At 44.2% G+C, this 255,605-nt stretch overlaps 8 protein-coding genes and 2 pseudogenes across 22 annotated transcripts; 5 read left to right on the forward strand and 5 right to left on the reverse strand.

Annotated features, from left to right (window-relative positions):
• Positions 1 to 19,390: 19,390 nt before the first annotated feature.
• On the reverse strand, positions 19,391 to 32,369 carry OIP5 (Opa interacting protein 5; the record flags this gene model as incomplete). The annotated part of the gene is made up of 5 exons (XM_081153286.1): positions 19,391 to 19,578; positions 23,017 to 23,098; positions 26,858 to 26,980; positions 31,665 to 31,731; positions 31,979 to 32,369. 5 exons carry the CDS (start codon positions 32,367 to 32,369, stop codon positions 19,483 to 19,485), a joined length of 759 nt encoding a protein of 252 aa, XP_081009412.1. The 3' UTR covers positions 19,391 to 19,482.
• Positions 32,370 to 32,499: 130 nt separating this feature from the next.
• NUSAP1 (nucleolar and spindle associated protein 1) lies at positions 32,500 to 59,501 on the forward strand (the record flags this gene model as incomplete). 2 transcript variants are annotated; one of them, XM_081153207.1, is made up of 11 exons in its annotated part: positions 32,500 to 32,757; positions 39,638 to 39,700; positions 44,232 to 44,375; positions 45,393 to 45,549; positions 46,406 to 46,507; positions 47,786 to 47,895; positions 51,206 to 51,393; positions 54,124 to 54,281; positions 55,112 to 55,228; positions 57,788 to 57,896; positions 58,566 to 59,501. In XM_081153207.1, 11 exons carry the CDS (start codon positions 32,500 to 32,502, stop codon positions 58,657 to 58,659), a joined length of 1,500 nt encoding a protein of 499 aa, XP_081009333.1. In that variant the 3' UTR covers positions 58,660 to 59,501. The 2 variants fall into 2 exon arrangements, with proteins under 2 accessions (XP_081009333.1, XP_081009332.1); XM_081153206.1 differs by having other exon boundaries at positions 51,209 to 51,393; positions 58,566 to 59,497.
• Positions 59,502 to 60,300: 799 nt separating this feature from the next.
• NDUFAF1 (NADH:ubiquinone oxidoreductase complex assembly factor 1) lies at positions 60,301 to 77,129 on the reverse strand. Of its 6 annotated transcripts, none has more exons than XM_081153233.1 (6): positions 76,984 to 77,098; positions 75,020 to 75,180; positions 73,524 to 74,172; positions 69,214 to 69,399; positions 62,127 to 62,201; positions 60,301 to 61,619 (listed from the first exon to the last, which is right to left on the reverse strand). In XM_081153233.1, exons 3-6 carry the CDS (start codon positions 74,094 to 74,096, stop codon positions 61,470 to 61,472), a joined length of 984 nt encoding a protein of 327 aa, XP_081009359.1. In that variant the 5' UTR covers positions 74,097 to 74,172; positions 75,020 to 75,180; positions 76,984 to 77,098; the 3' UTR covers positions 60,301 to 61,469. The 6 variants fall into 6 exon arrangements, with proteins under 6 accessions (XP_081009359.1, XP_081009358.1, XP_081009357.1 ...); XM_081153232.1 differs by having other exon boundaries at positions 74,963 to 75,180; XM_081153231.1 differs by having other exon boundaries at positions 76,746 to 77,063.
• A 4,138-nt stretch (positions 77,130 to 81,267) lies between these two features.
• Positions 81,268 to 81,816, reverse strand: LOC308565104 (large ribosomal subunit protein uL22 pseudogene; annotated as a pseudogene). The gene has a single exon. The product of its transcript is annotated as a large ribosomal subunit protein uL22 pseudogene (transcript).
• An 8,832-nt stretch (positions 81,817 to 90,648) lies between these two features.
• On the forward strand, positions 90,649 to 152,567 carry RTF1 (RTF1 homolog, Paf1/RNA polymerase II complex component). Of its 2 annotated transcripts, XM_081153752.1 has the most exons (18): positions 90,649 to 90,872; positions 102,789 to 102,899; positions 117,986 to 118,133; positions 119,776 to 119,980; positions 124,887 to 125,001; positions 126,909 to 127,020; positions 138,979 to 139,114; positions 139,597 to 139,774; positions 144,385 to 144,467; positions 145,565 to 145,652; positions 145,752 to 145,859; positions 146,443 to 146,520; positions 147,042 to 147,163; positions 147,630 to 147,687; positions 148,093 to 148,170; positions 148,613 to 148,708; positions 149,472 to 149,583; positions 149,816 to 152,567. In XM_081153752.1, exons 1-18 carry the CDS (start codon positions 90,669 to 90,671, stop codon positions 149,920 to 149,922), a joined length of 2,139 nt encoding a protein of 712 aa, XP_081009878.1. In that variant the 5' UTR covers positions 90,649 to 90,668; the 3' UTR covers positions 149,923 to 152,567. The 2 variants fall into 2 exon arrangements, with proteins under 2 accessions (XP_081009878.1, XP_081009879.1); XM_081153753.1 differs by lacking the exons at positions 90,649 to 90,872; positions 102,789 to 102,899 and adding an exon at positions 109,025 to 109,131.
• Positions 152,568 to 152,698: 131 nt separating this feature from the next.
• LOC308550199 (deoxyribonuclease-2-alpha pseudogene) lies at positions 152,699 to 155,320 on the forward strand (annotated as a pseudogene). The gene is made up of 2 exons: positions 152,699 to 152,753; positions 154,138 to 155,320. The product of its transcript is annotated as a deoxyribonuclease-2-alpha pseudogene (transcript).
• Positions 155,321 to 161,341: 6,021 nt separating this feature from the next.
• Positions 161,342 to 170,623, forward strand: ITPKA (inositol-trisphosphate 3-kinase A). Of its 2 annotated transcripts, none has more exons than XM_081153856.1 (7): positions 161,342 to 161,874; positions 168,355 to 168,451; positions 168,522 to 168,738; positions 168,837 to 169,041; positions 169,269 to 169,322; positions 169,842 to 169,913; positions 170,027 to 170,623. In XM_081153856.1, the coding sequence occupies exons 1-7, from the start codon at positions 161,386 to 161,388 to the stop codon at positions 170,228 to 170,230; spliced, it is 1,338 nt and encodes a 445-aa protein (XP_081009982.1). In that variant the 5' UTR covers positions 161,342 to 161,385; the 3' UTR covers positions 170,231 to 170,623. The 2 variants fall into 2 exon arrangements, with proteins under 2 accessions (XP_081009982.1, XP_081009981.1); XM_081153855.1 differs by having other exon boundaries at positions 161,345 to 161,874; positions 169,269 to 169,370.
• Positions 170,624 to 171,252: 629 nt separating this feature from the next.
• Positions 171,253 to 177,697, reverse strand: LTK (leukocyte receptor tyrosine kinase; the record flags this gene model as incomplete). Its single annotated transcript, XM_081123870.1, is given in 17 exon segments — positions 171,253 to 171,401; positions 171,404 to 171,526; positions 171,529 to 171,571; positions 171,672 to 171,761; positions 171,839 to 171,959; positions 172,209 to 172,313; positions 172,430 to 172,474; positions 172,476 to 172,519; positions 172,615 to 172,744; positions 172,936 to 172,954; positions 172,957 to 172,996; positions 173,136 to 173,226; positions 173,747 to 173,927; positions 174,733 to 174,885; positions 175,297 to 175,402; positions 176,611 to 177,197; positions 177,613 to 177,697. Coding segments are annotated over 17 exon segments (2,112 nt in total).
• A 3,961-nt stretch (positions 177,698 to 181,658) lies between these two features.
• On the reverse strand, positions 181,659 to 198,808 carry RPAP1 (RNA polymerase II associated protein 1). 4 transcript variants are annotated; one of them, XM_081153646.1, is made up of 25 exons: positions 198,761 to 198,808; positions 197,748 to 197,992; positions 197,297 to 197,445; positions 196,928 to 197,017; positions 196,338 to 196,458; positions 195,453 to 195,674; positions 194,243 to 194,422; positions 193,128 to 193,243; positions 192,782 to 192,880; positions 191,555 to 191,656; positions 191,204 to 191,371; positions 190,538 to 190,720; positions 190,279 to 190,413; positions 190,015 to 190,185; positions 189,367 to 189,524; positions 188,768 to 188,926; positions 188,410 to 188,611; positions 187,872 to 187,981; positions 187,435 to 187,630; positions 187,075 to 187,227; positions 186,703 to 186,845; positions 185,225 to 185,981; positions 182,982 to 183,158; positions 182,775 to 182,834; positions 181,659 to 182,667 (listed from the first exon to the last, which is right to left on the reverse strand). In XM_081153646.1, the coding sequence occupies exons 2-25, from the start codon at positions 197,926 to 197,928 to the stop codon at positions 182,518 to 182,520; spliced, it is 4,182 nt and encodes a 1,393-aa protein (XP_081009772.1). In that variant the 5' UTR covers positions 197,929 to 197,992; positions 198,761 to 198,808; the 3' UTR covers positions 181,659 to 182,517. The 4 variants fall into 4 exon arrangements, with proteins under 4 accessions (XP_081009772.1, XP_081009774.1, XP_081009773.1 ...); XM_081153648.1 differs by lacking the exon at positions 198,761 to 198,808 and adding an exon at positions 198,483 to 198,754; XM_081153647.1 differs by lacking the exon at positions 198,761 to 198,808 and adding an exon at positions 198,441 to 198,754.
• An 8,159-nt stretch (positions 198,809 to 206,967) lies between these two features.
• On the forward strand, positions 206,968 to 223,767 carry TYRO3 (TYRO3 protein tyrosine kinase). Of its 2 annotated transcripts, XM_081153663.1 has the most exons (19): positions 206,968 to 207,354; positions 209,165 to 209,348; positions 209,554 to 209,654; positions 210,404 to 210,574; positions 212,244 to 212,330; positions 213,087 to 213,202; positions 214,720 to 214,897; positions 215,558 to 215,703; positions 216,236 to 216,380; positions 216,683 to 216,812; positions 216,895 to 216,995; positions 217,282 to 217,377; positions 217,721 to 217,801; positions 218,253 to 218,345; positions 218,735 to 218,856; positions 219,240 to 219,349; positions 219,528 to 219,687; positions 219,917 to 220,053; positions 222,306 to 223,767. In XM_081153663.1, exons 1-19 carry the CDS (start codon positions 207,231 to 207,233, stop codon positions 222,694 to 222,696), a joined length of 2,673 nt encoding a protein of 890 aa, XP_081009789.1. In that variant the 5' UTR covers positions 206,968 to 207,230; the 3' UTR covers positions 222,697 to 223,767. The 2 variants fall into 2 exon arrangements, with proteins under 2 accessions (XP_081009789.1, XP_081009790.1); XM_081153664.1 differs by lacking the exons at positions 215,558 to 215,703; positions 216,236 to 216,380 and having other exon boundaries at positions 207,178 to 207,354.
• The last annotated feature ends 31,838 nt before the right edge of the window (positions 223,768 to 255,605 follow it).

Raw genomic sequence — 255,605 nt, forward strand, 5'->3', positions numbered from 1 at the left:
TGCCCCAGTGTTATGTGTCCTGGAATGTTTTTCACTTCACATTTCCAAATAGAAAGATTAGTGTTACAGAAGTGCCTACTTATCCCAGTGCAAGAGATTTAAAGATTATCCTCAGTGTCTTGAAGTTTTGCACAAAATTCTCTATGAATTTTACACTTGGCAAATGTTAATGCTGGAAGCCATAGTCAGCTCCTAATACAGGTCTAAAGCTTTGAATGTATTGTATCATAAGCAGCCTGCTTACATTTATTTCCCAGCTCCTCTCTCAGACCACTGCTAATCCCTTAGAAACAAGGGATCTGGCACTGGTGGTACAACCTAAGGTGCCATTACAGGCCTTTGCACGAGCCAGAGCAACTTTTCTGCCTAAGTCAGCTTAGTATAGACCTTATTGAATCAAGCTATTGTCATCCTAACATCTGTCTTAACATCCATGTCTGCTCATCCTTATAACTGCCCTTGGCTGATTTTGCTTGACTCATTGCATGCTTGCTTGTTTCCTTGCTTTGGAAGGCTATCCAAGATGTATACATAACACTTTAGGAAGGGAATTGCTAAAAAAACAACAACACTGCAAAGGGATTGGGAAGAGTGGGGAACAGGAGTGTCCAGGCTGGATGACTCAAGGATAAATGACTGAGAAATTCTTGAAGTATCAGTCTGACTTTGTGATCAAGGGATGTAGTTTATAGGAATCGTATAACAGGGAAGAATTGTCTGACACTGATCTGTTAGAGAGGTACTTCAAAGGCTCCTTGACTTGCATATTTAAAGTTCCTAAGATTATGGCTTTTTCCTCCTTTTGGCTGTATAGCTAACTGTTTAATCCACAGTTGTGCCTTATTGTTCCATTAAAACTGTATTCTCCGATCCATCAGTAATAAATTCTTGTAGTTAAAAACAATATAACTTGGTTGATTTTGTCCATGTGTTTTACAGGAATTTTATGTAACTTAGTCACCTTCTTCAAGTTTGAAATCACAGTGTCTCCGTTAGGTTTGTCTGTGCTATCAAATGCAGGTCTACTCAGCTGCTGCATTCATCTAGGGGCTGGCACTATATGCCTCTGGGCACACCTTTGTCAGCCTTTTGCCACTCCAGGTTAGATTCAGGTTCTGTTCTTGACTCCCTGCCTCCTTAACTGTAAAAAAGGCCTAAAAATGGAATATCTATCATTGTTTATTATTAAGTTGTCTACCCCCTCGTGCATGTGCAACCTCAGTGACATATTTTACCCAACTATTACATGACTTTTCACATCTCCAAGCTTAAGTGACTGCTTAGTCTATGTAAGGTATGAGTATCTCATTTTAAGGTTTAGTGGCACGCCACAGGACTCAGCAGTAACAGCTGGAATCGATCATATAGACTCTAACATGATATCCTCTTCTTTTGTCATCCCTCTGCCTCAAAATCCATTCAAAATGACGTTCACGATGTTTCAGCTTTGCTTCGTTTTGAGTCTACTTTTAGGATTGGGAAAAAATGAAAAATAGATGGAGTGACCATATAGGCAATTTTGGAGGAACCCAATGTTACTGACCATGTCCATAGTTATACCAGTCTGCAACTAAAATAAGACTGCAAAAAAATTATAAGATCATTACATTAAATACAGTTTGAGGAGAATCTCTTGAACCAATTTTATTTCCCTTGCTCCCTTCTGTTCTATCCATGCATTATATATTTGAACATAAATGTAACATAACACAAGATTATATTGACTTTTAAAAATTAACATTGTAACCTGGCCAGGGGTGGCTCAGCAGCTGAGCATCGACCCAGGATCCAGGAGATCACGGTTGGATTCTCCGTGTTGCAGGCTCCATCCCTAGACGGGGGCGTGCAGGAGGCAGCGGATCAATGACTCATCATTGACGTTTCTATCTCGCTCTCCCCCTCTCCCTTCCTGTCTCTGAAATCAATAAAGATATATTAAAAAAAATAAAAAAAGTCATGCGGCCTAGCCAAACTACTTTATCACAAAGTGACGCTGCTACTACGTGGAAATAATTTTACATCCCTACCTAACATGAATTACAAAAGCGTTTTTCTTTATTGCCTCAACGCTGGGAACCAATCAGACAAAAAAAGGGATGGAAAGAACGCAGCTAGATCTATTGATTGACGTACATTACAGCCAACCTACAACCGAAGGAGAGCGCGCCTGCGCAAGTTGTTATCCAATCAGTACCCAGCAGGCCAAGGCTTGTGGAAACGGCCACCGCAGGGTTGGCTGACTTCTGAAGGAGCAAAGATGGCGGGCTGAGGGCGTTCCGCGGCGAGCCGGCCTTTGGGCCGGGGTGGGCCGGCTCTCGGCCGGTCTAGTGCTTCTGCTGGCTCATGCGAGGTAAGCCAAGGCCGGCGATGGGGGCACAAGCAAGAAATGGCGCGGCTTAACTCCGCGAGGGTACGTGAGCGCACGGAGCCTGCGGGCATCGGCCGGGCGTGGGTTTCCTCCCCAGTTGCCCAAGGCGGCTGCACCCGCCTTCCGGGTGTGTCGCATCACCCCTGGGTCCTCTACCGGCCACTGTGCCCCTCAGTACCATGCCTTTGGCTGCCAGGCATGGTTGCGCCCACGCGGGTATATGTCTGGCAGCCGTCGGCCCTCGATTTATCTCTCGAAGAATATGTCTTTTTTTACTTATACTCCCCGCGTCACGTTTCGTGGTCACTGGTTTGCCTGAGGCTCCGGCATGCCTCCAGACCTATTGCGGCTCTGAGTATTTTGTGTCCGTGGTCCGCTGACCTTGAGATTTTATACAGGCTGCCCCTAGGATTTTAACTTGAGTGTGTGTATGGTGCACGTCCCTTTGCCACCTTCACATCCATTCGTTCTCACTCCCACCTCTCAAACTTTAAAGGCCTGAGTAAGCAGCTTTGTCCTTGTATGACCTGATAATTGCCTAATGGCGCATTAATCTCGGCTGACTCTACATCTCGGTAGAATTCTCCGGTGTTGTTTTACAGAAGTAAAGTCAGTATTCAACTTTTACTTGTTTTTTTGTAGAGAGAATTAGAGTTTTGGGAATTATTAGAACGTAATTCGTGTAATGTGGCGGGGTTGCAAAGTATAACACTGTCAGGCGTTTGTATTCGATTCTTGTTTAACATTATGGGGTATCTTTTTTTTGTAATTTGGATTTTTATAACCCTTCAGTTGGTCTTTCAGTTAAATTCAGGGAAAGGTTCCTGTTATTAGGTTTCTGAATTGCTGAAGCCTGTTTAAAACTGGCATGTTAGTTGGGTCCAGTTCAGATGACATGTCATAATGCAAATAAATGTTTCTGGTATGCTTTTTGCTGGCCCTGGCTTTAGCAGAGCTGAAAATGACAGGTAAAGGACTTTTAAATAAAAGATCTTTCTGTTGCTTTTGTCAAGAGTAGTTTTTTTTTCCATTTCATCTAGGAGAAGAAAGAAGATAACTGGGCAGAGGACAAGAAGAACATTCTTTCTCCCTGCCTTACAGAGGGGAGTAGTAGTCATCTGTACTAAAGCAAAGGTCTTTTGTGGGGAGAAGAGGGTCCATAGCATCATCATCAAAGGGGACAGTGTTCCGTAAAAGTTTGAGAACCACCGCTCCAAGAATTTTGACATCTTTATCAAATTAATGCCAGTGCAGGTAGACAGTAACTTTTTTCTGATTGTTCCATCTGAATAGTTTTTGTTAGTGATGTTTTTGTTTTAGAAAAGCTTGATTCATTTGAGTAATTTTGCACAAGAATGCATATAGCACAAGTGAGGGCTGTATCCTTAATATAATGTTCTTTTTATTTTTCCTTATCACAGGAAGAACATTTTCTTTGACTTTTAGGTGCTTTTATACTCATCTCGGAAAGAAAAAATTCTGAACTCAGGATTTAGCAAGTGAGTAATAGTGGCTAATGCTTCCAAATACTGTTTAAGTAGTTTGAAAATAACTAGATAGCCCTGCCAGAGTGGCTCAGTAGTTGAGCATCAACCTGTGATCCAGGAGATCGCAGTTCTATTCCCTGTCAGGGCACATGCCCAGGTTGCAGGCTTGATCCCCAGTTGGGGGCATGCAGGAGACAGTGGATTAACGACCACACTCTCATCATTGATGTTTCTGTCTCTCTCTCCCTCTCCCTTCCTCTCTCTGAAATCAATAAAAATATATTTTTTAAAAAAAAGTGTGAATACCTGGAGGCAGCAATAACGGGGGACCATTTTGGAAGCTAACTACCACACAGTCATTTGACTCAAATCTGGCTAGGCCAAGAACTGCATTGAAAATTCCTGTTTTCCCTTGCCATCCTCCCAGTAAGTCGAATTTTCTAATACAAAGTTACTTTGTATTATCAACAGCACTAAACAAGTGACTTCAGAGACCCAGAAATGCCTAGTAAGTTACCAGCTTTACAGGAATGTATTTGTGTTCTGTAGGTCAGAGTGTATAGTTGTTTCCTCACCTAACTCTAGAACCTATGTCTGTTTATTTAATCTTATTTATTGATTTGAGAGAGAGAGGAAGGGAGAGAGAGAAACCGATTTTTTTGTTCCACTTATTTATGCATTCGTTGGCTGATTCTTATATGTGTCTTCACCGTGGATTGAACCTGCAGCCTTGGCATATAGGGACAACATTCTAACCAACTGAATTACTCAGCCAGGGCAACCTATGTCTATTTAAATATTAACTCATATTAGCTCAGTGTATTTAAGAGCCCTGCTGTTCTCATTCATTCAACAAATTTTTATTAAGTGCTTACCATGGGTCACACCCTATGTTGGGATTCTCCAGTGAACAAAACAGGTTCCTTCCTGGTGAAGCTTACATTTTAGACATGACAGTAAATGAGAAACACAGTACTTTTTATAGTAGAGTAGATAGTGTTCTGTGCTATGGATAAAAGGAAAAGTAGAGCCAGGGTAAAGGAAAATGGTGGGAGTGTGTCTGTGGGTAGGATGGGGGAACAATGTAATCTTAAGTAGGAGCTCAAAATAGGCCTTCTTGAGAAAATAGCATTGGAGTAAAGGTGAGGGGATTAACTATACAGATACCTGGGGAAGAGTCTTCTCACCAAGGCAACAGCCAGTACAAAGGCTGTAAAGTAGAAATTTTTTTAAGAATCTAGACAGGTTTCTTATTAAGAAAAGGTATTCTTTTTAAAGGCTTGTTTTGTGCTTATTTGGTTTATGTATCCTAGAAAGAACTAGCTTGTAACTTTTTTTCCACTCAACATTACTGCCAGTTGTCTTGCCATTAGAATTAAACTCCCTAACTCTAGTGACCAGTGCAAGCTTTGAATCAGCCTGAGTAAGCTTATATAATGAAATAGCCCTGTTGCCTGTAGGGTTCTAAAGGCTTATCTGTGGATCAGCTATATTTTTTCCTCTTAACTTCTGCTGCTTTGGCAACTAATGCAAATTCGGTAGTTCTCTTCCTGCTGATTTGATTCTCAATTAATTTACATTTATCTTTCATAGGTTTTGAATCAGAACTGTCTCATCTTCAACCAAAAGAGGCTGTTCAGATTCACTTTATTGTTTGCTTGTTTGTTTATGTATTTTATAAAAATGGTGCACTTGACTGGGAATCGAGCCCAAGACCCTTTGATCCAAGGGCTAGTGCTCTATAACCGCTGATCCAAACCGGCCAGCGCTCAGATTCACTTTAGAGTTGAGGTATTATATATACAGGGTGTCCAAAAATATATATATATACAATGTCTGTAGATTTTATTACATTTTGAAAATTAAATGTATTTTAATAAACACTGCCTTTATAATTATTCAAAGTGTGTATACATTTTTGGGGGGACACCCTGTATATGATATACTAAAAATAGAGGGCCAGCCCAGTTGGGGTAGCTCATTTAGTTGGAGCATCATCCCAATGCACCAAGGTTTCAGGTTCGACCCCTGGTTGGGACACTTGCAGTAGTCAGCCAATGAATGCATAAATAGGTGGAACATAAATTGATGTTTCTCTCTCTCTCTCTCCCCACCTCCCCCTCCCTCCTTCTCCCTCCCCCTTCCTCTCTCTCTAAAATCAATCAATAAAAATTAAATAAATTTTTAAATGGAGGGCTAGGAAGACTAGTTAGCTAACTGCTATTGGCCATTTTTATAATCCAAAGTAATTTAAGCTATTGATATGCATCTGATTTACTTATTTATTTATTTGTTTGTTTATTTATTTTAATCCTTACTCGAGTATATACTTACTGACTTGGAGGAAGGGGAAGTGGGGGGAGAGAAACAAACATTGATGTGAAAGAGAACATCGATTGGTTTCCTTCTGTACATGCCCCAACCAGGGATCAAACCCGCAGCCTAGGTATTGTGCCCTGACTCGGAATTGAACCCCCAGCTTTTCAGTATATGAATGACACTCCAGTCATCCAACCAAGCTACACAGACCAGGGCTGACTTTTTAATTTATTTTTTATAAAATATAACATGAAATTTATCCTTTTAATTATTTTAAACTGTACAATTCAGTGGCATTTAAATACATTCACATTATTGTGCAGCTATTACCATCATTCTATTTCTAGAACTTATTCATTATCCCAAACATCAGTACCATTAATCAGTAACTCCCCATTCCCCTTCCCCCAGCCCCTAGTAACCTCTATTTCACTTTCTGTCTCTGTGTATTTGCTTATTCTAGGCACCTCATGTAAATGGAATTATACAATATTTGTCCCTTTTTGTCTGATTGAATTTTGCAGATATTTGCAACTTAAAGAGTGTTATGTTTAGCAGGAATGAACTGCTAATGTTTTTACATGCTTGCATTTGGCGATCATGGTACAGTACATATTATTTTACTTATATTTTACAAATTTTTTATTGTTCAATGTTGGTCTTATGTAATTGAAGATAATTCAAAGTAAGATGATTCATATGGTTTTGAATATTTAGACATCAAATTTGGAGTACAGTACTGCTTTTAAACACAAATGTTTTATATAAAATCATTTTATGGCTGTAAAAACTTGGAGTATATTCTATTTGCATAAGAGGAAATTAATTTGTATATCTCATTATATATGTTTTTTTATAAATCTAGCTTTTTGTATCATACTTACATATTTTTTTCTGACTACTGCTTCTGCTTTTCTGATGATGATACTGAATTTGGTTTATAGTTGGACATTTTCTTTTAGATGGTGTGTAATCCAAAATACTGTTTTCTCTCTATGTGTTAAATAGTATTTTTAAAAGTTAGCTGATGCAGAAGTACCTGTTTTATTCTTCCTGTTTTTAATTTATTTTGTATTTCTAGGTATTTCTGTGTTGTCTCCTGGATTGGGGAGTCCTGCTTCTTCTATCCAACCACTTTCCCTAACCTTGAAATGTGGATATCCCTCCTCTACACTTTACCTCCATGATTTGGATTGGAAAAGGCTGCTTTTCCTTTTTTTCCCACCTTTCAAATTCAACACAGAGAAGCTCCTAGGATAATCATCCTGCCAACTTCTCCAGGAAGAAAGAAGCAACTGACATGTTTCTTACCAATTGCTTACCTGTAAAGAGATTATTTTGCAAGCTGAAGGGTGATGTTTAATTTAAAACTGGTGCTTAGATGATGGTATTTGTGAATTCTTTACCTTTTGTTCCCAATAAGAAGACTATAAAAATAGCAAGTATGGGTGTGACATCAGGGTTTTTTTTTAATGTCTTCCAGTTTTAACCACTATCATAAGTACAGTCAAGACTACAGCAGTAAATTCCAGATATGTGTTGTACTTTGAAATGAAAGAGATGCTAATATATATATAATCCTGTGACATAGATTAACTGGACAAGAACAAAGATCCAGTTTTGCAGTGAAACCTTTGATGTGATAAAGAAGCATAAAAACAATATTGCAAGGTTAATTTCATATATGAATAAGACATCACAGTCTCTGTATAAATACATATTTTAATGTGTAAATCCACATTTTGGGAAGAGATTTTTCTCCAGATAAGGAAGCTTTTCTTTCTCAGAAGTCTTTTTGGACATTCGATATTTTAAAATGTGGGGTTTTCTTCTTCTAAAGAAGGACCATATTGTGCTAACCCAATGAATGCATGCTTGGGTTTAGTGAGAGGTTGGTAAAAGGAAACAAAAGTTTTGAGTCCAGCGATGGAGCCCTATTTACCTCCCTAGGATGAGAGGCTGCTAAATTCATTCTTTTTTGTGGAGTCTTATATAGCACTTGGGACTTTTTCCATGCTCCTAAAGCTGGAAGAAAAGTGGCATAAGTGGTTTCTCTATTCAGAAGATTTGATGGACCCTACAGTACGATCTGTCTTCAGCTTTGGACATGGAGGAACGGGGAGGGAAATGAGAAAACTTTCCATGTAACTCTTCTAAGAAAATGAAGCAAAAAATGCCTTATACTTCCACCTGACTTTATGGCATTTTACATTCTATAGCTCTTTTGTAAAAGTATAAATAACTTTTTCTTTTGACCCAAGATCAGTACTTGGATGTTTGATTGCTTTTTCTAGATGATAGCTGTAGTGTTAGGCTGAAAAGGCTGGGACTCAGGTAACTTTCCCCATTCTCATGAGAGAATGGGCCTCAGAAGCAATGTTACTAAACATGGTTGGATCAGTGAAGTTTAGAAGAAATTCAGGTCTGAAACCTCAAACAAGAAAAATAGTTCCATTAAGAAATATGGATCTTCCTTTCCCTTAAAACTTACACTATATGATAAATAGACTATAGTGTAAAGCTGTTCTTGCTTCAAAATCAACAGAGGACTAGTGTATGAATTGTCAGGTCTTTACATGAGAAGGATGAAACCATTATGGGTCTTTGTGATTAGAAAAGAATTTAAAACCTCTTAGATGAAATTAAGAACAAATCATCCTAGGTCATTTGTGATTTAGGGAATGTGTGCCCATGGCCATATATGTTATAATGCTGAAAACTTAGGGTAGATATACCAAAATTTTTTAAAAAAAAACACCACATCTATCTTTATTGATTTCAGAGAGAGGAAGGGAGAGGGAGAGAGGTAGAAGCATCAATGATGAGAGTCATTGATCGGCTGCCTCCTGCATGTCCCCTCGTGGGGATCGAGCCCACAACCTGGACATGTGCCCTGACGGGATTGAACTGCCATCTCCTGGATCATAGGTCGATGCTCAACCGCTGAGCCACGCAGGCAGGGCAGATTAACCAAAATTTGAGAGTGGTAGGACGCCCAGAATGGAAATGTTGTACACTCTTAATGATTATTTTAATTGGTCAGCTAATCTGAATTGGCATAAGAAAGCTTTTTAGTAAAAATTATATAGATAAAATGTAATTTTCCTTAGTTGAGGGCAATTACTAGGTGGTAAAGCATAGAAGTAACTTTGGGTAAAGGTAACTTAAATTTTTCTCTAACTTCCCAGCCACTTCCTGATATTTAGTATTTTGTAATTATTAAAGACAGAATGGAATTTACATATATGGGTGCCATTGGTATATTGAGAATATCAAATGGAGAATTTTTGTATCTCCAGTTGTCTTATCCATCTTACTGGTGTCCTTTTGGCAACTTTTTGGGTAGGATCATTTGGCAGGAAATAGGGACCCTATACTATCAGCACCAGTGAAACCATCTCTGGCCCACTCGTTTGAATATGTATCAGACTGAGCTCCCCAGTTGCTTTATGTATTTTTTCATTTCACAGCTAAGAGAACCACCTTTAAAGTTGTTTTTGAATCTTGTCAGCAGATGGCGTTTAACAAAATGTGTATATTCCAGTTGTATTTGCTCAGTGTTTACTTAATACATCTACACTGTTTTTTTCCCTGGTCATCTTTTGGTCCCTTTCTTGATGGCAAAAGTTGTAATTTTTGGCAGGACTATGCTTCAATCTATAGCTGTGCCTGCTTCCTTTCCTTTGTTTCATCCATGTTAGCTGGCAGATTTTGGTTTTTGTTTAAGTTAAAAACGGGATACGTGCAATAGAAATATATATATGTATATTTTAATACTTGTGGACAAATGTTACAAGTTGTTTCAGAACAACAAAATCACCAATGTCTTCCATTTTGAGATGTGTATAGTTTTGTAAGCATTAGTGCTTGGTAGCATATTTGTAGTGCCATGTTAGGAGTTAGTGCATGAGCCTAGTAATAATTTCAATTTCAGGATGAATTATAATAACCAATAGTGTAAAAAGTGGAAAACTTAGAACTTTCATAAATTTCTGTATCTATGATATTCTCCCTGGGGAGAGGAGATTAGGCCAAAAAAGACTCATTTATGAATAGTAATGTGGGGTCACAATGTGAAATACTGTGTTTGAGGATATTTAAGCTTCTTGTGAGGTAGCTGGAAACCAGCTGCCTTTGTCTTACGAAACCTCAAATCAAAATGTGGCCCCATTTCAAGATTCTGCTTTGCTCAGTTTTAGGTGAGATTGTTCTTATGCTGTTTTCACATTTTATGTCTTTTAGGTTTATTATTTTCCTGCTCCTTTTGCATCAGGAAATTATTTTGCATGTCTTACTGAGATGCTATGTTAATTGCTTAAGTGAGTGCTTTTCTAATTTGCAAACCATTTACACTTCCTGTCTGCAGCATGCCATGTGTCAGTACTTCAGAGTGTCCCGGATTAATTTGTTATGGGCTTTTCCTATTTCCAAATTTGCTGAATTTTGTATTGTGATTCAAGACCTTTTCATGGAATTGGAAATGTAGCCAATAGAGCCTACATAGGTTGCCATGTAATAACTAACTTTTGCTTGGTTATAGTAAGCTGCCTCAGACAGCTTTGACTTTTCTACCTTCCTTGTAGACATAAAAGTTACTTTGTTCTGAAAGCATAAGATAGCTTCCTGTAGGAAAGAAATTCCTACCTCTAAAAACTGCCTTGAGAACTTGGAAATGGCAGTGTTCTGAGGTAATTTTTAAATCATAGTGTTGGGAGGGTCCAGGATTTATTGACAGGTTCTACAATTAGCATGATAGGAAATGCAAAACTATTTTAATGTGGTTTCTCATGTGTAGAAGCAAGCTTAGACAAATAGACTCTTTTGCAGCAGCTCTCCAGGGACCCAGGTTTAGATTCTCATAGTGTACTTTAAGTAGTTGTACTCTTGGCTCAAGTAGTTTAGTGCCTGTAAGAATCCATTTCTGAAAAGCATTTAAACTTTTTTTTTTTTTTAATACCTCTGAAAAGGTAATGAATGCAAAATAGCACAGTATATAGGAAAGGATATTTCCTATTGCAAAAAAAAAAGCCATAAAATGAACTAATAATTTTCAAGAGGTAGAATTTTAGTAGCAATAACAGTTCTGGCATGTATATAGTAAGTTGCATTAGCAAGGTTGTACAGTCGACTAAGTATTACTAGAGTTTGAAAGGCTCTGTGGTCAAGCAGAGTTGTACAAAAGGAAAAAGATGTTCTAGATAAAGAGCATATAAAAGGTACTTTTTAAAACTATGAATGTATATGACTATCAGAAATAGCTACTTTTGTATAAGTTAAAGGTTAAAGACTTATTTGTTTCCTAGAGCAGAGGGTTAGAACCATTGAATGAAATACTTCTAGTGCTTAACCTGGAAACAAATGTACTCTTACTGATGAAGTCCCACTGAAGCCATCACGTGGGGATTTTGCTTACGATGTTTTTTTAGCATCAGGCTAATAGCATACCTTTTGCCTTGTCACCTTATCTTTCTCCATTAGTTTCCTGGGTGCGTTTTTAAAAAGGAAAAGTTTGTTGTGTATATGTATTTAGAGTTAAAAAGAACAAGAACTTGGATCGCTGGCTTTTCCTCAGGCCTATGGTTAGTTTAGGAGAGTTAAGATTTAAAGGTGTAAAACAAAAGGATTGAAGGGAATAGCCAAAGACAGTATGTTGGTTTTTTAAACCTTGTCTAATATAGATGTGCTAGGCCTGTAGCCTGTGACTACTTATTTTAACAAGAACCCAGCAAACTAGTTTCTTGATCTGAGGAATCATACAGCTCACATCAGGATATGAGTTGAATGAAAGTGACTTCTTACTCCCTTTACCTCATGTCATCTTGGCCATTTAGCACCTGAAGATCCCTGAAAAGACGTCTTCTATGTTCCCTTGTTTTCCCAGGGGGAAAATACCTAAAAGTGGAGATGATCTACAAAAATAGTGCCTCTTGAATATTTAATTCTTACATGGCAACTCCAAAGGATAGGGAGGCTATATTAAATTGATTATAGCTCCTCTTTAAATGTCCCAGACTCTCAATTGGTGTTAGGGACATTGGAATAACCAAGCAATATTCAGACATCGGCATGATCATGTACTGCTGTGATGGGAACAGTTTAGTTACTTAGAACAATTAAAGATTACCCTTAATAGCCACATTAATTGTTCCAAATGCTAAAATGTGCTACAAGTTTTTGTGGTTTCAAAGAATGTGGCTAATTACTTTTCAGTGTTGTGATCTCATGTTTACTCTTTGTGTACTTGTGATATGCAAAATATGAAGAGACCCTTGGCCTCCAGGAGTTTACATTATCATGGTGCTGCTGGTGCAAGCAAATTACTTTGTTTATTCAGAACATTGCTTGGCTATTAATCATACCATATTTGGAAGGATCCCTTGACCAACAGTTTTCAAAAGCAGAGGGCTATGCTAAATTTCAGGGCATTGATTTTGAGTTTACTTTGTATTAGCTCTGCTGTTCATAAACTTTTCTCCTGGGAGCTGTGCAGATCATGCTCTTAATGTGAATCAGAAAAGAAACCATTCTAAGAGCATCTTCACCATCCCTACACCACTATGTTCCTCTATGCTGTAGCAGTCAGTAATTGGTCAAGCAAACTTACTGCTCCAGAAGACTGTGCATATCTCAATTCTCTTTCTTTTCCCAGAGGCTTTACATCATTCTCTACCCAGAAGGACCAGGATTTGCAGTTAAGCCTTTTATAACTGAATAGTGGTCCTAATTTTAACTTTTGTGTGTCACTTGTACATGTATTCTCAAGCAGCATTGTGATAGGTGTGGAGCACCTGCCTGCATTTCTAAGCAATCACTTATTAACCCAATTTTTGGTTGAAACTTTGCATGTATCCGTGCAATTTCTTATAATTCCTCTGAGTCAAGGGGTTTTCTCTGCATGTTTATTAAAACTGGGTCTAGATGAAAGTGTAAGCAATAGTGGCAGGCCCATAACTGATTTTAGAGTACTGATATTCTAATGCATGATTGAAAATGTCCAGTACTAAGTGGTTACTAGTAATTATATATATGCATTTATTAATGAAGCAATAGAGACTTAAACCAATAGCTTGAATTTATTGTTTGGATTATTAGTTTTATTTCATTTTCTAATTAAAGATGGTCTTCCATTGAAAATGGGAGCTAGAAGATAAATGGGCAACCATATCAAACTGTCAGGAATAGAGCATAACAGTGCTCATCACCCTCTAACCTCTTGCCTGGTTCCATTAGTCCCTAAGCATGTTTAAAAACAATACAAAAGGCACAAACTAAGCATGTGGAATAAATAAATAAGCAAGCTGCTATGGCTATAATCAGAAAAGGTGCAGAGTTTCTAAAAGGGTAGGAAAGTAGGGAATACTAGTGTGAAATTGTAAAATAATTAGATACGGGGTTTGTCTGATAAAGTTTATGTGGCTTAAGTTTGCATCTCATAACTAGTATCTTGGCAGTGAACAGAGGCAATTGCACATATTTCATGTTTCAGGATTTTCAGATAACTAGGGAACTCTTCTAGGTCATATTGGTATTGACCAGCCATAAAGGATCAAAGGATCCCGGTAGCAAAAGAGATTTTCATTTTGTGGAAATAGTCCTGAAAATATTAACATATCTATGATTTGGTTTCTCTTTTGTTACTGTATTACATTGACATTTGTGTTATTATTTTTTAATAGCCAGAGTTTTATTCTTGGTGTTTTGGTCAGACTGCATAATTTGTTGCCTAAAGCTTTTTTTTTTAAATAAGAGTTTATTTAAACCAAACTGGCGACATGCTGGGAAGCAAGATCTCAAAATGCTCTTGTTGCTTGCCTAAAGCTTTTGATACCAGGTAAACAGGAGCAGGTTTTCACATTTATGTTTATTATAGTAGCTTAAAAATTTTTAGATGATTCCTAACTTTGGAATAATCCTTATAAGTCCAAGTGATTATGATGAATAATATAAATGGAAGTAATTATACCAGAAAGAGGCCTAAACAGGATTAGACTAGATGCTTTGCTGTGAGATTTCACTCCAGATAATGTTTGAAAATGTTTAAGTGTAATGGTAACTTTTCAGTAGTTTAGAGTGGAATTAGAAGGTATAGTCATCGCAATGTTTGGTTTCCACCCAAATACAGGAAGTGAGATGTCATATCCCATATGTAAATTTTCTCTTTACCACTTATTAATAACATACTTGTCAACCAGTGAACCCGATGAAGATTTAAGGACAGTTTCTGTAAACTCTGTTCCCATTCCACTGAGGCATATTAAAAGTTATTAGAAAAACAAACGTCACAGATTTCTCCAGGAACCCATCCATACTCACTCCTAAGCCTCCTTTTAAGTCAAAATAGATATTTTAGGGTTACTGATAATTTTCAAAACATTTTGTCTCCTGTGGTGATGGTCTGCCATGCCATCGATTAAAATATATTTTTCTCCCAGGGATAAAGGTATTCAGGCAATACATTATCATCAGTCCTTAAACAACAGTAATCATCTTGGCGCTTACCTTAAAATCACCCATCGCTTGTAATTTAGAAGATTCATATTAGAGTACCGTTCACACCGAGTTTTATGTACTGTCTGTTCCTTTTAAGTACAGTTGTTGCTCACTGTTGTTACTTGCTATTCTGTATCTTCTCCTTTGCACCATTGGTATAGAGTCTGTAGACAATGTTAAAAGAATTTCATTGAATGTTTAAAGTATTACAAAAGGCAGCTTGCTTTTTTAATCTATGCACCTTTGGGATTTTAGAAAAGATTTTATTCTTTGATGTAAAAAGGAACTGCTTTAAGAGTTGGAAACTCTGCACCTGTGTATATATATTTTTTGGCAATAAAGCAGCATGGGCTGAGAATGCACTGAAATTTCACTGTGTTGTTCCTTGAAATGGGTAATTTCTAATAATGCAGTAAATTAGGAAGATGGGAAAAGGAACCTATCCACAGGCCTGTGCTGAAGTAGGCTCCAGATACCCGAGTCATGGTTTCTGGTGTCCAAGGGAACAAGCTGCAATTAGAAGAAAGAGGCTTCTTACTGGTTTATCTATTTTCAAATTGTAAGAGAAAGTTTATTTAGACAGAGGTAGCAGAAGTGAGCAAGCTGGGCTGCGTAGGCTCAGGAAACATGCCACTGAAGCAGAAGGGCCCTTGGGGATTAGGAGAAAGACAAAGGTAACTACTGGGGGGAAGAAGAAGGCAAAGGGACAGGCTTGCTCCTGAGAGGGAGAGCTTGCCAAGAGACATCCCATTTAAATTTATGCCATTCCCCTTTTTGGGGGTCAACTTTATTCTAGGTCTGTGAGCAAATATTTCTGGTAAGGAAATAGTAAACTAAGTACAATGATGATACTATTGCAGGAAACCCTATCTGAAATATATAAAGCATTTAAGAGCCTTTTATATTTGATATTTAAATGTTGGCTAAGTTTTAACTAAAGAGATTTTAATATTATAAGAAGATATCCTTCTCCTTGATTAAGGTGAAAGGAAAGGAGTTTTCTCAGGTAAAATACTAGACCTTACAAACTTCCTTGGGATTGAATATTGTAAATGCAGAGGAACAAAAGCTGTGTGGTTTTTGTGGTGTGACTTACTAATGCAGTAGTTCCTTTGATTTATGAGACTATTCATTTAACATATACTTACTGATATACTTCACTCCCAGGTACTGGGCTATATCTTGGGCTTAAAATAATGAAGATGGTTTCTACTGTTAATTAAGGAACTCAAAAGTTTACAACTCAGGGGGAACTTCAATATGCAATTTTATTTTCATAAAATAAAACTCTGAAACTAATTTTATTCAACATATAGACAATGCTAAATGGTATCAAACTTTAGTATAGGAGCCTTAGAATCTGTTAATATCAGCCACTCTATCAACTCTTATACCACCTAAAGCATGTTTAAAAAGTCAACTACTTATATCAATTAGTGCAGTAAATTAGGGAACAAGTGTAATTTGATATTTACAGATGGTGTAATATCAAAATTGTAACTGCACATTGCCCTTTGACTCTGTCTCAGTTTAGGAGTCACTCCTACAGAAATGTCAGTACCAATATGCAAAGATATATACAAGGATCCAATATAAGAATGGTTAAATTCTGATATATTCATATAATTGAATCATAGGCAAATGTTAAAACCCAATGAAATAATTTGTGTATGGGCTGGTATAGAAAGCTGTCCATAACATTGTGTGAAAAGCAGGTTGCAGAATGTTAAAAATACACTTGCCTTGCCCTAGCCAGTTTGGTTCAGTGGTTAGAACATCAGCCTGAGGACTGAAGGGTCCTGGGTTCTATTCCGGCCAAGAGCATGTACCTCAGTTGCAGGCTCAATCCCCAGCCCCTGGTTGGGGCGCGTGCAGGAGGCAACCAATTGGATGTGTCTCTCTCACACTGATGTTTCTCTCTTTCCCACTCTCTGAAAAGCAATGGAAAAAATACCCTCGGGCGAGGATTTAAAAAAAAAAAAATATATATATATATATATAATGTACGTATGTATATATAGTTGCCTTTGGCTTATGTCATGTATATACATACACACACATGAAGGTTATAATAGCTAGTATTTATTGAGCACTTTACTATGTACTAAACACTGTTGTAATTACCTTAGGTGTATTCATTAACTTGTTTTAATGACTATACCCCTAGTTTTTAATCCCTTTTTTACAAGAGTTTAAGTAAATTCAAGTTCATGGCTAATAAGTACCCAAGGCACAATTTGAATCCAAATAGTTTGGGGCTCCAGAACTTGCCCACTTCCCAGCATGCTATATTAATGCCTCTCAAAAATGGAAAGGGAAGTACACACCCTTTATTTTGTTACACTTCTGTATCTGCATGCTTTTCTAGAGTGAGCCTATAATTTGGAAAAAGAAGTCTTTTAAAAACCAGGCATCTTGATTTGATGCCAAATTCAAGCATTTAACTTTTTATTGAAAGTCTACCAAAATGCAAATCCAGATGTTAAAATAGCTACATAGGAACAGCCTTTTGATTTAGATAAAGGAAATATATTGAGGCAGATATATCCACATACAATAAAAAACCCACGGATGATTCAATATAGCATTAATTTTCTGGTACTGTTTGTTGACAGAGGCTTCACCCTTGCTTATAGAACAAAATTTTGCAACTCAAAAGCATAAATCAGAATTTTCAAGTTTAAAATATTTTTAAAGGGAACTATCCTTTGTACAGTATAAAATGGAAAGAATCTACTATAAGAAATATATCTAGGCCCTGGTCAGTGTGGCTCAGACGGAGCATTGCCTTGTATACCGGTACGTTGCTGGCTTGATTCCTGGTCAGGGTACATACCTAGGTTGTGGTTCCAATCCCTAGTGAGGGCACTTACAGAAGGCAACCAATCAGTGTTCTCTCTCACATCATTTCTCTCCCCCCTCTAAAATCAATAAGCATATCCTCGAGTGATTAAAAAAAAATCTAGCTACATCTGAACCAAGTTAACTTCTCTATGCACCACTGCTTGGCTATATCATCTGATTGTGCTAGTGTTAGCTCCTCTTTAGTGGTAGGTTGCCTTCCCTCCCACCCATAATGAGGTTCTGAAAAAGAACATTTGATCCTGTCATAAGCCTCCTCTAAAATTCTTCAAGGGTTTCCCATTGTTCTTGGGATAAACAGACATCCTTCTGGAATCTAGTATGGCCTTGTACCTTCTGGTCTCTGGCCACCAGAACTCCTGTAGGCCTTTTTCTAAGGGCTTCATAGGACCTTTGCACAGGCTGTTCCCCCTACCACCTTATTCACTCCTACTTACCGTTCAGACCACTGCTGAAACTTCATTCCTCAGGCCTTCCTTGACCCTCAGACCAGTTTAGTTACCTGCTACATGGGCTTATAACTCTCTGTCTCATCTCTTTTCATGTGTGTGTGTGTGTGTGTGTGTGTGTGTATAAAATTATTGATTTCAGAGAGAGGGAGATAGAAACATCAATAACAGTCATTGATCTGCTGCTGCTTGCACACCACTTACTGGGGATCAAGCCCGAAACCTGGGCATGTGTCCTGAGTGGGAATTGAACCATGACCTCCTGGTTCATAGGTCAACGTTCAACCAGAGTGACCCAGAGGTCTCTTCTCTTTAAACCCTTACTACAGGTGCTATAAGCCAAAGTGCTATGTAAAGCAAAATATGAAAAATCATTTCAGTGAATGATATTTTATTATTCCTTTCTTTTATTACCTTATTAAGCTCAGTTTCCAACTGAAAAGAGAGAAAAATTGTATAGTCTTATTGAATAGCACCTATGTAAGTACCTGTATTTTACATAAAAAAAAAAAAAAAAAAGATTCTCAGTATGAAACCAATAAAATGACCTGGCTCCCAGATCCCAGCTTCGAAAATCAAACATGAGACAGGTGGTAATGAGAATGAAAGTGGTTTATTCAAGTTGCTGGCAACTCAAGATGGGGGGACTTCTGTCCTCAAAAACCCACCTTAACATCTCAGTGCAGGCAGAGGTTTTTATAAGAAAGCATAACTAAGAGATCAGGGGGAGGGGCTGTGGATGTTCTGTCTCTCCCTGTAGAAAAGGGAGGGAGAACTGAAGGGGAGTGGGAACATGCCACTTCTCCTGAGAAAGGGAAGAGGGAGCAAGGGAAAGGGAGGCAAGGGCTCAAGGGGAGTCACACAGCTCTTTCTCAAGTTTCCTCCCCTTGTTCAGATGCTCTCTCTCTTCAAACAGTAATTTGTGGACTTACAGCTCATGGCTGGCACCAGCAGCCCCCTCACATGAAAAAGGCTGCTCTAAGCTGTAATGAAAGCTCAATAAGCGAAAACACAGGAATTTATTTACACATTTTAAGAAAAAACAACTGACAATAGCCTTAAGGAAATGCAGAATATACAAACTTTATCACCTAATTGAAATGTTACATCATAGTTACAGCTATTCATGTAACTGCTCCATGTAGGAATCACAGTAGTGAACATTAAGTACAACTTTATTTTCATATACATCTTTGGATAGAGCGTTCATGGCACATTGCCTCTTAATCCCTAAATATGCAGTTAAAGATGTTTTCAGAAATTACTACAAAGCCAATAAGAAAACTAAAATAATTTCTGAAGTCAAATAGCTATGAAACCTGGACAGAAAGCTCCTTTCTATAAACAGCTTTACAAATCATTTGGAAAAACAGCCTAGCTGTAAATATAATAAACTATATTTCCTGTCCATTCCTGAAGTTGATCTTTCTCAAGAAATGATCAAACAGCACCTGTCTTTCAAGATGGCAGTAAGGCCTGACCCTGATACTCAAGTTCCCATTCTGGGTCAGTTTTCTGGGTTGGAATGGTCAGGAGTCACTTCCTTCAGCATCTTCATCAGTGAACTTAAGTGAGTATGCATTGATATTATCTTCTCTTTCAGCTGGGAAGAGAAATACATACGTATTAGGACATCTTAATGCTCAATTTGCTAGTTCTAGAAGTCACTTCAAGCTAGTGATTGGGAGGTGGAAATGTCTCAAATTTCATTAATACATTTGTTCTATTTCTGAAAGAAGTTTATGCAACAAAGAATACACTAAGATCCTCAGATATAAAATTTCACATGAGCTCAGCCGGTGTGGCTCAGCCGTTGAACACAGACCTATGGTCCAGGAGACTGAGGTTAAATTCCTGGTCAGGGCACATGCCCAGGTTTCAGGCTCAATCCCCAGCAGGGGGTGTGCAGGAGACAGCCATTCAATGACACTCATCATTGATGTGTCTATCTCTCCCTCTCACTTCCTCTCTCTGAAACCAACAAAAATATATTGGAAAAAAAACAAAACACAGCTTACAAAAAAAGATTTTCACGTAAAAAAAGACCAGCCATTATTAAGCATCACTGCTTCTGTTTCCCTCCTTCCTACCTCTATCACCAAGTTTAAACTCCAAAAATTGTGCCTGGCCAGCGTGGCTCAGCAGCAGAGCATCGACTGTGATCCAGGAGATGGCAGTTTGATTCCTGGTCAGGGCACATGCCTGGGTTTTGGGCTTGATCCCCAGCAGAGGGCATGCAGGAGGCAGCCGATCAATGACTCTCTCATCACTGATGTTTCTCTCTCTCTCTCTCCCTCTCCTTTCCTCTCTCTGAAATCAATAAAGGTATATTTAAAAAAGAAAAAAACTCCAAAAACTGGGAAGACAAGAATAAAATGAGTAAGAGAGCATGTGGAGACAGATGCATCAGCTAGTTTTCCTCTCCTTTTTCTAACTCTTTGTTCATAGTTCAAAATGCCTTTAATATTCTAATGGTCTCCAGAAGTAGCTCTAGTTGTCACGTTTAGAAGAGATGTTTGTTGCAATTCGATAATTTCCAATAGTTCTTTCACCATAGAATAGTTGTATCTAGAGACAAACTGGTGATACTCAGCATACAACATGTACTTAGACTCATAAATAAACTTATAAAGTTATCATGGAATACAGAATAATGAATAACAGTTATCTGTTGAAGTCAGGGTTAATTAAAAAAAAATCGTATTTCTGAGATTTGCACAGTATACTAAATCCACTTTTTTATGACTCAAGATAGAAGAATATACAAAATTCATCAGAAAATTTGCTTAAACAGGTAACTCTAGGGCCTGTTAATCTTACTGGGGTGGTCTTGGACGTGATGAATCACTTTGTTTTAAAGATACTTTTCTCTTTGTCCATATTTCAACATTTTTACTATGATGTACTGGGGTATAGATCTCTCTGCATTTATCCTTCCTGAGCTTGTTGAGGTTTCAAATATGTAATGTTTTTCATCAAACATCAAAAGTTTTCAACCACATTTCCTTGATATTTTTTCTACTTCTTTCTTTCTCTCCTCTCTTTTTTATACCCCATTGCCAAAGCAGGTCTCAGGCTCAGTTCATTTTTCTTCATTCTTTTTTCTCTCCTCCTCAGATTGTAGAAGGTCATCAGTCTATATCTCCAAGTTTGGTGATTCTTTTTTGGCCAGTTCAAATCTGTTGAGACCCTCTCATTTCAGTTATTGTACTTTTCAAATCACAGGATTTTTATTTGGTGCTTTTTTATAATTTCTCTCTCTTTAGGGATATCCTGTATTTGATGAGACACTGTCATCACACATTTCCTTTGCTTCTTTAAGCATGGTTTTCTTTAGTTTTTTGGACCTATTTATAATAGCTGCTTTTTTTTTTTTTGCTTTTTTATATCTTTATTGATTTCAGAGGAAAGGAGAGGGAGAGAGAGAGAAATATCAATGATGAGAAAGTCATTGATCGAGCCCGCAACCCGGGCATGTGCCCTGACCGGGAATCAAACCCCAATCGCCTGGATCCTAGGTCGACGCTCAACCGCTGAGCCACGCCCAGCCGGGCTATAATAGCTGCTTTGAAGGCTTTGTCTTGTAAGTCTAATATTTGGGCCCTTTAAAAGGTACTTTCTAATGTCTGTTTTTTATCCTGTGTATGTGTCATGATTTTCTCTGTGTCTCCTAGTTTTTTATTGAAACTTGTCAATTTAGATATTATATTGTAGCAACTCTGGATACTAATCACAACACACATACCTTCTCGTGATGGTGGTTTGCTTATCTGTTTTAGTGAGTTTGCTAGACTATTTTATTGATGCCTCTTTCCCTCACTGGGCAGCCTAATGTCATTCCTCGGAGAATAGAGCCTTGGGCATATGCAGTTGCCTTGGGATGACTGGTTTTAGCAGGGCTGTCTCTTTCCTTGGTCTCTATAGGCTGTCTGCCTCCATTAGCATCACACCCAGCTGTTAGCCTCCATCAACTGCTGGCTGATTGCTCTATTGTTTTTGATGATGCCCTGGGACACAAATTGCTCAACAGTCTAATCCAATTAAATTCAGACACTTTCTAGGGATGGTCTTTATTAAAGCCAGCCCTTTTTTGTTCTAACTCCAGCAGGGCTGCTCCTAGCTATTTCCCTGATTCTGTCATAAACTAGTCTAAGGTATAGCTTCTTGCTCTCATGGAATACCAGCCTCCTTTTAATTGCTAACCACCAAAATCTCCATTGTTTTGGGCAGTACCCTTAGACTTGAACTTCCCCACACAATTTCAAATAAAGTCAGCTCTTCCCAGACAAGAAAAAGCTAAAGGAATTCATCACCACCAAACCTGTATTACAAGAAATGTCAAAGGGTCCTTTGGGGGGGAATCAATAATAAAATGGCAATAACTATATACATGTATCAATAATTACTTTAAATGTAAATGGTTAAATGCTCCAATGAAAAGACAGGGTGGCTGAATGGATAAGAAAACAAGACCTGCCCTGGCGGAATAGCTCAGTTGGTTGGAGTATCATCCCATACACCAAAAGGTGGCAGATTCAATTCTTGGTCAGGGCACATACATACCCGGGTTGCAGATTTGATCCCAGGTTGGGGGACATATAGGAGGCAGCCTATTGATGTTTCTCTCTCTCTAAAATCAATAAAAACATATCCTTGGGTGAAGATTTTTTTTTTAATTCTTTTTAAAAGGAAATAATGAACTGTTGATCACCCTGACCCAGTGGATCAGTTGGTTGTAGCGTTGTCCTGTGTACCAGAAGGTCGCAGGTTCAATTCCTGGTTGTGGCGTGTAGTACCTGGGTTGCAGGTTTGATCCTGGGTCAGGGCGCATGTGGGAGGCAGCCAATTAATGTGTCTCTTGCACATTGAAATCTCTCTCTGTCTCTATCTCTGTCTCTCTCCCCCTTCCTCCCTCTATAGGAAAAAAAAAAATCAATTAAAAAAAATTATTGGAGTATCACATCATTTCATCTCTCCCAAGTTCACTGGCACAAATTATCAGGAATTGTCTAGATTAAAGGAAACAATTATGAAATTTTACCTCTGCAACCTTTTCTGGTAGAGGCATGTTGTGAATATCCATCTCAGATGCATTTACGATGGCTTTTGTTTTTAAGAGATAGCTAGATAGAAAATAGAGAGAGAAAATATTAGTACCATACTACAATTAAGATTATCAAAGAAGCAAACTTGCCCTCTAAAGCAATATCTGTCAAGCAAAGACTGCCTTCTTACTGGTTTCCATTTCAATATTCATAATGTATTTTGTAAGAAAAACAAATTCTCAATTAACAAATCATTAGAGAGACACTTCCTTATCCCATCCCTTGCCAGCCAGGCATACATGAGTCAAAACTAACCCAGGAGAAATTAGACAAAAACCAGGGTCACATGAATCATCATGATGAGTATAAACTTCACACTCCACCAGTAGGTCCTGTAGCACAGTTAGAAGAAACATAATCATATTATGACAAATAACTGTTGGTTGCCTACCCAGAAGCCATTCCCCAGTTCTTTGGTGTGAACAGAACCAAAATTTTTAGGGCAGTAGGGTGCCATCCTAGGAGATGACCCATAACTTTCTAAGCCTACTGTGGCAATCTTATTCCCTATTGTCACATACTTGCTTTCCTTGCTTAGGTGATCATGTGACACAGTGCTGATAAAAGACCATTCCCTGTATTCCCATACTTCACATATCCTTTTCCATCCAGGTGGGTATGCTACTGTCTGTGGATGTAATGCTTATAATTGTAGCAGCCACCTTGCACCCAAGAGGAAAAGGCCAGGAGAACCAGAGATGATGACCCAGAGCCCTGTCATGACTGAGCCACTAGAAAACTGGAGTGGCCAACTGTCCGCATCCTTTGTTAAAGCCACTGTGGTCGGGTTTTCTCTGACTGGCAACAAAATTCATCCTGAGGCAAAGAGATATAGATTTATTATCTTCCCAGACTCATGCTACCTATACTTCCCTAATTTCTACTTAATCAAAAAGAATATACTGACCTTTGAGTCCAACTCATTTTATTTATTTATTTATTTATTTATTTATTTATTTAATCCTCATCCGAGGATACGTTCTCCACTGCTTTTCAGAGTGGAAGAGAGAGAGAGAGACAGACGGACAGACATTGATTGGCTGCCTTCTGCACGTGCCCTGACCCAGGCCAGGGATCGAGCCTGCAACTGAGGTACATGCCCTTGGCCAGAGTCGAACCTGGGACCCTTCAGTCCACAGGCCAATGCTCTAACCACTGAGCAAAACTGGCTACCGTGAGTCCAACTCATTTTAAAGATTAAGAAATTACTTAGAATCCCATAATCCCATAATGCTTTTCAAACTTATATTAAAATTTTGTTACTATACGTTTACTTCTCCTAGGCAAAACGCAATTACAACTCTGCTGAAAAAATTACTTATAACTATTTCTAAAAAATATTTGAGGTTACTAATAGCATACAGTTAGTTATCCCCCTCTTTAAACTTAATTCTAAATAGAAATTATGTAAGAAGAAACTAGAAATTGAAGTATATCTCAAGTATGTATTTCCTTTCGAAAACCTGCATTGACGAACAAATGGTATACGTAATGCACACTGAACAGCCTCATGGTAAAGGATGGGCTTTATTTATAAGTTTTATTGCTTAGTCATCCATAACTCAGCTAGAGATACCTATGTAAGCATATTAAATGAGAAAAGGGAAACTTCATGCTTTATGAAAGGAAAATAAGCTTTGGAGTTAAGACATGGATTCAAATCTCAGCTCTTCCTCCTACCTCTCTGAGCTTTAGTTTTATTTTCTGAACTCAGTGAGGTAAGCATAATGCCTGGCACAAACTAGGTCATCAATGGCAGTTTTTGTTTTTAATGATCAAGAAAAGATTTTTTTTTTAACCTATTGATTGTGAGAGAGAGAGAGGCATCAATTTGTTGTTCCACCTATTTATGCATTCATTGGTTGATTCTTGTATGTGCCCTGACTGAGGGTCGAACCTTTAACTTCGGCATATCGGGAGGACACTCTGACCAAGCTACCCAGCCAGGGCAAGAAAGACTTTGACGGATGTTTCAGTTTGTTGTAATAAAAAAAGTTTAACTAATAAGTGAATTTATTAGAAAGATAAATAAATATCCCGAGTAATTTCTGAGTAGGGTACTTATTCAGACTCTGAGGCCACATGGTCATTATTTGTTACTTTTCTTTGTGTATCTGCTTCTTGTCTTTTCCTGCAGACAAAATTTCTCTGTATCTACATTTATAATGTAAAAAATAGCTATCCTAAACTAGAGCTTTCACTTCTCAACTTCAGCATCAGTACCACCTGCAAATGACCAATGTCTCTGGGTCCTTATTTCAATACCTAGGGTAGAAAGCCTGACTGACTTGGCTTGGGTCAAGTATCCATTCTTGATCCCATGACCTGGGAGTGGATCACACATGATACAAATATCCCACAATACAAGGTCCCACCCTATGGGAGGGAGACAGGGACCAGGCAAAAACCCATAAAGTGTTTACAACATTATTTTACAAAAGCTTACTTCCAGCGCCTGGCCGGCGTGGCTCAGCTGTTGAGGATGTTTGATTCCTGCTCAGGGCACATGCCTGGGCTGCGGGCTCAATCTCTAGTAGGGGGCGTGTAGGAGGCAGCCGATCAATGACACTCTCTCATCATTGTTTCTGTCTCTCTCCCTTTCCCTACCTCTCTCTGAAATCAATAAAGACATATTAAAACAAAAAAACAAAACTTACTTCCAGATGTTCCTATAAGGAAAGAATATCCTCTCAATTATTACATTATATGATTACTAAGACCTGGTATGATTATAAGACACCTAAAATGACTATATTATATATATATTTTTTTTAATAATTTTATTTATTAGTTATTTTGTTGTTAATCCTCACCCGAAGGATATTTTTTCCCTTGATTTTTAGAGAGAGTGAAAGGGAGGGAGGGAGAGATAAACATCAAGGTGAGAGAAAAACATTGATCAGTTGCCTCCCCCCACATGCCCCGACTGGAGATTGAACCCAAAACCTGGGTATGTACCCTGACCAGGAATAGAACCCTCCACCTTTTGGTATACAGGACGATGCTCCAGCTGACTGAGCCACATAGGCCAGGGCTTTTATTTTTAATTGATTGTACAGTGAGGAAAAGAGGGAAAGAGAACTAAAATGACTATATTTTGATCCCACTACCATCTTTTTTTAAGAGACAGTGCCTGGCTTTAGCATCTTCTTTGGTATGAACATTCTGCCTTTTCTAGACAGCAGAGATGGAACTGGAGTGTATTATGTTAAGTGAAACAAGTTAGGCAGAGAAAGACAAATATCACATGATCTCACTTATATGTGGAATCTAAAGAACAAAATAAACTGATGAACAAAACAGACCCAGTGACATAGAAGCACTGAACAGACTGACAAATCTCAGAGGGAAGGTGGGAAGAGATTAACAAAAGAATTTATGTGCATAAATGCATAACCCATGGACACAGACAACAGTGTGTGGTGAAGGCCTGGGGGCGGGGGGGAAGGCGTCAATGGGGCAGAAAAGGTGACATCTGTAATTCTTTCAACAATAAAGATAAATTTTAAAAAATAAAGAAAATTTGATAAAGAAAATCTAAGTCGCCCTAGCCAGTGTGGCTCAGTTGGTTGGGCATCATTCTGTGCACCAAAGGGTTGCCGGTTCAATTCCAGGTCAGGGCACATACCCAGGTTGTGAGCTTGATCCCCAGTAGGGAGCCTGCAGGAGGCAGCCGATTGATGCTTCCCTCTCACATCAATGTTTCCCTCTCTCTGCCCCTCTCCCTTCCTCTCTAATCAATAAAAATATTTTTAAAAAAAGACTAAGTCTACTCACCACTCCATTTTATCACTGGAAAGGCAGAAGTGACCTTTCAAGGCAGCCAAGGCAGCATGGGTAGAATAGAGATGGAAACCAATGGGAATCCCACAGGAACTACAGAATAAAAGGTTGTAAGTGCTAGAGGGGAAAAACAGAATATGGGTAAGAAAGAAAATCTGAAAACAAATACAAAATAACCAGCACCTGGAAACATTCCTAAAAACTATGCTATAGTAATGTTACATTCAAGAAAGGTTAACAAAGATTTTAATATAATTACACCCTAGATTACAGATAACCTTGTGCATTCTGGTCACAAAAGAAATCATGGATGCAGAACTGTCACTTCAACAGAGAAAAGTAATTTACATATGAAAAGCAGAAAGAAAGCTAATCACCTTTAAACAAATAAAACTACACATGACTATGTTTTTTTTAAAATATGTATTTTTAAAAAGTGATTTTAGAGACAGGGGAAGGGAGATAGATACAAAAACATCGATGAGAGTGAAACATTGATCAGCTGCCTCCTGCACACCCCCTACTGGAAATCAAGTCTCAATTCCAGGCATGTGCCCTGACCAGGAATCGAACCAGTGACTTCTTGGTTCATGGGTCAATGCTCAACCACTGAGGCACCCTGGCCAGGCTACACATGACCCTTTAAATTAGCTACCATTAATCAATTTGACCAGGGCTTACTAAAAAATTTATTAATAGAATTCAAATCAGGACTTTTATTTTGCAGATGAAACAAAAAACTTTAAGGAATCCTATTATCCTAGCAAGCCATCAATTTTCTTTTCCTTCACCCTCTGAAACATCACTGGATGAAGAACAGGGAAATGTTGATTTTACTCCTAGTTATACCACTTGGGTAAGTCGCTTACCATATTTGCTGGTATATAAGAACATCCAAATATTACAAAGAAATGTCTTAGGAAAAAATGAACTATGTTTCAGGATGCCTGTACTGAAAACAATTTTAAGGGGGGAAAAATTGTATAAACATAATATACTACACAGTAAAATTCTGTAGAGTATAAAAATCAGATGGCTAAAAATGAATCATTCTAGAAAACAGATACTAAAAAAGACCAAGCAACAAAATATACTAAATTTACTGGTAAATGAAGTCCCACACCACATATGTAGTATTGCATTTTTTGTGACTATGGTAACCAAAATGTAAGTCATGAAATAAAGTTGCATTAATTTGAATTAATTCCTATGTAGGAATTACATCAGACAAAGCACAGTACCTACAGATAAATGTCTCATGGAAACAGATATATAGCACAAAGCAAAATGTAAAGAAATCCCAAAATTCTTATGCATGCAATATAAAACAAGTTATTTCATTGAATATTAGCCTGCTAATGACCCAGGTCCTTCACAAATGAAGGTCTATATCACCACACCGGCTAAAGAACTTGCTGAAGGCAGAGGGAATACACAATGAATGGGTAGTGAAGAAGGTAGTTATAAATACTAGCTATGACCATGTGACCAGTTACAGAACTGAGACTGTAACTTTCATGCGTATTTCCTCTTTATTTTGCTATGAATGTTTGTGTGTATATGTTTGTTTTCTTCCCTTTCTCTCTCTTTTTAAGGTTTTTAAAACTGATTTTTAGAGAGAGAGAGGAAGGGAGAGGGGGAGAGAGAAACATCAATTTGAGAGCCGAACATTGATCGGCTGCCTCCTGCATGCCCCGAGCTGGGGACTGAGCCCCAAACCAGGCATGTGTCCTGACTGGGAATCGAAATATCCACCTTTCAGTGCAAGGGATGATGCCCAACCAACTGAGCCACACCAGCCAGGGCTCTTCCCTTTCTTCAATTGTTAAATTTACACAATAGTATTGTTATGAGAAATCAAGGAAAAAAGTAAACATCAATTACGGACTTCACCTGGAGAGGGGTTAGTGCATTTTCAGTTATATTGTAAAATAGTTGTACCATGTTACACAGAATTATGACCTTGTTATTGTCTTTGTTTGGAGATTAGTAGTTCTAGGATATTCATGTGGGTGCCAAGTTAATAAGTGATGGTTAAATTTTGTGTCAACTTATCTGAGCCACAGGGTGCCCAGTTATTTTGTCAAACATTGTTATGAATGTGTTTGTGAGGGTGCTTTTGAATAAGATTAACACTTCAATCAGTAGACTCAGTAAAGCAGATTGCCCTAGTGTGGGTGGCCCTCCTCTCATCAGTGCCTGTACCTCTCATGAGTAAGAGAGAACACTTGCCTGACTACCTTGAACTGTGGCATTGGTTTTTCATCCTGCCTTTGGACTTAAACTGAAATGTAGGCTCTTCTTGGGTCTAAGAGCCTGCTGGGCTTTTGGACTGGAATTTACACCTTTGGATCTCCTGAGACAGGCTAGTAAGCCAGGACAAGAGGAATAGGGAAACTGAGACAGTTAAACAAGCAGTTGGCAGCCATCTAGTAAATCACAAAATCCTATCTTCTATAACCAAGGACACTTAAGAGTACTGTAAATAGTTTACACTTCTCCCTCTCCCCAACCAGAGGGTAAAAAACTTAAATCACCCTACTCAGGGAGATTGATAGCAGAAATCCAATTAGTGCCATTTGCCAACCACACCCAAGAACAGAAGAAGTTAAGGAAATAAATTTCATCTGGGCACATCAGCATAAAACTGATGAATATTCTATTGCGATCCTCCCTAAGATCTCCCCTAAACTCCTAGCCTTTAAAAACCTTCAAAATGAAGGTCCCAGCGTGCTCTCCCTCCCAGGAGCATGCCAGCACCTCTCCCTTTCCCCTCTTCTTCCCCCACAGGCATGCATCTCCTAAACTCTAAGGGACCCCACAAGGCTTGCAACCAGACAGCAAGAGGCAGCAGCAGCAGCTCGTACAGAGCTAACCCCCTGATCCTGTCAAGGCCCCCTTTTCTCTGACTTCTTAATGAGCCAAGGCAGCCCAGCTTAGGCTCACTTCCCCACCTAGTCCCTCCCCTGTAGCTTCTTCTACCTTAGGCTCTTCCCCAGCTTTAATAAACGTCCTCTAAAAATCACCTGGACTTGTACTGTGAAATCTTTGCTGCACCATCAAGAATCCACACACTAGCAGCTGGCGCTAGGCAGACCCACTCAGGGCCAAGTCCCCTTTCCGGTAACACTCAGGCCTGTGAACTTGGACTAGAATTAACCCAATAGCTCTGCTTGCCAACAACAGCTCTTGGGACTTCTCATCTTCCATAATTGCAGAAGCCATTCCTGATAACGAATCTCTTCCTGAAAAGTCCCATGGCTCCCCTTATTCCAAAAATACCCAAAACGTGGTTCTTTCCCTCCAGTGTTTTATAAACCATCTAGATCAGTACTGTTCAATAGAAATATGTGAGCCACATAAGTAATTTAAAATTCTCTCAATCTTGTTAAAAAAAATTTTAAACAGGTGAAATTAGTTTTAATATATTTTATGCTATCCAATATATCAAAAATATAATTTGAAATTTAATACTTCTAAATTATTGATTTTCTGTACCAAGTGTTCAAATCCAGTATGTATTTTGCACTCACAGCATATCTCAAGTCAGAATGAACACAGTGCTCAACAGCTAGATGTGGCTAGTGGTCACAGCATTGGAGAGTATGGGTCTAGACACATTATCCTCCTTTCTAAGACAGTATCAGAGAGCTTCTGCCTCTGGCCCCACATGATTCACTTCCAAGCAGGCTACCACTCCTTCCCTCTGTTCCTTCTGGGTGGGAAGAGGACACTCCAGTAAGGGTAAGGAGTGTCTTTCAGTTGGGAAAGAGAAGCAACAGAACTCTTCCTGGTTACTACCTAAAGCGACTAAGTATTCCTATACTTTAACCCTAAAACTGAACCAAATTGGTCAGAATGAACTGTCTTGCTGTTAAAGCCAACATTCAAAACTGAGGAGCCTTGTAATATAAGGCCCCCAGTGGATGTCTGAAACCATGGAGAGTACTGAACTCTTAGTATGTTTTTCCTATATATTCATACAGTTTATGACTTCTTTTTGGCATATCTGAATAAGCAACATCACTACTCTTGCATTTTGGAGCCATTATTAAGTAAAATCGGGGTTACTTGAACACAAGCACTGACACAGTAACAGCTGATCTGATAATCAAGCCAGTTAGTACATAACTAACCATGAGTTAGTATATACAGCATAGATACGCTGGACAAAGGGCAGAACACTGTGAAATTTCACTACGCTATTCAGAATGATGCACAATTTAAAACTTATAAATTGTTTATTTCTGGAATTTTTCATTTAATGTTTTCAGACTGTAGTTGACCTAGGGTAACTGAAACCATGGAAAGCGAAACCACAGATAAGGGGGGCCGACTACTTATTCAAGTACTTGACTTTCAACTGCGTTTTCCCCCTAGTTTCCTGGGTTACAGCAGAATAAGTTCTGCCATTGCTTATTACAAACTCCAGGTTAAATGCAAACTTAAAAGTCCCAGTTATCTCAAAGGACTGTGGTTTCTAGTAAGTTATTCCCACTATACACCAAAATATAATTTTCTCCTTTTCCCTCTTCTAGACACACCTTCTTAGCCTCACTTCACTTGCACAAGTCACTAGGGATATGTGGCCCTCAGAAAGATCTTAAAATCTACACACAAAGACAACTTGTCCATTCACTGATGCATCAAGTTCGTGGAAGACTGAAACAGGTAAAGGGAGCATACTTCCAATACAATGGATGGATGGAATATACTTTTCTTCCAGTGCCAAGATATCATTCCAGCTCCTCAGTATCATTAAGTCGGGGACTGGACACCGATCAGGAATCTCAGTACGTACCTGCCTTTGAGTAAACCTTCAATGCCAACTAAGAAGGGAGCTTCCAAAACCACGTTATTTGTAACTCCTATGAAGGAAAAAAAAAAAAAAGCGGGTCAGAATGAGTACCGGTGAGGCCTTGAAAGGGAAAACCTTCCCCTCCAGACAGGCTCATCATGGCCACAAAAATAAAGTTGCCCCCATCCCTGGCAAAGGGTTAATTTCCAGATCTTAACCCGCTTTTCTTCCCCAGCCGGCTCTCTGCCGCCCCGAGAGAAAGCGGGAACACCCTCTTGGGCCCCCCTCCGCCTTCCCCAGACACCGCCCCCACTCACTGGAGAAGGCGACGGCCCCGAGGGACCGCGACAGGTTCCAGGCGAGGTGCACCGAGTCGGCCAGCACTGCGTGGCACCGCGCGCACTGGAACACGACGCACCTCTCGGGCTGCAGCCACGACGGCAGCCGCGGGCTGGGTGGCGGCTCGTCCGTCCCCAGCCCTGCGGGACCAAGCGGCGAGGACCCCTGCACCACCTGCGTGTCCCACTCCATGGAAGTCGTCAAAGAAGGTTCGTCAATTGTCTTAGTGCCATCACAAAAGTCACCCTCCCACAGCTTTGCGTACCTAGAGCGGTGCCGCCGCGGACGAGCAGCCATCTTTCTGCGGCCGCCGCCAGGATTTTGAACACGCACCAGGCCCCGCCCCAAGCACGGGTCCTGCATCTTCATTGGACACCATAAGCCCGGGCCTGTAGCGCAGTCTGTGCCTGGACACGCCCTTCGGCTCCTAAGGATTGGTGAGGCGTGAGGTAGAATGTACGTTTGAGGCTGGGAATCAGCCTTTCTATTGGTCAACGCTATGAAACCCCGCCTTCGATGCATTTTTAACCAATGGAAGTGCAGCATTCTTAATTTAAACTGTATAAAACTTGGCGTAGTCAACGCTTCTAGCGGCGACAGAGGTTTGAACTGCGGAGCGGAGGTTGGAGGGTACTTTGTGTGGTTACCTCGATTGCAGATCGCGATGACCGTCCCGTCCCTCGAGGAGCTGGACTCCTTCAAGTACAGTGACCTACAGAACTTGGCCAAGAGTCTGGGCCTCCGGGCTAACCTGAGGGTACGGAACGGTAGCGGGTGGGGTCGGCTGAGCCGCCTCGGGGAGAGGCGGTGGGAAGGGACCGACCGGCCTGTGGGGGTGGGAGTAGGTATGGTTCACGAGTATCCCTTAAACTCTGCAAAAGTTGGGCGGAAAGGGAGCCATAATCTTCACCTGTTTTTGAGACTGACTTTTCTGGGTGCTCCCGTAGGCCTCGGCTTCAAAAGGGTTTGTTTGGTTTGGTTTTATTGGAAGTACTCTGTAATACTTCCCAGGACATCAATTACGAAATGCAGGCCCAGAAAAAAGCTCAAGTAACGCTGGCATTAATGCCGATTAATTGTTAGGCAGTCTCGGAAATACTGCCATGGCTTTTGGAAAATTCAAAACAGTAACACTTATATAAATTGTCATAGCACCCAAAATCTCTTGCTACTTTATTGGGATACCCGAAAGAAAGGTTTTTAGGGGACCAGCCCTGTAGGCACATTTTTATAACTCAGCCTTGATCTGGAATGATCGTTGTTTATTTTGATCGCTGTTGTGGTAGTGTTTCCAAACCTGTAAGGTCTTTGACTCCGAGGCTGCAAAATGTTGGGGGGGAAATGTAGAGATTCAGTTTGGGATTGGGGTTCTATATTAGATTGTAGTGGCGTTTTCCTATATAATGCTAATGTATACTCTGGAGATTTGTTCTTATGGCTTTTAAATGGTTTAAACAAAATAATAAGTGCCCAGGTATCTGTTGTGGCTGAATGATAAAGGAGTGTCTTTGGAGATATTTTTTAACTATGATGTATGGTTCCCCAATACTTCATAAACAAAGCCTAATACCTTAGCTTAAATTCCTTAGGCTTTTTGCAATCTGGCTAGAATCTTTTCTCCAAAACTGCATCCAATCTGGACTGATTTCTGAACACTCCTTTGTCCATCTTTGTGCCTTTGCTAATTTTGACCCTTCGCCTCAGATCCCCTTCTCCCTCTATCGTCTTTATCTGCATGAATAATTTACAATTATTCTTTTTTTTATTTAATTTATTGGGGTGGCATTGGTTAATAAAATTATATAGACCTCAGGTGTACAATTCTATAATACATCATCTGTATGTGGTGTGTTCACCACCCCAAGTCAAGTCTCCTATCACCATTTACTGCCCCCATACCCTCTTCTATCTATCCCCCACCCCTCTTTCCCTCTGGTAATCACCATACTGTTGTCTGTGTCTATGAATTTTGTTTTTTGCTTAATCCCTTCACCTTTTTCACCCAGCCCTGCAATTCCCCTCCTCTCTGTCACTGTCTGACTGAGCTTTCATCACTGACTTGGTGCCTGGCCCCCTCCTCTTCATTTCCTTAGCCACAGGTCCACCACTGCAGTAATCCCAGGAGCCCTGTGTGCTTTTAAACAGTTTAATTTCAAGTACTGTCTTTGAGCACTTGCAGGCTTCCACTTTGTACAATGGTTATTTGTGTATGTATGTTATCTTCTCTACTAAAAGTTAAAGTTCCTTGAACTGGGATCTTCTCATCCTTCCACCTTTGAAGTCTTTACAGTACTATGAGTACATTTTATACAGGAGATGTTGAATAATTATTCAGACTATTATTTACCCCTATTTTTTGGCAGTGCACCACAGGGTAGCAAGAGAAGCTTCTACCTGAATTCCTAGCTCCTAACAGTAAGGCCCCACAACCATTTGAATCTCTGAAGAGCTATTGCAAGTTTAGATCTTTTTCTGAAAGTCCCACCAATCATTGTCTCTTGAGGCACCTGATCTTGGGTAGTCAGTTAATCATCTGTTTTCATAGAGGGGGAGTGGTTTAGTATTTGTCACTGTAGACCTCATTGCCTGCCTAGCACACAATATCTGGCACATAGTAAGTGTCAAATACTTGAGAGGTACTATTTCTCATAATAATTTGATTATACAAGGCTTTATTATAGCCAATTATAAAAAGACACCTTTGAGATGGAGAAAATTAAGCTTGGACTAGGTGTTAAATTCTATTAAGGTATTGTTAATTTTGCTGGGTATGATAATGGTATTGTTATGTTTCCCCCATGTTTTTTTAAAGTCCTTATCTCTAGGTAATGCATACCAAGTATTTACAGGTGAAATGTTATGATGCCTTGGGTTTGCTATAAAATACTCCAGGAAATAGATGAACATGGAGTTAAAACATGGAGTTTCATTACACTAGTCTGTACTTTTGTATGTGTTTGAAATTTCTATAATTAAAATGTTTTAAATTACTTCCAGTTGGTACAGCCCAGGAGCTCATTAAATCTATCACCTTTTTAAATTCCAAGTACATAGCAAAAAATGAATAAGTTGCTCTAAGAAATTATCAAGATTTAATTATTTTTTAAAATGTTACAGTAAGATTTAAATAAATTCCACCAGTATGATAACATTCTAAATTTAGAAGAGAAAATGTTAGCTCTTTTGATTGAGGTACTGCTATTAAAGGTAAAGCAAAATGAAGGCGTCCACTGCTAATATTTATTGCGTGGCCACTGGTCCTTCTCTCACTCATGCCCTCATTTTCCTCCTTGCAGCTTAGATTAGGAAGACTGGCACTGTTTCCACATTCTTGCAGCTCTACTCCCTCACCTGGCAAAACTAAGCCTGATTGAACTCAGCTATGTGCTTAATCGTTGCCTATACCTACCCAGCTGATTCTGGCTGGAAAAGATCACCTACATTTGTTGGCTGAACTTAATTTAAATTTATGACCATAAATCGTAAAAGGGGCATTTGATTCTACCACACTTCCTTGGTAGTCTTAATTTCCCCATTTTGGGGGACCATTATTTCATATCTTCTCACCTCAGATTGGCTCTTTTCCCTCACTTGATGGCCATGGAAAAATAGATGCAATCAGCTGAGAATTACCTCATCTTTCCACCCCCACACACTCCAGACAGCCTGCACCTGTCCCCACCTATTCCGCCTCCCTCCTGTGCCTAAGGGCAGCCTCATCATTCACGCTGGGGATCCTGTTCCTCTATGGCTACACTCCTGCAATTATCTCTCTCCTGCATCAGTTTCTCCCACTCTGCTGGCTCTTGTCCCGTTATGCATGCAATCAAGTCTTAACATCATCCTTTTTTTAAAATTGTTTAATTTTTCCAGTTACAGTTGGCAGTCAATATTAGTTTAGTTTCAGGTGACAGCATAGTGGTTAGACATTTATACGAAGTAATATCACCCATCTTTAAAAAAAAAAAAAAAAAAGAAATAAAAACTCTCCTGGCCCCCACATCCTTCATCTACTGCCCACTTTCTCAGTTCTTTTCCACCGAGATCGCACTTACAGAGGCAACCATGCTTACAAAGCTTGTGGTCCATCTTACTGATACTTCATTTTCTCCTGCCTTACTAGCACTTCTTTCTAGTCTCCTTTGCTGGTTCTGCCTCTACCAAATCTCTCAGTGTGGAGTGCCCCAGGTTTCTCTCCTTGGCCTTCGTTTCTCTAATTGTGCTGTCTCCATTGGTAACCTTATCCATGCTAATGATTCCCAGCTCCACGTCTCCAGTGGGACCTCTCCCCTGAGCTGCTGATTCATGTATTTAAGTGCATGTTAAACAGCATGGCCAGTTCAAAACAATTAAGATCTCTTCCCAATTTCAGTAAAGGGTTCAGATCCACGTTAAATCACTTTCATTCCTCTCTTCCCTGCTCACAACTGTCCATCCTGTCAGCTCTTCCTCCAAAATAACTTGAAATCTGACCTCTGCGCCATCTCCAGTGCTACAAACCTGAGCCACACCCTCGTCCCTTGACCACTGCTTCAGCCCATCCTGTGCTCCTTGCCGCTGCTCTTGCCTCACAATAGTATTCTCTTGGTAGTCGAGTGCCATTTGAAACTTAAAACGAGTCATTTTTTCCTGCTCAGTGCCCTCCAGTGACTTTTCTTACACTTAAAATCTAAACTCCTCCAAAAGTAATGAGAAGCTTGACTTGATCCCGATTGGGAGGGAAATTTTAAAAAAAGAAAACAGCTGCCCAGTCTGAGTGGCTCAGTTGGTTAAGCATTGTCCTGTGCACCAAAGGGTTGCTGGTTCAATTCCCGGTCAGGACACATGCCTGGGTTGTGGGTTGATCCCTGGTCAGAGAACATATGGAAAGCAACTAATTGATGTCTCTCTCTCACAATGATGTTTCTCTCTTTCTCTCTTTCCTTCTCCCTCTGCCCCCCTCCCTTCCACTCTCTCTAAAAATCAGTGGAAAAAATATCCTTGGGTGAGGATTAACAAAAAAAAGAAGGAAGAAAACAGCTAACCTTGGACAGAGTGAAGGAAATTTGATTATGATCTACATATCAGAGGATATTAGGAAATTATTACCTTTCCTAGATATGGTAATGCATTCAAGGTTATGTAGGAAAATATCTCCTTAGTTTTAGGAGATGTGGCTGATGTATTTAGTGGTAAAGTACCATGTCTGGAACTTATTTTCAAATAGCATGGCAAGAGATATATAGTAATAGAGAAAGCAAATATAAGACAATGATTGATGAATCTATGTGGTGAGTATAAGAGTGTTTACTAAACTGTTTAGACTTTTCTATAGACTTATCTTTTTTTATAATAGCAAGTTAGGAAGAAGAAACCCACACTGCTTGCTGTGGCCTGTAGCCCTCTACTGACCCAGGCTCTGGTCACGTCTCTGATCTCTCTGCCCTCCACTTGCCCTGGTCTCCACCATGTGGCTTCTTTCTGTCCTTCACATTCACCAATCCATCTCAGGGCCTCTGGGTTTGGTGTCCCTCTGCTTGGAATGCTGCTTCCCCACATCTTCACCTGCTGCCTCTTCTCATTCACATCTCAGCTCAAAAGTCACACCTCTTAGAGGCCTTTCTTGATCACCACAACTTGGGTAACACCCCCAGTCCAGTTATCAGTTTTGGTTTTTGTTTCATGCCAGTTGATATCATAGCATTTATTTTAGCTTACTTGGTTAATAGGTGGTTTCCCCACTAGTCCACCACTTGAGGCTCCTGGAGGGCAGTGACAGGGTCTCTTTTGTTCACCACTCTTTCTCCAGTGCCTGGAACAGTGTTGAGCACCGTAAATGCTGGTTGAGGGAATGCATGAATATGTGCCGGTACTAACATCTATACCTCCAGCTCAACTCTCTTGAGCATCACCCCATATCATACAACCTGCTAGAAGCCCTCACTTGGCTCTGCCACAAGCACCCCGTTTCATCATTGTGTGTTTGAGATTTTCGTGATAATCCAATGTGTCCTGGAAATCTGAACAACCTAGAATTTATGATTAACAATACTGTATTGTATACTTAAAATATGCTAAAAGGATAGATCTTAGTTAAGCACTCTTACGGCCAAAACACCAAAGGGGGCAGTCGGAAACTATTGGAGGTGATGGGTAAATTTATGGCAGTGATGATGGTTTTATAGGTGTGTACTTATCTCCAAATCTCCAAACACGTGAAGTTGTATACATTAAATATCCACAGCTTTGGTGTGTCAACTATACTTCAATAAAGTGGTGGTGGGGAAGGGATGTTAGTATCAGAGGAACCAAGAATGCCTAAATTCTGCCCCCCCGATCATCCCCTGCACAGAGAAGACCCCAAAGAGGTGCAAGGAACAAAGGCAAGTAGAAAGTAAGGCACCACTTTATTAATAGCTGGAATGGTGTTGAGCATTCTCGTCAGCTGGGCTGCAGCATGTGCTTCCCACCCCAAACACAGCCTCTCCTGTGCCGAAGCCCAGACCAAATCAGGATCTCTGCCATTCTTTCCTGGACACATGCCAGTGATACATGTGGCCAGCGAAGAGCCACGTCTAGTGGCTGGGGCCCCTTGAGAAAGGAATCTGACTGTCAAACGCATGACTGGGTGAAGTGGAGGAAAAGAGTACACAATTAATATGCTTGACCTTTTAAGCATAGAAAAACATTACCAATCGGATTAAAAGGTCTTCTGGGGTGGGAAGAGAAACTAGGCGTTCTCTTTCACCAGGGACCTGTAACCATCCTCCTCTGTAAGACCTCCCCATCTTTGGCATTCCCCATTTAGGAACCCCCACCACACCCCACCAGCTGCCCATGCCAGAAATCTGTGTATAACAAAGTTTCCCTATTCCTCAACCCCCATATTCATGTTGATATTTTACTTCCTAGGAAGGTTTTGAATCCATCCATACTGCCTCAGCACAGTCGTCTCTGATTTCCTACAACAGAAAGTCCCTGTCTTCCACCTTACCCCCCATCAAATGCGTCCTGCTGCTGTTCAGCCGGAGTGATCATTGTGAATAATGCAGAATCGGTCACTCATTGCCCTGCTGCACACTCTTCAGAGATTGCCCTTTACCCTGAGGGTAAAGATTATACTCTTAAAAGACTTATAAGACCTGGTGGGATCACCCCCCCCCCTTTCCCAGTCTTCTCTCTCACCATCTCTAACAGCTCCACGCTCCCGCCACACTGAAACTGTAGTTTCTCAAACTTCACTCTCATTCTTGCCTTCCCGTGCTATTTCTTTACCCTTTTCCCTGTGTCCCACTGTCTTCTAGCCATCCTTCAGACCTCAGCAGTTTAGACCTCACATCTTTGTCTTAGAACTGGCGTATTCTGTTACCTGCTGAAGTCTCTACCCTAGTGGGCAAGCCCAGCCGTGTGCTTGCAAAACATCCTGAGAGTCCTCATGTTGGCACTGACCCTGCTTCGATGTCATTGCCTCTTTCCTTGTCTCACTTCACTCTGCTGTGAAATCTGTGAGGCAGGGACCAATTCTGTTTTGGTCTTCATTCTATTCCCAGAGTCTGCCCAAAGGATGTTTGATGACTACAGGAACAGGAGGAAGTGTTCAATGTGTCTGTCTTGCTTATTTGATTTTGGCTCTGTTAAGATCTTTAACTTTCCTGCAGGCAGACAAGTTGCTAAAAGCCTTGAAAGCCCACCTGAGAGGGGAAGCAAGAAAAGAAAATCAGGTAAGTGAGGTTTTTTATCACCTGTTTAGCAAAACAATCATGTTCAGTTAATGAATGATAAACACAATTTAAGACATACTGTTTATTACCAGAAAGATCATTATTGGTTATGTGAGTCCTTTCATAATAACTTGGTTATAAATGGTGAAAGTACCTTGCAGCAAGTTGGATAAGTTGTTCTTGTTTGAACTCTGTTGAATAAGTTGTTCTTGTTCCAAGTCAGAAAAACCCAGGTTAAGTAGCAGTTTTGTCTTTTTTTGTGTATTACCTGGGAAAAGTCAAACTCCTTGATTCTTAGTTTCCTGCTCTGCTGTATTGAGTCTTGTGAGAATCAAACAGAGTGAGGACAGTGCAAGAGACTTTGTAAACTTTAAACTACTGCTGACGGCAGAGGTTGTCATGGCTGCTTTAAATCCACACCAAAGATTGCTGAGAAGGCATGACACCTAAAAGGATCAGAGGGTGCTTCATTAGGGCCAGGTTTCTTAACTTGAAATGGGGAAAATGTTGAAAGGCCTTAAGGAACTGGGCCTTAGAGAGCGTCTGTTATATATGTGGAAATGAAGGTAAATATAAACACGAACTAAAAAATTAACTTCCTCTTGTCTGTCTGTATAGTCTCTGTAACTGTATTCCAAGTTATAAATATTTTAAAACTTTCAATATTCAAAATTCTTTTGATTCCAGGTTTGAATTAACTAAATAGACAACAAAAATGAATTTTCAATTAATTAAAAGTTTTTACATCAACTAAATAATTTTATTTGTGTGTGCGTGTTTAAATGATTAAGGATATATGATTATAGTGCTATCTGAAATCAAGATTTTACTTTGGATAGTAATTGATAGACTAAATTAAAAGTGATTTACCATATTTTAACTACAGCATCTCAGGGGCCATTCCATTTTGAAAAAGTTTCACAAGAGCAGGGTGATAGTCAACATTCAGTCAGACAGAGAATTCCTAAGTAGTGAATCTGTCAATAGTGAGCTTAGATTGATGGAAAGACCTGACATACCAAAAGTTTATCTAAGCCTGCAGGAGTCAGCACAGTCCAAATACATAGCAAAGAGATTGCTTATGTCCCTAGGATAGACAAATGAGTAAGCTTCCAGACCCCCAAATCATCACCTGGGAGGTGCCCAGGTGTGGATCACATCTGAGTGAGAGTGACCTCAGACCTCTGGAAGCCTTATTTTCTCCTACTGGAGGTCAGCCTTAGCTGTGAGTTGGAGCACCTCTAGATGTAGGTTAGTCTGGCTGTGCTGGGGACTCCCTCTTCCAAACCAGGTGTGCCTGTTCAGTCTTGGATTTAGACAAGCTGTTACAATCACAGCATGGTGCATTCAGGAATGAACACATCTTCCCTGTCACTGTTGGCCTCCCAGACTAATATACCATAGTTTAGGTGTGTGGGGTTAAAAAAGACGTCTTTGGGAGTTTTGCTAACAGGCTTCTAAACCAACTATAGCACCTGTCCTGCACTGTGCTACTATAGGGGGCGGGATGAATGATTACTTTAAAAACATCTCTATATTCCAGTAACCTGTGGTGTAACCCAAAGGTACTGCTTCTATAGTGGAAAGTTTCTTTTTCTTTTCACTTTCTTCCCCATGACTATCCCAGGAGTTGGGGAGTCAGATCCAGAGAGCATCTTTCTAATCGCATGTAAATATCCCTGCTCCTTTGAAGTTATGCTCACCTATTCTCATCTCTCGTCTCTTGACCTCCCCTTTGCTTTCTGATGTTCACTGTCTTGTCTTCCTCATCACTTCATGTCCTGACCTTATTTGGGATGAATTCAAAGGTTCATTTGGATGTCTCTTACTACCCTTGCCGCCTGTTTCCTTAACTCGTGTGACTTTTGTTTCTGCTCTTCATCAGCCGTCCACTTCTTTGAGCATATCCTGGACCTTACGTCCCTTGGAACTATACTACTTGGTAATACTTCACCTCTGCCTAAAACCTTCCACTCCAAGCCTCCTTATTCTTTCATTCCCAACACATTTACTCTATATTGTGGTTCTCAACCCCGGTTATATAGGAGAATCAGTTGGGGAGAATCATTTTTGAAAAGTCAGGATACAAAGCAGTCTACCCCCTACTTCCATGTGTAGAGTACCAGGTGTTTACTGCCAGCTAAAATATTAGAAAGTTTCTGTGTAAGGAAATTAAATGGTTATCAAGCAAAGGCCTGGTGTTCAAGGATCTCCAGCACAGTAGCCTCCTCCTAAGGAACCTAGTAAGTCAGATTCCACCAGATAACAAGCACTCACATTCAAACTCCTCATGAGGTTTTTGCTCTGAATATGAATAAAAGACCAACAATCATAAACATTTGAGGAAAGCCTGTAGTCAGAGAGTTTAAGATAAAGATTACCCTAGGCCCTGCCCAGGTAGTTCAGTTGGTTAAGAACATCATCCTAATACACCAAGGTTGTAGGTTTGACCACCAATCAAGGCATATACAAGAATCAACCAATGAATGCATAAATAAATGGAACAACAAATCGATGTTTCTCTTTCTCTCAAATCAATTTTAAAAAAAAGATTACCGGCCAGGCGTGGCTTAGCGGTTGAGCATCGTCCTAGGATCCAGGCAATAGGGGTTCAATTCCCGGTCAGGGCACATGCCCGGGTTGTGGGCTTGATCCCCAGTCGGGGGCGTGCAGGAAGCAGCCGATCAATAACTCTCATCATTGATGTTTCTCTCTCTCTCTCTCCCTCTCCTTTCCTCTCTCTGAAATCAATGAAGATATATTTTTTAAAAAGCCTTACAATAACTTATTGATTTATCAACTTTTAGAATCAAGCTACAAAGAAAGGACATAGATGATTCAGTTAAGGTTACATAACAGGCTATAAATGGTATCAGCTTGGATGCTTAAAGAGAATAAATGACAGAAGTTGAGGGGTGAAGGGAAATGTAAGGATGCTAATATCTGCAGTTTACAAGCTAGGTGTATATAGTTGTGGAACAATATTTAAAGCTCCAAAGGTAACTAATACAGTGACTAAAGTGGTATGATTCTGTTAGGACGAAGATGTGGAGATGAATGGTACAAATGAGCTAAATTTTATCACCTGATAGGCACAAAAATAACTATTGAAAATATAAGTATGGAGGGGGGCGGGAAGCCCAGCCAATGTGACTGACTGACTGATTGAGCATTGACCCATGAACCTGGAGGTCACGGTTTGATTCCCGGTGAGGGCACATTCCCTGGGTTGCAGGCTCAATCTCCAGTAGGAGACGGGCAGGAGGCAGCCGATCAATGGGTCTCTCATCATTGATGTTTCTATCTCTCTCTCCCTCTCCCTTCCTCTCTCTGAAACCAAAAACATTTTAAAACAACAGAAAATATAGATGAATATTTCATCTACAAATCACTGGTGATATATGTGACCACCCGAAATTAAGCTTGAGAAATAGGAAGGGTAGGCAGAGAACCAACTGCTTTATATGTTTATTAGTTCACTTATTATTCTATTAGTTTATTTCAAAAAATTAGAACTTATGAATTAAAAAATTAGAAAAGCACCAAAACAAATCAGTTCTTTCCTTTATAGTCTATAGGTAAGAAAGCCTCCCTCATGTGAGGTTATGATAATATTTTCACCTATTTTTTTTCCTAGTGCTTTTATTGTTTCAGCTTCTACTTTTTAATCTTTAATACATTCAGATTTCATTGTGGTATGAGAGAAGGATTGAGTTTCATGGCCCCCCTCCCAAAATATTAAAAACAATTTTCTCACCATCATATGTTGAATAATAAGTCTAGCCTCCTCCATGATATGAAGTGTGACCATTATCACATAATGATTTTGTATATAAGCAGGTCTGTTCGAGATGTTTTGGTACCTGTACTGTACTGTTTTGATAAAGTAGCTCTTTACTTTTTAGTTTATGGTACTGCAATTGCCTTTTTTTTTAAATATATTTTTATTGATTTCAGAGAGAGGAAGGGAGAGGGAGAGATAGAAACATCAGTGATGAGAGAGTCGTTGATCGGCTGCCTCCTGCGCACCCCCTACTAGGGATCGAGCCTGCAACCAGGGCATGTGCCCTGAGCGGAAATCGAACCAGTGACCTCTTGGTTCACGGTTTGACACTCGACCATTGAGCCACACCCAGCCACGAGTGCTCAAGAATTTTAAAAATATCTTTTGCATATGTAATATGCTTTTTTATTGTTTTTTTTTTTTAATCTTCACTGGAGGATATTTTTCCCATTGCTTTTCAGAGAGAGTGGAAGGGGGAGAGAGAGAAACATCAGTGTGAGAGAGGCACATCAACTGGTTGCCTCCTGCACACTTCCAACCAGGGCCAGGATGGAGCCTGCAACCGAGGTACATGCCCTTGGTGGGACTCGAACCTGGGACCCTTTAGTCTGTAGGCCAACATGCTAACCACTGAGAAAAACTGTACAGGGCTGTAATATATGTTTTTTATTCAGTTTAAATGCTGATTCTTCTGAGCATTATACCGCTATACATAGGGCATGGCAGATTAATCTCTCTCTTTTTCAGGATGAAAGTCAGACTTCTGCATCCTCTTGTGATGAAACCGAGCTACAGATTAACAGCCAGGAACAAGCTGAAAGGGAGCTGGCGAGCCATGTCACCAAAACAAGGAGAAGGCGCAGGACTGCCCACAGGAATCCTGACTCCCAGGTAGATGGAAGTGTGCAAACTGAAAACAAGCCATCACCTGTGCCAAAATTGGTATATTCTTAGGGAACTTTTTTGTTAATTTCCTTATGCTATCAGGTAGTGGTCCATGAGTGCACAGCCCCAAGTCTAGGATGCTCATCATCAAACCCCAGGCGCTAGCGTTCAGGAAGCACTTATTAAGTCTAAGCACAAATTATATACTTATTGAAGAAGTATGAACCTTCATTAAGTTTTTACTTACGTGAGGTGTAGTAAATAAGAAGGAAAGAAGCCAACATTAAATATGACTTTTTTTCCCCTTCTTTCCTCTCCTGTCCCAGGCCTGGTTATCACGCTCTTTTTAGTCTTCTAGCAGCGAGGCCATGTGATTGCAGGGGCTTCCCTCACTTGCTTTGAGAGGACTCTAATTGTATTGTCCTTTCATTCAAATATAATTTTTATAATACATGGTCCTAGCATTTCTAGCTTTGTTCAGTCCCTTAGTCATTCGCCTGTCTGGGTCTCTTAGTGTTGGTTTCGAATCCCTAAGAGGGTTTCTCCTGCCATTATGCCTTCCAGTGGTCCCTAGTATCTCCTCCTTCCAAGTTCACACTCTTGTGACACTTGAGACAGAGAACCAAACCTGCCACTCAGTAATCTTATTGTCCTACTTTTCTTTAACTCCTTTCCTCCCTCAGCTTGGTACTCATCTTTGAAGGTACTGATTATTTCTCTGTTCTTTTTAAATATATGACCATAAGCAATGTTTTTAAAATTGTTAATGTTATATTTTTAACTTGAGATATAATTGACATAAGATTACTTAACTTCAGTTGTACAACCTAATGATTCAATTGATGTTTTTATATATTGCGGAATGAGCACCGTAAGTCTAGTTAATATCCATCACCGTGCATAGTTACAAAAATATTTTTCTTGTAATCAGCGCTTTTAAGATTTATTTTTTAGCAACTTTCAAATGTGATGACTTCTTATTTATCATTTAAGTCATTTATTTCCTTTTAAAATTTGTACCAGGATCCTTTACAGGTAAAAACAAGTGATCCCACTGAGTTCCAGACTCAAGAAAAGGAGGAAAATCAGGCTTTCAGAACTGTTGTAGAAATTTCTTCTCCACCAGATGATAGACAAGGAGATAAGAATGCGGTGTCCTCGGGAAAGAGTGAAATAAATGGTATGCCAAGTAACTAAAAAATCCAAAATTGCTAGGGCAGCCACGTGCCTTATATCCCTATCATTGCTGTAATGAAGTGCTACAAATTAGGCAGATTAAAAGAACACATTTAGCCCTGGCTGGTGGGGCTCAGTGGTTAGAGCATCGGCCCTTGCACCAAAGGGTCTCGGGTTCGATTCCTAGTCAAGGGCACATGCCCGGGTTGCGGGCTACAGCCAATCAGTGCAGTGACTCTCTCATCATTGATGTTTCTTTCTCTCTCTCTCCCCCTCTCCTTCTCCTTCTCCCTCTCCCTCTCCCTCTCCCTCTCCCCCTCCCTCCCCCTGAAATCAATAAAGGTAGATTTAAAAAAAAAAAAGAAACAAGTATAGGCATACCTTACTTTATTGTGCTCCTCAGATGTTGCATTTTTTTTTACAAATTCAGGGCAAGACCCTCCACCAGCAAAAAATTTACTGCTTGCTTTGTTGGGTGGTCTGGAACAGAATCCTCAGTATCTCTGAGGTCTGCCTGAGGATACATGCCAGAAAGCTAATGGTGTTTCTAAGGCTGGTGGGATTGTGTGATTTTTTTCATTCTAGTTAGAATAATATGTTTATAGCAAAAGTTCTGAAAAAGTGTTTTAAAATTTTTAGTATAACTACTATACAGAAAACAAAATTTCTGCCTACTTGAAGCATATGAGCTAAAATTTTAGTGATGCTATAAACGAATTCTTTGTGCTCCTCATGTGCCATTTCTCCCACCGCCCTGGCAGAGCCTATCACATCAAAATGCTCATGTTAACTGTCAGACATTTCTTTATTGTCAAGAATCTGTTGAAATCTTTTCATTAGTTCTGTATCTTTGTATTCAGGTACTGAAGATTCAAAGGTACCCTCAGAAAGAAAGAAGACTGTCTACACAGATGGGTTTTCCAAATCTGGAAAAAATAAAAGAATTGCAAGCACTACTCCAAGTAAGTTTTGCAGGCTGATGTTGGCGAGTCCGTGTGCTGTCACAGCTGGAAGTGGGATGCCAGAACCGGGCTGGCATCTACGTGCTCTTGTTTTCTAGCTGTGATATCTTGGGCAACTTACTTATCCTCAGTAATCTTCAGTTGAAAGTGGGAATGGTTGTACTACCTATTCATCAGGTTGATATTTAGATTAATTGAGACTATTTTTCCACTTCTGATTACCTAGCACAGTAACTAGTATATAGCACGTATTCAGTAAATATCTGAGAATGAATGTCTGTAAAGTACTTGGCATAGTGTCTACCTTGTAATAAATTTTTTATTTTATTTTTTAAAATAATAAGTCTAAGGGACTCCATTTTGGGACATGTAATTGTTTGTCCCTATTGCTTGGCACATAGAATGTTGATTGTTATATGTTTATAGTACTTAGAATGCTGCTTAGCATATATTAGAAATTCAGGTACTTAACTAAAATATTCTTAATTGGAATGTGTGTGTGTGTGTGTGTGTGTGTATTTTTTTTTTAGAATAGCACAGAACAGGGGTCAGCAGACTACTTCCTGCCTTCGCCTGTCTTATAGCCCTTGAGCTAAGAATGGTTTTTATAGTTTTTAAAGGGTTGTATAAAAAAAGAATCTGAGACCATACCATTTGTGACCACAAAACCTAAAATATTTATTATCTGCCCTTTACAGAAAACGTGTGCCAATGCTTGGCATAGAGCTTTCTAGGCATTTTAAAACATCAAATTTATGATTAAATAAGGCCATTTGATTAATTGGTGAGGGGAGAGGACAAATCAGTTACAGTGGCACCTCAGTTTTCAAACGTCTCTGTTGACAAACGTTTGGGTTTACAAACACCGTAAACCCAGAGGTAAGTGCTTCTGTTTTCGAACTCACCTCAGAAGTCGGACATGGCACGTGGCTTCCGCTGAGGGCAGGATCCTGAGGCCCAGCTGTCGGCTATGGATCCCTCGGCTTTCGAACATTTCAAAGCTCGAAAGGTCTTCCGGAACGGATTACACTCGAAAACCGAGGGACCACTGTATTCTTTTCTTATCCTCTGGACTAAACCAAGATGTCAGCAGTATATGTTTTGCCCCTGAGTTTCCAAAAACTAAATGTTTTGAAATTAAAGTTTTGGCAAAGATGATGTTGAAATTGAATGTTAGGGGTGCAGAGAAGTGAATAAGTGTTAACAGAAAAACAAAGGGAAGGTAAATAAATGGATTTTGTCTTGTTATTAATTTTCATATTTTGTGGAACATTCTAGACTTTAAGAAGCTTCATGAGGCCCGTTTTAAGGAAATGGAGTCCATTGATCAATATATTAAGAGAAAAAAGAAACATTTTGAACAACACAATTCCTTTAATGAACTGAAGGTAATTATGTTCTTAATGGGACTAAAATATTTTATTTTAATGTCAATACCACATATACACCATGGTTAATACAGCCAGCTTTCTATTACTCCATTAGTGGAATGGATTTGAGTTTATTGAATCTTTATTATCTTAAATTGCTTTCCCCCACCATGAGAATTTTCAAAACCCTCCAGATGAAATAGTGAGTCCTCACTATACAGAATGAATTCCAAAGTGGCAATAAGTTGTTGTTTTCCGCATTCAGACATTGTGCCTATCACCTTCATTTATAGCTGAATCCATCTGCTTTCCCTTTCACCTAAAGGAAAACGGGTGACTAGCAGTGTCTAACTTAAAGGCTCAGTGATGACTGAGCTCCCTGGCGGGCCTTCAATCCAGGTCTTCCTGGACTCGGCCCCTTCAAGTAAGAAAAGGTGACAAAGTCAAGCCCCAAGGTTGAGTTAGCAGAGTAGTGAGCTGATAACATCCTAGATAGTTGATGCTATTGTCTTACATGGTATCTGGTGTCCACGCGGGGAGCCTTAGAAACATTTATTTTAGAATTTTTAGTAATACATAACCAACCACCTGCCTATTTCTAAAAAGAATTTAAGGCAGTTTGTGCTATTACAGTATAAAGTCGATTTGAAAGGGGCAGAAAATGAGCGCTGTTAGCAGGTACATTGTCTATTATATCAGTTACTCAGTTGAGTTTTGAGTTTTCTGATACTAATGCCAACAGGGAAATGCACTGGGTGGTAAGTTAATTCTAAATAATTTAAAATAACATAAGCTTCTTAGTGAGAAGCTTAATCTTGGCTAATAAACATTGGAACAGTATTCATAAAACCACTGTTACACAGTTGAAGGCACTGTTTATCAGTCTTCAAGCAAACAGTGACAAAGCCAAGTCATGGCATTAAATATCTCCGTTCCTTCATACTGATCAAACAACATGGGTGGAGAATCCAGACAGGAGATATTTAATATGGTTAGAATACTTTCATAAATATTAGAAAGGGATAGGTATCACTACATTCACAGTCGAATACTGGGACAGGAGGCCCATACTGACACTTTACAGAAAGTAGGCATTTAGCTTTTTCTGCATAGGCACTAGGTAGTTGGAAATATGCCTTGGAAGCAGGGCCACTCATTTTCCTTACCAGGAAGTTAGGTCTACTTATGTACTTGATTGAAAGTCAAGCTTTCTATATGACATAAGATGGATGAGTTAATTTTCCAGCTAAAAGTTAAGGGTAGAACAACTGCCTCAACCATAAACTTGAATGTGGCCTTAAAGATGTGTTGAATAAATGAGTAGCTTATCTTTTTCTTTTTTTTAAATATATCTTTATTGATTTCAGAGCGAGGAAGGGAGAGGGAGAGAGAGAAACATCAGTGATGAGAGAGAGTCATTGATCGGCTGCCTCCTGCACGCCCCCCACTGAGGATCGGGCCCGCAACCCGGGCATGTGCCCTGACTGGGAATCAAACCCTGATCGCCTGGATCCTGGGTCAGCGCTCAACCGCTGAGCCACGCACAGCCGGGCAAGATGTACTTTTTTAAAAAACGAAAAAAAAAGTGGTAATGATCAAATTTTTAAAATTTTGATAATATGAAATAAATCTCAATTGAATTGATATTTCGTTGATCATTCTGTTATGTTATTTATATATTATATATCTTTCTATGTTATAATTGGCTTTTTTTTCTTTGAATGCTTAATTTAAATTTTTGTACACTTATGAGCCATTAATCTATATTAATGATATATATTGTATGTTGCAAATATTTTCCCACAGTTTATCTTTATATTAATGGTGTCTTTTACCTTGTGGAAGGTGTTTTTGTTTTATTTTTAGTTAAATCTATCCAACTTTTCCTTTTAAGGCTCTGAATTCTTTTGATGCACTGCCTGTCCCAAGATCATGAAAATGTATTTTTATATTTATATTTACTGCTTTTGTTATTTTTCCCTGTTTAATTTTTTTTTTTAATCTTCACATGAGGATATGTTTAGAGAGAGGAAGGGAGAGAAACATTGATTGGTTGCCTCCCATACGCACCCCAACCAGGGATCGAACCCGTAACCTAGGTATGTGCCCTGACTGGAAATCGAACCCACAACCTTTTTGGTGTATGGGACAACACTCCAACCAACTGAGCCATCGTCCAGGGCCCTATGTTTTACTTTCATATGTGATATAATTGAGTTATTTGCTTTGTTAGAACAGGATTTTTATTGCTAAAAGAAAGGGAGGAATTGATTGGATACATTGCTAAGAAAATGAATTAATACTATTAGAATCAGCAATATAATGTTGTACCTGAAAAAAAGGCAAAGAGATTGGTTCTCAGTGCAATTAGAATCATTTATACATTATATGGTGCTCAAACAAAGATGTAGAGTGGATGGTCCTGGCACCAAGTGTGGACTGCAAGGAGACAGTGTGGAAAGGGGAAATTTAGAGGACACATAGAAGGCATAAAAGGTGTGATTAAATACTACGGTATACTTACTACATCTAATCTGGGTTCTCAGCTTATGGGAAAGATGTGTATTTATTAAAGATTGTAGTTTTACATTGGTCTCACAACATTAGAATCTCTTCTGCTTGTATGTCAAGATGACAAGTTAACATAATTCTCTAGTTTGTCTTTCACAGGATATAATCAGAATTTTTTCATTTTGCTTTTCATTGTGAATTTCATTAGTCCTGCCTCTGTTGTCAGATAATGAAGTTACATTTCTTCTGCTTGCAACAGAGCCTAGACTAATGATAATAAAACATTCAATTACTTTTGTCCTGACAAAAGATAATGTAAGTGGAACCCTTCCCAGCCATTTCAAAGAGAGCATTTCCTTCCCTCCCTTCTTTTCTTTAGGTTTTTTAGAAAGAATTTTTTAAAACTATGAGGGGAGTGGAGGTGAGATTATTTTTAGATTTCACATACTAACTATGTAGTAGGTTCTTCTTTGAGTTTGTATTTAATAAACTGCATATCATGCTGTCAGAATTACCATATGTCCAAGATAACCTATTATTTATTCTCCTTTTCTGGCCACTGGGCCTGTTTAAGCCACATTCTTTCTCTAGTTAGAAAATACCTGGGTATTTGGGACCTGGGGAAGGCTTTCTGGAACACATTACTCAGCACAAGCAGAAGTTACTGTTAAATCAGAGTCACTGTAGCAACACAGGTGGAGGAACTGCCCAGCCTGCCAGGCAGGTAGGATAGGTGAAGTATTGGAGAAGGGATGACAGGTGGGGTTAAAAGTGGGGATGACGGAAAGCTTTAAGGATGATTTTCCTTTCTTCTTAGAAGCAGTCCGTCACTAAGGACGTGGTGGCAACTCCAGTTGGACTCCAAGGAAGACACTCTATGGCTTGTACACCCTCAAGCCAGCTGCGCCCGCAAGGCCGGGCCCAGGGCCCTGCAGATCAGAGCACCTTGTGTGTGAAGGGGTCGGTCAGGCACCCCACTCTCTCAGCAACTAAAATGAATGTCAGGTAAAGCACTCCAAAATGTGATCTAGGACAAGGCCTCAGAGCTTTACGGCTTCTAATGCATTTCAGGTGGACTACATCAAGTGTTTTCATGTTGATTAAAAAAAGAATGAGCCCTGGCCAGGTGAAGCATTGTCCCCTACAGTAAAAAGGGTGCGGGTTTGATTCCTGGTCGGGGTACATATGGGAGGAAGAATGAGAAAGTATTGGAACAGAGAGAAAGATCAGCAAATTGGTTTTATAAATTCTAATTTTTTTCTTTAAAATTGTATTTGGTTTTCTTGTTTCGTTTTGTTTTTTCTTTATGAATTTCAGAGAGAGGAAAGGGGAGAGAGAGAGAGAAACATCAGTGATGAGAGAGTTGTCATTGCTCGGCTGCCTCCTGCACGCCCCCTACTGGGGACTGAGCCCGGACCCCAGGCTTGTGCCCTGACCCGGAAACCATGATTTCCTGGATCCTAGGTCGATACTCAGCCGCTGAGCCAGCCTGGTTGCGCCAGTTTTCTTGTTTTATCCAACTTACCTAAGCTCACATCTGATTCATAGATAAAGATAGAAAATAAGATATATGAATATTTTTCATTTTAATGTATACCTGCAAAGATGTGTAAAGAGACATTTTTCCATTGACTTGAACACACAGTTGAAGCTAAATTCCTATAGAAAATCTCCCAATGCAGTGATTAAAAAACGGACTCATCCTAAAATATAAATACTGTAACCCACTGGGCACTGCAGTATCATAGCTATCTCATGCCCATCGATCCCTCTGTTTTGTTTGCTTGTACCTTTCCTGACATCAGGGTACCGCTCAACTATGATTGTCCCCCAGATGAAGATCTTCATGCTCCTTTTAATACCAAAATTTTATTCTCTCCGTTTTAAAGAGCATCTACAGCTCTAATAGAGCTGATGCACGGTAACACTTCCCCAACATGTGCAATTACGTGACATAGATTTTATCCTCACCCGAGAATGTGTTTATTGATTTTTTCCAAGAGAGGAGTAGGGAGAGAGAGAACACTGATGTGAGAGAGAAACATCTATTGGTTGCCACCTGTACTCGCCCTGACTGAGGATCGAACTCGGAACCTAGGTATGTGCCCTGACTGGGAATCGAACCTACTCCCTTTTGGTGTATGGGACAACTGAGCCACCCGGCCAGGGCTGACGTAATTTTGTTTTGTTTTTTTAAGTGTATAACATTTCTTGTTTATTTACAGTCAAGTTCTTTTGGGCAACACAGCTGAAAAATTAAAAATGTGCCCTGACCTGTGATTTTTCAACTCTGCTCAACTCGAGCTTTCTGAAGGACAAACAGAAAAGGGGAGATGAGGGCGGGGCAAGGGGAGGGGGAGCCCCGCCCAGTGGGAGGAAAGGTGCCCCTTACCCTTCACCTCCCACCAGGCTCCAGCACTCACACCCACAGCTGTCAAGAGAGCAAGCATGGGAGGAAACAAAGTGCAAATTGGAAAGTGATAAAAATATTGGTGTTTTAGACACTTAAGGAACCAAAATTTTTATACACAGGTAAAATGGGAAGGATAAATGCTTAGGAAAAAAATGCCCCAGGCCAGTTTTCCCTGGCTTGATCACAGCTCCTGAAATGGAAGGTGACATTCCCTCCCTCCCAGAATGAGCCTCCTGCCTCCTGCACCAAAGGGCACTGCACGGGGGCTTGGCACAGGGGGCATTGACCTGTAGCTGCTGGCTCCAGAGACACACCCTAGCCCCCGAGGCCCCGGCAGCTGTACTCTAAGACTGTGGCTTGCTGAAATAGTTTTTTAATCTTAAAAATGCCCTTAGGTTGGGAATTCTATTTACTGAGTTAGCTTGGAATATGAGGTGCCTATACTTTTGGCAGTTCTGATTGTATTTAATACTATTTAAGAACACTATGGTCAAAGACTAGCCTTTGTTTCATTGCAATGTACAAAACAGCCTGGAATTCACAACATCTGCCCTAGCACATCCAATTTTCCTAACTATTGTAGAGTGTTCGGTGATAATTTGGGGTGTTGATTCAAGATCACCATCAAATTACTAGTTTTAAGTCCAGAAGTCCCCTGTTAACCCACCACCAACAACCCTATGTATATTTTTATCTGTCATTAGTAGATATTCTTTAAATGTAAGACACCATCATCTAAGGACTCACCATTATTTTATAAACTGTAAGAAAAGTAACTGCCAACTATGACATGTTAGTATTGTAAAAAACATCCCAATTTCAGAGATGTTAAAATGTAGGAAAACTATGCATCAGAGAATCAGTGAAGAACATACGTGGCAGTTTGTTATGAATAGAGAATGGGCTTATGTACCACTCAAATGAACATCTTCTAAGATGTAAGATCTGTTCCCCTCACTTATTTGACATAACAATCTCCTGTTCCCTCTGACTTGCCATCACCAGGAAGAGGAGAAATAAGGGGAGCTTCTTCCAGTACTTCCTAATCTGTAACTTGAGGCCTGCAGGCATCTCCTTCAAGCTCTGGCTTATACTGTCGTTGGCCAATTCATGGAGAGAAGAGAGTTCAAGCCATATTTTATAAATAACAAAAGTTGGTAAATGATCAGTGTTTTAAGAGCATGTCTGTTCTGCAAAAGAGGTTCATTTTTGTAACAGTATTTATTGGGGCCCTTTCACTGCTTGGTGATGGCTTTGTTTATAATCTTGACACAAGTTGCTCTTGACACTAGCCATGTCTTGCACTCCACTGTTCTGTTTAGGTTTTCAGCTGCTACTAAAGATAATGAATACAAGCGTTCACTGACCAAGACTCCAGCCAGAAAGTCTCCACATGTGTCCATATCTGAGAATACCCCAAAAGGCCAGGCTGTGCTTGGGACAAACAAGTTACAGACCACAAAGGGGGATTCTGCTACAGGTAAAAAAAAATTTTGGTTGATCTTTAAGTCATGTAACTTCCTGAAATTAAGTATATCTATTTCTTTAAGCCTATCCATACCTGTAAAATCAAAAGCAAACATTTCACCATAGCTTTTTTCATTTTATACTGGTGAGAGAAATGCCAGAGACACAAACAAAAAACTAGTATCTGCCTGAGGACTTGGTCCTGTTCAGGAGGGGTCCTAAGATGGTGACCCTCCCTGAAGAGCATTCAGCCCCTTCTCAGACCCAGGGGTTAGGAGGAGAACCATGGTATTCATTACAGCCTCCAAGTGGTCCCGTAGGACCCTAAACTAACAGGTCCCAGAGTTCATGGAATGAATGCCACACTACTGACTAGTGGACTAGGTAAGGCAGAATAAGCCATACAGATGCTCTTGTTATTAGTAACAAACAGAGCCTTTTCATCTATATGTGATTAGGTTTCTTGCAGTCTCTATATATGTGTTAATGAAAATGTTACTGTTAGTAATATGTAATTTTTAAGAAGGGTAAATATCAGGGAAACAGCCTGAAAAATTACCCACTTAATTCTTTAAACAGGATTCTAACCTCCCAGTTGATCCTAGGAAATGTCAAAATGTTTACACTATTTGAGGAGCAGCTAACACAGGAAACAAATCTCGGTGGTTAACTTTCTTCAGTTATTCTTTTCTTGTCCTTTTTAACCCTACATTTGTTTCAGACTTTTCATATAGATTATATTTTTAAGATTGAGAAGTGATACTTTAATTAAAAAAAAAACTATAACAGGTCTTTTTTTCCTCTAATCAAGCCCTTGGCTTTTGTGTGTGGGCTTTTTTTTAGTTATTACCCCGTTCAAGTTGACAGCTGAAGCAGCACAGACTCCTGTCTCCAACAAGAGACCAGTGTTTGATCTCAAAGCAAGTTTGTCTCGTCCCCTCAACTATGAGCCACACAAAGGTATGTGGGGATGTTTTAAGGTACAAGACATGCAAAGACTTAAGATTAACCAATTTCATAACTGAGGATATGACCCAGATGGAAACCCTACTTGACCACCTAGAATTCCTGGCCCTACTCCTCATGATTAAAAAGAATGTCGAGCCCTAGCAGGTTTGAATCAGTGATTAGACCTTCGGCCTGTGGACTGAAGGTTCCGGGGTTCGATAACAGCCAAGGCCACGTACCTAGGTTGCAGGCTCTATCCCCGGCCCTGGTCTGGGCACATGTGGGAAGCAACTAATCTATGTGTCTCTCACATGGATGTTCTCTGTCTCTCTTCTACTCTCTCTGAAAAGCAATGGAAAAAATATCCTTGGGTGAGGATTAAAAAAAAAAAGGCCCAGCCGGGCATGGCTCAGCAGTTGAGCATCGACCTATGATTCAGATCTTGGTTTGATTCCCAGTCAGGGCACAGGCCCAGGTTGTGGGCTTGATCCTCAGCAGGAGGCAGCTGATCGATGACTCATCATTGATGTTTCTCTCTCTCTCTCTCTCTCTCTCTCTCTCTCTCTCCCTCCCCCTCTCCCTCTCTCCCTCTCTCTGAAATCAATAAAGACATATTAAGAAAATAAAAAATAATAAAAGTTTAAAAACAGCTACTCACACACCCCATTTTTTCTCCCCATTTTCCTATCTGGGGCAATGGTACCTCTGCTGACTTGTCTACTGAGTTGTCAGGGCAGAAACCCAGGAGTCCTCTTGCTCCTCATATCCAGTCTTTTCACTTCTACCTTTAAAAAAGATCTTTAATCTGATCGCTTTTCACCCCTCCACTGTGACTCCCTTTGGTCCAGGTCGTCATCCTCTCTTTTTTTTTTTTTTTTTTATATATATCTTTATTGATTTCAGAGAGAGAAAGGGAGAGAGAGAGAGAAACATCAACGATGAGAGAGTCGTTACTGATCAGCTTCCTCCTACATGCTCCCAACTGGGGATGGAGCCCGCAACCTGGGCATGTGCCCTGACCTCCTGGCTCCTAGGTCAATGCTTAACCGCTGAGCCACACCGTCCGGGCTCATCATCTTCTCTTACCTGGGCTTCTAGAATAGCCTCTTTGCCCCATTACAACCTTATAAACAAACAGAACACATCACTGCCTTGCTCAGAACCTCCTGAGGTCTCCCATCTCTCTCCCAACTCAGTCACCGCCTCCTCCCTTTCCTGACTTTGGGACAACCACACTAGTGTTTCAGCTCTTTAAACAAACGGAGCTCATTCCCACCTCCAGTTCTTTGAACTTATCTATCCCTCTGCCTTAGCTAGAAGTTTCCACAGACCTTTGCACAGCTTGCTCCCTCATTTTAATGGGACATCCACTCAGCTGTCATTAAGTCAGGCCTTTTCTCCACTCCCTGCCTCCCAGTCTTGACTCCTTAGCCTGGTCAATATTTCTTCATAGCACGTGGCACCACCTGATGTTATGTTACTTGACTATCATCTACTTCTACCACCCGAATGTAAGCCCAAGAAAGCAAGGATTTTTCCTGCTTGGTTCACTGATTGTGTCCCCAGCACCTCCAACAGTCCCTGGCACATACCAGGTGCTCAATAAGTATTTGCTGTGGGAATGACCACCACTAACTTTGACCGAAGGGAGAAAACCTAGATTAGAGCGTCATTTGTGCTTATTATTTTTATATCTTAGACAAGTCACTTAGTTCCTTTATGGAAGGGAAAATGAGTAAGTACTATTTTAGTGTTTATTGATTAAATGATAACCATGGGTGTGAAAGTCATTTTTATAAAATGGGAAACACTGCAAATAATAATCATTGGTACTCAGGCATAGGCCATAAACTATACAAATAAAGCAATACAGCCTGGCCGGGCATGACTTAGTGGTTGCGGATCAACCTAGGATCCAGGAGATCGCGGTTCGATTCCCACTCGGCATATGCCTGGGTTGCGGGCTCGATCCCCAGTGGGAAGTGTGCAGGAGGCAGCCAATCAATGATTCTCTCTCATCATTGATGCTTCAACTTTCCCTCTCCCTTCCTCTTTCTGAAATCAATAAAAATATATTTAAATAAATAAATAAAGCAATACATAAACGTGGAAATTTGGTCCCGGTTCTAAAGCCAACAAAATATTCCCACTTGTTCCATTCCAAATACAGTTTACTAGGTAACGGTAATAACAAACTGCATAAGTGAAATACCTTTTTTTTTTAAATACCACTTTAATATTAATCATGATACCTATGCAACCTTGGAATAAACTACTTAGTTGTGATTGCTTCTTTTAATGTGCTATGTAATGGGAGTTGTTTTTTGTTTGTTTTTAATATTAAGGTTTTCTTTGTGACTTTCCAAGGATTAAAAAGTAGAACACATTATTTAGAGAAAAAAATGCAATTTATATCTGTGGAATATGAAATTGAAATTAATGAAAGACATATTGGCAAATGTCTATTTAAAAAAAAGTATAGATGTTGATAGCAAGCAAGTAGCCACAGATGAATAAAGTTGGGGCTATAAATACAAGAATCTTCATTAATCTGTCTTTGTCCTAATCTAGGAAAACTGAAACCATGGGGACAATCTAAAGAAAATAAGTCTCTGAATGAGCGTGTAAACAGGGTTAGCTTCCACAAGAAAACTTACAAACAACCTCGTCTCCAGACCAGGTGAGTACATAATTATCCAGTCCTATAATTCTTTTAATTTTGAAAGAATGTATATAAAAGCAGAGCCTCTGAGGGACAGTTAGTGATGAGAGTCTCAGTAAGTGGTGTTTAAGAAGATGCTAGAATCACATATAGAACTTTATAAAAGTACACATGCCTAGGCCCCACCACAGTGGGTTCTAATTCAGTAGGTTTGAGGTGGGGCCCAAGCATCTGCATGGTTTCCAACTACATTTACTATTAAGATCATTAACATGATCCTGGGGCCTCCCCACCACCACCACCACCAATCCTTTCATTAAAACATAGTGGCTTAAGTCAGATCCTGGTTCCTAGTTCCAGCATTTTCACTAGACTGTGTAATTTTGAGCTTGACCTTTGACTTTCAGAGGTAGAGATTTATTAATTAAAACAAAAACTACAGGGGTTGTGTTCAAGCACTAAGGTGCCTTCTGGTTTCAGTTCTGTGCTTGACTTTAGAGTGCTGCATTAAGATAAAAAGGAAAATACCAATTTATAGCCCTTTAACACAGCAATGATTTTCATCACGACCACCAGATAGACTGCAGCATCCCTATAAGTGTGTTTTACACAAGTGTGCTAGATGTCATTTTAAGTCTGGACATTGTGGAGCTTCACTAGAGCCTAATGTGCACCTGTCCCTCTTAGGGAGGAGCAACGGAAGAAACATGAGCAAGAACGAAAGGAGAAGAAAGCAAAGGTCTTGGGAACCCGAAGGGGCCTCACTATGGCTGCAGATTAATAGTTTAACATTCTGTAAATATTCCTTTACTCTGAACCTTTTTTTGTAAATATTTTTATACTGTCCTTTCCACTTTAGTCAAAAGATCTTTTTCTGCTCTTAACTTTGTTCATAATATGTAGTGTCGGGTTCTTCACATGCTACAATCTCTGAAAAGATGCTACTACCTTAAAGCTCACACACTTTTCAAAATGGTTTTAACCTAAGCCCCTGTACAAGTCAGTTTTCCAATGAGACCCATCCTATAGGTTCTTTTTTTTCCATTCTATAGATTCTTGACCTAGATTTTTAATGTCAACTTCCCCCTGCTGGTTCTAATATGAGCAGAATTGCAGTCCTCTTCTAGGCGAGAGCGTTTACCTAACGATAGCTTGTTATACCACAAGCTTTAGTAGAAATTGAACAGTAATCACTTATGAATAGGGTAAGTTGGGAAAAGTTACCTCTTCATTCTTTAGAGAATTTAGTCATTTTAATGAAACTGTGGGCCATATAGGTCAGTTATGGCATCAATATTTTACCCATGGGAAGTGGTTTGTTCCCAAGCTTACACACCTTTGTTCCTATCACTCCATGTAATTGTTATCTCACTCATTATAGTCTTAAAAACAAAAACTCTGTAGCTCATTCTAGCTTTGCTTATTTAACAATATACAGGGCCATGTTGAAATTTGAGGATTGCTGCTTTAAGGATTACTATGCTGTCAGAATTAAATTTTATTCAATTTATGGAAAAACGAGAGTTGCTTAGCATCATATCCATGTTTGTTGCACCTAAGTGGAGCTTCTGAGTTTCGTACTGCTTCAGATTTTCATAAATAAAATTTTTTTCTCATGGTGGTAGATTCATTCTTTGTAAACATAATTGGCTTCCAAGATTTAGTTGAACAGCTAAGATTAACAAGTTTGTGCTCTTCATGCATCGTTTCCTGACCACTCACTCCTACCCCAAGAAGAAAAGCCTATGGCCTCCTCTTCTATTTTCACATATACAAATCCACAGAACATGACATACTCCTGGGAGCTTAATAAACTTAGATTTTGCTATCAAGAGGCAGAGATCAGATCGATCAAGAAAGTTTAGGGTAGCTGTCAAATACACTGATGCTGAAAAAGTAAAATTATACAACTACCTTGAAAAACAGTTTAGTAGTTTCTTTAAAAAGTTAAATGCACATCTACCATGTGACCCAGCAATTCTACATCTAGTATATATACCCAAGAGAAATGAAAACACATGCCCACACAAAAACTTATACGAAAATGTTTATAGCAGTATTATCTGAAGTAACCAAAGAGTGGAGAAAAGCCCGGCCTGAGTGGCTCAGTGGTTGAGCATCGACCCATGAACCAAGAGGTCACGGTTCTATTCCTGGTCAGGGCAGATGCCTGGGTTGGGGGCTTGATCCTCAGTGGGGCGTGCAGGTGGCAGCTGATCAATGACTCTCTCATTATTGATGTTTTTATCTCTCTCTCTCTCAAATCAATAAAACATTTTTTTAAAAATGGAGAAAATAACTCTCCATCAATTGATTAAAAAAATTATGCGCTTAAAAAGGAACCAAGTACTGATAACATGCTACAACATGGATGAACCTCAAAGACATTATGCCAAGCGAAAAGAAGCCAGACACAAAAGATCACACATTATGTGATTCTATTTATATGAAATATCCAAAGAAGATAAGCATCGAGAAAGTAGATTAGTAGTTACCAGGGGCTGGGGGTGGGGATGGACAGTGACTACAAAGGGACATTGGGGTTTCTTTTTAGGCCAATGGAAATTTTCTAAAATTACCTTGTGGTAAAGATTGCACAATTCTGTAAATATACTAAAAACCATTGACTTGTACATTTAAAACAGGCAAACTCTGTGGCCGTGGCTGGGTAGCTCAGTTGGTTAGAGTGTTGTCCTCATATACCAAGGTTGCAGGTTCAATCCCTGGTCAGGGCACAAGCAAGAATCAACCAATGAGCCCAGCTGGGCGTGGTTCAGCAGTTGAGCATCAACCTAGGATCCTGGAGATTGCAGTTTGATTCCTGGTCAGGGCACATACCCAGGTTGCAGTAGGGGGCGTGCAGGAGACAGCTGATCAATGACTCTATCATCATTGATGTTTCTCTCTCTCTCTCTCCCTCCCTCTCCTTTCCTCTCTCTGAAATCAATAAAGATATTAAAACAAAAAACACAGGTATGTTACCCACACACTCAAATATTCACAGGTCTACCAGAAGGGGGCACTCACCATCTGGTGCATTCAAGAGATATGCAGGTACCTTGATCTTGGACTTCTCAGCCCCAAAACTTGTGAGAAGTAAATGTATATTGTTTAAGCCACTTGGTCTATGGTAATTTGTTATAGCAGCCCTAGCAGACTAAGACAGTAGGTATGTCTTTGTGACTTCAATAGTATCAATATTTTTTAGCAGTCTCCCTTCCTCAAAGATGGGTTGGAAAACAGAAGAAACCTATAAGGAATAGAGTGGTAGAAGTCCATCAACAGTCATCTCAGAGACTTCTTGCTTTGGAAACCATGCAGGAATTGTTTCTAATAGGAATCATTCTAACCAAAAAGTTATTTACATAGTATCTCTGCATCAGTATAGTACTTGTATTCTCTAAGTTAAGGTACAGTTTAGAACCTGGTTTCCCTCTATAAGGTCCCTCTTAGGAGCAGCATTTAGCTTTGTCTTAGGGAATATATACCAGCCACTGATCAGATGCCATTAATGAAATACTTTATTTTGTCTTTGAATCATCATGGATACTATTACCCTTAGTTTAGTAATACAAAACTACCACATGACCTCTATTTTAAAAGTCTTGGGTTAAGCTCTGGAGAATTTTCATAAGCAAATTCTTCTGTGTGGGCTGGATCAGTTAACACTCCAATAAAATCTATTTCCAGGTAGAATGGACCATCCACTTTATCAGCCAGGGTGAATCCAATAGAAGAGATCTAAATTTAAAATAGAGAAATTGATCAAAATTGCATAGTGATGTTGCTAGAGTTTTAAAATTCCATGGATTACTATAGCTGGGTCCTTATACTCTCAGCCCTGAGCAAATATACCATAGTTCTCACATGCTGTAGCAAATTATAAGAGGGAATACTGGGCTGCTTTTCTTTCCACATTCTACGTCCTTTCCTTCTCCTTTAATGTAGTGCCACTTAAGAGTAGTGAGGACAACAAGGGTGTCTAGTGCAGGTTTCTGAAGCTCTCCTGAACTCTTAATACTGTTCTCTTTAAAGCTAAAATAAAATGACCATAATGAAATTCTCCAGGATGGGGGTTTGGCTCAAAGGATAGGTCTGTGTCAACATCTGTTCGGGTATTACAGGGGTAGCCTTGAGTAGGAATTTCCATCTTTCATTTGCCAGCCTTCAAAAATGGACTGAACTCATCCTCAGGAGTTCTGTTTCCCTAAAGAGAACATAGTTCTGAATAAAAGAGGAAAATGTTACCTTGTCAAGCAAAAGCTGGAACTGGGCATCCCGGATTCTTCCTTGATTAGAGAAGAAAAATTTGGAGAAAGGAATCTGAAAAAAGAAACCATTTACTTCATAGCTGAAATGTAAGTAACTGAGGCATTTATATGTTATTGCAATGATAAAAGAATAATAGTTTAATTCTAAAATTATATATGCAGTTATGACAAGTGGCTAGTCATTTGGATCACAGATATGTAACTAAAAAAAAGATTAAACAACTCAATAGAAAAATGGGGGTGGAGAGAAACAGGACACTTGTACACTGTAGTAGGAGTGCAAATTATTACAACTCTTTCAGATGGCAGCTGGCAGTTGTGGTAGGCAGATTCTAAAATGGCCCCCAAGACATCCAACTTCTAGTGTACACACACCTTCTTTGAGGTATCTGAACACTAATCTCAGCGTTGCTATGAAGGAACTTTGATATAAGGAAGATTATTCTGTATAAGGCCTGACTTAATCACTTGATCCCATCAAAGGGACTGACTGGTGACAGATTAGAAGCTTGAAGGGATTCAATGGGGTGGGAGGGATATTCCACTGCTTTGAAGATGGAGGCAACTAAATGGCAAGGAATTCGGGCACCTTCTAGGAGCTAAGAGTGGCTCCTAGCTAACAGCCAGTAAAGAAAGAAGGACAGCAGCCCTGCAATCACAGGAACTAAATTTAGCTAATAACCAGAATGAGCTTGGAACGGAATACAGAGCCTTTGGAAAGGAATACAGACAGCCCAGCTAACATGTTGAGTACAGCCTTATAGGACCCTGAGCATTGAACGCAGATCTACTGTGTCCCAACTTACGACCTACAGAATTATGAGCTAATAAATGTGTTTTTGAAACTGCTAAGTTTATAGTAAGTTTGTGTGTGTGTGTGTTTAAATATATCCTTATTACTTTCAGAGAGAGGAAGGGAGAGGGGGAGAGAGAGAAACACCAATGATGAGAGTCATTGATAAGATGCCTCCTCCACACCCCCTACTGGGGATCGAGCCCGCAACCTGGGCATGTGCCCTGACCAGGAATCAAACCACAATCACCGGGATCCTAGGTTGATGCTCAACCACTGAGCCACACCCGGCTGGTCTATGGTAAGTTTTTTATGTAGCAACAGAAAGCTGACAGCACTGTCTAACAAAATCTGAAATGCCATAACTTTGACCTACCAATTTCACATTTAGTAATTTATATTTCAGATAAACTCTGATAAATACATAAAGACATAGCTTTTTCTAATAGCAAAAGAGAAGAATACCTTCACAATATATTATTAGTCAAAAAGTAAGATACAAATATACAGATTTTTCAAAAAAAATTAGCCTGGAAAAAAATAAAGCTAAGAAGGAACATTAAATCTAAAGCTTGCATAAAAAAGAAAAGGATAGAGAGAGACCACAAGGTCATGGCGTAAGTAACCACAGTACCCACACCACCTCTCACCACTACATCAAAATTACAACTAAAATACAGAACAACCATCATTCAGAACCTCCTGAAATCTAGCTGAACAGAAGTCCTACAACTAGGGAACTAAAGAAGCACATTGAGACTGGTAGAGGGGCAGAGACATGGGTTAGAATCTGAGCTGAATCACGAAGAGACGCGGGTGCGGCCCACATCCTGGGGTTGAAAAGTGGGAGGAATATCTCAGCGGTGGAGGTTTCCCGGAGAAATGAGCAGTCCCAGCCCAGGGTCCCAGTGCTGGGAACAGAAGTCCCCCACAACTTGTGGCTGTAAAAACCAGCGGGGATTGGGGCTGGGGGACACAGAGGCTGTTGGAATCCCAGGCAGCTCCTCTTAAACGGCCTGCACACAGATTTACTCAGACACGATCCCTCAGAGCTCCAGTGCTGGGCAGCAGCTTCAAAGGAACCTGGGACATTTGGGGAGGAACTAACTTGCCTGGAATCAGAAAGAGAGCTGGAGGGGGCAGCTTTCTCCCAGACAGAAGAGCTTGCAGAGGCCATTGTTTCTTTGACAAGCCCTTACCCCACAGAGCCGGCAGGCAGGCACCATATCTGAATCTCCATCAACCTGACTCATACCTTTCACCCTGCCCTGGTAATTCCAGGAGACCCCACCCCTCCCTACTCATCCAGGCCATTTCCAGTGGCTTTTCTATGCAAGTGTCCTCTCAAGCCTCATGCTTAGGACTTCCCTAAAATCTCTCAATCAAGTAGCAGCTGGCCCCAGGCCTGGCATTCATGGCAGCCTGCATTGATTCATAGGTTTCCCTCTCCTGGACACCTCCAAGCCCAGCACAAGCAGCAGCCATATACAAATTGCTGTGTAGCTCATGCTGGGTGGCCCGGGGCAGGGCATAGGCAGAGGCTGCACCTCCTAGGACCCCCAGAGACAGTGCACCTGGTGGTCAGCTTAGACCACGCTGGATTACAACCCTACCACATCCATGAGTGACACACTCAAGGGGCACACCTGGTGAGCACCAAAGCCCCACTGAAGCAAATCCTGCTCCATAGGGGTGTCTCCAGCACAGCAGCTTTTCGTCTGTAGTTGCAGCTGGTCCTCACAGCCGATTGGCCTGGGGGTCAATTCCTCCCAGTGACACCAATAGCAACCAAGGCTTAACTACAACAGGACAGTGCACACAGCCCACACAGGGGAGCACCTAGAAGGCCCAGCTCAGGTGACTGGGGAGATTGAGCCACTGGGCCCTACAGGATTCCTACCACACAAAGCCACTCTACCAATTCCAGGAGACACAGCAGCTCTTCCTAATACATAGAAACAAACATCTAGAAGCAGCCAAAATGTGGAGGCAAAGAAACATGTCACAAAGGAAAGAACAGAAGAAATCTCCAGAAAAAGAAGTAAATGAAATGGAAGCAAGCAAACTACCAGGTACAGAGTTCAAAACAATGGTTATAAGGATACTCAAGGGTCTTAGTAAGACTATTAAAGAAACTAGTGAAATCATCAATAACACAATAAAGAACCAGTGAGAAAGGAAGGCTACACAAACTGAAATGAAGAATAATTTACAGGGAATCAACAGGAGAGTAGAGGACGCTGAGAATCAAATCAGCAATTTGGAATATGAGGAAGCAAAAAACACCCAACCAGAAGAGCAAAAAGATAAAAGAATCCAGAAATATGAAAACAGTGTAAGGGGTTTCTGGGACAACTTCAAGATGCCCAATATTCATATTATGGGGATGCCAGAAAGAGGAGAAAGAGAGCAAGAAATTGAAAACCTATTTGAAGAAATATAACAGAAAACTTCCTCTACCTGGTGAAAGAAATAGACTTACAACTCCACGATGCACAGTCACAAACATGAGGAAACCAAAGAGGCCCACACCAAGACATATCATAATTAAAATGCCAAAGGTTAAAGAGAGGATCTTAAAAGCAGCAAGAGAAAAGCAGTTACCTACAAGGGAGCACCCATATGACGGCTGATTTCTCAACAGAAACTTTGCAGATCAGAAGGGAGTGGCAAGAAATATTCAGAGTAATTAAAAGCAAGAACCTACAACAAACATTACCCAGCAAAACTATCATTTAGAACTGAAGGTCGGATAAAGAGGTTCACAGATTAGAAAAGGCTAAAGGAATTCATCATCACCAAACCAGTACTACATAAATGTTGAAGGGTCTTCTCTAAGAAACTAATGAACAAAAGAAACTAACAAACACAATAGACCCAGAGACACTGAAGCAAGCAACAGACTGTTGTATCTCAAAGGGAAGAGGGAATGGGGGGTGGGGAGGTGGGAAGAGATTAACCGAAGAAGTTATATGCATATATGCATAACCCATGGACACAGACAATAATGGGGGGAAGGCCTGGGGAGGAGGTGGGAGAGGTGGAAGGGGTCAATGCGGGGGGGAAAATGGGACACCTGTAATACTTTCAAAAATAAAGATAAATTTAAAAAAAAAAAGGAAAACAAAGTCACAGAGATTTACCTATAATTCAGGCAGAGTAAAAATGAGATTCACTGGGTGTCACAAGCATTTTCAAGAACTGATTAAAGGGATAACAGGGTAACAAAATTCTATCACTCAATACAAAATTTTCCTACCAGAATAAAAATAAAATAAGTAAAAAAGAAAAGGATAAATAGTTGTTTTTTTCTCTACAAGTGACAGTTAACTAATATACATAATATTCCTCTATCTTTTCTCTCTGTCACCAGAGTAAATATTTGCATATCTCACTTCTGTTTACTAAAGAATTATTGAGGAAGTGAACAGCAATTAGTAACATTTAATTTTTTTAAATCCCTAACACTTCCCCTAATAATTTTTTTTTTTTAATGTATCTTTATTGATTTCAGAGAAAGGAAAGGAGAGGGAGAGAGAGATAGAAACATCAATGATGAGAGAGTCATTGATCGAGCCTGCAACCCGGGCATGTGCCCTGACCGGGAATCGAACCTGGATCGCCTGGATGCCAGGTCGACGCTCAACCGCTGAGCCACACCTGGCCGGGCTCCCCTAATAATTTAAAGAGAACTGTTGGAAACAATTATTATTTCTAGCCAAAGATTAGGGCCACATGTGTTTTTGGGAAAGAATAATCATTAACAATTACATAGCAGTGATAATGGAGAATAATTTGGCAATGTACATCAAAGAACTTTAAAATGTACATATTATTTATTCTAGGAATTTTATTTCCAGGAATATAAGACAATAATTAAGGATGTCTACTTCAGAGTTTGATATAATAGTGAAAAACTCAAAAACAATCTAAATTATAACAACAGGAGATTAAATTGTGTTCTATTATGTAATAAAAGATGCATTTATTTAAAATTATGTAGAAATATATTTCAACAGAAAGTTGTATACAAAATTCAGTTCAGTGTACAATATATGTTATAAAACAGCATTGGCACAGTACCATTTTTTTAAATGTTTATATTAAAACCAGGGTTGCAGGCTTGATCCCCAGTAGAGGCTGTGCAGGAGGCAGCCAATTAATGTTTCTCCCTCTCCCTCCCTCTCTCTAAAATCAATAAAAACATATTAAAAAAATTTTAATAAAATAAAAATAGTATTTTATTTCTCGGTAGTGGTAACAAGATATTTTTTCCTTTTCTGAATTTTCCAAGTTTTCTATAATGAAATACTTGTTTTGTTTATTAATTATGTATTACTTATATACAGGTGTTACATATATAATAATTTTTTGGTTATATATCTGTATTAGTGCACAAATATGTTTCAAGCACCTACTATATGCTAGGCACAGTTTTGGGTGCAGGGAAAACAGCTATGAACCATACAGACAAGGTCCCTGCTCTGAGAATTTACAGAATTTATGTTCCAGGGTAGCAGGGTAGAGAGTGACAATAAACAAAGAAACAAGTAAATGAACAAAATTGTTTTACTTCACAGTAAGTTCTACTGATGAAAAAATTAAACAGGGTGATATTATTGAGAGTGACTTGGTTAGAGGGTGCAACTCTAGCTAGAGGGACCAGGAAAGGTCTCTGTGAGGCAACTCTCGAGCTGAGAGGTGAATGATACAAAAGAGGAAACCGGTGTAGATATGAGGGGAAAAGCATACCAGGAGATACAACACAAAGGGCAAAAGGTCTGAGATAGCCCAGTCGGTGTGGCTCAGCACTTGAGCATCGACCTATGATCCTGAAGATTGAGATTCAATTCCCGGGCAGGGCACATGCCCAGGTTGCAGGCTCAGTCCCCAATAGGGGATGTGCAGGAGGCAGCCAATCAATGACTCTCATCATTGATGTTTTTGTCTCTCTCTCCCTCTCCCTTCCTCTCTCTGAAATCAATAAAGACATATTTAAGAAAAAAAAGGTCTGAAATAGAATTGAGATTGTTGAGTTGGAATTGAGATTGTTGAGTTAGACACAGAAAAGGGGCCAGTGTGGAGGAAGGAGGTAGGAGGGGAGACTGGAGATGAAGACAGGTCTGATATTGGAGGCCCGGTAGGCCATGTTAAGGAATTTAGACTTCATTCTAACTGTAAGTGGAAATCACTGGAGGATTTTAAGCATGTGAGAGATATAATCTGAGCTACACTTTAAAAAGTTCACTCTGGTTGCTGTGTGGAGAGTGGATTTTAAGGGGGCAAGAGGACAAAGGGAAATCGATAAAGCTGCTGCTGCAGTAATCCAAAAGCCTGGACTAGGATGAGAGTGGAAGAGATGGCTAGAAATGTCAGATTCTGGATGTATTCTAGAAGTAGACATGACAGAATTTACTAATAGGCTGGATGTGGGGTGAGGGAGAAAGGAATCCAGGATAAGCATTAGGTTTAAGTATAAGTAAAATACTTTCTTTTGAGTTTAAGGATTAAAAACCTCCACTAGTCAGGAGACAGGAATAGGCACTTGATTTAATCCTCTCTGAATTTCCACTTATTTTCCTCCTGGTTAACGTCGTTTACCTTCTCAAAGCTCTTCTCACTTACAAAATAAGGCTGCCTTATACTACCAAGAAATAAAAATTTTGATGTCTATAAAGTATGAAGTATTTATTCCTCTTAAGGAAGCCTCTCTACTAAGCTAGGGACACTAGCTTAGTAGGGACACCAGCTTAGTAGAGTTGCCTTAAAGAAAGGACACAGCAGAAACGTAAAAAGAAACATCTACTTAGGCACAAAGCAGAGATGTACCCATGACTTAACATGCACCTGCCCATATCCTTATCAAAAATATTTTCTGGTTAATAAGATAATATTTATATTAATCAAAGAAAAAATCAATTATGTAAATCTTGCCCCCAGGTCCTCTTCCTTCTTTCCTTTCCCACACCTTCCAAGGGGAACTAATAAGAAAACAAAACCCGCCCAGCCGGGCATGGCTCAGCGGTTGAGCGTCGGCCTAGGATCCAGGCGATCAAGGTTTGATTCCCGGTCAGGGCACATGCCCGGGTTGCGGGCTCAATCAATGACTCTCTCATCATTGATGTTTCTATCTCTCTCTCCCTCTCCTTTCCTCTCTCTGAAATCAATGTAGCTATATTTAAAAAAAAAGAAAACAAAACCAAAAAAACTACAGTGTCATCATGATCTCAAAAGACCTAATTTCATATACAGTAAAGACTTGTGCTGTTACCTTGACCTCCTGCCAGTAGGGCCCACCACGGGTGAACATGAAGTAACTGTACATCTGATTCTTCCTCTGAACCAAATCTGTGTCCTCTCTGATATTCACCATCCAAGGCCGACCATCTCCACGGACACGGAGATACAGAGTGTTGAACTGAGACCAATCATAAGACTTCTTTCTCTCAAAAGCACCCTAGGGTACAGAAAGGAAAGTTAATTTCACCTCATTTTCCACTATTAGCAAAATGTGAGTCATCGCCTTTAGTAGCAACAAAAAGGATCCACAAGCCATTTTTCTTTTTCAGCTCTATCACAGGAGGTAGATAAATCAAGTGATTCTTATTTTAGTACAAAATACTGACATAGTTATATGTTTCTAAGGTAATGTTCAAGACATGATTGGCATAGGACAGTATTTACATGGGGTAGGCACTTACTTGTATCACTGAATGGAAAAGAATTACTGTTATGTAGTTTCTTTCCCTGGTCATGAGGAGCAATGGCTTCTGAGCGGGTCATTTAATGACAACTGCCTTCCCATAAATTAGAAAACTATGAAAGAGCTCAAGTTTTAAAATTGATATTTTATAACAACAGCTACCACCTTTTGAAAACTTAAACACTTTGCATGCATAACTTAATCCTCATAACAGCCTATGAAATAGGTACTATTGTACTCCATTTTATAGGTGAAGAAACTGAGCGCTCAACTAATAAGTGATAAGTTCAATACTGTTTAACTCCGAAATCTGTGTTCTTAACAACTACCTATACTGTCTCTCTCTTTCAAAGTGGAATTTGGTATTAATTTCCAAAGGTGTTTATTTATAGCAATCTCAGAGGTAATCTGATTTCAAGAATACAGTGATGAACTATTATTTACTAGGTGTATAACTCTGGACAAGTTACTAAATCTCCCCAAGCCTCAGTTTCCTCATCTGTAAAATTGGGATGATCATACCTTACAATATCGTTGTAAGAGACAAAAGGGATAATGCAAAAAACTAATCAGCACAAGGAATGGCAAGGTACACTTAATAAATGTTATCAACATTTTCTATTACTCCACAGTGCATATCTAGCCATAGAACTATTTCCTACTATGGACTGATCAAATCCATTTTGTGTATTTTCAGTGCCTGGGGGAAAAAAATCTTGCATAATTTGTATGCATAATTTGTTGCCTCTGAAAGAATACCTACCTTTCTTTTTCATTATTATCTGAACAGAGGGAGCCAAATACTATTCCTAACATTTGTTTTTCTCCTTAAAGCAAAATATCCAAGCAAACAACCAGGGCCTGTGGCCAAGGCCAGGCATGGGAACCTGTCCAGGGCAGCCCTGAAACAATACCTGATCGGCAAATTTGCAAAAAGACATATGACCAGTGGCAAGATAAAGGAACTGACCTAAATAATTTTGCAAAATAATTTTCTTACTGGAAACTGTAAGGCTAAAGACAAAAGAAACCATACATAAACACTGTATTCTAGTTGGTAAAGTTGTCTCACAGGGTTACACATTAAAAATCCTGAAGCTGTATATTGGGGTTAATCTAATAAGTAAACGAATGGTAAATGGGGGGGATATGTTTCCCACTGTTACAGAGGGAAGTTACAGAAGCAAGAGGGGGAAGGCAGACTAAATCTCATGGTACTGAATTAGAGTGAGAACATTAGTATGAATTCATATTTAGCATAATATGAATATAGAAATAATTACAGACATGTGTTTCCACATGTATAGGTTGGTATGTATACATATACTTCCTAGCTATGTCCACTGAGATGTCCTAGACAGAGTGTCAACCCAGTAGCAACAAGCATCCTCACTGCCCAAATATTGGTCTCTAATGACATTCTCCATAAAAAAGGAACAGGGCTCTTTCGAGAAATGGATTATTCTAGGATTGGGACAGGGGAACTAGGACATCTTGTAGAGCCAAAAAGTGCTCAAAAAACCAAAGGATGGAGCCCTGGCTGGTGTAGCTCAGTTGGTTGGGCATCATCCCAGGCACAGAAGAGTTGCCAGTTCAATTCCTGGTCAGGGCACATGCCTGGATTATAGGCTGGATACCTGATGGGGGGCAAGTAGGAGGCAGCTGATCAATGTTTTGCTCTCACACTGATGTTTCTCTCCCCGCCCCCTTCCTCTATGAAACTCTATAAAAATATTAAAAAACGAAACAAAACAAAAAAAGGATGGGGGCAGATCAAAGGGACAGGAGCCAACCTGAAAGAGTTCCCAATGGCCAAAGCTAGAACAATTTCAGCAACAAAGTAATAGCACACTATTGGATTATAACCCAAAGTGTGAGTCATACTAAATGAGTAAGTAAATATGATAGAAAAAACAAATCTTTCTTTCTGAAGAATCCCAAGTAATTTATGTATATACTACACCTTTCAGGAGACACAACTTAATCCCACACCCTTCCCGTCTTGAAAGTAGGGTGAACTTAGTGACTTGCTTCCAAAGAGCATGGTATAGAAAAAAGAAAAAAAGCCCTGGCCAGTGTGGCTCGATTGGGCATCGTCCATTCATCGGAGGGTTGCCAATTCGGTTCCCAGTCAGGGCATATGCCTGGGTTGCATGCAGGAGGGAGCCAACCAATGCTGCACTCTCACATGATGTTTTTCTCCCTTCTTCTCTCTCTAAAAATCAATAAACTGCTTTAAATAGAAAGAAAAAAAGGAACTGAACAATGGAGTAACCCAGCAAACACTACCTTGACCAAGTGATCAAGGCTAACACATCAGTCATAAGTCAGGTTGCTAGCACATACCTTTCTTTCTTTTTTTAAAAAAATATCTTTTTAAATTTACTTTAGAGAGAAAGGGGGAGAAAAAGAGAGAAACATCTATTTTTGTTGCTCCGCTTATCTATGCATTGATTGGTTGACTCCTGTTGTGTGTCCTGACCTGGGATTGAACCCTCAACCCTGGCGTATCAGGACAATGCTCTAACCAACTGAGCTCCCCAGCCAGGCATTGCATGTACCTTTCATATGATGCAATGAGAAGGATACTTTAACTTTGTGGCATTCTTCCTAAAAGCCCAGAACCCCAGTCTAACCAGGAGAAAAAAACATCAGAAAATCCCAAACTGAGGGTCATTCTACAAAATACCTGACCAGTATTTCTCAAATCCTCATGAAAAATAAGGAAAGACTAAGAAACTGTCACAGACAAGAGGAGAATAAGGAGACATGACAACTAGATGTAGTGTGGGATCCTGGAACAGAAAAATACTGGTGGAAAAACTAGTGAAATCCAAATAGAGTCTGGAATTAGTTAATAGGTATGTAGGTATGTACTAATGCTGTTTTCTTAGTTGTGACAAATGTACTACAGCAATGTAAGATTACAACAATTGGAGAAGGTAGGTGAGGGCCATACAGGAACTCTCTGTATTACTTTGCAATTTTTCTGTAAAACTAAAACTACTCTAAAATTAATTTTACTTTAATAAAAATAAATAAAAAGCCACAGGCTGATCCTACCTCCACTCTACGGAACCCCTAGCCATCACAGGGTCTGTGGTCTACATTAGAGATGTCAATCTCCCCAGATCATCATCAATCGTCTAAACTCTCAAGGCACCTCAAACATAAGAATGAGCGGCTCTGGCCCTAGCCGATTTGGCTCAGTGGTTAGAACATCAGCCTGAGGACTGAAGGGTCCCAGGTTCAATTCCAGCCAAGGGCACATACCTTGGTTGCAGGCACAATCCCTAGCCCTGGTTGGGGCACACGCTGGAGGCAACCAATCAATGTGTCTTTCTCACATCGATGTTTCTCTCCGTCTCTCTCCCCCTCTTTCATTCTCTCTGAAAAAGCAATGGAAAAAATATCCTCGAGCCCGGCCGGGCGTGGCTCGGTGGTTAAGCGTCGACCTAGGATCCAGGCGATCAGGGTTCAATTCCCGGTCGGGGCACATGCCCGGGTTGCGGGCTGCAGCCGATCAATGACTCTCTCATCGTTGATGTTTCTCTCTCTCTCTCTCCCTCTCCCTTCCTCTCTCTGAAATCAATAAAGATATATTAAAAAAAAAAAAAAAATCCTCGAGTGAAGACAAAAAGTAATAATAATAAAAATAAAAATAAAAAAAAGAATGCGTCACTTGGGGCCAAAGTGATGCCCAGAAACAAGTAATCCGTCTTCAGGAACCACTTCCCCCTTGTGCTTCAGCTTTACACTTGTGCCTAGTGGTTATTTAACCCCATACAGGTGTTTTCATTTACAGAAACAAAAGCTCTTGGTGTCAATGAAGTTCACCCCAATTCACTAGAAAACTCAGGCTCCTGGGCCTAACCTACCCTTGGAATCTTGGATATCATTGCACAGTACCCGCCGCGACCGCTCTCCCCATCCTGAGGTGCTGCAGAGCTCAGAGTTCCATACAGCAGTGCACTTTGGTTATTCTTGCCCATTTTCAGGAACACTTCACTTCTGCCTCCAATTGTCTTATCCGAAGTCACTATCCACTTATCCAAATCTTCTTTTCCACGGAACTGCCAGACAACTTTGGCTTGTTCCAGCAAGACCTCTTGCAGAGGGCGGCCTTCAGGCCCTATCCAATGATTCACAATCTCATCCTTCAAACGCCTAAAATGGTCCTTTATTTCATCTTTAATTGCTTTATCAAAACTAACTTCAGTCTTCTCCTCAGGAGAAGTTATATCCAAAGCAACTTCTCTCTGGTGATCTTGCAAACCCCCTTCAGTGTTCCTCTGAGAGGAAGCTTTGCCAGAAGTAGCCACTGGTTTCTGAAGACTACTGGAACAATAGTCTGCAAAGTGAGTGCTCAGAAATGGACACGAGGTAACACTTGGCTTCAGGCATTTTCTGAGAATACAAGTGCCATTCAGCAATTTGTGAACCAAAGCCATGGTAAGAAAAAGTCAAAATGTAAATTTCTCCCTAGGCTACCAGAGAAAGAAGCTTCAGCAAATAGCCCAATTCTACCTATAACAGAAGAGACATTGAACAGTTACCAGTGTAGCAAAAAAATACATCACAATTTCAAACTCAACATAGATTACGTATTATGAACTTATTTTCTAATTCTATAAACATTTACCCAAGACTTACTATGAAACTACTGTTTGCACTGTATGTAATGCATCCCACTGTCTTGTGAAAAAAATACCAAAATAAATATAAACACAGGGCCCCTTCATGGAGTTTATGATTAATCAACCCAAAAATAATTCAAGTATGTGTGTCAAAAGATTGTGTCCATTTTATTATTATTATTATTTTTAAATACCTTTATTGATTTCAGAGGGAGGAAAGGAGAGGGAGAGAGATAGAAACATCAATGATGAGAGAGTCATTGATTGGCTGCCTCCTGCACACCCTCGACTGGGGATCAAGCCAGCAACCCGGGCATGTGCCCTGACCAGGAATAGAACCCTGATCGCCTGGATCCTAGGTCGACGCTCAACCGCTGAGCCACGCCCGGCCGGGCAAGATTGTGTCCATTTTAAAACAGTTTTATTCTGAATTTTGTTTGCTTGCTTTGTTTTTAGTTTTTGTTTTTTGGCAACTCTGCCGGAACTGGATTTTTAAAGAAATAATTGGTTTCTAAAATAAAGTATTCAACTAATTCACTCCAGGACCTAAGCTAACTGACATGTTAGCAGTCCGTAAAAAGAGGGACTTAAAGGTCCCAGCCAAGTTGGTTGGAGCATCTTTCTCCAAACACCTGCAACACCAAAAGGTTGCAGGTTCAATTCCTGGTCACAGCACATACCTAAGGTTGTGGGTTCAATCCCCAGTTGTGGGTTCAATCCCCAGTTGGGGCACATACGGGGGGCAACCTATTGATGCTTCTCTCCCAGCTGGTGTGGCTCAGCGGCTAAGCAGTTGAGCATCAACCTATGATCCAGGAGATGGCTGTTCAATCCGGATCAGGGCACGTCTGGATTGCAGGCTCGATCCCCAGCAGGGGGTGTGCAGGAGGCAGCCAATCTATGAAATCAATAAAGATAGATGATAGATAGATAGATGATAGATAGACAGATAGATATCCATCCATCCATCCTCGGATGAGGATTAAAAAAGAAAAAGGGAAAAAAAAGGGACTTAGAGTGTGCACTGAATATGGAATCAGAAAACTTCGACTTAACACCTGGCTCTGCCCTCTTATTAGGTTCTGAGCATTGTGAATACTGGCAATTTGATATGCTAAACCTAAAAAAGCTGCTTACCCTCAGGTAAAGCAGTTGATCTTTTGAGGTCTCCATTTCCTTGGGGGTAAGGCTGCATTAACAGTTCCCTTACTGCCTTAAGAGATTTTTCTGAAGATCAGATGGAATGATGGCTATATGAGGGGTCTCTAATCCAGTAAGTCTAACAGATCTCCACAATTCTTCATATCTAACAAGCTCTTAGTCCAAGGTTCACACTTTGAGTAACAAGGCTTTGACTATTAGTCATTATTTGAGCTCCTCAAAAGATAGAAACTAAACAACAGTAGCACTAATACCATCATGTTTAAATACTGCTCTTAATATTTTCAAATCACTTTGACATATTATCTCATTTAATGCGTATATGACTCCTGTAAGACAAGGCAGGTAGATATTTCCTTTCTCTAGGAAACAAGACACCAACAGATGAAGTGACTTGCCTAAACTCACATTGCTAACCAGTATGGAAGCTAGAACACTGGCCTGAAGTCCTTCCACTCGATGCTGCTGCCTCTCTATATGTAAAGCATTAGCAATATAACTTCTATAGCTCTAGTAAATAACAACTTTGCTCCTAGCAACATTTCATAAGTGCTGCCAGAACCAGGAAGACTAGATAGTCCCCTCTCCTACCTGTTCCAGTTTCCCCTAAAAAGAAATAAACTATGCAATGCCAAACCATGTATGTTAACAGAAATATAAAAATGTACAGAGGCACTCTCCATCCCAGGAGCACACTAGTGCCTTTCCTTTCCCCCTCTTCTTCCCCCACAGGCATGCATCTCCTAAACTGTAAGCACCCCCCCCCAAGAGACTTGCAACCAGGGAGCAATTGGCAGCAGCAGTTTGTCCCAGGTTAATCCCCTGAACCTGCCTCCAAGTACCCCTTTTCTCTGACTCTCCAGTGAGCTGGGAGTAGCCTGGACTTGGCTCACTTCTTCCCCATAACCTTTCTAAAGAGCAGAAGCAGCCCCGCCTAGTCTCTCTACGTCGCTTCTTCTATGCTAAGCCCTTCTTTGTCTCACTGTCCCCAGCTTTAATAAATGTACCGTCAAAATAAAATTTTAAAAGTACAGAAAATATTTGGGGGGGGATAAAAGTCTTAGTCTCCTGTAGGATGATGGGATTCTGTGTAACATTCACCCTATTTTCCAAACACTCAGTAGTGTTGTTACTTCTCTAATAATACAACTTTAATTATAAATGTTTTGTTTCATATTTTAACCAATAAAGTCAAATCCGCTAACGGATGATCCCAGCCCGAAGTTGATGACTTTTGACAGCGACATAACCCACGCAACTAAATGGAGCAGGCTTTACAAAGATGATATATCCAGGGCTTACCATGTGCCAAAAGCTGTTCTAAGTGTATTTCCATTGACTCGTCACAACAACTCTGAGAAAGGTACTATTATTATTCCAATTACAGAGGTGAGAACATGGAGGTTCCAAGATAAAATTGCCCGAGGTCATACAGCTAGAAAGTGGCAAAACTAACTCTAGAGCCCTGGCGATAAACTCCCAGTCCGAGCGCGGGAGCGGTCCGGGCCATGCTGCGGCGAGGTGGTCCCTCAACCCTCACCTGCTAGGGCTCTATCGCCCACGCACGTCCTGGACAGACAAACCGCCAGCGAAGGCCCCCACGCCCTCCCCGCCAAGCTCAAGAGTGGCTTCCGACGGGTCCCCAGCTTTTCCCCACCGGGTACTCCGCCTTCCCGGTGTAAGTCCAGCTGCTTTCACATCCCGGCGCCAAACCACGAGTTTTGACACTAGAGTTCCGGCCCGGTGCGGAGGCCCCGGAATACTAACGGGGTTCCCAAGCCAGGCGACCCGAGGCTTTGGTTGACTAGCTTTCCGAAAAGCGCGGCTTCCACCACTCCTGCTCTTCTCTGCCCCATGTGAGAAAAAGGGGATAATTTAGACAAGCTTTTCGTCTTTTCCTGCATCCCGTCTTCATGCTGCAGACTCCATCCCGCATCTTTCAAATAGGACCCTGCTGTTGGTAACGTTCCTCGCCTCGCGCCCCATTGCCCCCGCCCCCACCCCCAGCCGCCCATGAGCTTTGACCTCACAGAACCGGTTCTGCTGGACTTGCCCTCACGGAATCTTTGGAGACCCAGCACGCACCTGGACAGCAAACCGTCCTCCCCGCCGCGTCCCCGCCCGGCCCCTGGGGTCGCCCACTCCGCGGGGCTTCTAAATCTTGTGCACGCTGCTGTTTAAGCATTTTGAATATTGTATCTTAATTGTTCCTTTACTTCTCACTTCCTCCAACATACTGTGAGCTTCTTGGGTCCAGACTGTGCTGGACCCCAGCACCTAGTATAGTGTTAGCAGGAATTAAGGGCTAAGCTTGAATCGAAAAGTATTGTAACCCCTGGCAGTCAACACCATTACTCTCCAGGGTTCGGAAAAGACCTCGCCAAATATAATTGCCTTTTCCAAGTTGCCTCCATTACTCGTTTCCACACCACCGCCTCTTCCTTCTTGAAATTCTGCTTTGACATCTCTAGTCTCTACACTTGCCTAGCTCTCCTACCTCCTCCAATCTTCCCTAGCTGCCTCCTTCACTGACTTCTTTCTCTTCCCACAGCCTTCAAAGAGGTGGTCTCCAAAGCCCAGCCTGCGCCTTCCTCTTCTCTAGTTTCAGATATGAGTTATGAGTTATGTATCAATGAGATATGAGTTAAAGACAATGTGATAATCTCATTCCCTGCACCCCAGTAAACATTTTCAATCTCTCCATAGCAGTTTCAGCAGTGAGATATACACTAGCATCTCAAATGCCCTATGTCTAAAATTGAATTACCCATATTAACTCCTCCCGTCTTCCCTATGTCTGTAAATGCCCACATTCTTCTAAGCTGGAAACATTTGGTTATCCTTGGCTTCTCTCCTCAAGACCTCCTCTCATCCACTCTAAATCCTATTGAGCTCTCTTTGCTGTTTTTGACGTGTTGTTCCTTCTTTCCAAACCCAGTGAAACCCAGATAGTTACTGCTCTTATACAACTTACATTCAGTCTACTGACTGCCCTACTCTGAACATAACAGTTTGTCTATTTCCATTTTTAAATGTAGCACCCAGAGCTAAACACCATATTCCTTTGGCCTCCAGGTGTGCCACTGCATAAATTCTAAACTCTTCATAATATCCTACTCTATCTAGAATATTCATACTTATCCTCAATTTCTCATCCAAGCTGGTATCTACCTAAACCACGCTCATTCCTCCTCATAATGGAGTTAATATTTTCTCTGCTCAGCATTCCTCCCTCTTCTGCATCCCATAAATTTGGTCTCAGATGTTTACGTGACTCCCCTCACTCTAGCTGATTGGTACAGTGGTAAGCACCTGGTCTGCATTGGGCCAATCAGGTTATTCCCAGGAATTTTCTGAACAAAAACTGGAAAAGAGTCCTTTTATTCCTGGTGGCTCTTGTGGAGCTCCTGAGCTACCTACTAATATTGTGAAGAAAATTGGTTTGCATCATAATAAAATAAAGGTCCTGAGAGAAATGGGAATAAGAGGGTAAAAGAAGGCTCAGTCAGCATTTATTTTCCTAATTCTAGTTGTTCCTGAGGCCCAGCTGCATCAGTTGTCTTGCCATGGCTTGGCCATTGAGTCTTTCCTTGACTTCCAAACACCAATAAATTCCTTTTACCTAAATTAATGAGTTTAGTTTCTATCACTTGCAACCAATAGGTCCTCATTGATACATTGACTGCACCTATTCAGAATACACCTTAAATCCCTTGTTCTCCTTAAAAACTTTCCCTAATGTGTTTATCTCATAATGATGGCTCTCCTTCTGACATCCTATAATACTGATTCTTTATGCTATACATACTGACAATTACATTCAAATGAAAACTAGATTATAAACTTGACAAAACTGTTCATTGTTTTATGTACAAGCCTTTTCTCTTCAACAAGAGGGTAAAAATCTTGAAGGTAGTGATTTTGTCATATACTTTAAATTATGTCTTCTACAGTAACCTACACAAATTTGGACACAGAGTGGGTACTGCCTCAAGAGGCCAAAGGACAAATTTCATGAAAACCTTTAGGAAGGGCTGAAGTGACACAGGCCAGCAAAATAATATTGCAGTAGTTCAGGCAGGATGCAAATAACTCAGCAACTTCATATCTTGATAGAGTTCCTTCAGAGTTTAAAGATGATCAGGGCATGATCCAGGCAAGGGAAATAAATGATTTTAGAAAAGGAAATTACCTCATGGGAATTTTGGGTCATGGTGGTGTCACTACAGATCCAGGATTAGTTCTCTGCTCTGATGATCCAGGAACTTGATTTTATCTGTTTACTCAGAGGATTAGTTCTTGCCAAGCAACTTCACAGGAGGAGAAATGGCAAACCAGAATGACCATTTATTCATCTACAACAGAAAAATGGGCCTGATTTGAGATTCAAGACATCTATCTGGGACAGTCCCTCCTGATGGGGAAGTCCACCTTGCAGTCCAGACAGACAGGTGAGGAGAGTCAACTAATTAGAAAGAGCTGGCAGTGTTCAAGGGAACTTTCCATTAAACAAAATGAATTGTCTATCCTTCCTTTGGTGATATTTCTATGTGCAGCTCTGAGACCAAGCATTTTGTGATGTCACTTTAATAAATGTCTGGGGACACACACACACAGCAAGCTCTGGCCAGTGTGGCTCAGTTGATTGACTGTCCTGCGTTGTGTACATGGAAAGGTTGCCGGCTGATTCCTGGTCAGTACAAATGCCCAGGTTGCAGGTTCCATCCCCAGTAGGGGGCATGCAGGCAGATGCCAATTGTTACACTCTCACACTGATGTTTCTCTCTCCCTCTCTCTCTTCCTCTCTCTAAAAATCAATTAAAAAACCTAAAAGTAAAAATAAAAGGACATGTTCTTTTTCTGTGGCTCAGGTCTTAGTCTGCTCCAGGCAGGTCTTTGGCTAAACCTCACTGGCCAGGGTGCAAGGATTGGACAGACTTAATAGCTTCAGTTCCTGATTGGCATCTCCTAACCTAGTTCTCATATTCAGCAGTCGAGCCCTGCAGGGAAAACTACTCATTGTTTCCTGATAATCCTTTTTCATTCATTTCATTGTAATAGAATATTTAGCAGATCACGTGAATAAGTTTACATTTTCAGCTTCCTTTGCAGCTACCAATGGGACTGGAAATGTCATGTGATTCCTTAAAAGACAGCTGGCATGGGTCTTCCCCCTCTTCCCCTTTGCTTTCATATTACTGCCTAGAATTTGGAAATAACAGTTAAAACTCCATCTCGAACCATGAGGTTGAGGGCAACTTTCTGCAGAAATAGAAGAAAACAAGGAGCCTGGGACCTTGAGGATTTTGTGAATTGGAGAAGCTAAAATAGCCCTGGATTGCCTACATCTGGACTTTACCATGAAAAATAAACTTTTTTCCTATTTAAGCTATTGCTCATGGGGGTTTATCACCCACAATGTCCCTAATCCTAAAGAATATATCCCAGTTTTTGCCACTATCTCTGAGTATACAGCTTGACCACCTTTTTTCTTTTTAATCCTCACCTGAGGATATTTTTTCCATTGCTTTTTCAGAGAGATTGGAAGGGAGAGTGGAAGGGGCGGGGGGGGGGGGGGAGAGAGGGAGAGGGAGACGGAGACGGAGAGGGAGAGGGAGAGAGAGACACATCAATTGGTTGCCTCCCACAATTACCCTGCTGGGCCAGGGATTGGGCCTGCAACTGAGGTACGTGCCCTTGGCCGGAATTGAATCTGGGACCCTTCACTCTGAGGGCCGATGCTCTAACCACTGAGCCAAACTGGCTAGGGCACTTGACCAACTTTTTTTTTTTTTTTTTACTTAGTATTTATTTTATGTTGAATTTACTCCCGGGCCATAAGGTTTTGTTTCTTCAGTTCCTCTGGGATATCTTTTTCTCCTGTGCAGCCTCCTCTTCTGGCTTAGAAACAATCTGCTCTTTTGCAGTAAGAATCATCTCAGTGTGGCAGGGACAGCTCATGTATGGGTTAATCCGCCTATGAGCTCTGTAAGTTCTGCACCACATCTTGGGAGCTTTGCTCACCTGGATGTGCTCAGTGACCAGAGAATCTACATCTAAACCCTTAAGTTCAGCATTGCTCTCTGCATTTTTAAGCATGTACAGCAATAATTTAGCACTCTTGGGCCACCAACCCCGTGTCCAGCCCTATGTTTCCCCTGGGCACCACTACCAACTCACCATTGTAATGACAGAATGGCACATATTTCTTCTGTAATGTGACATTCTTCAGATACTTGGTGGCTTTTTGAATATGCCTACCCTTGATGGTCTGGGCAGGTTCACAAGTGTTCTTAAAGTGAACATGGAGATTTGAGCCTCTTGATTTGCATGATTTTATGGGGTTTTCTGGGTCAAGTGAATAGTGAGCCATTTTCAGAGGGCACCTCTGGGTGCTTTTCACTTGACCAACTTTAAAAAAAATCTTATTGCCTGGCCAGGCGTGGCTCAGCGGTTGAGCGTCGACCTGGGATCCAGGCGATCAGGGTTCGATTCCCAGTCAGGGCATGTGCCCAGTTGTGGGCTCGATCAATGACTCTCTCTCATCATTGATGTTTCTGTCTCTCTCTCCGTCTCCTTTCCTCTCTCTGAAATCAATAAAGATATATATTTAAAATAAAAATAAAAATAATTTTATTTTATTGGTTTTTGAGAGAGAAGAGAAACATCGATTTGTTGTTCCACTTATCTGTGCATTCATTGGTTGCTTCTTGTATGTGCCCTGACCAGAGTTCGAACCCGCAACCTTGGCATATGGGGACAACACTCTAACCAACTGAGCTACCTGACTAGGGCCTAGAATGACCAATTTGAGGTCACGTTTCTATTTTAATAGTAATAGACCCAATGGGAAATACAGATAAATATGCAGAGAGCTTCTAAACACATAAAACTTTGTGATGATGGAAATGTTCTATATCAATTCCATACGTCAGTATTCTGTATGGTAGCCACTAGCCACATGTGACTATTGAGCACTTGAAATATGGCTAGTGTCACTGAGGAATTGAATTTTAAATTTTATTTAATTTAGCTAATTTAAGTTTAGCCACATGTGGCTAGGGGTTACCATATTGGACAGTGTAGTCCTATATAATAGAGAGAGAACTCCGAATTACTCCTGAAGTTGTCAGCGTGTGAAAGCCAGAAACTAATAAACATGATAGGGAAAGTAGGATTAAGTCAACTATAAATTTTTGCCACAGATTAGGCCTTCAGAAGACCCAGGTAATATTGGCTCTGATGGTATTAACCAGTAGGGCATTATTCAGCATTTTGTCTCCCTCATCCCCTAAATGTGAGGTTTCTCAAGATTCAGTCCTTAAGCCTTTGTCCCCCTTTGAGATTTCACCCCCTTCTACTACTTCACTGTAACATTTAGTATTCGATCTGCTTTCTATTCCCACGCAAGATTGGTACTTTCATTTTGAAATGAAGCCACCTGTTTTAGCTCCAACTGCCTCCCAATTGTATGTAAAACGTGACTTTCTAGGTGTAAATGTCCATGTAGAAGTACCTGGAGGGAAACATTCCTGAGCAACTCTAGTATACTGAGGATCACATGGTATGACAGGGACAACCAGTCTGCAGGATCTGAAGTCAAAATAAGTGGAAGATGAGAGAATATGGCCATGACCAGGGCTTATACTTTCAGATGCATGGCTCTTATAGTGGACATTTCCTCTCCTTTTAGTACCATGTCCCCAAATATTGTTTAGAAAACTGCGCCTCCTCCATTCTCAGCCACATGATTTGGATGGCATTAAACTCCAAATCCAGGTCCGAGGGTTGATCTAACTGGCTTAATCCAATTGGCACAGCCCATCCCTTCGGCCCCAGGGATTGGTTCAGAAATTGACAACTAATCCAGTCAGTACCAAAGAGTTACTGGGGCCTTCTAGGAAGAAGTAGCTTCCTCCTGCTTCCTTGGAGGCTTCTGAGGTCCTCTATCTTTCCTTTGGTAATGTGGTAGGAGACTATAAGCCATTTTGCAACCATAAAGAGAGAACCTACAATTGCTTGGGTGTGAGTGGGGTGGAACACCAAGGATTAAGGCAGAGTCAAGAACTGAAAGTAGGTCCCTTCTGACATCATTTGAGCTGCCAAATCAAGCCTTGCCTAAAGCCAGACCTGCTTCTGGACTTTTTAGTCACGTGAGCCAGCAGATGCTTTTATTTAAGCCAATGTATGTTGAGTTTTCTGCTACTTGCAGCCAAAAGCATCCTAACTGAAAGTGTTACGGAGAAGAGAATAGAACATGATTATAGTAAGAGGAGACACATTTTTATTTTTCAGACAAAAGAGGTGTTAAACGGAAGGAGCCATCAGAAAAAGAGATTGAGGACATGGAAAAGGAGAGCAATAATCAACAGAGTAGTGCTTCTGAGAAGTGGAAGTAACAGACTATAGGACATAGGAGGAGCTTTAAAGAGAAGTACATGCCCTGCAGTATCTGGGACAAAGTAGGCACTCAATAAATATTTGGTAAGTGAATAGATTAATGATTTGGAATCTTTTGAAAACTACATATTGACAAGTTGTTTATAGAAAGCTGCATTCTTCTGCATTTTGAATCTACTCAAGTCATTCTCTCTTTTTTTCTTTTTTTAAACATTTTTTATTGATTTCAGAGAGAGGAAGGGAGAGAGAGAGAGAGAGAGAAACATCAGTGATGAGAGAGTTGTCATTGATCGGCTGCCTCCTGCACCCCCCACACCGGGGATCGAACCTGAAACCCAGGCATGTGCCCTGACCAGGAATCGAACTGCGATCTCCTGGATGGTTAAGTCAATGCTCAACTGCTGAGCCACACCAGCTGGGCTACCCAAGTCATTCTCAGTGGGTCACCCTAACTTCAGCTTTTGGAATACCTTATGATGTGCATGTACTTCTTATTTCAGGAAACATCAAGCATAGAAAAAAAGCCCCTGATCCTGAACCCCTTACATGATTTTGAGCTTCTTTCTCTGTGTACAGACCAGTGTTTTCCCAAATGAGTCCATCCCAAACACTTGAGGAATTATTATGAGTATTTGTTCAAAATGCAAATTCCTCACCTACTGAATCAGACTCTTCATTTTAACGAGCTCCTAGGTGCTTCTCAGTAAAGCTCAAGGACCACTGTATTAGGCTGTAAACAGGGATGGTGTCTTGTTCACCTTTGTTTTCTCAGCACCTGGTTCAGTGCCTGGCATAGAGCAGGTGCTCAATTTAATGTCTGACACATGAATGTGTAAATCAGGAAATGCTGTGCTGTTAAATAAGCCCCAAGTTTGGCTTTTGATAAAGAATTTAAATTATGGGATTCACTTGTGTTAATGGCTTAAAGTACATTACAATCAGTTGTGATATATGTCTCAAGTAATGAGTAATTAATCATGCTCAAAAATCAAAGTTGGCAAGTAACTTATAAAAATAAATTTTAAGATATAAGGTTATCTCTATGGCAACATCCCTTTCACTCCCTGGCATTCTGACGTGCTTTCTTGAGTACTTTTTGACTACAGAGAACATTTCAGGGTATGTGCACATAGACAATATTTGTTACGTGTGCTGAGGTAGGAACATAGAACAGATGTGTGCTGAGGTTATGAACCATAGAGATATGCTGAGGAAGGCCAGAGAGAGAGCTGACCTTACAACATTTTCAAATCAGTTCCCACTTACAAGGAAGGAACAATTAAATGCAAGGAAGCCCATGTTTCCCATTTAATAAGCATTCAACATGTACAACTTAGTCATAAAACTCAGGCCTCTGGTGGTAGACACTACCTCGTAGTTACACACAGCACTTTCTCAGACTCCCTTGGGCAGCATTGGCCTGAGTTAAGCCAGTTTAACACTGCTGGGAGAGGCTAATTTCCAGGCTAATACATGTTGCATGATCCTGTTTTTAGCTGTGTTTGCATGTGTTCCCCAAAAGGTCTGGAACAACACACACCAAACTGCTCATATGAGTTATTCCTGGGGAGTAAAATTGAGAGAAAAGGGGAGTGAGGGCTTCCTTTTTATGTATTTGTATTTTTTATTTACAATGGACACATATTAATTTTGTACTTTTAAAAACAAATTTAAAAGAGCTGGGAGTGCCCTGGCTGGGTAGCTCAGTTGTTTAGAGCATCATGCTGATACCCCAAGGTTATGATATTGATCCCAGGTCAGGGCACAAACAAGAAGCAACCAATGAATGCATAAATAAGGGGAACAACAAATGATGTTTCTCTCTCAATCAATCAATAAATTTTTTAAAAGTTGGGAGTGATTGTAACATGCCCCACATTACCCCAACTCTCCAAATTACACCTTACTCGAAGAAACAGAACCTAGAAACGTGTGTCATTTACTGGTGTTCAAAAAATGTTTTTTGGATGAAAAAAGGAAGAGCCTAGAGAAGACATCAAAAGAAACTCTGGCTTTAAGCTCTGCCTTCAGCACAGCAGGAATCTGCCATCTTCCTCTCCTTTTAATTTCCTTTTTCCTCCTCTTCTTTTTATTCCTCTTTAAAAAATAACAACGCAGTGCAGCAAAAGAGTTTGACCATGCCACCTTCTAGTAGTAGGAATCGCAGAAGCACATGAGAATAGTGGGGAGAAAAATATTGCTCCACTCATAAATGGGCATTAGGGGGTGCTTTTAGGCCGGAGAAGAGAGCCATCCAGTCCAAGGCAGAGAAGTAAAAAAGAGATGGGGAGAGGGAGAAAGGGTCATCCAAGAAAAGCATGGTACTGTGCTGAGGGGGATGTGAGCTCAGGGTTCCCAGCCTGTTACTCCTCTCTCAAAGTCTGGCTGTTCACTTCATTATTGAAAAATGATCAGCTTATGGCAAAGGGGTTCCTATTAACCAAAGACAAAGGGAGTGATTTATAGGATTGACCAACAATTTACCATTAGAAGGATGTTTGCCAAGAATATTTGTGTCAGAGAAGCAATATAGTCTCTTTCCAGGAGGAAAAGTGTTCTTGGATTAGGGGACTGCTTGGAGAACAGGGGCTTCAGAGCAGATGGATTTGGAGGCTGTGAAGTGATATTTTTCCAAATTGTGGAAGTGGCATATTACCCACTCCCAGGCTTCCAGGAGATGCAGTCAGGGTGATGGACAGGGCATGCCAACTGCTCAAGGCACCTCTCCTGCAGTACTGGAGATCCACTAGAAAACTTTCCCTTCCCGAGTCCCCCTTCTGATTACTCTGTTTCTACCTCCCTGTCCTGTCTAGATCACCTTTACAATCTTGTCCCTCTACCTGTTTTACACTAAAGTTATTTCTGGTGGGCTGGCCCCTGACTGCTTTGGATATGTAGGCTATAGTTGGTACCAGACTAGGCAGAGGTACCAAATTGCCGATGGTAATTAAGAACACCACTCTGGAATCAGACTGGCTCCATTACTTACCAACTGTGTGACCTTGGGAACCTCTCTGTGCTTCAGTTTCTGGATGGAGATGTGTCATACAGGAAGAAAGGACTTGCTGGCCCAGCTGATGGCCTTTAACTCTCAGGTACTTCAGCCTCTGGTTAAACTGCAGGGACACCCCTTTCCCAGGATCACAGCCTTCCCAGATGCCCTATAGCTAATGAGTGAATGAGGCAGGGCTATAAAGGTCTAGCCATTTCAGCCCAATGTGGGACAACTCTGACCATTTATTTCAGCTTCAGAGAGTCCATGTGATCAGTTGATAGTGTAGTCAGATACGTACTACAGTTGAACTTCTCCTACTTTCCCTCCTTTCCACAGTTGTCAATTCCAGGGATAAGCATCCTGCACACTAAACTGCATCTCAGAGTCTGCTTCTTGGAGAACCCAACTTGCAACAGTTGGTGCTAGAAGTGGTCCAAAAAAGCAGGCAATAAAATAATGTTTAGAAGTTCGGTTACTCACCACACAGCTGACAATGAAGATCTGGTGGTCCAATTGTTAAATATTTCATTATTGGTGAATAGGGATAGTATGCTGGTAGAAGGGAATGTACTAACTGGTGGGATGTATCAGGCATTTTAAAAATATGGAGGGAGCATAGTAACTATAATATAGAATTGGGTCACTGTTACTGAAAGTAAAGTGTGAAAGCCAGAGGGCCTCCTTAATAGCATATGAAGAGGGGTTCAACACCTGCACTGGGAGGGCAGGGAAAGCTGAGGCCCATGATAATCATTAGAGTAGTCTAAACTCTAGTAAGATTATACTCTCAAGCCAGGTAGGTCAGCTAAGCCAAGGCCAGGGCCCTAGTATTGCGACCATGACATTTTGGATGGCTATCTGATTGATGCCACTGAAGATCTTGAAGTCTCACACTCTCCTGAATCCTCTAAACCTGAAGAAATGGCTCACCATCCAGCAATCCTCTCTTGCTATCAGACGGTGAAGAGGCCTATACCCTGTAAGACTGCATGTGCCCTCCTCAACATGTACCCTTACCTCCCTCCTGGACACTAGGCCAATAACTAGGGTTAAAACACTACATAACCCAGTGGGGAACATACTGACCCTGAGAAGGGAAGAAAGGGACTATACCACAAAGGAGCTGCAAGAACTAGCTAAGCATGTAATGGCAAAAGTTGGGAGAGTGGCAAGACACTGGATTCTGAGGGTACTTGATCAAGGGGACCAGAATGTGAAGTTGGATTAGGGAGCGTTTATTGATTTGGAAGCACCCTCCTGAGATACAGGATTTATCACTCTGCCAAAGACCCCAGGAAATGGTGTAAGTTTACTACTAGAATGGCTCTGAGCCCTAGCCAGTTTGGCTCAGTGGTTAGAGTGTTGGCCCTGAGACTGAAGGGTCTCAGGTTTGATTTTGGCCAAGGGCATGCACTTCAGTTGCTGGCTCAATCCCTGGTCCTAGTTTCGGTCTCTGTGGGAGGCAACCAATCAATGTGTCTTCTCACATAAATGTTTCTCTCTCTCTCTCTCCTTTCCAGTCTCTCTGAAAAGCAATGGAAAAATAATCCTCAGGTAAGGATTAAAAAAAAAAAAAAAAGGCTCTGAGAAGCATGGAAAACTCTAGAGCCCACATGAGTTTTTTAAAAAAAGTGCCAGAATTGCAAAACTACACGGTGTAGAAAGGGATTAAAAAGCTGAGAAGTGAGCACAACAAAGGGGATGTACTATATAAGGTCATAAATCCCACCAAATGATTATGTTCCATGTGAAGACCAAGAGGATATTTCATTTACTAAGCCATAAGGAATGTGATAATGAAAGGTGCATCAGCATCACTAGAAGTTCAGTGAGTGGCTTCACCTATGTAGGAGTAGGTGAGGCTGTTATAAAACTCAGCTAACAGCAATGGGGTGATAAGGATCTTGAAACAAGAGGCCTGGTGGCAGCACTTAACTGCTGGAAGCCAGGTAGATGCAATTATGAGTAGAAAGGTCGGAGTTATAGCCAAGGAGGCCTGACCCTCAGAGAATTATGCAAATGGCTAACAGAACACAACATCCCCATTGGCAAAATAGGCAGCCAACATGGGTACTCCTCAACTTTTCAATCAGAAGAAATCAAGGTTGGGTGATCAGAGGACTGAGAGTAGTTTCCCCAATAAAAAGTGACCATCCTTTGCCCACTTTCAGATCTGAGCAAGTTTTTAGACCCCGAGCCCATTAATTAAGAGATGGTCGGGACACTAAAAGGAGGACCCCACCTTACAGAAGGGCACCAGGCTTCAGGCTGGCTAGAAATGGGGGAGCTGGCCTGGTCATTTTGAGTCATCTTGGCCATGGTCTCAGTTCCAAGGATATATTGGGGGAAAGAAGTCTAGGGGTTATATCTTAGAAAAACTTTGGAATATGGCAGTAGCTGGGCCTTATTTATATTGTTTCCCCTACCTGGATCCCAAACACCTTGTCAAGCCAACTGGCAGCAAATTGGACATGTAGGTATGTGTTTAGTTCCAGGGATGTCTCTATGTTTAATATTTTTCTTTTATTACTATTTTAAGGTATGCACATTTGTGATATGTACTTTAAACCTGCTGGAGAAAATAAAACTTAGACAGAAAAAGGGAGCCAGAGACCAAGAACTCATCAACCTGTTTCTGCCCAGTAATGCCTAGGGAAGTCTGGGGTCTAATTCCCAAGTTCACTACCAGAATAATGAATTAAGGGTCTCCAAAAAGTTTTTAGAAACAGTTTCAAGTTGTTATCGCTTATGCTCCTTACCCTATATACCAAAACCTAGAAAGCATTTCTGGATCTGCCCTTTTTATCAGCTGACCTCAAACTCAACAGGCATAAAACTGAACTTATTCCCCACATACACCAGTTTCCCAAACCTCCTCCCGTCTGTATTCCTTATCTCGACGAAGGGCGCACTTACCACCAGCTTCCTATGCCAGAACCTGAGCATCACTTACGTCTGGGACCTCATCCTTATCCCACTCCCAACTAATCTCCAAGACCTGATAATTCTAACTTCCAAATTATCCGTCCTTTCCACTTCTCCCGTCGTTCAGGACACCACCATCTCTTGCTAAAATGATACCAACAGCCTAAATGGCCTCCCTCCCTTCTAATGCATTCACCACACTGGGGAGGCAGAGTAATCTTTTTAAAACACAAATCTAATAATGTAATTCTTCATTCGAAATCTTTCAATACTTCCTAATATAGCTCATTAGACTCTGAATGATGTGGCCGCTGGGTCTGCCCGTGGCCTTATCCCCACACCCCATGCCATCTGTCCGGCCATAATGAACTTTCAGTTTCCTGAGCCCAACTTTTTCTATTATCGCGGCTTTCGCCCACGCGGTTCTCTGCTCGGAACACCCTTCCCTCTACTTTTCTTTTGGGTAACTCAGACGCATCCTCCACGTCCCAGCTCCGTTGTCACTTGCACAATCTAAGTAGGAAAAGCTTCATTCCCCCAACGGGTGCCCTCGGGGTGGTCCAGGAGACTTGCGTCTCCCAGGAGGGCAGCCCCCCTGACTTCGCCCTCGACACTTCTTCAGTGTCGGACAGTTGAAAGACCCCTCCGAGAGAACCCATATGCTTGCGGCTCCAGTTCACGACAGGTAGGCAGCCCATTGTGCTTGGGCCCTGCAGCGGAAACACACTCAAGACTTCCAGGGGCCCACGCGGGGTGAAGGAAAGGGGTCCACTGCCGGGAACTGCGCCGGGTGCCGGACCCCGCCTCCCACGCTACGTCGGGGGCGTGGTAGGGGCGGGGCGCCGAGTGCTGGCGAACGGCGTGCGCCGAGTGGGGGGCGGGGCCAGGGGCGGAGTGGAGCGCGCATGCGCGGTCGCCTTTGTGTGGGTCGAGCGGCGGCGGCGGCGGTGGCAGTAGCAGTGGCTGTCCCACTGGCAGGCGGGCTAGAGGGGAGTCCGGGCGGCGTCCGGCGTGGGAGCCGGGGGACCACCATGGTAAAGAAGCGGAAAGGCCGCGTGGTGATCGACTCGGACACGGAGGACAGCGGCAGCGACGAGAACCTGGATCAGGTGAGGGAAGGCCGCGAAGGCGCGGGCCGGCGGAGCGGGAGGGCTGAGTCCGGGCCACTGGAGCTGGGAACCGGCCGGGCCCTGGGCCACCCGTCCCTAGCGCCCGGTCCGCCCCGCGCCCTGACCGCTGTTGCCGCCTCCTTCCTGTTCTCCCCGCAGCTCCCGGGGCCCTCGGAGTCCGGCCGGGGCCTGGAGAAGGAGCCCTGAGTACTTGGCGCCTTGGGCGGGGAGGCGGGGCAGGGACCCGGCTGGTGGGCCTCGGGCTTGGGGGACCGGAGGGGTCCCTGATCTGCTGGGGCCAGATCGGAGCGGCGGGCTGCAGGCCGGGCGACCTGGGCCAGGAGAGATAGGAAGTGTCGCCTGCCAACCCGGGAGACTGGAGGTTTTGGAGGAGGCGAAAGGGGTGAGCGTGGGGCTTTGGGGGTGGGGGTGGCCAGGAAGGTGCGAGCTCTGGGAGATGAAGTTTTTCAGACAAGAGATGTGGACGGAGAGAAGGGACATTATCCTAAATGTTCCAGAGAACCTGTGCCGTGCTTGGCGTGGAAGACTTAGCTTTGCGCACGAATCTCGTATTTGGCAACAAGGGTCGTTAGTGGTTGAGAAGGGTCCCCGATGAGATGTCAGATTGAAGAAAACTCTTAGGAGGAGGAAAGAGGGCAGAAGTGGAGAAATACTGGGCGGCATGGAGGGACTGTGGCCGCGGTCTCTTGGCCGTTTTCATGCAGCATCCCAGAATTCTTTCTCACTTGAAGATTCTGCAGGAACTATTGAAAATAACTTTTGGTCTTAGTGTCTTGGGATTGCTTGAACTGTTTATATACTCTAGAAAATAGTGTAGGGAGGAAGCTGTCCTTTGTAGCAGTGCTGTAGTGATACAGGGAGATACAAAGAGGGCTTCTCCCCCACCCCGTGTTTTGTGAATAAGTGATATGAAGAAAGACCGTGCAAGAGGTAGTATTAGCTTTTTAAGTTGAGTAGGGAAAAGTGCTGAACTTGGAATCTGAAAATTTGAATTCTAGGCTGGGCTATGCTGTTTTCTAGCTATGTATCTTTGGTCCTAACTGTAAAATCTAGATATAACTTCAGCCTTATATATCTATAATTGGGCCGTTGTAAGAATCGAGTATTTGTAAGAATGTTGGTACAAGGACTTGCAAATAAAGCTTTTGTATAAATGGTTTGGTGCCGGTCCTTTGTATTAGGCCAGAGGTCTCAGGACTAAAATATGAGGGCATAAAACAGGACTTTAAGAGGAGAGCTGGAGATATTTGAAGAAAAGAAAGCTGTTTTGAAAATGGTGGAAGGGGAGTGGAGAAGTAACAGGGTCTGTGGAGAACTATCAGAATTTTTCTGGGATAGAATTGAAAAGGTAAGTTGAAAATGTTCTCACTGAAAGGCTCCTGAAATTTATAAAAATATAGTCTTGACTGTAAAAGTTTTGTTGGTAATTTTAGACTAACACTTAGGAGAACTAGAACCCTTTTTAATTTTTTTACTATTTTCCAACCTAGAAATATAGATATTTCCGATAATAATATCAACTACCATTTATAGTGCCCAGGGTGAACTGGTCACCTTAATTAGGTGTTTTATTTACATTGTCAAGTTTTCAAGTTATAGTAAAGCTGGTATCATTTTCTTCACTTTACATATGAGGAAAATGGAGATTGAAGAAGTAATTTACCAAGGTTTACACAATTTGTTAGTAGTAGAGTTGGAATTTGGACCCAAATCTGCATGACAACAAGGCATGTACTCTTTCTACTATACCAACTTAATCTGTTAGTCTTTTAAGTTTTCATATTGCAAAACAAGAATGTTTAATGGTGATTTTCCATGTTGCTACAATTCTTGTTTGTAAAATACATTGACTAGTTTAGAGAAAATTGGTACATCAATTACAAAGATTATTTGGGGGCTTCCTTGGGAAAGCAGTCTTAAGACATTTGTTCTGATGATGAATAAAGTAAGCAAATTATTCTGCCCTTAGTGATTTTCCATAGAATCTGACAAATGAGTTGAGAACTTCCTTTTGTGGTAGACAGATCCACACAGAGCTTTTCTGAAGTAGGAATTGGAGTTGGAGAAGATTGTAATTTTAAATCCAACTATCTATTTGTAAAAAGAAATTAGCATGAAATGTGTAAGTAACACCTAATACATTATTTTTATTTGTTTTTTTATCTTCACCCGAGGACATGCTTAGAGGAACGGAGAGGGGAAGGGGGAGAGAGAACAGAAACATGGATGTGAGAGAGAAACAGTGATCAGTTGTCTTTCATATGTGCCCCAACTGGGGATCGAACCCTCAACTCAGTCATGTGCCGGGACCGGGAATCTAACTGGTAACCTTTCTGTGCACAAGACGACAGACACTCAACTGAGTCACTCCAGCCGGCCAGCCGGGCAATACCTAATACATTTTAATAGCAATTTCAACTTCCTCCTCTTCAATCACTCATTGACATTCTTTTATCAGGTGGGAACCAGCTTAGAATTCCTTTTGCCTGCACATCCTAACAGAGGTACCAATGCCTTCAGTCTATCTGTATGTTCAGCATTGTGCGAGGCTGCCAGAGGAGTCAGAGAAAGATCTCTGCCCTCTAGAAGTTTTCACCAGAGACTCTTAGAAGTTCAAAGTCAGCCTGGTTTGGGGTTCTTTAAGAATCCTCAGAACACCATGCTCTGGTAACTCAGTTGTTTAGAGCATTGTCCCCATACGCCAAGGTTTCGGGTTCAATCCCCAGGCACATTCAGTCATCAACCAATGAATGCATGGATAAGTGGAGCAACAAATAACTGTTTTTCTCTCTCTCAATCTCTCTCTCTCCTCCCTCCCCCATCTTTCTTCTCTCTCTAAAATCAATTACAAAAAAAGAATCCTCAGAACAAAACTAATGCATTCTGTGCTCTCCTAACCAAGATGCCTTGGGCTGCTCCATCTAGTTTTGGATCTTCATAGGGGGTATCACATCGTATTTGCTGTCTTGTGTATTGTCCTTGTGGAAAAGAATAAGCCATGACAAATCTCTGAGTGTCTAGTGTGATAGTGGAACACAGTTAGTAAGGAGGTCCTTTGTCCCTGGGTTTTCCAGATGGGAATCTTAGCTGTTATGTCAGAAATATTATCTCCAACTTAGTCCTTACTGAAGGTGAGGCAGGTGAGCCTTCTGTGCTGTTTTTTTCTGGTGGTAGAAGAAGGACCACCTATGTCAGAAGCTGCCTGGGATGCTTATTTAAAATAGACTTTGCAGGAGCTCTCATCCCAGACCTACTGAATCAGACCTTCAGGGGATAGAGTCCTGGACTCTACATTTTTACCAGGTACAGTCCAGGTGCTTATTTATGTTAATAACTGAGACCACTGTCTGTATGCAAGTTAATCTTTTTAGTAAGACACTCTAAGTAGTTTGGGAGAGAAATAACTTCCTTTCTTAGTCAGAGTATGTTAAGGTATATAACTGAAGAAACTTAACAGAGGTGTTTAAGGTGGCAGAGCTGCTGGTTCTTGTAAATATATGAAGCTATTTGAATTGTTGGGATGCTTTTTATTGAGGCCTTTTTTGTTTGTTTGTTTGTTTGTTTTTGGCTTTTCTTCTTGAGAGCAAGAGGTATGTAGTAACTGAATCAGAGTTGCTTAAATTTGTTTTAACTTTCATTGCTTTTTAAAACTCAAAATTTAGAGAATTTGAAGGATTTCTTTTTTAACATGTGGCCTGATAGTGACCTTACTTTTTATGTTGGCCACACTCTTTCTTCAACATTTAAAAAATTGCAAATCAACCCCAGCCCCTTTGGCTCAGTGGTTAGAGCGTCAGCCCTTGGACTGAAGAGTCCCGGGTTCGATTCTGGCCAAGGGCCCATACCTCAGTTGCAGGCGATCCCCAGCCTTGGTTGGGGTGCGTGTGAGAGGCAGCCAGTTGATGTGTCTCTCTCACATCGATGTTTCTCTCTCTCTTTCCCTTCTACTCTCTGAAAAGCAATGGAAAAAATATCCCTGGGTGAGGATTAAAAAGAAATTGCAAATCATGAAGATACTTGCTTTGGTGCCTCTTGGAAAAAACAAAACAAAACAAAACAGAATTAAGGCAAACTAGGCTTTTTACCCCATCATGTACCTCCATGGAAATAATAATGTGTGTCACTTTTCACAGAATAATATTTATGCAGTGGGTCCTAGAAAATGAAAAGTGTCCAAAGTAATAAAAGAATCAGAGTTCTCTATTCAGATCAATACAGCATTTATAAAAACTTTACTCTGCCTTTCTCAAGAAAAAAAAATTGAGCCACATGCATATTGACATGCTTTATTTCATAATTTCCTTTCTTACTTAAAATAGTGATCAAGTTGTCACGTCCTGTTTGTCTCTGTTCATCCTACTTTTAAAATAGCAAAAATTAAATTTGTCTTTGAGAGAATAGGCCCGTAAGTATTGTCTAGGAATTATTTTTAGACATTATATGTAAAAATGTTGATGTTGTAAAGTATTCTTCCATAAACTTTCTCCATTAAAGTTGGGAAACTAAAAAGCTGTGCTTCTCATTAATATAGTCTTGCGTGTTTTTTCCATTGGAGCATAGTTTCAAGTCTAGGATGAACTTGTGAGAAGTGTCAGTGTTGACTTGTGAAGTTTTTAATTTGTGTCATAATGTTGCATCTAATGTTGCATGAAACTCATTTCGTAATTTCACTTGACTTTTCTTTAGAAATAATGTTTGGCCCTAGCCAGTTTGGCTCAGTGGTTAGAGCACCGGCCTGCGGACTAAAGGGCCCTGAGTTAGATTCCAGCCAAGGGCATGTACCTGGGTTGCAGGCTCGAACCCCAGCACTGGTCAGGGTGTGTGCAGGAGGCAACCAATTGATGTGTCTCTCTTTCATCAATGTTTCTCTCTTTCTCTCCCTTCACTCTCTCTAAAAAAGTATTGGGGCAGTTGAGTCCCATGGGAGCTTTAACAGAAAGGCTCTTAGGAAGAATTCAAAACACATCTTTGACACCAGTTCTGTTGGTGTACTTATTGCTCCCTTCCTAGACTATAAGTTCCCCAAGGGCAGAGATTTTTTATTTTTCAACAAATGTGTTGGACAGTGCTAGGCACTAGGGCTACAGGGTGAACAAAATGGAAGCAATTTCTATCTTCAAGGAGCTTAGACAAAGAAAAATAAAATGAGGGGAGTGAGAGGGGGGGGGCAGGGGCAGGTATTGCTCAGAATCATTTCACTATAGACTGTATATGAAGGAAGAGCGAGGATACTGTGAGAGTATGACCAGGGATCCTATACTAGCCTGGTGGGAGTGACATTTAAACCAAGACATGGACTGTGTGGTAGGGGAAAGGAGCTTAGGAGACTGACAAATACAAAGAAGTGTTGAGTGTTCATGGTTGAGGGACCACCATGTACAAAAGCATTAAGTCAGGAAGGACCTAGCACCCTCATGAAACTGAAAGAAGCACAGTTACTGAAATTGTAGAGAGAGTGATACAGATGAAGCTACAGAAGTAGTTTGCTGTATGGACCCTCTGAGGATGAAAAACCCAGTTTAGTGGATCACAACCAGCATTAAAAATAGAAATGAAGTTGAATCTAATAGAAAACATCAAGTGTGTCAAACCTAGTTATAATAATAATAAGTATTGTTTTGTGAAACTTATATATAGATGTACATGTATACTGGGTTATGAGGTATAATTTATGTACTATGTGCTGGGGTTAAAAAGTTTAAAGCTACAGGCAGTGTTGCCAATGTTATGGACTTTGAACTCTATTCTGAGGGTAATGAGAAGCCATTGAAAGATTTTAAGATGGAAGAGGTGTTAAGAGTTTCCTTTTATAAAGTTTTCCCAGGCTGCTATGCAGATAGTAATCTGGAGAGGGGGTGAGAGAAGCTTCACTAGAATGGAAGCCTCAGGAGGTCAAGGCTCTTTGTTTGGTTGTGTTGGTTTTTTAAAAATTTTTTGGTTGTTTTTTTTTAATTGTTTGATTTTAGAGAGAGAAGGGAGGGAGAGAGAGAGAAAAACACACATCAGTTTGTTGTTCTGCTTTTTATGCATTCATTGGTTGATTCTTATATGTACCCTGACCAGGGATCAAACCTGCAACCTTGGCATATCAGGACAACGCTCTAACCAGCTGAGTTACCCAGCCCGGGTGGCTATTTGTTCATTTTAGTATTTCTGCACCTAGGACAGTATCTGCCATGAAGCAGACACTCTGTCGGTGTTTATTGAATGAATGCCTGCCTTGGATTGGTATGGTAGTTATAGAGACAACACAAAGTAGATTTGATTGGACATAATATTCAGAATCTAAAACTGAGAAGACTTGACTGATTGGATGTTGGGGTGAGAACAAGGAGGCTCTGTCTGGTATGAGGCAGAGAACCCTGGAGGAAGATCAGGTTTAAAGGTGAAGATCATGAGTTCACTCTTGCATTTGTAGAGTTTAAAGTTGTCTATGAGGTATCCATAATGCCTGCCTGACACAGAGTAGGCACTTACTAAATCTTTGTTGAATAAGCACATGCTGTTTGGCAAATGCTACTTACCAAGTTTTCTAATCTGGTTACAGTGGGATCACTTATAAGGGACATTGTCAGTTTGGGGGTTCTTGCTCTAGCCCCCCTGCTTTAATGATATCCCTTGTTTAAGGGGTAGAAATGTGCATTAGTTAGAAAGTGTATTAGGAGAGAGAGCTAAGTAAAAACAACAGTAGGAGAATTTTTAAAACTTTTATGTACCTTTTATTTTGAATGGGTTGAAAACAGATTTGATTTTATCAGTTCTGTGCATTTTAATATAACTCAGTATTTTATCTACAATTATACTTTGCTGGAAACTTGAAGAGAAAGTTCCCACTTTTTGTGCCAGCATGTGAAATGTAGAGGATTGTTACACTGCCACTTTGGAATAACTACTTTAGAAGGGCTTTTAATTATATATTCATTATATATAATGATTTGATTTTTGATTTGATTTTTATATTTGATTTTTTCTTTTGTTGTTTTATTATAAAAATAGCACATTCTTGTTGAAACAGAACAGAAATATCTCTGTGTCCCTAAACATACTTATAGAATGGTTCCATTCCTTACTCCTGGAAAGTAACCAATGTCCTCCTCTGATGATATCATGTTCCTCTACCAACCGTTTTGATATGAAAGAATAGGCATTAACATCGCAAATGGAAACCTCTGTGAATTACTACTCTTTCCTCAGCATCTCTAAGTCTTCCCACTTCTCTGTCCCTGTGGTTACTTACTGTGTCTACATCACCATCCACTCTGATGATACTGCTGTGGATTCCTCCTGACTCCTCTCTGTATTTCCACCCTGACCCCTCTAGTCTGCTCCTCTATCAGTCAGAGTGCTCTCCACAAACCCTCTGAGATGGTTACTGCCCTGCTTGAAACTATTTGACAGCTCCCCACTGCCTTCAAATAAAAGCCAGGTTCCTGGTCCTGTTTTATAAACATCAGAATGATCTGGTTTCTTCTTACCTCTAACCTGCCTCCTTCCTTTTCCCGCTTGCCTGGTAAGCTCCATTCACATTGGTTCTCTTTCAGTTATTTGACTAAACCAACCTATTGTCAGCTTCAGGGCCTTAGCAATTCCATCTGGAGACCTCTGTCCAAAAAATTGCACCTGTCTTTCATCTCCCAAAGTTTCTAGTCTCAGCCTAAATGGTACTGCCTCAGAGAAACCTCCCCAATCATCCTATCACAGATAGGTTTCCCATTTACTTGATTCACTTCCTTCTTAGCACTATCACTACGTACAATTAATTGTTTCTTTACTTGTTTATTGTATGTCCCCACTACTTGATTTTAAGTTCCATGAGATCATGGGCTGTATTTTTCTTCATGACTGTCTATCCAGCACTTGGTAGATAGTAGGTACTGGTTTTTCTGGAACTGAGGAGTTTCCCAGAATGCATGACTTTTAGTGTTAAAACCAGGGCAGTCCTGAGCACACAAGAATGTTTGGTCACCCTAGCTGGTAGTAATTACTTACATTAGTTATATTTGTGGAATAAATAAGTAAAAAAGAGCTCAGCATGCTAATTGGCTATAAAAACCTCAACTTTGCCCATATGGATTTCTGTTCTCTTTTTCTGTAGTACAGAATATGTATCCCGTTTACATGAGGTCATGGGAAATTTGATTAAAGAGATGAGATTTAATTTTCTTTAAGTATGTAAGAGGGAGCTAAGTTGCTCTATTATAGGTTGATCCTGATATGACATCACGGAAAATACACTATTTGTGAATGATTGGGGCGGGGGGATTAAATCTTAAGGTTTAAGTCTTCACATATTGATGGATTAGAATTTTAATCTTAACCAGAATAATACTGTTTCAATAAACATTACCTTAGTTCAATTAGGGTTGCTTAATTATAGGTCTCAGTTTTGGCAGTCTAGTTTAATGTTAAATGTGGCTTTTAAGCAATGTTAATGAAACTACTGTAGAAGCCAGATATGACATCCTACACAGCCCTACCGATAGTATGTTGGGCATTGGCATTACTTTAAGCAGATTTTTAATTCAGCTTAAGTTTGATATATACCATGCTGGCACTCTATACTCCCATTCCCCTAGAGCAGGGCTGGGGAACGTCCAGCCTGCAGGTCATATATTGGTCTGGCCCTGCCAAGGCAACCGCAGGCAGAACTCAAAATTCAATAAATCTAGGAGCTTTTTTCATAACTAATTTTTTAAGTTGATAATTTTGTATGGCCTACGAATGATGTTATAATATCCACATGGGCCTTGGCAGAAAAAAGGTTCCCCACCTCTGCCCTAGAGAAATGCCGAGATAAATGACAGTTTTTACTGGGTGAGATGAAATACAGGGATGATGGTGAAAGAACCACCAGACACACAGAAACATCATCTCAATCAGTGTGGCACAGCGAAGCAGGCACGCAGGAGAGAGCTGTAGATGGACCTACCCCCTGTGCAAGAATCAGTTTTAGATTGGCTTTTTTGAGCACAGATGTTGGACAAATCAACCCCTACAGGTAGCAGATCTTATGGTCCCTTTATGTATGCGAGGTTGGAAAGACCTTTCCATTGCATGCTGGTCTGTTCAACTGTACTGTGAGCCGTTAGTAGAATATAAAGGACTTAACTATAGAGAGTAGCCTTGCCATGAGTTCTCCCAGTAACTTCCTATACAGTTCTCAACTTGTGGAAAGGGTATCTTTCACATTGTTAAAAAGGACTGTGCTGTCTCCATGTTATTGTTAATATGATGTTTAATGTTGTATAAGAGGAGGGACTGTACCTATCAGATGCAGTTGTTTGTTGTTGAAGGAGAGCCATTTGTTAGGTTTTTAGTACAGAGTGGAAGGTCTTTAACAGAAAGGCAGTACTAACATCTTAACACTTTAGTTACAGTAACTTTTAATGCATGTCTACTTCATGTAATAGTTAATGTTTGAGAGAAGAATTTGATAGCGTATCCAAATCTGGTATATTTGTGAACCTCAAAGGTCAGGAAAGAGATTACTTACCAGAATTCTTTGTAAAGTTTATAACTTTGCATTAAGGTAATTAATATGGGAAAAAAGATAATAGTTAAGACCAAACACAAATTACTGTATAACCCAACAATCCCATTTATAGGTATTTACCCAAGTGAAATAAAAACTTAATGTTTACACAAAAACCTGTACATGAACATATAATTGCTCTAAAATGGAAACAACCCAAATGTTTTTCAACTGGTAAATGGATAAACAAAGTGTGCTACATCCATTTAATAGAATACTACTTAACAATGAAAAGGAGTAAACTACTGATACATGCTGCAACATGAATGAATCTCAAATGCATTATGCTAAGAAGCCAGATTCAAAGGCTACATGTTGTATGATTTCATTTATATGATATTCTATGATAGGCAGACCCATAGGGACAGACAACAGGTCTCTGGTTGCCAGGGCTTGGGGGAAGGATATGAAGAGCACCAACATTTTGGCAAGGCTGAAAATAATAAGGATATACACTTTTTCATACCAAAACAGTAACTCCTATTAGCCAAATGCAGATTACAGCAATATTTGGGGCACCAATGGTATGTCATGTCTTAATTGTGGGAGTGGTCAAACTATATGTCAAACTCATAAAACTGTGCTTAAGAAAGGATAAAATGTACTGTATGTCAATTACACCTCAAGTTTTTAAAATACCTTCGCCCGGCCTGGCGTGGCTCAGCGGTTGAGCATCAACCTAGGATCCAGGCGATCAGGGTTCGATTCCCGGTCAGGGCACATGCCCGGTTGCGGGCTTGATCAATGACTCTCTCATCATTGATGTTTCTGTCTCTCTCTCTCCCTCTCCTTTCTTCTCTCTGAAATCAATAAAGATATATTTAAAAATAATAATAATAAAATAAAATACCATAAGCACAGCTGTTGCTATAACTTGCATTTGGTCAATAGGAGTTAATCATTTTGGTATGAAAAAGTAGAGTGTTCTTATGATCTTCAGCATTTTCAGGAAGTTGGTGTGCTAGCTCCCTCTAATGAAATGAGAAGATAACATTTCATGACTGCTTATGAAAGAAAGCATGTCAGCTGTTAATCTGAGAAGGTCATTTTCTCATTCTGGCCAAGGAGGGTATACTCCTAAAATAGAAACTGGAATAAGAAAACAGATACTTTCTAGCAGTCTATTATTTAAAAATCTATCTTGGCACTTGACCTATAATTGTATAGCACCATCATCATCAAGGAATGATACTACTTGTACTTATTAGTTGTATTTTTCTCTTTTTAGCAGAAGGGAAAAAGGTTTTAGACTAGTAAACCATGTCTGAATTAGGAGTTCTAGGATTCTATCTACCCTGGTTTGAATCCCAATTCTATCATGTACTAGCTATGTTACCTTGGATAAGTTACTTAACCTCTCCTGCCCTTTAGTTTCTTTATCTTTAAATGTGGATGATTGCATTATAAATAAATAAACAAATAGATAAATAAATTGTTGGCAAGACAAAAATGGGGATGATAATAATAGGTACCTTAAGGTTGTTGTGAAGAGTAAATGTTAGATGCTTAGAAAAGTACCTGGCATCTAGTAAGTACAGTATAATTGTGGGCTGGTATTGATATTAACAGAGAGCAAGAACCAGAGCAAGTATCCTTCTGTTGCATTTTTAAGTGACTGGGCTGAACTGGGGAGAGGTAGCAGGAGAGGGTAACACTGAGAGAACAGATCCTGGTTGTAGCCACGACTTACTCAGTGGCATACCCTTCCCCCACTATCGCTCCTAAATCACCAGGACAAGGCAGAAGTGATGAGTGGGAATATTGGGGTTGTGAAATTAGGATTCTGATGTAGTGGCCAGCACATTGGCGGCTAATTATCAGACCTTGGATTAACCACTGGAAAAATACTTTTCTTTTTTTTTCTGGCTTATGCATTAAAAAAAAATTTACCTTAGAAACTTGCAGTTTGTCAGCTTATTCAAATCAGCCCACAAATGCCAATTTTATTATGAATTACAGTGAAAAGATGCTCAGAATATTGGTTAGCTACTCCAGTAAGAACAGTCAGCAAATTGCCTTTGTAAACATGGGTATTACCATGTAAATACCTGAGAATCAGTACTTCTCTAGCTTATAGAGAAAATTGTGACAATTTGGAAGTATTCTACAGGTCAGTTTTATATCCACTTTTGGATTTCAGACATATATTTTGCCATTAAGAGGTAGGGAACAATTTTGAAAATATCTCTTTTAGCACTTAGGAATACTGGCGGTTGTATTCATGTGATAAAAGTTCCCGTGATGATGTCTTTCAATTAAAAGCACAAAGAGGTAGCAGAGATCTAGGGAGGGTGCATCTTATTATTCTTGGATATTTATTTTCTTTTTAACAGAACTCGTTTTGATTACTTCTGCCCTATTAGGAGCTCTTGTCCCTGGCAAAGCGGAAGCGCAGTGACTCTGAGGAGAAGGAGCCACCTGTGAGTCAGCCTGCAGCCTCTTCAGACTCTGAGACATCTGACAGTGATGATGAGGTGGGTGTGGACAGGCTAGGCCACTGGAACTGACAGGTATTTGAGGGTCCCTGTGTTGGTGACTCTGGTGGCCTCTTGTTCTTAAACTGAGCCCTACAACTTAAGATCTATAAGAACTTCTTAGGAAAGAAAACTGTAAGGAAAACTCTCGAATTGTCATGTTCCCTATACTGCTAGTCTCTGTAGGGCATTTGTGGACATTTTTCCGTCTTTTGCACTCAGCCCTACTGCAGAAGAAAGGGCACAACTTGTTAGTCATCATCTCTTTTATTTGTTTTTTTTCCCCCCTCACCTTTTTAATCCCACTTTCGTGTTCGAAAAGAAATTTCTATAGAGAATGCCGTATTTTAGCAAGACAAGAAGCTTTCTTATAAGAAATGGAAGGATATGTGGTTCAGGAGGAATTTTTTTGACAGGAGCAATATCTATGGGGCTCGGCAATAATGTTCTCTCACAGCACCTCAATTTTGAGTGCACAGATCTCAGTCAGTCAGCTTCTGACCTCTTTTAGCACAGAGGAGCCTTTCCCCCCCAGCACTACATATTCAGAGCTCTCCCAGATCCAGCTTAATGGTCTTCAGAGTACATGGCTGTAAATTCTTTGTTGAGGACCTAAGATCCTGTATAAGGATACAGGTCCACAGCAACTATCTTAACAAGTATTAGTTGCCACTGCCACTTTGATAAAAGTTTTCTGTGATAGTGTAGAACTAGCCTGTCTCTGTACTTTGGAAATATTTTCAGGTCGTAATGCTGTAAAGCATAGAAATGTTTTATTTATTTCATCAGTTCATTGCCAGAGAGAGCTGTTTGTACCAGATAGGGTCAATGGAACCAAAACAAATTTCCAAAGTCAAATATTGAGTCCTCAGTTCTATACCCTCTCCATGTTAAAGACCACCCCCCCTCTTTTTTTTAAATCCTTACCCAAGGATATTTTTCCCATTGATTTTTTTTTTTTTTTTTTTAAGAGAGTAGAGGAGAGGGTGGGGGGGAGAGAAAGAGAGAAACATCACTGTGAGAGAGACACATTAATTAGTTGCCTCACTCACACGGGGCCAGGGATTGAGCCTGGAACTGAGGCATGTGCCCTTGACTGGAATCGAGCCCACGACCCTTTGGTCCTCGGCTGATGCTCTAACCACTGAGAAAACTGGCCAGGGCAATACCCTCTTTTTAATTTAATTTTAATTAATTAATTTATTTATTTTTAAAAATATATCTTTATTGATTTCAGAGAGAGGAAGGGAGAGGGAGAGAGAGAGAAAAACATCAATGATGTGAGAGTCATTGATTGGCTGCCTCCTGCACGCCCCCTACTGGGGATTGAGCCTGCAACCCGGGCATGTGCCTTGACTGGGAATTGAACCAGGATCTCCTGGATCCTAGGTTGATGCTCAACTGCTGAGCCACACCTGGCCGGGCAATACCCTCTTATTAAAATGGGTGCCACAAAGTTACTTCACATGACCGCTGCTCCAATATGCAATAGCCAAAACCACACTGCTATGACAATCCCCTATGTTCCTTTATGTCCCCATCTTGATTTCTTTTTACTATTGATCCTCGGGCCGCCTTTTACTCCTTCTTGACAGTCACTATTATGGTGATCTATGACTTACCCACCAGTTTCTCCTCAGTATTACCAATCAATCCAACGCACCTCCCTGTTAATGGAGCAGCATTGACAGTGTCATTGTTCTATTTCTGACCTTGTCAGAAGGAACCAGGGGTAGGGCTTGTAGGACAGTGTTTATAGAGTTTACAGTAGTGTACAGTGATGTCCTAAGCTTTCACATTCACTTACTACACAGTCACTGACTCACCCAGAGCAACTTTGAAACCTATAAGCTCCATTCATGGTAAGTGCCCTTTACAGATGTACATTTCTGTTTTTAATATCTCTTTATTGATTTCAGAGAGGAAGGGAGAGGGGAGAGAGATAGAAACATCAATGATAAAAGAGTCATTGATTGGCTGCCTCCTGCATGCCCCACACTGGGGATGGAGCTCGCAGCCTGGGCATGTGTCCTGACCAAGAATCAAACCTCAGTATCCTGGATCATAGGTTGATGCTCAACCACTGAGCCACCCCGGCTGGGCCAGGTGTACATTTTTTTTAAATATTTTTTTTTAATTTATTTTTTAGAGAGAAATGGAGAGGGAGGGAGAGAGAGAAACATCGATAGAGAAAACCATTCATTGGCTGCCTCCAGCATACCCACTACTGGGGATCAAGCCTGAAACCCGGGCATCTGCCCTGACTTGGAATCAAACCGGCAACTTCTCAGTGCATGGGACGGCGCTCAACCAACTGAGCCACAGCAGACAGGGCCAGGTGTACATTTTTAAATCTTTCATGCCATATTTTTACTGTACCTTTTCTATGTTTAAATATGCTTAGATGCACAAATACTTACCATTGTGTTACAGTTGCCTACAATATTCCCTACAGTAACATGCTGTACAGGTTTGTAGCCTAGAAGCAATAGGCTAAACTATATAGGATAGGTATATAGGAGGTTATACCACCTAGGTTTGTGTAAGAACACTCCATGATGTTCCCACAATGGTGAAATCACCTAACGACACCATTTCTCAGAACATATCCCCACCGTTACATGGCTGTAATTTCCTGGAGAGGGGCCATATATCATCTTTCTGTTTAATCTCCCACTTTGCAGTCTAGGAAAAAATTTTTTCTTTTTTGTTAATCCTTACCTGAGGATATTTTTTCCATTGCTTTTCAGAGAGAGTGGATGGGAGGGAGGAAGGGGAAGAGAGAGAAACACATCAACTGGTTGCCTCCTGCACTCTGCCGACCAGGGGTGGGGAGCGAACCCACAACCCAATTACATGTCCTTGACTAGGAATCGAACCCAAGACCCTCCGGTGCATGGGCCAATGCTCTAACCACTGAGCACACTGCTTAGGGCTAGTTGAATATTTTTAACAGTGTACTTATTTTGTTTTACAGTTCTACTAAAGTAAAAAATGTTTTTTATTGTATAATGAAATTTAGTTAACAGCTAGAATAGTATTTACTAGTGTCTTGTGTGTCCAAATTATGGATACTTGCATTCTAATTTACTGTAGTGATGTTCTCTTAATTTTAAATAATTTAACGTACCTAAAATTGCTTTTCACAGCAAGAGGTAGTGAATAGTGTTTTGTTTTGTTTTGTTTGTTTTTAGTAGAGGAGCCTTAAGCCCTCTCAAATTGATAATAACCCATTGTTAGAAAAGCAGTGGGCTCTGTGAAGTAACTTGGTTATTTGTTTTGTTTTCCCATTTTTTTAAATGTATAGACAACAGAGGAAAATCTTGAGTAATTTCCTTTTCCCATTATTCCTACTTTAACTACTACTGTTTTCCATGTTTCAGAAGCCAGCTGTTGTGGGTTTCCTCCCCCCTACCTACCAATGTTCTATTAAGTTTGAATCTGTGGTGTGTCTAGAATATCCTATTACATGTTTATGGTCTTTGCAATTCCTTAAGATACAAGCAATAAGTATTCTGTGAAGTACATCATTCTTCATATTTCTATCATTAAATCAGAGTCCTAAGTATGCAGTTACTGTAGGAATTCCCTTCATCCTTTTTAGCTGCTTCTATCAGGAGGGCAGAGTGTGCCACCTCTACAGCTTAGAGGAACCCAAAACTTGTGCTAGAGTACATCCAGAGTCCGTAAAAACCATTACAGCTTAGGGTTCCTTGCAGCTACTTAACCAGGTCTAAAAGCCCTCACCTTAGAATGCTACCCAACTGCTTGTGCACTTATTGGAGAAAAAGCTGACAGGCAAGTTGCACTCTGCCCAGTGGGCAATGAGACTTTGAGTAACTTTCATCCTACAAGGTTCTTAGCTCCTGCTACTGCCTTCAGGTCCCATTCCCCTGGGCCCATAAGCTTCTTGCAGCTCTACTCCAGTCTCCTTTCCCCCAACCCCACTGGGAATAGCAGCTTCACTATCATGGCCATTCTGAAAGGCACCTGTTCTTCACTCTGCATTATCATTCTTTTGCCCAGACTACTAGCTGAGCACCTCAAAGGTAGGGTGAGTATTTTATTACTTTGCACAATTAAGCGAACCTTTCAAAAAGATTAAGAAAAAATTTTTTTAATCCTGCCAGCCATCAGAGAACTCAATAGTAATACTGTGAACTCCTATTTATGACTCCTGTAGCAATATCTTGGATTGAGGAAGGAACTTCTAAGCAGTCCTTTAGAATATAAAGTTTGAGACAGGCTCTTGCCTTTTTTTCTCTCATAATGATATTCATGTCTTTTTGTAGATAAAAACTGTAATGAGGTAATTTGCTGTGTCTTCTCATTTCTCCTATAGCTTTTATATCCTTATTACTTACAAACTAGCCTTTTAGAAATTTGGTTGTTAAAGCGTCTCAGTCAGATGGAGCCTACTTGTTCCAGACTGTACTCTAATTTTTTCAAATACACCTCCCATCCCTTCTCCCCTCCTGCCTTTTTTATTGTTTATTGTTAATAGTGAACAGTGAATACAGGTGGAAAAAGTATGTTGGCCCCTTCAGGTTTGCTAGGACAGAAAACTGGTCAAGAACAACTGAGAAGGTGGTTTGTTATAAGGAGAGACATGCACTGATTTTAGAGAAGGAAGATATCTAGCTAAAAGTTATAAAAGTTTCCTGTCCAGAAAAATTGGGTGCATTGGACATTAAGTATAAGGTTCAATTAGGAAAGGAATAGTAGATGTCTTACTATATTATCTTCGCCCTGGAGGGAAAAAACCTAAGTTTAATATATTTACTTATATTATTTTTGGTGAATGCATTATTCTCAATGATAATTTGGGGTACATGGAACTCTTTCTTTAATGTTTACATTGACCAAACCTGGGAACTTGGAAAGCACACCTTAGTGGTAGGCCATTATGCTGTGCTATGGCACTTTGGTGCTGTCACTTCTAGTTCCTGAAAGCATTAGATAGGAGAAGCACCACCAAGGGTGCAAAGAGGAGTAGCAGAGAAGAAAAATAACAAGGTTAGGAGGAACAGAGCTAGCAGCCACTCACAAGATGGGATTTAAAAAAAAAAAAAAAAAAAAGGCCAAAACAAAAAATTCCTTTTGTTAGGAGGAATGGAGTCCTAAATTAAGTTGTTCAGAGTCCTTTTTAGAAATGGTAGATCATATATAAACAGACAGCTGCAGCTAGATAAGAAGCAAGCCTAGATTTTCACTAGTTACCAATAAAAATCATGTTGGATACCAATAAAACCATTTTTTTGTTGTCTAAAATTGAGTGTAACTACATTAGACATGGTGAGAAAACAGCTGAATTATGTCCTAATACCCTCTACCTAAACAAGAATTATTATTTTTTTAAAGCTTCATATATAGTCTTGTTTTCAAAATTTTTGAGCAATAAAAGCATTTGACTAGCCCTGTAATCCAGCACATGTCATACCTCTTTTTCCTTCCCCAAGACTTTTGTCAGCCTTCCTGGTTGTGTTTATGCCCCCACTTGCCTCTCCAAAGACTCTGGTCTCTTCTTTCTTTTCCTCCATTCCATTTTTTTCTATTTCTTTCTGAAGCTTCTTTTCACCTATCTCATCTAATCTTTTATGTTCTCCCACTTTAATCTAATTACACTCCCAATTCCCATTCTGTTATCGCTAGCTGGCTCTAATATATTTATTAATATAACATTTTGAAAAAGATAACTTACTTATAAATTCATTTAGTAACAACTTTTCTTGGAAGTTGGCCTAGATATGCAATAGTATTTTGTTACTGCTTTACCATAGAGATAATACATAATTAGCACGTGCTTCTGATAAAGGCCTTCACTGCTAAGCTAATATTTTCTCGTGTGTGTATTAATTTAGTAAAGTTTTTGTACACACAGTCTTCCAGAAAAAGATGTTTCATGCACATTAATTATCCCAATACTTTAAACTCTTGAAAGTTTAAAATATAAAGCCCACTACATTTGAAGTGTTTTTGATAGATATTATTATATATATTTGTTTTTCTTGTTGATTAAGTCATGATCATGAATGGCAGTTCTTATACCATGAAATAATGACTTCCAAAATGTTGAGCTGTGTGGTACTGCTTTTTATACCTTTTCTTTCTCTCCGTTACTGTAGGTAAGAAGTGGCCATTGTTCTCATCTTTTGGTAATCTGCTCTACTTCCAACTTCCTGCATCTGATCTGCTCTGGGGTCAGGAACCCAGGGGACCCCATAGAGTTTAGGTTGGAATACTCTTCTTTAGTACTTGAACTTAACAACAACTATTTGGATTGCTTACAAACCTTATTTTTACATACTTCTTAGTTCTTGGCTATGTAGATTATCATACAGTAGCACCTGATTTATCTAGATACCATTAAAATCTCATCACAAAAATTTGGAAAAATAAAGTGATTTTCATAGACTATTTGCTCAAACTTGTTTACAACAAATTCTGACACTTCCTATCAAACAGTAGAATGGAGTGCTGATTACATTTTACTTTTTGTTGTTGTTCTTAATCCTCACCCAAGGATATTTTTTCCATTGATTTTTAGAGAGAGTGGAAGGAAGGTGGGGTGGGGGGAGACATTGATGTGAGAGAGACACATCAATTGGTTGCCTCCCACACACGCCCCCACTGGGACCAGGGATCCAACCTGCAACCCAGGTATGTGCCCTTGACTGGGGATTGAACCCAAGACTTTGATTCTCAGGTCAGTGCTCTAACCACCGAGACACACTGGCTAGGGCTACGTAGTTTTGTATTATATCTGTTTCACTTTTGTTTTTGTCTCCATTCCAGACTTTTAAGTTTTTGTGATTGAGTGTAGGGATTCTCTATGTTTTCCAGTTAAATATATGTTATTGCCTGGTTATAAAATATAGTACTGTCTTTTGTACTTGTCTCATTAATTACATAGAAAAGAAAGCTAAGCCATTCTTCATGTTCTTTTGGCTGACATTGAATTGTATTTACTCTTCAACTCTACTGACCCTTTTCTACTTTCTGGTGGGCAAAAACACCTAAATCAGGAACCATACCCTTCTTGCACACTTTGCTGGCCACTGTCAATATCTAGAATAATGACTGTGGAATCCTTTTGAAGATTGCTTTGACTTAGTATAACGCTCAGTTAATATAGAATCTTACAACTAAAACTCCAAGGAATCATAGAGATCATCTGGACTCCTGTATTTCAGATCATAAAATAGTACCCTGCATTTATATAGAACTTAATGGTTTCTGATGGACTTTAAACTTATTTTATTCTGCTTTCTTTGAGTCTTACACTACCCTGATAGGTAGTCAAGGCAGTATTGTTGTTCCTACTTTACAGATAAGGAAACAGGCTCTGGTTAAGGGCTTGGGTGTATTCCAGTTCTTTTAACCCCTAATCCCAGTATAGTTTATCACTAGCCCAGCTGTTCTTCTTGAATCCTACCTACTTTCCTCAAAGTATTTTTGTTTCACTTGTAAATTCATTTCAGAATAACTGGGTTGCAGTGGTTTCTATTCTGACTCCTGAGACCTAGAATGTGATCTTCCCTGCCCATTAGAGATATCCTCTCTGAAGACTTGAAGTTTCTTTGTGTTTTTTTTTGCCTTCAGGATGCTCAAAGTACTCAGGTCTCAATGTTACCTAAATTCAGAGCAACAACTTCCAATCCCATGTTCCTTTCTGTCATTTGGCTGAGTGCCAGGAAGGTCAGCTGCTCCCCAGATTAGAGACCTGCTTATAACACACACACACACACACACACACACCCCCCGCCACACACAAACACACTCAGGCTATCAGGGTTGTGTAGTACTAAACTTCCTTGTATCATTAGATTATCACTGCCCATTAGAGTACCTATAACACCAGTGAGGGTCAAATTACAAATCTTTATTTATTAAGAAAACATCTTGCCCTGGCTGGTGTTTCTCAGTGGTTAGAGCGTCAGCCGGCACACAGAAGGTGTCAGGTTCGAATTACGGTCAAGGGCACGTACCTGGGTTGCAGGTTCAACCCCTGGTCCCAGTCAGGCCGTGTGTAGGAGGCAACCACTCAATGTGTCTCTCTCTCTCCGCCACTCTCCCCCTCTCCCCTTCCACTCTTTCTAAAAATCAATGAAAAAAACATCCTTCGGTGAGGATTAACAAAAAAGAAAAGAAAAAGAAAACATCTTCCAGTTTCTGTTTTAGGTTTTCTTTACTACATGCAGGGTGGGGGAAAAGTAGGTTTACAGTTGAGAGTACATGAAACAGTTTATTCTTGTAATATTATTTATTAATTGTATTATTTTCCATATGAATAACTGTAAACCTCCTTTGCCCCACCCTGTATATACATGCTTCCTTTGTTACGTGTAGTTCTGAATAGATGTAGACTGCTTGGGGAAAGCAGGACGTCAATGTGTATGAGAGTTCTGACTGACAATGGACCCTTTTGCATTTCCAGATTGTTATTGAGCAGCTCTCACTGGGGTGGCTCTGGCCTCTGTACCCAGATGCAGATCAGCAGGCACTCATTTTCTCATTCTTGCCTTCTGTGTGGTGTACTTTAGTGCACTTTTAAGGCCACAACAGCTTGCCTTTTAGTAGAACCATAGCTCCCAAAACAAATTAAGAAATGCCAGGTCATTTTCTCTCCTCTGTTCTGGATGAGGAAGGCCTAAGAGCATTCGTTGAATCCTGTCCTTTACTTTTGAGACTCCATTTACTACCACACTCTGGCAATGAAAGAAGAATTCATTTTTCCTCATTCTCAGAGTCAAAAGAATAAGGGTTTTGCAGGGATGGGTGAGCATCGCTGGGCTAGTGGCTGGATTAAGATATTTCTATGTCAATTTTGCCTGCCACAAACCTTTCTCTTCTCCTTTCTGGTTTATTAAATTCTGTGATCAGGAGAAGAGGTACTGGACAAATATTTAAAATATGTACTTAGAACAGAAAACATTTGGGAACCTCTGGTTTATAGGAGTAAATGTAAAATATAACAAATGTGATCTGTTCTCCAGGAAAAAAAATCTTTGGGAAATTATCAGGACCCATTTGAGTCTCTTTCTCTGTATTAAATAGGAATAAACAGGAATGAGACTGGCCTCCCAAATCTTAAGTGATTACTTATCTTTGGGTGATGGAAATTTGGGTGATTTTCTTTTAGTTTTAAAAATACTTTTTTCCCTGGCCTGGTAGCTCCCTGGGCTCAGCTGATTAGAGCGTCATCCCTATACAACAGGGTTTTGGATTCAGTCCCCAATCAGGGCACATACAATAATCAACCAGTGGTCCAGCCAGCGTGGCTCAGTAGTTGAGCATAGATCCATGAACCTGGAGGTCACGGTTCAATTCCCTGTCAGGACACTTACCTGGGTTTTGGGCTCCATCCCAAGTAGGGGGCATTCAGGAGGCAGCTTATCTATGACTCTCATCATTGATTGATGTTTCTATCTCTCCCTCTCCCTTCCTCTCTCTGAAATCAATAAAAACATAAATAAAAAAAGAATCAACCAGTGAATGCATAAATAAGTGGAACAACAAATTGATTTTTTTTTCTCTCCCTCTCTCTCTCTTAAATCAATCAATAAATTAAAATTACTTTTCTATTTTTTAAAGCATATAATAAACATATTTTTCTTAAAATTAGATTTTAAAGGTTTGTAAAAAGTGAGATATGTTTTTAGAAAGTATATATGCAAGTAGCCTAATCCAGCTTCTGAGTACTAAAAGGTGTATTTGTAAGACATTTTCTTTTTAAAAGTAGAGTTACTTACATTATTATAATTCCTCTAAAATAATGTCAAATATAGTGAGCTTGGTTGTTTGCCGTTGGCATGACAGACCCTATTGACTTAGTCTCATGGGAGGTAAGGCATCTTTGTCATCTCATCTCTTTTGAAATTTGTTGGAAGGAAAAGTGAGGTTTTCTTCCCACACTAGGTTTAGCCAGGAAAGCCCTTTTTAAATGGAAACATTTTATTTTCTATTTTTACTTTATCTTTTCTCCCTCTTCCCCAAGGGATAAACATGACACACAACAAATGAGTGACAGCTGCTAAGCTCAGGCAGTGGCAAATTGCAGCAGATTGAAGGTGGAAGGTTAAGGAAGCCAGCTAGCCTCCTAGTATGTCCTGAATTGGATTTACCTTTGTGACTTCACATTTAGATCTTTATTGCTCTCATAAACACCCCCCCCCCACCCCAGGGAGTCCAGAATTTGGCTCTATTATACATGAAAAACCCAAATCTGTAGGCAGAAATAGACCTAGTGACTCTAACAAACATGTAACCCTGGTAGCTCAGCCTTTACCCTCTTGGCCTCAGATTCCCACTGGGTAGAAATACAAAGGGCCAGGACACCTTGTTTGAAAGAAGAGGGTGATGCCCCTTTTCAAAACCACCTAGTAAATACGGACTAATATATGTATAGTTTTGCTATTTGTTGTAACCAAGGCCAATACAAAAGATGTTTTATATACGTTATTGCCTCTAGTACTGTATCTGAGTTCTCAGCATAGGAAGTTGATATATTTTAGCTCTGCTAACTGAGAAACACTTTAGCCTCTTTTGGATTCTTTCTAAGTCACTTAAAATTATCTTCCTTGAGTGATTAAAATTTGAAATAGTTAACTGCCATATTCAAATATCCATCAACCTGGCTAACGCAGTTCACCTTTCTCTGGTGATTCCCTGATACCCTGTCCCACCCAATTTGTGTACCCATCCAAGCTGTTTCCAGTGGCTTATCCATACAAATAGCCTCTCTTGTCTCATGCTGGAGAATTTCCTAAAATATCTCAAAGTTCCACAAATGCCAAACAAGCAACATCTGGCCTTGGTGTGCCCTCTTGCTAAGAGGCCTCAGCCCAGCACTAGCAGCAGTTAGCTTCAGTTCCCAGCTTGGCTTCTCCTAAACCCAGCACAAGTAGCAGCCCTTTTCAGATTGCTCTGTAGCTCATTTTGGGTGTCTATGGGCAGGCACAGGTGGCGGCTAATCTCGACAAGTACCTCCTAGGAGGCCCCAGAACCAGTACAACCAGTGGAGAGCTTCAGACCACGCCACAGCACCACCCAACCACCTCCAAGAACAATATACTCAAGGGGTGAACTTGTTGGACACCAGAGCCCCACTGACACGAGTCCTGCTCTGTCCTGTCCATGGGGTTGCCCCTGCATAGAAGCTCCTCTCCTGTAGTCACAGCCAGTTCTCACAGCTGATTGGCCTAGGGGTACATCACTCCCATTTGATGTGCCAACAGCATTCAAGGCTCAACTATAACAGGAGGGTGCACCTGGAGTGCCCAGCATGGGTGACTGGGTAGACAGTGTCACTGGGCCCTACAGGACATCTACTACATAAGGCCACTCTTCCAAGACTGGGAGATGTAGCAGCTGTACGCAGTACATAGAAACAAACACAGGGAGGCAGTGAAAATGAGACAAAGAAACATGTACCAAATAAAGAACAGTCCATCAAAAGAACTAATATAAATTGGAGACAATCTAACAGATGCAGAGTTCAAAACACTGGTTATAAGGATGCTCAATGAACTTAGGGGAAGAGTAGATGAACTTAGTGAGAACTTCGACAAAGAGTTAAAGTTTAGATAGAAAACATAAGATAGGACAGTCAGAAATTAAGCATACAATAACTGAAATGAAGAATACATTACAGGGAATCAACAGTAGATAAAAGCAAAGGATCAAATCAGTGATTTGGAAGATAAGGAAGCAGAAAACACCCAATCAGAACAGCAAAAAGAAAAAAGAATCCAAAAAAATGAGGATAATTTAAGGAGTCTGTGGAACAACTTTAGGCATACCAATATTTGCATCATGGGGTTACTGGAGGGAGAAGAGGGAAAGCAAGGAATTGAAAACCTTTTTGAAAAAATAATGATGGAAGACTTCCCTAACCTGGTCAAGGAAATTGTCACACAAACCCAGGAAGTGCAGTGTCCTAAACAAGATGAACCCAAAGAGGCCCACACCAAGACATAATTAAAATGCAAAAGGTTAAAGACAAAGACAGAATCTTAAAAGCAGCAAAAGCAAAGCAGTTAGTTACCTACAAGGGAGCTCCCATTAGACTGTCAGCTGGTATTTCAACAGATACTTTGCAGGCCAGAATGGATTGTCATGAAATATTCAAAGTGATGAAAACCAAGATTTCTCTACCCAGCAAAGCTATCATTTAGAATCGAAGGAGAGATAAAGAGCTCCCCAGGGAAGGAAAAAGCTGAAGGAATTCATCACCACCAGACCAGTACTCCAAAAAATGTTAAAGGGTCTTCTTGCCCTGGCCGGGTGGCTCATTTGGTTGGAGCATCGTCCAGGTCAACGTGGGTTCAGTTCCTAGTCAGGCACATACCTAGGTTTTGGATTCAGTCCCCAGTTAGGGCACGTGCAGGAGGCAACCCATTGATGTTTCTCTCACATCAATGTTTCTCCCTTTATCTCTCTAAAAAAAAGAAAAAAATCAATAAAAGACATATTCCAGGCTCTGACCATGGTAGTTTGGTTAGTTAGAGCATCATTGCAATACGTCAGGATTGCAGGTTAGATTCCTAGTCAGGGTACATACAAGAATCAGCCAAAGAATGCATAAATAAGTGGAATAACAAATCGATATTTCTTCCTCTCCTTTTTCCTGTCCCTTCCTCTCTCTCTCTCTCTAAAGTGAATAAATAAAAATCAAGAGAAAAAGCCCAGCTGGCGTGACTCTGGTTGAACATCCAGGAGATCGCAGTTCGATTCCTGGTCAGGGCACATGCCCAGGTTGCAGGCTCAATCGCCAGCAGGGAGTGTGCAGGAGACTCTCTCATCATTGATGTTTCTCTCCTTCCCCCTTCCTCTCTCTAAAATCAATAATAATAAAAAAACTCACATATTAAAATAAAAGGAGTAATTGCAAAAAAGAAAAAAAATCATATCCCTGGATGAGGATTAAAAGGGGGGGAAGGGTTCTTGAAAAAAAAGATAAAAGATGTAAATGATAAAATGGCAATGAATACATATCTATCAATAATTACTTTAGCTGCAAAAGGATTAAATGCTCCAATTAAAAGACTTAGGGTTGTTGAGTGAATAACAAAACAATACCCTTACATATGTCTACAAGACACTTACTTCAGATGGAAAGACACACAGACTGAAAGGAAAGGGATGGAAAACAATATTTCATGGAAACAGAAAAAAGCTGGAGTAGCAATGCTTTTACTTGTCAAAATAGACTTTAAAACAAAGCCTGTAACAAGATAACCAAGGACCCTGCATTTCCACTTTTTGGTATTTACCTGAAGAAACCCAAGACACCAAATTGAAAAGGCATATGCACTTATATATTCATTGCAGCATTATTTAGAGTAGCCAAGATATGGAAGCAACCTAACTATCCATCAGTAGATGAGTGGATAAAAAGTGGTGCATATATACAGTGAAATATGACTTGGCCATAAAGAGGAAAAAAAAGAATGAAATCTTGCCATCTGCAACAACATGGGTGGACCTAGAGGGTATTGGTGCTGAGTGATATAAGTCAGAGAAACACAAATGCCATATGATTTCACTTATATGTGGAACCTAAAAAACAAAGTAAGTGTACAAACAGACCAGAAACAGACTCAGTGATACAGAGAACATTTTGATGGTTGCTGGGTGGTTGGGGGATGGGTGAAAAAGGTGAAAGGATTAAGAAGTACAAATTGGTAGTTACAGAATAGTCGTGGGGATGAAAAGTACAGCATAGGGAATATAATTAATAATATTGTACCTTGGCTGGTTTGACTCAGTGATTAGAGCATCGGCCCTTGGACTGAAGGGTCCCGGCTTCGATTCTGGTCAAGGGCACGTACCTCGGTTGCAGGCTCAATCCCCCGCTCTGGTCAGGGTGTGTGTGGGAGGCAACCAATTGATGTGCCTCTCTCACATTGATGTTTCTCTCCCTCTCTCTCCCTTCTATTCTCTCTCAGAAAAGCAATGGAAAAAATATCCTTGGACAAGGATTATAAAAACAAAAACATTTTATTTTCAAAACTGAGCTGCTAAAGTGTGTATACATTTTTTTAGGACACCCTGAATATGCATATTTTTAAAATATATATGTATATATGTCTATTGATTTCAGAGAGAGGGAGAGAGTGTTAGAAATATCAATGATGAGAGAGAGTCATTGATTGGCTGCCTCCTGCAGGCCCCCTGCTGGGGATCGAGCCCGAAACCCGGGCATGTGCCCTGACCGGGAATTGAACCAAGATCTCCTGGATCCTAGGTTGATGTTCAGCTGCTGAGCCACACCTGCCAGGCTATGCAGATTTTTGAAATCCTCACCCAAGGATATGTTTATTGATTTGAGAGAGAGAGAAAGCCAATGTGAGAGAGAAACATACATCAGTTGCCTCCCATACACTCCCCGACTGGGGATTGAACCCAAAACCTACATGCCTTCACCAGAAATCAAACGTGCAACCTTTTGGTGCATGGGACCATCCATGCTCCAACCAGCTGAGCCACCTGTCCAGGACTATACAGATTTTTTAAAAGGTGCATACACACACACATAAAATGATCGACTTTGCTTTCTGCCTCCTTGGAGATGGTACCAGTGCTACCATCCATGCCAGAGCATGGTCCTCATCCCTTCTCCCTGTGCTTTCTGCAGTTTTCTTCTGCTGACAAGTCTTATTCCCTGTCTTCCTGGAATCCACTCCAGAACGAAACCATTCTCTATATACTAAAACCCAGACATACCAAACCCTAGCAGTTACTACCCTGTCTGCTACAGGAAACATTAGAATCTAATTTCTGTAACAACTGAGGTTTATTTAGTTGATTTGCCATAAAATTGATATCTTTGTTCTGTTGTGATAAAAAGTACATTAATTAAATTTTGTTACATCAGTTATTTACTATCTCTAAGAAATTACAAATCATAAGTTATTAAATTTTAACCAAGATTTCAAAAATCCTTATCTTCATATTTATTTTGCGTTCAAAGCAACAGACTCTTGTTATCATTTTGATGAATGTCAGAGACTCTTAACTCTTGAATCTTCCAGCTTTTCCCAGTAAGTCTCTTTTTCAGTTTTCTTTTTTTTTTCTCCTTGTAGTGGACGTTCGGGAGCAATAAAAATAAGAAGAAAGGAAAGGCCAGAAAGATAGAGAAGAAAGGAACCATGAAGAAACAGGCCAACAAAACTGCTTCATCAGGCAGTTCAGACAAGGACAGTTCAGCTGAGAGCTCAGCCCCTGAGGAAGGTGAGCCACGAAGCCCAGACCCTAGGAGTGAACTCCCACTCTTGTCAGGCTAAAGATGCAGAGTCAGCAATGGGGGAAAACATGCATGCATTACAGCAGTTCACAACATTTTCAGTGGTCATGGATCTTTTGAGAATCTAAATAAAGCAAGAAAAATACATGAAGTTCTGAAGGTTAATGAAGTCCATAAAACCCATCCAGGAAACCTATGAGGAATCTGCATTAGAGTCTCCACTCAGTTTACCCTGATTGCCTACCCTTCCCTTTTATGCTTGGTCTAACTGAGGAGGAAAATCCTTGAACTGGTACAAAACTCAGTTAAAAAACAAATGTTATTAGGAATCCACTAATCAATTTAACGACTCACTAAACATTGATTTTTTTTTTTTTAAGCATTGATTTTTATTAAATGTCAGTAAGTATAGAAGAAAAATTATCATTTTTCAACCTGCACTAATAATTGACTTACTCAGGAGTTATCAATGACTGTTAAAACCATTGGGTAAGAGTTTGTTGGGGAGCAAGATGTTTACAGTCTCAAAGCATCTCGCCATTATACTTACCAACTACAAAGGAGGAAAAAAGTGCCTTTACAAAGGAGAAATTTGGGGACACTACCATAACTAAAAATCCAAATTAATATTACTAGTTATAGAACAAACAGATGTCAGATGCTTCCTGATGTGATACTTTGAAAAGGACACAATCACTTAGGGAGTATTGTTGCCAAAATTTCATAACCCAGACAGTGCTTCATGAAACCAACCAACCCAAATTGGGGACATTTGATAACTGTGGCTATTTAAATTTGAATTAATTAAAACTTAAAATTAAAAATCAAGTATCTCAGTTGCATTAGCCACATTTCAATTGCTCAGTAACCACATGTGGTGGCTATTACTCAGATAAAGAATATTTTTATCACCTCATAAAATTTTGTTAGATAACATTTGGGCCTGTATTCCTCAAAAATTCAGTGGCATGAAAGACAAAAAAAGAAAGAAGGCTGTTGAAGATTAATGATGAGTACAGAGACATGGCAACCAAATACAATGTGTGATCCTAGATTGGGTCCTTCTTTGACTGAAAATTGAGATTTTTTTTGTATAGCTCTTTTGTTTGGCTATAAAGGACTATGTAGAACAACTGGTGAAATATTAATATGGAGTATGTTGGATAAGGGTAATACATCAATGTTAAATTTCCTGAATTTGATAATTGTATAATTGGTTATGTAAAAAGACTGTCTTTTTAAGAAGTGTTTAGGTGTGAAGGGTTACAATCTCTGCAACTTACTTTCAGTTCAGCAAAATGAATAATAAAAATGTATACATTATTTTATATGGGTAGACAGAAAGTAAATTGGCAATGTTTATAATTGGTGAACCTAAGTTAAAAAATGTATGGGAATCACCTTTTCTTGCACTTCTTCTCTTTAGGTCTGCAATTTTTTCAAAATAAAAAAGTTAAAAGTATGCTGGTTTATATTCCAGCCTAAATTTCCCTAACCTGTCTTTGCAAAGATGGCAATATGCCACTTTACCTAGGAGAGCCAAGGAGTAATGACTATTAACTTTGTGGAGTCACTTGTGGCCTGTCTTCTCTAGTAGAGCCTAATCTTGTGTTTCGGCCTTTGTTGCAGGTGAAGTGTCAGATTCTGACAGCAACAGCTCCTCCTCTAGTTCAGACTCAGACTCTTCCTCAGAAGATGAAGAGTTCCATGATGGCTATGGAGAAGATCTCATGGGAGATGAGGAAGACAGGGCTCGCCTAGAGCAGATGACAGAGAAGGAAAGAGAGCAAGAACTGTTCAATCGCATAGAGAAAAGGGAGGTGTTGAAAAGAAGGTAAGGTTGTAGTTCCTTAATGATTAAATAAAATAATAAAATAATTTTCCAGAATGCACATTTGTAGCCCTGTCTCCACAGGATTTAATTAAGACTTGGGATTTATCATTATTATTTATGAATTAGCTATCTCACTATCCTTCCAGCATGGTTTTTGTATTTTTTTAAAACTCAAATGTTAAATTGCTGTTTGATATTCAGAAGCCATGTTTATATGGTAAAAGTTCTTCCTTATCTCCTGAGAGAATTTCAAGGTAAAAATAAACTTAGCTTTTGTCTCAGGAAATAAAATAGTCCTCAGAACCAGGATTCTTCCTTACCTACTTAATATCATTAAAAAAAAAAAAAAATAGAAGCATTTTCTTTGGCAGCAGTTAGTTCCATTTCACCTGGGCCCGTTTGTCCATTCTAGAGACCATATTAAGTATGGTGAGTTATCCTAGACAAGAATGTTTGGCTTTTAGTCAGCAACAACTAATAGACATTTGGTTTGAGTGTGAATGCTTCCTAGGTTACCTGTATTGGAACAAACAGGACTTAAGAAACTGTGCCTGAGTTGCCAGATGGTTTGGGATGACTTTTAAAAATAGTATATCTGAATTGTGGAAAGCATAACAAGAGGTTCTTGTATAAGGCCAGTAGGGCCTCATGAGAATATCACAATGTAGCTCAAGAGTAATGGGTGGCTTATCTCAAGGTTTTTATTATATTTTGGTTATTTTTTCACCTATGTGAATGAGGCAGTAGACTGATTCAGTGACTTTTATTAGTAGCTGGAAGAATGTTTACAGTGATGATAATTAAGACAGAAGTTCCAAGCCATTCACAGAAAATTGAGATTTTTTTTTTTATAGCTCTTTTGTTTATCAGCAAGGCAATGCAATAGTGTAAGTCAGAAATTTCCTCCCTATTTTAAGATAAAGGTCATTGTGTAGATCTCATTTAATCATAATAATCTATTGTTTTATGTAAATACCATTAGCATCTCATTTTATATCCAGCAGCACCAGTAGTGAGATGTTATTTTCAGTTGTTAGATTCTTCACCTCTTCTAAGGCTGCTTCTTTTTTAATTTTTAAAAAGATTTTAAAGGCGAGTGCAGGCAGCCATCAAAGGTAGCTTGGTAATAGAAAGAGCCCTGACATTTTCAGTCAGAGGTCTAGGCTTAATTCTGACCAAGTGTCCAGGTGATCTGAATTAGTTGCGTTCCCACTTTTCTGCCTCACCTTCTTCCGTGGGGATTGTTGTAAAGTTTGAGTGAAATGATACATGTAAGAACATTATGTAAAAGCTATTATTATTATTTTTATTATTATTATTATTATTTTTAATCCTCACCCAAGGATAGTTTTTCCATTGTTTTTCCAGAGAGAGTGGAAGGGAGAGAGAAAGAAACATCGATGTAAGAGAGACATTGATTGGTTGCCTCCTGCACGTGCCCTGACCAGGGCCAGGGATTGAGCCTGCAACCAAAGTACTTGCCCTTGGCTGAAATCGAACCCAGGACCCTTCAGTCCTCGGGCCAATGCTCTAACCACGGAGCCAAACCGCTAGGGCATGTAAAAGCTAATATTTTAAAAATAATTTTATTGATACATATTTTACACACCATAGAATCCACCCATTTAAATGGTTTTATATATTCACAAAATTGTGTAACAATCACCACAATAAATTTCAGAACGCTTTCATTACCCCAGAAAGAAACCCTCTACTCATTGTTAGTCATTTTTTATTTCCTCCAAGCCTCCTAGCCCTAGACAACTACTAATCTGTCTCTATAGATTTGCTTATTTCTGGACATTTTACATAAATGGAATCATACATATAGTCTTTTGTGACAGGCTTGTTTTACTTAGCTTTTTTTTTAAGTTTATCCACATAACACATATCAGCACTTCATTCCTTTTTATGGATGAATAATATCCCATTTTCCATTGTATGTATACATCATATTTTGTTTATCCATTTATCTGTTGATTGACATTTGTGCTGTTTTCACCCTTTTGCTATTGTGAATAATGCTAATATGAACATTCATGTACAAATAATTGTTTGAGTGCCTATTTTCAGTTCTTTTGGGTGTATACCTAGGAGTGGAATTGGTGGGTCATATGGTAATTTTATGTTTCCTTTTGAGAAACCACCAAACTGTTTTCTGCAGCCTCTACACCATTTTATATTCACACCAGCAATGTGGATTCCAGGTTGTCTGCATTCTTGCCAACGCTTGTTATTTTCTCTTTTTTCCATAATAGCTATCCTGGTGGATGTGAAGTATTATCTCACTGTGATTTTGATTTGTATTTTTCTGTTGACTAATGATGTTGAACATCTTTTCATGTCCTTGATGGCTAGTTATATATCTTTGGAGAAATGTCTGTTGAAGTCCTTTGCCCATTTTTTAACTGGGTTACTTTTTGTTGTTGAGTTGTAAAAGTTCTTTGTATAGTCTTGTTACTAGACCCTTATTAAATACATGATTTGCAAATATTTTCTCCCATTCTGAAGGTTGTAATTTTCACTCTCTTGATAGTGTTGTTTGACGCACAAAATTTTTAATTCTGATGAAGTACAATTTATTTTTTCTTATCTTGCCCAAACTTTTGGTATCATCTCCAAGAATCTATTACCAATCCAAGATTATGAAGATATGTTTTCTTGTAAAAGTTTTATAGTTCTAGTTCTTATATTTAGATCATTGATAGATTTTGAGATCATTTTTATAAGTGGTGTGAAGTAAGGATCCATCTTCATTCTTTTGCATGTCGATATTCAGTTGTCCCAGTTGCATTTGTTGAAGGGACAGTTCTTTTCCCAATCTTGGCACTGTTGTCAAAAATCAGTTGTCTGGCCCAGCAGGGCATGGCTCAGCAGTTGAGCATCAACCTAGGATCCAGGAGATCGAGGTTTGATTCCCGGTTGGGGCACATGCCCCAGTTGCGGGCTCAATCCCCAGTTGGGGGCGTGCAGGAGGCAGCCGATCAATGACAATTCTCTCATCATTGACGTTTGTATCTCTCTCTCTCTCCCTCTCCCTTCCCCTCTCTGAAATCAATAAAAGATATATTTAAAGGAAAAAAAGAAACTAAAACAAAAAAAGCAATTGTCTATAGCCCTGGCCAGTGTGGCTCAGTTGATTAAGCATTGTCCCATGCACTGATAGGTCATGGTTCGATTCCCGGTCAGGGCCCAGGCTGGGGTTGCGGGCTTGATCCCCAGGAGAGGGCATACAGAAGGCAGCTGGTTGGTGTTTCTCTTATCAGTGTTTCTCTCCCTCTCCCTCCCTCTCTCTGTCTAAAAAGAAAATCAATAAAAATTTTTTTTTTTTTTTTAAAGTATCAGCTTTTTGTAGGAATTGTATCTGTAGATCAAATTTGGGAGTATTGTCATCTGAACACTGTTAAGTCTTTCTACTTCCTTAGGGTATTCTTTAATTTCTTTCAACAATGTTTGACAATTTTGGTGTAAAAGTCTAGCACTTGTTAAATTTATTCCTAAATATTTTATTCTTTTGGATGCTATTGTAAATGGAATTGTTTTCTTTGTTAGTTTCAAATTGTTCATTGAAAGTATATAAATAAAATAAATATTTTATATACCAGTCCTGTACCTAGCAACCTTTCTGGGTTCACTTACTAGTTTTAGTTGTTTTTCGTGGCTTCCTTAAGATTGTCTATATAAGATCATGTGATCTGCAAAAAGAGATAAATTTTACTTCGCCCTTTCCAATATGGACTCCTTTATTTCTTTTTCTTGTCCTCCAGTACCATGTTGAATAGAAATGGTGAGAGCATACATCCTTGTCTTGTTCCTAATCTTAGGGGAAAGCATTCAGTCTTTTACCATTACATGTTAAGTTAGCTGTGGGTTTTTCATAGATGCTTTCTATCAGTTTGAGGAAGTTCCTTTTTGTTCCTAGTTTGTTGAGAGTTTTTATCAAGACAGGGTATTGGATTTTGTTAAATGCTTGTTCTATGCCTGCTGGGACACACTGTTATGTGCCCTGACTGGGAATTGAACCGGCAGCTTTGCGGTACACAGGACAATGCCCAGCGAACTGGGCCACACCAGCCAGACCTATTTGTGATTTCTTCTTTGACATATTGGTTATTTAGGAGTGTGTTGTTTAATTATTAACTGTTTTAAAAGGAGTAAATTTGTAACGGTGCACCCCAGTCTCACATTATAAAAGTACATTTACAACCTTAATAATGACTGAAAAGGACAAAAAATTTTGATGACTGTGTTAGGAACTAAGTGAAAATTTGACTGTTGGGGTTACTTTGGAGTGTTATGATAAGAGTTTAATGTTTATTACATTCCTTTATCCCATTCATAAAATTCCTTAAATTCACACACAAAAAAATAGTTTTATTTAATAAAAGCCTGATTTTTGTTATAGGGAGGGAGTCTAGATTGCATTTGTTCAAGAGGGTAGCATATTATTCATGTTTGCTTTGGGGGGAGCATTTTTTTCCTAATGAAAGAGAGAAAGTAATCTTATTCAAATACAGCCTTTGTCTTGATCACTTAAAAAATGTGACAGTGGCGCTCTGTGACTTCATTCTATTTCTAATGGAACACCATTGGAGTTTATTGTAAAAATCAGTTATTTTCTTCTATTATGTGAAGGTCAAGGAAGAGCTGTGTTTTACCAACAGGATATAATAGTATCCTGAATATTTTCTCTCCTCTTAAGTCTATTCCAACTTAATGTTTCTGAGTACTTTCGGTGTACTTATATTCAATATCTTCTATGGGACTTGTGCACTGGAGTTTCTTATAGGAAGCAAAAACATTTATTAACTCCTCCACCCTACTTACTTCCTTTCTCCTAATAGAAATCAGTCATTACAAATATTTCATTGCCACTTAAAAAAACAAACAAATATCTTTTAACCAGATTTGAAATCAAGAAAAAACTAAAAACAGCCAAAAAGAAAGAAAAGAAAGAAAAAAAGAAAAAGCAAGAAGAGGAGCAAGAAAAGAAAAAGCTGACACAGATTCAAGAATCTCAGGTAAGAGATTCAGTGGACCTCGTTATCCAAAGAGTAAAATTTGTTTTGAGTGTGTGTGTTTATTTTTGTTGTTGTTATTATTTGTTTTGTTTTGTTTTTTGTTTTTTATCTTTATTGTTGAAAGTGTTATAGATGTCCCCCTTCCCCCCCCCATTGATCCCCTCCACTCCACATCCGCCCCACCCCCAGGCCTTCCCCTTACTGTTGTCTGTGTCCACAGGTTATGCACATATGCATATAAGTTCTTTGACTGATCTCTTCCCATTCACTCCCCCCCTGTTTTCCCTCTGAGGGTCCTGTCTGTTCCATGCTTCCATGTCTCTGGATCTGTTGAGTGTGCATGTTTGTATAAAAGATGGGTTTATGCCCAGCCTGGTGTGTCTTAGTGGTTGAGCATCAATCTGTGATGCAGGAGATCAAGGTTCAATTCCTGGTCAGGGAACATGCCCATGTTGTGGGCTCGATCCCCAGTAGGGGTCATGCAGGAGGCAGCCATTCAATGACTCTCTCATCATTATTGTTTCTCTCTCTCTCTCCCTCTCCCTTTCTCTCTCTGAAATCAATCAAGACATATTTAAATATATATATATATAGGTTTATATTAATCAGCGTAGGTCAGTTAGTGCATGTCTGTTACATGCTGCCTTCATTAATCTGTAGATACATCATTTCACCATTAGCTTCACTGTTTAATTCCTTAGGAATTCTTCACTCAAGTGTGCATTTTAAAAGCAGCTCACTGCCCCGCCAGGCGTGGCTCAGCAGTTGAGCATCGACCTAGGATCCAGGAGATTGAGGTTCGATTCCCGGTCAGGGCACGTGCCTAGGTTGTGGGCTCAATCCCCACTCAGGGGCATGCCGGAGGCAGCCGATCAATGACTCTCTCTCTTTCCCCCTTCCTTTCTCTGAAATCAATAAAGATATATTTAAAAAATAAGCAGCTCACTGATGTGTGAGCAGCCCTAAGGAAAAGTTGGTAAACATCCTGTCCCAGGTAGCCTGATTGGTTAGTTATGTTTACTCAGTCAGGTGTTTGTCATCCTGTACTTGGTTGTAAAAGAAGATGGGAAAATTAGTCATCTCCTCATTCATCACAAAAAGCTTTGTTGACAATATCAGCAAATATTAGCTATGAGCTAGGGTGTCCTTCTTGAAAGTGCTTATTCCTAATCTAATGAACAAAATAAACTGATGAACAAAACAGGTCCAGAGGCATGGATGCATGGAACAGACTGACAGATCTCAGGGGTGAGGCAGGTGGCAGGGATCTGAAGAGATTAACCAAAGAACTTATATACATGTATCATAGCCCATGGACACAGACTGTGGTGAAGGCCTGGGGTAGGACAGGGGCTGGGTGGAATGGGGTAAAGGGGGGGAATGGGGGACATCTGTAATACTGCCAACAAATAAAAATATGTGTGTATATAAGTATATATATATTTTGAAGTGTTTATTCCTATAATTCTTAGGCTTTCTGTTTATTAGGCAGGTAAGATGAGGGCTGACTTTACTGTTCTATCCTCTTTGTCCACAAGAGGATGCTCTTCCCCTTTAGGCAAGTTCAGTTTCTGCAGCCAATATAGATTCACAGTGAAAAACTGAATGATCAGCCTGGTCGGTGTGGCTCAGCAGTTGAGCATCTACCTATGATCCAGGAGATTATGGTTCAATTCCCACTCAGGGTACATGCCCAGATTGCAGGCTCGATCCCCAGTAGGGGACGTGCAGGAGGCAGCCGATCAATGACTCTCATTATTGATGTTTCTGTCTCTCCCTGTCCTTTCCTCTCTCTAAAATCAGTAAAGATATATATATTTTTTAAATTGAGTGATTAAATATTGGGTATAGAAAATCTTATAAGCAGTTGGTAAAAAGAGCCATCCTACATATCTTTCCCTTTCCAGGTAACATCCCACAACAAGGAACGGCGTTCCAAACGGGATGAGAAACTAGATAAGAAATCTCAAGCCATGGAGGAGTTAAAAGCAGAGAGAGAAAAACGGAAGAACAGAACAGGTAAGTAGGGAAAATATAATACTACTTTGTGTCTTTGATCATATGCTTTGACTTCCTGGTACTCATTTTTGTTTTTCCCCCTTTTTAGCTTTTTATTATGGGAAATTCCAAAAACATACAGAATATAGTATAATGAACCTCCATGAACCCATCATTCAGCCTCAACAATCAACTCATAGCCAGTTGTTTTGTTTGTTTTGTTTTGTTTTGTTTGGAGGAGTTACAATAAAAATCTTTATTTAAGTTTGGTCAGTACAGGTAAGGTATACTGGAGTCACAGAGCAATATGCATTAACAGGGTACAACAGAGTAACTGTTGCACACAAATGTCTTAAACATTCATTCAGTCCCCTAAAGAGAAAATGCACAGATGTATGGTGGAAAAAACTGTATCTAACACTAAAACTACTATAGGACTCCATCAACAAGCCCAACTTTTGCCCAGCAGGCATAGCGCAGTGGTTGAGTATGGACCTATGAACCAGGAGGTCATGATTCGACTCCTGATCAGAGTACTCTCCCGGGTTGCAGGCTCGATTGTGGTAATAGTTAAGTAGGGGTATGCAGGAGGCAGCCGATCAGTGACTCTCTCATCATTGATGTTTCTGTCTCTCCCTCTTCCTTCCTCTCTGAAATCAATAAAAAGCATATTTTTTTTAAAAAAAAATTTTAAAAACCCCGACTTTTAGTGATACTGTATGAGGCAAACGTGGCAGTCATAAACTCACATCTACTTTAACAAGTCTGAATGGTGCATAAGAACAGTAACAGTGCCCGGCTGGGCATGGCTCAGCTGTTAAGCATCGACCTAGGATCCAGGAGATCGTGATTTGATTCCTGGTCAGTCGGGGCACATGCCCAGTTTGTGGGCCCAATCCCCAGTGAGGGGCATGCAGGAGGCAGCCAATTAGTGACTCTCATCATGGGTGTTTCTATCTCTCCCTCTCCCTTCCTCTCTCTGAAATCAATAAAGATATATGTAAAAAAAAAAAAAAGTAGCAGCAACTCGTGGTCAATCTTATTAAAGCTATATTCCCTCTTCCATCAGGTTATTTCATTTTTTTATTTTTAAAAAATATATCTTTATTGATTTCAGAGAGAGGAAGGGAGAGGGAGAGAGAGAGAGGGAAAAATCAATGATGAGAGAGTCTTTGGTCTGCTGCCTCCTGCACGCCCTCTACCAGAGATCGAGCCTGCGACCCCAGCACATTTCCTGGCCAGAAATCAAACTGCCATCTCCTGTGTCATAGATGAATACTCAACTCCTGACCCATGCTGGCCGGGCATCCATCAGGTTATCTTAAGTAAATCCCAGCATCTTTATATTTCAGCCATAATTATTTCAGTATATTGAAATATATTGAAAAGATAATGTGGTAAGGACTTTTTCTTTTTTTAACATATCTTTATTGATTTCAGAGAGAGGAAAGGAGGGGGGGAGAGAGAGAAATATCAATGATGAGAGAGTCATTGATTGGCTGCCTAGCCCGCAATCTGGGCATGTGCCCTGACCGGAATCAAACCCCAATCTCCTGGATCCTAGGTCGATGCTCAACTGCTAAGCCACGCCTGGCCGGGCTTTTTTTTTTTAATATATATTTTCAAATTGACTTTAGAGAGAGGAAGGGAGAGGGATAGAGAGGTAGAAACATTGATGAGAGAAACATCGTTCAGCTGCCTCCTACACGCCCCCTACTGGGGATTGAGCCCCAAACCCGGCCATGTGCCCTGACCTGGAATTGAACTGATGACCTCTTGGTTCATGGATCAGCGCTCAACCGCTGAGCCACACTGGTGGGGGAAGGACTCTTGTTTTAAATATAGCTATAATACCAATACATTACCTAAAAAATTGTAACAACGAATCCCTTAATATTTTATTCCTTTATCCAAATACCTAGTCAGTCCTCAAATTTCTCTAGTTCTATAATTAAAATATACTAATTTGTTCATTTGAATCAGGATCATAAATAAATCCACACATTGTGATTTGTTAATATATCCCTGAGTTCACTTGATGTGTAGGTTTTCCTGTCCATCTTTTTTAGCCCCTTCCAGCTTATTTGTTGAAGAGACTGGGTCATTAATCCTATAGTTTCTCACAGATGCTGACTACGTCACATTAGTGGTGTTGAATATGTTCTTCTAGTTCCTTGTCATTTGTAGTTAGAGAATTGGACAAATTTGGATTTGTTATGTTTCTATTTTGTTTTTTGGTTTTTTTTGGAAGACTGTTTTAGGTGGTAGTATATTATATCAGGAGATCCAGGATATTTGTTTGTCTCTCATTTTGTGATACTACCAGCTCTTACTTAACTATTACCACAATAATGTGATGTAACAAACTGCCCCAAACTCACACATACAGTCTTTTTTCTTGCTCATGCATCTGCAGTTCATCTAAGGGTTGCTTGATATACGAGTTTAGCTGGGATTGTCCCCAAGCTTCAGGATAGAACCAGGTCTGTTTCATCTATGTCTCTCCCACCTCAGACCAGTAAAACTAGGGCACATTCTTCTCATGGTGACAGCAGAAGTATAATAGGGGCAAGCAGAAACATGAGATTCCTCTTATGGCCTAGACTTGGAATGAGCAGTGTCAGATGCCTACACATTCCTTTGGCTGAAGCAAGTCACATGGCCAAGCTCAATATTAATGGCTGGGAGAAACCACTGAGTTACATGGCATAGGGCATGGGTACAGAGAAGGGTGAAGAATTGGGAATAGTAGTATGTTCTAGTCTAACAGCCATTGATAATCATGACCTAGATCATTTAATGCATTATGTATGAGTTGCAAAAGGGTGATGTTATAATCTATTATTATTTCTTCATTTATCTGGTCTACTTCTATAAAGAGAAACTTTTCATCAGCTATTTAGTTAACACTAGGTACTATTTTTTATAGGAAAGGCAGAATAAATGCTTGATTTTTATTTATTTATTTTTTTGGCTTTACTAGTTTTTAAAAGAATGAGATAGTTCCTTAACAATCAGTGAGGTTTGTTCCTTTATTTTGAATATCCTTGTGAAATCATGGATTTTAAGATACTTTATACATTTCAATCCATTGCAGTTATTATTATTGAGACTCATATTGTTCCATATTCAACCAGTTGTAGCCCCAGTCCTTTCTATATGAGACCCCAGTAGTCTTTAATAGCTTTCTTGCTTTCTCTATTTGGAATCAGCCATTTCTCTAAGGAACCCTGATTACTTTTTCATGAGAAATTGTATGTAGCCACCACAGTCTAGACCCAACAAGCACTCAAGCTGCTCGGTTTGTTATTATGTCTAAGGCTTTTCAGTGTACAGAGCTGGGGTTTTTAATAATTTATTTTTCAGTTACAGTTGGTGTATAATATCATACTAGTTTCAGGTGTATGACTAGACTTTTATATAACTTACAAAGTGATCACCTCGATAAATCTAGTACCCATCTGACATCATACATAGTTATGGTATATCGCTAACTATATTTCCTATGCTGTACTTTACATCCCCATGACTATTCTGTAACTACCAATTTGTACTCCAAAATCCCTTCATCTTTTTCACCAGTTCCACCAATCCCCCCTCCCACCTGGCAACCGTCAAAATGTTCTCTGTATCATTTAGTCTGTTTCTGATCTGCTTGTTCCACATATAAGTCAAGTCATATGGCATTTGTCTTTCTCTGTCTCACTTATTACACTCAGTGCAATAACCTCTAGGTTCATCCTTATTGTTGCAGATAGCAAGATTTCATTCTTTCTTTTCTTTTTTTATGGCTAAGTCATATTTCATTGTAGATATACACCACTATTTTATCCATTCATCTATTGATAGACACTTAGGTTGCTTCCATATCTTGGCTATTGTAAATAATGCTACAATGAATATATGGAAGTGTATGTCTTTTCATTTTAGTGTTTTGGGTTTCTTCAGATAAATACCAGAAGTGAAATTGCTGGGTCCTTCATTACAGCTCATTATAGCCTTTGTTTTTTTTAAATATGTTTTTATTGATTTTAGAAAGAGGAAGGGAGAGGGAGAGAGAGACATCAATGGGTTGCCTCCCCTACGCACCCGGACCAGGGATCGAATTGGCAACCTGGGTATGTTCCCCGACTAGATTCAAACTGGCAACCTTTCAGTGCAAGGGATGACACACAACCAACTGAGCCACACTGTCCAGGGCATTATAGGTTTTGTTTTAAAGTCTCTTTTATTTGGTATGAGTATTGCTACACCAGCTTTTTTGTTAGTTTCCATTTTCAAGAAATAATTTTTCCATCCCTTTCCTTTCAGTCTCCGTGCATCTTTTGATCTGAAATGAGTCTCTTGTAGACAACATATGGCAGTCTTGTTTTCTCATTCATTCAGCCACCCTGTGTCTCTTGATTGGAACATTTAATCCATTTACATTTAAAGTAATTGTTAATAGATATGCATTTATTACCATTTTATTGTATTTTTTATCTTTTTTATTCTTCATAAAGAAGACCCTTTAACATTTCTTGTACTACTGGCTTGGTTGTGATGAGCTCCTTTAGCTTTTTCTTGTTCGGGAAGCTCTTATCTGGTCCCTCAATTCTACATGATAGCTTTGCTGGGTGGAGTAATCTTGGCTGTAGGTCCTTGCTTTTCATCACTTTAAATATTTTGTACCAATCCCTTCTGGCCTGCAAAGTTACTGTTGAGAAATCAGCTAACAACTTTGTGAGAGCTCCCTTTTAGATAACTATCTGCTTTGCTTTTGCTGCTTTTAAGATTCTATCTTTAATCTTTGGCATTTTAATTATGTGTCTTGATGTGGGCCTCTTGGGTTCATCTTGTTTGGGATTCTCTGTGCTTTTCCAGGTTAGGGAAGTTTTCCATCATAATTTTCTCAAATAGGTTTTCAATTCCTTGCTCTCTCTCTCCTTCCAGCAACCCCATGATGCAAATGTTGGTGTGCTTGAAGTTGTCCCAGAGACTCCTTAAATTATCCTAATTTTTTTGGATTCTTTTTTCTTTTTACTGTTCTGATTGGGTGTTTTCTGCTTCCTTATCTTCCAAATCACTGATTTGATCCTTTGCTTTTATCTACTATTGATTCCCTATAATGTATTCTTCATTTCAGTTATGTATGCTTCATTTCTGACTGGTCCTATCTTATGTATTCTATCTACATTTTTATTTCTTTGTTGAAGTTCTCACTAAGTTCATTACTCTTCCCCTAAGTTGATTAAGCATCCTTATAATCAGTGTTTAGAACTCTGCATCTGGTAAATGGCTTGCCTCCATTTTATATTAGTTCTTTTTCTGGATTTTTTGTTCTCTTCATTCATTTGGGGCAAGTTTCCTTTTCTTCTCATTTTGGCAGCCTCCCTGTGTTTGTTTCTATGTATTAGGTAGAGCTGCTGTAACTCCTAGTCTTAGTAGAGTGGCCTTATGTAGTAGGTGTTTTGTGGGACCCAGTTGTGTAGCCTCCCTGGTCACCCAAGCTGGGCACTCCAGGTGTACCTCTGCACCTCCCCTTCAGCCCCCTCCTAGGGTATGTGTACCCTCCTGTTATAGTTGAGCCTTGAATGCTGTTAATACATCAGTGGGAGGGACATACCCCTAGGCCAATTGGCAGTGACCACAGCAGAGGAGCTGCTGTGTAGGGGCTCACCCCACGGAGCAGGACTCACTTCCGTGGGGTTCTGGTGCCTGATGAGTTTGCCCCTTGAGTATGTTGTTGGTGAAGGTCGGTAGGTGGTGTTCTGGAGTGGTCTGAAACTGTCTACATGTTGTGCTAGCTCTGGGACCTCCCAGAGGTGCAGGCCAAGATCAACTGTCACCTGTGCCCTACCTGGGGCCACCCAGCATAAGCTACAGAGCTATCTGCAGATGGTTGCTGTTTGTGCTGGACTTAGAGGTGCCCAGGAGAGGCCAAGCTGCAAATTGAGGCCGGCTGCTGCTAGTGTACCAGTCCTGGGGTCACTTAGCAAGAGGTACAGGGCATGCCAAGGCCAGGCGCCGCTTGTTTGAGGTTTGTAGACCTTTGAGAAATTTTAGGAAATTATTCAGCATGATCCAAAAAGGCCATTTGTATGGGAAAGCCACTGGAAATGGCTTGTGCGGGCCAGTAAGTTGGGTGGGGCAGGGTCTCAGGAGACCACTAGGGTGGGGCGGACAGTGTTAAACAGTCAGATAGAGACTCAGATATTGTGCTAGCCTGCTGGCTCTGTGTGGGGAGGGCTCAGCAAAGGAACACCTGGGAGAAAGCTGCCCCTCCAACTCTGTCCCCAAAGCCAGACAATTCAATTATTCCCAATATGTTCGTGTCACCTTTTCAGCTGCTGTGGGGCCCCCATCACTGGAGCTCAAAGTGAGTGAGTTCGAGTAAGTCGGTGTAGGCCCTTTAAGAGGAATGCCTGGGACTTCAGCAGCCCTTTATCTCACTCAACTCCAATCCCCACTGGTTTTCACAGGCAGAAGATATGGGGATTTCTTTTACCGTCACTGGAACCCTAGGCTGGTGGGCCTGTTATGGTGCTGGGACCCCTCGCTCCTCAGAGGGGACTTTTGCAGCTGAGATATGCCACCTGATTTTTAACCTCCACATGTGGGTATGGGACTAGCCCATTGCCAGTCTCTGCCCCTCCTACCAGTCTCCACATAGCTGCTTCTTTATAGTCTTAGTTTTAGGACTTCTCTTCAGCTAGATTTTAGGTGATTCTGAATGATGGTTGTTTGTAGTTTAGTTGTAATTTTGATGTGGTTGTGGTAGGATGCCAAATACCACATTTATCTAGTTGCCATCTTGTCCCGGAATTTTTTTTTTTTAAAGGATAAAATTTTATCAGGAGCCTCACACTGATAAGTCCGTTTCAAAATCAGGATGCCAAGATTTTTTTGTTTGTTTTTTTAATAACAACATTATGAGCTATATAATTAAGGCAATGGCTTTAGTATATTCACAGAGCTGTGCAGTAAATTGGATTTTAGGATATTTTAGGATATTTTATTATCCTAAAAAGAAACCCCATATCCCTTAGCTACCACCTCCCAGACCTATCATCCCCTAGCCCTGGGCAAGCATTAATCTACTTTTTAACTCTATACATTTGCCTATTTTGGACATGTCATAGAAATGTAATCACACAATATATGGTCTTTTGTGTCTGGCTTTTTTCACCTAGCATAATGTTTCCTGGGTTCATCCATGTTGTAGCATATATCAATACTTCTTCCTCTTTATGTCTGAATAATATTCCATTGTATGGATAAACATGTTTTATTTATGCATTGACCTCTTGATGGACATTTCGATTGTTTCTACTTTTTTTATTATTATAAATAATTCTGTGTACATTTGTGTATAAGTTGTTGGGTAGACCCTTTTTTTTAATATATCTTTTTTGATTTCAAGGAGGGAGGGGAGAGAGAGAGAGAGAGAGAGAAGCATCGATGGTGAGAGAGTCGTCATGATTGGCTGCCTCGTACACACCCCCAACTGAGGATCAAGCTCACAACCTGGGCATGTGCCCTGACTGGGAATCGAACCATGATCTCCTGGGTCCTAGGTTGATGCTCAGCCGCTGAGCCACACCCAGCTGGGCCTTTTGCTCATTTTTTAATCACCTTTTTTGTTGTTGTTAAGTTGAAGCAGTGTTTTATTTTTTTTGACTGTTAATCCTTTATCAGATATGTGACTTTTTTCCCATTTGGTCTCTTGTTTTTGCTTTTGTTTTTGGTTAATCCTCACCCAAGGATATTTTTTCCATTAATTTTTAGAGAGAATGGAAGGGGGGAGGGAGAGAGATGAGAGAGAGAGAGAAACATCTATGTAAGAGACACATCTGTCAGTTGCCTCCCACGTATGCCCCAATCTGCAACCAGGTAGATGTTCTTGCCAGGAATCTAACCTGCGACCCTTCAGTATGTGGGCCAACGCTCCAACCATTGAACCACATTGACCAGGGCCATTTGTTCTTTTCACTCTGAAATCGTTATTTGATTCATAGAAGCTTTTCATTTTGATGAAGTACAGTATAACTTAATATTTTTCTTTTGTTGCCTGTGCTTTTTTTTTTTAATCTTTATTGTTGAAAGTATTACAGGTGTCCCATTTTTCCTGCCCGATTGACCTCCTCCACCTCGCTCCCACTCCCTCCACAGGCCTTCACCCTGTTATTGTCTGTGTCCCTGTGTTACACATGTATGTATATAACTCCTTTGGTTAATCTCTTCCCACCCTCCACCCCCCTTCCCTCTTCCCTGTGAAATATGATCGTCTATTGCATGCGTCAGTGTCTTTGGGTCTTTTTAGTTTGTCAGATTCTTTTGTTCATTAGCTTCTTCTTAAAGAAGACTCTTCAACATTTCTTGTCGTACTGGTCTGGTGGTGATAAACTCCTTTAGCTTTTCCTTGTCTGAGAAGCTCTTTATCTGACCTTCAGTTCTAAATGATAGCTTTGCTAGGTAGAGTAATCTTGGTGGTAGGTCCTTGTTTTTCATCACTTTGAGTATTTCTTGCCACTCCCTTCTGGCCTGCAGAGTTTCTTTTGAGAAATCAGCTGACAGCCTATGGGTGCTCCTTTGTAGGTAACTAACTGCTTTTCTCTTGCTACTTTTAAGATTCTCTCTTTGTCTGTAACCTTTGACATTTTAATTATAATGTGTCTTGGTGTGGGAGACTCTGCTTCCTGGATTTGTAAGTCTATTTCTTTCCCCAGGTAGGGGAATTTTTCTGTAATTATTTTTTCAAGTAGATTTTCAGTTTCTTGCTCTCTTTCCTCTCTTTCTGGCATCCCAATAATACAAATGTTGGGCCGCTTGAAGTTTTCCCAGAGGCTCCTTACACCATCTTGATATTTCTGGATTATTTTTTCTTTTTGCTCCTCTGGTTGGGTGTTTTTTGTTTTCTCATGTTCCAAATTGCTGACTTGATTCTCAGTGTCTTCTACTCTCCTGTTGATTCCTTGTAAATTATTCTTCATTTCAGTTCCTGTAGCCTTCCTTTCTGATAGGTACTTTATTAGGTCATTGTTCTCACTTGTTTTCATAATAGTCTTACTAACATCCTTGAGCATCCTTATAACCGTAATTCTGAACTCTGTATCTAGTAGCTTGCTTGGTTCTATTTCATTTAATTCCTTTTCTGGAGATTTCTTCAGTCCTTTTCTTTGTGACATGTTTCTTTGCCTCAGCATTTTGGCTGCTTCCAGGTGTTTATTTCTATGCATTAGGTAGAGCTGCTATGTCTCCTGGAATTGGTAGAGTGGCTTTGTGTAGTAATGTCCTGTAGGGTCCAGTGGTTCAGCCTCCCCAGTCACCTTAGCTGGGCCTTCTAGGTACTCCCCTGTGTGGGCTGTGTGCACTGTCCTGTTATGGTTGAGCCTTGGTTGCTGTTGGTGTCACTGGGAGGAATTGACCCCCCCCAGCCAATCAGCTGTGAGGGCCAGCTGCCACTACAGTCAAAGAGCTACTGTGCTGGAGACACCCCTATGGAGCAGGATTTACTTCAGTGGAGCTTTGGTGTTCATCAAGTGCGCCCCTTGAGTGTCACTTGTGGATGTGGTAGGGTTGTAATCCAGCATGGTTGAGTCTTACCACCAGGTGCACTGTCTCTGTGGCCTCCTGGGAGGTACAAAGTCAGCCTCTGCCAGTGCCTTACCCAGGGCCACCCAGCATGAACTACACAGCAAACCGTAGATGGCTGCTACTTGTGCTGGACTTGGAGGTGTCCAGGAGAGGCCAAGCTATGAACCAGTGCAGGCCTGGGACCACTTATCATGCCGTATGGGGCACGCTGCTGCTTGTTTGAGAGATTTTAGGAAAGCCCTAAGCATAAGGCTGGAGAGGCCACTTGCATAGAAAAGCCACTGGAATTGGCTTGGATGAGCTTGCAGGTAGGGAAGGGCGGGGTCTTCAGGAATCACTTGGGCGGGGCCAAAAGTGTGAGTCAGGTGCTAGCAATTCAAATATGGCACCTTCCTGCGGGCTGTGTGTGGGGAGGACTCGGCAAAGGAGCAATCGCCTCTGCCAGCTCTTCTGTCTGGGAGAAAGCTGCCCTTCCACCTCTCACCCCAATTTCAGGCAAGTTAGTTCCTCCCCAATGTCCCAGGTTCCTTTCAAGCTGCTGCGCAACTTGGGGGCTCAGAGGGATCGCATCTGAGTCCAGGTGCAGGCGCTTTAAGAGGAGCTGCCTGGGGCTCCCACAGCCTCTGTGCCCCTCAGCAACAGTCCCCGCTGGTTTTCACAGCCCAAAGTTGTGGGGATTTCTCTTCCCGGCCCTAGAACCCTGGGCTGGGGCCCAGTGTGGGACTGGGACCCCTCACTCCTCTTGGAAACCTCTACCGCGGAGATATCCTTCCCGGGTTTAAACCACGGCACTGGGTGTGGACTCGTGGCTGCATCTCTGTGATTCAGCTCCAATCTGCCCAAGTCTCCAGCCCTCCTACCGGTCTGGATGCTTCTTCAGTTCCTTGGTTGTAGGGCTTCTCTTCAGCTAGATTTCAGGAGGTTCTGAGTGGTGGTTGTTCTCTATTTTAGTTGTAATTTTGATGTAGTTGTGGGAGGTGGCGGGTGCAGCTGTTACCTATACCACCATCTTGTTTCTCCATTGCCTATGCGTTTGTTGTCATATCCAAGAAATTGTTATCCAGTGTCATGAAGCTTTTCCCCTATGTTTTCTTTTAAGATTTTTATAGTTTTAGTTCTTATATTTCAGTCAGTGATCCAGTTTGAGTTAATTTTTGTATATAGTGTAAGGTAAGAGTCCAACTTCTTCTTGTTTGTTTGTTGGGGGTTTTTACATATGGGCTATCTAATTTTCCTAGCACCATGTATGTATATGTGTATGTGTGTGTGTGTGTATGTATGTGTGTGTGTATGTATATATACACCTATATATTATATATATATATAAAATATGTGTATTATATAATACTAAGTATATATTTAATATTAAACATATTAAACATATTAAATATATATATATTAAAAAGATTACTTTTTCCCCCATTGAATGATTCTAACACCCTTGTCGAAAATCATTTGACCATATATGTAAGGGTTTATTTCTGGGCTTTCTATTCTATTGGTGTATATGTCTATCTTTTGAATGGCTATATTTTAAAGTCCTTGTTACAGTTTCTTTTTGTGTGGTGGTGCCATCAAATGAATACTTTGCTTCATTTTGCTTGTGATATATAGAGATGATTTTTTATTATTTTGTTTTATGATTACATAAGATACAGGGTTCCAAAGTCAAATCTACTAAACAAGGTATAGTCAAAGAAGATTAGCACCACACCTTTCTATTTCACCCCTTGCCTTCTTTTCATAATAGGTAACCACTTAAATTTTTTTTTATATCTTTTCCTTTTTTCCCCCCTAAACAAAAGGACACAGATTCACCTCCTGTCTTAGATTAATAGTAGCACACTATACACACTTTTCTCTACCTTGCTTTTTCACTTAACTGTATATCCTAGAAATCACTCCTTAGATTTTACATCAAGCAGCAGTTGATAAACTACCTTTTTGTAAATAATATTTTATTTGACTACAATGATGCCCATTTGTCTCATCATTGTCTGTAGCTGCTTTTCATCTACAACAACAACATTGAGTAGTTGAGAGTTATCATATAAAGTTTTACTCAAAGATTCTCTGAAGACATAAAATTTTTTTCCATCTTTCCTATTGTCAAGTGTCTTGAGTCCAATAAAAGACAACTGTCAGTATAATTGGTGACCCTTTCTGCCCACTTAGGAACAATATCTCAGCCCTTTCTTTGTCTACTGACGCTTGACATTTGGTGCCTAAATGATTTTAATTCTCTGGTTTAACTCACTTCTTTATGTAACCCAAGTAATAACAGTCCAGTCCAGAGCAGATGGAGCTGTCAAGTCATTTTCCATGCGTTCTTTTTCAAAGGTGAAGAATGTTTTCAATTTCTTACTGAGAGAACCTAGGTAAACAATTCTCCTTTCTTTTTAGCTGAGCTCCTTGCCAAAAAACAGCCATTAAAAACCAGTGAGGTGTACTCTGACGATGAGGAGGAGGAAGAGGATGACAAGTCCAGTGAAAAGTCAGACCGCTCATCCCGAACATCGTCCTCAGATGAAGAAGAAGAGTAAGCTTGTGTACATTTGGTCTGGTACTTAGGATAGGTGGGTTCTTTGAGGAGAAGCTTAGTGTAGTTTCTAAAATCTCCGTTTGGGCTGTGAATACTCTTTGGTTCAGTACCCTGAATTGCTGTGCTGAGTTGCCTAGTACTTTAGCCCAAATATATGTTCCTGCCTTTGGCTCTTGGCCTGAAGCCCTGGACATTTCATTTGGGCCCAGTAGATAGAATCTGACTTCATGTCACCCTCACATTGGCCAAGTGCTTCCATTTGTTTTCTTACTCTGGGATAGCAGCCTTATCAGCATGGTTCATGCTACTGGTTAGGAACAGGATTCTATTTCCATTCTTTCCTGTTGGTTCATTTATTTCTCCTACTGCCTTAATCACATGTACTTTGATTGTGTTGAGTTTTCAGAAGTTGGTATTAGTTATTTATTGTGATTAGTTTTTATGATGAACACTTTTCCCAGTGCCTTTGTTCCTCACAGGAAAGAAGAGATCCCTCCAAAATCACAACCAGTTTCCTTACCTGAAGAATTGAATCGGGTTCGATTATCACGGCATAAGCTAGAACGTTGGTGTCATATGCCATTCTTCGCTAAAACTGTCACAGGATGTTTTGTACGGATTGGCATTGGAAACCACAACAGCAAACCAGTTTACCGGGTTGGTATTTCTTTCCTTGGACAATTATCCATGTTTTAAATATAATGACTCTATTGGGAGTAAGAGCTACTGCATAAATCTGTCACTTTCTAGTCCCGTTTGATGGGAACATAGACTCCAATTGAGATGCCTGTAGAACAGTGACAAACTGAGGTAACCAGGATCATGCGTGACCTGCTGCCAGGAAGAATACTTAGAGCCGAAGGGTGTCGTATGTTTGGATTTAGAATAATTTATATACCTTCCTTCCATGTAAAAGCAAGAAGGGAGACATTTATGAAGTATTCATTGTTACATAATCTGGAAGTTTTGTCCTTTGAAAAATAAATACAGTATCCTAGCCAGCATGGCTCAGCAACTGAGCATCAACCTATGATCCAGGAGATACTGGTTCGATTCCTGTTCAGGGCACATGCCCAGGTTGTGGGCTCGATCCCCAGCAGGGGCCATGCAGGAGGCAGCCAATCAGTGACTCTCATCATTGATGTTTCTATCGCTCTCTCCCTCTCCCTTCCTCTCTCTGAAATCAATAAAAATATATTTTAAAAAAAGAAATACAGTAAGTCCTCACTAAACATCGTTGATAGGTTCTTAAAAACTGTAACTTTAGGTGAAACAAAATACAACAAAACCAGTTTTACCATAGGTTAATTGATATAAACAAGAGTTAAGTTTCTGTGACATATTTCTAGTCACAAAAACATCACCAAACGTCTAAATAGAGACCCAAAACACTTCTAATATTAAGCATTGAAATAAGTGTGAGTTGTACATACATTTAAGATAGACTAATAAAAACAACTAAGAGGCTTCCAGTCAAGATGGTGGCATAGATAAATGCAAACTAAAGTACAGAACAACTGTCATTCAGAACCACCTAAAATCTAGCTTAATGGAAGTTCTTCTACCAAGGATTAAAGAAGCCACATCAAGACTGGTAGGAGGGGCAGAGATTCAGAAAGTGCTGGTCACACACCTATGTCAGGAAGTATATCTTGGCTGTGGAAATCCCCCTAAGGAGCGAGGGGTCCTAACCCCACACCAGGCCCCCCAGCCCAGGGTACTAGTGCTGGAAAGAGAAGTCCTCATAACTTCTGGCTGTAAAAACCATCGGGGATTGCCCTAGCTGATTTCGCTCAGTGGTGAGAGTGTGGGCCTGCGGACTGAAGGGTCCCAGGTTCACTTAAGGGCACGTACCTCAGTTGCAGGCTCAGCCCCAGTCAGGGTAGTGCAGGAGGCAACCAGACAATGTCTCTTTCTCACATTGATGTTTCTCTCTCTCTCTCTCTCTCTTTCTCTCTCTCTCTTTCTCTCCCCCCTTCCCCCTTCTACTCTTTCTGAAAAGCAATTGAAAAAATATCCTTGGGTGAGGATTAAAACAAAAACAGGGATTGTGACTGAGGGAGAAGGAGGGCTGCTGGAGTCCCAGGCAGTTCCTCTTAAAGGGCCTGTACACACACTTACTCAGATTCACTCTCTCTTGAGTTCCAGTGCCAGTGCTGGGGCAACAGCTCGAAAGTCACCAGGGACATACAGGGGGGAACTGAAGTGTCTGGCATCGGGACAAGAGTTGAGGGGCAGCTTTTTCCCAGACAGAAGTGCTGGCAGAGGCCACTGATCCTATTCTGAGCCCTTCCCCCACAGAGTAGCAGGCAGGTGCCAAAGCTGAGGCTCCATCAACCTAGCTGTCACTTTTTGCCCCTCCCTGGTGATTCCCTGAGACCCTGCCCCACCAACCTGCTGGCCTACCCAAGCTGTTTCCAACAGCTTTTCCATAGGAATGGCCTGTCTTGGCTCATGCTGAATTATTTCCTAAAATCTCAAACAGGCAGCATCATACCTCTTGCTGAGTGGCCCCGGGCCTGGCATTAGTGGCTGCTGGCCTCATTTCGCAGCTTGGCCTCTCTTGGGCACCCTCAAGCCCAGCACAAGTAGGAGCCATCTGCAGATTGCTCTATAGCTCATACTGGTAGCCTCGGGCAGGGCACAGGCAGCAGCTGATCTTGGCCTGCACCTCCTAGGAGGTCCCGAAGCCAGCACAACCTGTGGACAGCTTAAGACCACACCAGAGCACCACCCGTCCACCTCCATGAGCTACACTCAAGTGGTGAATTCGTTGGGCATCAGAGTCCCACTGCTATGGTCACAGCCAGTTCTTGGAGCCAATTGGCCTAGGGGTATATCACTCCCATTGATGTGCATTCAGGGCTCAACTATAACAGGAGGGTGCACACAGCCAACATGGGGGGTGTGCCTGGAGTGCCCAGCTTGGGTGACCAGGGAGGCTACACAACTGGGCCCTACAGAACACCTACTACATAAGGCCATTCTACCAAGATTGGAAGATACAGCAGCTCTACCTAATACATAGAAACAAACACAGGGAGGCTGCCAAAATCAGAAGACAAGGAAACTTGTCTCAAATGAAAAAACAGAACAAAAAATTCAGAAAAAGAACTAATATAAAATGGAGACAAGCAATCTACCAGATGCAGAGTTCAAAAACACTGATTATAAGGATGCTTAATGAACTTAGGGAAGAGTAGATGAACTTAGTGAGAACTTTGACAAAGAGATAAAAATATAGGTAGAAAACATAAAATAGGACCAGACAGAAATGAAGCATACATAACTGAAACGAAGAATACATTACAGGGAATCAGCAGTCAAATAGAATAAGCAGAGGATCAAATCGGTGATTTGGAAGAAAAGCAGAAAACACCCAATCAGAACAGCAAAAAGAAAAAAGAATCCCAAAAAATGAGGATAGTTTAAGGAGTCTGGGACAACTACAAGCATACCAACATTTGCATCATGGGGTTGCTGGAAGGAGAGAGAGAGAGCACGGAATTGAAAACCTATTTGAAAAAATACTGATGGAAGACTTCCCTAACCTGGTCAAGGAAATAGACATAGGAGACTAGGAAGCACAGTGTATCCTAAACAAGATGAACCCAAAAAGGCCCACACCAAGACACATCATAATTAAAATGCAAAAGGTTAAAGACAAAGAATCTTAAAAGCAGTTAGTTACCTACAAGGTAGCTCCCATTAGACTGTCAGCTGATATCTCAACAGAAACTTTGCAGGCCAGAATTGATTGGCAAGAAATTTCAAAGTGATAAAAGCAAAGAACTACAACCAAAGTTACTCTACCCAGCAAAGCTGTCATTTAGAATTGAAGGAGATAAAGAGCTTCCCACAGAAGAAAAGGCTAAAGGAGTTCATCACCACCAAACCAGTATTACATGAAATGTTAAAGGGTCTTGAAGAAGATAAAAAATATGAACAAGAAGATAAAAAATATGAACAATAAAATGACAATAAGTACATATCTATCAACAGTTGAATCTAAAAAAACAAAAACAAAATAGACATTTAGAACAGAAACAGACTCATAGATATAGAAAACATTTTGATGCTTGCCCAATGGGAAGGAGTTGGGTAAAAAAGGTGAGGGGATTAAGAAGTACAAATTGGTTGGTACAGAGTAGTCATGGGGATGAAAAGTACAGCCTAGGGAATATAGTCAATAATTCTGTAATAACTGTGTATGGTGTCATATGGGCATGAGATTTCTATAATATGTAATTACTGGGTTGTACACCTGGAACTAATATGTCAACTGTAATTGATAATAATAAAAATTATTTAAAAAATAAAACACAGGAAGTTGGTAAAGATAGGTGATAGATTCATAGATAGATAGATAGATAGGTAGGTAGAAACATAAAATAATGATTTTTTAAACCCATTTATTCTGGTTCAGAGTAATGGGTGGCACAGTGCAAGGTGGAACACCTGACACACACAATTCCCTTCTATCACAGGATGCACTCACACACATTCAGACTGGGACAAGGTAGACCTTCCAGGACACCTCATTTGCACATCTTTGAGATGTGGGAAAAACCGGAGTCCCCAGAGAAAACCCTCACAGACTGGGAAGAACGTGCAAACCACACAGACGGTAGCCCTGGCCAGGAATCAATTTTGTTTTCTTACCAATGTTATAACAAAACAATGGAATCAAACAACTTTATTTGAGGACCTGCTATAAATGAAAGTTTTCCATGTTATATACTAAGTGACTTCTAGAACAGGGAATTATATTGTAGTTGTAAAAAAAAAAACCTCCAACCTAATAGAGGTTATTTTATGGGTTCCAGCACTGTAGTCTGGATGGCTGGGACATAGCTGTTCGATTTTTTTCCTTTATGTTTTTGTTCTGGGTTGTATGCTTTTAATGTACCATACCCTGGAAAGCTTGACAATGGAAACTGACCTCCATGGTCTTCATATTTGGTTGATAAAACTGACCTCTGAAATTCCAAGTACATCCCCCAGTAAGGTAGGAGGGGAAGCTTCTCACGAGCCCCACCAGGCTAACTGCCTCCTCTCCTAGTACGTGCTTACTCTGGGCACAGAGCTCCTGGTGTTTGGCCATCAGTTCTAGACCTGAGAAAGGTGCCCAGAACACCTTTAAGCTGTGAACTCCTCTCAGTGCAGGGTCACTTATCTGCATTCAGGTAGATAGAGCCAAAGAGAGAGTGTTGTGGAGAGCTCTGAAACCATCTCTTTTTGAATATTGTCTCTGTCCTTTCACTTAGGTTGCTGAAATCACGGGTGTTGTGGAAACCGCCAAGGTTTACCAGCTTGGTGGCACCAGAACAAACAAAGGGCTACAGCTACGGTAGGAAAGGCGTTTCTGTGTGATAGCTTCTGCTCCCATTGCAAACAGGCACTGCCTGTGTGGGCTGTTACTCTCTCCCATGTGATGTTTTTCTGGGACTTGGAGTTAAACTTTTATTCTCCTGTTGCCTAGAGAGAAAGTAGGATATATCTCTGTCATAGGGGAAATCAGGGATACAAAGTGGTAGGAAGTAAAAAGTCAGGTTGTGGGGACCCCCCTCCTCCCAGAGCCCTGCAGGCATTTCCTGAGCATGGTCAGGAGGCTTTTTTTTTTTTTTTTTAGTCGTAGCTCTTTCACTAACTGTTCTTTGACAAGTCAGGACTTAGTTTCCTCTTCGGTAACATGGTATTTACTGAATGCCTGCTACATACCACTGTTCTGGGCATCAGGATAGAGGTGAGAACAAAATATACACACACAACATATACACTCCCTGCCTTCTTGGAGCTTGAAGATTCTAAAGCCCCATATGGGAAGGGACAGGAGCAGTTTGCCAGGACCACTGCAAATAATGGGTAATAGACCCTGCTCTACCATGGCCTAATTTGCTCTCTATGGGCCCTCCTCATTATGTCTCTTGGTCTGTTTGAAAAGAACCAGTTGGGGAGGGCCGTGGCCATGATGTGCAGCAAGTGGCTGTCTCTAGGAGAGTGGTGCCAACTTACTTCACTTTGTCAGCACAAGGGTCAGTAGAAAGACAGTGTTCTTCCTCTACAGGGAATAGTTTCCTTGTCATTCAGATATGTGCATAATATTTCATATTTTGGAGGCCAATTGACTGCGACAAATTTTATTATAAATGGACTTTTGAAGTACTGGCTAAGTCCATAGCTTTGATCCTTAATCTTGGCTGCCCATTAGAACAACCTGGGGGGTTTTGTTTGTTAATTTCAGTGCTGGTTCCTACTCCCAGAGATTTCTTATTCAGTTGATCTACAATGGTGCTTTGGCACTGGAAGTTTTGTAAATCTTGATGATGCTAAAGGGTAGCCAGGATTGAGAACCACAGAGATAGGTGGTACACAGTCTGGTAGGGTTGCTTTGCTGGTACTTGTCTACATACCTATTCTTGGAGATGCTGTCTCTTTTTTATGTAGGCATGGCAATGACCAACGGGTATTCCGCCTAGAGTTTGTCTCAAACCAAGAATTCACTGAAAGCGAATTCATGAAGTGGAAAGAAGCGGTAAGTGAATAGAAAACACCTAGCTGTTCCTGAAAATAGTTACAGCGTCTCTTTCCAAAATCACTTATTAATACAACCTTTTGTCATGTTTTGGTCCAGATGTTCTCTGCTGGCATGCAGTTGCCCACTCTAGATGAAATCAATAAGAAGGAATTATCTATTAAGGAAGCTCTTAATTATAAATTCAACGATCAGGACATTGAAGAGGTAAGAAAACTGGTACTCCAGAGCCCAGAGGTTCATCAAGAACCAGTGTTAGAGAAGAGCATGGCTTTTTTTTTTTCTTTCCCTATAGCTTGATGTTTTTAGCTATGCTATTATTCCTTGAGGATGAGGAAATGCTGATATTGTTATCTTACTATTTATAGTTTATCAAGATTTTTTCTAAACATTCTCATTTGAAGTCATGGACTACAGAAGTATATTCAGGGTTCAGGGATCTGTATTCTGCTAGGCTTGGTCCTTCAAGAGTTTTTTTTCTCCAAAACATTTTGGTAAAATTCTTTGATCTCTGTTCTTTTGGACAGTGGCTAGCCTTACAATACCAGGCCTTTGGCTGCTGCTGTTTATTGGTGCATGTTCCTTCAGACTGTCCCAGAAGAATCTCCGTGACCCCGGAAGCAGCATAGTATCCCTTGGAATGAACTCACTCGCCCTCTGGGGCATGACACTGCTATAGGAAGAGCAGCCCCCTTTTAACTAGCTGCTTGCCTCCAAAATGGGCTAACTTAGCCTCTCTACAAAACTAGTTTAGGAATACCTTACTGCTGGTGTCTCCTCTCTGGTACAGATTGTAAAAGAGAAAGAAAGGTTCAGGAAAGCTCCACCCAACTATGCTATGAAGAAGACTCAGCTGCTAAAGGAAAAGGTAAGGACTTGTTCTCAAACCCCTTTTCCTGTCCTATAAGGACATGTGGAGATCAAACTTGTTCACCCTGTCAAGCATGTGGTGGCAGGATTTTCCTTTCTATAAACTGATCTTGCTTGTTCCTTTCTTCTTACTTTCTAATCACTTCAGTTTCATGTATAATCAGATAGACCCCAGGGTAGTGTCAGCACTGGGTCTGAACAGATGAATGTCTTGCCAAGCCCAGTTGCAGTAGGTGGTTTTCCATTCTTCACGTCAGGAATGGGTGAGCCTTGTTGGAGTGAGAGAGCCATATGGAGCCTGGGTTCTAAGGTTAATGCTACCAGGGGCCCAGAGCCAGGTAGCTATATGGGAACGTTTCACTACTATAATAAGAATTATACCTTGCATTTGTAAAGTTTAAGTATCCTTTCATATCTCCTGTCATTTGTTCATCACATGAGATAGCTTGCCTGTGCTGGAATTCAGGGGACACCCGATACAGATTGTAGCCAAAATCACACAGTTTTCTCCATGTGCAGGCCATGGCTGAGGACCTGGGGGATCAGGACAAGGCCAAACAAATCCAAGACCAGCTGAATGAGCTGGAGGAGCGGGCAGAGGCTCTGGATCGCCAGCGGACCAAGAACATATCTGCTATTAGGTGTGTTACAGAGCCTGTTTTTTATTGTTGTTGTTGTCTTTTATCCTCACCCGAGGATATTTTTTCCCATTGCTTTTTCAGGGAGGGAGGGGGGGAGGGAGGGAGGGAGGGAGGGAGGGAGCGAGGTGTGACAGAGGCACACTGATTGCTTACCTCCCGCAAATGCCCCAAACAGGGCTGGGGATCGAGCCTGCAGCCGAGGTACGTGCCCTTGGCCAGAATTGAACCTGGGACCCTTCAGTCCACAGGCTGACTCTAGCCGCTGAGCCAAACCGGGTAGGGCTACACAGCCTATTTTGATTGGGCTCCTATCCTTGGTCTGCAGACCTTGCCACAATTATCAGGCGCGCCTATGGCCTTGTGCACACTGTGCTGCGCTGGCTCCACATCTCTATGAGGTCAGAGCTCAGTGGTTCCCTCCCTCCTCTCACAGCCCACTGACTCATTCCTCTTATTTACCCCCTAGTTACATCAACCAGCGGAACAGGGAATGGAACATTGTGGAGTCTGAGAAGGCTCTTGTGGTGAGTAAGACAATTTTCTCTAGATCACTGAAAATAATTTCAGTTAGTAAAATGATATAAAATCCTCTCTACACCTTGCTTGAGTTTGTTTTTTAAATTATTGAAATAATGTGTTCACTGGACATATGTAATCTCTCTGTATGTATACATACACCCATACAATTTATTAATTTATAATGAAAAGCAGCAGTCTTCTGCCCTGTCTTATCCCTCCCCATCCTTAGAGTCTACTCCACAGGTATTTGTTTTTATCTATTTCCAGTTTTGTTCCTTAGGTTGTTGCCCCCATATCTACTTTGGCTTTGATTTTTTTCAAGCCCTTGCAAAGACTGTTACTTATATGTGAGCTTATGATGAGGGGTGAGGGAGGAGATACAGTTCTGTAATGCATGCTTTCTCCTTCAGGCTGAAAGTCACAACATGAAAAACCAACAGATGGATCCCTTTACCAGGCGGCAATGCAAACCTACCATTGTTTCCAATGTGAGTGCCTAAAGAGGACATTTTTAGTCAGGACCTAGATTCTGGGACATAAAATGAATTCCATTAGGAGATTAATAAAGAAGTTAAAAATAATGTTGTCTTAGTGGGATTTGCTTGCCTCAAACTCTAGGGTCTGGATACTACCTTTTTTTATCTTGCTGTAGGGTGTCCAGGTGGTAAAAACCTTGCATGGATTTATAGAAACCTATGGACTAAACCACCCGGTGCCACAGACATTAGAAATGTGTGGGCTGGGTCACCCACCTAGGCTTGGCTTCAAAGCTTTTAATTGCCTCTTTTTGCTGCCTTGAGGAAAATCCCACTAAGCTGCTGATAGGGCCACTGTGGTGCTTGTGATATTAGTGGTGGTAGGTGGGAAAGAATTGCAGTAGGACTGTGCGAGTGTTGAACAATCTCTAAAATACCTTATTTTCTCTCTCAGTCCAGAGACCCCGCTGTTCAAGCTGCCATCTTGGCCCAGCTGAATGCAAAATATGGTTCTGGAGTGTTACCAGATGCTCCAAAGGAAATGAGCAAGGTAAGTGCAGCACTACCCTACCTTATGGCCTGCAGAGCTAGGCTGCTGGCCTGGACGCCAGAGCAAGAACCTTGCCTAGTTTGGACTTGATTTTCCCACCTGGAGGAACATGGAGTCCCACTAGCCATCCTTTCTCCATCCTAGTTATGTAAAAATGTGGTAAACAGCTACTGAATTTTGGTCAGATGACTTAAATTCTAAACCCAATACCACTTCTTAACTAAGGCCTTCACTGCGGCTTTAGGCAACTGACATCTAGTCCTCTGGTCTGCATTCTCTCCTATGTACAAGGAGTATAATACTCTATACCCTGCCTACCTCACCGGGGAATTAAGAGGAGCAGATGACATATAAGGATCAGACAGTGATGAAAGTGAAAGCTCTTTGAAAACTAAAATGTTAAACCAAAAGGAACTTCCCATTCAGAAGTACTTTTCTGCCTAAGTCAGGTCTTTTCCTGTGGAGCCCAAACGGTCCCAGGAATTTCTGAAATCTTGGGTCAGAAGGTGGCTCGTCTTAAGCCTGTCTTTTCTACCCTCACATCATAGACATGAGCCTGCCCTCTCCTCTTTGCTTTTAAGCTTCAGAAAAGAAACCTCTTTGTCTGGGCCTCCTGTCCTCTGAGAAAAGGAATCAGAAAAGGGCCTTAGTAGGAAGATCTAATAAACTTGAGCAAGAGCTTTTACCATTAGTGACTGCTACTACTGCTTGAAGTCCACTTACATTTATACTTTTATAATTAGTTTTTCTCTTCACATTTCAGGGTCAGGGAAAGGATAAAGATTTGAATTCTAAGTCAGCCAGTGACCTCTCAGAAGACTTGTTCAAAGTACATGATTTCGATGTGAAGATTGATTTACAAGTTCCCAGCTCAGGTAGGTGAGGGTGGGGAGTGGTAATGGCCAAGGACCAAATAGCTCCATGGCCCTCTCAGCCTGCAAGGCAGCCTGTTTTAGGGAAGAAATGGGGTTTCTGCTCATCAGTACTTATCGAGGCTGCAGGCATGTTTTGAGAGGTCATTCAGAAAGGCTACCTGAAGGAGTGAAGCACAAGACTAAAAGGACTTTGTAGGTACCTCAGCTGCCAATTTGCTCTTCTTTCCCATAGAGTCAAAGGCTTTGGCCATCACCTCCAAGGCTCCACCAGCCAAGGATGGGGCTCCAAGGAGATCTCTGAACTTGGAAGACTACAAAAAACGACGGGGGCTTATTTGAGCGCACCCAGCCTGCTGCTTCTGACCCTGCATGCCCATCACAGTGTCCCGCCTTTCCTCGTCCTTTGATTTGCCCTCTTTGGGCTGGAGCAGCAGTAGAAACTGGGAAGAGACTCTAAACTGCCAGTCATCTGTAATATAAACCATTTGCTGTATAGACCTCCCTTGTTTGCACCATCTCCCATCAACCCCTCCCTCCAGGCCTCACCCAGTGTGGACCTGGGCTCTCTCTGGCTTTATCCATGTCTTTAGATTTGTGTTTGCCTTACTGTTTTGTTTTTTTTAAACCAGCACAGTTCATTGGCCACTCTGCACGCATTCAGTATTACCATGGAGCTGGGGTTCTTGCTGGAGCCCCTGGTGGTGATAGCAGCAGCACTGGGCAGTCTCTCTGGACTGCCTTGGACCCAAACATTGAACATTTGGAACCTGGCCCTTGTGGATGGAGTGGGTTCTGGGCACCTCTAGTCCTCCTTCCTCTCTCCTCGTCTTTCTCTTCTTCCCATCTCTGTGGAAGAGGGGTTTTCAAAACCAATTTAGTTTCCAAAAAGTGTACATTTGTGGGGAGGGAGGGGGTTCTATTTGACAGTGAGAGAGAGAGAGAGAGAGAGAGAGTGTGTGTGTGTGTGTGTGTGTGTCTTAAGTGTGTGGATTTTTTTATCATTTTTTTAAAATGCAGTACTCTTTGTATCAGTCTGTCATGGGTCTATAGCTGTTTCAGATTTTTTTCAGCTGTACTTGAGCATCTGAAACTGCAAGAAAGAAACTCATTAAATGTGATTCTTCTTACTAAACAGGCCTGACTGCTGTAGCTGTGTAACTTCCCCTTCCCCACCTCCTCTTCCTCATCACCTCCCCACCTCAGAGAAAACTCCCCAGTTTGGCCCCTTCCCTGTAGGCTGTGTCCTGGCAGGTGGGAGGGAAGCCATGGCCAGGACCAGGGAGGGCAGTGCACGTGTCTTGCTCATCCCATGGGTACAGACCACAGCTTCTTGACTGAACATAGAGTCAATCTTTTCCCACCCAACGTACTTGTCTCTTTCTAGTGATTCTGTTCTGCTGTTTCAGTAAGAATAATATTTTGTTTTTAAGAGAAAGTATTCAACATGATGTGGAGAAAACGAACGCAAAAAGATTTAGGTTGCAAATGTTACAGCATGTGCAGTTTTGTGTGTGTGTATACATATATATATGATAAGCATATATATTGTGCAGCTAGGGTGAAGCCAGCAAAGAAGTGTGTATGTCTTTATGAAATGTTTGAAAAGAGATAAGCTGACTGCTTGATAATCATTCTCAGGTGTAAAGCTCCAAGTGTAAATAAAAGTGGCATTTAACAAATCTTTTCAGAACAAAGTACAGCTGACTATATATACCTAGAACTAAGCTAAAGAAACAGTGGAGAGCTGCTGATTCCCACAAGAGGGAGAGGAAATCTAGCTAGAAGCTCTGCTTTGTATTCCCTACCTTTCTGTAAGGAAGTGGGGTGATGGGAAATCATGGAATTAAGTTGTATTTAAACATAAAAATGAACTTGCTAACTCTTCTGGGTTTAGTAGAGCCTCAGCGTTGCTTTAACTTAGTTTACACTTTTTTATTTTAAAAAAAATGCAGTAATGGATGGTTTTTTTAAAAGTATTGTGACTGTACAATTGATAAATATGACTGTAACATAGCTATGTGGTAGCTGTGACACAGTTCAGTTGGGCAAAGGAGTGGTGATGGACTCATTAAAATCATACATACTTGAATAGTCCATTGACCAGAACCCTTTATCGACTATTGTGTAAATGTGGAATCACAGACTGTTAAATGTTGCCTGGACTCCGGCAGAGTCCCAGAGGCTCCTGGGACCTCTCCTATCATGACAAACCTGGACTTTTTTCTCTTTCTGGTTTTAAAAGACATGAAATTATAGAACCCATATAATATGCTGGAGTCATTCTGATTCACCATGTAGATCTGTATTTAATATAACTTGGATTTGGAGAAGTGTCAATTACATTATGGCTGTGTAATAAAATTTTTATTAAAACTCTATCACACTGTAACCACTTCACCACTACCTCCCCACATGCAGCTGCTGAAACTTTCGTTCTGAGGTGCCAAAATAGCAGAGAGAAAAGCCAACCAAAGAAAACCAAAAGTTAGCTCATCACCTGAGTAGCCTTCTTGGTGGTTGGAATCAAGACTGAGGACTTTGCTCCAGTCTCAACTGAGGCAGTGCCTCTGAACTGAGATCCTGACCACACATAAGGCATGAAATTATAGAATCAGCTGGGCTTCTTGGTGATTCACAGTATTTCTTGTTTTCTTGTACTGAGAAATGGTTGCAGGGGGCCCCCTGTTCCACCTCCCCACACCCCCCACAATGTGGTTTCAGTGTTGATGGGTACAGTACCTAAGGCTGGTTTATTCATTTTTCACTTCCTTCCAAGAAGCAAAAAGGCCAGTGTCCATATGCCTAACTCATGATGTATAGGTCTGTTTGTCTGTCTTGCTTCTGACAGGTGCAGGGAAAGTCTACGCTTGCAGCTTCCCTTGAAAAAGTATGCTTTTGTTTTCTTTGTTTCTGTTGTGAAATCCTGACCTGTCACTCAAACTGTACAGATATTTGTAAATAAATTTTATGCCCTGTTTTAACAAGAGGATTGGATTTAGTCCAAGGATTGCATCCTGAGTGGCAACTCTCAAAGTCATGTTTTGAAAGTCCAAGAGAGCCTCGCCTCTCTTTTGCTTTGTTTCTCACCTTTCTCTTAGTCCTGCATGCCCCCAAAATGAAAGTGGCTGTTTTCAGCTCTTCAGCAGCCTGGTTCCCCAGAAGCCTCTCTGGTATGGCAGTTGTCTAGTACCAGGGCTGCCTCCAATTGGCCTGATTTACTTCCTACCTTGGAAGATACACCAAGCTTTAACAGAGCTAGGTAGGCTCCTGATACACTGCCTAACCCTAGTGAGTGTCTGGTCTGTCCAGCTTTCAGATGGCCTAGTAGCAGTTCCTTTGCTATCCAGTTTTCTTGTGAAGGGGGAAGCCAAGGCATTGGGTGTGACCCTGGAGGAAATACTGATAACCTTCCCTCATGCCCCAAAGCTAGGAAGATCTGCGAGGGCCCACACCCACTGCCTGAGGCTAGGCTGTGTCTCAGACCTTTCTGACCTGTTTTAACTAGGAAGCAAGGTCTTCCCCTTCAGAGATGGAAAGGTGGGAGGTGACAATCACAATTGTAGGAGCCCAGCCCAAGCCTGCCTCTAGTGTTGGGAGAGATAGGTCACAGGGGTTCACCCCACAACTGTGTCCAATGAGGTTTTCTCCAACTACCTATCACTCCAGATACCTGACTGTTGGGAGTAGTGGGCTCCCTGGGTCCTAGAGAGCAGGGATTTGAGCAGAGGACAGCCTAGTCCATTCGTCTCCCATCTGGTGCTGTGGAACAGCCACATGCTGCCTAGCTCGCTTACTGGGGCGGGCACAAGAGAGCTGACCACTGAGGACAGAGGGATGCAGAGGGGAGAGGGGTGCAGGGTTGGTCAACCTCATCTTCCAGAGTTCCGACTGGGCTTGGCTTTCCTTGAGTAATCCTGAGTGGCAGTGTCCATCAGCTCTCCAGAGCAGGGAAGCCACTGGCTGACCCCCAGCTCAGATTCTTTGTGTAAGTGACTTCCCCAGCCGCAACCTGCCTTCTCAGCAAAGTTCCCCAAGCCAGCCCCAGTGCTGGCTGAGCAGAACCTAGAAATGGAGTTTCTTGGCCCTGTGCAGAGGCTTAGCAAAGGCACATCTAGGGCTTTCAGCCAGTGCTCTGGACCCAAGGGAGAGCCAAGAGCCACAAGGCTTGTGGGTGCAGGGTTCATATCCCAGGTCTGCCACTTACCACCTAGGGCTGAGCTAGTTAACTCCTCTAGGACAAAAGAGTTCCTGTATTGCCTGACCGGGTGTGGCTCAGAGATTGAGCATCAACCTAGGATCCAGGAAATCGAGATTCGATTCCCAGTCAGGGCACAGGCCTGGGTTGCGAGCTCGATCCTCAGGTAGGGAAATGCAGGAGGCAGCCTATCAATGACCCTCTGTCATAGTTGATGTTTCTCTCTCTCTCTCCCCCTGCTCTCTGAAATCAATAAAGATATGTATATATTTTTTTAAAAAGTTCCTGTATTTAATATTAGATCTGTCAGAAAGTCACCAAGGACTGAGCCTGGCCCAACTCGTGATCCGGCACCCCAGGGTCCCAACACAGAATCCTTGACTCCAGCCCCCTGGCCGCGCTGAACTGCCTGCTCCTGGCCGTGTTGCTGTGGGTCCCTACAGGGACCCTGACCTGCTATGGGGACTCGGGGCAGCCTGTGGACTGGTCGTCGTCTCCAAGCTGCTGCCAGCCCACAGCAGACCCGGGTCTGGGGCTCAGACGGGGCTGCGGTATAAGTACTTGGATGAGGGCTCAGAGGGCTGGCCCAAGGGCGCGGGGTCCATCAACAGCTTGGAGGGAGCTGTAGGCTGCAGCTTGCTGCCACTGTGCCACTGTACCGCTGTACCAGACCAGCCAGCTCGCCTTCCTACTTTACAATGACCAGCCGCCTAATAACTAGGGACTCAGAGCTCTTCCAGCCGAGGGCACACAAAGGGTGTGCTGTTTCTGGATAAAGAAGGGGGCTTCTGGCTGATCCACAGTGTTCCCAGGTTCCCTCCACGTGCTGCATACAGCTGGCCTCCTAATACCCACAAATATGAGCAAGACCCTGCTCTGTATGTCTTTTCCCTTCAACCAATTCTCAAAGATTGGCAGACAACTGGACTACACCTACCCAAATGTGTACGCCCACAAACTGGAAGGGATCTTCATCAAGAAATTATCTGACCTGGGTGAGGTGGTCAAGGGCCACCATGTTCACCACAGACCCTGGAACAGCAGTGTAACACTCAAATCAAAGGCAGGGACCACCTTCCAGAGCTTTGCCAAAGTTGGAAAGTTTGGAGATGACCTATACTCTGACTGGTTGGCGGAAGCCCTTGGCAGCAATCTGCAGGTCCAGTTCTGGCAACACTCTCCTGGCATCCTGTTCTCCAGCTGCTCCGGGGTCCAGCAAATGCTGGACGGTGACCCAGATAGCCTTCCCTGGGCCAGCTGGGCCCACCTTCAGTGCCACAGATCACTACTCCAAGAGATGTGTAGCCAGCCCCAGAAGGGCCCTGGGCCTGTGTGGGTGAAATGAATCACAACTGTAGAGAGGAGTTTCGAGGTGGGGGCATATTGTGTGCCCAGCTGTCTGCCCTCTTGAAGGCCTTGCAGCCTCTGGTGAAGGCCTGGGAGTCCTGTGGTAGAAGAGCAGTACCTTGTCTCCAGAAAACCCAGCAGAGCATGCAAGAGCTAAGGCTTAAGAGCCACTTTGGACTTCAGTTTACATCCTAGTTTAGTCCCTTCCTTATTGTGTGACCTTAACTATGCGCCTTAACCTGTGATTCAGTCTACCCATCTGCAAAATGAGAACCACAACGCTTGACTCAGAATTTGTGAGGAATAAAAGGAAGCTGGTAAAAAGAATTATAATAGATCTGTCAGAATCATGTTAAAGATTAAATGTTCCTTCCCCCAGTAAGGGTTCAATAAATGCTGTTGTTAGTGAGAGCTGAGGCTGCTGGGCTTCGGAAGAGAGACAGACTGTCCAGGCCAGAGGCAGGCCCCAGGATAGAGGGAGGGAGCTGCCTGGCGAGGGAGGGGTCTGAAACCGCAGAACAGCCAACAGCCCCAGTGAGGTGGGGTGGTGCAGAGGCCAAGATCAGAAGCTGGAGCGCTCAGACCAGACTCCTGGCAGCCCCTACATGGGGTAGGGTTAAGGGGGCAAGAAACTCCTCTAGGTTGAGGTTCAGACAGGTGGCTGCTGGGGCTGGCCTGGGAAACAGTCCAGAGACGCAGAGCTGCCCTCCCTCCCTCAACACACACCCTTTACAGATGGTGGGTCTTAAAGCATTGTCCAGATCTCAGCCTTCAGCCGCTCAGAAGGCTGCCACCTCGCCACAGCCCAGCAGGCTCAGAAAGATTGTGAGGCCTGGCCTTCTCCCCACCACCAAGAGTAATTAAAACAGAAAAACTACAAAACTGGACAATAAGTGTAAAAAAGTCCAACGAGGTCCTGATTCTTCCCATAATGACTACTTCAGTACCTTCTTCAAAGTACCAGATTCTTGTTTTTTAAAAGTTTTTGTAAGAGCCCAGCTGGGCGTGGCTCAGCGGTTGAGCATCGACCTAGGATCCAGGCGATCAGGGTTCAATTTCCGGTGGGGGCACATGCCCGGGTTGCGGGCTGCAGCTGATCAATGACTCTCTCATCACTGATGTTTCTATCTCTCTCTCTTTCCCTCTCCCTTCCTCTTTCTGAAATCAATAAAGATATATTTAAAACAAAAACATTTTTATAAGAGCTTATGTGAGCCAAAACTGATCATCGCTGGGAAGCAAGATCTCAAATGCTCCAATACCAGAGTCTTTAAAAAAAAAAAAATCCCTCTTTTAGCTGTCCATGGCGCTGCTTTACTAATCGCGTACAGAGACCGCATCTTGCGGCCACACTCCTGGAATGCACTGGTCTATCTCCATCGATTTTCCCTGAAGGACTCCTCCTCGCTCTGCAGTGCACAGCCAAAAGGTCACCTCCTCCGGGAAGCCTTCCCTGATCTCCCCCTCCCACTCGGGTTTGGAAGCACCTCCCGCCGGCTTTCCCTAGCGCGGCGCTCACGAAGCTATACTCTTATTGAGTCTCCACCCCAAGCCTGGAAGCTACTTGTATTGCCGAATTAATCTCCGTAGCTCCAGCACCCAGCGCTGCCTGGCACTTAGTTAACGCGCAGTAAACGTGGTGGAGGGAACGGGTGCGCAGGCGGACGTCCAGCCGCAGGCGGTGCGGCGTTTGGAGGACCCGACCTCTCGCCTCCCATCTTGCCCTCGGACCACAGCGCACTCGGGGTGAGACCCGGCGGCACCGACACCGCCCGCAATAGAAACCCAGGCTGCCCGTCCTTTGGGTTCGACCCAAGGCCGCGAGAAACGCGGCTGCTGTGGATGGAAGCGGCCGGCTACCCGGCTGGTGTGCGGCGGCCCCGACGGCCCCGATGGGGCCCTAGGAGCCCACAGCCTCCGCCCCTGTTCGCCCCCCGGCGGCTCGGCTCCCGGCCGCCCGCACGGGCACGCGCCTGCGTCTCTGGGCGTGGAGCCGGGCCGGGCGCGCGCCCGCGGCCTCGCTGTGGGAGGAGAGGCCTCAGCTTCCAGAAGCGCTCCCCGGGGGCCGACCTGAGTCTCTGTGGACTCTGTGGCTGCGCACCCGCACCCGGGGTGGAGGCCCCGCTGGCAGGCAGAGACGTCACCCATTGAATTAGGGGCTGCGCCCAGCCCACCCCCGCCCCTTCCCCCGCGGTTACAAGATGGGGAGCATGGGAGACGGAGGCCTAACGCACCCCGGGCCTTAGAGCCGCTGCTTCCACAGACACCAGCGGCCACGTCGCTGACCAAGGCACTTGGCCACTGGGAGAGATGCTGCGAGTTCTGAAGAGAGAAGAGGGAACCACAGGAACACAGGCTCCAGGGAGGGATGGGAAACCTTGTTTCTGAAACGTGTCAGGAGAGAAAATGTTCTTGTTGCGCATACACAGGCGTGGTGACACATTTTGTTCGTTTTAAAGGAGAGTTATTCAGAAGGCAGAGGGTCAGCGACAGCTGCTAGAACTCTAGCCCTGCTAAACTATCCTAGCACCTAATTCCAGACTATTCCCACGAAATCTATCAATTAAGGGAACAGAGATGGATGGCATGGGGAGCAGGACAAACCCAGAGCAAAGGGTCTGGGATTGTCAGTTGAAGATAGCCATTAGCTCCCTCTCCCAGGAGGAAGACTTCCAATTCTTCCCCATCCTCAAGAGTCCACTGGGCCCTGGCTCTGGCCAGCCCTCCAGCACCCTCTCTAGTATGCTCTCAACAGAGAAGGGCATCTGACTGACCAGGGGTGGCGAACCGTTTGCATGAAGCGGCTGAAAGACCAAAGTCTCACGGACTGCCCCTTGGCAGCCATTTGGCATCTTGGAGCTTGTTTTCTGGTTGGTCCTTTCTGGTTTCCTTCCTCCAGAAGACAATATAAAATGATACGCTGCCACTCCTAGTAAGGAGGCAGTCTTCACCGGAGTTACTCATTCCCGTATCCCTTTTACCTAGTACAGTGCCTGGCTTATAGCAGCTGTTCAATGGAAGTTTGTTTGCTCTGTGAGTAACTGAATGAATCACAGGTATTGTCACAGAATATTGGAACCTTGGAGTTAGAAAGTCCTTTGGAGGATACCAAGCCCCACAGAGCATGTCTGGGAGTAGTTGACTAGGGTGAGGCCCTGCACCACCTGGTCTAGAGTAACATTTCTTGCCCACTCCCAACACACACACACACGCACACACACACACACACACACACCATAAAGGCTTTGCTCTCTCTAGAAAGGACTTCAAGTCTCCTCAAAGCAACAGATGATCCATTCAGGAGCACTGGTCAGGTCAAAGGCTGTGCTCCATCCTTTCTCCCCCAGTTGAGAGGTCCTGCCTATGGGTCTTAGGAAACAGAAACTGGCACTGCCTGGCAAGGGATGGTGAGAAGTGACCTTGCTTCTGTCCCTGGGGCCACTGGTGCTGCCCTGAGGTAGGGTAGAGAAGGGGCAGCGCCAAATCAGGAAGGCTGGCCAATAACACCAAGATCCCAGGAACCCCTCACCTCACATACCCCATTTTCCCACCTTTTGTGCCCCAGGTTGTTACCCCTAGGAGGGTATAGCCCTCAGACCTGATAAATCCTGAAGTCCATGGAGAGGCATGGAAACTCAGACACCCCAGAATGCAGGCTTCTAGGGTTCAGAAGGATCCCTAAACTGAGATGCCACAAGAAGAAGAAAGATCAGTTCTTCCCTCAGACATGCTGGCCATGTTGGTAAGGCAGAGGAACTCCCGTGGCCTATCTCAGATCAGCCACCTAATGACCATCAAAACCTTGAAACATTCTTTTATGCCTCCATTTCTCCATTTTTTTGCAGTACAGAGGCCATTCCTCCACCTCCACAGTAGTCTGATTTTCTCTATATCCCTCTCCTACATCCATCTACTCATGACCGCAATGGCTGGGGTAACTGAGGCACAAAGACAAGATGCCAGGATTTGAAAGGTCATTCTTGGCTCAATTAAGAAGACATGAGAGCCCCTTGACTTTGTCCCACAACTATATTGGGACCCCCAGGCCCTGCTCCAATATATATTCCCTTTATGCTTTCTGCCTGTGGTTAGGTGGAAGCAGACCCTGCTTTCATTGTATAAGGTAAAAACTAAACTACCAGATGTTAATGAAAGATTTGGAACACAGCACAGGAATAGAAGTCAGGGAAGTCCAGATACACTCTGGATTTTCCACCAACTAGCTGTGTGACCTTATACAACTGCCTTAACCCCTTTGTTACTTCTCCTGTATTGTGAGGATAGGATACATCTAAAGGCCCCTCCCACTCTAAAAGTCTGTGAAATTAGCGGTCATTTCAAAACCCATTCCCAGGTTTGCCCTTACCTTTCCAGTGAGGGACACTTGGGCAGGTATGGGCAAAGAGCTCTTCTTTGATTACTGACCCTTGGGCAAGTACCTGATACCAGAAGAAAAGAAATTGCCCCTGAGTTTTCTCTTGGCAGCGGGACAGAGACCCAGTTCCCACCCTGCTTGTGCCTTCAACATTGCCCACACATTGACTGGCACAGTGCCTATCTTTCCAATTCTGGCAGGTCCTTGCTGACTCCCTGTGCTGTGTTTGTCCCCAGTACCCACTCTGAGGGAAGTACCTTTCCGGCTCCCACCACAGGCCAGGGCAGCTCCAAAGGAGGGAAAAAAGTGAGTGCAGGAGACATGGGTGTTTCTGGGCCTTCAAGCCCTAGAGTACACCCCTCACACAGACACCCAGGCTCCTCCAGACCTCTGTGCCTCAGAAGACATAGCTATGTGATTTCCCAGATTCTCCACAGAGGACTCAATATTCAAACTCCTGTATTTCCTTCTCTCTCTCTCACTCCACTTCCCCTTCCTCCTTCCCCACCCACTCCATCAGTTCCCCCAGGATCTTCTCCTTTCTTCTTTGCTGAAGGTTCCAGTTCTCTCTCTGAACCCTCCTTTTCTCTCCTCCAGGGCCATCCTTGAGTCCTGGCTGAAGGGACATAAGGAAAGGAAAGCTCCTTCTCTGGGCCACCAGCATCAGAGGCAATCCTTCTGGGACACTGTCCCCACAGGGCCCCCAACAATTCCTAGGCACCAGGCACCTGATAAGGGATTCTCACTTGTGGCATTTGGGGGAAGACAGGAAATGCTGTGAAACACTGAATTCTACTCAAAGCAGCCTTGCAGTTCCATTAACCACTAACATGTGAAGTAGCCAAAGACACCCCAATGATGCCACTGAAGAGCACGTCGCAGTGTCACAGCCCCAACTCTGGGTCAGGTGAGGTTTTTCTAATTACATTTAGAGTGTGGGGAACCTGAGATAGGCTATTTCTACCACCCACACTAAAATTAGTCTAACGTTTTCGAGATTTCATATCTTTCATTGTATTTTATTCTCACAGCAAACCTGTGATGTGGAGGGTAACCTTGGGGAGGAGAATCAGCAGTTCAAGGAGAGGAAATGACCTGCTTACAGTCGCACAGCGGACTCCAAGCCCCAAACTACAAAAGGAAAGGGGAAAGAGGGGCTCAGCCCCCATCAGCCTGCGACCAGGTGGGCTGCCCAGGACTCTGCCCCGACACACGGAGAGGTCCAGGCCCCAGCCCTGGCCCCGGCCTTGTTCTCTGCCTGCTGGGCAGTGGGGACTTTGAGGAGAGAAGTCTCAGCTGTTCCTGGGACGGTGTCCCCACTTGGGCGCACGCCCTGGGGTGAGGCTTGTTTGGAAAGCCAATGGCCTTGAACTCTGTGCTGAAGGGGCACTGGGCGGAGAAAAGCCCCGAAGACCGGATGGAAGGAACGCGGAAAGGAGCCCGAGGGACTGGGTGGGAGCGCGGGAGAAAGACCAGCCCCTCCCCTGCGGGGCCAGAGACCCGGCGCCGCGGGGAGGAATCCTCCCGGCTCGGAGCCAGGGAAGGCTGCGGGACTCGGAGGTGCAGCGGCCCCTCCCGGCTCCTCGAGGACGGGCCCAGGGAGCACGCGAGGACCAGGCCCTGGCTTTCCGTGCACGCTGCCTGGGCTTCCCGGACACCGGGAGCGGCGACAGGGAGCCTGCTCCGCCCCGCAGGGGCCCTCGGAGGCCCGCGCTTTCTCTGAAAGTGAAAGAAGTGGGCGGGGGGCGCGGCCGAGGCGGGGCGCGGCGGGCGGGCGGCGGCGCAGGCTCCGCCTCGGGGCAGTCTCGAGCCCGGGGCGCCGAGCGGCTCCAGTCCCCGCCGCGTCGCGGGCTGGTGGGCTCCGCTGAGGCTCCTGTGCCGGGAAATGACCCTGCCCGGGGGCCCGACGGGCATGGCGCGGCCCGGAGGCGCGGGGCCGTGCAGCCCCGGGCTGGAGCGGGCCCCGCGCCGGAGTGTCGGGGAGCTGCGCCTGCTTTTCGAGGCGCGCTGCGCCGCGGTCGCCGCCGCCGCCGCCGCAGGGGAGCCCCGGGCCCGCGGTGCCAAGCGGCGTGGGGGACAAGTCCCCAACGGGCTCCCGCGGGCTCCCCCTGCCCCGGTGATCCCGCAGCTGACTGTGACAGCCGAGGAGCCGGACGTCCCCCCGGCCAGCCCCGGGCCGCCCGAGCCGGAGGGCGGCTGGCTCCCGGCCGTGGGCTCGTCGCACCTGCAGCAGCCGCGCCGCCTCTCCACCTCGTCGCTCTCCTCCACTGGCTCCTCGTCGCTGCCCGAGGACTCGGAGGACGACCTGCTGAGCGACAGCGAGAGCCGGAGCCGCGGCAACGTGCAGCTGGAAGCCGGCGAGGACGTGGGTCAGGTACGGCCTCGGGGGCGGGGCCAGCGCGGGGCCCGGGGCCGCACGCTGCGGACCCAGCTCCGAGCTCTCTGAGGTCCGACTCCTGCCTCAGTCCCCTCCGCCGAGGGTCTTATTCTCACTGCCCAGCGGGCCTAGGGGTCGGAGGGCGGGGCCGGGCGGACCTCTCGCCTCGGCAGTTTTTACCGGGGTCCCCCTGCAGGGTCGCGGCCCGCGCCCTGGGGCGTCTAAGAAGGCGAGTGAGGAGGAGCCTGCGCCCGGCCGAGGGGACCGGGTGCGGTGGGGAGCAGGGGGTCGTGACCTGCGGACTGCGAGGTGGGCTTGAGGATCGGAGGGGTTGGCACTGCCCCGCTAACTCTCGGGGAGAGAGGGGCGCGTGAGTCTCGCAATCCGGCCGCCCCCTCTCCCGCGCCGCGGCCCCACCCCCGCCGTTGCCACGGTTTCCCTCTCCTGAGTGGGAGTGGAGCCGCGCTCCAGGCTCAGCTCGGGAACCGCCGCCGTCTGCTCCCCGAGCCCGCACGAGGCGTGGACGCGGGGAAGGGAGGAGCGCAGGGCTGGGAGCCCTGGCAGGGAGCGGAACGCCGCCCTCCTCGGTTTACTGCAACTGATTAGGGCCGGGGGAGGGTAAACTGAGGCTGAAAGGGCGTGATCAGTTTGTTAATCTCCGACTCTGGTGTCGGAGGCCTGGTTTGACCCCCGAATAACGCAGGCCAGGGTGTGGCGAAGTCATTCCCGGTGCCTGCCTCTTAGGGGTGTGCCGCGCCCGGGAGAGCCGTCCCGTGCCCCTTGTTTAAACGGAGGCCAAATACTTTAAATAACTCCCCATGGCCAGTGCTAAGGAGTTGCTCTAGATCCACGTTATGCAAGTGCCCCAGGAGCTGAGGGAGAGGCGAACGAAAGGCGCCCCGCGGGCTCCGGCGGCTCCGGCCTTCCCAGCGGGGCGGCGGGAGCGGCGCGCGCTCGCCGGGGTTGCGGGGGAGCCGCGGGGAGAGCGCTGGGCGCGGCCCCCGCCTGCTGAACCCCGGCTCCGCCGCGCGCTACGATTGGACGAGGCGGGGAGACACTGTAACGACTTGCAGTGGATCCGTGACTCAGTTACCCCGTGAGACTTACATTACCCAGAGGGTGGCATGGTTTGTGACACCGAAGAAAAAAAAGTCTCAGAATAGGAACACACCCCGCCGCCAGGTGTAGGGTGCGGGGAGTCCCTCTCTCCTCTCCCGGGAGTAAGGATGCCCCTGACCCACGATCGTTCCCAGTGCAACCCTGGCCCACGTAGGGAGGCGGGTGCCACCCACGGGGTGGAATTTCCAAGGGGGTGGAATGTGGGGCAGTGGGAGGTCTCCTCCCTCTCTGCCTCCTCGATGAATCCGGAGCAGTATCTGGGTCCACGGCTCCCCCGCTCAAATCTCTGACAACCGAGAGGCGGGCGCAGGAGGAGGGGCGCCCCGACGGCAGCCCCCGGCTTCCCTCTAACGCCCGTGGGTGGAGGAGGTCCGGCGGCCCAAGCCTGTGCGCAACCTAGGCGGCCCGGCGGGGGTCAACTCCAGGGACAGTCGCCGCTGTGCCCCGGTCGTCTCTGGCCCTTCGGCCCGCCTCCCCCACCCTGGGCCTCGCCGTCTCCCACATGGTCAGGAGCTGGAGCAGATGGCCTCCTGAAGGCCCTTCCAAGGCTCCAAGGCTGCGTCTCTCAGGCCTTCCCAACCCCCAGCCGCCGGGGCCTCCCCGAAGGCAAACAGCCACGGCGGCGGCAGATAAGCCCGGGACTGTTGACAGAGGCCGCCTGCGTCCGCGTGGAAGGGCTCGGCGCGGACTTTGCCTCGCGCCGGTCCGGGCTCGGGAGCGGCACAGCGCCCGCCCAGGCTGCCTTCAGGGCTCCCCCAGGCAGGAAGCAGAGCCCGTGGGCTGCCTGACCGTTACGATGCGCCTGGGAGAAGGGCACTGCGGTGGCACCCAGGAGCTGCCGGGTCGCCGGCCCTCTACACTCCGGCCTGAGCAGATAACGGAATAGCCAGAGCAGAAGGAGGCCAGGGGAAGCTCTGCCTTGCCTCTGCCAGGCACATACGACCTTCCCTTTCTCCTAAGAGCCCCCAACAGCCTGCCAGGAGCCTTGCTTCCCACAGGGCAGTTGGGGCTGGACAGCCTGCCTCCCTCCCTGGGCCTTTCCTTTAGTACAAGGAAAAGTCATGGGCAAGGGGAAACCCATACAGGTAGGGGAAGGGGTGGGGGTGGGAGCCTATCCCCAAGGACAGCTGGCATGACTGTACCTTAGGCCTTGCCTGCCTCTTAAAACAATTTTGGGTGTTGCTCTAGCAGAAGAGAGGGTGTTTGGCTCCTGTTCATTTGGTTCTCTCAGTGCTCCGGGATGGGTAAGGAGACCTGGATGCCATCCTGTCCTGGACCCAGAACTCCCATACTTCACTTTTCACTAATTATAGAGCAGAATTTAGGTTAACCGACTTCCTTTTTAAAAAGTAAACGCCCTGGGGAGGGTGAAGTCGTGGGTCACTAATACCTTAGTGCAAATGATTTTATAAATTTAAACTGATTGCTTTCACCACCACCACCATCTCCACCACCACCACCACAGGGAGTGCTAGTTTGACAGGGCAATGGGAACACGGGGAGGGGGTTGGGCTGGTAGAGTTTCAGCCTGGGGCTGGATGGCTGGAGGGAGGGAGTGGGAGTCAGCAACCATGGGGATGAGCACCAAAGGCAGAGCAAAGGGTCCATTCTGGCAGAAGATACACTGAGTATCTGATGTGATATAAAAAGCAGGAGTCCTCGGGGCTTCCAAATGGAGCTTAGATAAAGAAGAGTCAGAAGCTAGTGTCTAGCCAAGCTGTGCCCAGAGAGAGATGCTCCTAGTTCAGCCCTAGGGGTGAGGAATTATCATAGGGTCTACCTGTGACTTTGTTAAAGACATGGGTCAGCTCTCCTGGGCTTTTTGCCCTAAGATGCTCAGGTAGCCTGTGGCTGTGAGTTGGTTTTCCAGACTTATGTAGCGAGTAGGCTGGGCCAGAGGATGGGGTTTTGGCCCTCTTTTCAGGTAGATTTCACTTTGTAACATAATAAATCTGCTTTCTGAGATCCATACAATAAAAGCCTAACCTGCTCAAAATATCTTCCCTGCTGTTGTTTATGTGCCCAAGTCATCCATCACCCACCCACCAAAGAATGTTTCTCCAGGAGCCTTTTTGGACACATGCACCTTTTTTTTTTTAAGCCCTCACCATTTTTATTGATTTTTTGAGAGAGAGAGAATGAAAGAGAGAAACATTGATGTGAGTGAGAAACATCTATCAGTTGCCTCCCACGTGCACCCACGATGGGTGATTGAACCACAACCTATGTGCCCTGACCGGGAATCGAACCCACAACCTTTTGGTGTATGGGATGATGCTCCAACCAATTGAGCCACCAGGCCTGGGCGGACACATGCATCTTTATATGCATTATGTCCACTGGGGGAGGTAGCACCCTGAGTTCCACGATACTTGTATCAACTCCTTCCATGTTTGACCATATCCATTACTGGCAGGGGAGCTAAACCCCGTCATACCAACCTCAGGAGGTGGCTGGGAGGGCTCAGATGACATAATGCTATGAAAGCCCTTTTAACCTGCATGGCTGGACCGCGCCTCAGTCTTTGCTGCTCTCAGCTGACATGATCCTCTCAAAATTGGGGTTGGGAGGGTAGGTGATGACCCATTTTGCATCATCTTGGGAGGCAGTTGATGCTGTGCTGTCACATACCAACCAAGTGGCAGTAACCCGGGCCTGCAGGTGCTAAATCCCCTTCTACCAGGTCTACCTCTAACTTCAGCCCCACTCACTGCTCCCACATGATCCCAGAAGAAAGAATGATGCAGTTCTCCCATCTTGCTTGACCCAAGGCTGATTCCCTCTTCCACTGGGGTGGCTACAGAAACAGGTGTACCCTCTGATTAACTACATTCTGGTCTCACTGTGTCCCACATTCTGCCAGTAGGCCCCTAAAGCTGTCTGAAAGCCCTACCATTAAATCCATTCCTTTGCATGAAGGCAAAGGTGTCCAGCCAACAGAGAGGGGTCCCCAGGCAGATCTCAGTGTTTCCCCAGAGATCAAAGCACACCACTTTGTTGCTGCAAATTGCTTCACCAAGTACAATGCTCTTTCTCATGTGGAGGTCCCATTTGACCCTCAAAGGGGATCAGGGTGATAAGATGGACTTTGGAATCTGCTGGGGCAATTGGAACATAGGGAAGGGTTTGGACTGGTAAATAGCTTAAAACAGGGACTGGGAGGCTGGAGGCAGGAAGTGAGGGCATGCCTTGATTTCTTTCTGTAAAATGCCAGTAATGCCTCCACCTCATGCACTTGCTGTCCATGTGCATCATCATTATCATGATTCTCAAAATGAGAGTGGGAGAAGAGGGTATAGGGTGGTGCTGCTGAATACATCTTCCCAGAATTTTATTTGAGGATTTGGAGGTGGGAGAGTTTTATAATAAAACTTGGGTTATTATGCAGCATAATGCAAGCCTTGTATGTATTTAAAGAGTGAAAAAAAGGAGTTTTGAAAGAGCTGTCATGCTTTTAGTGGGCTGCTTCTGGCTACACCCCTAGATCCCTGGGGGTTGGACACGTGATCACACCCCAGTGTGCCATGTAGGGACTGCAGTAGGAAAGCAGGAGCAATGCTGTCTTGTGGAGGTTGAGAAGTGCCTGGCATGCAGTAGGCGGTCAGTAAATGGTGGCTTGTGTTATGGCAGCAGCTATGTATTCCCAGAAGAAACAGGCTCACAACAGATGAAGTTCCCGCTGGACTCACTCAGCTAGGAAGTGACAGAGCCTGGACTGGAACCAACTCCTGACTCCCCATCCAGCGCCCTGTCACTAACCCCCATCTCCTCCACATGGGAGAGGGCTTAATGGTCAGCAGCCTTCCCCTATTTAGGCCACTACCCCAGCTCTCCCTCTCCCTCTTATAACTCCCGCTGTCAGGGAGGCTGGATTCCTGGGTTCCAGCCCTGTGGGGGGCACACATGTGTAACTCCTCTAAAATCAGGCACCCTGGGAGAAGGCAAAAGACAGGATGAGCAAACCTGTGTACTACAAACCTGTAGACATAGGAAGAATGGGTTTGGGGTGAGAAGAGGAAAGGTCCAGAGTATGAGATGCCCTCAGGATTGGGTGGAGGCAGAAGCAGTGGTCATGAGGCATGAGGTACACCAAAATCTACATTTCCCTCCCAGTTTCATTGAAGATGACAGGCCCTCAGCTCTGCATCCCATTTTCAAAGCTCAGGTTTCTAGGTCCAGATTAGGACCAAGGGTGCCCTGGGTCTTGCCAGCTGGTGAGGAGTGATGTGGCATCGAGGGATAGCAGACGATTTTGGGAAACCCCAAGCCATTCTTTCTTCAGATCTCGCCAGGCTGTCCTCCCTGCCCTGGGCCTTTGTAAAGGTTTGTTTCTATGACTGTCTCCCCAAATGAGAGGAACCTATGGTCCCAAAGTGGATGAATCCACAATCTACATTTGGTTGTGCTTTTCTCTTTCCCCTCTTCTTCCCCCACAGGCGTGCATCTCCTAAACTCTAAGGGACCCCATGAGATTTGCAACCAGGGGAGCAGTGGGCAACAGCAGCTTGTCCTGGGTTAACCTCCTGTATCTGCCCCCAAGGCTGCTTTTCTCTGGCTCTCCAGTGAGCTGACAGCAGCCCACCTTGGCTTATTTCTCCTCCATAACATTTCTAGTGAACCAAAGCAGCCCTGCCTTGTCTCTCTCCCATTGCTTCTTCTATTCTATGCCCTCCCTTGTTTCACTGTCCCCAGCTTTAATAAATGTACACTCAAAATAAATTTAAAAACAATCCAGATTTGTCCAGCTTCTGCTTCATGCCAAGAAATGAGGTTGGAGGAGAGTTTGTCACAATCAAGCCTCATATACTACTCACAACAACCCAGTGAGAGCAGTTATTTCCCCATTTTACAGATGAAGAAACTGATGCTCAGGGGCTTGTTTCTCAGGCCCCAAAATATCCTGAGGCATTGGTAAAAATGCAAATTTTTGGTCCCAACCCAGACCTACTCAGAATTTCCCTGTGGTAAACCCAAGAATCTGCATTTTTTAACAAGGGTGGTCATCAGGTGATTCTCACATTCACAAAAGTTCTAAAGCTTCAACGACCTAGCAGTTTAGTAACCTGACCGCCCAGCTTTTGAGCTGCAGAACTGGGGTACAAACCTGAGCCTTCTCACGCCAAGTCCAGGGCTCTTTTCAGCACAATCGAGGAGCTGGATATCCGTCACCACCCTGTGTGTCTCAGTGTCACCACACAGGCGCACGATAAACTTACCGAGAGAACAAATGAATGAATCCTCGGGCCCTACCTGCTGGCCGTGGGGCGGGGCGGGCCGAGTCCCTGTCCTGAGGAGGGAGGGTTTATGCATTGGCCAGACGGACGCTGGACATGCAGGCCCGGACCGTGTTGCTTTCAGAAAAGCCACTGGCAGAAGATCCGGACCATGGTGAATCTGCCTGTCATGAGCCCTTTCAAGAAGCGCTACTCCTGGGTGCAGCTGGCCGGGCACACGGGTGAGCACGGGCGGCGCGGGTGGGGCGGGTGAGGGAGGGAGAGGCAGAGTTAACTGGTGCCCGTCTGCAGGGAGTTTCAAGGCGGCGGGCACCAGCGGGCTGATCCTGAAGCGCAGCTCGGAGCCCGAGCGCTACTGCCTGTCGCGGCTGATGGCCGACGCGCTGCGGGGCTGCGTGCCCGCCTTCCACGGCGTGGTGGAGCGCGACGGCGAGAGCTACCTGCAGCTGCAGGACCTGCTCGACGGATTCGACGGCCCCTGCGTACTTGACTGCAAGATGGGCATCAGGTACGCGGGCCGGGCCGGGCGGGGCGGGGACCACCGGGCGGGGCCCAGGGCCGTGCCCGACCTGTCCCGGTGTGAGTCTGCCGCCTGCGCCTCCGTAGGACTTACCTGGAAGAGGAGCTGGCCAAGGCCCGCGAGCGGCCCAAGTTGCGGAAGGACATGTACAAGAAGATGCTGGCGGTGGACCCTGCGGCGCCCACGGAGGAGGAGCACGCGCAGCGCGCGGTCACCAAGCCGCGCTACATGCAGTGGCGAGAAGGCATCAGCTCCAGCACCACGCTAGGCTTCCGCATCGAGGGAATCAAGGTGGGCCAGGCTCGCTCTGCTTCGCACAGCCCCGCCCTTCCTCCACGCCAGCCCCACACCGCGGCGTTAAACCTGCCCGCTGCCCCCCCCCCCCCCCCATAAGCACCCTCTGGCGGCCGTCTCGCTGACTCTGGCCTCCAATGTCCAGGAGGTACCGCCGCTCTAACTGATCCTCTCCCCTCTGGCGGGTGCGGGGCCCCTGACACTTCCTGTCCCACCTCCTTAAGAAAGCCGACGGATCCTGCAGCACCGACTTCAAGACCACGCGAAGCCGGGAGCAGGTGACTCGGGTCTTCGAGGAATTCGTGCAGGGGGATGCGGAAGTGCTGGTGAGCGCCGGGCCCTCGAACCCTGAGCCGCTGGGGAGCCTGAAACCGAGGGAGGCCCCCAGGTCATCCTGTCTAGTGCATCGTTAGCATTTTTTTTTAAATCTTTATTGATTTCAGAGAGAGAGATAGAAACATCAATGATGAGAGAGTCGTCATCGATCGGTTGCCTCCTGCACGCCCCCGACTGCGGATCGAGCCCGCCACCCGGGCATGTGCCCTGACCGGGAATCGAACCCGGATCGCCTGGATCCTAGGTGGACGCTCAACCGCCGAGCCACGCCCGGCCGTGCGCACCCTGGCATTTTGTCACAGTTACGTTCCTTCCCGTTTGCTCTGCGCCACTCGAGGGCCTGTGTTTTCCCCCACGGTATTTACCAGACGGGCAGGCATCGTAACCCCCGATATTAGCAGAGGCTCTGTAAGTGTTTAGTTACCGCGCCCTCCTCTCCTCTCCTCTCCTGCCCTGTCCAGAGGAGGTACCTGAACCGCCTGCAGCAGATCCGGGACACCTTGGAGGTCTCCGAGTTCTTCAGGAGGCACGAGGTAAGAGGGGTGCCGTCAGGCTCCCGGCCCGTGGCCTGTGAGGGCTGCCCGGGAGGAGGGTGGGGTGCTTCTCGGGGGAGAGGGCGGTGGTCTGACGGCGCGGGGCTCGGCAGGTGATCGGCAGCTCCCTGCTCTTCGTGCACGACCACTGCCACCGCGCGGGCGTGTGGCTCATCGACTTCGGCAAGACCACGCCCCTCCCCGACGGCCAGACGCTGGACCATCGGAGGCCCTGGGAGGAGGGCAACCGCGAGGACGGCTATTTGCTGGGGCTGGACAATCTCATTGGCATCCTGGCCAGCCTGGCCCAGAGATGAGGCTAGGCCCCTGCCCTCGCACAGACCGACTGGTCTGACAGACGGACCCGCGGCTTTGTCCCCGCTGTGCATGCTGGGAAGAGACAAACAAACCCAGAGGTTGGGGCGGTTCACAGGGTCCTGGAGGGCCAGGTGCCAACCACTAAGGGACGCCCTGCACGCACCAAGGCTGTTCCCTGTACAAACCCAAGCGGTCCCAGAGCCAATGACACTAATTTAAGGGGGGAAGACTGTGACAATGGGCTTCTTCCTCAGCCTAGCTCTTCTGAGGGCGCTCTGTACTTCTCCAGAGAGGCCAGATAATGAATTTTATTTCGCAGGCACTAGATCTATTGATCTAACCTCCCACACTACAAAGGACTCTCCTCCACAATAAAACTCAAACACACCAGCTTTGGTGACTCAGGCTTCATCTTCCCCCTCCTGTGGTCCCCTCTTTCTCAGTTCCCAGGCATCCCTGACGTCCACTCAGATCACTGGAGGATATCAGAAGAGCTCTTTAAAAAAAATAATTTATTGATTGATTGGAGAGCGAGAGGGGGAGAGAGAGAGAGAGAAAGAGAGAGAGAGAAAGAAACATCAGTTTGTTGTTCTACCCATCTGTGCATTCATTGTTTGCTTCCTGCATATGCTCTGACCAGGATCCAGCCAGCAACCTTGAAGTATCACGACACTTCAACCAGCTGAGCTAGCATCCAGGGTGAGAAGGGCTCTTTATTAGAGGTATTGGTAGGGTTGCGGACTGCCCAGAAGAAGGATGCTCATAGGGGAAGGGCAATCCAGCAAAGGCTTCCTGCAGGAGACAATTTCAACTGGGCACCCACATCTGAGGGAGAGGGGTTGGCCTCTACTCTGATCCCAAAGTTCAAAGCCTGGGAGTGGCCAGGCTCTTCCCCAGGAGGCCTGGGTCTGGTTTCCAGGATGGAAAGTCCTGTGGTGCAGGCCAGCCTTGAGACAGGCCCAGGCTTGCAGCACAAACTGGGGTGGGGGCGGGGGGAGAGGCTACTCAAATAACAAGCCACCTAGAAGCCTGGGGAGGAGTGCAGGGAGGAACCATTGCTAGCATCAATGCCTGTATCATCACCCTCAGGGCCGCTTGGGGCCCACCAGCCATAGATGGGATCCCAAATGTTCTGAGGTTGGGGTCCCCAGGATTTGGGGGTCTTGAGGCAGAGGGCAGCCAGGGGCCAAAGAAGCTCCCTTTCCAGCTCTTCAAGCTTTCCAGACTCAGTTCCTGGGCCTGTGGGTATCGTAGGCCCTCCAAAGACCTGCTCTCCAGCCCAGAAGTCTCTTTCTGGGCCCTAGCTCCATTGGCAGAGGTGAATTTAGCACATCAGGGTCCTATAATGGGAGGGTAAGAGAGCAAGGGGTCAGTGTTGTTTTATGTCCTCCTTCCTGATCCCCAAGACCAGGATGGTCAGGGCAGGTCACACAGGCATACCTGAGTGCAGTATTGAAGATGCTCCAAGATGCTGACAAAACTAGGGCCAAGTTCAGGCTGGTGCTGCCAACACTGGGTCATGATATGATACTTGGGGAGAAGCAGGAGTTTGTGCTCAACCATGGCTGTGAAGGACCCCCTTCCTGAGCAACACTACATACTTACACAGGTCCTGGACAGCCCCTGGGAGGGTCCATCCATCCCCCTCCAACTATGAAGTCCAGCACCTCCTGGTTGGTGTGCCCAGGGTAGGGCCAGTGAGATCTCCCAGAGCAGTACCCAAAAGACCTGAATCATGAGTGTGGGGAACTGAATGAAGCCCATCAGGCAAAGCCTCTTTCCTCACATGAGGTGGCCCAAGGCAGGGGAGGGGGAGGGCATGGTATCACCAGGAGTTTGTCTTGGATGTGAAGATGCCCTCCAGGTAATAAAGAACATCTACAGGAGGGAGAGGGGAGTGATAAGTTATTCAAATCATTGGGCTGCTGGGAAACTCCATTGAAGCAGCAGCCTTTCCCACCTCCCCAGAGCCCACACCTGTAGATATCTCTAGCCAACCCCAAGTCCCCCATCTTGGCCATTCTGCTGGGCCCACTGCAGCTCAGCAGGCAGTTTCTGGTAGAATTGGGGTTGGGGGAATCACTACCAGAACTCAGAATCTCTGGCTCTGATCTACTTTCATAAAAGTTATGTGGAAGGTCTCTTTATTGGGGAGGGAGTTGGGCTAAGGGGTCTCATGAGCCAGGATGACTCCTGACCTGTGGATGAAGTGATTTTCCTCCAGGTAGTGGGAGCCTGGGGCTGTCCTGGGCCAGCTGGAGCAGGTCCTGCATGGCCAGAGGCTGGCCCTGGGTTGGGCAGAGGGTGCATTAGTCCATGAAGATTCTGGCATACATGGACAGGGTCTTTAGAGGGGCCTGGAGGGCTGGGAGAAGGGTCTTATTAGGTGCAGCTGGCTGTACCTCAGGAAAGTCTTCATGTCAGCTCCAGACATCAACTCCAGCAGAATTAGGTGAGGGGCAGCCCAGAGGTTGAGTTCCACACAGCTCACAATGTTTTGATGGCTGAACTTGCTGGGTGGGTGGTACATATACCCCATCACCAGCAGGGAGAGAAACCATGCTTTAGGCTCCAAAAAACTGGAGGGGACCTCTGTTTCCCTAGACTTGCTACCACTCAGCCTCAGGGTGAAGAGAGGCTGCTCCCACAGGCAGTTCTGGGTGCCTTCCCCACCACTTCCACCGGCACCCAGGCCCAGGTGCACCTGATGATGGGCGCCTCGTGAGGAAATTCAGCTCCTGGTGAGAGCACAGTTCTGGCAGAGTCTGGGGAGGAAAAGGGCACAGAGCTCCTGAGTTCCTCAGACACTTTAGGAGGGTGGGTTGACCCTAGCATCAGCAATTGTTTCTCCCTCCATGGAACCCTGCTCTCCTACACCCAGCCAGAAGCCTCACCCCCTCTCACCTTGATAACCACCTGCAGGGAGCTGGGGTCCCCAGAAAGGCCAATAACCAGTCTCTCATAGACCTCTCCAAAGGCACCATGGCCCAGAGCTCTGCATGAAGACAGGTTGGAAGGGAGTGGGTGGCTGAGCCTGAGGAAGGGTTCTGGAGAGTCTAATGTCTCTTTACCTCCTTTCTCCCCCCTCCTTTGCCCAGCTGGCCTTATCTGAGACTGAGCTTTCTCTATATCATGGCATGACCCCAGGTGTAAGCCCTACAGAGGCAATGTTGACTGGCACAGAGCCAGGGCAGAAGAGAGGGCAGGTATGGAGTCAGGGTGGGGGTGGGAGTCTGTATGAGGCCTACCCTTGGGTCCTTGCAGACACCCTGAGGTGGAAGCAACCCTTGCTCCAAAGGAATCATATCCTAGGGTCCCTACCATCCCAAAATTGGGGATGACATCTGACCCTGGACAAGTTATTTTCTCTTTTGGAAATTCTCTGGCCTCTATCTCCTCTATACAAGGTGTTTGGGTCAGCAGCTGCTCTCTGGGATCCTAATTCACCATAGCAGGGAGCGGGCTGGGGAGTGGAGATTCAGAGTACATAGGTACTCAGGAGGAGGAGGATTCACCTGAGCTGAATGACTTGTCTGGGGAAACCTTTGTAAGCCCTGGGGGCGAGGCCCCGGCTGCATTGGGCAAGCCCTGTCCGGCAACAGTAAGAACTGGGAGCTGTCCTCATGGTGGAGGATTGAAGCTTGCTCAGCTCAAGCTCAGGGCCTGGCAGCCTTGTCCCCACAGGCCCTACCACTTCTTAGGGTTCACTGAGGGTGGGAGGAAAGATGACACACACTCTACCTGCCCTGCTTTGCCTCTCCCTGCCCAGGGCAACTCCACAGATGCCCATTAAGGCAAATGTTTTTCCCTTGGCCTCCCCAGCTGCTTCTATGCTCAGAACCCTGGAGGAGTTCACCATTGCTCTGCTGGGAGTAGGGGTCTTGAAATCAGCCATATTTGCCCCTGAGATCCCACACAGCTCATTGGATAAGTAGGAAGCCTTGAATCAGCCGTGCCTGCTGGGTGATCCATACCCATAATCAGGACCCCACACACCATAAGGAGGTTCAGTGTAGAAGTCGCCACCACAGCCACTAACAGAACCAGAGGGCCCGGGTGGGGGAAGCTGGTCTAGGGAGAGAGACAGCTCCAGTGGGAAGTTCCTCTCTGTCCCTCTAACCCAGGTTTTACCCATGTCTCAAGATTCAGCTCAGGCATTAACTTTTCCATAATGCTTTTTCCACTTATCCTAGACAAACACAACCTCTCGCTCCTGAGAACCCCTAAAACACTTTACATCTCCATGGCAATTGTCACTTTCATATGCATCTATATCTAGATATATAGAAATAGATAGATTCATATGTCTAGATAGGTAGATAGTGTCCCTCACACTAGACTACGTGCTCCCTGAAGGCAGAGCATGCATTGATGTATCTCCAATTTCCTGCCCACACCCAACACAGTGCCTGGCACACAGCAGGAAATGTTCCCAGTACCCTAATGCTCCTCCCAGCCTGTGGCCCCAGGAGTCCAGACTTTGGGCAAAGGCAGAACATACCTATGCAGGTGATATTATTCACAGCTAGCTCCATGCCCTCTGGGCACATGCATTTGAGCAACTGGAACTTTGCCTGCCATTGGCAGTCTTTCAAAAGGCAATGACTGGAACTGAGGTGCAGTTGGATTTCCACTTCTCCATGGTTCTCTGTGACTATGAGTGAAAGAACTGATATTGCAGGGTAAGGGAGGACAAGGTAGGGTGGGATGGAGGGGACACATACATATTTTGTTTAATTCTAGCCTTTGGAACAGGGAGTAGAGCCACGCATTTAAGGGTGGTTGGGAAGTAGTGGGGGACTTCTGTCAGGCCTGCATACTCCCTCTTCTGGATTCCTTGAGTGTGCAGGCGTTTGAAGAGAATTCATAGCAAGGAGGTACTTAACAAGCACTCCAGAATACCCCATACTGGCGTCACAGCTGACAGCCCAGTTCCCAAATATTTCTGTGCTGTGCAAGAAGCAGGTAGTTCACAGTGCAGAGTTGCTGGCTCAGATGGGAGTGGGCTCAGGGATTGAGGAAAAAGGTGAGGCCAGGCTGAAAGGTAGGGGGTAGGGGCTAATACCTGCCAGAGGCTGCAGGTAGAGCTCACTGCTGGAGTGTTGGAAGGATACTCCATCTTCCTCATCAGCCCAGGGCACATCAGTCTCTGAGGCATCACCTTCTGGAAACTGAAAGTGATAGAGGGAGGAAGGTGCATACACCTGCCTCACTGCTGGGAAGATGGCTTTTGAACAGTGGGGAAGCTGGAGTCTCCCAGTGGAAATCCCAGTGTGGCCTCCTCTACACTAGCATAATACAGGTGCTGCCGGTTCACAAGTGGGAACCGGGAGCCAGAGAGGTGGGGAGGGAGTGATCGGATGGAACCTGCAGGTCTATCTCAAGCTGGTTGGGACACCTTGTCCGCTTGACCCCTCTGGTCCCTTGTGCTCAGTTATAAAATGGGAGAGGCTGTATATAATGAGAGAAGATGTATATAAAGTATTTACAAACTACAGCCCAGACAGACACAAAGGTTCTGTTCTTTACATCAGTGGTTTCCAAACTCGAGTGTATTAGAATCACCTACAGGATGGATTAAAACACAGATGGCTGGGACCCTCCCCTAGACTTTCTGATTCAGTAGGTAGCAGAGGGGCTGAGAGTTTACATGTCTAACAACTTCTTAGGTGGTGCTGATGCTACTGGTTCAGGGACCACGCTTTGAGACCTACTGATTTAAACAATCCCTGCCTTTCTGCCTGTCTGCTCAGCTTGCTAATTCGGCCAGTTCCTAAGCGCCGGCGACTGGAGGGGACCTGTTATAATGGGAAAGCGCCTGGATTTAAATGAAAATCTAGGGAGTCCTGTCTGGAAGTGTGACTTGCAATTTATCAAACCTCTTTTTCTTTTGGCTTTTTTCTGACCTTTTTTTTCCCCCCGAAGAGCTACTACTCTATCTGCTCTTCGCCCCCTCCCGCGCTGGGCGAGCTGCCTGCGGAGAGGAGGCCCACGGCGGCCAGCCGCCCCCTCCACCTGCGGAGCCGCAGAGGGACGGCGAGCAGCGGGGTGGGGAGCACGCCCGCCCCTCCCCGCCCCCCAGCCCCCGCCTGCCGCCCCGCCTCTCCCGCTGCGCCCGGGCGCCGCTGAGCCGCTCTCCAGTTTCTCGGGGGCGGCCTGAGTCCGGCCCAGGTCCTGCCGCCTCGGGTAGGCCCGACCCCCTCCAGCAGCCGCCCCGCTCGCCTGCGCGCAGCTTCGCGGCCAGCGGCGCGCTCGGGGGCTCACCCTCCAGCCGTCGAGTGAGGACCCGGGCGCTGGGCGAGGCTCCCACCCCGGGGGCTGGAGTAAGGAAAGGGGCTCCCAGCCAGACCCAGGGACCCTGGGACCCTAAGGCCCGTACGTAGAGCTCAAGTGTGCGCCCGCGGGAAAAGGTTTGGGTCCCCGCGCTGAGCGCCCGGGGCGGGAGCGCGCCCTCCCCGGCCGGGAGCTGGCACGTGTCCGGAAACCGTAGGTGGCGTCCCCGCCTCCGCCGCCACCACCGGCCCAGACCCGGACCCCGGGACCTCTTCGGTCCCGTTTGCCGCCGCGTGCTCCAGCGAGACTCTGCGAGGCGGACGAGCTGGCTCCCTGGGCTCCCCGGGGGTATCGGGCGCCATTCGGTAGGCCCCGGGCACTCCCCCGGCAGCGCCGGAGTCTGAACACAGGGGGCGCTCCCTCCCTTCGAAGACCCAGCCCTTGCCCTGGGCGCTCGAGCCGCCCCTTCCCCCCGGCGTCCTCCCTGCTGCCCCACGAGGACGGAAAGCGCCGAGGAAGACGCCACGCACCCGTTATAAAGGCCCTGGGTGCCTTTGCCGCCCGCGGCTCCGGAAGCTGAGATCCTGCGGACGGAGGGTGCTGAGCGCCCAGCCCTCGCCTTGGGTCCTGGGGCCGTCCGCCCGGGGCAGAGGTTGGTAACAGAGGCGGCTCCAGAATTTCTTATTTGAGGGACTTAAAGGCCGCAGTCGATTTTTAAAAAATGGGAGACTAGGTTTACACACCATAAAATCAGATTTTACACCTATTGTAGGAGGCTTGATTGGGGGGGGGGGGGCTCCAGCCACCCATGGCTCCGGCGCTGGTTAGGGGCCCTCTACTTGGTGGGAACAGGCTCCTGGGTCTGGGCTGACTCGGTGGCGACTGCTGCCGCCCTTCCCCTGAGTTCCACTGAAAGACGGGACAGTCCAGGTCGCCGGGGCCGCGCGTCGCTGCTTGGTACCCTACCCGCAACGGGGCGCGCGCACGTAGCCTTCCTTTCCCTGAGGGTGGAACCTCAGACTCACTGGGTACCACCCACCTCTACCCCTGCTCCGCAGCCACAGGTCCCCGCCCGGCCCCGCACCCCCCACAGCTGCGTGCCTCTTACGCGCGGCGGCCGCCCCGGTCACCACCACTCTGCTCCCCGCGTACGCCCGTCGCACTGTGTGGGGGCCCAAGGCGCTAGGTGACATTCCCGTCCTGGGAGCTTGGAGTTGGCGGGGACGCGGATGGCAAACAGGAGCCGGGGACTCAGAACTGGAGCAGAGACTGGCTCCTGAAAGGGGACACGAAGACGGGGGTTGGGAGAGAGGGCAGGATGTTCATGGGAGACAGGAGAGGAAGAGAAAACCTCTCCACAGCCTGCCTTGCCTCTGGAGGCCACACGCCTAACCCACCCAGCCAGTGCACACCAGCGCGTGGCAGCCAACCCCACCCCAACTTTGGTCGCTCCCGCCCCGCGGGGTGCCCGCTGATACCTCTGCAAGTTTCTCTCCTAGAAAGCCCCTCCCAAAATGACTAGGGAGTGGCACTGAGCTCTGATCTGCAGACCCTCCCATCCTTTCCCCGACTTATGTGATCCGGCCCCCAGGCGGTGCTGAGACCCCAGGGCCTGTCCCTCCTTCCCAGGCTGAGTGATCAGGATCCTAGGATTTAGGTCCGCATTTTCTTTTTCTTTTTTCCCAGAAGCCAGTTGCCCTGTGAGAAATCTGACTACCCTGCTGGAGGAGAGGCTGCATAGGAAACCCTGAAAAATGAGAAGTTCTGTAAGGAGAGACCCCATGGGATGGGACATAAAGCACCAGCCACAGGAGGGAAGGAGTCATCTGGACAGACCAGCACAGTCAGGCCTGCAAATGACTCCAGCCCCAGCTGCCATATGGTCACAGGCACATGACAGTGCCAGTGACAGAGCAGGAAAACCACCCATCTGAACCCAGTCAACCCATGGAATTCTGAGAAATAGTAAGAGCTTATTTTTTTAGGGTGGTTGGTTGTGCAGTAGCAGATATGTGAATCAAAACTCTCAAGCAAATCCTTGACCATTCTTTTTTCAAAAATTTTAAAAAATATCTTTATTGTTGAGACCATTACAGATGTCCTCCTTTTAACCCAACTGATCCCCTCCACCCCACATCCATCCCACCCCCAGGCCCTCCCCACACTAATGTCCATATCCATGGGCCATGCCCATAAACATACAAGTTCCCGGATTAATCTCTCCCCACCCACCCCCATACACCCTGCCTTTCCTCTGAGATCCCTCAGTTTGTTCCAAGCTTCTATGTCTCTGGATCTACTTTGTTCATCAGTTTATTTTGTTTATTATATTCCACATATAAGCGAGATCATTTGGTACTTGGCCTTCTCCTACTGGCTCATTTCACTTAGCATAATACTCTCTAGTTCTCTCAATGCTGTGCCAAAGCCCAAAAGGTCCTTCCTCTTCACAGCCGCATAGTACTCCATGGTGTAAATGTGCCACAGCTTTTTTATCCACTCATCTACTGATGAGCACTTGGGCTGTTTCCAAATCTTAGCTATAGTGAATTGCACTTTTATGAACATAGGGGTGCATAAATTCTTTGCAACTGGTGTCTGGGATTCCTTAGGATATATTCCTAGAAGTGGGATCGGCCCGCGGGGGTTCGAGGTTTCTAAAGGAGCCATTGGGACCCAGTCTGTAGCAACCGCTGTCCCCAACCCTAGGAAAGTGCCTCTGGCCGGACAGTTCCCTGACTGCTAGAAAGGACTTACCAGAAACTCCGAGCTACAGCCCCAGCAGGCAGTAGTGGCCCATCACCTGTATCACCTGCTACATCTAGGGTTGCCGGCTCAGACCCAGCCACTGCCACTCTGCCTGGGACTGCGGCTTGTAGGAGTGTCCAGCAGCTCACTAAACACCGCCTGTCCTAAAGCCGGCCTGGCCAATCCCACCTCAGACCTTGGGATTTTGAAGGAGGGAAGGGCAGGGCCAGTGTCAGAGAAGTCCCTAAGCTTCCAGGAAGAAGGCTTGGAAAGCCCCACACACAAGGGCTCTGTTTCCAGCCACTGGGTCTGCCACCAGCTAGGGCAGTAAGTGTCCCCACTCTTTTGAAGCAGGATCTGAAAAAAGCCACACCTGACACTACACATGGGGCTTCTAGTCCTCATGTCAGCAGTGGGGCGTGTGCACACTTCATTGGTAGTGGCCAGTGTGTTAACACATGGGAAGTACTCTTTAAACTCCCCCCAAGTAAGGCGTCATCACTTGCCATTAATTGTGTCTTTCAGTGACTTTGTGACTGTAAGGCTGCACCTCCCAACACCCTCAGAAACATGGATCTCCAGGTTTACTTCATTCAATTCCATTGCCTGTGTTAACTTTGTGCACAACTTTTAATGTGATGGCGTGAAAGCCTGACTTCTGATGTCAGATATGAGTGCTAGTACTGTATTAGCATCTCTGGTCAAGGGGTGATGGTGTTCTGAGAGTTTTCCCACCACCTATAAAAATCATAGGAGGGGAAATTGTTCTGTAAATCACAAGGCATCCTACAACTGTGAGGGCCATTCTGCCTTCATAGTTTTGTCTTCCTCACTCTTTTGCACAAAGTACTAATTGTATAGGCTGAAGCCTGTGTTTACTATAAAACACTGCAAAATGAAGCTATAGTACTTAGGTACTTGGTAGTATCTGAGTGTATATTGTTAGGTGTAGATACAACAGTGATTTTGTAACAGCTCTGGTGCCCTTGCCCTATTTAATTCTGTAGATATTCCACTGTGAGGTCATAGAATTTACTTTGCAAGGTCTCTGTAAGCCAATGGTTCTCGAAGTAAGATTGAGCTGGGACAGCAGCAGCAGCATCACCTAGGAACTTGTTAGAAATGCAAATTATTAGGTTTCACCAGAGATTTACTGAATCAGAAACTCTGGTTTAGGGCCCAGCAATCTGTTTTAACACATTCTCCAGGTGACTTTTGTCACATGGTAAGCTTAAGAATTACTGCTATTTGCAGATACAGTAGTTGCTTTATAAAACTTATTGTATAATACTGTGTTCAGCAGCTCCATTTATGGGGAGTGGGTTCTCTTTACCCCGACAGGGCATACCATACTCATTGATGATACTCATTAATATAAATAATTCCATACAACAAATGACAGCTTGTGTTAGAAACTCTTATCAAAAGAAAGAGATGGCCCTGGCTGGTGTGACTCAGTGGTTGGAGTGTCAGCCCGTGAACTGAAGGATTGAGGGTTCGATTCCTGGTCAAGGACACAGACCTGGGTGTACCTGGGTTGCAGATTCGATTCCCGGGTGCAGGAGGCAACCAATCGATGTCTCTCTCTCACATTGAAGTTTCTCCCCCCCTTCACTCTCTCTAGAAAATCAATGGAAAAAATATCCTCTGGTGAGGATTAAAAAAAAATAGATGAACCAATGAACCAAAGTTTATGTTTTGACCCACTCCTCCCCAGGCTTTGCCTACCACCGATAGTCCATTATGAAAAGGGTGTTTGTAGGACAGTGCTCAAGAATGAAGCGTTGCCCGGCCAGGAGTGGCTCAGCTATTGCGCATCGACCTAGGATCCAGAAGATCGTGGTTCGATTCCCAGTCAGGGTACATGCCAGGGTTGCGGCTTGATCCCCGGTCGGGGGCATGCAGGAGGCAGCCAATCAATGACTCTCATCATTGATGTTTCTATCTCTCTCTCTTCCTCTCTCTGAAATCAATAAAGATAAAAAAAAAAAAAAAGATGAATGGTTGTGTCCTCGCCAAATTCATATGTTGAAATCTAATTCCCAATGTGAGGGTATTTAGAAGTGGGGCCATTTGAAAGTGATTAGTCATGAGAATTCCATCCTTGTGGGCAGAATAGGATTGGTGCTCTTATAAAAAGACCCCAGAGAGCTCCTTTGTCTTTCTGCTATGTGAGAGCTGTCTATGAACCAGGAAGGAGGCCCACACCGGACACCAAATCTGCCAGCACCTTGATGTTGGATTTTCCAACCTCCAGAACAGGGAGGAATAAATTTCTGTGTATAAGTCACCTAGTCTATGGTATTGTTATAGCAGCCCAAACAGTTAAGAGAAACAGCTACTGCAATAGTCTGATTTCAGGCCTCTTCATGTTTCAGGATAGCTGATGATGGAAATGGGGGACCACAAGACAAGATGCTAACCTACTTCATTAAGGATGCCTATACTTTTTTTTTAAACATATCTTTATTGATTTCAGAGAGAGGAAAGGAGGGGGAGATAGATAGACAGAAACATCAATGATGAGAGTCATTGATCGGCTGCCTACTCCGCAACCCAGGCATGTGCCCTGACCAGGAATCGAAACCCGATCTCCTGGATCCTAGGTCTCTCCTGGATCCTAGGTCGATGCTTAACCGCTGAGCCACGCCCGGCCAGGCAGGATGCCTATACTTTAAGGGGAGTGCTGAGAGGGTCGTTCCAGAAGTGCCTACAATCCCAAGAACCTTGCCCTGGTCTGACTCCACTCCAGGACTGGGACCCACATTTTTGTTGTCTCCACATGTGGACTGTTTTCACCTTCCACTCATGATTTCTCCCATCTTTCTCACATTTCTCCCCTGGGATAACCCAACCCTTGATACCAATTCTGAACTAACACATCTGAAATTAGTCCAAATCAGATTCTCAGAAAATACTGTTTATTTCAGTGCAGTTATAGCATTCATATACCCTAGGCTGGGTCAGCGGGAGGAGAAAAAGAGGTGTACTTAGTTTGTCTTGTCCCCAAGAGGGGGTAAATAGCTAAATCACCCTTCACTCCCAGCACTGATCCTCAGGAGCCCCAGATCCTGAACTTGAGATATCAGGATATAATGGTAGAGCTCACCCTGCTCCAAAAAACTCAAACAGCCTGCTCCCGGGAAGGGAAGCTTTCTGCTCCTTTGTCTCCTGCCCTCCCTTAGGACACAAAGCCCTTCTGTCTGGCCAGGCATCTATTGGTGAAATCCAGAATGTATCCATCTCTTCATCCATAGCAGCTATACTAGGTCTCTGATACCCCATTTTGGGTCATCTCTAAGGTCAGTCTCTGGAGGTACTGCTGACGCAGAGGGGGCAACTGGGCATATAGCTCAAAGCCCTCTGGGAGGGTAGAATTAGGAAGTTTATAGTGGAGGAGATGCTGCCGGAGACCCTGCAAAGAGGGAAGAAACTTTATGAAGTGGGTAGTGAGATCCTGTTGAGATATCTCTCCCCAAAGACCCTCTATTCTCCCTCTCTCCAGGATGTGCCCAACCCTACCTCATCTGCCAGCAGCCACGTTTTCTGCAGCATGCTCCTGCGGGCAGCCTTTACCTCGTCCTAGAGGCAGAATAGGGAGAGGTCGCACTGGGCCAAGGGCTGGTACCCATCGCTGACCCTGCCTGGCCCTCATCTCCTCTCCAGCTGGCCCAAAGGCAGCGCAATTGCAGGCTCCCTTCCCCCTCTGGAGATGGGGATGTAACTTACTGAGCTCTTCGGATCCTGGGAGAAGATGAAGCTGTTGACATGAGCCACAGTCACGGCATAGAGCACTGGGCACCAGTGTGGACGGAGTGCACCTGTAACCAGGGCCCGGAAGTAGAGCTGAAGGAGCGCCAAGTTGTCTTCAGGAGGCCCCGTGTAGCATTCCAGGGACACAGGCAACTGTGACAGGGAGATGAAATATACTGAGGGTGAGAGTGGGAGTATGCATCACCGTACAATAGGGTAGATGGCTGATCATCACATGAATCAAATCATGAAGGCAGAGGTCGTGTCCTAGACAGACATACTTTCCTCTCTATCACAAGGATAAGGTTAAAAAACTAAAAAGCTGGAAAGTCGGGGAAACTGGGAAACTGAGAAGCAGTTGTGCATCTCTGCTGCCTACCACTACTTGTTTAATCTACTTAAAATTAAAACTTTAAAATGTCATGTTCAACCGCTCAATTATATTATCAAATCTTTCACAGCCCTGGCCAATGTGGCTAAGTTGGTTGGAGCATTGTCCCATGCACCAGGTTGGCAGGTTCAATTCCCAGTCAGGGCACATACCAGGGTTGTGGGTTCGATCCCTGGGCAGAGCACATATGGGAGGTAAATGATTGATGTTTTTCTCTTTCTCTCTCCCTTCCTCTTTCAAATCAATGAAAACATATCCTCAGGTGAAGATTAAAAAAAAAAAAAAATCTCATAAAAACTTTAAAATATATATTTTTATTGATTAAAAAAAAAAAACTTGTTCAGGTTTTTATTGATTTTTAGAGAGAGGAAGGGAGGAGAGAAACATCGATGTGAGAGTGTAACACTGATTTGCTGCCTCTGGCACACCCCCTACCAGGGATCCAGCCTGCCACCGCCACCAGGGCATGCACCCTGACCAGGAATCCAAATGTCAACCCTTCAGTGCATGGGATCACACCCAACCAACTGAGCCACACTGGCCAGGGCTCTCATTAAATCTTTCAAAAGTTCATGTTCTTTGGACCAGAAATTCTCTTCCTAAAAAGTCATTGCCCTGGCCAGTGTGGTGGGGTTGGAGAGATGTCCTGTACACCAAAAGGTGGTGGGTTCGATCCTCAGTTGGGGAGCGTGTGGGAGGCAACCAGTGTTTCTCTCTCACATCGATGTTTCTCTCTCTCTTTCCCTCCCATCCTTTCTAAAAAATAAAGTTATTCTTAATTCTGTGCAGGGATTATTATGAGAGAAAGAGATAAAGCTCTCAATAGTGTTTATCATAAATTCAAAAAATAAAAAAATAAAAATTTTTTTTTAAAGCAAAAAATCAGAAACAACTTCAGTGGGTTCTGGTAAAGTCAACTAGGGTACACCTACACAATGAATTATTACATAATAATAAAAAATGTTGATTTCTTAGAATATTTAATGCTTATTATATAATCATTAAATGAAGAAAACATTAAGCAGTGATTCCAATTTTATAAAAATATATATGCATATAAAGAAGACTGTAAAAAGATAAACCAAAATTAAAACAGTTACCACTGAACAGTGGGATTACAGATGACTGTAATGTTTTTTAATTTAAAAAATTTTTTAGTTTTTATATAAAATATACATTCGTATTTTATATACATATATTAAATGTATATACTAAAATACTTCTATTTTAAGTTTACCAGAAAGTTATAAGGAACATTTTAAAACCAAATCTTAAAAAAAAAATAGCTCTTTACAGCTTATAAGTTTAACTCCTTAGCTTGATATCTGAGGCCCTCAAAGACTTTATTAGCCTTGTTTCCAACAAGTTCCCAAACTGAGATCCTATCAGACTCCATCCTCCTCCCAGGCCCTGTCACATTTCTCTCCATCTCTGAGCTTCTGCTTACGCTGTTTCACTAGGTATATTCTTGGTCAATGCCAGGTCAATTCCTACTTCTTCCATAAAGCCCTCTCCTTAAGGGAAGCCAAGTTTCCCGTCTCTGAAACCTGACTTACCACCTAAAATATGAATAATTTAGAACTACCTTGGGATTTAGGACATCTCTTATCTAGATCACAGCACCTCACGATCAAGAAGCTGTGCCTTGAACAAACATCTACTATATGCCAGATACCATGTTAAACCCTTTTCATGGATTCTCTTAATCTCCTCAAAGAGGAGGTAAGATAAGGAACCAGAGGCCCACCAAAGCTCCCCACTGCTCATGACTGCCCCCAAGGTCCAGTACAGGATGCCCATGGTAGGCCCTGCTGGGCTGAGAAAGTACCTGGGTCAGAGGCAGGCCCAGAGCTCGCAAGGCTCCCACGTGCTCACCAAAGAGGGAGAGGCGATAGGTGACGCTGAACCGACGCTGCAAGGGAAGGAGTACCAGAGCCCCAAAGAGGTGGTCCCCAAAAGAGACAGCCTCAAAATGCTCCAGGAAGTTGGCATAGAGGTCAGGGAAAGACGTCAGGCCAGGAAGTGGGCAATCCAGGTTGAGGTTTGGCAGGACTTCAGGCTGGCAGAGTCGGGCCAGGAGGGCTGCCACCAGTCGTTGTATTGGGGTCTCCCGGAACAGTTCACTGTCCACCAGGAACACACACATGAGCCGTGCCAGGCGGGCAGCAGAAGGCACAGCCCAGAGGGCCTGGGGGCGCCAGCTTTCCAGGACTAGCACCCACTGCAGGGCCCGCATGGCTGTGCCCACAGTGTCAGCAGGAGGGAGCCCTGAGGGGGTGTCTGAGGCCTGGTGGTAGAGGTGAATCAATGGCAGGAAAGGCCAGTCAGTGGGCAGCAGAGGCTCCTTAGGCAAGGGGAGCAGCAGAGCTGGGATTCGCAGTAGCTCCCCTCGGTACAAGGCCTGAGAAGCTAGCAGGCTGGCTCGGGCCAGTGAGCAGTGGGTCAGGTAGCAGCTGCGAATGCTGGGAAGGTCCTGGCAGGCCTGAGCCAGCAGAGTCCCTCGCCCACACCCAGAGTCCCTGCTGCTCCCTAAGGATAGCTGGTCAGAGAAGTCTGCTGCCTCTGGACCCCCTGATGCTCTTTCCCTGTAACAGAACCCAAAAGTCAAAAATAAGGGCTGGAAACACAGCATCCAGAAGGCCATGCCAGCTTTCCAGGGCTTCCCAGAGGTTCCTAGGTCTTCCCATTTCCCCTAATACCCTTCCTTGTGTGTGTGGCAGTTAAGAGGACGGACACTAGAGCCAGCTGCTTAGGTGCAAGTTTACAAAAGTTCTCTGTTACTCAGTTTCCACATGGTAAAACGGTGATAGCAGTAATACTAATTTACTTATCGGAGTGATCACTTTGTAAGGTGTGTAAATGTCTAATCACTATGTTGTACACCTGAAACTAATATAATATTGTATGTCAACTGTAGTCGAAAAATAAATTTTAAAAAACAGTAATACCTATCTCATGGTACAGGTAAAATACTTAAAATATAGTCAAATACTTAAAGAAATACCAGACACAGAGTAAGCACTCAGTAACTGTTGGCTATGATATATGTATACTAGTTCATATACCACACAGTGTCAGCAGGAGGGAGCCTGCTGAAGGGAGCACGCTGAAGTCTCATAATTCTCTAGTGTGTTATCCTCAACTCATTTTACTAATGAGGAAATGGAAGCTCACAGATGTTAAGTGTAACCCATGGAAGAAAGAGAATTAAGCCCAGGTCTCCTGGCTCCAAATTTAGGGCTGTTCTGCCAACAACCACAGCACCATCTCAAAGGGCTGAGTTGATACCACCAACCCTGGACTTACGGGAGGAACTCCAGCCGGAATACACAGCTCAGCAGTAGCTCATGGGCAAGGTGCTCGCTTCCGGGCAGCAGCCGGCTCAGCAGAGCCAAGGCCATGCCATGATGGAGGGCAGCATTGGTGGCTGGCACTGGCTTCATTGTTGCCTGTGGGTAGAAGGTGGGGGACCCAGGGATGAGAGGGGACAAAGCAAATACAAGTGAGGATGAGAACATAAGCAAAGCGGGTACCTAGGATATATGCTGAAGGGCAGGTCTGGAGAAGAGCAGAAACTGCAGTGCCTGCCAGAAGCAGCACAGGTTCCACAGCAGCAGCATGGGGATAATGTGGGGTGGACGGAGTAGATAGAGGTATGGGGGGTTGGGGAGTACCCACCGCTTTCTGAGCCAGGGCGAGCGCCAGGTACTGCAGGTGGTACTCATGGCGCAGGGCCCACACAGAGAAGGGTGTGAGGAGGGGGGCAGCCGTAGGAGCCACACATTGGAGGAAGTAGTTCTGGAGTCCCGGGGCCGCCAATATAGCTGCCAGCTGAGGGAAAGCAGGCTTGTTCAGATCTAGAAGGTGAGTTTATCCCTTCTGGGGGTCCCCCGGTGGCTGCTCCCTCCCCAGCCAAACTAAGAAAAATGGGTGCTGGCAGAACAGGCCTCCTTTTCCCAAAGGGCACCCTCCCCTTTCTTTCTGACTCCTGGAATCTTGGCCCCCTGCCTAGAACCTAACCAGGTGCCTAGGGCTCACCTGGCCACATAGCCCCTTGTGGATCCGGGCTAGGGTGTTGAAAAGAGAGAGGAGGGCAGTGAGGACCGGGAAGGGTGAGGCTGAGCCAGCCAGACTGAGAGGGGGGCAACCTCCTGTGCAGCCCAGTGACACGAGGCTGGGGAGAGCTTCTGGTGCCGGAGCACAGGACTGTGGGTTGCAGAGAGGAGAGCAGCGCCTGGAGGCAGAATGGAGAAGTTGAGGGGGGGCTCTAGCCTGATGTGTGCCAGATTGGATCAGGTGGGGCTTGGCTGTGCAGACTAGTGCCCACCTTCCTCAGAGTCCCCAGCTGAGGTCTAGTAGGGAGTCAGGTTTCCCTCAGGCTGAGGGCTTCCACCTGGGATGGACCAGGGAGCTAAATCCTGGAATCCCACAAGGAGAGAAACTGCCTCCCCCATAACTACACAGACAGTACATACCCAAGGGTGTCCCACAGGCTTCCCAGAGTGGGATGGCTCAGCAGGGGCAACAGTAGCTCCTCCGACAGGCGCTCCATGTCCTGAAGCCAATCCCCTGGGCACAAGTCTGCCTGGAGGACCAAGGCGCTCTGTAAGCTGACAGCCCAGGACATCCATTCTCCTAGACCCTGAATACCTAGGCAAGTCCATAATTCCAAGAGCCCAAAAGAGTCAGTGTTTGGAGGCTTCTGCCTTCTGGCCCTCATGGAGGGAGAAAAGCCTCTGAGGTTGCTCTGGCACCTGCTGTCTAGGGTTCCTGAGAGAGCATAAAGGCTCCATGGAGGCTGAGTTGCTGCTTAGGGTTCTCTGGTCCCCACCAACATGGCTCTGTGGAAGCTCCACTGGGTATGGAGGTAGAGGACAGAAGGTGGGAAGAAAAAGGGGGAGAGTGGGAAACGGTGGGAGTGGAGAGGCAAGATAAGAGAGAGAAAGAGGGTAGTGTATTAAGATGGAGACAGGGAACCCAGGACATGGTGGAAGGCAGGCGGGCAACACTTACCTGCTGGCTCCAGGCCTGGTAGTAGGCATCTAGGAAGAGCAAGCAGGCAGTGGGGACCGGGCCCAGAGCACTCCACATCTCAGGTCTGGGCAGCAACTTCAAGGTCTGTCTTAGACATGGCTCCACAAGAGGCTGGAGCCCAGACACCTGTGTCCAAGTGATCAAGGAAGAGGTGGCAGACAGACTGGCCCCAGCAGAGTCACTACAGGAATGCCAAAAGGGGCCACAATGAGGATCTGGCTGCCTCGACCGACTCCCCTCTAAGCTTTAGCCACCCTCTCCCTGGGAAGGAGCTCTCCTGCCTGTCCCAGAGGTCTCGGTAGGAGGTCTCTGCTGGCAGCTCAGGGCTATAACCTACCTGCTGGGTTCCGGGGTGGTGCTGCTGGCTGCCAAGGTCAGCTGGGTGAGGACAGTGAGCAATGAGGCTATCCGCTGCATGGTCAGGGGCTGAGGGAGGTGGGTGCTGAGCTCCTTAGGCATGACCTGCAGGGCCTGAATCAGCACTGGGTATAGCTCCCTGGGAAGAACAATGACTGCCTCTCAGTGTAGAAGAGAGATGGAGATGTAAGATACAAGGCGGGCCTGCTCTAGGCCTCTGCAGTCTAGTTAAGGAGGATCAGAAGGGAGGCCCCAGGGATGGGTACTCCTGGTAGGTTTTAAGAGGGAATGAAGGTTGGGGGCTGAAGGGAAGGAGGTAGCTCTTTAAGGCTTCTCCTCAACAGGGAATTTAAATCTGATCTATACCAATGCTGTAAGGCTGTTGTACACAGAATGTAGACAACATTCTGTGCACAACAGCACAGAATTTGTTTCACTCTCCCCTGGCTGGTCATTACTCCCAGAACCCCCTCTTCTTCATTTTCAGCCTCCCTCTTGAGCAAGGCTGAGTCATCAGGTTAGGCAAGAGTACAAACCTGGAGGGGTCTCCCAGGGAGCCTACCCCTTGTCTCTCCTCACCTGTAAAGGTCACAGCCCTGGCCATAGGAGGCTGCTACAGCCCATAGGCGGAAGGACTCAGTGTTCAGCATCTCAGCTTCCTCTGGGGGCAAGGCCAGTTGCTGGGGAGCCTCAGCCATAAAGCGCCACAGGCAGCTCCGGAGATCAAAACTACTCAACTGAGGGTGGAGAGAAAGTCTGGGGATCAGGGTCAGCTGGAGTCTCAAGTAACTTCAGGTTCTCTCACTACAGAGGTTGACTCAACTCAGCCCTATTCCAGGCCCCTCTGGTGCCACAGGGTCACAGCTCTGGGCCAGGGTGAAACTACCTCATCTGCCCTTCTCTCCCACCCTACCCCCTCCTCTTCTTTTTAGCAAGCATTTTCTGGGCACCTTTTCCAGGGCTACTGGGCTATGGGTGATGTGTGTACATCTATATGTGGCTTTTCTAGTCTGGGAGCCCTCCCTTCTCATAATGAGAGCAGAGTAGGCCTATAGGATATACTAGGTTCCTGACTGGTGTTTTTTGTTGCATTTCTATGCAGTTGGATTAAGAAGAGGAAGATGGCATAAGGAGGCCACCCACAGTCCAGAGGTCATGCTTAGCTCCCAGCCCAGCAGTCTGGGGGGCCCCAGCCCCACCCTCACCCCCACCCTGTGTCCTGCTTACCAGCCGGGCAGCAATATTTCTACCAGCTGAGGCCAGGACACGAAGTAGTTTCATAGCAGCTGCACAGGGTACTTTGTGTAGACTGGGGGTAGGCCCCACCCCCACGGGGGACCAGCTGGTGGGCAGGAACTCTCGAACTATGGTCTCTATCAGCCGAGGGCACTCCAGGACCTGTGGGGAACAGGAGGAAAGGGAAGGAGGGAGGCTGAGGGTCAATACCAGGCCCAGTTAGGCTCTTTTTCCATTCCATCTCCTCTTTCTCACCCGTGTGGCTGACTCCAGGGAATGCCGGGCCAGGCGGATCAGCACCGCCAGGATGTCAAGGACCACAGAAGGTCCTGGGCAGGTCACCTCTAACACGTAGCGCAGCCGATGCAACAGGTTGGTGGCCAGAAGCCCCTGGGGATTAGGGAGATAAATCCACTGCCAAATGCAGCTAGGCCCCAGGCCTTGAAGACCCCTCTTGCCTAATGTGCATGCCCTCGAGGTCATGGGACAGAGGCAACTGTCATAGCATCTTTACCTTGATGACATCATGTCGGGCCAGGTCCGATGGAGGCTGGTTTCCTTCCTCAGGGCTCTTCCTTTTTCCCTTTTCTCCTGAGAGCTCTTCATCTTCATCCTCGTCTTCCTTGTCTTCCTGGCTGGGCATCAGGGGGAACACCATAGCTCCACGGTACCAGGAGAAGGTGCTGTCAAGGAGCTCCTGCCAGAGAGAATGGGGTAGGAAGAAGGGGTCAGTCAGGAAAAGGGTCCAGGAATAGAGAGTGGGACCACCCACAAAGAAGAGAAGGGCAAGGTTCCAGACTTTGGGGCCTTAAGAGAAGAGGGTAACGCTGCCATCCCATTCTCTGCTCTGCCTGGCAAAGCCTTCACAATGAAGGCATGCCCAGCAGGAGGAGGAGGGACCCTGATATTTCTTTTCTTTTTTTTATCCTCACCCAAGGATATTTTTCCCATTGCTTTTCAGAGAGAGTGGAAGGGAGAGAGAGAGAGAGAAACATCGACTGGTTACTTCCCGCTCATGCGCTGACAAGGGCCAGGGATCCAGCCTGCAACTGAGGTATGTGCCCATGGCTGGAATTGAATGTGGGACCCTTCAGTCCACAGGCCAACACTCTAATCACTGAGCCAAACCAGCTAGGGAGGGACCCTGATATTTCAAGCCTCATTCCTATCCCTGTTGTACCTCATCTCCAGGAGCCACCAGCAGAGCTCGAAGAGCCCGAACAGCAGCTGCGATGACCCCATCCACTCTATCGTCCAGGGAGAAGCGCAGGAGGAAAAGGAAACCAGCATCCAAAAGAAGGCGCAAGACACTGCCCACTAGCCGGTCCCCAAATTCACCAGCCTGGGCCTGGGAGACAGGAGAATAAAACCTTGCAGGAGGAAGTTACAGAGTCTTTGTCCTAAACCCTTCACTTGCCCACCCACAGACAGCTGGTGTATGGACTAATGAGAAAAGGGTAGGAGGTGGGAAAGTCTAAGGTTGAGAGGTGAGATGTAGGGGCAGGAAGGCCCAAACCAGCAGTGCACTCACCCTGCTGATGACCTGGGCCAACACATTCAGTGCTAGTGCTCTTTGCTGGGACACCCGGCTGCGTGTCAGGTGAAACAGCTCCTGTAGGGAGTACCCCGCTCTCTAGGGCAGGGACAAGAAGTCAGAAAGAGCCAAGATACAGGGCAACACCCCCCAACAAATATACAGAAATCCTTATATGCCAGGCACTGAGTTAGGAGTCAAGGAGAAGACAAAGATAAGTGATATCTCTTGCCACTGCTCTCCACGAACCCTCAAAATGGTAAAGAACATAAGATTTGCATACAAATAATCATGACATAAGGCAGATTGGGAAGAAGATAATGATCAGTATTTAATTTGAAACCAGAGAATATGAAAGAGAGAAGGGGAAATAGGAAAAGTGATATGGCCTTAGTGGGTGGGAGGAGCTTCAATGGCCTGGCCTGGAGCACAGGGTAAAGGCATTCATTCCTTGGAGCAGGCTTTAGGAGCTAAGCCCTGAAGGACCTTAAGCACAGGATGTATGTGGGGAGAGGGTAGCAGAATGGTGTGGCAGGAGTGAGAGAGGCAGGGAGAGACTGTGGAAGGACAGCCTTGCGGGGCTAAGGAGCCAAGAGCTTATTCTTTTTTTTTAAACCCTCACCCAGGGGTATTTTTTCCATTGCTTTCTAGAGAGTGGAAGGGAGGGAGGGAGGCAGAGAGAGAGAGAGAGAAACATCGAAGTGGGTGCCTCCCGCATGAGCCCCAATCAGGGCCTGGGATCGAATCTGCAACCCAGGCACGCGTGCCCTTGACTGGGAATCGAACCCACAACCTTTCAGCACATGGAACAATGCTCTAACCACTTAGACACACCAGCCAGGGCAAGACCTTATTCTTTGAGCAGAGGGGAGTCAGGAAACTTTCTGAGGCAAGGGATGGCCCAGAGGGATCAGTGTGGCAGCCTCATGAGGGATGGGATGGATGGCATGGCAGAGAGAGTTGGAAGACAAAGCAATTGAGCAGATGAGAGGGAGCAAGGGTCTTATCTAGGAAGCATCAAGGGGAAGTGAGAAAACTGGCAAGTTCTGGGAACTGACTATAAAGTGAGGGAACAAGGAGAAAGATCTCGAGATAGGAACCTGAATGGATAGCAAGGCCATGAACTGGAATAAGGCACAAAGGAGGTCCAAGGCATCTGACCAGAGGTCCTTTTCCACATGGTTGTTAAAAGCTGCCCAGTCCTTTCTGGGCCCCATGCCTCACCTCTGCCTCTTCTCCATGGTGGTGTAGTCCCAGATGGGTGGGTAGGTCCACATCGGGAGCCAGCAGTTCTCCCTGAAGACTGAATCGGGCCTGCATCCTCTATAATGAGAAGAGAAAGAGGACTATAGGCTGGGGGTAGCAGCAACTTCCCCACATCCACTCCTCACCTTTAATCTCAGGCCTCTTAGGACTTAGGTCCCTGACTCTACTGATAAGAAATGGGCTCCTCTGGCCTGTGGTGCCAGGAGGGTGAGCACAGAAAAGAGATGTTTTTTAAGCTCAGGGGAAGAAAAGGGCCTGAGTTTCGGGTACAAGAGCCGCAGCCCCATTCTCACCCGGCGCTCACCTCCTGTGTCTGCTGCCGCCGGATTGGGGGCAGGTCCTGGGTCCAATGGAGCTTGTCCAGCTCAACAGTGTCCATGTGCAGCCATTCCTTGTGGGGGGCCACGGGCAGTGACAGAGCTGGGGAGATGGAAGCAGAGTAGTATTCCCTCACTGACCCACTGTGGCCCTAGCCATCATCCAGCAGCTGCCACATCTGCCTCTGCCCAAGGGTCTGGCAGCCTGACTTCAGCTGTGGCTATATGGCATGGCCCAGGATCTGGAACTCCTGGAACGGGGCGAATGTCTGAGATATAGCAGAACACACCCAGTCCCTGGGCTCTAGCCCCTATGTGACCCCAAGGATTCATTTGGAGGGGAAAGAGGAAGAGGAGAAGAAAGAGAAGAGAGAGGCAGCAGAGAAGGGAGGACCACATGTATCAGAGAAAACAGTTCTTCACTGCCTAGTACCAACCTCCTAAAGGAGCAGAGAAGTGGGGACAATGAAGTAGGGGCAGCTCTACTGCTTCAGGGAGGCAAGATACAAAAACACCCACCCATAAGCACCTCTTCCTTCCAACCCCCATGCCCCACCCAACTTGGTTAGCTGGCCTGGAGTTCATCCAACAGCAAGAGGTTCCTGGCTCATAATTCAATTTTTTTTTTTCTTTTGTTCATCACTAATAAAATAATCAAGTTCCTGGGAAATGAGTGCTCCCACTGGCCGGTCTGCTTCAGGTCTGTGTTTGTAAGACCTGCGTCACTCTTCTCCCAACACCCTGGCCCTGCCAGCTTCCCTCCAACACTGAGAGCAGAGGCAGAAAACTGGGATGGATGGAGCTACAGCTGGGGCAGCTATAGCAAAGGCAGGCAGAAGATGGTCTGTTGGAGGAGAGGGCCATTCAGCTATCACACACTGCTGTCCCTTACCAGGGAAGGGGGCGGAGAAGTAATGGGACAAGAAAACAGGAAGCATGTGCAGGAAGAATATATATGCCAGCAAATGAAGACTGATGTCAAGGCAATAACGAGGATTCACGTTAGATGTTCAAGGACAGAGAAGATTCTCTTTTCTCATCTGCCAGAAGGAATACTTTCCTCTACTTTTATTCCCCCAAAGATGTGCCCCCTCCTCCAAACCTGGAGCTCCTGGTTCCTGCTCATCTTCTTGCTTAGGTTCACTGGCAGAAGTTGGCATAATGGACTCCTTTCCAGTGACCTCAGCAGAGGGTTCTCTTGGCCTCTGCTCCTTGGTGGCGTTTTCTTCTGCTTGCTCATGGGTACAGCTGCGAGATCTCAAGAAGGCAACCAAGCTGGGATCTAGAAGAGAGGTGGAGGAAAGAGTGGGTGAAGGCAGATACTCCCTAACCTCTGCTAGACCCGAAACCTGAACAGTCTGCCTATGGGTGTCAAGGTCAAGACAAGCCACTTTCCAGCCCTGAACTGAGCCCCCAGGGCTCTCATGGGGCCTCAATGACCCATACCTGTCACTGGGACCTGCCTGCCCACCCTTCACAGTCCCGTGGCCCAGGTTTATGTCCATCCCTGTGCCTGGCTCCAGGTTATAGACCCAAACTGGATGTGGAATAAATGAATAAATGCTGACTAGGGTGAAAGAGAAGGCATTTAGGGGGACATTTTCTCTCTTTAAGCTAATTTATTTACGCACAAATATTCACTAAAAACCTAATATAAACTATATATAGGTGCTAGATATACAGTTTGGAATAAGATTGACTTGGTGCACAGAAACTAGGAGCAAGGTATAGAATAGCAGAGTATCATATAGCAGACTGTACTACAGCCATACTAGAGAATAGCTATAATACAGTGCCTATTACATTAGGGTCGTACAGTACACACAGAGTGGTTAAGAGTAGGGCCTGTGAGACCACACAAACTTAGGTTTACATCTCATCCATGTTCCTTACCAGCTGTGTGACCTGGGGGAGAATTTCTTAAAAATTGGTGTTTTTTTGTTTTGACTGTTTAAAATTTTTTTATTGACTTGAGAGAAAGAAACATCAATCTGTTGTTCCACTCATCTATGCATTCATTGGTTGCTTCTTGTATGTGCCCTGACCAGGGATCGAACCCACAACCTTGGCACATCAGGATGACACTCCAACCGAGCTACCCTCAAAATTTCTTAAAATTTTCAGCATGTTTTGTTTTGTTTTGCATAAGTAAATGAGGTTAATACCACGTACGTCACAGGAACAGTATAAGGACAGAATGATATAATGCATTAAAGTACTCAGCACAATACCTAGCAATCACAGTAAGCTTTCCTCAATAAGTGGCAGTCCCTTCCTAGCCTGGTCTTGACAGGAAAGCCAGGTACCCATACCAAGCTGAGCCAGCAACCTCTGCTGTTCCTGCAGGATCTCCTCAGAAGTCATGGCTTGCAGTCTTGCTATGTTCTCTTCATGGATGGTCTTGGCTTCCTGCTCAGCCTCCTGACCCCTGAGCCCCTTCCCTGTGACCAGATGGGGTCCCTGGAAGCTGTGGCTGCCCCATGGAAGCTGGTGATCTTGCTCCCTAGGTGTGAATGAATCACAGGTCACAGCACCTGGAAGAAGTGTATGATAAGTTTAATTGCCTCATACCAACTGGGCTTTCTGGCCCTCTTCTCCAATCCCATTAGCCCTGGAGACAGATGGAGGCCCTAGAGCTTTGCCAGGCGCAGAGTGGAGACCCCTACTTCCACTCCCTACCTCCACGTCCCCTTGGACTTATATAAGATGGCTTAAAGAAATCTTGTTTTTTTGTTTTTTTTTAATATATCTTTATTGATTTTAAAGAGAGAGAGTTGAAACACCAATGATGAGAGTCATCATTGATCGGCTGCCCCCTGCACGCCCCCGACTGGGGATCGAGCCCACAACCCAGGCATGTGTCCTAACCGGGAATTGAACTGCGATCTCCTGGACCCTAGGTCGATGCTCAACTGCTGAGCCACGCCTTGCCAGGCAAAGGAATCTTGGCTTCTATCTTTATTTTACAGTCTCTGCCAGACACTTCTATCCTTTTCCTTGGCCTGCCCTCTCCCTGCATCTAAGTCCCAGATGTGGACCCAAGCCACCTATATGCAATACTCTGAGAATATGGGACAGTTTCCTCTTTAGATGGCTCATGTGCAATTCATGTATGAAGCAGGGGACGTGTATATCCAAAGATGACTCTATGATCATGCATCACAAGCCAAGCTCATGCCACTTCAACACCAGCTCACCTTCTGGTCTGTCCGGGGCAGACACAACTCCTCTAACTGGTGGGACAATGGCTTCAGATACTCTCCTTGCTGCAATTTCCTGGGCAAAGATGCTTCTCTTACCAGATGTTGCTGGCTTCCTCTATGGGGCAAAAAGAAAACCCTGGTGACTGATATTCCTTATCCCATTCTCTTCTCAACCTCTTTATACCAAGGTCACTGGAACAAAGAGATAAAAGAAAATTGCTTAATCTCCAAGGGTCACAACCCTAGTCCTCAGAAAAAGCAGGGCACTATAGGAGCACAGGTCTTGAAGTCTAACAGACCTGGGCTGGATTTCCAGCTCTTCTATCTATTAGATGTATTGTATTGGACAAATCATTTATCTTTTGGGTGGGGTCTCAGTTTCCTCATCTGAAAAAACGAGAATAATGTTACCTACCTTACACGGTTATTATGAGGATTAAAAAAAGTAATGTATATAAAGTGCTTAGTATGGTGCTACTTTATTAACAGAATTGTTTATCATTAAGATGATCGATCTGCAGAAAATGCACTATGAGGTTCACTTTACTGTACCCTAAGCACTATCTAAGGTTACCCCTGCCTACCTGTCTCTCCTGAGAGCGATGAAATACAGGGGGGAATGCAACACCACTGGGCACAGGAAGATTCACAGCCACTGAACTCGTATCTCGTTCCTGCGGCAACAGAGCACAAAGGAGTGATGATAGACATTTCCACAGGCTGGAGCCTATGCTAGTAGCCCCAGTTCTGTATAACTAGAACCTCACTCTAGGAAATTACAAACCCACTTTGCTTTTTAGGGCACAGTGATTCTAAACCAGCCCCCAACCTGACTACAGGGGAATAAAGTCCCACCTTTCTAAATCACCCTTTACTCGTAAGGCTCACTACCCCCACCCAATATCCTTGCTGCTCTAGGATGCCTTGTTCCATTCAGCTAGGGTGAGACGCACAATAATCTTAGTCAAGACAGCAGTGATGTGCTGATCATGCCTGCTCAGCCTCTCTTCAGGGTCCTCATGGTCAGCCAGGGGATGGCCTGGACTGGGCTTGGCTCTTTTTGGGGGAGCAGGAACCAAAGCTGGGGGCAAATCTGGGAGATCTGGGAAGAAAAAAAAAACCAGATGTAAGGATACTCACACATTCCCAGGAAGAGTTTGAAGGCTAGGGGAAAGCCAAAGAAAATCAGCTATTGAGGGGCCCTGGCTCAAGCTGTGTCACCTTGGGCAAGATCTTTAGCCTCTTTGAGCCTCAGTTTCTTCCTATGTAAAATGGGGTTGCAGCAACAAAGGCTATGCAGTCCATGAAATAATAATGGGTAGAATCCAGCCACATCAGGAAGAGGAAGGAGACCTTGAGGTTATACCCTCCCCTCCTTAGCCTCACACACACACAGCCACTCACTGTCCAGCATCACCACATCCCGATGATCCTGCAGTGGAGGCTGGTCCAGTTTAGCACTGGCACCTCTTCTAGTTCCTTTCTTCACCAATTGCACTGCTGGGGCTTCGCCAGCTGCAAGAAACTGACTCTGGAATCGCAGCAGGTCCACCTCGGACTCCCCTGGTTTTGGTCTCGACAGCATCTTGACACTCCAGTGCAACTCTTTCCAGCACTGCTTTGGTATGGGGACTCCCTCTTACTCGCCCCTAAAAGCAATAAACATATGCCCCCTTTAACTGAACTTTGGTTCTCTTTATTGGGCATCAAAGAAGACTTTTTCCTTGGGTTCAAGTCAACTCGTTACTCCTCATTCATGCCTTATAGCCATTCCCTTCCTATTCAGCCCTCATTGATATCATCAGCCTAGCAACAATATTTACTGGTTACTTAGGCTGTTTACAACCTGTGGATGATAAAAGTCTCAGTTACAATCCTAGAGTAACTAAGGAAAGTGCCACCAGGAGCCAAGCAGATAAATGCCATACCAGGTAGTGGTGATTCTGTATCAAACTGGAGAGAACATGCCTGGACTAAAAGCACTGAATTAGTAAAACACTTTGGACTGTAAAAGATCGATATATGTATAAATTATTTTGTACTTTTATATACCAGCAAAGAACGATCAGAAAATGAAATTAAGAAAATTCCACTTACAATAGCATCAAAAAGAATAAAATGCTTAAGAATAAACTTCACCAAAGACTTGTACACTGCGGAGCCCCACAACCCCGGTAGGGCTCTGCGGACGGGCGTGCTCTTGGACCACCCTCGTCAACAAAGAGCAAGCACGGAGTCTCAACCCAAGCTGCCGGCGGATGGAGGGCCGTGCCCGGGATCTCCACACCGAAGTGGCCGCGGCCGCGCCTGTACAGTCCAAACACACTCTGCAGGCTCTGACAAAGGAACTAAATGCTCTGCACCAGAGTCCTCGGCCTAGATCTCCTGAAGTCTGTCTCTCTAGCCCAGCAACTTACTCGGTCCCGGACCGCCTGGGCGCCGCCATCTTGGCCCGCAGGCTTCCGCTACCAGATTGCGCTTCCGCCCCCAGCGGGCCCCGCCTCCCAGCCAGGCCCCGCCCCTCCAGGCCTGGCTCCGCCCCCTCTGGGGTTTGCAGCCTTGGCGTTCCGGACTGGCGAGCGCGGAGGTCCTCCGCTTGCCTTCTACCCGCCGCTTGAGTTCTACGCCGACAGTCAGAACACATCCTTAGGATGTACATCAAGCACAGGCCCTTCGCCACATACAACACCCGGGACAGAGGCAAAGGGTTTCTCACCAGCGCGGATAACCGCATCCTGCATTCCAGCACCCAAGCTGCAGGAACGGTGGCGGTAAGAAGAGAGGAAAAAGCAGCCTCACTGCCCAAGGCGATTTCCTTAGTGAGCATTCTGCCATCCTGCATGCCAGTGCACCTTATTGGAAATTCTGTTTTCCCTTCCACCCTATCCCCAAAGTCTTTCTCTTCTTTAAAGGCCTAGCTGGAGTCAACTCTAAAACCTTGACCAACCTGGCTGCTCACTGAACTTTCCTTGGGACCTTCCACCTGTGCCATTTGTGTGGCATGTTTGGGAACGCACTACCGACTATCAGCTATCACTAGTTACCTTTTCATAAGCGTATGTCTTGTTCCCTTGAATAGACTGAGTTCCTTGGGGGCATGAAGGGTTCTTTTTTGCATCCATAATGCTCAGCACCCAGCATATTGCCATGCACATAGGACCTTAGTAAATCATTGCTTTGTTGAAGGCCATCTTAGGGCAGCCAATAATTAGTACAGTGGTACTCAAACTTTAGCAGGCACCAATCACCTGGAGGGCTTGTTAAAACAGATTGCTGGGCTGGGCCAGTGTGGCTCAGTGGTTGAGTGTCCCACACACCAAGAGGTCGCCAGCTGGGTTCCTGGTCAGGGCACATGCCCTGGTTTTTCTCTCATCGATACTTCTTTTCTTTTCTTTTTTAAATATATCTTTATTGATTTCAGAGAGAGGAAGGGAGGAGAGAGAGAGATAGAAACATCAATGATGAGAGAGTCATTGTTGGTGGCGGCCCACAACCCAGGCATGTGCCCTGACCGGGAATCAAACCCTGATCTCCTGGATCCTAGGTTGATGCTCAACCGCTGAGCCACTCCCAGCTGGGCTCTCATTGCTATTTTTATCTCTCCCCGGTCTCTAAAACCAATGTGTGTGTGTGTGTGTGTGTGTGTGTGTGTGTGTCTAAAGATTGCTGGGCCTCATCCTCAGAGTTTCTGATTCAGTAGGTCTGGAATAGGACCCAAGAATTTGCATTTTCAACAAGTTTCCAGATATTCTATAGAACTTTTTAGTTCTTCTCTCTCTCTCTTTAAAAAAAATCCTCACTGAGGATATTTTTTCATTGCTTTTCAGAGACAGTGGAAGGGGAGGGGAGAGAGAGACAGAGAGAGAGAGAAACATCAATGTGAGGGAGACACATTGATTGGTTGCCTCCAGTTTGTTCCCCAACTGGGGCCGGAGGTCCAGCCTGCAACCAAGTTACGTGCCCTTGGTGGGAATCGAACCCGGGACCCTTCAGTCCACGGTCCGACACTCTAACCACTGAGCCAAACCAACTAGAGCTCTCTCTCTCTTTTTTAAATCCTCACCAGAGGATATTTTTCCCATTGCTTTTCAGAGAGAGTGGAAGGAAAAGAGAGAGAGGAAGAAAAACATCTATGTGTCTTTCATTGATCGGTTGCCTTCCGCACACGACCAGACCAGAACCAAAGATCAAGCCTGCAACCCAGGTACGTGCCCTTCACCAGAATTGAACCCGAGACCCTTCAGTCTTCAGGCTGACACTCTAGCCACTGAGCAAAACCAACTAGGGCTTCTTTAGTTCTCTTGATCTCAACTGCAGCAGTAAATTTCAGCTACTAGGATTAAGTCAACCTTGAGGTCCAAAATAGTACTGGACCTGGTCAGAAGTTATGGAAGATGAGGGAGGGAAACTGGAGCCAAAATACAAGAAGAATGCTAGTAGAAAATCATTGTTTGCAACCACTCCAGACAATGATCATCAATGACTAATAAAACTATTAAGTGAAAGCTTGATTAGGACTTTATATGGATGGATCAGGTGGCCAACTTATGAATCTACTGATGAATCTTAACATCACTAAAAGTGGGACCACTGGATATAATATGCCTCCTGATACAGTTGGAAGTACAGTACAAAACACTTCTTCAGAAGGCTTCATGCCAAAAAATTGAACCTGAATCTGGCCAGGCATCTACATCTAATTACTGATCTTCAGGAAATATGAGCGGGAGAGGAATATGTTAAATGATAGCACAAGGATACAATTAACCAAATCCAGATTGTGGGAAATTTTTCAAATTTCTTCTATAAGTTTTATGTCCAAAAGAGAAAGACATTTACATATGTGGTTCTTATTTGTATCCTGCTTCAAACAAACCTACTGTAAAAATACATTTTTTGAGACTGTTGGGGAAAACGAAACACAAACTGGATGCAATATGATATTAAGAATTTAAACATTTTTTATTGGATATGGATATGTGTGTTTTTTAAATAAACTTTATTTTAGAATAGTTTTAGGTTTATAGAAAAATTACAGAGTTTTCATTTATCCCAAACATAGTTTCCCCTGTTATTAACACCTAACATTAATATGGTACATTTTTTTAGAATTAATGAACCAATATTGACACATTATTACTAACTAAAGTTCATATGTCATTCAGATATCCTCAGCTTTACTCTGTCCTGTTTCTGTCCATCAGCCACATTACATTTAGTTGTCATGTCTCCTTAGGCTCTTATTACTGTGACAGTTTTGTAGACTGTGGTTTTTGATGACTTGGACAGTTTAGGGTAATACTGGTAGAGTATTTTGTAGAATGTCCCTCAATTGGGGTTTGTCAGATGTTTTTCTCATTATTAGACTGGACTTCTGGGTTTTGGGGAGGAAGACCACAGAGCTAAAATGCTATTTTACAAGTGTAGCTACTATCAACATGACTTACCACTTTTGGTGTTAACCTTAATCATCTTGCTGAGGTAATGGTTGTCAGATCTTCCCACTCTAAAGTTACTTTCCCTCACTGTGTTCCATCCTGTCCTTTTTGGAGAGCAGTCACTATATGCAGCCCACACTTGAGTGTGGAGTTATGCACCTCGTTCTTGAGAGTCAAGTATCTACATAAATTATTTGTAATTCTTCTGCATGGGAGATTTACCTATGCTCCCTATTAATCTATGTATTCAAATATATATTTATATTTGACCCTTTGATATACTCCATCACTGTGTGTGTGTTTGGGTTTTTTTGTTTTGGGGCACTTCCTTACTTTCTGGGACTATGAAATGCTCCAGGCTCACCTTGTATATTTCCTGTTCCAATCCTAGAATCAGCATTTTCCCAAGGGTTCTTGGTTCCTTTTATTAGAAAATAGTATTAGAAACAAAGATTTGGGTGCTAAATATGCTCATTGCCACTGGAGTGTCTTGCTTTTTTACCCTTCTCAGCTGACAAAGGAAATATATGTGTATACTGTTATATATATTCATATTTATAAACATTTCTATATATAACCACCTGAGTCTATATATGGATGAATTTTTTTAAAAGTCTGTTACAGATATGTAGTGTAATATTTACAGCTGAAATTAATTATATAGCTAAGATTTGCTTTTGAAAACTCCGGTAAGTCCTAGCCGTGTAGCTCAGATGCTTGGAGCCTTGTCCTGATAGACCTAGGTTACCGGTTTGCTCTCTGGTCAGGGCACATAGAAGACGCAACTAATGAATGCATAAATGGGTGCAACAGCAGGTTATTGTTTCTTTTTCTCTCAAATCAATTTTTTCATTGAAGCAGAGTGATAGGCATATTGGGGATTTATCATTATACTATTCTCTCTACTTGTGTGTATGTTTAAAATATTCCATAATAAGCCCTGGCTGGATGGCTCAGTTGGTTGGAGCGTTGTTCTGATATGCTAAGGTTGCGGGTTCGGTGGGCATGCAGGAATCAACCAGTGAGTGCATGAATGGGTAGAACAACAAATCAATGTTTCTCTCTCTCTCTCTCAAATCAATAAATAAAAAATTTAAAAAATATTCTATAATACATTTTAAAAAAATAGAGCCAGAAAAGCCTGTTGCCAGGCTGCGGTTAAAGAGGGCCAAGTCAAAAAGAGAAATACAGCCAGCCAGATATTATTATTATTTTTTAATCCTCACCTGAGGATGTTTTTTATTGGTCTGAGAGAAAGAAAGGGAGAGAGAGATAGAGAGAAACATTGATTGGTTGCCTCTCATGGGCACCTGGACCGGGAACCAAACCTACAACCTGGGTATGTGCCCAGACCTGGAATCGAACTCATCACCTATTGGTGTACGGACCATGCTCCAACCAACTGAGCCACACAGGCCAGGGTCAGATACAGGGCTTTTAGACAGACAGACACACACACACACACATGCGCGCGCGCACACATGAAACACTTCCTCTCTAGGCGAAACTCTGCCATCCCTAAGTGAAATTTTGAAGAGGACAAGTATTTTTCTTTCACACATTTGGACCCATCTGCCAGTTCAGAAACCCCAAACTTATTGCTCTTCCTACTTCCTAAGTCTGCTTCTAGGGTGAAATCTGATCCTTTGAAAGTCCCCTGTGACTATAAATCAAAGTGTGGTTTTCCCTAGGAATTGCCTGTTCTGCTTCATCTTTGGCTGGCCAAGGAGCGGCATTGTTTTTGGCTTAGAAATTTCAGGCGAGGTGTGTTTGGCAGGCACAGCAAGTCTCCAGCGCTCCTGGAATCACACCTGCAGGTAGTTTTCCTCCGAGCCCCACGGGCGTTGATTCCCTGCTTTCTTGAAGGTGATGGAGAACACAGTCTGTGGCCTGCCCCATTCCTTAAGTGAAACTTCTCAATTCTCACCTCTTTAACCAGTATTGGGGAAACTGTAGGTCCTTGGGTCCTTGGCCATAGAGCTGGGGAGAGGGCCAGGACTCCATGGCTCACCTTGGCTCCCTCTTAGTCTACCCCCCCCCACATACCCCAGGGTGGGGGGACAGGAAGAGGAGGCCCGAACTCTGAAAACGATGAAGCAGCTGCTTCCTGTGAATGCTGGAAGTTGCCGTTAGGGTGTTCTGCTACTATGGGCAGATAGTTTTTCTTTCCAGGTTTGTCTTTGCCTTTTCTGGATCCTTGGCCTTCTTGGACAGTCCTGGGTCATAAAAGGCAGAGAGCGGGCAGATACTTAATTCACCTGAGTAGGAAAATGCCAGGACTCAAGCTAGTTCCATCCATAAGGGACTGCTGGTGGCCCTTTGTCTCCCCTGCAGCCCTTCTTACTCCCTAGGGATAGATCATAGCTGGCTCCTGTTCTGTTCTGAGGACAAAAATTCCCGGGACAGCTGCTCCTGCATTAGGTCAAATACATTTCCTTGGGTTGATTTGATTAGCTTCCTTCCAAGCAATGCGTTCATGGAAAGGAAGGGAGATTTTTGCAGGCATAGGCAGCCACCCTCCTCCAGTCACACACACACTCACACACACGCACACTTTCTCCCCATCCACCCACAAAGCGTCAGTCACATTTAGAGTTTGCACAAATGCACACCCTCCCTCATATATCACAATGCACACCCTCTCACCCACCTACGCACCTCTCCCACAAAATCACGCCTGCTTGCATACCCTCACAGTATGTCCTATACCATGCCGAGAGAGAGAGAGAGAGAGAGAGAGAGAGAGAGAGAGAGAGAGAGAGGGAGGGGAGGGGGGGAGGGGGGAGGGAGGGAGGGAGGGGGGGAGAGAGGGAGGGAGGGGAGAGGAGAGGAGAGGAGAGGAGAGGAGAGGAGAGGAGAGGAGAGGAGAGGAGAGGAGAGGAGAGGAGAGGAGAGGAGAGGAGAGGAGAGGAGAGGAGAGGAGAGGAGAGGTAAGAAGAATGGGTTGTGGGGGCTCAGGAAGGCAAGCACCCTATGTGGGATCTAGAAATTCAGAAGATCAGGACCCCATAGTCCCCCCTACCCTGCAAGTAGAAGTACTAAGAATTGAGAGGGATTCAGGAGCACGGGTAGAGGAAGCAGGAACTCAGGGCTCTTGCCCCCTCATGGAAAGTGTGCTGCTGGAGGGTGACAATGATGTGCCTCAGGTCTGGAGCTGAAGTAGGAAGTTTGTCTAGGCTCTGAGTAGAGAATGCAGTGGCACCCATGACATGTCTGAGAAGCCCATTTTGGCGGGTGGCAAAGGGTGGTCTTTGGACTGGGATTCCTTGTCAGAGTTCAGGAAATGGCGGGAGGGAATGAGGGGAGCAAAGGAAGTGGAAGGCTGGGTTCGGGCTCTGGGTTTAACATTCTCTAGGTGGGGTCTTTCCAGTGTCAGTCAGAGTCAATAGGAGGAAGCTTCCTTCCATTGTAAACTTGAAGTCCCCTCTAGAGAGGAGAGGTGGGGGAGAGAGCCTTGAGAAGTGATAAGTGCTCAATCAAGTGTTGGGCTGCAGCAGCCACCCTGCCGCAGTATTGGCCCTTGGGGGAGCTGGTTTCAGCCCCAGACTGATGTGTGCCTGCCCTCATCCAACTCAGCCCAAGCTCAGAATCTGTGGATTCTGGAAAGGAGCAAGTTTTGTTTTTCTTTTCTTTTCTTTAGGAAAGGATTCTGGAGCCAACCCACAGTATCCAAGAAAATTGGTAGAGCCCTAGCCAGTTTTGCTCAGTGGTTAGAATATGAGTCTGCGGACTGAAGGTCCAGGGTTTGATTCTGGCCAAGGGCATGTACTTCGGTTGCAGGCTCCATCCCCAGCCCTGCTTAGGACCAGTACGAGAGGCAACCAATTGACACATCGATGTTTCTCTCTCTCTCCCCCTTCCACTCTCTCTGAAAAGCATTGGAAAATAATAAATAAATAAATAAATAAATAAATAAATAAATAAATAAATAAATAAATAAATAAAATAAAATTGGTAGAGTGCTCAGCTAAACCGAAGAATCTGGCCCCCGCGAGCCAACTGACAGCTCTTCTGGAGTTCTCCTTGTGCTGCCACCTGGGGGCACCCGCAGCTGGATCTGAGGCTGCTTCCAGCACTGCTGTTGTTATCATTATAGTAATTAATAAACAAGCACTGATGGGGCTAAGTGGAAGAAGAGGCAGACTCCCGCTGCTCAGAAGGCGAATCCCTGGAAAGATCCAATGAGGCTGCGGAAAACAGGGGACTGAGTGGCTTGTCTCTCCTCCCCACCCAGGAGTTCTGGGAAGGGCCCTCTGGAGTAAGCTCCAGGGCCCAGGTAGAGGCAAGGGGAGGGGAACACTTGATAGCCTGGATTTGGAACCAGCTCTGCATCTGCCTGACAGGATGTCCGTGGGCACAGCCACCCAGTGATTACTGGTTGTGGGACAGGTCACGCTCTGAGGCAATTATTTAACAGGCATCTGCCTATTTATTTACCGAGTGCCTACTGTGTGCAAGGTGCTCTACTAATAATAACTAATGTTTTATTGGATATTGTAATTATACAGCTAACTTTCATACCATGTCCTGGGTGGTGGGGGGGTAGAAGCTGAGGAACCAACGAGGAAGAATCACAACCTCCAAAGATATGGGCCCCTGGGCGTTGGCCTAGCAGATAAAACCTGAGGTTTACCAAGAAGAGCTTGGAGAGTCGAGGCCCAAGGTCTTGGGAAATGGAGCACGAATTGGGGAATTTGGGCGAAAGGCTCATGAAAGAGGCACGAAGGGGTGCTAGTAGATCCTATGGTGGGAGCCCTGAGTCACGACAGTGTCGGGGGCCTGATGGTTGGAAGTGCCCAGGGTGTTGAGATGCTTTACATGCTGAGAGGCAGGTGCTGGGTTTTGGACTCAGTCTGAACAAAAGTTGAGGTGTGGTAGAGGCTTCTAGCGAGGTTTTGAGGGAAAGGATCTGGAGTGTTGGGTTTGAAAAGGTTGTGGAGCGTATTTCGGGAAAGGAGGGGCGTGGCTGGGGGGCCCACCCAGCTCCTGGGGTTCGGCATTAGGGTAGCTGGGGCAGGGGTGCGGGCCAGGGCTGGGGAGGTGTGTGGGTGGGATCCGGCCGGAGGCCCGAGACCGGGTTGGCAGCCGCCGGGTCGGCGCTGGGAGCGAGCCGCCCGGGCTCCGCGGGGGGGCGGTGCGAGCTCGGGCTGCGGGCGGGAGGACTAGGGAGGAGGCGGCGGCTCAGAGAACATGAATCAGCGGCGGCGGCGACGGCGGCGACGGCTGTGGAAGGAGCGCGGTGGCCCAGGAGCGGCCCCGGGGACCCCGCGCTGCTGACGGCGGCCGCCGCGACTCTCCGCGGGCGCGGGTCTGAGAGGCTCGGGCGCCAGCACCGCCCCCGGGCCGGCCCCCGCCCCGGCCGCCCCCTCCTCCCCCTCCCTCCTGCCTTCCTCCTCCCTCCTCCTGAACGCTCGCGGGCCGGGCCCGGCATGGTGCGGCGTCGCCGCCGATGGCGCTGAGGCGGAGCATGGGGCGGTCGGGGCTCCCGCCGCTGCCGCTGCCGCCGCCGCCGCCGCCGCCGCTGCTGCTGCTGGCGGGTCTGGCTCTGCTGCTCCCCGAGCCCGGGGCCGAAGGTAGGGGCTGGCCCGGGAGGCGGCGGGACGCAGGGGCTGCGGGGGGCGCGGCCGGGGTCGCAGCCCGGGGACCGCAGGCGAGCTGCCCCGGGCCTGGGCGGCCCGGAGGTTTGGGAGGGGTCCCGGGCTGGAAGGCCGAGGCTCGGCGGCTGGGGGAGGGGGCGTAGCGGGGTGTGCGCTGTCGGGTCCCCGGCCCCCGCCCCCAACTTTCTCCCGTCCGGGGCTGTTCTGGCGGGGTGGGAAGGGAAGGAGTGGGGCTGTGTGGTCAGCCGGTGTTTGGAACCGGATTTCCCACCTCTGTGTTCCTAGTTGTTTGCTCTCCCTCCCAGTTCTGGGGACCCCCATTCTGCCCACCCCACACACCAGGGTCTCTCTCTGAAACCACAGGGGCTGGGGGTGAGCGCCCGGAGAGGCACCGTTTAGGTACAGTGGCTGCGAGGTGCCGGGGCACAGAACACATCTGGGCACACTCTAGTTCCTGTGCCCCACTCAGCTTCCCGAAGCCTGGAATGTTGGAGAGGATGGGATGGGGCAAGGTTGCCAGTCTTTGTGGGGGTTAGCCTTGTGTTCCCACATAGCCACGGAGGCATTTGCCAGTCACTGGAGTGCTCCTTGTAGCACTTTGGATCCTCAAGTTTACACTACACACCCCTGGAGTGTTTGGGGTGTGAGGCTCTCCCTCCTTGTCCTGTGAGTGATCCCGACAGGGTGAAGGTAGTAAGGAAGGATCACAGGCCAGAGCAGCAGGCACCCAGCTGGCACCTTCTCTTGAGACAGCACTCCCTGCCATATCAGCCTTTCAGGGAAGGGAATGGAAAGAGTGACAAGTGTTTACAAGCTGAAAGGTGTGTGTCTCAGGATCAGAGAGCCCAGGATTTAACACACAGCAAAGGGCAGGAAGAACCAGGACTGAATCTCAGATATGTGGATAGTACACCCGCCCTTCTCTGCTTAAAAACACAACAGGAGACCAGGAGAGGGAGAGTGTGTGTGTGTGTGTGTGTGTGTGTGTGTGTGTGTGTGTATGTGCGCTCGGGCAAGCGCGTGCTCGTGCAAGCGCGTGCTCGTGCATGCGCACGCATGTGTGCAGAGGGTAGTGTTCAGAGGGTGGCTTCTGTTGGTTCGACAGTAGCTCAGGGGTCTTGGGCTCCCCATTCAGGGCCCCTCTCCTCCCTTCTACCTCCTACCTTCCTAGCAGCCGCCCCTGCACACATTCAGGTATTAATAGAGCAGGCGGCTGTGAGGAAGGCTGCCATGTGTTTGATCTGACGTGGTTTTGCAGCCATATGTTCTCCACTTCAGGGGAGCACCCCCTCCTTCGCTTCCTCAGTCTTCTTTCATTTGCCTGGGTGGGGTACAGGAGGGTGCTAGCTGCAGTTCAGGTCTGGGCTGACACCTAGGGTGGAGAGCTGGCTGCCTGTTGCACTGGCTGGGTACAGCAGTTATTCACAGGGCAATACCTGCCTCAGGTATGTGGGAATGCCTCACTGTTTCAGCCTGGCTTGACTTCTTTTTGGTTTTGGGGCCTGAACTTAACATTGCCCAGCAGGGAGATATGGGGAAGAGGTCACTGCCTTAGCGCTGGGGAAAACTTGGCAGTGGCAAAAATGGTGCCTGGAGAGCCTGTCATGTCCCTTCCCACATTCCAGGTCTAAGTCCTTCCCACACTGTCCTGCCTCTGCTTCCTTGGCCATTGGCTGAGAATGAGCCCTCTGACACAGAAGCTAGGTTCTAGAAGAGGATGGGGGGATATTTCCAGAGACAGGGGACCTCTCAAGCTGGCTGACACATTCTCCTTCCCACCTCACAGGCCTGAAGCTCATGGGAGCCCCGATGAAGCTGACAGTGTCTCAGGGGCAGCCGGTGAGTCTCAACTGCAGTGTGGAGGGGATGGAGGATCCTGACATACTGTGGATGAAGGACGGAGCTATGGTCCAGGGCCTGGATCAGATGTATGTCTCAATCAGCGAGCAGCACTGGATCGGCTTCCTCAGGTGCAGGACTATGGGGAAAGGTGTGGGATACCAGCCTGGGGACATTGGGAGCTGGGGCAATGCTGATGCCCAGAGGTCTGTGGTTTCTTTATTCTACAACCTATGGAAACTTCCAGAAGTAAGGGCAGGCTGAACCCCTTGAGTCTGCACAGCAGAGCTGCCTCCATTGACTTTGGGAGGCAAGCCTGGTGTCCTGTTTCCACAGCCTGAAGTCAGTGGAGCGTTCTGATGCGGGCCAGTACTGGTGCCAGGTGGAAGATGGGGGCGAAACCAAGATCTCCCCGCCAGTGTGGCTCACGGTAGAAGGTGAGGAGGCATGTGGGCATGTTTGCTGTCTGCTGGTGACCACAACTCTGGAGAAGAAAGCTCAGTGGAAGAAAGCTGCCTCACTGCCCTCTGAAGCCTGATTGTACCAGGTTCCAGGCCCACCCCAACATCAAACGATCATACCCACTGGAGTCTGGGTATTTCAGAGCCAAAGGGGCAACTAGGTCGCACAACCTATGGGATGCAACTCAGTTTCAGTTGTCTGAACAACAAGCCTCAAGCACCCATCTGGGGCTGGACTCTGTTCTGCCAAGTGGCCAGGCCAGGAGGGGGAGAGATGGGGGAGGGGAGGAAGGCTTCGCAGCTGTGGGAGCTCAGAGCTGTTCAGCCCTGGAAAACAAAGTGACTAAGAAAGTAACAAAGGGCTCTGAACTGGATCTGGGTCCTGCCCCCAAAACTCTGCTCAAGGTCCCGCCCACTTCTCCTCCCTTTTTGCCCCTCCCCCAGCTCCCCACCCTCTGCTCCTTTTCTTGCTCAGAGAAGGGCTGTCAGAGAAAGTCTGGGAAGGGAGAATCTGTCTTGCCCAAGGAGAGAACACAAACGATATTCCTAAGGGGGCCAAAGAAGAGCACTCCTGTCAAGCTAGGTTCCTGTTCTGCAGTTGACCTAATCATAAGGGCCTGTGGGACCTTATGCAGAGAGGGCTTCAAATGGTAGCAAACTTGTGATTTGGGCAGTTGGAAGCTGAGAAGTGGCAAGGCTCACTCCCATGCTCCTTTTCTTCCTAGGTGTGCCATTTTTCACAGTGGAGCCGAAAGATCTGGCAGTACTACCCAACGCCCCTTTCCAACTGTTTTGTGAAGCTGTGGGTCCCCCTGAACCTGTTACCATTATCTGGTGGAGAGGAGGCACGAAGGTTGGGGGACCTTTTCCCTCTCCTTCAGTTTTAAATGTAACAGGTGAGCAGCCTCAGGAGGGGCTTTGAGCAGGGGTGGTGAGGCTGGCAGAGTTCAAATCTGCTTAAATCACTGTTTGCTGTTGTGAGTGTCCAGAGCAAACCCTGGTGCCTGGGTACGTGAGCTGCACCATTGCTAAGCTCATTAATCAGGTGTGCTAGGTCTGCTGGGTGGGCAGATTAGTGGTGATCCTGCTGTGTATGCTTAAGGAGGATGCTAGAGCCTCATTCCCTCATTGACGATAGTGCAGGCTGTGTACAGCTGGCCTTGGGAGATGAATTGGGTGGAACCAGGGGCACCCTTCCTCCTCCACCCCCCACTCCTCCCAAGGAAAGGAGCCAGGAACCAGCCCACGCAGAGCTAGGAGGAGTGTCTGGCAGAAGACAAGAGTCTCAGGCTGCAGTGGGGAATGGCAGGGGGAAGGAAAATGGGGAGGGGAGGCCAGCACAAAAATACAGGGCCTCCTTTCCTAATGGCACTTGTATTGTTTTCCTAAACAACTGTATCTTTGCATACCTCCACACAGTTAACCTACAGCAGCCACATCTGCACACCCACCTGGACCCCAAGATTTTTGGGCACATACCTCACATGCTTGTGAGGCTCACTTATCTGTGAAACAAAGTTAATGTTTCTGGTGGAGGCTTGAACTGGCCAAATATTGTTGTCTGAGCTTGGTGTCATGTACTGGCAGGTAGGAGGAACAGGCTGTAATCTGCCAAGTCATATTGCCTTAGCAATATGAATCTTGAGACGAGGTGGACTGCAGGACCTGTTGGAAACAAGGGCAGGTCCTGTTTAGGAGGTGCTGGGTTGGAGCAGATTAGAAGGGAGGTTGGGTTTCAGTTCTCTCCAGATGTGCGTGGTTGGGACCCTCAGGCAGCCAGCCTGATAATAAGCACTCACTGAACTCCTACTCCACACGCCACACTGTGCTAGGCACCACGGGGGATGGAGGGAATACAAGAAAAATAGAAGCCATCTGTCCAGCCCCCAAGGAGTTAGAGACAAGACACATGTCTAAGGAGCTGAGAACTATTGCAAGGCAAAGAATCTGCAAATACAGCAATGATGTGTCACAGAGCAAACAGAAGGGCTCTGGAATGTGCAATAAAGGAGTGACCAGAAAAGGGAGGCAGTTTTGTGCTGTCTTCGGGAGATGGGATTGAGGTGGGAGGGGTGGTATAGCATTTCTCAAGTGCTTACTGTGTGCCAGGCACCTTACATCATTTGGTTCTCACAATTCTCCCATTTGGGAGATGAGAAGACAGAGCCCCAGCCTTTGGATTTATACCCAGGCCTGTTAGACTCCAAAGTCCCTTCATTCTGCAGTACCCCACTATCTAGCCCAGGGGTGGGGAACATCCGGCCCGCAAAATCATTTGGTCTGGCCCTGCCAAGGCAACTGCAGGCGGGACTCAAAATTCAGTAAGTCTAGGAGCTTTTTTCATAGCTAATTTTTAAGTTGATAATTTTGTATGGCCCGAGAATGATTGTAAATATCCAAATGGCCCTTGGCAGAAAAAAGATTCCCCACCCTAGCCCCTTCCTTTAGCTGGAGGGATTTCTAGGATATTAAGATCTGGAGCCTAAGTATCCACTTTCCACAATACCAGAGTGAAAGTTGCTACTTGGCAGTGGGAGGGGGCTGACTGAGGTTTTCTGGCCCCAGGGGTGACCCAGAGCACTGTGTTCTCCTGTGAAGCTCACAACCTGAAAGGCCTGGCCTCTTCCCGCCCAGCCACGGTTCGTCTCCAAGGTAGGAAGACTGGTGGGAGAGGGTACATGAGGCAGGTGCGTTTTCGGCAAGCTGTCCAGCCGTGGGTAAAGAATCATTTGCTGTTCCAGCTCTTCTCGGTCCTGCTGGGATCTGAGGGATGAGGGGTTAATTGGCATAGCTCCATTCCTAATGGGAGCACCTGAGACCCTGCTGAGGCTGAGATGAGAATAGAAACCTGACGTCACAGCAGATTTCCCATCATGAAGCAGAGCGCTTGGGAGGGAGGGAGAGGAAGCCAGCAGGAGATGGTCAAGGCTCATGCCCAACTTTGTTTCTGCCAGCCCTGTGAAGGGAATGGGGGAGGGGAAAACAGCCTGGCAGGATGATAGAGACCCAAAGGGCTAGTTTGCACAGAGGGAGGGAAGGAGAGAGCCAGCTTGTAGAGGAATGGGCTGTGGCTACAGGGACATCCTCTCCCATGGCTGAGGTACTGCCCCCTCCATACCCACTATCTTACCCTTTTCCTTGGTCAGACAGGGCCCTTGATTCTGGGAGAGGCAACCTCTCTCCACAGCCTAGGCACTCTCCTGAGTATGAGCATCTGTCTCCTACTGGTTGCTTGGCTTGTATATTACTGTGGTCCTGGGAGTACTGAGTAGTCATCTTTAGTTTAAGAGGGGCAGACTCTAAGGAGGAACTCAAGGCTTGACTCCCATGCCTTCTGTCCCCTTCTCTCATATTGTTGGTTCCTGGGCACCGAACTCCAGGGCACTGACTCTAAGTTCCCATCCACAGCACTGCCTGCAGCCCCATTTAACATCACAGTGACAAAGCTCTCCAGCAGCAATGCTAGCGTGGCCTGGATGCCAGGTGCGGATGGCCGAGCTGTGCTTCAATCCTGTACAATCCAGGTAAACTGAGAGGGTGGGACGGGCTCTCCTGGCCACGTTTATTCTGGCTGCCTCAGTGGCACTTTGTGGACAGTGGTATCACACTAGATACCACTGGACTTGCCCATGGGCTTTGGTCTCCAGCTTTGTTCAGATGGTGTTCCCTTACCTCATCTTAAGGTGCTCTGGCAACTAACTGACTCTGAAGGTTGGCTAAAACCCATTAATTCTTCAGGCTGGAAAGCAGATCACTAGAGCAGATTTGGGATGTCTGGAAGGGTTTTTCTTATGTTGATGAAAACCCAAACCTTTGATTTATCTGATACCTGCACTCTCATGCCTCACCCCCTAACTCATGCCAAAGAGAACAAGGGGACTGGGGGTGGGGTGGGGTGGGGTGGGGTTCTAAGCCACAGAGAGTGAACAACCTGGGTAAGGTGATACTAAAAACAAGAGATGATGCAGGCTTATTTATTTTCAGGTGTTTACTCAAAGAGTATTATTTAATGAGCACCGTGGAAACTGTTCTAGGCAGTTCCCCAAGGAGAGGCCCTAGCTCTGGGCTCCACCATTTAGAGGACCCCGCACTCTGACCCTCCTTTGTCTGCACCCCTTCACCTCTTGCCCCTGGGCAAGTGGGACACGCCTATCCAGATCATGAGGACAACCCCCCCCCACACACACACACACACACATACAACCACCATACCATACTATATTCTAGATACTCAGGATTTCTTGTCTTATGACAAGTCTGCCTGTGTGGGCCTCTTTCGTGGTGCATCCTTGGGAGGGTATGGTTCGTACACCTCTGTGTCCAAAGGGCAGCCATTTGTGGGGGGATGGGTATGCAGGCAGTATTTCCACACCCGTGCACATGATGTCCCTCAAGGTACAGATCCTTGTGCCACCACATTCTGGTTTGGGAGTCTAAGGATTTAGAGGATTATAAATGCAAACCTGACCTTCCAGGTTGTTTTGAAGCTTTGTTTGTTAATATATTGAGATAGAAAGTATTTTATTTAATAATTTGTTAGCTGATTTGTAACATTTAAATATTTAGCCATATAGTACATGGATCTCCATTTGCACTGTTGCCCTGAGTGGTTCACAGTGCCCCTTAGGCTCCCAGTTACTCTGCCCTTCAGAAGCTCTGAGACTTTGAGTTGGTCGGCATACATATAGTTACAATAAGTGGTAACTACTCTAACCAGGTTATGCACCAAGCACAAAGAGGCATGAATTTTCTGGAGTAGTTGAGGACTGCTTTCCTGGAGAAAGTGGCATTTGTGTTGAGTCTTAAAGGATGAGTTGAACTTTGCTAGGAAGAGCAGGTCATTCTAAGCAAAGGGAACATTTGCAAAGGTACGGAGGTATGGAAGCTGGTGTGTTATTAGAGGTGGGGCTGGTGGGAAAGGGTGGGTTACAAGTGTTTGCTGACAGGCTTGGAGGCATTAGCTCAAGTCCCCCCACTCCATACCCATACCTATCCTATTTTCCATCTCCCTCTACATCATTAGTTTTCTGCTTTTCTGTAGGTGACGCAGGCCCCAGGAGGCTTGGAGGTCCTGGCTGTCGTGGTCCCTGTGCCACCTTTTACCTGCCTTCTCCGTGACCTGGCACCTGCCACTAACTATAGCCTCAGGGTGCGCTGTGCCAACGCCTTGGGGCCTTCTCCATATGCTGACTGGGTGCCCTTTCAGACAAAGGGTCTAGGTAAGGGACTTACAGAACAGAGTGGCTGGGTAGGGCTGGAGTGGGGGAAGGACTGTCTGGCTCCAGTTCTGGATGGAGTTGACTGGGAGAGGAGCTACCTGAGATGGAGCTTTATGCACCATTTTGCAAACACTTATTGAGTACCTGTGGCATACTTATGAACTAGATAAATCCTACCGGCATCCCATGTAGCTCTTGTTCTAGTGAGTAGGACAGATAAGCAAAGTAGATAAGATCAGATAAAGAGAGTGCCCCAGGGTGGTTTAGAAATTGATAAGGAAGGAGCCATATTTGGAAGGAAAATCACTGCGGGAAGAGGGGACAGCAAGTGCAAAGACTGTATGGCAGGAACTTGTTTGAAGTTCTCTAGCAATTGCAAGGAGGCTGGGAGGACTGTGGCAGGAGTAGTGAAGGGTATGGCTGAGGCAGTCACCAAGGTGATTAAGAGCAACACTCTGCCTAGCAGGGGTGCTGCCATTGCAAAGCCCTCCTCCCTAGGGACAGGGGTGAGAGCAGTCAGAATTGGGAGACAAGCTCTCCCCCCACCTGTTGATCTCTTACTTAACTGTTTAGTTCTTGGGAGTTGGCTCCAAAGACCTGCATGGGATAGTGATGGTGGGAAGAGCAGGGCTCTTAGCAACCTTCTCTCTTTGGGTACAGCCCCAGCCAGCGCTCCCCAGAACCTCCATGCCATCCGCACAGACTCAGGTCTCATCCTGGAGTGGGAAGAAGTGATCCCTGAGGGCCCTTTCGAAAGCTCCCTGGGACCCTATAAACTGTCCTGGGTTCAAGACAACGGAACCCAGGTAAGGGAAGACAGAAGCCTCCACTCTCTAGGTGTATCACAGTCACCCCTCAGTGCTCTAAAGCCTTTGGCTTCAGAATGGCTGTCCTTGGTAGGCCTGGGGGGCCTTGGTGTGCTGGTCCTCTCACTACCCCAGGAAGCCCACTCCTCTTACCTTCCCCTGCAGGCTGCACTTCTTATTGGATTATGTTTCTGTTAGGATCCCATCCATTGGCTACTTTGTATGTAAAGCAGGAAGCACATTTCTGCACAAACTGGGGGAGGGCACAGATAAGACCTTCTTATCCGCTGCCCAGTTCTTTCCCATCCCCCACTCCTGCACTCCAGAGACTGAGCCTTGTTTGTGTTCAGGATAGGCCTCTGCAGCCTGGAGCAGGAATGTAATAACTACCAGCAGGTTTTGTTCCTGTAACCTCTGAACCCAGTGTCCCTAGGTTCCCATGCTCCTAGCTAGACCTTTTTCTGCCTTCTGGCCCCAGCTGGAGGCCTTTTCCTCAGACTCAGTGTGGGATGGGGGCTTTTCTTGGCTGCAGGGTGAACTGATAGTGGAGGGGACCTGGGTCAACTTGACAGTCTGGGATCCTCAGAAGGACCTGATTGTGCGTGTGTGCGTCTCCAATGCAGTTGGCTGTGGGCCCTGGAGTCAGCCACTGGTGGTCTCTTCTCATGACCACGCAGGTGAGGCCTGTAGAGAGAGGGGACAGGATGAGGGCTTTCAGGGGCACCCTAGGAGGCTGGCAGCACCTTACCTCCCAATAGGCCCAAAGACAGAGTCAAGCAGTTGAGGCTAGGGATGATATTTAAACTATATCTCATTCTCTGGTTGTGCTATAGGTCCCAATAGCCAGGGCCTGTCACTGACAGGGTAGGATCTCTCGGGTCTTCCTTTGGAGTTTCTTGACCAGGCCAGATGGCCATCATTGGAAAGTTTTAAAGGGACTCTTTGGTGTCAGCCTACCTCATGCCCCTGTCTCCCACAGGCCAGCAGGGCCCTCCCCACAGCCGCACATCCTGGGTGCCTGTGGTCCTGGGTGTGCTGACAGCCCTGGTGACGGCTGCTGCCCTGGCTCTCATCCTGCTTCGAAAGAGGCGGAAGGAGACGCGGTTTGGGTAAGGGGTAGGGACACAGAGGGAGAGGAAGGTGATGACTGAAGACCTTGGAGCTGACCCCAAGTCTTGGGTTTCCCTTTAGGCAAGCCTTTGACAGTGTCATGGCCCGAGGGGAGCCAGCTGTTCACTTCCGCGCAGCCCGGTCCTTCAATCGGGAAAGGCCTGAACGCATCGAGGCCACGTGTGAGTGGTGGGGAATCAAACGAGGGAAGAATGGACTATCTTGTGCCCCTCTCTGTGCTCCTTTTACTAATTCATTAATTTGACCAATGTCTGAACCTTCATGAGTCCCAAGCACACAGTATGGAAAAGATACACAGACCTTACCCTGTGGAGGCCGCCATTCTAGCCGTGGGCGAGCTAAACTAAGCTCATCTCTGCTCTGTGGGTGGAGTCTGTGGTATAGGAGGCAGACTGGGTTTGGGATCAGGAAGCAGAGAGGTCCCTCTCACCACCCCCTCCCCAACAGTGGACAGCTTGGGCATCAGCGATGAACTGAAGGACAAACTGGAGGACGTGCTCATCCCAGAGCAGCAGTTCACCCTGGGCCGGATGTTGGGCAAAGGTACGCGGGGCTGTGCAGGGATTGGCATGAGTGGAGTTTGCCATGTCTGGGTGTGTTTGGTTGCTCCCATCACTTTGAGGGTGCGGATTTGGGTCAGCTCCTATAAACAGGATATTCTTATAGACTCCTGAGTGTGGGATGCTTGGGGGAATGGTAGCTGGGGACTAGGAGTGCTGATGAGGAGTCACTCCCAGCATACTTTGCTTTGGCTGTGGAAGAGGGAGCCTCTGCCATTGGCCCCAGAGTCTAATGAGTTTTTGTCTTTATGGAGGGTCACCTGGGAGGGATGGGGGTGGAGGACAGGAAGGTGAGGGGACTCACCATAATTTGGATTGGTTTGTAGGAGAGTTTGGTTCAGTGCGGGAAGCCCAGTTAAAGCAGGAGGATGGCTCCTTTGTGAAAGTGGCTGTAAAGATGCTGAAAGGTGAGTGGAGAATAGTAGATGTGGAGTGAGGGCATCACTTTGGAGGGCAAAGGGGGTGACTGATACTGAAGCAGGCTCTGCTGGGCCCCTAGACTTTCCAAGAAGAGTTAGCACTAGCTGGGATGCCAAGTGACTAATTCACAGGCATGGACCCACACACATTCATGCCCCAGCCTTTGCTCTCTGCCGTCAGCAGTGACTATCCTCTGGGCTCACTCAGAGTGATGAAAACCATGGTTGGTTGAGCTGCTGGGCTGTCCAAAGGAAAAGCATTAGCAAGTGGAGAAATTGTTAGATAGCACCACTCCTATAGCAGGGTTTTTCCTGCTCATGGCCAGACTGTTTCCTAGGCCCCCTGGGAAGCCCAGGACATCTGAAGAACAAAGCCTAGGAGTCTTGGGTCAGAACTGGGGACACATCTTCCTCATTCCCTCCCATCCTTTTCTCCCAGCTGATATCATTGCCTCAAGCGACATTGAAGAGTTCCTCAGGGAAGCCGCCTGCATGAAGGAGTTTGACCACCCACACGTGGCCAAGCTTGTTGGTGAGCTCCTTCTTAGGGGATGCAGATACAAAATTAGGCGGGAGGGCAGCCTGTGGGAGAGAAGTTCAGACTTACCTGGTTAGTAAGCAGATGGCAAAGTAGCCAGGAGGTCCTGGCTGAAATCTGATCAGACTCCAGGTAAGGACTTTAGTTTGCAGGCCCTATACCAAAGGTCTGCACATGGAGGAAGAGGGGACAGAGAAGATGCTCCAGAGATCTGGGGGCAGCCACAGTTCATCCTGGTGGTCACCAATCAGTGTGGAACTTGTGGGGAAAGAAGTAGCAAAGCCAGGGCTAGAGGTGAGACCCAGCAAGTAGGGGCTCATGCAGACACCTGAGCCATTCTTTGACCATTATGTGCCCCTCTCCTGTCTCTCCTTTGTTCCCAGGAGTCAGCCTCCGGAGCAGGGCCAAAGGCCGTCTCCCCATTCCCATGGTCATCCTGCCCTTCATGAAGCACGGGGACCTGCATGCCTTCCTGCTTGCCTCCCGGATTGGGGAGAACCCCTTTGTGAGTGCCTGGGATGGAAGTGGCCAGGAGTTGGAAAGGTTTAAAGACCCTGAGAGAGAGGTTGTCTGGTTGCGTTGGGCCAGTTGAACTGGTTGGGAGAAGGCAGGCCCTGAGTTTGACTCCTTTTATGCTTGCTAGGAATTTTACGCTGGGCAAGGACTTTTCTGGGAGAAGAGACCTGTGGAGCACCAGATTGGGGGAGTCTTGACTCCTGGGTGCTCTGGAAGGTTTGCCAAAGCTTCCTTGCTTTGGGAAGCCCCTCTATCCCCTTCCTTTCAGTGATTCCAAGGATAGTCTCTAGGCTTTCTGGCTGGGGAACCCCATTTATCCCACCCTGGCTGGATGGACAGATCCAGCCTGAGCTTGCTTCATCTGCCCACCAGAACCTGCCCCTGCAGACGCTGATTCGGTTCATGGTGGACATTGCCTGTGGCATGGAGTACCTGAGCTCCCGGAACTTTATCCACCGAGACCTGGCTGCTCGGAATTGCATGTATGTGAATTCTGGAGGCTCAGGCGTGGGAGGGAGTGGTTAGTGCTAGGAGGAGCTGGCTAATAGTCAGCTCCTGCCTGGGGCAGTATCTGCTATGTAAGGGGACAACTTGGGAGTAAAGATGCCCCTGCTTTAGTAAGGCTGTCAGCATGACCCCACCCTTCAATACTTGTCACAGGCTGGCAGAAGACATGACTGTGTGTGTGGCCGACTTTGGACTGTCCCGGAAGATCTATAGCGGGGACTACTATCGCCAGGGCTGTGCCTCCAAATTGCCTGTCAAGTGGCTGGCCCTGGAGAGCCTGGCCGACAACCTGTATACTGTGCACAGTGATGTGGTGAGTATGGTGGCACAGTGAGGCTTGGTGGTAACGCAAGCGGTGTGGACTAGTGTGTGGGTGGACCTTTAGGATCCTCAAAGGCCCCTCAAGGGCCCATCCAGGTCACCGCTCTGGGCCTTGGTTGGCTTGTATGAGGCTCCTGAGCCCTAAGATGTGCTTGCCTCGGGGCTCTACGTGGCGCAGGAAGCCTAGTGACACCTTTCCTCCTATCTTGATTCTCTCCCAGTGGGCCTTTGGGGTGACCATGTGGGAGATCATGACTCGTGGGCAGACGCCATATGCTGGCATCGAGAACGCTGAGATTTACAACTACCTCATCGGCGGGAACCGCCTGAAACAGCCTCCGGACTGTATGGAGGACGTGTAAGTGCCCTGGGAAGGGGATTCTGGAGGAATCGGGAATTTGGGGTGTGAGCTGATGGCCACCACCACAGCTGCTGGGCCAGTGGCAACTCAGAGACCTTTTTATTTTTTTTGGAAATGTCCTTGTCATTCATTAGAGGGAAGGCTGACCTTTACCCCAAACTACTTCGTCATCTAGCACCTCCCTGTTTTCTTTCTTCCCTCCTTTACCATCTCATTTTTCTTGCTCCAGCCTGTTCCTGTCATTCTGTTTTCTCCAGTTTCCAAGGAGAACCAGGAGCCCTGAAGGCAGAAGTTACAGGAATGAGCAGCAGTCAGTGCAGGTTTCCCTGTCACCTTCTCCCCACCCCCACTCCTGCTCAGTCCCCAGCTAGTCTAAGAAAACCTCCTAGGTGGAGCTTTCCCTCCCTCTAAGAGAGGGCTGCACCGGGGCAAGGAAATAACTGCTTTCTCCATCACATTCCTTGCTTGATAGGAGGGGGCGCTGGGGGCGGGAGGTTGAGTTCCTTTCTTGTCTTGGCCTCTTGAGGGGAGTGAAGGGACTCCCTCCCAGGGTTACTAGTGAAAAGGTCCTCTGGGGCCCAGGGAGACGCTGGTTTGCATGGGGTGAGGGAATATCACTAGAACAGACAAGTCACGGTTGGTGCCATGGTTAAGAAGTACATGTTCTGAAATGACAGGGATCTAGGCTCTAACCCCAAGTCATTCACTTAATAGCTGTGTGACATTGGTCATATTACTTAACCTCTTTAATCCCAGTTCCTCAGCTACAAAATGGGGTCTTTTCCTTTTAGGATTAGAGGAGGATTACCTCTTATTTCTTTCCATGGAGTTGGACCTCCAGTGGTCCGAGAATGTTGGACAGGTAGAGGAAGGCTCAGCCTGAATGGTGGGGTCCTCTTTCTCTAGGGCAGTGGGTTCGAAGTACCCTGAACCTGGACTGTGGGTAAGAGAGAAATCTGAGCCACAAACCAGGCCCTACCCGTCCTATTCATTCAGCAGAGCTCAGGGCATGGCAGGGGCAGGAAGCTTAAGTCGCCCTTTGGCTGCAGCCTGCCTAGGCTTCTGGAGCCGCAGAGAGTCTGCTGGGCAGTGGCGACTAGTCCCTAGCTTACTCTCTGAGACTGGAGCTAGTGTTGTCAATAGAGGGTAGGCGGATGCTGGCCTCCCACCAAGCAGCCTGGTGGATAGGTGCCAGTTGGCTCCTAGCACAGCCTTGACAGTTTGTCCCAGGCTGACCACAGACCCATGGCACTGGACCATTCCCATGGCCTATTCGGTATCTGGCATGATTCCCCCCATCATTGGGGGCCCCTGTCAGGAGGGCTGGTGTGCAGGGAGTGTTTGGAACTTTTATTGTGGGCACAGGCAAGAGACTCAGGCATTTGCTCTCTCTGACTAATCTGGTCTCAGCCCCTTCGTATTAGTTTTTTTTTTTCCTCCTCAGCCTGAGGCAGGCCCTAGGAACAGGATAAGACCTCAGGGAATCTGTAAGGTTCCTGAAATTGTGTGTCAAAAGTGTTCCTGCCAGGGGAAGAGGGCTGGAAGCTTTTCTGATTCTCAAAGGTATCCATGAACAAAGAGATTTAAGACTGCCTGCCTGAATGGATGAGAGTTTAGGACAAAGGGTGGATGCCGAAACCCACATTCCTGGCCGCATTCTGCAAGACAAAAACACTCGTAGTACTTCCTCCCAAAATTGAATAGGAGGGACTTGGGGCCAGCCCACCTGGCTACCAGTTGCAGCTTCATCACTTTCTACCTGTGTGACCTTAGTCAAGGTTCTTAACCTCTCTGTGCCTCAATTTCCACATTGGTAAAGTAGGGATCACTTATTTTATAGGACGGTTGTGAGAATTAAATAATAAACGTAAACTACTTAGAAGAGTTTCTGGCCCGGCTTGTGTGGCTCAGTGGCTGAGCATCGACCCGTGAACCTGGAGGTCATGGTTCGATTCCTGGTCAGGGCACATGCCTGGGTTGTGGGCTCGATCCCCAGTAGGGGGCATGCAGGAGGCCGCTGATCGATGATTCACTCTATCTCTCCCTCTTTCTCCCCCTCATAAATCAATAAAAACAAAAGAAAAAAAAGTCAATAAAAGTAAAGAGTTCCTGATACATGGAAAGCCCTATACAAATAAAATTTTTTAAGATCCTAGTTTTGTATGGGACCTCTGCTTTTAAGGGAAGGAACATCCTTCCTCTTTCTTCTGGCTCCTCACTACCTCCCCTTACCCTTCTGTCTGCCCCAGGTATGAGCTCATGTACCAGTGCTGGAGCGCCGACCCCAAGCAGCGCCCAAGCTTCACATGCCTGCGAATGGAGCTGGAAAACATTCTGGGCCACCTGTCTGTGCTGTCCACCAGCCGGGACCCCTTGTACATCAACCTTGAGACTGCTGAGGAGTCTGCGGAGGGAGGCAGCCTGGAGCTGCTTGGTGGGGACCAGGCTGCTAGCAGGGCTGAGAATAGCAGTGGCATAGGGGCAGTGGGGGGCACCCCTGGTGACTATCGGTATATTCTCAGCCCTGGAGGGCTAGCTGAGCAGCCCAGGCAGGAGGAGCAGCAGCCAGAAAGCCCCCTCAACGAGTCCCAGAGGCTACTGCTGCTGCAGCAAGGGCTATTGCCCCATAGTAGCTGTTAGCCCACAGGCAGAGGGCATCTGGGGCCATGCGGCTGGCTCTGCTGGCTAACCTAGCTCCATCTGACCCCAGCCCAGGCAGCAAGGCGTGGAGGCTCCTGTGGTAGTCTTCCCAAGCTGTGCTGAAGCCTGGACTGACCAAATCGCCCAATCCCAGTTCTTCCTGCAGCCACTTGTGGCCAGCCTGGTCTCAGTTCAGGCCTTGGCAGGGTGGAGGTGGTCCAGGTCTGGTTGTCTAAACCCAGGCAGCTGGCAGGAGGGGGTGGTTATATTTCCATGGTTACCATGGGTGTGGAAAGGAGTTGGGGGAGAGTATATCTAGCCCTGTGGGCCCCTACTCTCCTGGCTGAGCTGCCCCTTCTGCATGCATTGAGGTGTTTCTGGCCTGGAGGCCCAGCTGTGTCCATGCCTAGGGCCCAGGTTTGCCCCTCCTCACAAACAGATGCCCTTGTATTATTCCCCTATAGGTAAGAGTAAGGGGTTGGTACGGTCAGTACCTGAGCCCCGTGGTAGGAGGCAGTGGGACACTCTCAGGTCTGATTTCGTTGTCACTTTGCTGATTACCAACCCTGCTTAGGCCAGGAGTAAAGTGCAGCTGACCAGGTCACAGCGAGGTATGCTGGATAACCACAGGCTATAATTTGCCCAATTTCTAAAGGCAGTGCCCTGAGCCTGGCAAGAAAGGGTGCTGTAGGGCTTGCCCAGGAATGAATGAGGCCAGAGAGGAGACCAGGAGCCCCTCTTCAAGCCCTCTTATAGTGTGTCTGAGCATGCTACCAAATCCCAAAATATCCTAAGACTAACAAGGCAGCTGTCTGAGCCCAATCCACACAGCATCCCTTAGTCCCAACTTTCCCTCTCCCTGGAGACCCTCTTCTGTCTCAGGTCTCCTGAGAAAACAGGCCTGATCGCGCTGGTGTGGGTGAGGGGGAGTTACTGGAGCCTGGACCCCAGCCCTGGCTGGGGGAGTGCATGGGGTAGGGCCCTGCTATTAGGGACATTTCCTTGCTGTTAGGGACATTTCCAAACTGTTAGATACTGTTTAAAAACAGAAATAAAATTGAAGACTAAAGACCCAAGGCTTTGTCTCTTAAATGTTTACTTTTTTTCCAGATCACAAAAATGAAGCATCTTTACACAGGAAAAAGTCTGGAAAGACATACGCCAAAATGTTAACAGCTGTTATCTTTGCATGATATGATTAAGGAGGCTTTTTTACAATGGTTACAAACTGCTTTTGTAATTAAAGAAGACCCCAAAGAATCTTATATGAAAGATAATAGTCATTGTAGATGTTGTAGGCGGCGGTCACACCTGACCTGGGTTCAGCCACCTTGTTACTTGGGGAATTCAGAGCCAAGACCCGAATTGTAAGAGAACATTTATTGGGTAAAATTACAAAAGTGGAATAAATAATTCCTAGAAGAAATGGATTTAGGGAACAAGTTATAGAGGCAATGGAAGGGCCCTAGGAGCTTGGGACTGAGGAAGCTAATGTTAACTGCCTGGGGGTGAAGGAAGGGGAAGGCATGGGCATGCTCCTGGGAGGGAGAGTGCTCTGGGTTCTCCATCCTAATAGTTTTAAACATGGAGATCTTAGGGGAGGTCCCAGAGAAAGATCTGATAGTATTCAGCAGCTTTCCAGGTGTGTCCTTTCAGAGCTGTGGTCTCCATTGATTGGTTGGCACCAGGGTGGGGGCCATCATTCAGTGCAGCAAGTCCTGAGGTCAGCTGTGGCTGGTTTTGTTGTTTTTCTGGGCCTGGAGCTGAAATACAACTGAGGCCTAAATGTTATAAAGGTCAGGGGATCCAAACGACATAACCAGTGATATGCTAGGGAAGGAAAGGCCACCCTGGGGGGAGGTCCCACCCTACAATTGTCCTTTGCTAGGCATCCAGGTCTTCCCATCCTGGTGACCTTCTGTACCTGACCCATCGTCCTTGTTCTGCTCATGTCTAACTGCCTATCACATAGACAAATGGAAAAACGGAAAAACGCAGAAAATCATTTAAAAAATGTTAAATACCTATATCCTACCACCTAGAAATAACCAGCTTTTGAAAATGCAAATGTTTTGCCCTGGCCAGGTAGCTCCATTGGTTAGAGCTTCATCCTGCTATGTCAAGGTTGTGGGTTTGATCCTGGGTCAAGGCACATATAAGAATCAACCAATGAATGCCTAAGTAAGTGGAAAGACAAATTGATGTTTTTAATCTCTCTCTAAAAATCAATTTTTTTAAAAAAAAGTGCTACAGTGCTGCTGCCCCAGGGCCTGGTAGTCCTGGGACCAGGCCCAGAAAAAAAAATAATGCAAATGTTTTGAAAAAGTTCTTCACCTTGAATAAAGGATAAAGAGACTGCATTGTCTATCTCCAACCCCTCTATCAGACTTTCCCTTCTATCGTCGGGGTGGAGACTGTTCTCACCTTTACACTGTTGTCTGGAGCCAGGGGAAACAGAAGTGGGCAAAGAGAATGTGAGCCTCTTGAGGATTAGAAATCGGAGCATGAAGTTTGCTTGCAAGTATTTCCACCTGAAAATTTTAATTTATAAGTTTTTAGAGCCAGTTCCTGGGAAAGTACAGCAGGAAGCATGAGAAACAGGCCCAGCTCTGTGCTGAGAGCTGTAGGGAAAGTGGGCGGGACACAAGCTTTACTGCTGGCTAAAGGTAATGGAATGAGACAGGTGCTTCTGAAAGCAAATATCCTGAAAAACCTGTTGCTGATACTCCAGATTCTGGTTCCCACATGGATCATGACACCTGAATTGAGATCAGGGAAGTGGCTTTCAGAATGTTTTCTGCTGTGATTACTCTGAACTGCAGGTAATGATTATCTGTGAGGTAGTGTTCGGGAGTTACTGATTGAGAAGACCTGTACTCAAAATAATTGTCCATTAATGGTCTATTACATGCCAGGCACTGTGCTTAGCACTTCATATATATTATTTCATTTAACGCACAGAGCATACCCTAGCCCGTTTGGCTCAGTGGTTAGAGCATTGGCCCGTGGACTGAAGGGTCTCAGGTTTGATTCCAGTCAAGGGCACGTACCTCGGTTTCAGGGTTGATCCCAGGCCCCGGTCAGGGCCTGTATGGGAGGCAACCAATCGATGTCTTTCTCATATCTATGTTTCTCTCCCTCCCTCCCTCCCTCCCTCCCTCCCTCCCTCCCTCCCTCCCTCCCTCCCTCCCTCCCCTCTCTCTGAAAAGCAATGGAAAAAATATCCTTGAGTGAGGATTAAAAATACACAGAGCATTCCTATAAAGTGAAACAATAATTACCATCTTCCCATAGGACAGAAATGCAGAGTAACTAGCCCAAGATTATACAGGAGCTGGCAAAAGCAGGTTTACAGTTGTAATAATACAAGAATAAACTTTTGTGTACTCACAACTATAAACCTACTTTTGTCCACCCCTGTACAGCCAATGAGTGGTAGATCTGTTGTAGGCGGCAGGGGAATGGCACTGGTTGTTAGACCAGTGGGATGAGACCAAACCTGGGTTCAGCAACCTCAGTACTTGGGTTCTGGCTAGGAAAGAATTCAGAGCCAAGACCCAGACTGTAAGAGAATATTTATTTGGTTAATCACAGAGGTCGAAAAAGTAATTCCTAGAAGAAATGGGCTTAGGAAACAAGTTATAGAGGTAAAGGAAGGGTCCTTGGAACTTGGGAGTGAGGAAGCTAAAGGTAATGAGCCTGGGGGATGGGGAGAGGAATGGGGAAGGGAATGGCATAGGTGTGCTCCCAGGGTGCTCTCAGGAGTGAGAGCATCCAGTCCAGTCCAAGGGCCTCCGTCCTTAGGGTTTTAAGGGCAGAGATCTTAGGGGAGGACCCAGGGCAATCTTATTATAATCTTCAACAGCGTTCCAGGTGTATCCTTTCAGGGTCTAGGTCTCCACTGATTGATTGGTGGCACCAAAGTAGGGGGTCATTATCCAATGCAGTTGGTCCTGAGGTCAGCCATGGGGTGGCTGGTCTGTTTTTCTGGGCCTAGAGCTAAAATACAATGGAGGCCTAGATATTATTTCTAGGGAAGAAAGGTCAGGAGGTCCAAACCCGGTGACCAGTGATATGCCAGAAGAGGAAAGATTACCCTGGGGGCAAGGTCCCACCCTACAACTGCTAGGCGCCTGGGGCTTTCTGCCCTGGTGACCTTCTGTACCTGGCCCATCACCCTTGGTCTGCTCATGTCTGGCTAAATGCCTACCACAGATCCAGGCTCCAAATCCACTAAGTCAAAGAGCGGAGTCTGTGCTCCCTCTGCTCCCACTACTCCTGAGAGTACCCTGAAGCTCTGTTGTGCTCATGTCATTTTTTTGGGTGTATGCAGTCAATGGTAGGCACCTTTAAAAATGCACAGGGTTCTGATGTGAGCGTGTGGGAGTTATCTATCAGTGATTAAGTCAGTGTAGATAATCTTATCAGCTTAATACCTTTTCATCATGCACCTTGTCACCCCCCTCCCCAAGCATGGTCAAGGGGTTTGAGGTAGGTGATAATAGTGGAATTTTTTAAAACATTTTTTTCCTAATTTTTTAAAATTGATTTTTAGAGAGAGAAGAAGGGAGAGGGAGAGAGAGAGAAAGAGAAACATTGATGTGAAAGAGGAACATCTATTGGCTGCCTCCAGCTACCCAGGATTGAGCCCACAACCCAGGCATGTGCCATGACAAGGAATCGAACCAGCAACCTCTAGGTGCATGGGATGACGCCCAGCCAACTGAGCCACATTGGCCAGGACTAAAAACCTTTTTATTGAAATATAAGACGCAAAAAAGCACACCAATCAGAAGTGTATAGTCCTTAAGAATTTTTACAAACATATAAATTACCAGCAACATTATCAGCCCTCCAAAAGTAACCCTTGGACCCTGCTGCAATGTCTATCTCCTCCCTACTCCCCAAAGGTAACTTCTATCCTGACTTCTAACACCATGATTAATGTAGCTCTTCTGAAAGATCATATAAGTGGAATCATACAGGTTGGATATTTTGCTTGCCTTCTTTCACTCAGCAATTTGTTTTCCAGAATCATCTAACCACGGCAATTTTGAGATGTGTGTGGTGGGGGGGAGGGGCATAAAAGATTAGAGACAAAAGTAGAATAGTGTTTTTGTTTTGTGTTTCTTTGTTTTTTATTATGTCTTCTAGCTCAGTGTTTTTTATACCTCAAATGAGATCTTTCAGACAAATCACCTGAGAATCTTGTTAAAATGTAGACTCTGAGTCAGTAGTTTCTGGGGTGGGGCCTGAGATTCTGCATTTCTAACAGATTCTTAGGAGATACCGAGGCTGCTGGTCTGAGGACCACACTTTGAGGTGCAAGCACTATTGTATAGCAAGTTTTTGAAAAATCATTCAGTGATTACAATATCTAATCATTTTAACAAAATAACACTATTGGAAAAGATTGGAACATGATTTCTACATCTCAAAAAATTTAATTACTTTTTCTTTATGTTTCTGATTGATATTTTTCTATTTAAAAAATTAATTTAGCCCGGCCGGGTGTGGCTCGGCGGTTGAGCGTCGACCTAGGATCCAGGCGATCAGGGTTCGATTCCTGGTCAGGGCACATGCCCGGGTTGTGGGCTTGATCAATGACTCATCATTGATGTTTCTCTCTCTCTCTCTCTCTCTCCCCCTTCCTTTCCTCTCTCTGAAATCAATAAAGATATGTTTAAAAAATAAATAAATAAAAAATAAAAATAAAAAATTAATTTATCTTTTCACACAGATGTCAAATGCCCATGGTAAAAAATTAAAAAGGTATAGAAAGGTACACAGTGAAAATAAGTTGCCTCGCCCCTGGCCCCTCAGTTACTCTCCCCAGAAGCAACCACTGTTCCTGATTTATGGTGAAGTTTTCAGGAAAGAATTCAGAGCCAAGACCCATATTTTACCCATATACTTGTTTTTTAATAAAAATTATTGTACATGCTCTTTTGCCCTTTGTTCTTTTTATTAACAATACGTATAAATAAATAGCTAATGATATATATTCTGGATATTGTTCTAAGTACTTTTGGATTTATTTTAATTCATTTAATCTTCACAACAACCTTGTGTATTAGGTACAGTTATTGTTTCCATTTTATATATGTAATTCAAATCCAGTACACCCTACAGAGCCCTCTACCTTCTGAAGATTTCCTCCCTAGCTGTACATATGCATCTCCCCTCCTTTGTAATGATGTCAGTTTATTTATTTATTATTTTTTAATCCTCACCCAAGGATATTTTTTCCATTACTTTTCAGAGAGAGTGGAAGGGAGAAAGAAACAATGGTGTGAGAGACACATCATCTTGGTGGTCCCAACCAAGGTACGTACCCTTGGCAGGAATTGAACCAGGGACACTTCAGTCCACAGGCTGACACTCTAACTGCTAAGCCAAACTGGCTAGGGCCTCTGAGATTATGTTTAACAACCTATATATTCTTCTAGTGCTTGTAAAGTTTATTTTTTAGTGTTTCATTTTGAGTCATCTAAAATGTATCTTGTGAGATATGGATATAAATTTCTTTTTTTCCAAATGTCTATCCATTGTCCCAACACCATATATTTTCCTGTTTCTTGAATAATCTATGTCTATGTATTTCTATATATTACTTTGTCATATACTATATTCACATATGTATTTGGGTTTTTCTAGACACATTTCCCCTCGCCTAGCACCTGGGGAATTTGTCTTGCAGGCTCTCAGTCCCTTTTTGTAATTATAATAATTAGTTGTGACTGTCACCCCCTTCCCCCCATGTAAGTTCTCTTGTCTGCTTCATTCATTACAGTATCTCCAGCACCTTAGCACATAGTAGGCAATGAATAATACTGATTAAATGAATGGGGGAGTTAAGGGAAAGGAAGAGTCTAGCAAAATTTATAACTGGAGAATTTGGTGGATGAAGTTATTAACCACAGCCTAGGGCACAGAGGGGAAAAATTCTGACCTCAGTTTTCTAAGAATGGAAAGAGAGAATGGGAAAATAATATTTATTTCGTAAGTCCTGGCGTGTAGGCAAGTTATGTCAATATTAGGCACGCCTCTTCTTCCCCGGTTCCCAATTCCCCTGACTACCTGGGGGGAGGGGAAGGAGAGGAGCTGCGCGGGGCCCTCCCGAGGACGCGGGGGGAGGGAGCCCCGGGATCCTGAAAAGGGTGAAAGGAATTTTACATGCCCGCCCGGATGCCTGGGCCTGAATTTTGCTTGAACCCGCTAAAAATGTCTGGGAGGGACACGCGGTTGCCTCTGGAAACTGTCTACCCGCTGGGTCGCCCGGGGGAGGCTCCGACAGGGGTCAGAGCCGGGGTTCGAGGACGCGGCGCCTGGGGGGACTGCAGCCCGCGCACCGGCCGCGGGCGGAGGCCACACGCAGGGTCCCGCGCGGCTGCGCTGCGTCCCCGCCGGGCCGGGCCCCCGGCGGCCAGCGGGAAAGGCTCAGACCCGGGGGACACAAGCGCCTTTGTCCGGGCCGCGCGGGGGCCCAGCGGCGAGGCCGGAGCGGAGCCGCGGGGCCCGGGCGGCGGGGGGAGGGGGGAGCAGACGCCTCCCCGCCGGGTGGGGCGAGCGACTGGAGGCGTCTGCAGGGTGGGTCCCCCACGGGGCCCTCCCCGGGCCCTCCCATCGCCCTGGAAACATTCCACTGCCACCCAACACCGGCGCTGCTTTTGTTAAAACTGTTTGTCTCTTCCGGAGGTAAAATTTAATTCACGAAGGACTGACTTGGCCAAACTGAAGGGGAAAAAAAAAGAGACTGAGCTGAAGTTTTTACGCCCGGAGAGCTCACCCTATGGAAACAAAGCGTCCCCAGTCTGTCCAGAAGAGCTAAGGAGCGCGACAGACAGTAGGTGCACAGGATGATGCCCAACCAAGTGAGCCGCAAGTCCCATAGTTTCAGCAGACCATGTCTCTCTGTTGGCCATTCTGGATCGATTTTCCCAGATACGTGGCATGTGTTTTTTATTTAAAATTTTTTTAGCCCGGCCGGGCGTGGCTCAGCGGTTGAGCGTCGACCTAGGATCCAGGCGACCGAGGTTCGATTCCTGGTCAGGGCACATGCCCGGGTTGCGGGCTAGCCGATCAGTGACTCTCATCATTGATGTTTCTGTCTCTGTCTCTTCCTCTGCTTTCCTCTCTCTGAAATCAATAAAGATATATTTAAAAAAAAAAAAAAGAGAAAAAAATGTTTTTTTAATTTATTGATTTTAGAGAGAGAGAGGAAAGGAGAGAGAAACATCGGTTTATTGTTCCACTTAGTTATGCATTCATTAGTTGATTCTTGTATGTGCCCTGACCAGGGGCCAAACCTGCAACCTTGGCGTATCCAGACAACGCTCTTACCAACTGAGCTACCCAGCCAGTGCCATGTGTATTTCAACGTTTTAAATTCTAGAGTAGAGCTTCCTGTTTAGTTGTATTTACACGGTGACTTAAAAACAAAAAAGATGGCCTCATATGTTCCGAGATTTGCCTCTTCTGCTTCCCTCTCTTACTTTTATTTTTAATTGATTTTGAGAGAAAGAGGAAGAGAGAGAGACATTGGTTAGTTGTTCCACTTAATCATGCATTCATTGGTTGATTCTTGTATGTGCTCTGCCCTGGATTGAACCCACAACCTTGGCATATTGGGATGATGCTCTAATCAACTGAGCTCCCCAGCCAGGACCCTTCCTTACTTTTATTTGGGCCTTCTTCCTTTTTGAAAATCTTATTTTATTTTTTTAAATCCTCACCCAAGGATATTTTTTCAGAAAGAGAAAGATGAATGTGAGAGAGACACATCGATTGGTTGCCTCCCGCACTAGTCCCGAGCAGGGCCCAAGATCGAGCCTGTGACCCAGGTATATGCCCTCGGCCTGAATCAAACCCAGGAGGCTTCAGCCCGTGGGCTGACGGTCTAACCACTGGGCCAAATCAGCTAGGGCTACAAACCTTTTCTTTATAACCCAAGTAAACTACATCTCTGGCAGCTGTCAAAAGCTATGTTTGTCAGTCTCTTTTCCTTAGTGGAGAAACTGCCCCAAGCCCTGGCTTCAAGTCCTGAGCCTGACTCTAGGCTGTAGCACTTTTTGTCCCCTAAGTGCCTGCCTGCCTCCCCTGCATCTGCTAGGATCCTTGAAGCCTTGAGACTTCAGTCCTGCTCATGACTTTGTGTTTCCATTTAGTTCAGGGTCACAGAGATGATAATATTGGTTTTTGAGATCCGTACTATCATTTTGGTGTTTTCTTTTTATGTTTTATGTATCCCTGCTATGTATTTAGAGCAGAGGGAGTGCCTAAAGAGTCAGCTCACAGAGCCATGTTGCCTCACAGTACCTCAAAAAAACAGTTCTGAATGCATAACGCTCAATGAACTGACAAGGCACTGTGAGGATACAAAAATGGGCAAGAAAGGGCTCCCACTTTCAGAGAGATTAGACTCTAATGAAGGAAGGTAACCTTTAGCACACCACCGTAAGACAGATTGAAACTGCTCTATTGGAAGTGATTAGTAGGACTATGTAAGCCCGCAAGAAGAAGCAAGGACTTGTGGGTGAGGGGACCAGGAAGGCTTCTTGGTAGTAATGGCTTTGAAATGGATCCTTTGGAGATGTCGTGGCGGGAGAGTGCATGGTGGTTTGGGAGCACCATCTTTGGAACTGGAGCACGGGCTGCTTTGGTAGAGGGTGGAGGGTGTGTGTGCTGAAGGAAGAGGCTGGGGGTTAGTGCACAGGTGTAGAGTTCACAACGACTTAACTGCAGTCCTGCTTCTGCCACCGACTAGAGGTGTGAGCCCGGACAATTCAGTTCATCTCTCTGAGCCTTAGTTTCATCTATAGAAAGGAAATAGAGAATCCCCTACTTCAGAGTCTTGTGAGGACAACTGGTGGTAATTTTTATAAAGTCATAGGAAACTCTTAAAAAGTGGTAGCCATAACTGTTATGAGTGAGACAGGCTAGTAAGCCGGGACAAGTGGAATAGGGAAACTGAGACAGATAGTTAAAGGGCCAACTGTTTGTAACCATCTAGTATATAGCAAAATCCTATCTTTCCTAACAAAGAACACTGAAGAGTAAATGGTTTAACATTTTCCTTCCCAACTGGAGAGTAAATGGCTTAAATCATCTTACTCAGGGAGATAAATAACAGAAATCCAATTACTGCCATTTGTGCCAACCATACCCAAAGATCGATGAAGTGAGGGGAATAAATCTCATAAAGCACAAAACTGATGATTATTCTGTTGAAATCCTCCCCTAAAATTCCCACCTTTAGAAAACAGATAACTCTCAAGACAAAGACCCAGCTCTGGTTCTCTCTGGAGCACGCCCACACCTTTCTTTCCTCTCAGGAGTGCATCTTAAGTTTACTCTCCTAAACTCTAAGGGTTCCCACAGGACTTGCAACCAGGGGGACAAGGGGTAGCAGTAGCTCATCCTGGCTTACCCCCTGAACCTGTCTCCAAGGCCCCCTTTTCTGACTTTTCGTGAGCTAACAGCAGCTCTGTGGTAGCTCACTTCTTTCCCATAACGTTTCTAGAGAGCCAAAACTGGCCCTCTCTTGTTTTTTCTAGTCCAAACTTTTCAGTGAGCTCAAAACAGCCCTGCCTTGCCTCATTTCTTTCACTGTGACTTGTACTTCTCAGTGAGTTCACGCAGCCCAGCCTAGGCTCTCTCCAGTTGCTTCTTCTACCCTAAGCCCGCCCTTTGTTTCACTGCTCCCAGCTTTAACAAATGTACTCTCAAAATCACCTGGACTTGTTTGGTGAAATCTTTCCTTCAGGAAGTCAAGAACTCACACATTATCAGCTGCCCTGGGGCAGACCTGCTCTGGGCCTGGTCGCTTTCCAGTGACATTGGGATTATGGAGGGCCTTAAATGTCAAACTGTGAACTTTATAAAGCTTACTTGAGGTATACTTTACATAAATAACAAACTAAGCACTTTTGACTGCCACACACTGCCCTACTTCTGCTTTCTGGAGCAGCCTCTGGAATATTACCCAGACTGTGATAACCTTTGTGGTAGGCAGAGTAATGACTCTTCAAAGATGTCCACTTTTTATTTTTTAAATCCTCACCAGAGAATTTTTCCCCCCATAGCTTTTCAGAGAGAGTGGAAGGGGGAGGGAGGAGGGGGGGGGAAATTGATGTGAAAGAAACACATCAAATAGTTGCCTCCCGCACGTGCCCTGACCAGGGCCCGGGATCAAGCCTGCAATCGAGGTAAATGCCCTTGGATGGAATTGAACTTGGGACCCTTCGGTCTGCAGGCCAATGCTCTAACCACTGAACCAAACCGTCTAGGGCAAGTTGTCCACTTTCTAATCCCAGGAGCCTGTAAATATGTTAGGTTGCATGGCAAAGGGAATTAAAGTTGCAGGTGGAATGAAGGTTGCTAATCAATTGAACTGGATTTGGGGACATATCCTAGGTTTTCTGGTAGACTCAGTGTGATCAAGTGTCCTTATGAGTGACCAGGAAGGCAGAAGAGGGAAAATCAGAGGTAATGTAAAAAGGACTCCTTGATATTGCTGGACATGGCTTTGAAGATGGGGGGGCCATGAGTCAAGAAATATGAACAGCTTCTAGAAACTGGAAAATGATAGGAATTGGATTCTCCCTGGAGCCTCCAGGGAAACAACTCTGCCAATACCTTCATTTTAGCCCAGTGAGACCCACTTTGGACTTCTGATCTTTAGTACTGTATGATAATAAAAGTGTGTTGCTTTAAACTGCTAAATTTGTGGCAATTTGTTATAGCAGAGATAAGAGAACTATAGTCTTGAATCAATGCTTGTTGACTAATTGAATTAATGAATCAAGGACTACCTTTTTCATATAATAATCCTTTTTATTTCAGAGGAGAGAGGATTTAGTTTGGATCATGCTATCTCTCTGAAGGTACTCACATAACATGGAATTCTGGGTGTGATGCTAAAGTGATTTTGAGGTTAATTGAAGAATGCTATATAGACTGACTGCTTGTATCCCCCAAAATTCATATGTTGAAACCTGATCCCTAGTGCGATGGTATTTGGAGGTGAAGACTTTGGGAAGTGATTTGGTCATGAGGGTTGAACCTTTATGAATGAGATTAGTTCTCTTATAAAAGAGACTCCACAGCCTGTTTCCAAGAGCTGTGGCCAATTGTAGCCATGGGATCTTCAACTGCATGGGAGAGCAACCTGGAGAGACTTTGACAGCTCCTGTCAACATAATACCTGCAGCTGCCACTTGCCTCTCCTATAATATATATAACCCCTCCCCTCCAAAAACAAAAAACAAAACAACTCCAGAGAGCTCTCTCAATCCTTCCACCACGTGAGGACGCAGTGATAAGATGTTTGTCTCTGAATCAGGAAGTGAGCCCTCACCAGATACCAAATCTGCTGGCACCTTGATCTTGGACTCCCAGCCTCCAGAACTCTGAGAAATGATTTTCTGTTGTTTATAAGCCTCCCAGTCTAAAATAGTCTGTTATAATATCCTGAGTGGATTAAGACAAAGAGTTTGGGATATGCCCTGACTGGGGACAAAACCAGCAAGTGTATCTGGACAATGCTCTAACCGACTAAGCTACCTGGCCAGGGCATGGGTAACTTCTTGAGCAGTGGTTCTCAAAGAGGCAAAGGAGGAACATATCAGAGTTAGATGGGAAATCTCTTTTATTTTCTTTCCTTTTTTAAAATTCTCACCTGAGGACATGCTTAGAGAGAGGAAGGGGAAGAGAGAGAGAGAGAAAAACCTGATGTGAGAGAGAAACATCGATGTGTTGCCTTCTGTGTGCTCTCTGATTGTGACCGGTAATAGAACCAGCAACCTATCCCTGAGCGGGCCAATGCTCAACCAACCGAGTCACTCCAGCCAGGTAATCCTACAAACTATAAAGGCTCTCTACCCCCTTCTTTCTTGCCTACCCAGGGAATCTGCTCTGCCTTTTCCCCCCTTTCCACACCCTTGAGAATCACTGTCTTAAAGCAAATGCTATCTGAGCAGAAGGGAGAAATATACATGTAGAGACACACAAAGGGAATTCTGAATGAAAAGAGATCTCATTCTTTTTTTTAATTGATTTTTTTATAGAGAGAAAGAGGAAGGGGGGGAGACATCGATTTGTTGCTCCACTTATTTATGTGTTCATTGGTTGTTTCTTGTATGTACCTTTGACCGAGGATCAAACTTGCAACTTTGGTGTATCAGGAGGATGCTCTAACCAACTGAACTACCCGGCCAGGGCCAAGAGATCTCATTCTTATTTAGAGCTTGTCATAACTCTTACCCTATGACTATGTTCAAGCTGTTGACCTTTTTCTGTGGACAGAGCTTTCCCAGAGCATGCAAAAGCCCCAAGAAGACTGAGCCCAGCTGTGAGTTTCCTCTCTTCTGTCCCTTTCTGTGTCACCTCCAGCCCTGGGAAGAACAGGTTCTGTTAGCTACTTTTCCTCCTGGATGCTAAAGAACTCTCCTGTCCTGCTTGGGACACAGCCATTTCTATTTTGCTTTGGGTAGGGTTCTGTGTCCCAGAGTTAGGGACTGTGTTTGTTCTGTTTTATCTGGGATTTCAGTAAATGAATTCCCTTGGTTTCAGGACTCTGATCCTGCAGAAGTCAGAAGCCTCCTTTGTCCTTTGCTAGGGTTGTCAGGATCAGAAATTCCTTTACTGGACCTTATCTATTACCTCTCTGGCTTGAAATATCATGTCTACCCCTCCCCCCCAGTAGATCCTAGTTCTGTTAAAAAAAAAAAAAAGACTAGATGATCTCTAGGTTCCTTCTTAGCTCTATGATTCTGGGGTTGTTCTGCTTCTACTATGTTCTCCAGCCAAATTCTTGGAGTAAGTTTTTGAATGAAGAAGTCAGATTTCTCTACTGGTTTGTTCTAACCTGTTCATCTGCTTATTTTCTCTAGAAGTTCCTTCTGTGGGGATGGTTGCCATTTAGTCCATGCCTTGACCATGCTTGCCTTTAGGGATCCCAGATACTTCTAATCTCATTATCGGCTGAGTGAGAAAACTCTTCTTCCTGTTTGCCTTTTAGACTCTCTTCCTCTGCTCTGGCCGTTCCTCTCTCCAACCCAAGTCTGTCTCATGGATCCTTATCCTGCCCACTCACTGCTGCAAACCCCTTTCTTAGCTGCAAATGTCCACTCAGATTAGAATGAGCAAGGGGAATGTAGACCCCATAAGGCCACACTGTCACCTTTTATAATATTAAAATTTTGTTATTTTTATGGGTTTAGGATATATTTAATATTATTAAAATATAAATCTATATGTGCATACATGTGCTTATATTCATGCATTTAAAAATATTTTAAAAGGTCACAAACATGTATTTTTTAAATAATATTTTAAAACAAATGTTAAACTGTAATATAATCAGCTCCCAACACCAGAAGGGGCAGCTCTTTGCACAAGGAGATGTGCGCATGTGCTCGCCTCTGTGATGCTGAACTCCGGGCAGCATTTTGGCACCATGCAGAAGTAGAAATGTGCAGATAATGTGCTCAACCCAGTTCCTCCCTCAAGTCCTGGGGAGTAGAAAAACTCCCCCTAAACCATATTTCTTTGGGGCGGGAAGTTTCTGGGCTGCCCTCTTCCCAGCTCCAATGAGTGGCCTACGTCTCTCCTGGTTTTCAGTCTCAGCACTGATGTTCCCCCGACCAGCACCATCCTAGGGAGTGTCTGACTATGTTCAAGGTTTAATGACCCTCGGATGAGGCCACATTGTCCTCCCTGCACGTTTAGGTCACATTCCAGCTATCAGGGTCCCTAGATTCAACCTGATTCCAAAGTCCATAAGCAGCAATTTAACATTTCTAAGGGCTTAAAATCAACTCTGCCTTTATATCCTTGGGCCAGGGATTTTTTTCTAGGACCATCTGGACTCCCTAGAGTTGCTGCCAATAGGACAGAAGGGAAACTCCAGCCCAGCCCAGGTTGACCGGCCCCAGGGTATCAGTGTGGTTTCCTGTGCCGACTTCCACTCACCAACAACAGCCTGTTCCTGTGTTTCACAGAGACCTTGCGGTGGAGCTGTTCCATTCCTCCTGGAGCACAGGAGGAAAACAGTGAGGAGGAGGACTGGGGAGCGAGTCAGGCAAAAAAGGAGAGGAAGTGAGTGATACTGAGGGAGGGGAAATGGTGAGCAGCAGCAGGAGCAGAAAACCCAGGAGTGTGAGGGGGGGAGACAGAAAGGCAGGGTTCTGCTTATGACAGTAGTCTCAGGTTAACGTTGTACAGTGACCTGTCAAGTATGCATAAGAAAGGGAGGAAGGAAGCTCGGAGTTTAAACTGATGATAAAGCCCAGTGTTTGCATCGTCCCCATTGGGTAGAGCGGTGGGCCAACCCACCAGGCTTCCTCTGCGGCTGGCTCTCAGGGTTCAGAGTTGGGGAGACTAGTGGAGCTGAGTGGCTTTGTTGCACTCCCTGTCCCTGTATCGACAGAAGGTCCCCTACATCATAGTGATTGAGATGCCAACAGCTCTGAAGATAATTCGCCTTATCTCTTTCTTTCTTGGGCTTTCCCTCCTTAAATTCTGCTTTGTGTCCACTTTTGGCCGGCTTGATTCTGGATAAGTCATTAAACCTTTCTGAATCTTCTGCATCTATAAAATGGAAATAAGAACACTTCTTTTTGGCCTTTTTACTAGAATGCTCCAAAGATCAAATCAGCTCTCATTTATAAAAAGTGCTGTGCAAATTACAACACAAATATTAATTGTGATGGCTGTAACCTACAATGAAATAAGTTGCTTTCCCTAACACACAAGCTTCCCATTTCTCAGTGTGATTGTCAGAGAGGGTATTATTAGTATGTTTTCAGAATTTCTCTATCTCCTAGGCAGCAGGAAACGTTTATGAGAACTTGGAAAACAACTGCTGGATCACTGGAAATAACATGGAGTCTGTATTCTCAATGTTTTCTGTTCTGTGGGCAGTAATCCACCTCGCATATTCACAACTCACAGCCTTGCTCTTCTTTCATTCAGTTAAACAGGTATTTTAGGGCCAAACTCCCAAAGAGCTATGGATTCAGGCTCTGCATATCTATTTAGAATGAGTCTACTTGGGCCCAGGGCATCTGGATCCCATGTAAATACTGAGTGTGTGTATGTGTGTGTGTAGGGGGATATCCTAGAAAGTGCTATAGAAAGAAATAATAGAGTAGCAAGGAGGGCCTTCTGTGTGATTATGGTGAAATAACACTAAACCAATAGGAGAGAGGAAAAAGAGAAGTAACTAAGAGGAAAGAAGAGCTGATCTGGGGTAGAAATATAAGGTCCAAAATCTACGTAGCTAAGCAGTGACAAAGAGGGAATGAAATATGACCTAAAAATTCAAGAAGAGGGTTTGAGCCTGTGCAAGAAGCAAAAGCAATGGGGAAAACAGATTTTTAGAATCTGTAGGTATCTTTTTATTCTGTTAGGAGAGACAGAGGCTTGGGGCTATATAGACCTTTTTTTTAAGAACTTTCTTGAAAAGACATGCAGATTGCTTAAGGTCAGATGGCATGAAATAACCCCCAATCTGTGATTTATTTGCACATGTAGATGCATAACATCTAGCTCTGATTAGAAACAGTAATTAGAGCCCTGGCTGGGTGGCTCAGTTGTTGGAACATCCTCCTGTACACCAAAGCATTGAAGTTCAATTCCTGGTCAGGGCATATGCTTAGGTTGCAGGTTTAGTCTCCAGTTGGGACACGTGTGGGAGGCAGCGGTTGATGTTTCTCTCTCACATCAATTTTTTTCTCTCTCTCTCCCTTCCTCTCTCTCTAAAAAAACCCCAAAAAACAAACTAAAAAAGAAATAGTAATTAGAAGATGGCCTGCTTTTGTTATAAGAGTCTACTTGCTCATATGTGGAGCCCCCAGGAGTGTGGCTGGATATCAATGATAAGCTGTTATGTAATGGCTTTGACAGTCTCAACTCAGTCTGCTTTAGTGTCAGGCACAGCTGCTCTTTCCCCAAGCCTTACCCAGAGCAGTCAGAAAACCTGTGGGCTTCTCCTCCCAGTAAAAGACTACATGTTGCCATTTATCACTCCTCTTAAGTCAGTCCACAAAGAATGAAGAAATAGATCAAAGCCTACCCATCAGCCCTCGCCGGTTTGGCTCAGTGGTTAGAGTGGGCAGCCCACGGGCTGAAGGGTCGGGGGTTCGATTCTGGCCAAGGGCATGTACCTTGGTTGCAGGCTCGATCCCCCACCCGGTCAGGGTGGGTGCGGGAGGCAACCAATCAATGTGTCTCTCTCATATCGCTCTTTCTCTCTCTCTCTTTCTCTCTCTCTCTCTTTCTTCCCTTCCACTCTCTCTGAAAAGCAATGAAAAAAAGGATCCTCAGGTGAGGATTAAAAAATAAAATAAAATAAAAGACAATTCTTTAAAAAAAAAAAGACTCATCAGTCCTGAATTGACCTTCACTGGCGATCTTAAACCCACAATTTAGCTTTCTACTCACTATAAGGAATTAGTCTTCCCTCCACAACCACCAGGAGGAGTCAGAGAGCAGGACAGCCTGGGTGATGCCAGGGGCAGCTTAGCTCCACAGGGGTTTTATGAAACTACCCCCACCTCCCCACCTCCCCACCTCACTTCCTTCCCCTGACCACAAATGCAGGGGTTACTGAGCACCCAGCGTCAAGTTCGGTTCTCAGAGTGGGAAGAGGGATATGAGGGAAGGGAGACAGCATATCAAAATGCACTTCCGAACGAAAATGATTTCTGTGGCACATGGTGCTACCGAGGGAGAGGTGATGACAGCCTCCTCCCGTTTCAGGAATGGTTCCCAGAGTTGTCTGTAGGCGGATTCACATGACACATTCTTAAACCCAATTCCATTCTGTGCTGTGTTTGCTCCGCGTTCACATCTTGGTAACAATGGATCTCTATATCTTAGTATCTGAGTTGACTCCTGGTTGGTTGTCTAGCTGAACATCCAGGCTGCCCCGCATCGAATGTATTTGTGGAGGTATTTATCCTTTGAGTCATGAAACCTCATCAACCCAGTTCTACATGCACATGTGAACTGTAATATTGAATTGTATGAATGTTCATACATTAAGAGAATTATTATTAAAATGTTGGGTGTTCTTCACAATGTGTTGTTTTTTAAAAAATATATCTTTATTGATTTCAGAGAGAGGAAAGGAGAGGGAGAGAGAGAGAGAGAGACATAAACATCAATGATGAGAGAGTCATTGATCGGCTGCAGCCCGCAACCCGGGCATGTGCCCTGACCAGGAATCGAACCCCAATCTCCTGGATCCTAGGTCGACGCTCAACAGCTGAGCCATGTCCGGCCAGGCACAATGTGTTTTTTTGTGTTTTTTTTTCTTCTAATTCTTACCCAAGGATATTTTTTTACATTGATTTTTCAGAGCGGGTGGAAAGGAGGGAGGGAGTGGGGAGAGAGGGATAGAAACATCAATGTGACAGAGACACATCGATTGGTTGCTCTTGCCTGCGCCCTGACTGGGCCCCGTGATCAAACCTGCAACCTAGGTATGTGCCCTTGACTGGGAATCGAATCCGGGAGCCTTCAGTATGAGGGATAATGTTCTAACGACTGGGCGGAACTGGTCAGGGCTCTTCACAACGCTTTGATGTGAAAATAATACATATTGCTAGAGGAAGTGATATCAATGATGCAAATTTGCCTGGAATCTATCCTGAATCCAGTTTGCCTTTCTGTGAAATAAAATTTGAGTTGTGACATTTTTTTTGATTGATGTTTCTATATAAGGAGGTTTTGGGCTTTTTAGCGTTGTTACTTTTCTGTTCTTATTCCTCTAAGAATCTTTGCCAACATGCCGCTGACATTTGAAGAAGAGAATAGAGACAATTTGGCTTCTTGTAAAATGTTCCGTTTCCTTGGTGATGTAAATAATTATGAAACATATAAAAAGTTTTTAGCAAATTCAAGTTTGGTTTTGAAAAAGCAGGTTTGTTACCTGTGGTAAGGGCTACAGGAACAATCTCAGCAAGAAATTCTCTATAACTCACTTTAAATTAGAAACTCTTCCCGAAATACAGGGCCTACTGAGACCCCAATTCTAATGCCCATATAAAACACACGCTTCATAAAGTTCGGAAAGCTGCCCAGGTATGTGGGTGACTTCAGGCCTCATCTGTGAGAGCCAGAATAATTCTCTGCCATTTTCAACTTTACTAGGAGAATCTTGTCCAATGGGGAGACCTAGAGCCCAGGAACTCGAAAGGAAGGATTGAATCACCTAAAACTGAGTGAGGAATTGTGCAGATCTTGATAGTGGAATATTCCAGCTCAGGGGTTCATGAGAAAGAAAGAAAGAAAATGCAGGACTGCTGCTCTGGAAGAGGTCTCACTTTAATTGCACCCTCAGTAGCATATTTTTCACTTTGGCTGTTCTAAACGTTCTCATAGTCAAGTCTTCAATTTCCCTTTTCCACCACTTCCTCTTTTAATCTTGGCAAACACCTCACTCCCTTCCTACCTCACAGATGGAAATATGACCTCTACCATTTATTACCTGTGTGACCTTGTCAAAGTTATTTCACTTCTCAAGTGACTGTGTTTCCTTAACTGTAAAATAGGCCTAACAATAGTATAGGCGTACCTCAGAGATATTGCGGGTTTGACTCCAGACTGCCGCAATAAAGTGAGTCATAATCTTTTTGCTGGTCGAGGGTCTTATCGTTAATTAAAAACAACAACACAACACAACACCAGTGAAGCGCAATGAAGTGAAGTGCAATAAAATGAGGTATGCCTTTACCTACCTTATAGTTGATGGGATTAAATGAGTTAATAAAAAAAAGGCCTGGCTGATGTGGCTCAGTTGGTTGGGGTGTCATCTGTACACTGAAAGGTCTGATCACTGGTCAGGGCACATGCCCAGATTGCAGGTTTGATCTCTGGTGTTCGTGCAGAAGGCAACCGATTGATGTTTCACTCTCATTGATGTTTCTCTCTCTGTCTCCTTTCCTCTCGCTCGAAAAAATCAATAAAAGCATATCCTTGGCTGAGGATTAAAATAATAATAATAATAAATAAATAAATGAGTTAATATATAAAAATTGTTTAGGTCAGTACCATGTTGAATGCTTAGTAAATTTATTATCTCTTAATTTTACTGAGAATACAGAGGCCAATGACATAAACTCCATTATCCAAACTCCTCTTCAGCTAAAAATAATCTCTATTACTATCCATTCCTGCCTCTCTCTCTACCTCAGAGTAAAAGGCTGTCTTATATCTAAGTCTGTGCTTTCCACCTGTGTCTTGATCCCATCCTCTCCTATGTCCTCAAGGGAACTTATTACACAAATTATTTTCTCCTTCGCATTTTAAATTGATTCCTTTTTTCCTGGCTTCCTTTTCTCATTCTCAGACACTCAGGTCTCACCTATTTTGAGAAAGGCCACCATATGACCCCACTCTCTTTAAGCTCCTGTCCCATTTTCCCTCCTCCTTTCACTGCCAAAAACGGTGTGCCTCCATGTCTTCATGACTCATGCTCTCGTTCCTCTGCCATCTGGCTCTCTCCCCCCAACCCCCACTCTCACATGGCTGTGTCCGTGGTCATCTGTCTCCCAATTCAAAGACTTTTCTTGATTTCTGTCCTCTTAAGCCTCTTTGCAATGGTCAGTAGTGCTGACCACATCTGCTCTGAGGCCTCCTCTCCCCTCTTGAGCCTGTGTGCAAGTCTGTTGTGCTGCTTCTTCTGCCCTGTGGCCTCTGTCTAATGCCCTTGCAGGCTCCATTTCTTTCTTTTCCTTCTACTCCTCAGCTGTGGGCTTGGAGAGAGGTTCACTCTGCAACCTCTTGATCTGTCTCTGCATTCTTACCCTTTGATCTCCTTTTTAAAAAAATCTTCACCTGAGGATATGTTTATTGATTTTTTAGAGAGAGAGAAAGGGAGAGAGAGAAACATCAATGTGAGAAACATTAATTGGTTGCCTCCTGTAGGCACCCTGACCGGGAATCCAACCTGAAACCTAGGTATGTGTCCTGACTGGGAGTTGAACCCCGAAAACTTTTGGTGTGCAGGATGATGACCAAACTGAGCCATCTGGCCAGGGCCTTTTGATCTCCCTTTTGTCTGATGCCTTACCATTATTTCTCTAAGTATGGCCCCTTCATCATTCCTTGTACTCAACTCGTCAGCCTCATCATGCATCATGCTCACTGTCACTCTGTGTTTTTGGGTTTTTTAAAATATATCTTTATTGATTTCAGAGAGAGGAAAGGAGAGGGAGAGAGAGAGACAGAAACATCTATGATGAGAGAGTCATTGATCGAGCCCACAACCCTGGCCTGTGCCCTGACCGGGAATCGAACCCCGATCGCCTGGATCCTAAGTCGATGCTCAACCTCTGAGCCATGCCCGGCCGGGCTGTGTTTTGGCCATGCTGACTGTCTTCTAGTTTCTTGAAGGTGCTATGGCCCGTCTGACATAGGCTTTTTGTTATTGGTGTTGTTTAACTGGCATTCATCTTTATCTTTAAAAAATATATATATATATACTGTTTTAAAAAAAATGTTTTTATTGATTTCAGAGAGAAGAAGGGAGAGAGATAGAGATAGATAGAAACATCAATGATTAGAGAGTCATTGATCAGCTGCCTCTTGCATGCCCCCTACTGGGGATCGAGCCCAGGGAATCAAACCATGATCTCCTGGTTCATAGGTCAATGCTCGACGCCAGCCAGGTTCATCTTTATTATAATTTTTTTCTATTTAAAAAATTGAGATATAATTCACATACCACAAAATTTTAAGTACACAATTTAAAAGGACACAATTCAGTGGATTTTAGTATATTCACAAAGTTGTGCAACCATCACCACTATTTCATTCCAGAATATTTTCATCACCTCAGAAAGAAACTCTATACCCACTAGCAGGCCCTCCCTTTCTCCCTTTTCCTCCTCTAACCCCTGGCAACCACTAACTTACTTTCTGTCTCTGTGCTGTAGGCTTTTGCACATGCTGTTCTTTTTGCCTAGAACCTTTCCCCTCCCATCACCTAGTCAACTTCTCTTCCTTCAGTGATTGGTGCCAACTTACTTGAGCAGGTTAATTTCTCCTATTTTATGCTTTCATAAGAATATGTACCTCTTTGAGGCATTTATTATAAATTTTAATTTTACATTTACTTATAGGATTCTTCCATTTGTGTCATATATACATACATATATATGTATTTTTTTGGGGGGGGAGAGAGGCATTCATAAATGAGTAAGAGTCTGCATCTCTATCTGTAACACAGTTTCACTTGTATGTAATAGTATGATACCCAACATGGCTAAGACAAAATTCATTATTTTTCTTTTAAAACATTTTATTTATTGATTTGAGAGACAGAGAGAGAGAGAAACATTTATTTGTTGTTCCACTTATTTATGCACTCATTGGTTGATTCTTATATGTGCCCTGACTGGGGATCTAACCCACAACCTTAGGTCACAGGACGATGTTCTAACCAACTGAGCTACCTGGCCAGGCCTTCATTATTTCTCTACAAAACTAATTCCTCCTTCACACTCCCCCATTTGATGATGCTTCCTTATTCTCTCTTTTTTCTTGAGAATTTTTATAAAAGTTTGAGTCAAACTGATGACGTGCCAGGGAGATCGCAAATGCTCTTGATGCCTCCTTATTCTCGAGGGCACACAGGCTCTGAATTAAATATAGTATATGACTCCTTTCTTTCATTTGTCTTCAATATTCAGTACTCTTCAGCCCGGGCAGCGTGGCTCAGTGGCTGCACATCAACCTAGGATCCAGGAGATGGCCGTTCGATTCCCAGTAACAGTCCATTGATAATCAATCTGTTTATCTATTTATCTGTTGATGGACATTTGGGTTGTTTCCGGTTTTTGGTTATTATGAATAGAGCTGTTTAAAAAATTCTTATGTGACACTTTTTCGTAGAGACACGTTTTCATTTCTTTTGAGTAAATACCTAGGAATTGTATTTTTGTGTCATAAGATTAGGTATATGTTAAAATTCATGAAAATTGTCAAACTGCTATCCATTTTACACTCCCACAGCAATCAATATATGAGAGTTATAGTTGCTCCAAATCTAGCCAACACTTGCTATTGTCAGTCTTTTTATTTTTTTAAATATGTTTTATTGATTTTAGGAGAGAGGAAGGGAGAGGGAGAAAGAGAGAGAAACATGGATCCACCACCTCCTGCATGCCCCCTGCCGGGGATCGTGCCTGAAACCTGGGCCTGTGCTCTGACCAGGAATTGAACTGGCAACCTCTTGGTGCATGGGATGACACCCAACCAACTGAGCCATACCGGCCAGGGCGTCAGTCTTTTTAATTTTAGACATTCTGGAGGGTATGAAGTGGTATCTCAGTGTGGTTTTAATTGTATTTTCCTGATAATTAATATCATTGTGCATCTTTTCATATGCTTAGTAGATATTTGTAGATTTTTTGTTTTGTCAGTTCAAGTCTTGCCTACTTAAAATATATTGGGTTGCTGTCTTATTATTGTGTTGTAGGGGTTCTTTATGTATTCTGGATATTTGTCCTTTGTCTATATATATATCATGACTACATGTTAATGGATTGGAAGACAATATTATTAAGATATTAGTTATTGAGATATTGATCTGTAGATTCAATGCAATTCCAATTAAAATACCAGTGGGTTTTCATAGAAATTGACAAGCTGATTCTAAAATGTATATGGAAATACAAAGGACTTAGAATAGTCTAAATATATATATTTTTAATATATCTTCATTGATTGCAGAGAGAGGAAGGGAGAGGGAGAGAGAGATAGAAACATCAATGATGAGAGAGTCGTCACTGATCGGCTGCCTCCTGCAGGCCCCTTGCTGGGGACTGAGCCCGCACTGGGAATTGAACTTCGATCTCCTGGATCCTAGGTTGATGCTCAACTGCTGAGCCACGCCCGGCCGAGCTAGTATAAATAATTTTGAAAAAGCTAAAGTTGAAGGACTTATAATACTACCTGACCTTAAGACTTAACTTTGTATAAAACTACAGAAATCAAGGTAGCATGGTATTAATATATAGACAAATAAATAAGTCAGTGGAACAGAACAGAACCTAGAAATAGACAAAACATATATAGTCAATTAGTTTTTGAAGAAGGATGTTATTGTACGCAGCTTTTAAGACAGCCCCCAATGATTTCTACTTCCTGGTATTTACACTCTTAAGTAATCTCCTCCCCTTGAGTGTTGGCTGACAGAAGTGATAGGATGTCACTTCGGGAGTTAGTTAAAAACAACAAACTATAGCCCTGGCTGGTGTGGCTCAGTTGGTTGGGTATCATCCTGTGCACCGAAAGGTTGCCAGTTCTATTCCCAGTCAGGGTACATGCCCCTGTTGCTGGCTTGATCCCCTGTGAGGGTGCGTGAAGGAGGGAGCTGATTGATCTTCCTCTCTTACCTCAATATTCCTGTCTCTCTATCCCTTTTCTCTCTCTAAAATCAATAAAAACATATTAAACTTTTTTTTTTTTTTTTTAAACTATGGCTTTCATCTTGGGGGCACTCTTTCTCTCTTGGATGGAAGAACTAGCTGCCATATTGTAAGGCAGCCCCATGGAGAGGCCCATGTGGCCAGAGACCAGAGCCTGCTAAGAACCACATGAATGAGTTTGGAAGCAAACTACTATCCCCTTGAATCAAGCTTTCAGATGAGACTACAACCCTGGCCAATAGCTTGACTCAACCTCATGAGAAACCTTCTTCCAGAGCACCCAGTTAAACTGTACTCAGATTCCTTAACCACAGAAACTATGAGGTAATAAATTTGCTATTTTAAGCCTCTAATTTTGGAATAATTTGTTTCAGAGTGATAGATAACTAATATAGGTACCAAGGTAATTCAAAGGGGGAAGAAACAGTCATCCACAAATAGTGTTGGATCAACTTGATATCTTTATGGGGAAAAAATGAACCTCAAACAAGACCTCACACTATACACTGATAATAATTTGAGGTATATATTATTTCCTAAATGTAAAAGCTAAAACTATAAAACTTCTGCAAAAGCACAGAAGAAAATCTTTACAATTTTAGGATGGGCAAGGATTTCTTCTTCAGTAAGATAAAATAAGTACTAACCATAAAGAAAAGGTCAATAACTTGGACTTTGTCAATGGTTTTATATAGAGGCATTATATGATGTGATCTGTGTTTCAGAAATATAAGATAAATCTGGGAGCAGTGTGGAGGATGGATTGGATAGGGAGAATTGAGTAAAATGCTGAATCAAAGAAGAAAATAAGAGATAGAAAAGAGGGAGAGAGACACACATATACACAGACACACACACATACACACAGAGACAGAGAGACAGAGAGAATCTGACTTCTTTTTAGGGCAAATACCATAGGTAAGATCTGGTATAACACTTTTTAAAATTAAAAGTAAAAATTTGGCTTTTGATATAAGAATAACAGAAATAGTGATTGTCAGTGTAACATTTCATTAATCTGAAATCCATCATATTTTTTCCTTCTCTCTGTCTTCCTGTATCTCTATGTCTCTCTGCTTCTCCCCACCCTCCCACTCTCACACACACACACTCTCCATATTAGTAATCATTGGAGGTAGCCAAGCCCAGTGAAGTTGAAATTATAAATGAGTATCAGAAACATCAGCCTTAACTTTGCAGTATATTCATTCATTCTTTCACCCAGTCAACAAATAACTGCTGACTGTCTTTTTGTTTGTTTGTTTGTTAATCCTCACATGAGGATATTTTTTCCATTGCTTTTCAGGGAGAATGAAAGAGAGGGAGGGAGAGGAGGAAGAGAGAGAGAGAAAGAGAGAAAAACATTGACATGAGAGAGACACATCAGTTGGTTGCCTCCCACACACGCCTAGACCGGGGGCAGGGAGCAAACCTGTGACTCAGTTACGTGCCCCTGACTGGGAACCAAACCCAAGACCCTTCAGTGCCAGCGGTCGACACTCTAACCACTGCGCAACACTGGCCAGGGTCTGCTGACTGTTTTCTATTAAAATCGTGGTAAAATACACACAGCATAAAATTTCCCATTTTAACCATTTTTAAGGGTACAGTTCAGTAGTGTTAAGTACATTCATATTGTTGGTTTAACCAATCCCCAGATCTCTTCATCTTGCAAAACTGCAACTCTATATCCTTTAAACAACTCCCTATTTCCCTCTCCCCTCCAGACCCTGGCAACACTTCTACTTTCTGTCTCTATTAATTTGATTATTCTAGGTACCTCCTATAAGTAGAAATGTAAAGTATTTGTCCTTTTGTGACTGGCTTAATTTACTTAGCATAATGTCTTCAAAATTCATCCATGTTGTAGCATGTGTCAGATTTTTCTTTTTTAAGGCTGAATATTTTAATACACACACACACACACACACACATCTCACATTTTGCTTATTCATTCATCTGTCCATGGACACGAGTTGTTTCCATCTTTTGGCTATTCTGAATAATACTGCTATGAACATGGGTGTATAAGTATCCCTTTAAGACCCTACTTTCTTTCTTTTATTATATGTGCTTTTATTGATTTTTAGAGAGAGAGAGGGAGGGAGAGGGAGAGACAGGTAGAAACATCAATGATGAGAGAAAAAACACCCTCCTGCATGCCCCCCCACTGGAGATCGAGCTGGCAACCTGGGCATATTCCCTGACCGGGAATCGAACCTGTGTCCTCTTGGTGGATGGGTTGACACTCAAACACTGAGCAACAAGGGACAGGCTAAAACCCTACTTTCAATTCTTTTGAGTTTATACCCAGAAGGGGAATTGCTGGATTATGTGTTAATATGTATATTTTTAGTTTTTTGAGGAACTGCCGTAATGTTTTCTATAGCATCTGCACCATTTTACACTTCCATCAAGTCACAAGGGTTCAATTTTCTCCACATCCTTGCCAACACCTGTTATTTTCTGTGTTTTTCAAAATTAGTAACCAAGGCCCTGGCCAGGTAGCTCAGTTGATTAGAGCATTGTCCCGATCAACCAAGGTTGTGGATTTGATCCCTGGTCAGGGCACATATAAGAATCAACTGATGAATGCATATATAAGTGGAACAACAAGTCAGTGTTTCTCTCTCTCCCCCTCTTCCTCCCTTCCTCTCTCTCTCTTAAATCAACAAAAAATGACAAAAAATTAGTAGCCATCCTAAAAGGTGTGAAGTGGTATCTCATTGTAGTTTTGATTTGCATTTCCCTAATGATTAGTAATGTTGAGTATCTTTTCATGTGCTTATTGGCCATTTGTATATATCCTCTGGAGAAATGTCTATTCAAATCCTTTGCCCATTTTTAAATTGAGGTTTTTTTGTTTGTTGTTGTTGAGTTGTAGGAGTTCCTTATATATTCTGGATATTAAGTCCTCATCAGACATATGGTTTGCAAATATTTTCTTGCTGTCTTTTTTTATTTTGATTTTTTTAATCCTTGCCCGAGGATATTTTTTCCATTGCTTTTCAGAGAGAGTGAAGGGAGGGAGGAGAGAGAGAAACATCATTGGTTACCTCCCACACACACTCTGACGAGGGAGGGGGATGGAGCCTGCAACAGAGGTATGTGCCCTTGTCTGGAATTGAACCCAGGACCCTTCAGTCCGCATGCGGATGCTCTAACCACTGAACCAAATGAACCAGGGCCCCACTAATATTTTTAAAATACCACTTTGATCTGTGAAGAATAGTTAGGGGAGATGAAAAGTAAGGTTCCATTGAATGTTCTTCTCTCAGAATTCCAATGAATGTTCTTTTACACCATCCTCAGGCAGTTGTCCCCTCATGCTGCTAGAGTCTCCCACTCTCTTATGTTTCTAAATTTGTATAACATCGTGGACATGGGCATTAAGGTCTTCCTTAATAGAATGAATTTTGGTCACCTCTAGCAACTTCCTCCATTTCTGTATCATTCAGTGTCTGCTAGGTTATGTGTGATAACTGACAATTCCAATTTCAGTGTCTTAAGACAACTTAAGTTATTTCTTGTTTAGGATACATACTCAGTGCTAGTTGGCTTGGAGTGTCTGCTCTGTTTCATGCATATTATGGGACCAGGGCTGATGGAGTAACCACCAATTGGAGGATTGCTTGTAGCTGTGGCAGAAGGAAAGAGAAAATGGTTGAATTTTGCAGTGTCATAAAACTTTTCCCCAGCCCTAACAGTTTGCTCAGTGGTTAGAGCATCGGCCAGTGGACCGAAGCGTCTTGGGTTTGATTCCGGTCTAGGGCAAATACCTTGGTTGCAGGCTCGATCTCCAGCCCCACTAGGGGCACATGCAGGAGGCAACCAATCGATGTGTCTTTCTCACATTGATGTTTCTCTCTCTCTCTCTCTCCCTTCCACTCTCTCTGAAAATCAATGGAAAAAATATCCTCAGGTGAGAATTAAAAAACAAAACAAAAAAACAAAAATACTTCTCTCCAGAAGTGATACATGTCACTTTCAGTCACATTTCATTGCCAAAGCAATTCATATTGTCACTCATAATTTCAAGGGAGCAAGGAAGAACAATTATATCATGTTCCTGAAAGTTGGGAGAATGAGAAATGTTTAAGAATAGCATAAATGTCTATAACCACTTCCGAGATCACTGCTAATACTCTTCAGCACTCAGGAAACTATGTCCATAACTCCCAGACTTTATAATTTCCTATTCTATGTATTTAGATATATTTGCTCATATTAAAAGAATTATTTGCCCTGGCCAGTTTGGCTCAGTGGTTAGAATGTTAGCCCGTAGACCGAAGGGTCCCAGGTTTGATTTTAGCCAAGGGCAAGTACCTCGGCTGCAGGCCTGATCCCAGGCCCAGTCAGGGCATGTGCAGGAGGCAACCAATTGATGTTTTTGTCTCTCTCGCATTGATGTTTCTCTGTTTCTCTCTCTCTCCTCTCTCTCTCCCTCTCCCCCCTCTCCCCCCCCCTTACACTCTCTCTGAAAAGCAATGGAAAAAATATTCTTGGGTGAGGATTAAAAAAAAAGAATTATTTCACTCATCCTTACTAAGGACATTCAAGGTGTAGGACATTACAAACCTTGTGTAGTCTATTGTAAAAACAATATAGATGGCAAATTTTATATTCTGAAATCCATTTTAACATGCTGTTGTCATTATAGTGAAAAACATTTGTAGGGTCTCATAGAGATAAAGGCTGAACTAATGCAATGGTGGAAAAAACGGAAAGTAGGGGATGGTTTGAAAAAATATTTTATTACAAGCAACAGAACTTTGTAACCAATTGGAGTGTGGAAAATAGATGAGAAGGAGCAATTAAGGATAACAAAGATTTCTTAGACTGGAAGACTTATTGGAATAGTGGTGTCATTGTCCACTTAAGGGAATACAGTAGTAGCTGATGTGTGGGGTGAAGGCACAGAAAATTAATTCGACTTTGGAAATACTGAATTTCAGATGTATATGGGAAACTCTGCCTTAGCTAAAGCTTTCCTTTGTTAGGAGTTAATGATGAAGCTCGGCGAGGAAAAGGAACCACTGGAAGGAGGCTGGGAAGGGAGCATCTAAAACACTGTTATATATGTGAAGGGAAGAGTGAGTTGGAGGGTATCTTTATTCTGAGGTATATAGATATATACAATTTTAATCTCCTTGAAGTATACGTACAGGTGCCCTCTTCACCCTCCAAGCATCTCTGTATCATCATTATTTTACTTCAATAATGTCTATAGTTCAGCATTTTATTATTATTTTTTAAAAAAATATTTTTATTGATTTCAGAGAGAGGAAAGGAGAGGGAGAGAGAGAGATAGAAACATCAGTGATGAGAGAGTCATTGATCAAGCCCGAAACCCGCGCATGTGCCCTGACCGGGAATCGAACCCTAATCGCCTGGATCCCAGGTCGATGCTCAACCGCTGAGCCACGCCCGCTGGGCAACAGTTCAGCATTTTAATGTGTTAAGGAAAAAAACTTGAAATGAAGGCAGAAGATAATGTAACAATTTGTACCAACAGATGGGCAACAGTCACCAAGGAGTCTAAAAGAGATCTGCAGGGTAAGGATCTGTTAAGTGTACCTCTAGCACTGTCTAGGGGAGAAAGAGAATAGTGGAGAAAAAAGGACTCAGGAATCTGCTCTATTGGAAAGAGAACAGGATGCTGGTTAGAATACAATCTTTGCCACTAAGTAATGTTCATATTTATAGAGTTGCCTCCTATTCACCAGGGACTGTGACAGGTATTCTAAATTTTTTATCTCAGAATCACCATGATAATCCAAAGACTAGGTATGATTGGCCCTAATTCATAGTTCAAGGAACTGAGCCTCAAAAAGTTCAAAACCCGTTCAAATTACAATAAGTGACAGAACTGCAAGTTCACCCAGATGGGTCTGACTTCAAGGCTTGGGCTCTTTCCACTGTAGCCAATAGACTCCAAACCTTGTTGTGCATCAGTTGCCTGGAGAATATGTTAAAACACATTTTCCAGCTCCCCACTCAAGATTGTCTTACAAGATTGTTATATTAGTATGGCACTTTTCTCTCAGGATTGTTGTTAGAATTTCAAACAATAAAGTATATTGAAGTGTTTCATAAACTTCAGGTTTAAGATAGATATAGTTTAATGGTTTTACCATGTGATTACCTAATTCCCTTTTATTTTTATATTATTTTTATTTCTATTTATTATATTTTAATTGAGGTAACATTATAGAATTTTCAGGTGTACATTATAATTTAATATCTGTATACACTATAGCATGTATACATCTAAACTAGATTCCATTTTTTACTAAATACATTTGACCCCCTTTTATAATATTTTTGCCCTTCCAGTACCCATCTATGAGTTTATTTTTATCTGTTCATTTGTTTCGTTTTGTATTCCATGTGTGAAGTTTTTGTCTTTTTATTTTGTTGTTAATCCTCACCGTAAGATAGTTTTTCCATTGATTTTTCTTTTAGAGAGGGAGGGAGGCAGGGAGAGAGAGAAAGAAAAACATCGATGTGAGAGAGACGTAGACTGATTGCCTCCCAAACATGCCCCGACCCATGCCAGGGATCCAACCTGCCAGCCAGGTACGTGCCCTTGACCGGGAATTGACGTTGAGACCCTTTGGTGTGTGGGTCGAAGCTCTAACCACTGAGCCACACCGGCCAGGGCTGGTTTTTGTCTTTTTTCATTTGACTTACTCACTTAGCATAATACCCTCAAGGTTCATCCATGTTGTGGTAAATGGCAATATTTCATCTTTTTAAAAAAATTGATTAATTTTGGAAAGAGTAAGGGAGGGGAGAGAGAGAGAAACATTTATTTGTTGTTCCACTTATTTATGCATTCATTAGTTGATTCTTGTATATGCCCTGACTGGGGATGGAAGAACCTTGGCCTATCAAACAAATTTAGCATACGGGGACAAGGGTCTAACCAACTGAGCTACTGGGAGCCTATTTCATCTTTTTTACAGCTGAGTAATATTCCAGTGTGTGTGTGTGTGTGTGTGTGTGTGTGTGTGTACATATACATCTTTTTTTTGTTAATCCTCACCCAAGGGTATTTTTTCCATTGATTTTTTTAGAGACAGTGGGGGGAGGGAGGGCGGGAGAGGAGACAGAGAAAAACACACACATCAATGTGAGGGGGACACATCCATTAGTTGCTTTCCACATGTGCCCCACCTGGGGCTGGGAATCTAACCTGCAACCCAGTTAAGTGCCCTTGACAGGGTATTGAACCCGGGACTCTTAAGTGCACCTGCAACACTAACCATTGAGCCACACTGACCAGGGCTACATATACATCTTCTTTATCCAATCATTCCTCGATGCTCACTTGGGTTGCTTCCATATCTTGGCTATTGTAAATACTGTTGCAGTGAACATAGGGGTGCATATTATCTTTTCAAATTAGTGTTTTCATATTCTTTGGATAAATACCCAGAAGTCTAATTTCTTTTCTTTTGATTTTCTAGTCAGAAAGTAATTTTCTGATAATTAATTAAGCTTATCAAGTACCTTGAAACCAGAAAAGGGGGCCCAAAATTATGTTTCAGCTTGGTAACCAGGTTATAAATTAATACATTTAATTTCTGGTATATAAATCATTGCTCTTGTGAGTCTGACCACTGGTGGTCAAATTTACCAAGCTTGATCATTCCTTTATGAACTGAAAAAACGAAGTTTTAAAATCAGCAAAGCTGAGGAATGAAGTTCAAAGCAGAAGAGGTACAAATTGTTTTAATCGGGGGCTTCATGGGAGTAGAATATTAAGTTTTGACCGAGAGGTCGGTTTGTAAGTAGGTTACAAAATTAACTCCTATTGATGTAAGACCACCTTTTCTCAGTGTTTGCAGATGGTGCTTTTCTCGGTTCCAATATACCACAGCTAGTATTAGCTTGAGTCAGAAAACGTAATAGGGCTACATCTGTGGCCCCTTTAAATGTCTCCTGCTCCTTGCCCCCACCTCACCCCTCACTTTCCCCAGCAAGAATATATATATATATTTTTTAGTTTTCTTTTAGAGAATTAGGAGTTTATGTAAGCCAAACTGACCGCAACTACGAGGAGCAAGATCTCAAATGCTTTTCCCAAGAAAGGTCTGGTCTTCTGCTCCAAGATAAATTCTGGGTATTATTTCCTCCCCCAAGTGGGGTTTGAAGTTGTATGTAAATTAGCATTGTTTTTCTCTGACCATAAAAGGCTGGTAGTTTACTAGTAGGCAAATAGCCTTGCTGATTTTCCCTTCTCACCCCAGGATTTTACAGAGAGAGGAAGGGAGACGGGGAGAAACATCCATGTGAGAAACATCGGCTGCCTCCCCTACGCCCCCTATCGGGCACGGAACTGGCAACCTCGCATATGCCCCCACTGGGAATCCAACCCTTCCGTGTGCCTGAAGATGCTCCAACCAAGTGAGCCACACCGGCCAGGGCCCCTTGCTGTTTTCTTTGCAGTAGTCACAAAGGCAC

The sequence above is a fragment of the Miniopterus schreibersii genome (assembly GCF_964146895.1).
Source record: "Miniopterus schreibersii genome assembly, chromosome: 1".
NCBI lineage: Eukaryota > Metazoa > Chordata > Mammalia > Chiroptera > Miniopteridae > Miniopterus > Miniopterus schreibersii.

Excerpts from the sequence above, each read along its gene's own strand:
- RTF1 (XM_081153752.1), top strand. The coding sequence starts at position 90,669 with ATGCGCGGTCGCCTTTGTGTGGGTCGAGCGGCGGCGGCGGCGGTGGCA. Across the intron at positions 118,134-119,775 it reads GAGCTCAGCCCCTGAGGAAG|GTGAAGTGTCAGATTCTGAC; the intron begins GTGAGCCACGAA and ends CCTTTGTTGCAG. Across the intron at positions 125,002-126,908 it reads CACAGATTCAAGAATCTCAG|GTAACATCCCACAACAAGGA; the intron begins GTAAGAGATTCA and ends TTCCCTTTCCAG.
- ITPKA (XM_081153855.1), top strand. The coding sequence starts at position 161,386 with ATGACCCTGCCCGGGGGCCCGACGGGCATGGCGCGGCCCGGAGGCGCG. Across the intron at positions 169,042-169,268 it reads TCCGCATCGAGGGAATCAAG|AAAGCCGACGGATCCTGCAG; the intron begins GTGGGCCAGGCT and ends CACCTCCTTAAG. Across the intron at positions 169,371-169,841 it reads AGGGGGATGCGGAAGTGCTG|AGGAGGTACCTGAACCGCCT; the intron begins GTGAGCGCCGGG and ends TGCCCTGTCCAG.
- TYRO3 (XM_081153663.1), top strand. The coding sequence starts at position 207,231 with ATGGCGCTGAGGCGGAGCATGGGGCGGTCGGGGCTCCCGCCGCTGCCG. Across the intron at positions 217,802-218,252 it reads GGCTGTAAAGATGCTGAAAG|CTGATATCATTGCCTCAAGC; the intron begins GTGAGTGGAGAA and ends CTTTTCTCCCAG. Across the intron at positions 220,054-222,305 it reads CCGGACTGTATGGAGGACGT|GTATGAGCTCATGTACCAGT; the intron begins GTAAGTGCCCTG and ends TGTCTGCCCCAG.
- NDUFAF1 (XM_081153229.1), bottom strand. The coding sequence starts at position 74,096 with ATGGCTTTGGTTCACAAATTGCTGAATGGCACTTGTATTCTCAGAAAA. Across the intron at positions 62,202-69,213 it reads CCTACTGGCAGGAGGTCAAG|ATTCCTTTCTCCAAATTTTT; the intron begins GTAACAGCACAA and ends TTCTTTTTTCAG. Across the intron at positions 61,620-62,126 it reads TCCAGCTTTTGCTTGACAAG|ATCTCTTCTATTGGATTCAC; the intron begins GTAACATTTTCC and ends TTTTAAATTTAG.
- RPAP1 (XM_081153646.1), bottom strand. The coding sequence starts at position 197,928 with ATGCTGTCGAGACCAAAACCAGGGGAGTCCGAGGTGGACCTGCTGCGA. Across the intron at positions 197,018-197,296 it reads CTGTCTTGACTAAGATTATT|GAACGAGATACGAGTTCAGT; the intron begins GTGCGTCTCACC and ends CTGTTGCCGCAG. Across the intron at positions 190,721-191,203 it reads TGGTGGCTCCTGGAGATGAG|GAGCTCCTTGACAGCACCTT; the intron begins GTACAACAGGGA and ends TCTCTCTGGCAG.